This window comes from Notamacropus eugenii, chromosome 3, assembly GCF_028372415.1.
Source record: "Notamacropus eugenii isolate mMacEug1 chromosome 3, mMacEug1.pri_v2, whole genome shotgun sequence".
Taxonomy (NCBI): domain Eukaryota; kingdom Metazoa; phylum Chordata; class Mammalia; order Diprotodontia; family Macropodidae; genus Notamacropus; species Notamacropus eugenii.
In genome coordinates this window covers 379,397,011-379,685,368 of record NC_092874.1, presented here as the reverse complement: position 1 = coordinate 379,685,368, position 288,358 = coordinate 379,397,011, and the positions used below count along the sequence as shown (strand labels likewise).

The 288,358-nt window shown below is 42.5% G+C and overlaps 1 protein-coding gene and 1 long non-coding RNA gene across 4 annotated transcripts; one reads left to right on the top strand and one right to left on the bottom strand.

Moving 5' to 3' along the window:
- Positions 1 to 59,429: 59,429 nt before the first annotated feature.
- Positions 59,430 to 190,629, bottom strand: LOC140497074 (ATP-sensitive inward rectifier potassium channel 12). Of its 3 annotated transcripts, XM_072597620.1 has the most exons (3): positions 189,888 to 190,629; positions 136,945 to 137,050; positions 59,430 to 68,844 (listed from the first exon to the last, which is right to left on the bottom strand). In XM_072597620.1, exon 3 carries the CDS (start codon positions 68,687 to 68,689, stop codon positions 67,397 to 67,399), a length of 1,293 nt encoding a protein of 430 aa, XP_072453721.1. In that variant the 5' UTR covers positions 68,690 to 68,844; positions 136,945 to 137,050; positions 189,888 to 190,629; the 3' UTR covers positions 59,430 to 67,396. The 3 variants fall into 3 exon arrangements, with proteins under 3 accessions (XP_072453721.1, XP_072453720.1, XP_072453722.1); XM_072597619.1 differs by lacking the exon at positions 136,945 to 137,050; XM_072597621.1 differs by lacking the exons at positions 136,945 to 137,050; positions 189,888 to 190,629 and adding an exon at positions 77,760 to 82,448.
- Positions 190,630 to 226,070: 35,441 nt separating this feature from the next.
- LOC140497073 (uncharacterized) lies at positions 226,071 to 248,787 on the top strand. The gene is made up of 3 exons (XR_011964519.1): positions 226,071 to 226,247; positions 237,509 to 237,621; positions 244,045 to 248,787. It is a non-coding gene; the product is annotated as an uncharacterized lncRNA (long non-coding RNA).
- Positions 248,788 to 288,358: the final 39,571 nt, after the last annotated feature.

The following is a 288,358-nucleotide window of genomic DNA, read 5'->3' as shown; positions in this document are numbered from 1 at the left end:
CTGACACTAACCTACATTTCTAGCCTTATTTCACATTGTTCCCATGTACTGGGCTACATACTATTCCTTGATCTGGTCTTGCCTTTTCCCACTTCTGTGAATTTACACAAGCTATAACTCATTCCTGAAAACCCATTTGCCCTATTTCTTTCCCTAATGTAGTAGAAATAATGTTTAATTTGGAGGCAGAGAACATGGGTTCATATCCTGACTTTACTCCATAATGCTTGTATGACCTTGGAAAGTCTCTTGACCTCTCTGGGCTTCAGTTTTCTTGTCTGTAAAATGAGAACAAAGGGACCTCATGAGCTCCTTCTCTCTCTACATTTATGATCCAGTGATCTTTCTACAGGGTCCTAAAATTTAGTCTTGAATGGGACTTGAGAGCTCATTTTGCTTAGGAAGCCATCCCTGACCTATCCTCCTGATGGAAGCGATCTTAAATCTCTCCTCAAATTTCTAGCACTTTGATCGAATCTTTCCTTGATCACACTCTACGCTGTATCACGTTTAATCTGCCTAACTGATGTTTTCCTTGAGGGTTGGGACAACCTTGTCTTCAATTAGAGGCCAAAATAGCCTGGTTTGGGAGGCTTTGGCATCAGAGAAGCTTAGTGTAAAGTCTGATATGGCAACTTACTGGCTGTGTGATTTTGGGCAAATTATGTGACTTCTAGCCTCAATTTCCTTAACTATAAGAAGTGGGTAACAATGCTGAATATACTTTGGGGAATTGTATCTAGAATTCCAGCCATGTTGGGTGGGGAGGACAGCCATGAACAGATACTATATATACCACTGGCCAGAGAAGCGAGCAGGGAAGGGTCAAATGAGGACCAGAAACTGTCTGGTCCTACTATGTATGGGGTGTCCACCTGCAAAACCTTGACTCATTTACCAGGATGAGTCCCACTGCTCTGCATGAATCTGTCTTCCTGAGCAGAGTCTGGGTGTATTTGTTCTTGAGGAGAGGTATGGAGGGTGTGTTGGGGCTCAGTCTTCTTGGCTAGGCTACTCTCTGGTAGGTTATGAGGGGCTGTGAGGCTTTCCTGACAGTATCATATTATTTTCACAGCAAAGACATGGACATGGGAGGTGGGACAACGATTTTCGAGGGAAAGCAAGCAGGAAAGGACAGCTGGACAGGACCGTATGTGGAACAAAAGAATGCATAGAAAGACTGGACAAGTAGGCAGGACCAAGTTGTTAAGGGCTCTAAAAATGAATTGGTATATGGGCACTGTTCAGTTGTTTTTCAGTCATGTCCAACTCTTTGTGACCCCATTTGGGGTTTTCTTAAATAAAAAAATCTCCAGCTCATTTTACAAATGAGGAAACTGAGGCAAAGAAGGTTAAATGACCTGTCCAGGGTCACAAATCTAGTTAGTGTCTCAGGTTGGATTTGAACTCATGCATGAATCTTCCTGACCCCAAGCCCGGCACTCTGTGCATTATGGTGCCACTAGCTACCCATATCCATTTTACCAATAGGAAATATCAGGCTGGTAGAATTTGAGGGTCCTATAGCTAGCACACCTGAAAGGGATGACTAAAACTCAGGTTTCCCTTCTAATTCAGGACTTACTTTATTCTTCCATAGCTCTAGTCTAGGGCTAGCAAAGAGAGATGCATGCTAACTTGTCCTCTCTACCCTCCTTCTGAAGCATATATAGTGGGAAGAAAGCTAAACTTGGGGATAGAAGGCCTGGGATCACATCCTGACTTTGTAACCCTTTCTCTTGACCAAGAGACTTCCTCTCTAAGAGCCTCAGTTTCCTTCTCTGTAAAATAAGAGGTAACCAAAGATCAAAGGTATCTAACCTTCATGCTTCAACACTCATAACTGAAGCTGAATCACATTAAAATGAATTGGGAAATGTATGATAAAATAAATAAAAACACTATCAAACATAGATAATGTAAATCTATGGTTTTCTAAGTCAGTATGCCACAGCAGAAATCCTTATGTAGGTTTAGTGGCCTCATTTCTATTTGAGTTAGACACCACTGATTTACAGATCTCTTAGCAGTCATGAAGACTGCTAAGTTGTGCCATGGTGCCCAGAGTAGTGGGCCTGCAGTCAGGAAGACTCATCTTCCTGAGTTCAAATCCAGCCTCCAACACTTACTAGCTATGTCACCCTGGGCAAGTCACTTCACCCTGCTTGCCTCAGTTTCCTCATCTATAAAATGAGAGGGAGAAGCAAATGGTGAACCCCTCCAGTATCTTTGCCAAGAAAACCCCAAATGGAGTCAGGAAGAGTCAGACACGACTGAAAGGACTTGAAAGAAGCAATTAGAAAAGTCACTCCCATTTCTAGCATTCAGTGAATGGTGACACATGAGAATTCTGAGCAGGGAAAATAAATTCTCTCTCTTTTTTTTTACTTGGACTGATGCCCCACAGAAGCTGCCTGAATCAGAGGTATTAGTGAGTTATTGTAATATCAGCACACCTGAGTGAGCTCAGGCAGGAACATTTAAATAGATTTTTCCTACCTTCCCTCCACCTTTTTCTGGAGAATGAAGAAATCGTGGCTGAACTTCCTTTTGAGATTAAACAGCTAAAGGGAACCACATATGACCTAAATGAAAATGGAAGGTCTAAGCTTCTTTGGCAGGGTGACTTTTTTGAGTGGATGCCAATATTTCTTGGACTGCCTTTTTGGTAGGCTGGCTCTCTGGGAGGCAGAGTGCAACAGAGATCATGCTGGCTCTGGAAAGGGACAGCTTCATTCCAGTCCTGATACAGTCACAGATTTATTGTATAACCTTGGGCAAGTCACCTAACGCACAGGTGCCTACACCTACAGGTGTGTCACTTTCTCCTGAGTACAATATAAGGACAACTATATCCACAGTTTCTACAAAGAGCAGCAGGGTAGCTCTGTGGATAGTGTTAGGCCTGGCATCTGGAAGACCTGAGTTTAAATTTGACTTCAGATATTCATTATTTGCATGACTCAGGGCAACTCATTTGATCTCTGCGTCTCTCAGTTTTCTCAAGTTTTAGGGCTGTGGGCATGTCACTCCTCTGGGTCTCAGTTTTACTTAAGCTGAGTAAGGACCTTGAGAGTAGCTAAAGGCCAAGGGCATGTCTTCTTTTAATGATCTGAGAACCTGCAGAAAGTCCCAGCTGGAGGGTACCTCAGAGACCAGATATAGTCCATTTGCCTTATTTTACAGAGGAGGAAACAGACCCAGGGAGAGGAGATGAAGGACTTTATGAGGAATGGGAGTCCCTGAAAAAAAGCCTGACTCTTTTTTTTAAACCAGGGAATATGTAAGGATGGGAATCTGAAATGCTAAATTTAGGAATTAACTCCTTGGGAATTGGGATTGGCAACCAGAGAGAGGAAGGTTTGCTTCTCTCTGTTTTTCTATAATTCACCCGCACTGAGTTTTCCCTTCTTCAGACCCTGTTGTCTTGTCCTTGATTCTATGCTGCCTGGTTGAGTTCTCTTGCTTTCCAAAGTTTCCTCTTGTCTTTCTGATGAGAGGCAGTGCTGCTCGGTGGTGGAAGAAGCTGGACTAGTATTTGAGAAATCTGGGTCATAACCCAGGCTATCCTCCACCCAGATCACTTGTAACTGTAGAGAAGTCATTTCAACACTCTGGGACTCAGTTTCTGTATCTGCAAATGAGGGTGTTAGTCAAATTAATCAGTGGTTCCCTTTTAGTGTTGGGGTTCATGTTGATGGTTTATGCTAAAGAAAGTTATGAATAGTATATCAAATCCCCCCAGGGGTTCACAGCATATATTTAGTTTTTTGTGGAACCAAAAACATTAACTGGACAAGAAGATCCCCAGGAAGAGAGGGGAGGACAGTTTGAAACTTATGGCAGTGATTGTTGAAAACTGAAAACAAATAAATTGATAAATTTGGAAAAAAAAAGAATTGGAGAGGATAAAAAAAACCCAGGCCCCTGAAATGCCTCTGAATAAAAGAAAGTGATGGGGGAATGACTCCTCTCTTACAATCCTTTCCATGTGACAGCGACAAAGCTGGGGCACTTGGGTTTCAATGATCTCTGCACAGATAAAGGGAACTAGGGAACTTAGTAACACAAATGTTAAGCGTCATCTCTAACAATTCATTTCTGTTCAATAAATTCAATTTAAAAAAAATTCCCAGAGTCCTTTTCAGCCAGGGGCGTGCTGGAACCAACTCAAACCTGCTCTTGATAGCTGATGGCTAAATTTTCACTGTGAGAATTTACAGAAATCAGGAAATGCTACAAATTAAGGCTTGCTTTATGATTATTTTTTGATTGCCTAGGTGTAGGAAAGTGTTGGACAAAATGTTAATAAGGCAAATTAAAATGAAAGGTGCATCCTATGGACATCTCCCCTTTCCCCAGAGTTGTTTGTTAAATGCTACCCTTGTTTTCAGTTCTAGAGCATTTAGAGATTATAAATCCCTCAAAAGGAGGGGAGACATCATTTCTTTACTTATTTATCACCTAGCACAGGACTGAACACATAGATAAATGGATGGTGTACTGTACTAAGCTCTAGGGAGACAAATGTAGTAAATAAGATGGTACCTGCCCAGAAGGGATTTTATTGTAATGGAAGAGGACATCATATAGAAGAGAACTGGAAACTTTCAGGGTGTGGGGGGACTTTATGGGAATATAGAGTGGAGATGGCTAGGAAATGAAGGTACAGTCAAGGGGATCTGAACTAGCACCATAGTTGTGAATGAATAAGGTAAAACTAGTGAATTAATTGGCAGCAGCTGGGTGGTGCAGTGGATAGAGTTTTAGGCTTGAAGACAGGAAGACTTAGCTTCCTGAGTTCAAATCCGGCTTTAGACTCTTACTAGCTGTGTGATCCTGGGCAAATCACTTCACCCTGTTGGCCTCAGTCTCCTCATCTGTAAAATGAGCTGGAGAAGGAAAGAGCAGACAACTCCAGTATCTTTGCCAAGAAAACCCCAAATTGGGTCATGGAAAGTCAGCCACAACTGAAAAATGACACACAACCATGAATCTATGAGAGAATTGGCATTTACTGTGTGTCAAGTACTATACAAGCCTTGTCCTCAAGGAGCTGATATTCTTCTAACCCAATTCAGCCTGTGACCAGGACTGTTCCTCCACATCAGGCTCAGGGGCCTTCTCAGGTGCTTGTGCCTCCTACCCCCCCCCCCCCCTGCTCAGTTGGTGAGTTCCTCCCCAGAACCTCCATTTGGGGAAGAACTCACTTTTCCACATTCCCTCTTCCACTGCCACCTTTTCAGCTAACTCTCTTTTATGTATTGTCTCCCTCATTCAAAGGTAAGCCCCTTAAGGGAAGGACTTTCTTTTTGCTTCTGCTTGTATTTCCAGGGTTTGCCTGGCACATAGTAGGTGCTTAATAAATGCCTAATCTAATCTAATTGTAGTGAGGAAAGACAAGACATAGAGGGGAACAGATGCCAGTGAAGGATATTTTGGCCTGGAAAGTTACAAGGATAGTGAATGGAACCACAGGGGAATAGCCTGACACACCATTTTTCCAGCAGAATGACAGAATTTATTTGGTTATGGTTCCTGAACTGGAAAGGCATGGGTGGAACAGGGAGGGTAGACTATATAGCAGCATGGTGGCCTGGGAATGAATTGGAGGGTGACTGGAGATGAGCCTAGATGTGGTGAGAAATTGAGGCAGCCATCAAATGGACTTATGTGAGAAATACTGTGAGTGTGGAAATGACAAGACCTGGCAACTGATCATGTATGTGGGGTGAATGAGAAGAGTGGAGGACAACCAAGGATGCCCTCAACAGTGATAGGGGAGATAGATGACGCTCAGTGAAGTCTCATTGCCCACAAACCCACATGTTAACAGGTACATTCATTCATTCTCTTTCTTCCATCTTCCAAATGCTTTCTTGTCTCTCTCTTCTTTCTCTTTATAGCTATTTCTCCCTGCCTCCCCCCTCATTTCCACACACACAGTATTTGTCACATAAGTCCATTTGATGGCTGCCTCAATTTTCTCATCTATTTTACTCTTCTCTCTTCTTCCTCACCCTTTCCTTCTTCTCTTCCCTAGACATACACACTCCCCTGCTCTCCTAACACTACTCATGTGAAATAGGGCTTGCATCAGCACAACAACAACAACCACTGAGGGGCGGGAAGAGAAGGGGAATTGGGCTTTATTTATCTGGAAGAGATAGAAGGATAAAACCATTTGATAAAAGACTGAATCTCTCTCTTCTCTCTCTCTTTTTCTCTCATACCCCTTGAAAAAGGGAGAAGATGAAAGAGAGGAAGAGAGAGAAGACAGAAAAGAGAGGAGAGAGAGAAAGAAAGAAGGGGAGAGAAGACTGGGAGACAGAGAGAAAGACAGAGAAAAAGAGACAGAGAGAGAAACAGTGAGAGAGAGACAGAAAGACAGAGACAGAAAAAGAGAGACAGAGATAGAGAGACAGAGACTGAGAGAGAAAAGAGACAGAGATACAGAGAGAAACAGTGAGAGAAAGAGAGAGAAAAAAGAGAGACAGAGAGAGAAACACAGAGAGAAAAAAGAGAGACAGAGAGACACACACAGAGAAAAACAGTGAAAGAGAGAGATAGAGAGATAGAGACAGAGAGACAGAGACAGAGAGAGAAAGAGAGAGACAGAGAGAGAACGTAATCAGATGGGAGCTCGAGTTCGGAGTGGCTGCTATGGGAGATGTTATATTTGTTATCTGACTGCACGTGAGTTGCAAAAATATGTGAGAGATGAAAGGGAATCAGTGAAGAAGGACAGACTCTCCTCTGCCTTCAAACCCTTCAGCTTCTGGTGTGGCAATGGCTACAGGCTCTGCAGTCTCTATATTTCCCTGAGGGACCCTTCCTTGGTGGTCCCATGGATCCTGGGAACAGAGAGCAGGAGAAGAGGAGTTGGTCCTGAGCCTTGAGCTAGAAGCCCCTTAGGAGGAGTTAAGGATTGAGCGGAGGGCTGACAGGCTAGGAAGTCAGAGAGGACAGTCTGTATTCAGAGAAGGGCCAGTCTGGTTGTTGGAAGGTTTGAGCAAAGGGAAGAACAGCCAAGGACCCTCATGGATATTCAGGATCGGGCCCTCTTTGTCCATTTTTGGAAAAGGTGCCAATATTCCTTTCTTAGATGAATCCCCTAATTGACTCTGTTAAATGCCAACAGTTCAGATGATGTAATGGAAAGAGCCCTGGATTGAGAAACAAGAGGCCAAGGTTTTAGTCCCAGTTGGCCCACTGTGTGACCAGAAAGGGAAAGTTCCCTTTCTGGTCCTTTAAAATGGGAATATTAACACCTGCCTTACCCATCTCACAGGGAGGCTGTTAAGATTCAGGAATATGCATATGAAAACACTTTGAAAAGTATAGAGATGAACAAGTATAAGGTCTCCTTAAGAGGAGATAGTAGTAGTATGGGCTACTAGTAAGAGGCTAATACTAGGAGTTGGGAGACCTGGGTTCTAATCTAGGTTCTACCATTAACTAGCTGTGAGATCTTGGGCAAGTGACTAGGCTAGATGAATCTCTGAAGTTCCTGCTCTACCATTCTGCTTTAAATAGAGGTAAGAGTGTGTTTATTTGTTTCAGTTGTTTCCAACTCTTTGTGACCCCGTTTGGGGTTTTCTTGGTAAAGATAAGGGAGTGGTATGCCATTTTCTTCTCTGGCTCATTTGACAGATGAGGAAACTGAGGCAATCAGGGTTAAGTGATTTGCTCAGGGTCATACAATTGAGGCTGAATTTGAACTCACTTCCTGACTACAGGCCTGGTGCTCTATCCACTGCACCACCTAGCTGCCCTAGAGGTAAGAATACTACATCTCAAGTCAGAGGGCCTGGGTTTAAATCCTGGTTCAATTACATATTACCTAGGTAAATCATTTTATCTCACAGTTTCTTCATTTCTTGTAATAGGGGCAGCTAGGTGGTGCAGTGGATAGAGCACCAGGGCAGGAGTCAGGAGGACCTGAGTTCAAATGTCACCTCAGACTCTTGACACTCACTAGCTATGTGACCTTGGGCAAGTCACTTAACCTCAATTGCCTCATCCTGGGTCATCTCCAGTCATCCTGATGAATTTCTGGTCACTGGATTCAGATGGCTCTGGAGGAGAAGTGAGGCTGGTGACCTGCACAGCCCTCCCTCACTCAAAACAAAGTCAAGTGCAAGTCATGTCATTATTTCTCTGACGGCGTGCTCTTCTTCGGCAATGAAAGACAAACACACACATACTGGAAACTGTTTCTTCCTCATAACCTAACTCTTCTTCCTTTCCCACATTCCTTCTACTCCGCTGAAAAATCTCTCCTCCTTCTCTTCTCCACCTTGCCTCACCCCCAAAACGTATTTGGTTTCTCTGTAGACAAGCTATATAATGTTAATGTGGAATTTATAAATGCTAATGTTTGTACTGAGACATTCAAGAAGTAGGAAATGCAGATGGCTCTGTGATATTCTTGGAGCCAGGGCAAAAGGTAGGGATGAAGAATGAAAAGAAAGATGGCTTAAAGAAAATGGATCTGACAGCAGGATGAACTGCTCCAGGGCATGGAAGTGGTCATTGAAGAAGGCTTGGAAGCTGAGGAGCAGGAGAGGAGGGAAAACAACTCGATACCTCTGGCTGGGAAATGTGTCCAGGAAAAAGAGAAGCTATTTCAGGAAGCAGAGAAACTTCTGCCAGGCACGCTGTGGGAGAGCACAGAGCCATTACATGGGGATCCAGGTGGTTACAGAGACGGAAATTTCAAGCTGAAACTAAGGGATAGACTTGGTGGCCGGTAAGGGAGGACTGAGTGGCTTCAGGTTTCAGAGAAAAAGGTGTGAGCTTTGAGAAAGTCAAATCATGGTTAGCTTGATTGACATCAAAGGATCATAGATCAAGAGTAAGTAGAAAGAGGTCTTTGAGGTCATATAATCTAAACCCTTCATTTTACAGATGAGGAAAACTGAGGCCCAGAGAGGTTAAGGAAATCAAACTACCATAATTATGGAGACTTCAGTAGTTAGATGTTGGTCAAAGAAAGGATTCAAAAGACCTGGGTTGGAATCTTTTTTTTTTTTTAACAATATTTTGCTTTCCCCCAATTATATGTAAAATAATTTTTAATGTTTATTTTTAAAAATTATGTGTTCCAATTTTTTTCCTCCTTCTCTTCCCCCCTCCCTGAGACAGTAAGCAGTTTATTATAGATTATATATGTGCAATCATACAAAACATATTTCCATATTAATCATGTGACCAGGTTTGAATCTGGACACATTTAACCAGTGAGTCACTTTAACTGAGTTTTTCCTTTGTAAAATGTGAATTACAATACTCTATAATATAATCTACCTCATGAGGGTTGTTGAAGGAAATACTTTATATAAACCTACATAAAGGGAGGTTTCTCTTTTGTCCATTCAACCTCATTCATATCATTCATTTTTTCAACAAAATTTTCTTTAGGATAGTATTCTACTATATAGTCTGTGAGGCAGGCTAAAATTAATCAAGACCTTCCCTTAAAGGGTTATAGTACAGAAGGGAGTATAAGCATACAATCCTAATCCAAGGAAAAGTGCTTTGGTTTTCTTTAAATGCCATTCAGAAGAGGGCTAATTCTTTCCTCCAGTTGACTGAAGGTGGAGTTGTAAGAAAGGACATTTGTGATGGAGGATCATAAGAAGTCACAGAGCAGAGGTCAAAAGGGTACGGTCATTGAGGCAGAATCCTTCCTGTTCCCTTAGGTGGTAGTCCTTAGTATTAGCCATTTCTTTTATATAGAGAAAGGGAAAGTAAAGCCCAGAGAGAAGTAATTTTCTACAAGCAGCCAATGACTAACTTGGGACTAGAATCCATGACCTTATAACACAGTCTTATAGTGGTTTTTTCTACTTTACTGTGAGAGGTCATGGGAGAGGCAGAAGGGCAAATGGAGGAGCCTCTCCACCCATTTTACCCGGGCTGCCCATGGTCTGAGGCCTGAGACTCTGTGCAGCTTTTCTTCCTCCTTCCCCACCCCCACCTCCTCCCTAATCCCTGTAGCTCCCAGGAGATCAAGGAGTGGTGTCGGCTTCTTAGTGCTTGGCTTGGAGCCAGGGGAGCCCAGCTGGAGGCAAGTCAACAGATTTCAGGAGGCCTGAAGCAAAGCCCATGGGGGAGGCAGCAGAACCATCCTCCATGCCCTGCAGGAGAGCCATACAAACACAGAGGAGAAGGATCATCTGGAAAAGGCTGTGCTGATGATCACTTACAAATCTGCCAAGGGGGACAGCCCTTCTGGGGGGCTTGGATGTTCTTAGGGTGCCCTCCTTAAGGTCTCAGAATTCTAAGGTTGGAAGGGATCTAAAACACCCCAGGATCATAGATCAGAAGTTGGGAGGAACCTCACAGGCCATGTAGTCTAATATCCTAATTTTACAGATAAGGCCCAGGTGAAACTGAGGCCCATGGAGGTTAAATGACAGGAGGCCCAAGGTCACATAGCTAGAAAGCATTAGAAGCAGAGGAAGAAATAGAGTGACAAAGAAACTAAAGGGAAATGACTTGCCCAAGATCATACAGGTGGAACTAAGATCTTTTGATTAAACTAATTAAGACCAGAGGAAGTCAAACTTTATAATACTTTCTAATCTCCAGTTATGGATGAAATAGGATAATTAAAATAATTATAATAACACAGTTATTAATAATATATTGTAATATAATAATTATAATAAGAACACTAGTGGTAAGTAACATTTATATAGCATTTACAACATTCCAGGCACCACAGTGCCAGGGCTTTATGGTCATAATCTCATTTGACCCTCATGACAACCCTGGGAGGTAGAACATTCTACATTCTCATTTTACAGATGAGGAAACTGAGGTTAGGTGACTTACCCAGGTCACACAGCTAGTGAGTTATCCTGACACAAGGACACAAGGAATACCTGGATGGATAAACCGGGCCATGAAAGGTAACGTCAGGGCTGGAAGTCAGGGCTTCCCAGGAATTTTCTGGGATTCAGGAGCTGATTCAATGTATGTACCATACCAGCCCCAGGTTTTGTTTCACATTAGACTGGAGAAAAAGAGAAACTTCCAGATTGGCTGCTGTGAGGTGTAGGGCTCACAGCTCTGAATTATATTCTTCCGCCCAGCAGGGGCTACAAGGTATACACAGATAAACAATACAGAGTATCCACAAAGCAACATGAAGTCATTTAAAAGGGGGAGATAGAATGAACTTGCGGGGAGGAAACAAATCAGGAAAGACCTAGTAGAGGAGTTGGTACCTGAGCTGGGCTTGGGGAGAGTCCAGGGAAGCTGCAGGATGGAGCTGAGGAGGGGATGTTTTCTAGAGCGGAGGAACCACCAGCAGTAAAGGCTGGAAGGTGGCTCATGGCATGTCCGTGGATGCAGAACAGCTGGAAAGTCAATTTCACTGGAAGGATAAAGGATCATGATACAAGATCAAACAGGAAAAGGGGCTGCAAATGCCAGCCTGGAGATTTTCTATTTTTATCTTAGAGGTAATAGAGAGCTTTGGAAGGTTTTTGAGTAGCGGAGGAATATGGTCAGACGTGTGTTCTGGGAATATTAATTTGTAACTGTGTGGAAAACAGATGGAGAAGTAGAGATATTGAAAGCAGGGAGGCCCGTTAGGAGGCTACTGCAATAGCGGAGGCAAGAGAGGATGAAGAAGTGACCTAGTGATAATAATATTAATTCATGATCATTTTTATTATTAGTTAATGAAGTGACCTAATAATAATCTAGCACTTTAAGCCTTGTGGAGCTCTCTCTCTCTCTGTATATGTATATGTGTGTGTGTGTGTGTGTGTGTGTATGTGTGTATATATATATATATTTCACAACAACCCTGGGAGGTAAGTGCTATTATTTTCCCCATTCTACAGATGAGGAAACTGAGGCAAACAGAGGTTAAATGACTTACCCATATAGTTATGGAGCTCTTTATATCTATTTTCTTATTTGAGGTGCTGCCATTACCCTATTTTGCTGATGGGGCATTGATTAGCCAAGTGAATTTCCCAGAGTCACCCAGCTCCAGTCACCCAGCTCTTCTGGACTGGAAGTTCTCATCAGAGTTCTAATGTTCTCTTCACTATCCCACAGGGCAGAGGCTGTGTGAGAGGAAAGGAGGCAAAAAGGAGGGCTGTCATGGAGGTAGAGTCAGTAGTGTGGTATAGTCAATAAAGGACTATATTCTAAGCCAGAGGACCTGAGTTTGAATCCTGGCTGTGTCTCTGACTACCTTACTACCTTGAGCAAGTCATCGATCTTCCCTGGGCTTTAGTTTCCTCATTTATACAAAGAGGGGGTTGAATGAGATAACTCCTGAGCTCCCTTCTAACTAAAAAATTTACAGTGAGATTTGGCAATGATTGGATGGCAGAGGTGGGGGAGGGGGGTGCGGGGAGGGAAAGGGAAGAATCAAGGATGATGTCAACGTTATGAATCTGGATGATCAGGAGAATAATGATGGCTTCGAAAGAAAGGGAGATTTAGGAGAAAGATAGACTGGGAAAAAATGATAATAGCTGACTTTTCTATAATGCTTTCTGGTTTGCAAAGTGCTTTACATATGTATGTACATATATATATATATAGTTTCATTTGATCCTCAACAATCCTGTGAGGTAGGTTCTATTATTACCCCCACTTTATAGATGAGGCTGTCAAAGAGGTCAAGTGACTTGTCCAGGGTCTCTCAGCTGCTAAACAAGTTTGTGGAAAGCTTTGAATTCAGATATTTCTGACTCTGAGTCCTGCCATTTGATGGCCTCTGAGGTTCTGCCAGCTCGAAATCTATGATCCTTTGATCTGGGGCAAGTCATTGCTAGTCTCCAGGACTCCATTTTCATATCTAGAAAACAGGGGCAGCAGTATTTGATACAAGTAATCTCCAAGCATTCCTTTCAGGTTTGGCATTCTGGGATTTCATGCCTTCACAACAAATGGTTATAGGCCTTCATTCTTCTGTTACTCTGCCTGCTTTACAAAGTGTTTTCCTAGCAACAGCCTTGAGAGGGAGGCAGGGTAAATATTCCCATTTTCTAGGTGAGTAAACAGGCTTAGAAAGGCTAAATGCTTGTGGTGGGACTTGAATTCGGGTTTTCTGATTTTCAGTACAGAACACTTTCCATTGCACCACACTGCCAAAGATCAAGAACAAGTGAATCCCCGAATTGGATGAGACCTCAGAGATCATCTTGTCTAAACCCTGACTTGAAGTATAAATCCCTTCTAAACATCCCCAGTAAGAGGTTATGTCATCTTCTTGCATACTTCAGGTGAGAGGAAACTTATGAAGAGATCTATATTCAAATAGCTGTAATTAGTATAATATATACTGTTTATATATTTATCATAAATATAATATAAAATATTTCAATAAATATATTAACATATGAATAAAATAAAATAAATATTAATATATTATAGATAACATATTATTATATTGGTTGTTGTCCTTCATTTTCAAAGAGGACCACAATGACATCACCATGATAAAGTGAAGTCTCAGTGTGTCCGACTGTGGCTGATCAGACCAGTACAAGCTTGGAGTGCTCTGCCACAGGTTGGGCACAGGTAGTCCGGGTGAGTATTTGTGGTGTATACCCCCAATCTGCGCATCCTACGTTTACTTTGTGACATAATGTTATATACATTATATATTATCATACATGTCAGATATATAATACATTATGATATCATATATAACATAATACAAATGTTACTATAATTACATAGTATTATTTATTATATGTTATTTTCTTCTTATGCTGAGGCAAAAACCTCTCTCCCTGTTACTGTCATTCGTGGCTCCTGTGTAGACTTCTAGTCCGCCTTCATTAATTGCCTGCTGAATGCCTTTGCTTGGATGTCTCACACACATCTCAAAACCAAGTTCAAAACAGATTCACCATCTCTCTTCCTAAACCTGTCCCCTTCTTCAAACTTCCCTATTGCGGTTAAGGGCATTGCTCTTTTCCTAATCACTCAGGTTCATAAATTCAGTTGTCTTTGACTCTTCCCTCATCCTTCACTCTCTCATATTCCACTTGTTGATTGTACTACCATGGTATCTCTCACATCTGTTCCTTTTTTCACACTTACTTGGCTACCACTATAGATGAAGTAAGACTGCCCCATCTGCTCTCACCTGGACTATTGTGTTGTCATTCAGTCGTTTTTCAGTCGTGTCTGACTTTCCATGACCCCATTTCGGGGTTTTCTTGGCAGAGATACTGGAGTGGTTTGCTCCTTCCTTCTCTAGCTCATTTTACAAATGAGGAAACTGAGGCCAACAGGGTGAAGTGACTTGTCCAGGATCACACAGATAACAAGTATCTGAGGCTGGATTTGAACTCAGGAAGATGAGTCTTTTCCAGGGTCAGCACTCTGTTCACTAGGGTGCCACCTTGCTCTCCTATTGCCGACTAATGGGCCTTATTGCCTCCAGTTTCTCCCCTTTCCAATCTATCCTCTACACAGTTGCCAAGATAATCTTCCTAAGGCCCAGATCTGATAATGTCACTTCCCTGGCTCCATTCTTAACTCTAGGGTAAAAGATAGACTCCTCAGTTGGGCATTCGATGCTCTTTACAATCTGATTTCCACCTTCTTTTCCAGCCATATTATGTATTACCCATCTCTCTCCCCCAACACCTTGACTTTGTATTTTGACTGCAGTACAAGGTGTTCCTCCAACTAGTCATTCCATCTCCTACTTTTGTCAACCTGGACAAAAGTTTTGAGAGAGATGTTAATGTAGAGGTCTTATGGTAATGGCTTCCCAATATGGATACCTTAGCAGAAGTTCTCCAACTTATTTGGACTACTGCCCCCCCTTTAAAAAATTACTAAGCACCACCCCTGGAAATCTTTCTTTAATCCTTTAATTACTTTTTTTTTGAAATTTGCATCATTAAAAATTTTTTTTAATGAAGCACCTTAAATTTGATAATTTATTGTAAATTTGTGGGAGATTTTTTCCTGAATTGAAATTTTGATGACAGGATATTGTGTTATATAACTGTATAGTATCATACTGCAAACAAATATGCACATATTCCTGTTGATGAATGTTGGACTTCCTGATGATGCCCAAGATACTTGCCTGCTAACACTTGCTTGTTAAGACCTGTCAGCAGAGTTGACCATTGATTGGGTATAGTTTGCATTTTGTGTTTATTTGGAAAATGATGTAATCACTGCAACTTTAATTCTGTTAACACAACAGTTGAAACATGTATGAACGGCTTTTTTCAAAATTTTCTTCTCTTCTCTTCCTTCCTTATGCTTCCACACTCCCATCTTTTCATAATGCTAAGTTTTTCAGTACCTCCCAATTGCACCTGAAGCTACTACCACTCCACCCCCACCACCAATTGTTCCAGCACCCCTCGGGAGGGGCAGTATAACCCACTTAGGGAACCTTTGCCTTAGAGCAAAGCCCTCCAATTTTGGTCTGCCTCTGTGCGTTTGAAGGCCATCTCCCATGCCTACAATGCATTCCCTCTTTATCTCTGCTTCTCAGAATTCTTATTTTCCTTCAAGGTTCAGCTCAGCTCCTTCTGTCATGAGGCCTTTTTGGATGACCACTGAAGGATGTCCCTGCATCCTAGTAGGCCCATTCTCTTTCCCTCTTCAAATTAACTTGTTTCTAGTTATCTAAGCACATGTTGTATCCTCTCCGTAGAATGTAAAATCGTTGAGGAAAGGTCCTATTTCATTTCAGCACCTAGCACACTACCTTGTGCACAGTAGATGCTCAATAAATGTTCATTGAATTGAATGGCTCTTAGTACCATTGTCTAGGAACAAGCAGAAGAAATCACACATAGCCTTCTCACATACAGCATGTTGGTTAGTTAAGATAGTGCTTATATCCCTGCCGAAGACCTTTTCTTTTTCATGTCAGTCAGTAAACACTTATTAAGCACCTACTAAGGAATGTGACTAAGATCTGAGGATACAAAAAGAGACAAACGACAGGACCTGCCCTCAAGGAGTTTATAGCCTAACAGAGGAGAGAACATGCAAACAACTACACATAAACAAGTTATAGACAAGAAAAATAAGAAATAATAAACAAAGGGAAAAACTTCCTGTAGAAGATGGGATTTTAGCTGAGACTTGAAGGAAGCCAGGAGGCAGAGATGAGGAAGGAGGGAATTCTAGGCATGGGGGACTGCTAAAGAAAATGCTTAGAGTAGAGAGATGAAGTGCCTTGTTCACATCATTATTTTTTTTTCTTTTTAAAAAAATTTATTAAAAATTTTTATTTCCAAAGGGCTGTAAAAATGTGCACACCCTTTGATCCAGCAATACCACTTCTAGGTCTTTATTCCAAAGAGATCATACAAATGGGGAAAGGACCCACACACAAAAATATTTATAGTTGCCAAGAATTGGAAATTGAGGGGATGTCCATCAGTTGGGGAATGGCTGAACAAGTTGTGGTATATGAATATAATGGAATACTGTTGTGCTATAAGAAATGAGGATCAGGCAGATTTCAGAAAAACCTGTAAAGACTTGAATGAACTGATACTGAGTGAAGTGAGCAGAACCAGAACATTGTACATAGTAACAGCCACAATGTGCGATGACTAACTTTGATAGACTTATTTCTTCTTAGCAATGCAAAGATCTGAGACAACTCCAAAGGATTCATGATGGAAAGTGCTGCCCACATCCAGAAAAAGAACTGTGGAGTCTGGATGTAGATGGAAGCATATTATTTGTTCTCTTTCTCTTTCTCTATCTTTTCTCCTTTTTTGTTTGTTTCTTCTTTCTCATGGTTTCTTCCATTGGTTCTAATTCTTCTTTACAACATGACTGTGAAAATAGGTTCAATATGAATGTGTATGAAGAGCCTATAGCAAATTACACACTGTCTTGGGGTGGGAGGAGGGGAGAGATGGGGAGAAAATTTGGAACTCAAAATCTTATGGAAGTGAATGGTGAAAACTAACCCTAAATAATAAATTTTAAAAATTTTAATTGACCTTTTGTTTTTACATCACCTACATTTCCTAATATATCCTTGCCCTTCTGTTTTCCAGAGAGCCATCCCTTATAGCAAAGAATGAAAGAGAGGGGGAAAATTCAGGAAAACTAACTAATATATCACTCAAGTCCAGCATCCATCATGTCCCATCTCTGCAAAGAAGGGAGGGAGATGTTTTCTCATATCTTTTTTCTGGACTAAGCACTGTCATTATACTAACAAAAAATTGAGTTTTGCTTGTTTTGTTGTTATCCTTTCAATTCATATTGTTGACAATATTATGTATAGTGTATTGTTTTTCCTGATTCTGATGAATTCTCTCTGTGTGGGTTCATGTGTCTTTTCATACTTCTCTGCATTTATCACATTTATTGTTTCTTATAGCCTAGTGGTATTTCATTACATTCATGCTCCACAACTTGTTTAGCCATTCCCCAATTAGTGGGCATCAACTTTAACGGGAATCTGCATTCTCATCACTATCAAGCCTTCCTGATATAAGAAGATTTCCAGCCTTCTTGCCATGTTATTCATCCTCTCCTGGACACATGAGAGTTTGAGCAATATCCCTTCTAAAATGCGCTTTCCAGGATAAGATACAATAGTACAGATCCCTCAAACAATTCATAAATATGAAGCGCCTACTGTGTGCTAGGCGCTGGGCTAGATACTGGGGGTACAGAAATAAAAATTAAACAGTCCTTGTCCCCAAGAAGCTTACATTTTATTGGAGGAGATAGTAGTTACATGTATGTAGGCATATATAGAATATATAAAATATATGGAATAAATGGATATTTATATGTAAATAAAATAAATACCGTGTAGTGAAGGGGGAAGGGCACTTGGAGTTGGGGCTGGTCACCAGGGAGTCCTCCATCACCTTGTAGCATCTAACTGTGTCTAGCCAAACCTCTCTCAGGCTACTCATAGATGTCGGATTGTCTTCTTTCCCCCAGATGGTGTGCGTATATAAGAGAGACAGACAGACATACACACACACAGACAGACAGAGAGAGAGAGAGAGAGAGAGAGAGAGAGAGAGAGAGAGAGAGAGACCCTAATACACAGACAGAGGCAAAGCAGAGAAACAGGGAGGGGCAAGACAAAGATTCCCTTTCATTCATTCCAGTGAAGGCAATGTGTAGCTACTCACTTTTTCCTTCTCAGAGATCCCTGCTCAGTAGTTTGGAGGAGATGGCTGCAAGGCTCAGGGGTGAGAAGCCAAGGCCTCAGCCCACGCCAGAGATGCATCCGGGCCCTCTCCTGGGAGCCTTGCTGCCTGGACTGGACGCTCAATGATAAGAAAATGATATTTATTAATAGGCCTTGATATCCATTTGGCTGGAAATTCTGTTGCCATGGCAATCCCTCAAATTGGGGATGGTGCAGCAGAAGCAGTAGCTCTTTGGCAATAGCAGCTGCTAAGGGGCTGTGTCTATGTGGTGAAGAGGCTTTGTGGATGGAGGGGGGTATTTACGCATGTGTATGTATGTTGGAGTGTATATGCATGTAAATTTGTGGTATGCGTGTATAGCTTCATCTGGTCTGCCTATACTAGATATTTACACGTTTTCTACTCCCCCGAGACCTGGGGGTATAAAGTGTTTTCCTCTTTCTTTGCATCCCCAGTTCTTAGCACAATGCCTGGCACATAGTAAGCCCTTAAACAATACATGTTGCTTTGATAAATGTAACATGTATTTGTGTTTATGGGTATATGTACATACTTATTGTTCTGTGACTTTGGGCAAGGAATTTCCTTTCTTTAGGCTTCGGTTTCCTCCCTTTGTAAAATGAGGCAATATGCTAGATGTTTTCTAAGAGTTCTTCCATCCTGTAAATTTGTATGCACTGACATGTGTTATGTGTATATGCATTTGTATGTACAGATGTACCTTTGCGTGCTTATCCGTTCTCTTGTGAGAGTTTGGGCAGATTTCAGGAGTCCTTTCCCTTCTCTCAAGGCTTGGAAGGCACTTTTTCTCTGTCTATATTAAACCAGTACATGTTCCTTCCCTCCCATGGAGACATGAACTGTGTATCTCCCTGCCTCTCTAGTCATTTTTATGAAGGTGAGGGGCCTGCCTAAGACTGAGGAGTCACATCTTTGGAGTGACTGCTCCAATCCTGAAATCACATAGCTAGAGGTAATTAGGTGGTACAATGGATGGAATGCTGGACTTGGAGTTGGGAAGACCTGAGTTCAAATTCTGCCTCAGGCACTTACTTGATGTGTGCTTCTAGACAAGTCACATAATTCTTCTGTGCCTCAGTTTCCTCATTTATAAAAAGAGGGGGTTGGATACAAAAGCTAGTAATGTCACTTCCATGTTTAAATTTATCCTTTTGTGATCAGATCTCCAAGAGATATCACTGTCAGGGAAATAATCAAGGCCCAAGAGGAGGGAACAGTCATCCTGTGGAGTACATAGCAGAACCCAGGTTGCTAAGAGTTGGTGCTGGTGTTTTGGTACTTCTCAACTAAATAACCAATGACTTATAAGGTTAATATTTTATGTCTTGGTAGGAGCTTGTATTTTTCGAAAAATTTTCTTAATCCATATTCTAGTAAGGCAGGCAGGGTAAGTTTTATGGACTCCACTTTACAGATAAAGAAACTGAGACCCAGAGAAGTTAAGGAGCTCAATGTCATACAGTGAGTAGTTCTTACACTGAAGTTGACAATCTTCATTTCTCCACTTAAACACATGCACATAGAGAGAGTTGGTTGTTGTTGAGTCATTTCAGTTGTGTCCGACTCTTTGTGACCCCATTTGGGGTTTTCTTGGCAGAGATTCTGGAGTGGTTTGCCATTTTCTTCTCCAATTCATTTTACAGATGAGGAAACTGAGGCAAACAGGGCTGAGTGACTTGCCCAGGATCACACAGCTAGTAAGTGTCTGAGGACAGATTTGAACTCATGAAGAGGAGATTTTCTGATTCTAAGTCCAGTGTTCTATCCACTGCACCACCTAGCGAACCTGGTACTATCAGCTATTGAACTGTTTTCAAGGTTAAATTAGGGATTTTCTCCTCTGCCATTTTAATTATTTAGTTTTTGAGGTCAGCACTATAGGCCAAGGTCAACCTGATTCTTACCCTTTGGGTCTCGATTTCCTCCTCAGTAAAATGATAGGGAAAACACTAGATACTCTGTAAAGGCCCCTCCAGTTGTAACATTCTAAGATTTAATGATTGTAAGTTCCAGGAATTCAGTTTCCCTCAGAAAAGACTGACACATTGAGGCTGCCTCTAATATAAAGTTCAATTTGCTTCAGTTTCATTCAACAAGCAATTATTTATTTCCTGCGATGTGCTGGGCAAGAGGCAACATGATATAGTGTCTGGAGAGATGATCTCAGAGAAAGGAAGACTTTAGGTTCAAGTTTTACCTTTGACCCTACTGGCTATGTAACCCTAGAAAAGTCACTTAACCTCTCAGTTGCCTAGGTATTTTATAATGCCTTGAGAAAGTCAGAGCTATAATGCTCTGGCAATGGCAATGACTTGGAGGGCTTTATCAGCCTCTCTCCCACTCTCAGGAAGCCTGAGAGCAAAAGAGAAAAATGAGGAGAGCCAGAACTTTTAGGCCAGTGCTCCAAGCTGGCCAGTCATACTGTAGTTGCAGAGCTGATTGTCTCAGAGGGAATTGGGGAGAAAGAAGGGAGAGCTAACAAGACCCAACGAGATGCCCAGGGAGAAGCCTTCAAGATTCTGCTCTGCAAGTTCTTCCAGGGTGCCTTCCAAAGGTTTTAGGTGTGCACACCTGGGAATATGTATTGGGCACAAAGAATATGAAGGATTTGGAAGATAATTGCTCCCCTCTGCACCTGCTGCCCTGCCTGGTTTCAACTGTATGGAAAAAGATGCCCCTGATCTCATCACCTAGCTGCTAATTCAAGCCTTGATTGACACAAACTCCCTCAGTCTCCTCTCTGCTCTGATTGGAGGGCTGGAGGGTAGAGCGCCAAGCTCTTCCCAGTACCTTGATGGAGGACAGAAACTGACTCTCAGCTCACTCCACCTTGCATCTGCTGCTGTGCTTGGCCTCAACTCCACAGAACAAGACGCCCCTGCACCAGGTACTCTTTGGTTTCCCTTTGTTTTCTTGCCTCCTTTTGTGTGTGTTGTCTCTCCTTTTAGATTATAAGCTCTTTGAGGGCAGGGACTGTCTTTTTAATTGGAATCCCAACCCTTAGAGAAGGGTCTGATACATAGCAGGTGCTTAATAAATGTTTATTGGATTGGTTAATAATGACTGCCACAAGGCCAGTGGTGTTACCCTATTCTCAGGTATCAGATATACTGGCATTAGAGATCACAGCCTTCCAGAGGTTTCAGGGCCCTGGGAATCAATGATCTGAATTCCTATAGTAGTCATGCGGACACTTCATAATATGGTCCCCTGTTCTCCCCATTCTCAGAATCCTCCTTTTGGAGCTTCCTGTGTCAGCAAGATTCTATAGGGAGATGTTAGGACTGTTAAGAGACAGCAGCCTCATTCTTTCCTACTTATGCAACTGCATTTGTCTCTATTGGCCTGTAAATCCAGTGGGGTTCCCCATTCTGGCTCTGCTTGCATCTGCATTATTGGTATGTTTGGTTGGATAATGCCAATTAATAACCTGTGTACATTTAAATGATGTGGACCCTACAATATAGCTAGTACTTGGCAAACTCATCTTATTCAGAGGCAAATTTTGTATGACCTAAGTCTTGTCTTTTTAAAAAATTTTAATTGATGTTTTTTGTTTTTTGATCTCACCATAATATCCCATGGATTCCTTCCCTTCTCTCTTCCCAAGAGCAATCCTGTATGACAATTTATTTATTTATTTTTTTAGAGACCAGGAAAAAAAGTCAGCAAATAGAGTGATACACTGAGAAAGTCTGAAAAACACACATAATACGTAATACCTGTGGACCTCTGACTTCCATGAAGGGGCAGGTTGGGGGTATCTGTGCATTTGAGCCCCATGTGATCTTTATAATTTTGTTATAATTTATTTTTGATATCTTGGTGTGTAGCTGTTCTTTCCATTTTACACTGTTGTAGTTTCTGTCTATGTTACTTTCTTGGCTCTGTTTACTTCACTCTGCATCAGTTCATATCGATTTTTCCATGCTTCTCTGTATTCTTCACATGCATCATTTCTTACAGCATAGTAATATTGCATTCCATTTATTACATAATATTCCATTACATTCATGTACCACAATTTGTTTAGCCATTCCCCAATCAATGAGCATTTACTTTGTTTCTAATTCTTAACTGTTACAAAAAATTCTGCTATAAATATTTTAGAGTATCTGGGGACTTTTTTTTTCTTATTGATGGCTTTTCAAGTCTGGTCTTCTAAAGCTAATGACTTGCTCCCTAAATCTCATTACCTTTATGGTGATTTTTAAAAATTCCTTTTGAATATTGGGAATATATGTCAACTTTATCAAACTTTTACAACATAAAATGGAATAAAATGTTGCTTTGCTGTTGTGAATACTTTTTTGTTCAACTGTAGCAGTTTGGTAGCTCTTGTGAAGTGGCCAAAAGTCACATGTTACCATCATAGGGCCATAGATCCAGAATGGGAAAAGACCTCAGACACCATCTAATCCAATCCTCTCATTTTACAAATGGAGAAACTGAGGCTCATGAAAATTAAGTGACCCTAGATCACACACTGGCCTGTAGCCTTTACTGTGCTTTGTGTCAGGGTTCTTAATGAGATTAAACAAATCACCTGTCTTCATTTAAAAAAATTGTAACTGATCAGTACAATGACCAACCACAATTCCAGAGGATACATGATGCAACATGCACCTCCTGAAAGACAGTTAATGTACTAAGGGTAGATAATGAGACACATTTTTTATTTATGGACAATATGAGGATTTGTTTTGTTTGACTATATATATCTATACATATATATGTCATAAAGGCTTGTATTTCTTTTATTCTCAATGAGGGGAGATGGGTGGAAGAGAAAATGGATTTTTACTAATTGAAAAAAACTTTAAAAAGACCATAAGAAATAAAAAATGTATTGGGGTCCTAGAGATGGGTAGACCTTTTCTAATTCTCTCTCAAGATTCTATGCAATATCTGGCAGCTCATTTCATTCCTAAGGCCTCCATTATCCAATATTTAAAATGGAGTGAATATGCTTCATCTTCTCCCAACTTCTTTAGCACTGTTTTGAATGAAAAAGAGCCATTATGAAAAGTGTTTTGGTCAAAGTTGATCTTATAATTAAGTCAGAATAAATGGTCAGGTATGTGGTATGGTTGACTGGGTTCCACAAAGGAGACTATACCAAAATTCATCCCCACAATTAGCCTGCTGGGGACCTGACATTTTTATTATTAAGGATTCTTTTTGAGATGGGGTTTGGGATAGGTTGATGTTGATGACCAATGATTTTATCATTATAGGGAATTTTTGGCATGGAAATTTCCTCTATGATCTAGACCTGAAACTTATTGATGTTAGTCATCCTTTGTTTTAGAAAAGGACATTTAGAGAATGATATCATGGAGTGGTCTTGATTTGGGTGTGAATTGGATTTAAATGAGGTGGAGTTGCACAAAGTCATCAGCCTCAGTCTGTCTTCCAGAGTCATTGAAATCCAGTGGCAAAACAAAAGTTAAGATGACTGGCGATTGATAGTTTATAGTCTTAGAGAGTATCTTGGGTCATTAAGAAGATAGAGCATATCCTGGGTCATTGAGAAAGTAGATGACCAGCTTACATGGTGAGCACACAAGAAGCAAGACTTTTCCTCGTTTTCTAAGACTAGTCCTCTAGCGACCACATCATACAGTCTTTCTAAGGATTCATAAATTCGAGCTATTTTTATTACCTACACTAGTGGAAAAAAACCTGGAGCTTAAGTCAGATGATCTGAGGTCATATTCTAACCTTAGTGCTCATTACCTTTGAGACCCTGGGCAAATCACTTCAGCACCCTGAGTCTTAGGTTCTTCATGTTCAATGAGGCAGTTGCAATAGATAACTTCTGACATCCCTCACAGCTCCAAATCTATTATAGTCCAGGCTTCTTTGAACATGTCCAGTTTGCGTAACATGGATCCCACTGTGTACCCCACTTATGTGGTGGGGACACAGGGGACTCCATTGGGCATGCTCAGAGGAGCCTGGGATACAGTATGATCCTGTATATGTCCTCAAGGTGTATACAGTGTGCAGGGGGACACACAACATTTACACAAATAATATGTACCAAATAATATGGGGGATGGGAGGGAGGGAAGGTCCTAACAAGTAGAAGAGGCTCAGAAAAGTCTTTGTGCAGTAGGTAACACTTTAGCTGAGCCTCGAAGTCTAAAGGGTGGGAGGAGGGAGCGTAGTCCAGGCATGGGAAACAGTGCAAGAGCATAGCAATGGAAGGAAAGAAGGATTTATTAAGCACCTATTATGCGTCCTACAGTGCTAAACACTTTACAAATTTTATAGCATTGGATCCTTCTAACAACCCTGGGAGGTGGGTGCTATTATTTTCCCCATTTTATTTTTTAAAAATTAACTAATTAATTTTTAGTTTTTAACATTTACTTTCATAAGTTTTTAATTTTCTCCACCTCCTTCTTCTCCCCTCTCCCCAAAATGGCATGCAATCCAATATAGACTCTACATATACATTCTCATTAAACGTATTTTCACATTAGTCATGATGTAAAGAATAATGAGAACAAATGGGAGGAACCATGAGAAAAAAACCAAAAGAGAGCAAATAGTATGCTTCAATCCCCATTCTTACTCCATATTTCTTTCTCTGGATGTGGATGGCATTTTCCATTGTGAGTCTTTTGGAGTTGTTTTAGGTACTTACATTGCTGAGAAGAGCTAAGACTATCAAAGTCAGTCATTGCACAATGTGGGTGTTACTATATACAATTTTATCCTGGTTCTGCTCACTTCATTCAGCATCAGACCATATAAATCTATCTAGGTTTTTCTGAAGTCCTTCTCATTATTTCTTATAGCACAATAGTATTCCATTACATTCATAATATTATGCACATTTTAAAGACTAGGAAACAGAGGCAGACAGAGGTTAGGTGACTAGCCCATTTTAAAGAACAGGAAACAGAGGCAGACAGAAGTTAAGTGACTAGCCCAGGGTCACACAGATTATAAGTGTCTAAGGCTAGATTTGAACTTCTTGACTCCAGGTCCAAGACTCTTCTCACTGCCCATCTAGCTGCCATGTGATAGATAAACATGATGGAATACCATATACAGGGAGCAGCATGTAAGTTAGTTTGGTGGGAAGGGTGAAATTCATGAAGGGGAATAATGTTGCAATAACTAATTCTGCAGGGTGAGCTAGAGCCAGATTGTGAAGGGATTTAAATGCCAGAGAAGTCAGCATTTTGTCAGAGGCAATGGTGACCTATTGTAACTTCCTGAGCAGAAGAATGACATGGTCAGACCTAGGCTTTATGAATGTCATTTGTGTGCAAGATAGATGCAAGATAGAAAGAGGTTTTGTGGCTAGAAGACCAATTGGGAGGTTTTTGTAAAAGACCAGGCAAGAGGTGATGAGGGTCTGAATGGGAACAGTCATGTTTCCCAACTCCTTGAGTTTCTGACTTTGTGTCCACAATGCTGAACATGGTGAGTACAGCAGGAATGGTCAGTATTTGTTGTAATTGACCCTTTGTTCCCAGGCCCAGGTTGCTGAAATATTTTTAAGCAACTTTTCCATATCACAGGATAGCAGGACTTAGCAATGGAAACTACCTTAGAATTACATATAGCCTATGTCCTGGCAATACCTCTACTAGGCCTATACTGCAAAGAAACCAAAGAAGAGGAAAAGGACCCATAGCTACAAAAATATTTATAGCAACTTTTTGTTGTTGTAGTGGCAAAGAACTGGAAGCAAAGTGGGGTACCCATCAATGGATGAATGACTAAAGGGATGAGTTCAGAGAAACTTGGGAAAACTTGTATGAACTGATACAGAGTGAAGTCAGCAGGACTAGAGGAACAATTTTTACAATAACAACATTGTAAGGATAATTAACTCTAAAAGACTTAAGAACTCTGATCAACAAAAGGACCAACCATGTTCCAGGGGTCTGTTGCTGATGTATGCTACCCTCCTCTCAGCAGGAAGATGATTGACTCAAGATGTAGAATAAGACATAGAATTTTGGACGTGGAAAATGAAGGAATTGGTTTTGCTTGACGATACGTATTCTTTTAAATTGAAGGTGGGTGTGAGAGAAAATAAATATTAAGTGAAAAACAAAAATTAGAAAGTTAAAAAAACGACTGCAGATTATCTAATTCATCTCTTTCATGTTATAGATGAGAAAACTGAAGACCAAAGACTAGAGGCCATTTACTTCAACCTCCTTCTTTATGGGTTAGGCCTAGAGAAACTAAATTAGGTCACACAGGTAGTAAGCTTGGGATTCAAACCATTGTCCTCAGACTTCAAGGGCATTGCTCTGTGACGTTCATTCTGCTGCCAGGATTTCAATGAAATGTTACAGCTGAAAGAGATCTCAAAGAAATGTTACAGCTGAAAGAGATCTCAAAACTCATCAGGTCTTACTGCAGATTGAAAAGCCGAGGCCCCAACAGAGGAAGGTTGGGTTTGGGGATTGGGCTATTTACAGAGGTCATGCAGTCAGCTGTCAGTAGAGCTTGGCCTAGAACTCAGGTCTGCTAAGGCCCTGACTGGGGCCCTCCACCTTGCTCCTGGCCTGGAGCTCTTCTCTGGCTTTGGAATAAACTGCTCTGGGATTCAGCAGCGATGGGAGCCCTGCTTGCCTGTGAATCACAGCATATGGTTAATTACGGGCATGCCACATTGAATAAAAATCCATCCCGACCCTCAGTGGTTGGCCTGCGCACCTCAGAAGGGCTGGGAAGTTGGAGGGAAGGGGACCAGGGCTGTTTCCTACCTCGATCTCAAACTAAGGCAAGGCTCCGGGGTGGGGGACACTTGTTTCCTAGTGGGAGGTGAGGGGAGGTCCTGGTGGGAGAAAGAACCTGGCTTCCAGGGAGCCAGAGGGCCCAGCCGCCTCTGGCGGGGAAATAACGATCGTCTTTTTCTTCCCCAGACATACAACCGTTCTGGCAGTTTAGCAAAGTTCATTAAAATGCTGGCATCCAGCCGGGCACCGCTTTTAACCTTGGTGCTCTCTTAATTACCAGCTCCGTCTTTGCCTCCGGGTGCAGGGAGCTGCAGCTGTTAGCTCCAAAGGCTGCTGGAGATCAGAGGGGGTTGAACCCTGATTGGATAAAGGCCCTGCCTAAGGCTCCCTATGCTGGAGAAAACCCCCCTCCCCCACTTTCCCCTCTCAAGAAAAAGAACTCTTTATAAAGAGAGGGGATGGGCAGCTAGGTGGCACAGTGAACAGAGTGATGGGGCCAGGAAGACCTTAGTTCAAATCCAGCTTCAGACACTAGCTATATGACTCTGAGCAAATCATTTAACCTTATTTTGCCTCAGTTTCCTCATCTGTAAAATGAGCTGGAGAAGAAAATGACAAATCACACCAGTATCTCTGCCAAGAAAACCTCAAGTGGGGTCACGAAGAGTCAGACACAACTGAACAATGATTAAACAACAGCATGAGAAAGGTTGTTGGATGCAGACTAATAACTCCTTTATTATGCAGTTTTGGGGGAAGTCAGTTCAAGAGCCCGAGCTTTAGAATCAGAGGGTCTGGGTTCAAATCGCACCATTTCTTCCAGTGTGGCCTTTAGCAAATCACTTAACCTCCCTCGTCCTTGGTTTCCTCATCTGTAAAATGGGTGGTCTCTTCCCTCTCTAGATCTATGGTCCTAAATATCTGACCCTCAGTTTCTTTACCTGTAAAAAGGAATAAAAAGACTTTTACTACCTATCTCACAGGTTTTTGTGAGGAAAATACTTAGTAAGCCTTAAAATGATAGAGAAATACTAGTTTATTATAAGACCTTGTGTTGGGATCACAGGAGGATACCAAAATGAATTTACAAACTCTCTTGTCCTCTTGGAGCAAATCCAGTGAAGGGAAGGTGGGAAGATAGGCATGGTTCCATGTATAATAACTCCAACAAGGTCAGAATGCGTTAAGGGCCCTGAGAAAGATGCAATATGGTATGAGAATAAAATGAAAGAGACCACTTCCTCCACTTCCTCCATTTCCTTAGTGTTGAAGATCAAGGAAGGCGTCATGGAGGAGGTGCCATTTGAGCTGTACCTTTAAGGATGAGATGACATTTGATGGGGTCATGATCTAAGCCCATTTCTTCCATATTTAATACTTACTACTTGTGAGAACTTGGGCAAATTCTATAACTTCCCTGGACCTCAGTTACCTCATCTATAAGATGAGTGGGGTGTATAGAGTGTTCAGGGGGCACTAGCACCTCTGGTGTGAAGGCTTGCCAAGTCCTTTTTAGGGTTTCTCATTCACCTTTGCTGTCCATCTGTCGCCCAACTTTCACCTGTGGTTCCAAGAAGCTGTAGCATACACCATGGTCATACCTAGTAAAACCAACTCAACAGATGGGCTAAACCAGGTTGAAGGTAGCCAATGGGCCTCAAAATCCTCAGTGAGTTGGGGGGTATCTACTCCAAGCATGTGAAGACTTCTCCTAGTGGAATAAATAGATGAGAACAATTTTTTCCATGAAGTTGACTGAAGCAGGTACTATGGAACTCTTAGAGCTTGATCAGACATCAGAGACACCAAGGGCATCAACTGCATCCTGGGCCATCACCAGTAATTCTGACTTTTGTCCTGCCACTGGACTTTGGTGGCTCAGGAAGAGAGAGAGAGGCTGTCAGCTTTGTGCAACTCTGCCTCACTTAAATCCAGTTCATCCATGAGTCAAGTTATCACCCTGTAATGTCCTCTTCAAAACAAAGGACAAACAAAACCAAGATGAGTGACTTGGAGTAAATGTCCTCTAGGTCCCTTTCAGTTCTAGCTCCATCATACTATGACCCTAGGTTGGGCAGGAGGAGGATCATCCTGAACCACCTGTTTGGCAATCCTTCTGATTCATTCCCTTTTCTATGTCCTGCCATACCATTTTGACTTCAGACCCCCATTGGCTTTCATGCCCATCCACCTTACCCCATACATCCCTGTCCTCCAGGCAGGTTAAGCTTTTCTCCATCTCCTTCATTCCTGTTTTCTCCTCTTTCCTCTGTGTTTGGGACAAACTGCTCAACATTTTTCAAGACCCTTTCTTTTTCTCATCCAAAAACAGTCTCTTGTGTTTCTAGCCTTCTCTCCCTCATGGCAAGCAGAGAAGAGATAAAGGTAAGTTGGGCTTCATTGGGCCCCTTGGTGACTGTTGGTGTCTCCAACCATACTGCTTCTGCCCAATTCCTTGACCTTTAAAACCAAAGGCAGGATGTGAATTCACAGCTAGTTAAGAAGCATCTCTGACTTTGGTACTAACATCTGCAAACTTCCAAGTCACTTCCAAACTTGCTTCCAATTCTTTTTTTCTTAAATTATAGGTGTTTTAACTAATTTTTTTTCCTTTTCATTAATATCTTGTTTTTCTATCACCTTTACTTCTGAATATATCCCTATTTCCCCTGCCCTTTCCCAGTGAATCATCCTCTATAACAAATAATAAAAATAAAGGGGGAAAAGCCTACTTCTGATTCCTAAAGGGATCAAATCTTCTTTCCAGATCATATATTTTCGTGGATCTTGGAATATTTTCCAATGTGATTTTGGGTGCATGTGTGTGTGCATATGTGCGTATGTGTGAGATATAGAAATCAGAATGAAATAAAAGGAACCTCTCACTCTCCCTATTTCCATCTCCTAATACCCTCTGGCCAAAGAGACCAGAATAGAATTGGTCATTCTGGGAGAGTTTCAAAGAGGAGATAAATTTTTAGTTAAGTTTTGAGGAGAGAATTAGTTGCCTCTAAACTCTGCATGATCCTGTCTAAAAGAACTGAAAATCTTAGCCTCCACCCTCAGGGATGTAATTCTGATGACCATTTTACAGGTGGAGCAACTGAGACCCAGTGAAGTTAAATGACTTGACCAAAGTCACACAGTCAGTAAGTGATGGGAATAGGGAGGACTGGAATTCAGATCTCTTTCCTCTGAACACAGTATTCTTTCCACTACAATATGTTGCCAATTTCTTTATTTGTCTTTAACACATTTAAGCAGAATATGATCTAGTTATGATATACAGGAATTTCTGTGCACAAAGCTCCTAGGAAGCTCATTCATCAATAGTTGAGCAGAAAGAGAAGCATGAAACTGCTCCATTCCAGTACCAGAGTAAAGATGAGCGGGGCCTGACACCCATCCCCCCAGTAGAAAGGGAAGGCCATTTGTCTCCTTAGTGAAGAAAAGACTTCTTTTACGTAGTACTCTCCACAGTTTTCCTTGGAATTCGACAACTACAGAACGTGAGAGTTGGAAGGGATCTTAAAGCTCAGAAGGTCAGAACTGGGCAAGGGTGGGTGGGTGGATATGAGGACAAAGCATAAAATATCAGAACTAGGAAGGATCTTAGGACACAGAACACAGAATGTCAGAGTTGAGAGGGATCTTAGGCTATAGAAAATAAAATGTCAGGGCTAGAAGGGATTTTAAGACATGGAAAATAGAATGTTAGAGCTGAGAAGTATATTAAAACAGAATGTCGGGGCTGGGAGGGGTCTTAGAACATAGAATGTCAGATGTGGAAGGGATTGGAGGACATGGATTACAGAATGTCAGAGCTGAGAAGGATCTTAGAAGATAGAAGAATGTCAGGTTTAGGAGGAATTTTAGGGCATAGGATGCAGCATGATACAGTAGGATAAGCAATGGTTTTGGAATCAGAGACAAGCTGGATTCAAATCTTGGCTCTTCTGTTTACTAGCTTGAAAGTGACCTCACTTCACTTCTTGACTCTAGGCCCAGCACTTCATTCACTTTGTCAGTTAGCTGCCCCTGCTGCCTTAGAATATAGAAAAGAAATAGAGTTAGAAGGGATCTTAGAACATAGAATTCAGAGCTGGGAGGGACCTTAGAACACAGCATGAACAGTGGTCTCCAAAGCAGGGGTAGGGGTGAAGGGGCCATGGCACGATCCCAAGGGATATGTGACCAACCAGTCAGAAAGCAGAAAGGTAGGTCTCATCCCACTCTCCCCTCCATAACTAATGATGAGTTTTCCTACAACACAACTACACTCTGCACCCCCTGCCCATCACCTATCATACCTCAATTCTTTCCCTTTCCACCACAGATCTCCTGTGCCTGTACCCCACTACACACCCCCAGCATCCCCAGCTCTTCTCTCCCAGATCCCTCAAAGGGTAGGATTTGAACATCAGAGCACTGAGCCTCACCTTTCCTTTTTGGTTGGATTAAGTGGGTCCCACTGGATAAACAAGAATGGATGAGCTGTGATCTGCATAGAATATCTCATTACAAGATCTTTCTCCCAGAACTCACCCTTATTCCAAAGTTTCCTGTTTCTGACAAGTGTTCCATTATCCTCCTAGTTCCCCAGGTTTGCAATCTTGGTGTCATCCTTGATTCCTCACTCTCACCCCACCTATTTAATCAGTTGTCAAATCTTACCCCACCTGTAGTAGAACATTCCAAGCTAATACTGGCCCGATCAGCCATAGGTGGACATATTGTACCTTGACCCTGATATAGTGATGTCATTTTGGTCCTCTTCAAGCATGAAGGACAACAACCATCCAATCAGCTGCCAAATCTTGTTAGTCAACACTCCACATTTCTCAAATCCATACACCTTTTCCCGTTCCCATCTCTACTATCCTCATTCAGACCTTCCTCACCTCTACTGTCATTTCCCCTAATTAGTGTCTCTGCCTCAGCTCTCTGCCCTACTCCAACCTGTCCTTTCAAAAGGGAAGGTCTGACCCTGTGGCTTTCCTGCTCAGTAAATGCCAATGGCTCTCCTATTACTCTAGAATAAAATATTTTTTCATCTTTATCACTTCCTTTTTAATTTCTAATTTTATAAATGTTATAGCGCACAAATATTAGTATAGCAGTTTATGTATATAATTTACAGTAAATATACATATCTTGGGAGTGTGTTTTCAAAAATATTTTACTAATGATTCCTTTAAAAGGCAAGAGAGCACTAGGAGCAAAGTAGAAGAGACCTTAGTCCATAAGACATAGAATGTTTAAGTAGAGAGGATTATATATTAGAGCTGGAGAGGGCCTCAGAGGCCATCTAACCTAGCTCTCCTCTTCTAATCATTCATTCATTGATTGAATAAATAATGATTAAACACCTACTATGTGCACATCACACAGGTACTGAAAGAGATACAAAGATCAGTAACAGAGTTCCTGCCCTCAAGAAAATGACCTTTGTTTATAGGTGAACTAAGTCCCAGGTAGGTGACTCATCTAAGATCATGGAGCTGGTTAGTAACAGAGTCAGAACCAGAAACCAGATCCCCTGACTCCTAGTGTGGTGGTCTTTTCTCTATATCATATCTTTTCTACACCAGGGGCTTAATTAGTATTGTCCTATTATAGCCTGAGGCTTCTCTAAGGTCTTCTGATCTCTACAGCAAAGACTTCTATTTCTATCCCTTTATATAAAATTCACCTGAATTTCTTGCTCTGTAAAATGAGGGGTTTGGAGTAGATGAAGTTAGTTCCTTCTAACCCTAGGTCTATAATTCTGTAATCTTATATTGTCTTTGTACTTGTGAGTCATACATGGAATCATGAAATGTAGGGCTAGATTAGACCTTACAGATCAATTAGATAGTTCATCCTCTCTCCATACTCTCTCCCAGAGTAAGGGATTGGTCAAGGTCTACTTCTCCAAACTAGAAACTTTTTTGAAGGAGAGGTGAACCTCAGAAGATTTTTTCTTTCCCCCAAAACTTTTTCTTCTTCCAAACTTTCAAGTCTTCTTACTTCTTTCTTCACAGCATCATCTGTCTGTCTGTCTGTCTGTCTATCTATCTATCTATCTATCTATCTATCTATCTATCTATCTATCTACCTATCTCTTTCCATTTACTTACCCAGGCTCCACTTAAATACTGGTCCTCACCCTCTCACCTGAACTATTGCAGTAGCCTTCTAACTGAACTCTGTACCTCAAGTCTCTCATCATTCTTTTTTTTAAAACAATATTTTATCTATGTTTTCAGTTTCTTACATTATCATATCCCATGTACCCCTCTATCATCCCCTCCCTGGTAGTTATCCCATATGACAAGTAATATTTTTGTGGAGAGAAAAAAAAGTCAGCATTACTGGTCAATACATTGAAAAAGTCCCCAAACGTGTGCAATGTGTAATATCTGTCTCATCTCCATGAAGGGGTAGGTTGGAGGATATCTTCTCATATCTCTTCATTCAAGTCCTGTTTGATCTTTATAATTTTACTACATTTACTTTTGATTTCAGATGTGTTACTTTTCTTTCCGTTTACATTGTTGTAGCTTATGTGTGTATTGTTTTCTCGGTTCTGCTTACTTTACTCTGCATCAGTTCATGTAAATCTTTCCATGCTTCTCTGTATTCATCACATAAATCATTCTTTACAGCACAGCAATATTCCATTACATTCATTTACAATTTGTTAAGCAATTCATGAAGGGTATCTACTTTGTTTCTAATTTTTAGCTATTACCAAAAGGGCTACTACAAATGTTTTAAAGTATATGGGGACCCTTTTATCATTCTAATACATTTCACTCAGCTGCCAAAATGAGTTTTCCCAAAACACAATTCTAATAATGTAACTTCCCTCCACCAATAAACTCCCCTGCCTTCTATTGTGTCCAGGATCGAATATAAAATCTTTGATATGACACTAAAAGCCCTGGCTCTTCTCTGTCTTTCTAGCCTTTCTATATTTTACTCCCTTGTACATTCTATAATCCAGCAATACTGGTCTTATTTCATTTCCTTGAGCACAATACTCCATCTTCTGATGCTGTATTTGTATTGACTGTCTCTCCCATACCTAAAACATTTTCTCTCCTCACTTCCACCTCCTGCTTCTCTGGTCTTCTTCAAGTTTTTGTTTAGTGATGGGGTTTTCTTGGCAGAGATTTTAGAGAGGTTTGCCATTTCCTTCTCCAGCTTATTTTACAGATGAGGAAACTGAGGCAAAAAAGGATTAAGTGGCTTGTCTAGAGTCACACAGCTAGTAAGTATCTGAGGCTGGATTTAAGATCAGGAAGATGAATCTTCCTGATTCCAGGCCCAACACTCTATCCACTGCACCACCTAGCTGCGTTCTTTAAGACTCAGCCCAAATTCTGTCTTCTTCAAGTGACCTTCTTAGCTATTACACTGCTAGTGTCTTTCCCTCTGAAATTAGCTTCCATTTACTCTCTCTATATCAAATATATAATAATTTCATGCTCTCTCCACCCCAAGAATGGGAGCTTCATGAGGGCAGGAGCCATGTTTTTGCCTTTCTTTGTATCACTAGTACTTAGCACAATGCCTGCCACACAGAAGGTGTTTAATAAATACTAGTTATATCCAGGAATCTGGCTGTCTTAGGCCATCCCAGGTAATGCCTAGTGGCTCTCATATGCAGTTGTCTTTTTTTGCTCCCTTCCTCCTCTCATTCCCACTGCTATCACTTTTTCTTTCTGCTTGTCCTGCTCACTTTCTCCTGGATGGTGATGGGATTGTTTAGTAAGAAGGGGGAGAGGATTAGGAGTAAGAGGCCAAAGTGAAATGGTGAAAGCATTTTGGTAAATTCTGTACCAAGAATGGGCAATAATCTCTGTTCCTTCACCCTCTCCACTACCAACCCAACCCCATAGTTATGCATTAGGCAGCATGCTATAGTAGAAAGAATGCTGGATTTAAAATTAGAAATTTTCTGTTAGAATCTTGGCTCTGACAGTGAATAGATGTATAACCTTGGGAAAGTCATTTGACTGCCCTGAGTCTCAGTTTCTTCATCAGGAACATCAGAATAATTGCACTTGCACCATCTACTTTCATCAGGTTGTTGGGGGGAAATACTTTGTGAAACTCCAAGTGCTGTAGAAATAGGATTTATTCATTTTAAGTCAGTTAAGGAACATTTATTAAGTACCTACGATGTGCCAGATACTGTGTTAAGCACTGAGGATACAAAGAAGGGCCAAAGACAGTCCCTGCTCTTAAGGAGCTCACAATCTAATGAGGAAGACAGCAAGCAAATAAATATGTGTAAACAATCTATATACAGGATAAATAGGAAATCATCAGCAGAGGGAAGGAAATAGAATTAAAAGGCACTGGGAAAGGCTTTCTGCAGAAGGTGGGATTTTAGTTGGGACCTGGAGGAAGCCAGTAAAGTCAGGAAGTGGAGATGAGGAGGGAAAGCATTCCAGGCATGGAGGATAATTAATCAATCGATCAATCAATTAATATGCTCATTGACCAGGAGTATTAAGAGCATAGGTTTAGCACTGGAAAGGACTTTTCAAATCTTTTCTTGCGCCTTTTGTTTTGAGGTTGTTCCGCCATTTCAGTCATGTCTGACTCTTCATGACTCCTTTTGAGTTTTTCTTGGCAGAGATACTGGAGTGGTTTGTGCCATTTCCTTCTCCAGCTCATTTTACAGAAGAGAAAACTGAAGCAAATAGGACAAAGTGACTTGACAGGGTCACACATCTAGTAAGTGTCTGAGGCCAGATTTGAACTCAGAAAGATAAGTCTTCTTGGCTCCATGCTTGGTACTCTATCTTGCATACCATCTAGCTCCTAGGGCTCAATATACATAGGTTATTATGATGCTGGTAGGATTTATTAAAAAGAAGTTTTAGGGAGAGGGAGTATGGTGTAGCTAGAAGAGCCAGGAGTCAGAAGATTTGGACATGAGTCCCAATATGCTAAGGTGACCTTGGGCTATAAGGTCCAGGGTAAAAAGAATTGAGTTGGGAGTTAGAGACCCTGGATTCAAATCTTACTTCTGAAGTCACTTCTATGTGACCTTGGGCAAATAACTTCACTGCGTCCTCATTTTCTTATCTATAAAATGAGGTCTGTGATCTCTGAGATCTATGATGTCTGAGGTCCTTTCTACTTCTGAATTTATGAATCTATGAAACTTTCCCTTTTTCTGGGTCCCAGTGTCTTCTTCTATAAAATAAGGGAGTTTGACAAGAGTGTCAAAGAATGTGTGTTGATCTCTCTGGCCTCACTCATTATCTCTGTAACTTTCAAGACTCAAGTATCCCTTCAATGCCATTCTTTTTGTCTTATCTTCCCCATTAAAATATAAGCTTTTGAGGACAAGGACCAATTTTGCTTTTATATTTGTATCTCTAGTGCTTAGTACAGTGCTTGACACATGCTAAGGCTTAATATATACTTTTTCTTTCTCTCTTCCTCCTTCTCTCCCTTCCTCTTTGCCTTTCCCCTCCCTCCCTCCCTCCTTCCCTTCCTTCCTTCTTTCCTTCCTTCCTTCCTTCCTTCCTTCCTTCCTTCCTTCCTTCCTTCCTTCCTTCCTTCCTTCCTTCCTTCCTTCCTTCCTTCTTTCCACAGTCTGAGCCTGTGAGGTATGCTTTTGTGTCTCTTTAGCTACACAATTGCTCATGTGTTTGAAGCCTTCAGGACCATGGACAGGGAGAGCAGCTAGTGAGACTTGGGGATCCCCTCTTGTTGAATTCTGACCCATCAGTACTTCCTACCACTGAAAAGGTAATTCTTGATGAAGGTTTAAGTCAGATTTTGGGGGGAATATCCACCCTGAGGCAGCTTGCTGGCACAGTTGAGAGAGTACCAAACTTGGAGTAAAGAAGACCTGAGTTCAAACCTTTCCTCAGCTATTAACTAGCTCTGTGATCTGGAACAAATTACTTCTCTGAGGATGTTTTCTTCCTCCTAAAATGAGGGTCTTGGATTAGATGGACTCTAAGGTAACTTTTAGCTTTAATATTTGATGATTCTGTAGAATCATCTAGTAAATCCTTTCATTTTACAGATGAGGAAACAGGCCCAGAGAGGGTAAATGATCATGGGGCAGCAAGGTGACACAGTAGATAGAGGGCAGAATTTGGTGTCTGAAAGACCTGAATCCCCACTTACTAGCTGTGTGACCTTGGCCAAATCACTTAAGTGAACCTCAGTTTTCTTAAATGTAAAATGAGGATAATAAATAGTGGCTCCCTCACAGGGTGGTTTTAAGGATCAAATAAGGGCTCCATAAATGCTAGCAGCTGTCATTGTTGATATTGGTGTTGTTATATTTTTTGGTGGTAGGACTTGAAACAAGATCTTCTGATTGCCAGTCCACTTCTCTTTGCATTACATCATGCTGCCTTTCTTTCAGGAGCCCTGAAAGGGCTCCAATAACCAATAATATCCCCACCCTCCACTCAGGCGTTGTGTTGTTTGGGGTCCCACCATTAGAGATCCAAAGAAATGCAAATGTCCCTGGGAAGGAAGAGAAACCACTCACTTGACAATTTTGCAAAAGGTCAGTCAGTCTAGAGAGAGTCCCCCAAAGTCTATTCTCTATACCAGGTGATGGAAGTACTGAAACCAGAAAGATACTTTCTTCCTTAGGAAGTCAGTCATCATAATCAATATTGATCTTTTCAATGCAGGAATGAAATCTCTCCCAGATTTGATGCAAGACAGATACCAAGAGCAGGCTCATATTGGAATTAATTTTATTTATTAAATTTCTTCATACCATTAAAATAAAACTCTCCCAAAGCAAGAATCACCTTCATATTTAAATTTAACTCATAAAAGTGGGCAAAAGAGGAAGACTTCTACGGAGATCAAAAGTTGTTCAATCATTCCTTTAAGAAAAATAAGTGGGGGCTTTCTCACCAAGAATCACAAGCTGCCTGTACTGACAAGGCCCTTTGTAAGCAGGTGTGAGGCAAGGGAGGGAGGAAGCCCTGGGAAAAAGAGGGGCAGTGAGACTGGGAATCAGTGCCTGAGATAGAAAAGATGAGGGAGCACTATGAGTCTAAATACCAGTTTTGTTTTCCTGGAGCCTCTGGTGGTAAGTAGATACTTCTGAGGATAGGGTATCTGAGTCTCATCTGTTCTCCAAGATGGAGTTTCCAAGCTTTTTTGCTTCTCTGGAAAAAGTATTTTAAATAAAACCAGGAAGAAAACAATATGACAATCACTAAAGGTAGACAGATGGATAGGGAAACTGAAATCTCATCTTCTTTAATTTTCATCACCTTTTCCTCCCCTTCTCCAAAACAATGTCTGATGTTTCTAGCCAGATATTTCTAGGGGCAGCAGAATAAGATGTTGGATCGTACAGGTTTCCTGATGAGGGAGTTTGAGTATGGAATGGGAAATCAGATGGATTAGAGCTTAGAAGGTCTGATCCCAGCAATAGATGCCAACCCCTAAGATGTTAGGAACTGGCAGAAGACAGGACTGGTCCATGAACAGGCCTATGAAACATCCGTTGGTTTTGAGGATACCTTCCACTTCCTCAGAGGTGTCTGGATTCACACGTTTTAAAAGGGACCATTTGGGGAATTTGGCCAGCCTTAGATAGGATTACGCTACCAATAGTATCTTAGAGAGGATATGCATCATTCATTTTGCAGAACCAATACCCCACCAATTGAGAGCTGAGCCTCTGTCTTACTTATAACAGTAATCACAACTCATCCATACATAGCATAACACCCTAAGGTTTACAAAGCATTTTCTTCACACATTTGCGAGATAAGGAGTCCAAGTATTATCCTCATTAGGAAGACAGAGAAACTGTCAGAGAAGTTAAATTGCTGATCCATGATGGTGTCTTATCTCTTCTTGGTTTTGTTTTTTGTGTTATTTTTTCAGTCCAATCTTTCCTGTTCCATTTTTTACTTAGAGTATCAGATGCATAGAGTTAAATGACCTCTAAATCTACCCTCTAAATGACTTCTCAATTCTTAAGCTCATCTGATTTTGGATACTTAAAAGGAGGCAGAAATGGGATCCAGAACCATTGAGGAGAAAAGATACAGTAGCCCACTTCTTAGTTGATGAATTCCAGGGCAACTTCTCTTGAGGGCAACATTCAAATTTTTTTAACCTCTACAAGTGGAAGGGAATGGTTCATAGACTTGGGACTGGATATCTAATGGAATGTCCTTCTTTCACAAAAGAGAAAACTTGACCTAGAGATTTGCTCAAGGTTGCACAGGAAGTAAGGAGCCAAACTAAGGCAGCTAGATAGTTGGTGCAGTAGATAGAGTACTGGACCTGGAATCCAGAAGACTCATCTTCATGAGTTCAAATCCAGACACTTACTAGCTGTGGGCAAGCTCCGGGCAAGTCACTTAACCCTGTCTGCCTCAATTTCCTCATGAGTAAAATGAGCTGGAGAAGGAAATGGCAAATCCTTCCAGTGTCTTTGCCAAGAAAACCCCAAATGGGGTCATGGAGAATCAGTAATGACTGAACAACAAGATTCAAACAGATTCCTTGACTTCAAATCCACAGTTCTTTCTGCTGTAGGCATGTCCTACTTTGGGTTTCCAGCTCCACACATCTTCAAGAATTTTTTGGGAAATGGGAAGGGGCTAAGACAGGGGTGGGGAACCTGTGGTCTTGAGGTCACATGTGGCCATCTAGGCCCTCAAGTGTGGCCCTTTGACTGAATCCAAACTTCACAGAACAAATCCTCTTAATAAAAGCATTTGTTCTATAAAACTTAGACTCAGTCAAAAGGCCACACCCGAGGACCTAGTAGGCCCCATGTGGCCTCAAGGCTGCAGGTTCCTCACCCCTGGGCTGAAAGAATAACAAATGAGAACCAATGATCTGCTCCCCAACCAGATGTAGCACTGAGCAACTAACAAAGTGTTGCCACAGACATTCTCTTGCCCCATTCCTCTGCCCATCCTCCAACCACCCTCCGCTCCCAGCTCTCATCGAAAAGCATGTGGTTGGTGTTTTTCCCTTTCTTTTTCAATTCTCCCAGTGCCAAAGCACTCTTTTAGAGTACCTGGAGAGACCAAGAGCCCTGCCAGTCTGTTCCAGCTGGTCCAGCTAGCTCCCTTTCCAATATGACAAAAGATGTGAAGAAAGGCATTTCCCTGCATGAGAAAGTTCCCAATTAAGGCTCTGTCATACAAATCTATCTTTGGTGTCACAGTTCTCTGCGTGCACCCTGACATTCATCACATGCATAAATCCACTGGGAAAGATCAGCCACAAATGGCTACCAGGCATGCACAGGCACTCAGAGCATCCTAATATTTTTTAAAAATGGAAGATATCTTGGAAATCACTGAGCCCAGACAAGTCATTCTACAGGATGGGGAGCAGATACCTAGAGTGAGAAAGTGAATTGAGGACCACAGTCTAGGTCTCCTAGTGTTCTTTCCTTTCACTTTGTTGGGCTCTTACTGAATCATCCTGACTCTTTAGATAAGCGTCCTAGGAATGAACCATAAGAATGGAACCGGTTAGCAGTGGGTGACAAAGTGTCCGGCCCACCCAGATCCAGCACTGGAGCCTCTAAACAGCTAAACTAGGAGTCAGATCTCTAGCTGCAGAGAAAACAGATCCTCCCAGGAAAGGTCTTCCAGGAGACTGCTTGGCTTCCTACCTCTAGAATGGTGCCATTGGAGAAACACTGGATTTTAGGCCAGAACATCTGGATTCAGATCCCAGCTCTGACCTTTGTCAACTTTGTGACTGTGGGGTGGAAGGAGGAGGGAGCAAGAATTTATTTATTTATACCTACTATGTGGTTTTCCTCATGGTTTCTCCCATTCATTTTAATTCTTCTACGCAACATGACTAATGTGAAAATGTATTTAATAAGAATGTATGTGTAGAACTTATATAAGATTGCATGCCATCATGTGAAGGGTGGGCGGAGGGAGGGGGAGAAAATTGAAAACTTATGGAAGTGATTGTTGAAAACTGAAAACAAGTTAAAAAATGCATACCTACTATGTGTCATTCACTGTGTTAAGCACTTAGCCAATATTATCTCATTTGGTCCTTACAACAACCCTGGGAGGTGGGTGCGACTTTTATCTTCCCTCTACGAGTGAACCGAGACAGAAAGTTACTTGGTTAAGTTACTTGCCCAGGGTCACAGAGCTAGTAAGTGTCTGAGGCCAATTTGAACTTGAGGATCCCTGATTCCAGGCCCAGTGGTCTATCTACTATTGCTCTACCCTGCTAGCCTAGCAAGTCTCTTCCCATCTCTTGGCCTCATTTTCCTCAAATGTGAAATGGGGATTCTTGCATGATCTACTCATAGTATTGTCATAAAGAAAGTGAATGATTTAAATGTGAATTATTGTTATTCCTCTGGAGTCTTGGAGACTTTCCCTCTAACTAAGCAAGCCCATGGGAGGACTTTTTGGGGTCCAAAATTGTCAGACGCTCAACGCCCTTCTGGTTTGGGGTCCTTACGCAATTCTGCTCAGCCCAAGTGACCAAAGGTGAGTGAATGATGAGAGAACACAAACGGAGCAGCCTTCTACCTTAATCCCCAGCAAGAAATAAAGAACTAATGGCAGCAGCAGAGAAACTGATGATGGGTTACTATGGTAACCGCATGTAAGACAAGCCATGAATGTCCCAGTGGTATCACCCCCTATGGTAGGTACAAAGATCTTCTCATAACAGGTTATTTGGGCCTTCCTAGAAGGCATTGCTAATACACAAATAGGCAGAACTGAGACCAGACAAGGGAGCTCAGAAGTTACCAGAATTTCCTTTCTCTGCAGTCATAGAATGATAGCGTTTAAAATGGAAAGGAACTTAGGGGTCATCTTAGTCTAACCACCATACGTCTGACAAATGAAGGAATTGAGGCCCAGGAAAGAGAAGTGACTAGCCTGGAGTCACAGAATAAGTAAGTCAATCAGCCAGTCAACAAACCTTTTTAAAGTGCCTCCTATGTGCCATGCACTGTGCTAAGCACTGGGAATAGAACTTGTATTTGTATTGACTTGTTTCAGAGATCTTTCCACTGTACCACCCTGCCTTGAGAATCTTATGCACAGTTTATCCAGCCTTCATGGGCTGCATAAATTCTATTTCCCCCCTTTTCAGCCCCATCTCCCTCATATCTTCCTCAAATTCAGAGAATAAACATAGACATAAGATCATGGTTCTGTGACTATCTTCTCCTCCTCCATTTGGTGGTGGGAAGGAATGAGAGAGAAGTCGGAGTCAGTTCCCTTTCTGGGAGTACCTGTCCTGGGGCAGGAGCTGGCCTGGCTCCTAGGGCTGGGTTCATTAATTCTTCAGGCACTCAATGGGGGATGGATTAGTTCTGGGAGTCTGAGCAGAGCAGGAGCAGGTAGGATTCTGCCCCTGTTGCTCTTCCTCTCTGCGTGGCACCAATAAAGAACAAAATAAGCCTTTCTGGTTTGGATTGTGCATTGCCCTGACTTCCCGCTGAACCCTAGGCCCTACTGGTCTGCTGCTATCTTTCCATTTGCACCTAGTCTTGCGATTTCCCCAACTTCAATTCCCCTACAAAACTGTGAACCACCATGAGGGGCCTGCTGACATGGGCTTCTGCCCAAACCAAGCCTCTGTGGGGCCTGGGCAGCCTAATTCTAGTTCCAGAGTGTCCTCCTGGGGACCAGAGTCCGAGAATGAAAAATGACCCACAAGTCTACCTGATCAGGCTTTCACTGGGCATGTTTCTTCCCCTGTGTAGTAGAGGTGAGAATGCCTGAAGAAGTATCTTACTGTATTATGTAGTTTATGTTTTCGTATGATCATAAGTCCCTGGAGGCTCAGGACTAGGCTCTTTTTCACCTTGTATCCCCCATACCTAACAGTGCCCTGAACTTTTTAAAAAAACTAGATCTCTGATTTCATTGACATAGGAAATTCCCAGGGTGGGAAACTCTCTCAATGCATATGGACTCATTTCTTATCTGGTTGAACTACCTTGGGATGTCCCTGATTATTCTACCATGTCTCAGAAAGCTCATCATTGGGAAAACCTTATCACCCTGCAAGACCCCATCAGCCTTGGTACTCCCACCATGTCCAGTTGGAGGGTGGAGACAGGAGCTCCTGCTTCCAGGAGGGCGCTCAGAACATCTCATTTCTCACCTGGTTAAACTACTTTGGGACTTCTCAGACTTTTCTACCTTCTGTCTCTTCACCCCCACCTTGAATTGGGTGCCCTCTTCCCCTTTCCTTTTTATGTATTGTCTTCCTCATTAGATTATAAACTCCTTCAGGGCAGACACTGTCTTTTTTCCATATTTGTATTTATTAAGTCCCAGTAGGCACTTAACAAATGTTTACTGATTGACTGATAATGGACACAATTTGTAGTCTTAGAGAGTTGTCCAGGCAACTGAGGGTTTAAATGACTTGCCCAATCTTATGAAATGAGAAACTATTAAAAGGGAACTTGAACCCAGGTCTTCCTGACTCTGAACCCAGTTCTCTCTCTCTGTCTCTGTCTCTCTTTCTCTCTCTCTCACCTATACTACCAGAGATGTCAAACTCTCTTTCAGCAGTGCATGTGGACTACAACTCTCTCCCCTGGCCAGAACCAGATGAAAATGTAATTAGTAAAAAGTTTAACAAGATAAATGCAACATATCATAGCTAATGTCAGTTAATGGTTTTCTAAATCACTATGTGGCAGACAGGGATCCATTTCTCTTAGAGTCTGACACTATGCTGCTTGTCTCAGACTAGCAGGTTACCTAGTAGCTAACCACATATGTGTGCTGAATTGAATTAAATATGTGTGGGCGTATTCACCCTGGCATTATGTAGTCATCAGTGTCCGGCCTAGCATGGTGGTTATTAGGGCTAGGATGGCCAACAGTCAAGCCATATGGTTGGTATTCCCTGGAGTCTTCTTGCCTAGCTAAATTAAGAAAGACATATGGAGCACCAATGTGCCTAGGCTGTCTGAATATTCCTTCCTAGATTAACCAACCCTGAGATCCGCAGTGAACTTCTCCTAAAAGCCTGAGTTTGGGCCAACTGAGTTGTGTTATATGTGCTAAGTAAACCTTTACTCCTGGCTATAGGGTACTGTCACAATAAAGGGCTTTGGAGGATTTGGGGAAAGAGTTTATCCTAGAGCTATTTTATGACGTGGACATCCTTTCCAATGAAGCAGATCACATTTGTAAAATAAAGATCTCTAAGATCCCTTCTGTCTTTATATTATGACCATAGATTTCACGATCTGCTCATCCTATAAAAATCTCATTCATAACATGATATTCATTCACCCCAAGGGTCCACCCAGTGTCTTAGGGTCTTCCTCATATCCTGTTGACACTATGGGAATTTTAAGATCCATGAAATCAAGATGACTTATGCGTGTTATACCTTGTTGGATAAAGCTTCATTCCAAACAATGGCAAGAAAGAAATGTTAGATTTCTTCTTCCCCGTCTGGGTTTAGATCTCTAAGACAGAAAGGTGTTTGTATATTATCTCTCCCATTAGAATATAAATTCCTTGAGTGTAGGAATTGTGTTTTTGCCTTTATGTATCCTGGCACAACACCTAGCACATTATAAGCACTCAATAACTACTTGTTGACTGCAGTTTAGTGGCAAAGAGAAAGAGGAGAGGAAATCAGAGGGTTGGAGAGTTACCTGGTATCTCAAAGAAGCACAGCCCCATGCTTTCCCTGAAAATGCCCTGGGGAGGCCTCCAGGCCTTGGTGCAAGTAACTACCCTTCTCTAGGGCAGAAAACTTATAGTCTTGTCACTGTGCCAACAGTAGCAGAAGGGAGCCATGACAAGTAGACTGCTTGATCTAGGGAGCTGTCATGGCCAATTAGACCAACTCCACTTCTACTAAAGCTTCCCCCTGGCATCCAAGACCCAACATGACACCAGCCCCAAGAAGGAGGAACATTTTCTTTCTTTTAAGAGTCCAAAGGAAGGAATTTTCTGAAGCCTTCCCAAATTCCCCTCCAAACAACTAGAAAACCACCTCAGAATTAATCTAGGAGCAAGGAAGCAGCTTACCAAGCCAGCAGGAAAGGTCTGTCTCACTGGGGTGGGAGGGGAGCAAGGTACAAGAGCAGCAGCAGCAGCTAGCCTTTCAGAAGGGAGCCTGCAGCATGGGGCAATCCACTGGTGAAGCCCCACCACCCTCCTGCAGCCCAGAAGCCCCATGCACAAGTGAGTAGTCTGTGCAGCAGAGCAAGGTGCCACCCATAGTGACCCCCTCTCCCACCCCTACAGCACAGGTTACAAGTGACGCCTTGACCCTGTTGAGGTCTTGGGACCTATTATTGGCCAATCAGTGATTGATTTGGGTTTAAAGCATGGTCCTTAAGGAAAAAAAAAAAACAACTAGCCCATAAACCCCAAGATATCTTGCGAGGTTTCAGTGATCAAAATTTACATTCCTTTGGGCAGAGAGCCCACAGGTAGGTATTATACCCTATGTGAACAGAGGTAAGGGAAAAGAAGGAAGGAAGGAAGGAAGGAAGGAAGGAAGGAAGGAAGGAAGGAAGGAAGGAAGGAAGGAAGGAAGGAAGGAAGGAAGGAAGGAAGGAAGGAAGGAAACTGTGTGGCCCAACTGGCCACTTCTAGTGGGATTCCCAGTGGACAGCTCCTACTATCACTCACAGAGGTTGTTGGTTGTCCTTTGTTGGACCATGACATCAGGGAGGTCAAGTGAATTGGATTTAAGTGTTCAGGATTGTACAAAGTCACCAGCCTCACTTTCTCCTCTGGAACCATCTGGGTCTAGTGGCAAGACATAGGTCAGGATGACTGGCAATGATCCTGGATGCAGTAGGAGACTTTTGCCTTTTTAAACTAAGGTCTTTAACAGGTCTCAGTGTGACTGAGGCAATGCCTATTCAGTGATTAAGGCTAGGTAAAAAATGAGGCAGAAAATGGCCTCTTTACCTAGTTAAAAAACCAAATCAATCTGGGAGGGAATTTTCTGGCCAGGCTTTCTGGTCAAAACAGAAACAACTGCTATTTACATTCAAAGCAATCAGGGCCCAAAGAGAGACCAAGTGGGGATTGGCTTGATCACTTAAATTCAATTCACTTGCCTGTCATGGCATCACTTCCTTGATGTTACAGTCCTCTTCTAGAACGAAAGACAAACAACAAGCTCTACGAGTAGTAGGAGCTGCCTCACTGGGGACCTAACTGGAACTGGTCAGTGGACCAGTCAACATGGCTTCTTTCTCTCTCTCTCTCTCTCTTTCTCCCCCCACCTCTTTCTTCCTTTCTTTCTTTTCCCTTCCCTCTGTCTACATAGGGTATCATACCCTTACCTATGGGTGCTTTGCCCAAAGAAATGTGAATTTTGATTGCTGAAACCTTGCAAGATATCCTGAGGTTTATAAATTAGATTTTTTTCCCTTAAGGACCATGTCTTAAACCCAAATCACTCTTCTCTCATCGACAGGTCGATAATAGCCCCAGGCCAAACCCACTTGGTCCCTGTTTGAGCCCTGATTGTCTCAGAGTGAATGTAAATAGCAATTGTTTCTGTTTTGATCAGAAACCCTGAGGGTCTTCTCCCAGATTGATTTTGGTTTTTTGACTTGGTAAAGAGGTCATTTTCTGCCTCACTTCTTATCTAGGCTTAAGCACTGAATGGACATTGCTTCAGTCAAACTGAGACCTCTTAAAGACTTTAGCTTAAAAAGGCCAAGATATCCCACTCCTTCCAGGGCCATCTGTAGTCATCCTGATCTATATCTTATCACTGGACTCAAATGACTCCAGAGGAGAAAGTGAGATTGGTGACTTTGCACAGGCTTCCCTTACTTAAATCCAAATTCACTCACCTGTCATGGCATCACCTGTCTGATGTCATGGCTCTTTGAGAAACAACAAGGATTGCCAATGAGGTCCCATCCTGGGGCTGGTCAACTGTAAGACCCTGTCTTTGGGGTCCATGAGCAGAGAGATCCTGTTTCCATAACAACCCTGTAGCAAAGCCCCACCCTAGAGGCAGGCCAGCAGCTAACACCTCCCCCCCCCCCCATACACAGGGGAGACCAACAGAAACCATATGATACAGAAAAAGCCTTTCATAGAATACAACATCCTTTCCTATTAAAAATATTACAGAGCATAGGAATAACAGGAACTTACTTAAAATGACAAGTAATATTTATCTAAAACCATCAGCAAGCATTATCTATAATAGGAATAAGCTAGAAGGCTTCCCAGTACAACCAGGGATGAACCAAGGATGCCCATTATTGTCTCTATTATTTAATATTGTGTTAGAAATGTTAGCTATAGCAATAAGGGAAGAAAAAGAAGTGAAAGGAATTAGAAGAGGTAATGAAGAAACAACTGTCACTCTTTGCAGATGATTTCATGTTATACTTAGAAAATTCTAGAGAATCAATCTAAAAAGCTACTTGAAATTGTTAACAGCTTTATCAGAGTTTCAGGATACAAAATAAAGAATTTCTACATATTGCCCTCAAAGTCCAGAAGCCAGAGATAGAAAGAGAAATTCCATTTAAAATAACTGTAGACAATATAAAATACTTGGGAGTCTACCTGCCAAGACAAGCCCAGGAACAAAATGAACACAGCTGTAAAACAATTTCACACAAATGAAGTCAGATCTAAATAACTGGAAAAATATTAACTGCCTGTGGGTAGGCCAAGCCAATATAATAACAATGGCAATTCTACTTAATCTATTCCGTAGCCTATCAATCAAACTATCAAAACTTATTTTATAGAGGTAGAAAAAATAACAAAATTCATCGGAAGAACAAAAACTCAAGGATATCAAGGGAATCAATGGAAAAAAAATGTGAAAGAAAGGTGTTCTAGCCCAATCAGGTCTCAAACTATTATAAAACAGTAATTATCAAAACAATCTTGTACTGGCTAAGAAATAGAATGGTGGCTCAATTGAATAGGTAAGGTATAAATTACATTATAGTAAATGACCACAGTAATGTAGTATATGATAAACCCAAAGATTCAAACTATTGGAACAAAAAACTCATTATTTGACAAAAACTGCTGGGAAAACTGAAAAACAGTATGGCAGAAACTAGTTGTAGACCAACATCTCACACCATATACTAAGATAAAGTCAAAATGGGTAGATGATTTACACATAAAAGGTGATACCACAAGCAAATTAAGAAAGCATGGAATAGTTTATCTGTCAGATTTATAGAAAGGGAAGAATTTAGGACCAAAGAAGATATAGACAGCATTACAAAATATAAAATAGATAATTTTTATTGCATAAAATTAAAAAGTTTTTGCATAAACAAAACCAATGCAACAAAAATGGTAAGAAAAGTAGCAAACTGGGAAAAAAATTTTGCAACAAGTATCTCTGATAAAGGCTTCATTTCTCAAATATGTACAGAACTGAGTCAAATTTCTAAAAATGCAAGTCATTCCCCAATTGATAAATGGTCAAAGGATATGAATAGTTTTCAAAGAAATCAAAGCTATCTATAGTCATATGAAAAAATGCTCTAAATCACTATTGATTAGAGAAATGCAAGTTAAAACAACTCTGAGGTACCACCTCATACCTAGCAGATTGACTAATATGACAAAAAAGGAAAATGTTGGATGCTGGAGGGGATATGGGAAAACTGGTACACTAAAGCACTGGTGGTGGAGTTGTGAACTGATCCAACCATTCTGGAGAGCAATTTGGAAATATAGCCAAAGAGCTATAACATTATGCATACCCTTTGATCCAGCAATACTAGTGCTAGGTCTATATCTCAAAAACATCCAAAAAAAGTGAAAAGGAGCTATTTGTACAATAATTTTTATAGCACCTCTTTTTTTGTGTTGGCTAAGAATTGAAAATCAAAGGGATATGTATCAATTGAGGAATGGCTAAAAAAGCTGTGGTATATGATTGTAACACAATATTATTGTGCTATAAAAATGACAAGCAGGATGATTTCAGAAAAACCTGGAAAGATGTTACATGAACTGATGCATAGTGAAAAGAACAGAAGCAGAACATTGTACACAGTAACAGCAATATCGTTTGATGAAGAATTGTGAAAGGCTTAGCTATTCTCAGCAATACAAGGATCTAAGACAATCCCAAAGGACTAATGATGAAGCATACTATCCACCTCCAGAGAAAGAACTGATATTATTTACAGACTGAAGAATGCTATTTTTTATTCCTTTTCTTTAATTTCCTTCTTTTTTTCAAATCTTCTTGTACAAAATGACTAATATGGAAATGTTTTACATGACTGCACATGTATAACCTGTGTCTGATTGCTTACCATCTCAGGGAAAGGGGAGGGAAAGGAGGGAAGGAGAAATAGAATTTGGAACTCAAAACTTTAAATAAAATATTTAAAAATTGAAAAAAACATTTAAAAGAAGGGGAAAAAAAAGAGTCCAGAAAGCCTATGTATACAGCTGATTATGAAGAGAAACTATTCCTGTCTGAGTCACAACAGCTTTTATCAAAATCAATGAAGCAAATTGGGATGTCATGTGACTTTACCGAGCCCATATCTAGTTATTTGTTTTGGATTTTACATTAGATTTGTTTGTGATACATGACTTGCTTTCATTTTGTGATTTTAAATATTGTTTATCAATACTTGAATTCTGGCAGAAAGAGGAATATTTCTCTAGTAATAGCTCCTGCTCTGTGATTCAGGTTTTTGCAGTTTCCTGGGGGTATTGAAAGGTTAAGTACTTGTCCAGCATGACTCCGATGGTACATATCGGGTCTTCTGGCTCTCTGTTTACTGTTACTATTTCTGTTTAAAAGGAGGAAGAAGTTCTTGAGATACTAACACATCCTATTTACCTTCGTGACCTGGGAAATTCCCTCCCTCTCTCTAAACCTCAGTTTCCTCATTTGTAAAGTGAGATTGGGGTGAGTGACCTCTAAGTTTCCCTCCATTTCTACATCTGGTGATCAATGAAACTAGAATTTAATAAACAGTCCAATTAAATCTTTAATCCTAAAACTTCCCTTCACTGTAATATTCTTTGTCTCTGAGTAGGTTCCCTGTGAGTATACCCTTAGTCACTTACTCTTTGGTTCCAGTACTAATTGGCTTATTATTTACTGACTGAGTCCGTAATATCAGTAAGAATATTGTTACTACTGAAAAGAGGCTCAGCATTTCACTGTGGTCATGTGGTTGGTCAGTGTTTAGGGTGTATGGCTGGTTCTGGTTTCTGAATAGCTACATTTGGTCTCTGGTTGCTCACACTGGGCCGGGACTATATCCAATTTCCTGTTCCAGTGGCTCTCCAGTGACCCCACCCCAGCCATTTCATTGCCTTTGCCAACCAGCCCTGAAAAGCAGGGGGAAGAACAGGTGCAGGTGTGACTGCTGAAGGGCAAGGCATGGATTTGGCCAGGCTAGCTTCCTTCGGACAAGGAAGAAAGCTTAAGTGTCCATGCTGAACTATTCTTGCTGCTTTAGATTACTGCCATGCATACTGAGCATGGTGCTACCACTTAGCGTACCACCATGGAAACTTGAGTTCAAAGGCTAAGTCCCAGTGTTCCATCTTTGAGACTGATAGTTCTGCGTAAGACCAAGCTAAGTATGAAAGGAAGATAAAGCTGTCCATAAGCTGTAGACTCAGAATTCTAGGAGGCTGGAACTGGAAAGGACTTTAGGGATTATACATTTAGAGTTAGAATGGAGTTTGCAGGTCACCTAGCCCAGAAGTGTCAAAGACATGGCAACCCTCCTGAATCAAATTAAAATGTAATTGAGAAATATTTAACAAAATAAACAAAAATACAATAAAACACAGATGTTTTTGTCGTTCAGTTGTGTCTGACTCTTTGTGACTCTGTTTGGGGTTTTCTTGGCAAAGATATTGGAGTGGTTTGCCATTTCCTTCTCCAGTTCATTTTGCAGACAAGGAAACTGAGGCAAACAGGGTCACATCTGAGGCCAGATTTGAACTCAAGTCCTCCTGACTCAAGGGCTTTCACGCTATCCATTGAGCCACCAAGCTGGCCAAAAATATAGAAACCATTACATTTTAGAACTAAGTCAATATGCAGTCCCCAAGGATCCTTATGTGTGGATCAGTGCCCCTTCCCCCTTTCTATCTGTATTTGCAAACCTATTATTTTACAGTGGGGAAACTAAGGTCTAAATTGATTTAATGACTTGTAGGTTAGTCAGGTAACATGCAACAGAACTGAGGTTTGAATCCAAGCCCTTGAACTTCAAATTTGTTCCTTGAATATAATTTTCTCATTTGACAGATGAGGAAACTGATGCCCAGAAAGGATGGATGAATTGCTTGCTGTCTCACAGCTAATTAATGATAGGGTTGGGGCCAGGATAAATTCTTCATAAGCCCATTTTAAACAACCTCTTCAAGAACAGGTGGAAACATTTTCTTCCTGTTCATTCATCCAAGCCCAGGAAGCTTTTGTAAGCAGTAATAGAGAGAAGTCATCCCTGGAATGGGCCACGCCAGCTTGCATTGAAATCATCTTTTCCATTCTATTTTTCTCTTTCCACAGTGAGCAAGCATCTGAATTTTTGAAGAAAACCTATTAAGATGGGAAAGGTCTGATCTCCCTCGACTGGAAATTTGGAAGAGAAGAACTTGCAATTTTCTGTTAAGAAACTGGTTCCCGGTATTTGAATGAGACCTATGCTGGCTCCCCATGGGAGCGTTATCTCCCAAGGGGATAACCAAAGCCCAGCTGAAGCTTTAGCTGATCCCTACCAATCTGTTTTCTCTCCTGGCTTAATATTCTGCAAAAATCTGCACATGGCACCATGTCACCCATAGGGAATGATTACCAACCAGAACAAGATATTGGGAGCAGAAGGGGCTTCCAGAAAAGTCTTTGAGTTTAGGAGCAGAACATCATCATCCCCATCATCATTCGAGTAGGAGATGATGTCGGAGACAATGTTACCAGGTGTACCATCAATACAAGGAGCATGCTTGGATGGTTCTGTCTAAGTGAACATCTTTATTTTGGTTATAACATGGCTAACACCTTGATTCTGAATGCTATGATGGAGACATTGCTGGCACAGCTCCCAGACAGCTCCAAAGCATGCAGCTAATCTGACCCCCTTCCTTCTTCCACTGGAACTCAGACTCCTGCCCCTAGGACTCTGGGCTGTAATAGGTGAATTCAGGCCACTCTGATATTTCTCTGGCAGCTCCAAAACATGAATAAACCCATTGCCACCCACAGCCCCTCTTTTCAACTCAAGCTCCTATGTAGAATACTAATAACTCATCCATTGTCTTCCTTTATATGCTTGCTTATACCCCCAGTCTTAACCCAGTGCTTGGCAGAAAGTAGGCTTTTGATAAAGGCTTTTTCCTGCCTTCATAGTATACATTCTTTTACCCATATTTGCTCACACTATGGACATTTCAATCCCAGTACATAAGAATTTAGAGTCGACCGATTTGGACTTTGCTGTTCTCCAAACACATCTTGTATTTCTCTTGCTTTGGCACTTTTATCCACATCTAGGTAGCTCTTTCTACCTTCTTTCTGCTCATCTAAATCCTGCTTATTCACAAAGGCCCAGGGCTAATTCCACTTTTTCCAAAAAGCTTTCCTTGATCCCCGCAGACCATAGTGAGTGCTTTCTTATCTGAACCCCAAGTGGACTTATTTATTGCCTGCACTATTTATTTCACAGTTAATCTTAAGAGTACTAGACTTAAAGTCATGAGTTCAAATCTGTGCCTTGACACTTGTTTTATGACCATGAAAGGGTAAGTTATTTAGCCTTTTTCTAGCTTCAGTTTCTTCATCTGTAAAATGGGGATGATAATACTGGTAGTAGCTACCTTAAAGGAGGTTATTTGCAAGGCTTTATGCTAGCTAATCTGTGTCAGTGGTAAAGAAGACATAGTTCCCACCTTCACAAAACTGACAATCTAATAGGAGATCTAAGTTGTTTAGTCATTTTCAGTCATCTCCAACTCTTTGTGATCCTTTTTTGACATTTTCTTGGCAAACATAATAGGATGGTTTGCCATTTCCTTCTTCAGCTCATTTAACAGATAAGGAAACTGAAGCAAGCATGGTTAAGTGACTTGGCCAGAGTCACACAGCTAGAAAGTATCTGAGGTCAGATTTAAATTCAGGTCTTCCTGACTCTAAGTCCAACATTCTTATCTACTGAGCCACCCAGCTGACCCAGGAAACCTAAAACATGTCCATAGATAAATATGATGTGAATTCAAATATGATAAATGCACAGAGCAGGCGCAAACAAAGATGAGTCTTCTTGATTCCAAGTCCGGTGCTCTACCTACTGCATCACCTAACTGCCCAAAGTGCTACTGATGAGGGCTGGAAAGGGAGGAGATGGATGAAATTTGGAAATCCTCTGAAGACCAGAGTACCAGGGGCAGATCGCCTGTAATGAATTCGCAGACTCAAGCATTCTTGAGGTCAACATAAAGATTTCTTATGCTTTTCAGTGGGCAAGAATTCTTAGGGAACCTGCAATTTGAATGGGTACAGGTAAAGGATATTCTATAGTAAAACATGTGCCAAATATGCTAACTAGGTGACTCAGGACAGGATTAGTGAGTGGTTAAGGAGTGGTTAGTTCTTCAAGGAACATACACTTGTAGTATCTACTACACAGGTATTTTACCCGGAGTTCATCAGGAAATAGCCCAAGGAAGGGCTACATGGAGGTGTGATTTTAGGCCTGAAGCATCACTAAGTCAACCAACAGTCAGGGCTGACACAGGAATACCAAGTTGCTTTCCTCAATGTCTTGTTAGGCAAGATAAATGTAAGAGAATATATGGATGTCTAAGTCTAGGACACATATGATTGGGCAGTGAGTAGTGAATGTCATTATGACTCAGTACACAGCCAGTTCAGTCAGTACACAACTGGTTCAGACTAATAAATTCTATAGGTGCAGCTGGCTACTGTATCAGGAAGGGAGATAACAGTTTTGCTAGAGCAGGCTGTGTCCTTGGGCTGGGGAGAAACTGCCTGGGTTAGTGTTTTGAGGCTAGGGAGAAATGTGATTTTTAGAGAGAAATGTGATTTTAGAATTGGGGTCCAAGCACAGGCACCCAAACACCCCATCACTGCTAGGCTAGTTCCATAACTATGAGGCTATTTACAAGGCTTTATGCTAGCTAATCTATGTCAGTGGTGAATAAGATACAATTCCCACCCTCACAAAACTGACAATCTAATAGGAGACCTAAGTTGTTCAATCATTTTCAGTTGCGTCCAAATCCTTGTCATCCCTTTTTGGCATTTTCTTGGCAAACATACTAGGATGGTTTGCCGTTTTCTTCTCCAGCTCATTTTACAGGCAAGGAAAGTGAAGCAAATGTGGTTAAGTGACTTTCCCAGGGTCACATAGCTAGAAAGTGTCTGAGGCCAGATTTGAATGTCTTCCTGACTCCAGAGGCCCAGCTCTCTATCCACTGAGGCACTGAGTTGTCCCAGGAGACCTAAAGCATATCCATAAATAAATACAATATAAATTCAAATATGATAAGTGCACAGAGCAGGCACAAACATAGTTCTGTGTAAGGTCTGATCTAGGAAAAGTTACTTCTGCCTGAGGGAACATGAAAAAAATCAACTTTGGAGATGGGCTTCAACATTCAGTGAAGAAGTGTGTGCACCTGAGGCCTAAGGAATGGTGTAAGTACATGCAGGGAGGTAGGAAAAAGCTTGAGCTTGCTCTCCCTGCCTAGAAAGTCACCTCTGAGAGGAAGCATGGTACAGCCTAAAGAAATCCTGGACCTAGGCAGGAGTGCTCTGGATTTGAACCTGAGTTCTGACACATTAGCTGGGTATCCTTAGGCAAGGGACAACATTCATAAGCCTTAGGTCCCTTGTTTGCAAAATGGGGTTAAGAGAGCTACTCCCTGGTCTGTAGACATTAAAACAGAATACGGACAGGGACTGCCTTTTCTTCTCCTCTTCGTCCGTCTAGACCTGTCATTTCATCAGAGAGAACTCCCTCTACTAATGCAGATTGGCAGCTATTCTGCAATTAATAATAGCCTTAGAGAGTTATCTACAGGCACTGAGAGGCTGTGACTCACCCAGCATCATAGACACTTTGTGCCAGAGTCAGGCCTCGAACTCAGGGTTTCCAGACTCTTGAGATGCTTCGCTATCTACTTCACCAAGTTGCCTCTCCGTTTTATTCCTCTTTGGCTCTCCCACCACATCGAACAGGCTGGCTTGAGTGTTGTAGGCACTCTGTGAGCGTCAGCTGATTTGATTTAATTTGGGGAGCTGTTTTCAGCTGCCAAGAAGATGAAAAAGTATTGCATGTGTTGGGGATCAGAATTAGCCTTGGAACCAAAACGAATTTCCACCCAAATGCTCTCGTTTGGGGGCAGGTGATGTAGCAAAGCAGATAACCAAGAGTCCCAGTGCCCTAGGGTCTAAGAGCTTCTGCTTCTTCTGACACAAAGTCAACAGAATCTCAGAGAGAACACCAAAAGAAGTCAGTGGAGTGTGTGTGTGTGTGTGTGTGTGTGTGTGTGTGTGTGTGTGTGTGTGTGTGTGTGAGAGAGAGAGAGAGAGAGAGAGAGAGAATTATATATTGGGATACACTAATAGCTTTTTGGATATATCTATTTGTGTCTGTGTGTATATGTGTGTGTATATATAGAGAATTATCTGTATACACACAATGGTAGATAAATGTAGATATCTATATATTTGTATATGTGTGTATATATATATAGAATTATACAGATACATTGGTATATAGTTAGATATATGCTGATATATTGATATATTGTTAGATATTGATATATAAATAGGCACAAATAGATAGCTATATGTTATATATAGATAGCTATATATTTGTGTATACATATGTATGTGTGTGTATGTAAGTATATTTGTATGTATATGTGTGCACCCATGCAGAATTTGATAAATCTTGAAGGAGCTGGATTAGATTAAGAGTTACTAACCTTGAGGCTTCATGGATAGATTTCAGTGGTTTTGTGAATTTTGAAAAATGTTTTGATAAGTATATTTCAATGTAATCAGTTTCCTTCGTAATTCTAGTTATTTTGTTGTATGCATTTAAAAATGTTATTCTAAGAATAGCTGAATAAGTTTTACTAGACTGTGAAAAGGTTCCATGGCTAAAAAAAATAGAAAAGATCGAGAACCCCTGGGCTAGATGATCTCCAAGATCCTTCTTTCTAGCTGTGACATTGTGTGTTCTATGTTCTAAGGTCACTTCCACCTGTGGCATTCTATATTCCAAGGTCCCTTTCAGCTCTGATGTTCTATGTTAAGGTTTCTTCCAGCTGCAACATTTTATGCTCTGTATTCTCAAGTCTCTTATAACTGGAAATTCTACATTCTATCATCCAAGTTCCTTTCTAGCTCTGATGTGCTAAGTTCTGTGATTCCTTCTACCCCAATATTTTATGTTGTGTTCTTCTAGCTCGAATATTCTGTGTTCTATGACAGTGGTGAAAACTTCAAATAGAGACAGTGGCTGCAAACCATACATAAGGATCCTTGCAGGCTGTGTGTTGATAGTTTCAAAATGTAATATTATCTGTGTTTTATGGTATTTTATTTATTTTCTTAAATATCTTCCAATTACTTTTTAGCCTGGTTCAGGCTGCACTTGAGAATGTTACATGTTTGACATTTCTGTTCTAAAGGACCTTACAGCACTGACATTCTGTATTAGGTGTTCTGACTCATCCATCTCTGATGTTCCATGTTCCAGCTTTACGAATGTATCTGTTCTGTGCTTTCATTTTTCCAAAATATTATTGGCAATCGAGGAATATCTCCTTTCTCCTCAATTATCTCATTGTCCCAGGCTCCCAGTTTGGGTTGGCTAGCTAGTCATGGTTTAACTTGGTTTACAGTTTTCATACCTACAAAAGTACTTAAAACTGGGGAGATAGTTGCCTCTTGAGGCTAAAAACAAGCCACCAAAGTTTCGTTGTGACAGTGGCATTCTAAGAAACCTTGTAATATTAGCATCAATATAAAGCCCTGTAGTTCTTCCATAGTTTTTAGTATCTCTGGCTGAACTTTTGCTCTGCTCTCTCCTTCTCTGTCCAGTTCACTTCCTCTTCCCTTTGGAAAGAAACTAGCTTTTCTATATACGCTTGGATATTACCTTGTTGTTCCACTTTCCCATCTGATCTCACTGCTTTCTCAGGCTTCTCTTGTTTTGTGTGTTTTGGAAAGTGAGGGAGATTTCCCTAGTCTTAGGATTAGTCTTAGTCTAGGATTCTAAAACTAGAGTCAGAAGAGACCATCCAGTCCAGCCCTCCCATTTTATAGTTGAGAAAATTAAGATCCACAAGATTAAATGCCCAAAGTCATATGGATAGTTAAGCATTTGAGATAGGATTTGAACCCAGGCCCTCTTATTCTGGGGCCTTTGATTTTCTTCCTCTGTGCTATGCTGACTCTCCTAAGAGATGTGAACAGAATACCTTCCTCTCATATGCCTCTTTCCTCTTTGAAGGAGCATTTTTTCCTTTAGCTTGAGCTAATCCTCCAAGACATACCAAGAAAAAAAAAGTCTTCAAGATACTCCCATCCAGGCTAAAGACCCTAAGCCCCATGGGGCCTCCTCCCCTCACCACCCTGCCAACCCTAAGCAATTAAGGTCAGACAGGAAGAACTCAGCCATTTAACTTTGATATGGTATGCATGAACCCCTCAAGGGTAGGGGCCATGCTTCTGGGTCTCATTTTCTTCATCTGCAAGATGGGGATAAGCATGCTTGCATCACGTACCCCCACAGCTGTGAAGGAAACACTTTGTAAACCTGAACCTGTTATGGAAATGTAAGCAGTTACTTCTTTGTTTGTTTATTACTGGTAATCCAAGGTCCTAGGGATAACTCAGATCGAGCTAATGTGACTTTGGCATGACTTATTAGGAAGAGACAACATGGTGTAGGGCAAAGAGCACTGCCCCCCTCTTTGAGGGGCAGGGACTGTCTTTTGTTTTGTATATCCCCAGCACTCAGTGCAATGCTTGGCACATAGAAAATCTTAATGTACACTTTTTCATTTATTCTCTGGGACTTGATTTCTTTCTCTGCAAAATGGGGGTGCTAGATTAGAAGATTCAGAGGTCCCTTCCAGCTCCAAACCTATGACATATATATCTTTGTATCTCCCAGGCCCTCGTACTTGGTGCATTGTAAGTGCTTAATACTTGGTGGTTGAATGCGTGACCTTTTCCACTTCAATAATTTTTTGAGTCACTACTAAGTGCAAAGTCCTTACTTAGGCATGTCTGAATGCTGAGGGTGTGAGTGAGGAGGGGTCATTGGGGAGACAAACAAGATAGAACCAATATATATCTGAGTTTTTCAACTTCTGCCAAGAAGGCCAACGGGTATTCAAATTGAGACTATTTCTATGAGCAGCAACTTGGCCTTTGATCCTTGAAGCTCCAACTTTCTGGCATAGGCAGGCTCTCCCACCCCTTTGAACTTCCTCTTGTCTCACTGGTCGAGGCAGGAAGTTGGAATATTCCTTGGCCCCATTGCCACTTCTAGATTCTTCTCCTACCTCCATCACTCAGTAGCCTTTACTCCTCTAAGGTTCAGGTTATTCATGAACTACTACCCAGTCATCTGTTGCCTACAGTTACTGTTGTCTCCAGTCTTCTAGGTCACTACCCTTCCCCCCTTAATGAGTACATGACTTACAATTTTTCTCTCCTTTCTAACTCCTATCCTCATACTAGGGGACTTCAACATATGTGTGTCTGTCTGCACACTTATATATGTATGTATAAATATATTATATATATATATGAATATGTCCAGCTATGTCACCCTCCCTCCCACCCCCACTCAATAAATTCCACTGGCTCCTTATTGCCTCCAGGATCAAATATAAAATCCTCTCTTCGATATTCAAAGCCTTTCTCAAATTAGTGCCCCCCCTTTCTATCTCACTCCCTGACATGTACTCTTTGATCCAGTAATATTGGCCTCCTGATTGTTCCCTAGACAAGACACCCCATCTCTTGGCTCTAGGCATTTTCTCTGTCTCCCATGCCTGGAATGATCATCCTCCTCCACTCCTACTACTCACTTCCCAGGCTTCCTTCAAGTCCCATCTAAAATCCCATCTTTTACAGGAAGCCTATTCCGACCTCTCTTCATTCTAGTGCCTTCCCTTGTTAGTCACTTCCCATTTACCCTGTGTGTAGCATGCTTTGTATATATTTGCTTTCCTGTTGTCTCCCCCATTAGATTGTGAGCTCCTTCTGCCTTTTTCTGTATCCCTAATGCATAGCACAGAGCCTGGCACACAGCAGAGGTTTAATGAATAGTTCTTTACTGTTTGATTAAAGAGAGAGGACCCCATGCAAAGGAAATCTTTTCTCCTGGGTAGAAATTTGCTTCCGGGAAATTTCAGCAGGGGGATTATTTGTTAAATTAATAATCTGAAGTGTTGGGCAGCAGAGGCAGTATAGGTTTAAAGCAGTTGGAGCCAGATTGGGCAGGTGGGGAGAAATGATTAAAACATACAGGCCAACACAGATCTTCAAGAGCTCAAAATGCATTTAATGTCATCTAGTCTTATTTTCTAGGTTTTAGATAATTGCTATGTATTTAAAATAACATGAAAATTCTCCAATTTTATCATTTAAAATAGATTTTATATCATATATCATCACACATATCTGAAATATATGTGCAATAAAACACACTCTAGGTGGAAAATGCCCCCTTGCTAATTTCTCTGACTACCCCCCTCCCCTGGGAACAGCTTCCCTCTGAGCCCAGGATGCATATGCCCCAACATCACCTCCTCAGGGGACCTTGGATGCACAGGCTAATAATGTGTGAGAGACAGAGGACAGGTGAAACTCCAGGCAAATGCAGTAGGGTCCACAGAGGGGAGGGGGAAAGACCACTCCATCCTGTTAATCAGCAGACACATGAACACATACATTCATTCATACATGAGCACACCCTCATAGTTCATGAGCAAATCTTCTTTATTTGAGGTGGGACCCTGGATTCACCCTCTCCTTTAGCAAAGCAAACCCAGAATGCTCTATCCTCTACCTGTCATGGAGCTCCACGTTTCAAGGGCTGAGATGCTAAGGAACCAGGCAAGAAGATTGCATTCTTCTTCTGCCTTGCATCACCTCTTGATGAACACATGCATACACATGTACGTACACATAGGATGGTGTGTGTGTGTGTGTGTGTGTATTACACATTTATATGTATTTTGCTGCTCTGATTACCTCTCTTTTTAAATACAATAAAGAGGGGAAAGTATTTTGGTTTGCAGCACGAGCAAAATGGGAACAAAAAAAGGTAGAAGAGTTTAAAAATAAACGCATTTGTTCTGCCTGATTAAAGGTACAAAAAAGGCATCTCTGAATTAATCTTCCACCAAAAAAAGGTTTATAGGTCAAGCAGGCACCAGAACACATGGGAATAGGCAAAGGTTAAAAGTTAGTGATTGTCCCCGCCCTATCATCTATGTGCGCTAGAGTAATTGAAGAAGGAAAGAGGCCAGAGGCCACCATCACAGTTTTTCTCCCAAGTCCCTGTGTGCTCTTGCTTCAAATTGGGTTCTCTTTGCACAGACTGTTAGGAGAGACAGATGGATGCTCAGGGGCCAGCTGGGTGGACAGGGAAACTTCTTGCCATCCAGAGAGTAGAGCATGGCACTAGAAGGAAGGTGGTGCCTTCATTAATGGCTACTATTTGTTTCCATAACCTAGGATGTCCACAAGGACCAGGGTCTGGCCCCTAACTAGATATCTGGTTGTTTATTATAAAGATGCAGACAGCATCTAGCCAGTTAATTAGATGATTTCCATAGGCAGCTGAGGGGTTCACTGGAGCAAAGTCCTGGGATGGGTGGGCTGCCTCGATAAGAGACAGGAAAGTGGCAGTTCCATTGGAAGTGCTGATGTTAATTGGTGGGATGTAGTCTGTTATGAGCAGGTGGGATTGTAATCCACGCTCAATAGAAGTAATTAGAGAATTAAGTTGGGAAGAAGATGTAAATTGATGGTCTTTTCTAGTTCATTACCAACTAGTGCCCAAAATAGATGCAGCCACGTCCTGGGAGGGGATTTTGAATGGCATGGTGACCACACCACCATCCCCTCTATAAACACATACAGTGGTGGAGAGGAAACACTTGCCTGAACTTTATCTTAGTCTTGTCTTTTTTCCTTATGGGAGGAAGCCAGGAGATAAGGGCATCATGGAAAAAGTTACCATTATTGAAATCTTTTGAAGAACAGGAAAGGTAATTACCCATTCTTGGGAGGACTATAAACTCTTTGAGGACAAAATGGATTGTGTCTTGTGTCTCTTTTTCCCCCACCCCCAATCTATGATAGGGCACACAGAAGGTACTTAATAAAAGTGTGTTGCATTACTGAATTAGGATTGTAGAGCCTAGGTCATATGGGCTAGAAGGGACTTTAGAGACAGTCTGGTACAACCTCTCATTTTACAGAAGAGGAAACTGAGACTCTAAAAGGGGAAGTGATTTATTAGTTAGTGGCCAGAACTCAGGTTTCCTGGTTCTCAAGGTCATTGTAAGACTCAGAGGGCAAGTGAATTCCCATAATGCTAAATTGCTGGGTTGATTAGGTTTACCAGGGATAAGGGCATCACAGGGGCTGAGTTTGAACATTGTTCTTCCCCTCCCTCCAGAGAAAAAGGATAAGCTTGCTGCTGGCAAATGCCCAAACATTTCTAGGTAGCTCAGTTCTGCACTAGGTCTTTCAAATGATGGTGTTGTCTGTCTAAGTCTGACTTGCATGGAATAGTTAGGGATAAGGTGTAGGAATGAACTGGGAAATAAGAGATAGCATGCTACTTCCAGCTTTGCCACTAACTGATTGTGTGACCTTGAACAAGTCAATTACCTTCTCTGAGCCTCAGTTTCTTTCTCTGTAAAATGAGGGGCTTGACTAGATGACTCTTTCCAGTTTTCAAAGTCTATGAATCCCAGAACTCCTTCTATCCTCCTCCCCAGAAACTCTGATCCTCTCTCAAAAAGGATGTGACTAGTTCTCAGGCAGTTGTCATAGAGATGGGGACGCCATGTCTGAATTCATCAGAGCCTCGGTATCCAAGGAAGTATAGAACAGAGGTGGGCCAGCCTGTTTTTTCAAAAGCAATGATGCCTTTTGTTCAAGGCCAGGCTTTGGCCCTACATCTAGGCTTTGACTCTCAAAGGTTACGCCTTTCCTTGGCTTGATCAATGACTTGTCAACTCTAACCTAATGAGAAATAAGCCAGAACATTCCCTCCTGCCAACCCTTTAATTTGGATGATTATCCTATCTGTTTTCTCTCTCCCCTACTCAGAACCTATCTCACAAAAGGAGATTGTAGAGAGACTAGTTACTTACAGTGCTCATGGTTAGCCCCCTCCTGCCCCCAATATTCATCATCAGATTTATGCATCGTATGACATCCTGTTCTATTTCTAGAACTACATATTATATAGGACCATTGCTTCCCAGTTTGTTATGCTCCATTTTGGGAAAGAGGAGTGGATGGAAATCAAGATTGGAAGACAGGTATCAGGCTAGCCTACCTTTCCCAAAGACAAATTTGAATCCACACCAGAAGTTAAAAATACATACATACATACACATATGTATATGTATATAATATATATATATAATTCTATTTCTCTCAGTTCAGACTATACAATCAAGACTTTTAAAAGCAATAATTTACTTACACGTATCTCTCTCTCTTTTTATCTCTTTAAACAAATATTTACCATGAGATAGGATTGGTGATGATGAGGTAAGGAGGCTTATGGCTGAAGAAACAGACCAGAATTGATCCATCCGAATGAAACTTCTTCAAAGCCGTTGAACTGAATTTGGATGGAATGGTCTTTAATCCAAGGAGAGCTATCAGAGGGTGCCCCCCCTTTGAAAGCCTTTAGAGGTTGCTCCAGTCTTTGACATATCCTCATGGGAGGCAAATTTTTCTCTATCCTCCTCCCTTTCCTTCCCCTCTGACTTTTTTTTTTTTAAACAACTAATGGCCTCCCTGTACCAAGTTCTTGGTTAGGGATTAAGGTGAGGAATCAGGCTGGGAAATTTAATTTGGGATTAAAAACACTCACATACATACCACCCCAATCGCACCATACATGATGACTATGAAGTCATGAGAGGCACTGTGGTACAGTGGGTAGAGCACTGGATTTGCATTCAGAGGACCTGGGTTCAAATCCTGGCTCTGGCATACTACTCATGTGACCTTGGGCAAGTCACTTCAACTCTTTGGGCCTCAGTTTCCTCAACTGTTAAATGAGAGGGTTGGCCTAGATGAGCTCAAAGATTTCTTCCAGATCTAAGTGTATGATTCTATGACTAGGTTCTTCTTGGCTTATAAATTGGCTCGATGGCAAGTTCCAAAGAGGAGCACCGACAATGGCTGGAGAAATGGCAGTGGGTGGCCTCCCAGGGGACTGACTGCTTTGAAAGGGATAACCCAAGGACTTAGTCAGGCTTAGTCTTCCCCCATAAGTGCCTAGCACAGTGTTCCACACTGTTTGTTGTTGTTCAGTTGTGTCTGACTCTCTGTGACCCAACTTGGGGTTTTCTTGGCAGAGATACTGGAGTGGTTTGCCGTTTCCTTCTCCAGCTCATTTTACAGATGAGGAAACTGAGGCAAACAGGGTGAAGTGACTTGCCCAGGGTCACACAGCTAGGAAGTGCCTGAAGCCAGATTTGAACTCAGGAAGATGAGTCTTCCTGACTCCGGGCCTGGCACTTCTATCCACTGTGCCACCTAGCTGCCCCAACACCAACTAGGCTTTAATAAGTATCTATTCAGTTGGACTGAATCAAATTTGGATGGATAAGTTCTGGTGTATTTATTACTTTAACAAAAAAAATCAGTCTTATTACTCTTTAGTCACATCTTGTAGATTAAGAAATCATCAAGCCTCTAAGAACACTTACAGCAGCATTTTTGCACCTTGGAAAGAACCTAAAAGCAGTTAAAAATAAATAAGAGAACCCTGTCCCTCTACACCCCCTCTCCTCCCCCCTCCCAAGAAGGCCCCTCCCACCCCTTACTATTGCTTAAGCTATCCCAGACTGTCGAAAGGATGTGGGAAGTCATCTCCAGCCTTTGTGGCTGGGTCTTGAGACAGCTGGAGTGGGTGAGACCAGGCAGGCATCTATTTCCTGCCTTGGAAATACCAACGATGGGTCCAGTGTCATCTGGTTATCAGTCATAGGGAAACTTAAGGGGAAGAAGATCGGCGGCAAAGAAGCAGGTGGAGGCAGAGAGAAGGCCATGGAGGGTCCCTATATGATTGGCAAGGGAACAAAAATACTCCCCTCCCCCTCCCCCTTCCCTCAGATCCTTTGTTCCCTCACCTCCTGTTTAAAAAAAAATCAAAGAAAGGGGGGGAAAAAGTCAGCTGCCCTGAATTAACTGTGGATTGGGAGTCAGATTCCAGGGCCTAGTCCTGGTCCTGGTCCTGACCCTAACGTGCTGTGTGACCATTTGTAAGCATATTGACCTCTCTGGTCTTATTTAGCCTCTTTTGTTGAATGGACCATATAACCTCTCAGACTCCTTCAGGCGCTTTTTTGTTTTTCCAAGTCAGGGGGAAAGAAGTTGAAAATGAAGCCAAACTCCAGAACAAACATTCTGAGGTGTAAGGGTTTGGAAAGTCTACTCACTGACTCCCAGTCACCTAAGAAAACCCTTTCCCACTCCTGAAATCTGGATGGTGAGGCTGAGCTCTGCTGGGTCTGGATTCTGAAGCCTCCTGGGCTAGAGTTGGGACAGATGGCACTGAAACATTGTAACTCTATCTCAGGATTCCTGTGGCCAACCAGCTGGCTCATTCTGGGAGTCAGTCAGAGAATAATAAATGGCCTCATATGCAGGCTACTGACATAGATGCTGGGAATAACCCCCTGCCCAAATTACCTCTGTGCCCAGTGCCTCAAATTCTACTAGAAATACATTCCTTTGGGCTAAGAATTGCCCTCTTCTTATGTGCTTTTTTAAAATGACATACAAACATTCTCAGGGGAGGTTACATATTAAGTCTGAATGAAGCAATCAGGCTTGGACGTTAGTAGGCACTGGAAAGGTGGGCTGCTCCAGGGCAGGGAACAGAGAGAATCAGCAGGAGGCTTTAAAGGTAAACACTGAACATTTTAGCGGAATCGGTTTGAGAGCTGGATGGGACCTCAGAGGCCAGCTAGTCCAACTTTCTCATTTTACATATGAGGAAACTGAGGCTCCTAGAGGTGAAATGACTTACCCAAGGTCACACAGACAATAAATGGCAGAATCCGGATTTGAATTCAGGTGCTCTGACTCCCAATCCATCTCTCTTTCTATTGAGCCAGATTATTTGCTACTTCTGGCCAGCCCTGGATGATACCACCTGACCTAAGTTGGTTAGGGATGGCCAGGATGTTCAACTCCTCCCTTCCTAAAATTCTTTTTCTTTCCATTTAGTAACGGATGATATTAGGAATGCTTCTGCCAGGACATCCAGGGGCAGGGCAGAGAATAGCCTACATGCTTCCTTTTTTTTTTCTAAAACAGCCACCATTCTGGGGTTGAAAGAGGATGAAATGGCAGGCCTCCAATATCACACTAGACACCTGGACTGGCTCCCTCCACAAACCTCCCCCAAAGTTCGGGGTAGGGAGTTATTCCTCTCTCTCTCTCTTGCTTAGTTGCTGATTTCTTAGTGCCACAGTCACAGCCAGGAAGGTGGGACACATAGAGTGGCAGAGGGGAAAGAATGAGACTTTTTTTTTTTTAGGAGGTATATCATGGAACATTTTAAAAGGGTGAATCATGGTTAGGTAAAAAGAAACTTTAGCTGGACAATTTTTCATCTCTTTGTGCACACAACCCACTTCAAAGTGCCTGGGGAGTGAAGATGCTTTGAGTCAGAGTGTGGTTTTTTCATTTTGTCAGTTTCCTTCCTGACTTTCCTTCTGCGTTTGGGAAACTTGACAGACACATTTCCACACATGGCATGGTTATCCAAGGTGGCAATTCATGAATCCTCAAACTGCCAATTGTTGAAGAAAGATCATAGGATTTTAGAGTTAGATCAAACCAGGGAAGATAATCCAATCTAGCTCCCTCATTCTACTGACTGAGGAAACCATGGCTCAGGAGATTAAGTGATTTACCTGATAAGTGTCAGAGGTCTACAGACTCCTTATCCAGGCTTCTTCCCATTATATCACACTGCCTCAGGAGACCAAGATAGAATAAGCAATAACCTACTTTTTGCTCAACTCGAAATGCAACATGATTTCTTGGGGTTCAGACAGTTGGGTGGTTGAGTCAGGAAAAAATGAAAACAAATATAAAAATAAAACCTAACATTACAAATCCCTACCATTTCCAAAGGCTCAGGGAAACAATGAGCAGTTGCCTCCAAACCATACGAAGGGGGATGGGTTTAACCGGGGTATGATTCATACTGAAATGTATCTCTAAGGTGCAGAGATCTTAGTCCAGTCCCTTCCCTTGACCCAACCCTCCCCCCTGAAACCATACTTGTTAGTTTTTATTGTTGTTATTAATATGGTTTTGCTTTTCTATTACAAATGGAATCTAAATTTCTTTATGAGCAACATGAGCTACGGTAGAGATAATTGTGCTTGCCATGGCTGATACCACAGGTGGAAACTGGTGTCCACTTCCCCGGGATGGATGGAACCTTCTCAAGGAAAAAGAGACAGTTCTTGCCCCAGGAAGTCTTCCAGTGTATCCCTGACCCCCTTCAGCCAGATGCGGGGGTCTCCTTTTGGCTGTTGCATTCCACTGTGGGGAGGGAAGTTCTGTTCTATTGTTCTGCTCTGTTTTTTTTTTTAATTAAAAAATGTCCTTTTTTGGAATTATATTTTAATTTAATATATATGTATTTCTTTTTGTAAACAGTCTCACCAGCGCTAAGTTGAAAAATTAAAAACCTGATGTCTCCCCACTAAGTTAAAAACCAGCGTGCAGCATTGTACCTACCCAGCTGCCCTCCCCAGGCAAGCTCAACTGTGTCTCCTGGCCAGGCATAAGGTTAATTCTCAGTGTGTTCTAGCCTGATTAGGTTCCAGGCTACACAACACTGAGATTCTTTGTGACCTTTGACTTCAAGGAGCTATCTGCTGTCTTACCAGACATCCAAGGGAAATGCCCTGGGTGCTGAATGAGGTCCCTGTCCGGCCCCTGGGGGCGGTGTTACCTTTCCCCTTCTGAGCCCACTGACTGAATCTTGGGGAAAGACCCTCCAGCTAGCTAGGACTGAGAGTCTAAACCCTCAGAGGTCTGCTTGTGACTTCCTATCCCTCTCTCTGCCAACCCTTCCAAGGTTATTGCGATGAAACATGTGAAACTACTAAGACACTACTAAAATCTTCAACCATCCCTATGGCACTTAACAATGTTCTGCATAAACCTGGGTGGACTGTTAGGGGAAAAGAGAAGACGAAGAGACTGGACCAGCAGGCGTCAGATTTCTGACTCCCTTCTGTAAGATCTCTGATCGAGGGCTATTGTGGCCTGAAGTCTATCGAACTCATGTCTGTTTTCAGGGCTCAGGTCATCCAGACCTCGACTATCATCCTCCTCCTCCTCATCTTCATCCCGACTCATGAAAGCCAGTTCATTCTCATAGCAAAAGGAATTGGTGCTTGGGAGCAAAAATTTATTTTCTACCAAGTCCTTGGCACTGCAACGGGGGGTGGATGGGACCTCGTAGGTTTTGTGAAAATGGGAATAGTCGATCTTATATTGGTTTTTCTCCTCAAACAGGACGGGCTCAAACCGGTGACCCCAGAGAATCTCATTAGCCAGGTAGGAACTCCTGGCCTGTGTCGTCATCGCTGTGGCCTCTACCATCCCTTCCAAGATCACCACGATCTCAAAATCATCAGTTTCCAAGTCCTGTCGGCTGATGCCAAACAGCGGGCTCTCCTCGTCGATCTCATGGAGAATGGTAATGGGGGATACCAAAAAGATGCGGTCTAGGCCTTTGTCAAAACCTACGTCAATGTCAATTTGATCCAGGGGGATATATTCCCCTTCCTCAGTGACCCTCGGCTTGATCAGCTGGGCCCTGACGTGAGCCTCCACAATGTGACTCTTCCTCAGGTTCCCTACCCGCCACATAAGGCAAAGCTTTCCATCTCTCATGGCCACCACTGCATTATGGCTGAAGAGCAAAGTCTGGGCCCGTTTCTTGGGCCTGGCCATCTTGGCCATGATGGCCCCAATCATGAAAGAGTCTATGATACAGCCAACAATGGACTGTACCACCACCATGAACACAGCAATAGGGCACTCCTCAGTCACACAACGGAGGCCATAGCCGATGGTCGTCTGAGTCTCAATGGAGAACAAGAATGCGGCCATGAAGCCATGCACCTGCTGAACACATGGCTTGTAGTTCGTCTCGTCCGACGATCTCTCCAAGTCCCCATGCACAATAGCAATGACCCAGAAAATCACTCCAAAGAGCAACCAGGAAACCAGGAAGGCAAGAGAGAAAATCAACAGCATGTATCTCCATCGGATATCAACACAGGTTGTGAACATGTCAGCCAGGTACCTTTGAGACTTGTCATCCATATTGGCAAACTCAATGTTGCACTGACCATTCTTTTTGACAAAGCGGTTGCGACACTTCCGGCGTGTGTGGATTTTACCATTGCCAAAGCCATTGGCTCCTGGCATCGTGGCTAGATGCAAGCCGTCTTCTTCCGAGGACACTATACTATAAGGGTTGACCCTCCCTGCAGTCATCCCTGAGGAACTGGCGTTGTGGGCTGGGGGGGTCCCCTGGGTCTTTGGACTCCCCCCTGTCCCTGATGACTCCCTGGGGCCTGCTCCACTCTGGGAGAAGTCCAAAGTTTTACAGATGTGGCCAGCGCTCAGGTCCAATGAGTTGGGGAGAGTGCCTACAACAAAGAGAGAAAGACTGTTGTTAAGCATCATAGAACATAAGCCAGAGTTTAGGAGAGACTGAATCAGTTTGTGGTGATGATAGTGGTGGAGGTGGGCAGGGTGAGAAGCCGGTGCTAACTTTTCATGATGCTAAGGTTCACATACTCACAGACTCAGAAAATTCTCCCCTATCGAATATAAGCTCCTTGAGGGCAAGGAATATATATATATATATATAAATGTTTATATACATACACAAATATATATACATATGTGTATATATGTATGTATACATGTTTTCATTTTGTCTTTGACTCAGTCTCTTAGTAGATACTTCATAGATATTTTTTGTAACATCTGAGCTAGAAAAGACCTTAGGGATCTCTTTATTTGACAGATAGAAAAACTGAGACCCAGAGAAGTACAGAAACTTACCCTTCATCATCTGGACAGGTGGTAGCTAGCAGTTCAAGGACTAGGACCCTGTCAGTTTCTGACTGTTAGATCAGACTGTTTCTGGACCAGATAACCTTGATGCATCATAAGCCTATGTCTTCTAGCCTAGAGGAAATGCTCTATGTGCCTCATGGATATTATCTCCTTTAATCCCACAGAAGAGGCAAATATTCCCAGCCCCATTTTATACATCAGGGAACCAATTATCACTCATTCAGTCAGACTTACTCAGGAAATAATGGAAATGATAACAATTCATGTATTCTAAATATTATAAAGTATTTTATTCATAACAACCTTAAGGCAGGAAAGGGACATGAGTTATTGTTCCCATTTTAGAGCTGAGGGAACTGAGGTTTAGAGTAGTGAAATGATGTCCCCAAGCTTACAAAGTGAATTATTGGGGCCTGGACTACAGCTCTGGTCTTCTAATGCCACAATCAATGCTTTCTCCACTAAACCATTCTATGACTAACCAGAGGCAAAGCCAGGACTATAGAACCTCCCCACCCTTCTTCCGTCATGTCAACCACATCTTCCTCTATTACTATACACATGCATTTTGTATTTTTATACATGCTAAAATCACACAGATACTGTCCTCAGAGGCAACACACATTACATGCACTTTGAACATGTAAAGATATACATATACAGAAAGATTTGATAGGGATTGAATGCCAAATTCTTTTCACAAGAGAATGACACTAGATATGGTTATAGAATCCTTGAATGTCAGAGCTGGAGTGACTCTGAGGCATAGTGTGTGAGTTGTTAGGACTCTAGGAACATAGAATACAGAATTTTATAGTCAGAGAGGACCTTTTTCTTTTTTTTTAAACAGATGTGATTTCATTAGTATTGGTAATTTCCAGAGAGAAAACTCCTAACAAGGCAGATGGGTAGTTGTGTGGCTTCCTGGGGTTCTGAGAAGTGAAGTGACCTGCCCAGGGTCATACAGGCAAACAGTGACAGAGACCAGCTCTCTCTAGTTAGTATTCGGTCCTTACAAAGGGACACAAAACAGAAGAGGTTGAAGGGCCTTTAGGAGACAGAACATTGTAGGTCAGATGTGGAAGTTAACTTTAGCAATCATCCAGCTGGGATTCTCCACCTGCTTTGTATCATGGGCCCCTTTGGTAGTCTGGTGAAGCTTGTGGATGGATTCTCAGAATAAGGCTTTAAATAGTGGAAGGAAATAAATAATCCAAGGAAATACTAAATTTCAATTAGACATTAGTAAAAATAAAGATATATCCTTTTTTTTTCCCTCCACATTCATGCATCCCTTGAAATCTTCCCATCTACTCCTTGTCTGTGGACCCTGGATTAAGAAGCCCTGATTTCAACTTCCCGATTTAATGGAGGAGGAAACTCAGGCATGGAGATGGGTTGTGGCTCACCCAAAGTCACAAAACAGGTTAAGCAGCAGAGGTGAGATCAGAAACCAGGTCTCCCAACTCCCAATTGCCTGCCCTTTCCTCTGTACCGTTCAGATATATATGTGCGTGTGTGTGTATGTGTGTATGTGTATATATGTGTATATGTATGTGTGTGTTTATACATGTATACATGTGTGTGTATGTGTGTATATGTATATATGTGTATATGTATGTGTGTGTTTATACATGTACACATGTGTGTATGTGTGTGTATATGTGTATATGTATGTGTGTGTTTATACATGTACACATGTGTGTATGTGTGTATGTATGTGTGTTTATACATGTATACATGTGTGTATGTGTATATATGTGTATATGTATGTGTGTGTTTATACATGTATACATGTGTGTATGTGTATATATGTGTATATGTATGTGTGTGTTTATACATGTATACATGTGTGTGTATGTGTATATATGTATATATGTGTATATGTATGTGTGTGTTTATACATGTACACATGTGTGTATGTGTGTATGTGTATAAGTGTGTGTGTTTATACATGTATACATGTGTGTGTATGTGTGTATATGTATATATGTGTATATGTATGTGTGTGTTTATACATGTATACATGTGTGTATGTGTGTATGTGTATATATGTGTATATGTATGTGTGTGTTTATACATGTATACATGTGTGTGTATGTGTGTATGTGTATATATGTGTATATGTATGTGTTTATACATGTATACATGTGTGTGTATATGTATACATGTGTATATGTATGTGTGTTTATACATGTATACATGTGTGTATGTATACATGTGTATATGTATGTGTGTTTATACATGTATACATGTGTATGCATATGTGTGTATAGATATATATGTATATTAATTTTTAGTTTTCAATATTCACTTCCACAAGGTTTTGAGTTCCAAATTTTTTCCCCATCTCTCCTCTCCCCCCACCCCAAGACAGTGTACATTTTGATTACCCCTCCTCTGTACCATTCTTAACAAGCATGGCTATTGCTTTAGGGAAGGCATGCTCTCTGCCTCCCAAGTTTCTTTTCTGCCCCCTTGACTCTGATGTCCCCCTCTTGTTGCTGGGACATGTCAAACGTGTGCTCTACGGGGCTTGGCTGGGGATGTCTGAGCACGAGGGTGAGCCGAGTACATCCTGCCCCAGTTGCATGACCAATTGATAAGTCTCCATCACATGGGCCTCACCAAGCTCTGGCAGGCCCCTTCCCAGCCACATGCCCATTGACATCACTGGGCCCCACGGCCCCAAGGTCAAGGGCGAGGACAGGGAGCGACTTTGTAGCTCTGCTCCAGTTAGTGAAACTACTGGCCACCTGCTGCTGCCCAGTGAGCCAAAGAGGCACAAAGGGTGGAGACAAGGGCAGGTTAGGGTGGGGAAATCTGGGACAACTCATTGACTCCTCCTTAGAGTAGGTGAGAGCTACACCCCCAGTATGGTCAGTGGCTACAACACCTTTAATTACAGATTTGGTCCTGGCTATTGCTTTCTCCCACTTCTACCCCCAGGCCCCAAGGATGTTTAATTAGGTTGGCTGGGCTGTAGCATAGCTATTGATTCCATGGGCTCAGCTCCCTGCCCTAGGCAGTCACCCAAGCAAAGGACAGAAGCTGTCTCTCACCCCCTGCCCCTCCCCACTGGGTACCTAGTTAAATCTATGGAGCTGTTTACAGATGGAGACCTAAATGGGGCTCACATCCGAGGACCAAGAATCAGGACCCACCCTTTTTCATGCTGTTTCTCAGGTCAACACATAATCTGATCTAGCTGTATTGTTATTATTAATTAGTTTATTGATATCTGTTGTTTTGACTTCATTCTAGATTTACATCCCCCCAAGAGTCCTCCTTTGTAACATTTCAATAAAATCAACTGACACAGTGACCACATATGACAGTGTATACAGCATTATGTACCCGTAGTCCTCCACCTCTCTGTTGAAAGGACCTAAGCACTTCTTTATCTCTTTTCTGGGGTAAAGATATAACCTTTATTATTATTTTTTAAATAATGAGGGCATATCTGGGCAAATTTCCCTGGGCTTCAGTTTTTTGTCCCATAAAATGACAGTGATGGACTAGATCAGGTATTATTAAACAGAAGTCTGTTTACACACACACACACATATACTTGCATATATAAATATATGCAAATTCATAATATATATATATATATATATACATATGTATGTATAGATGAAATTTATTTCTTTTGCAATCCTACATATTTTATACTATGCATTTAAAATCATTATTCTGCGAAGGGGCTCATAGGCTTCGCCAGCCTGCTAAAAGGGGGCTACAACACAAAAGAATCCTCATCCCAGATAGCCTTATAAAATCCTTCCCATAACTAGCATTCTATGTTCCTTTGTAGTTCTGACATTCTGTGTACTAAGGTCCTTGTCACAGCTGACATTCCACAATCCTATGGTTCCTAATGTTTTATATTGTGATGGCTACCACCTGAGATATTTCACTCCTGCTCTTTGCCCAGGACCCTGAGGACCAATGAGGGGAAGCTTGATTTCCACCAGGCTGAAGTGAGGAAGTTGTTAGCATCTGAAGATGAGGGAGGGGTTTCTATCAGCCTGTTCAATCTGTTGCGTCCTTTGCTAACCAGTCAGATCTGGGGACTTCCTCTTGGAAGGTGGTCCAGGAGAAATCCCAATCACTGCTATGGCAAGAAGGTGCATCCAGGTTGGAATATGTATAGAATCAAGTACCATGTTCCAGGCATTGGAGCAGCATAGAACCCTAGGACCTATGGCTAGAAGAGATCTTAAGATATGATTGGGTCACAGATGTAGAGTTGGAAAGGGCCTTAGAGGACATCTAGTACAACCCTTCATTTGGCATTTGAAACAGCACCAAAGAGGTTGGGCCACTTGCCCAAGGCCATAGAAAAATAGTGTTGAACCCAGGTCTTCTCACTTCAAATCCAGTAATCTTTTCACTGTACACAGTTCTCCACAATCCTGAATATAACAGCACCAAAGTGACCAGACGGTCTGAGTTTCTATGGGCAGACTGTCCCTTATCACCTCCCCCAGGATCACTGAAGGAGGCCAAGCCTCACTGAGCGGGAACCCAACTGGACTTCCCCCGCTCCCAGTGGGCTGCACGTGGGCCCACAATTCTTTGCTCCTTCTTTCCCCTTGCTCCTCAGGGTTTTTAGTGACAGTCTATGGAAGCTGAGCTCACATTTCCCTCCTATGCTAGGTCATCCCAAGTCCCTAATCACTTGATTCTTTCCCCATCCATTGGCTGACAAAGTCCTACCTCCTGTTCTCCTTCTCCCTGTCATCTTGTCCAGCCTTCTGCCTTCAGATAATATATAATTATATATTATATATGTCACATATATAATATAATATTATAATAACTATTATTATCCCTACTTTATAGGCGGGGCCCAGAGAGTTAATAAATAATAAGTAGCAAGCGATAAGCAAGTCACTGGTGATGGGGTGCAGGGTTCCAGGTTTGGGTGGGCTAGAACCCTGCTCTTTTGCATTCTAGTGAAATGTCCCTTCCACATCCCCTTGGGGACCAAAAAGATTTTGCTCTTTACCAATGTGTTTGCAGGTAGCATATCAAACTCACCTTTGTTCGTTCAGCTATAATCCACTAAGCACTGACCTTGTGTAGGGCAGTGAGAGTTACAAAGGAGGGGGGGCAGAGATTGAATTGTCCTTGTCCTTGCAGGGCTGGGAAGAGCCTTATTGTGCATCCAGGCCAGCTTCTTCATTTTATAGGTGAGAATCCTGAGGCCCAGAGAAATTAAGGGAGTTGCCCAAGGTCACACAGGTGGCAAACGTCAGAGGAAGGATTTGAGCATGAGCCCTTTAATTCCAAACACTTCCAGATTGGTGCAGTGCATAGAGTGCTGGGTCTGAAGTCAGGAAGACTCACCTTTCTGAGTTCAAATCTGACCGCAGATAACTTTCGAGCTGCGTGACCCTGGGCAAGTCACTTCACCCTGTTTGCCTCAGTTTCCTTATCTGTAAAATTATCTGGAGAAGGAGGTAATAAGCCATTCCAGTGTCTTTGCCAAGAGAACCCCAAATGGGGTCACGAAGAGGCTGATACAATTGATAAAAAAATGACCAAACAACATACCAGACTGCCTCCTCCTTATAGCCACCTCTCCCGAGGACAGGAGATAAGGTGCACAGACACATATGTGGAATACAATGCAGAACCTGATGAGGGTTATCAGAGAAACACAAACACTGTGCAAACAGACCCAGAGGAGGGAGAGGTAACTAAAGGCTGGAGGGATTGCATCAGGCTTCATGGAGGAGGCAGTATCTGAGATGGATCTTAAAGGCTGGGGAGGACTTGAGTAGGGGAAAGGGGGCAGAAGAGGGCATGCCAGGTGTAAGGACAAATACAAGCAAAGGGCAGGAGGCAGGAAAGTTCCAGGTGTATTCAGTGAACTGCAAATTGTTCAGTTGCAGGGTAGATATCAGGGAGCTGTGAGAGATAAGGCTAGAAAGGTAGGTGGGGGGCCAGAGAGCAGTAGGAGGTAACATAGTACAATGGAAAGAGCCCTGGATTTGGGGACTAGGAAACCTGGGTTCAAATCTCTGATCTGCCACTTAGTTCCTTGTCCTTTGGACAAGTCATTTCATCTCTGCCTTAGTTTCTTCATTTGTAAAATGAGAAGGTTGGACTAAATGACCTTGAAAGTCCTTTCCAACTCAAAATCTATCATAAGAGATAAGTCATTTAGCCAGGCAAAGGAGTTTGGGCTTAACCGAGTCAACAATCAGGAACCACTGGAAATTTTTGAGAAAGGGAGTGATCATTGGAGTTGGCCTTTAGGAAGAGTCTTCTGGCTACATTTGGAGGAATGGAATGGGATGGAAAACAACTCTTGAAAGGGACAAGAAATGATTTAGTTGCTCTTCTAGAGGAACTAGGACATACTTTTTCTCTTTCCTAAATTTCTTAGCATAGGGTTGAACACAGAAGATGCTCCCTGACTTGGAGGTTAATTACAGGATTATAAAAAGTTCATTGGATTTGGAATAGGAAGACCTGAGTTTCAATCTCACCTTGAACACTTATTAGCTGTGACACCTTGGGGCTAAGTGCTTATACATTCTGGGACTCATTTCTCTTTATCTGATGATAAAGCACTGGATCTGGAGTCTAGATCTGAGTTCCAAACTGATCTCAGATACTTATGAGTTGTGTGACCCAAGGCAAGTCATTTAACCACCAGTTAACTGCCTCAGTTTCCTCATCTGTAAAATGGGGATCATAGTAGTACCTACCTCCCCTGAGTTGCTGTGAGAATCAAATGAGATATCTGTAAAGCTCTTACTTAGTAAATTGACTGGAATACAGTAAGTGCTTAATAAATGCTTGTTTCCTTCATTATCTGTAAAATGATGTACGTGGACTAGATGACCTGTGTAACAGGGAGTCTTAAGGCCATGATTATATGAGCCTTCCCCATATGTAAAATGGTAATAAGGTTATTTTCCCTACCTGCCTGACAGGGTTTTTGTAAGGAAAGCACTTTGTAAACCTTAAAGCTCTGCCCAAGTGGGAACTGAGAAACATTGTATTGTAGAGCACTAGATTTAGTGTCAAGGATTGGTACTTGGGTTCACTCAGTGCTCCCAGGCCACCTTCTCAGACCCTGAGCTACAGGAAAGTCACTTATCTGCATTGGGGGAAGGAAATTTCCACCTTCAGAATCCTCTCTACAGAAGAAGAGAGGCAGCGAGGTGGTACAGTGGATAGAGCACCAAGCCTGAAGTCAGGAAGACTCATCTTTTTGAATTTAAATCTGACCTCAGATACTTACTAGTTGGATGACCCTAGACAAGACATTTAACCCTGTTGGCCTCAGTTTCCTCATCTGTAAAATGAGATGGAGAAGGAAATGGCAAACCACTCCAGTATCTTTGCCAAGAAAATCCAAAATGGGGGCATAACTGAAATAACCAAAAAACAGAAGGCGGCCCAGGCCCAGAAAAATGTGTTATTAGTATTATTTGGTTACTTCCTCCAATGGGATTCATAGATGGTAGATTTGGAGCCTGGAAGGGACATCTGAGGTCATCTAGTCCAAGTCTCTCATTGGATAGTTGAGGAAACTGAAGTCTAGCATAGTTAAGTGACTTGTCCAGGGTCTCACAGAAAGGAAGGAACAGAGCTAGTATTTGAACTCAGGTCAGCTGACTATAATATTCTGATGACTATGTCCTAGTACCAGTTATTTCATTCCCAACATTTGGCCAGGATCCTGGGGACCGCGCTGCCTTCTCGGTATTTACATATACCTAATCACCAAATTACAGCCTGGAAAGGAAATCACATGGTAATTTGGGTCATACTCTATCTTCAAGCAGAACCTAGAAAGAACGCTGGAATCTTCGATGTCGGAACTGGAAATTCTCTCTGAGCGGTGTTTAAAGCCCTTCCCAGACTGGCCTCTGACCTTCCCAGATTTAGTATGCATCACTCTCCTTCTCACCCTCTGCTCAATGTGTCCTTCTTGGAGGTCTCCATCTCCCACGTCAGTAACTTGGCAGAGACTGCCCCTCATACCTGGACTACTCTCCCCTCTCCCCTCTGCCTTTTGGAATTCCCGACCTCACCTTCCACATGAAGATTCTTCTGATCCACACCCCACATGCCCCCAGCTACTATTGCCCCCCTCCCAAATTACTTTGTGTCCTTTTAAAAAAATGTATTCTGTGTAGATTGTGTGTGTGTGTGTGTGTGTGTGTGTGTGTGTGTGTGTCTCCTCCCTTCTGGATAAATGTTAGCTCCCTGAGGGTAGCGACTGTTACCAAGCACAGTGTCTAACGTAGTAACCATTTAATAGATACTTGTTGATTAATTGGTTCATTGAGCTCAGGCAGATGGGGCTCCTTCTTCCTTAAAGCTTTCCTGCCAAAGTGAATTAATAGTCCATCTCCGCAACCCATGGGCAGGAAGGACCAACCACTGCGGTCTGATAGCGCTCCCTTACATACCAGCTCTACTTACTGCATGCTCAAAGTTATGGTCTCACCATTGGAGGCAGGGACACGGTCACTTAATGCTGGAGGACGTCTGGCCCTGGGCCAGGATGCTGACCATCTCCTCTCTGTTTTCCTGACAGGTTGACTGGAAACAGAGCCTGTACCTATGTCTGGGGCCCCACTGAGGGAGCCACTGACTGGGAGGGTCAGGCGCCGTCTCTGCCTAAAGGAACACCAATGGGTTGCAGGTTTTGAGGGTTCAGTGGCCCTGAAGGAAGTCCACTTTGTCATCGTGAGGGCTGAGGCCAAAGCAGGGACACTGCTCCTTTGTACCAGTCAGTCAGTCTGGACCAATGGCTATTAAGCACTGATGGATGCCTGGGGTTGGGGATGCTCCAAGAGGCTCAGACAGTCCTGCCTGTGCAGGACAGAATTACAAACAATCAAAAACAGACAATGGAAACTGGAAAGAAATCTTCCTCCCCTCCCTCCCTCTCTCTCTAACCTCCTTCCTCAACCTAGAGGTCAAGCCACAGAGTGAGGAGAAAGATGTCCCAGAGGGCATATTCACAAACATATTCACCAATAGGGAGAGGCCCTGCCCTTATCCAAGGGGAAAGGGTGTCCCTTTCAGCCAATCAGCATATGTAACGATGGCTCACTAAATACAATTGTTTTTCTAGGACTAACTCTGCTACCATGTTCACCAAGATGGTCTTCGTATGAGGACTGGTTGAAGAAACCAGGAATCTTTAGCAGGAAGAAGAGAAGATTCCGGGGAGATGTAGTATCTTATCTTCAAGTATCTGAAGGGTTTTTATTTGTAAAATGAAGGAGTTGGGCAAAATGGCCTCTGCAGTTACTTCCACTTCTAGCCTTATGCTTCTGTGTGGAGGAAGGGATAGACTGTCTGGCTTGGCCTCTGTGAGCAGAACTGGGGGAAATGACCCCTGCGAGCGATAATGGACCAGCTACATAGAATGAGACTTGGCCAATCTGGGAATTTGTGGGTTTGACTATGTACATTTGTTATAAGGGTTTTGCCTTCTTCCTTCCTTCCCTCCCTCCCTCTCTCACTCTCTCTCTTTCTTTCTTATTTTTTCTTCCTTCCTTTCTTTTTTTAAAATTTTTAAGTGGAGATTGGGATAGGAGAGAGAGAAAACTAATGCCTATCAATTGAAAGGAAAAAAAAAAGAAAAAAAATGAACCCAAATAATATATTTAGACCTGGAAGGGCCATTAGAGGCCATCAGGTCCAACTCTCTCATTGACATATAGAAAACAGAGGCCCAGTGAAGTCAAGTGATTTGCCTAGGGTCACACTGTAAACATCTGAAGCAGGATTTGAACCCAGAAGCATCTTGATTCGAGGTCCAGGACTGTGTCCCCTATACCTCCTAGCTTCTTAGAATCACAAAATCTCTGAGCTGGAAGGTACCTGAGAGACCATCTAAGGCAAACAGACATTCCGTGAAAAATCCCCTATATAATATAGCAGAGGGCATCTAGGTGGTACAGTGGCTAGAGCACTAGACTCAGAATATGTGTATATACAGACTAAAAATAGTTCTGGCTTTATCTGAAGACCTCCAATGAGGAAAAATAATATGCTATCTGTCAAGGCAGTCCATTCCACTTTTGGACAGCATCCCAAGAACAGCCGCTGCTGTTACTATTTGTTTTAAACCACAAACAGAAAATAGCTAAACTCTGTTTATGTGTGTGTGAGTGTGTGCATGTGCTAATGAGTGGTTATAGGGATATAATACAGCAAGGACAGACACAGCAAATGAAACGTGGGTCAGTTGGCAAACCACCAATCATAAAGAAAATACTGACACGTCAAATATACATACGCCCATGCAGAGGGTAAGAGCAGAGTTTCACAACAGTGCTATCTTCAAAAGTGATTGATCGATAATAACCACCACTGCAGATAAAAATACCATACTTGACTGGCGGTCAAAGTAGTGTAGTATATTAAGATGAGATGAAAACAAGAAATAGAATCATGGAACATGAGAGACAGAAGGGATCTTAGGAAGCACTCTATCACCCCCTCATTTTACAAGTTAAGGAAACTGAGGTAGAGAGAGGGGAAATGACACAGTTTCAGAGCTAGGACTAGAAAAAAATATTAATTATCATCATCATGATTATCAAAGATGATGGTTGGTTGAAAGGTATACCTGCTATAGATCCCTAGAAAGCATATATGTATGTGTGTATATGAACACATATATGCACACACACGTGTATACATACCCAGCACATTTATGTAATGCATGTGTATATATGGTACATATATACATATACATCTGAAGGCATATGGACATACATAATATACATATACAGAGGTATCCCCAAAGTTTTAGTGCAATTTTAAGCCATTAAAATTCTTTGACAGGGATAGTTAGGTGGGCCCAAGTGGATGTACAAACACATACATGAATATACATGAATATACACATACATGAATATACTGTATATACACGTACATATGTATATATATATCTGTTTGCATATACAAAAGGGCAGCGAGGTGATACAATGCATAGAGCACTAGGTTTAGAACAAGACTCATCTTCTTGAGATCCAACCTGGCCTCAGACCCTGCATGACCCTGGGCAAGTCACTTAGCTCTGTTTGCCTCAGTTGTCTCGTTAATAAAAGAAGTTGGAGAAGGAAATGGCAAATCGCTCCAGTATCTTTGCCAAGAAAACCCCAAATGGGGTCACAAAGAATGGCACACACATATACATTGCATGTGTGTGGATATATATTATATATACATATAAAGCAGCTTTTCAGGGAGACATACTTGGACATACATACATATATGTATGTTTATACATGCATGTGTATGTATACATTTATACGTACATATGTATATAAACACATGTAGGCACACATATACTTACATAAAGCCACTATGTATACACTTCTATATGTGCACGTATGCATATCATGAGCCTCGAGTGGTGTAGTGGATAGAATGCTGGACTCAAAGCAGGAAGGCATTGTTGGAATCCTGCAGGCGTCTGACACCTACTAATTGTGTGACCGTGGGCAAATGTCCTAGCTTCTCTAAGTACCAGGCAACTCTCAAGCATAGTCTAGTGCAGACCATTTGCTGTAGGAGTTCCCACATAGGTAAAGCGGAAAGTCCCTGATACCTAATACGGAATACATAATAGAAATGACATAATATGCGAGTCAGGATGGACCTGTGATTTAATCAGTTTAGGGAGCTCCGCATGAGGGACCCCCTGTATCAATACAGAGTGCTACCAGTTCTGCAGCTTATAGTGTTAGGGAGTTTACATATGTGTGTAATTATTGATTATATGTGTTAATCTCTCTATTTATCTGTCCATCCATCTGTCTCTTCATCCATTCATCCGTCTGTCTGTTGTCTGCCTGCCTGTCTAGCGCTCTCTCTCTCTCTCTCTCTCTCTCTCTCTCTCTCTCTATCTATCTATCTATGTGCTTTATCCACTGGGCCACCTAGCTGCCCCTGTCAAAGAATTTTAATGGCTTAAAGCTGCACTAAAACTTTAGGAACACCTCCTATGTATGTATATTATGCATGTACACATGCACACACATGTATATATGTATATATACTGTGTATATATACACATATACTGTATTATACACATAACACATCAATTAAATACACTAATAATTATTACAAATAACATCAATGATAGCTTAGCTTACATTTATACAAGCTTAAAAAGTACCTTATGTACATCTAGTTTGATCTTCATGACAATCCTGTGAGGTATAAAATTATTATTCTCTCCATTTTACAGATAAGAAAACTGAGGCTCACCAAGTTTTGTAACTTGTCCAAGGCCATCTAATTAGTAAGTGACAAAGCTGAGACTTGATCCTAGATCTTCTGACTCCAAAATCAGACCCCTACCCACTACTCTAAGCTACCTCTTGAGACATTATGTATAGATCTATATGAAGTATAGATCCTATAATAAGCCTTTGACATAAACCATTGCTTATTATGTCACACATATATCACCCATTCGATACTGTAGAGTCCATTTGTACATAATGTATACACGTAACACACAAAGCATAGCCCCCAATTCTCTAATGTATTATAGATAAACAACATAGCATGTTGAAAGAAACTAATTCCAAAAGCAACACCAAGGGACACAGGGATGACTTTAACCTAAAACCTTAGGAAAGTCAACAGCCCCAGCAGGGACACTTTGTACTTAACTTTCACCCCTTTATCCTCGAGGGCCTGGATTTCCATTTGGGGCTCACGATCCCACAGCTGAGGACTACCTCTCAGACCAGATGGCTGCCTCCAGAAAGGCGTGAGCCCAAGTTCTTTCTTCTCGGAGACTGGGATGGCTTTCGTTTGGACAAGACAGAGGGAGCCGGTGGTATTTGAACTGAGGCGTGTCTTGCCCCCCTGTGGGCAAGGATTAAAACAAGGTGTCCCAACCTGGCTCCCCATATGACTCCAAGGGTGGGGTGGGTGTTGTCACATGTGAGAAGGTGACTCGACTCAGGAAAGAGTCTCCCAGATAGGAAAGTCATTAAATAGAAGTTCTATGGTATAGCATGGCCAGGGAGTTGTAGCTATTTCCTGAGAAACACCTGGGCTGGAACCAGGATCAAGTTTGGGTTCCACATTGTAGAGTAATGATAGATACTTATTTTGATCTCAGAGGAGATTAGATGCCCAAATTACAGCAGTATCTAGTCCCCTTCCATGGGGTGAAGGACCACACTCATACATGTCAGCCGAACTTCCCCAGAATAAGAATGAGACTGCTTTGGATACGGATAGTAACGGACTATATTAAAATATATATGTCATTGTATTATATATAACATATATCAATTAATCAACAATAAGCATTTATTCAGTGTATATGATGTGCTGGGGCAGCTAGGTGGCATGGTGGATAGAGCACCAGGCCTGAGTCAGGAGCACCTGAGTTCAAATTTGGCCTCAGACACATCCTAGCTGTGTGACCCTGGTAAGTCACTTCACCCTGTTTGCCTCAGTTTCCTCATCTGTAAAATGAACTGGAGAAGGAAATGGCAAACCACTCCAGTATCTTTGCCAAGAAAACCGCAAATGGGGTCAAGAAGAGTCAGACATGACTGAACTGACTGAACAACAAATACTGGGTGCCTGACATTGTGCTGGGTACTGGGGATGTAAAGACAAAAGAGAGATGGTTCCTACCCTCAAGGAACTTAAAATCTAACTGGGGAAAGTGGAGACAAGAGGTGCATATATAGTATAGGAAAATGCAAACTAGAAACAAGGTAATTGAGGCTGGGAAGAGGAAGGCACTAGCTAGCTGTGGGGCATCAGGAAAGGCTTCATGTAGAAAGCAGCTTTTGAGTGGAGCCTTGAAAGAAAATAGATTCCAAGAGGAAATGAGGAAGGGGTGAGTTCCAGGTCTGAGGGACAGACAATGCAAAGCACGGAGACTCAGTGTGGGATATGAAGACTAGTAAGGGCTGGTTAGTTGGACCGTAGCATAGGCAAAGGAGAATAACATTGGAAAGGTAGGTTGGAGCCAGGTTGTAAAGACCTTTAAATGTCAAACAGAGGAATTTATGTTTCAGTTATTGAAGCAATATGGAACTGATGGAATTTATTGTGTAGGGAGTGTCATGGTCAGACCTATACTTTAGGACAATCCCTTTAACAGTTACTTGGAGGATAGACTGGGGCAGGGTCATAACTTAAAGTCTGCTTTAGGTACATCCTCTCATTTGGTCCTCACAACAATCCTGTGAGATGTGGCCTTCAGATATCATTGCCCCTATTTTACAGATGAGTACTAAGGCTCAGAGAGGTCCGTGGAATCACAGACTTTGAGTTTGAAGGGATCTTAGAGTCATTTAGACATCACAAGGAAGCTCAGAGGTCCTTAGGAGTTAAGTGGCTTGCCCAAGGTTACCCAGGTAATCAGTAGCAGAGCTAGAATTCTCTAATTCTTTATCAAGCTCATTTTGTGCCACACCCCACTGCCTCCTTAAGTGACTTGGCTGTGCTTACATATGTAGCTAGCTGGGGAAAGAGGTAGGCTTGAACCTGCTTCCTCCTGCTTCCAAGAACAACACGATACAGCATTGCCTTCCCAAATGACAATATACCATTAAGGGAAGTCATAAAGAACTGATAAATTCAAACCCAGGCATCCTGTCAGAAATAACAGGAAGAGCCAACCAGAATGTGGCCCTGAAGGGTCCCTTACATTACAATAATTTGTTGTTGTTCAGTTGTGTCCAGCTCTTTGTGGCCCATTTGGGGTTTTCTTGGCAAAGATACTAGAGTGGTTTACCATTTCCTTCTCCAGCTCATTTTACAGATGAGGAAACTGAGGCAAACAACGTGAAGGTAACTTGCCCAAGATCACACAGCTAAGTGTCTAAGGCCAGTTTTGAACTCAGGTCTTCCAGGTACAAGATAACCTTTGAGAAATACTTTTTAAGTTTGCTTCCCTGGCAGTGCTAACACCAGGCACAGGGTTTGCCATCAATTCATGAATATTTATTGAATGCCTGCTCTAATCACACTCTACTGTTATATGTTTCTTTCATGTTTACAGAGAAGTCCCCTTCCTATAACCCTGTGAGGTTGGATGTATAAATATTATTATGCCCATTTTACATATGAAGAAACAGGTTAAGTGACTTTCTCAAAATGACACATGCACTGAGTGACAGCAGCTGGATTTGTGACCAGGTCTTATGACTCAAGCTGTAGTGTTCTCTGTACCACAATGTCTTTCTGCTCCATACGGGGAGACCTGTGTGCTAGGTGCTAGGTGTGGGAGCACCTCTGTGCTAGGTCTTGTGGGATAACAACACAAAGAAACAAAAGACAACATCTCTGTCAACTAGGGGCTCATATCTAGTGGAGGCAAGCCGTATTTTATACAAGGCAAGACATCTACCAGAATGAGAACTGGATGAGGTCTTATATTTTATCCTTTAGAGGTAGAAGTGAATGCCCCAGAAGTAAGGATTTGCCTGATGTTTTTAGACAGAGTGGCAGAGGTGGGCCTTTGACTCAGGTCTCTGCATTCCAAATCTAGTACACTTTCCCCCCATACCTGGCCGCCCATGAGAAAAAGATGTCACATGAGAGTGCGAGGCTTAATTACCAAATAAGGGGGACAGGCCATAAATGCTGTGAGCTCAGAGGAGGGAGGGAGTCCCACAAGTCTGCAGTGATCTGAGGGAGTTTTGTGGAAAATATGGATCCTGAAAGATGGGTAGGATTCAGAGAGGGAGAAGGGCGAAGAAGGAGAGCATTCCTCCGAATTGTTTGAGCAATGGGTAGGAGACAGGGAGAACACAACGTACCTTTGGCTAACAGTGAGCGGACCAGTTTGGCCACTCTGGGAGGATTCCAATAGGTTAAAAAGAGAGAGATAAGACTTAAAAGGTAAGGTGGGGCAAGAGAGCCTTAAAGAGTCTGGATATCCTGAAAGTTTTTTAAATTTCACCTCTCTGGGCTTCAGCTCTCACATAAAATGATAGGGGGCTGAGGGGTTGCGGTGGGGATTGGACTAGAAGCCATCTAACAGAGAGAGTACCAAACTTGGAGTGATGAAAGAGGTAGGCCTTAAATAGGGTCCCAAAGGATGGGCAGGATTCAGAGGGGAGGAGGAAGAAGGCATTCCTTGGGGAGGGATTGCTTGAACAAAAGTGGGGATGGCACAAAATGTCTTAGGGTGACAATCGGTGGAGCAGGCTGGCTACTCTAGGAAGGTATAAATCCTGCCTCAGACACTTATGTATCTGTGCTGAGTTTTATGAGGATAAAAGGACTAAAGCAAATATCACTAATATTTTTATATTTTAGTGCATCAGTGGCACAATGGTGCATTTATTTCCTTCCTATTGAGCTTTTAGGAGATTTATTTTTTTAAAAAAATTATTTGTGTTTTTCAACATTCACTTCTATAAGATTTTGAGTTCTAAATTTTCTCCCCCTCCCTCCGTTCCCTCTTCCCCAAGATGATATGCAGTCTGACATGGGCTATACAAGTATAATCATATTAAACATAATTCCACATTAGTCATGTCGTAAAGAAGATTTAGAAACAAAGGTTAAAACCATGAGAAAGAGCAAAAGAGAGAGAGACAGACAGAGAGAGACAGAGACAGAGAGAGAGAGGGAGAGAGGGAGAGAGAGAGAGACAGAGACAGACAGACAGAGAGACAGAGAGACAAAGAGAGAGAACAGCATGAATCTTTTGGAATTGTCTTAGAGACAATTGCTGAGAAGAGTTAAGTTTACCAAAGTTGGGTCATCGCACAATGTTGCTATCAGGCTGTGTACAATGTTCTAGGAGATCTATTTTTAAGGCAAAAGATTTGCTGCATGACCAACTGTTCCTATTATTCCACTCTTCCTGTTCTGTTTGTATAATCTAATTTCATTTATGAATGGGGGGGAGAGAAATGGATTTATACATACACCTCTCCATATGTGTCCCAGTATATCGTTCTACAGTTGAATCTTAATAAATATTTCAGTAAGTAAAAAAACCAAACAACCAAACTTGCTGGTGTTATGTGGGCAAATCACTCAACCTGTGTCTGTGTGTGTGTGTGTGTGTGTGTGTGTGTGTGTGTGTGTGTGTCTCATCATCTATAAAAAGACTGGTTTGGATTCAGTGGCCTCTAGGGTCCCCTACAAGTCTACATCTCTGACCTTACGACAGTCCTATATGTAAAACATGATGTAAATGCTAGAGGTTGCTATCATCAGCTTCCTTCTCTAAATCTCATGAGACTACTCCTTAAGCTCGTCAGTCTCCTCACAACCCTTCGGACACATGGAAACAGTTGCTAGGTCCTCCTCCCTCAGCATCCTCTTCTTCAGATGGATGGTGATTTATTTCACTTTGCTTCCTCGGTCCTATTTCCAGCTGCTTGGGCTGAGTGCACAAGTGTCTGTTTGCAGGGTTGCCTTGGGTAGTTGAGATAGCACTGGGGACGGTGAAGGCCTTGTTATCAGTCTGATGGGGGAGGATGTCCCAGGAGCCAGAAGTAACCTCAGTTAATTCCAGTGGTTTCCCTCTTATCAGCATCTCTTGTCCTCCAATGTGAATGAAAGGCAGTGATTTGCAGACTGTCAATCATTATTTCCTCCCCTAAAGACCTAGGAAACACATCTTTAACTCTCCCACCCTGGCCCCACACCCAGCAGCAGCAGGAATACTGTTTTTAACTACCTCTCTTAGCATCCTAAAACTTCAGAGCTATTGTAGAAAGTGTGTGGGATGGCTCAGGTCCCTACTTCAATTAATTACTCAGAGGCCTCTCAAAGTGATGACAGAAAGTTTATTTATTCAATTCTCGAGAAGTGGGACAATCCTATACCAGTTCACCTGGAGTAGGAAAGCCAAAGACAAAGAAAAGGCAGTGATTTATATAGACCCTAACGCAAGTCCCTCCTCCCCCCACTGACCATTATCCTCATTAGCTGAGAATATGATCTTACATTCTAGACACGAAATCTAACCAATCCCTTTTGAAATGAAGACATCGAGGAATTATGTAAGTTTTGTCCAATCATTGAGACCCTAACACATTACACAGTTTTATATCCTTATATGGAACTATTCTATTCTAAAAATATTGTAACCTTGAGCCTCTAGGTCTTACCTCACCCCTGGGAGAAGAATTACAATCTGAGAAGTCTTCACTAAACCTATTCCACTCAAAAGGACCTCAGAAGATGAGCCTTAGAATATTAGGGGTGTTAGGGGCTCTAGGGTTTAGAACACAGAATGACAGAGCTGGTATAGAACACTGATTGTTAGTGCCAGAAGGGAGCTTAGCCTATTGAACTTAGAATGTCAGAAATAGAAGAGACCTTAGAACATAGGATGTTAGAGCTAAAAGTAACCTAGAATATAGAACCTAGAATGTCAGAACTGGAAGATAAACTTAAAAATGAGATGTTAGAGCTAAAAGCGACTTTATAATAAAAAACCTAGAATGCCACAAATGGAAGGGAACTTAGGCTATGGGATGCTAGTTAGTGATATATGGGACCTTAGAATATACAACCTAGAATTCTGGAGCAGGAAGAGGACTTAGAATATAGAACAGAGTACACCATCACTAGAAGAGAACTTAGCATAGTGACCATTAGAGCTAAGGCCACCGATGGGGCTGAGTCTGCTACTTGCTTCCTGTGTGAGCTTGGTCAGGTCCCTTAATCTCTCTCACCCTGAGTTTCTTTATCCGTAAAATGGAGGTGTTGGACAGGATGACACTGAATATCCATTCCAGCTTCAAATCTATGATCCTGTGTTAAAGGAATGACTAGAGACTCCAGAATGCTAATGTATATTCCTAGATCACTTTAAAGTTTACACAACGCTTTTCTCACAACACCCCCTGAGGCATGCCTTTTTACATATGAGGAAACAGAGATTCTGAGCGGTTAAGTGACCTGGACCCAGTCACACAACTAGCAAGAATCTGGGGCAGAATCTGAACCCAGTTATCTTAGGATTTTTACTTATGCTTTATAAACTCAAATGTAGAAAGTCAGATAGGAAGAGATCTTTGGACACGCAACAGAAAATGTATGCAGACCATGTATGTAGAAAATCAGATGTGTAGAGACCTTTGGATATATAACATAGACTACATACATAATGTTGGGAAACACCTTGAACTCATCTTATTCCACCCCTCACCCTTCATTACCACCATTTTTTCAGATGGGGAAATAGAGGCCAGAGAAGGCCAGTCAATGTCACGCAGTGAAACGGTGCAAAGCTGGCACTGTTGGTTTCCTAGACCATGTTTTCTGGGGCATTTCAGCTACCTCCTAAGAAATAATCAGATTCTAGGTAGGACTATCCTGCTCAGGCATTGACAGTGACGTGAATGGATAGAGTGAAGACTGGGTGATAGATGGCTGAAATATCAAGGTTTCTCACCACTGAAGTGCTGGCTTATGTGGCTTTTCCCATCCGTGCCCATGATGGATGTGGATCAAGCAAACCATAAAGATGGCTGGCTAACTTTACTTGGTTAAAAAACAAAAACCCAAGTAGCTATGGGCTGGCACACTTGGGGTGATGGGAGTGGGGAAAAGAGATTTATTTGCAAGGTTTGTTTATATGAATCATAACCCTGGCCTTCCTCAGAAGTATATCTAGTTCCACCATACCCCTTTCCTTCAGATGCAGCATTGGCAAGAAATGAGGAACCACTGTCCTTTGGAAGGCTGCTTGGCAGGTGATGACCAAGGTCCACAGATCAGGAATTGCAAAGTGAAGATCTCTGGGAAGGCTGCTCTTGGAAACAGGTTCGTATGCTGTAGAAATGACCATACACCCTTTATACAGGGGAATCATAGAGACAGATGAGGCTACTTGAGTTCAATTTTCTCATTTTATGCATCAGAAAACTGAGACCCAGCAAGATGAAATGATTTGCTCAGACTCACACAGTGTTTGCCCATCCTGGATGATAAATCCAGTGCTTCTCTCAGAGAAGAGAGCCATAGGATGTTGTATTGAGTCTTGTGGTGGTATCTTTCTGAGGGGGTTGGGGCTGGACATTATTAATCCTAGATTATAGAAGGAGGATATAGACAGGTTAGCTGATTGGTTGAGGATCATGTAGCAACAACAAATGAGCCTAGAACTCCATCTGCTTGAAGGTAGTTTTCAAAAACTTATTAGGTCACATGCCGTCCTCTCTCTACCAGCCATGACAAATTATCTCCTCCCTTTATTCCTCTGTGTCGTGATTCAGAGAAAAACCCACTTGCCTAGGAGTCAGGGGATTTGTGTCTGTCAATCAATTCATAAGCACATATTTAACTCCTACTATGTGCCAGGCACATAGGTGGCGGGAATATAAAGACCAAAATGTAACAATTATTCTTTTTTAGTTGTCTCTGCCTCTTTGTGATCCCATTTGTGGTTTTTTTGGCAAAGATACTGGACGAAGTTGCCATTTCTTTCTACAGCTCATTTTACAGAGGAGGAAACTGAGGCAAACAGGGTGAAATGACTTGCCCAGGGTCCCACAACCTAGTCTAAGGCTGGATTTGAAATCAGGAAAATGAGTCTTCCTGACTCCAGGCTCAGTGTGCTAGCCACTGCACCATCAAGCTCCTGAAATATTCCCTGCCCTCAAAAATGTACACTCTATCCAGAAAGTATGGACTAAATTTGGATACAAGAGTAGGAGGAGGTAAGAGGACTATCATTGTGGGCTCAATGATCGTCAAGGAAGACTTCATAGAGATGAGGACTGAGTTGAGCCTTTAGATTGTAGTCTATAATAAGAGCTAATATTTCTGTATCAATAGGTACACAGTTAAGTGTGGCCTGTTTGTGATTATATCCCCTGACCTTCACCTTGAAAAGCTAAGAAGCTTAAGAAGCTACCCTAGCCAGTAGAGCAGCTACCTGAGTCTTTCAAGGTTCTGAGTCCTTGTTCTTGTGGACAGACCCAAAGATGGGGCCACTAACTCACTCTGTGACCTTGATTAGGTCCTTTCCTTCCTCTGGCTTTGGTTTCCTCTTCTTTAAGATGAGGGGGTTGGTGTGGATAATAGCAAAGATCTCTGATATCAGAGATGTCCAACACACAGGGTAGGCCATATTATAATCCACAAAATTTTTAGACTAAAATGTAATTAGGACTTTTTTTACAGACCAGTTCAAACTTTCTTTTAATGTTACTAAACAAATCACAATGAAAAAATTTAAAAGGACATCTTTAACAAAATAAATTAAAGTCGAACAGAACATAGATAATGTTAATATGTTTTCTAAGTCAAAATGTATCTGTCAGGATCCTTGGATATCATTTAGTGGTCCCCATTTCTAGCTGAGTTTGACATCATTGCTTTATTATCTCACTAAAGTTCCATGACGCCATGCTCTCTCCAAGTTTATAAACTGCCAGCCTCTTCTTGCAGGAATCCTGCACCTACTGACCAGTTTCTACCATAGGCACATTTGGCCACCAAAGTGAACAGAAAAGGGAAACTTTTTCATAAAGCCTGCCTTGATTACTTTGAAGGCCTGGGGAAGCAGGACTGCTAATCAGGCTAGCTACTCTTGGAAACACTTGCTACCTATCACAGGAAAACACTGTGCAAACTTGATTGCTTTTATCCTTATTAAAATACAGCAAGTGACTCACACAAAACTCTCAATTATCCATGTGAATGCAGGAGACCATGGCACAGATAATTCTCAACCCAAAAGAGCTGCAAAAACCAAAATGAAACAAAACACAACCTAGAAATTATTATGGTATTTGGAACAGGTTGGAAACACCAATTTCATTCAAAAAAGTCATTAATAGACATAAAAATGCCAAAGAAACTTTTAAGTAGTTGTGGTAATATTCAATTTTGATCATGCCAAGAGTTCAAAATAAGAGTTCCTATGAAGAAGAATATTTTAAGATGATCTGGTCACATCATGTGCATAGTTAAGTGGAATTCTGGGGTTTATTTTAATAACGTTTCTTTTACAAAGCGGGAAATGAAATGTAAAAAAGTTAGGCGCTTTTTTGACGAAAAAATTCTGAAGACAGATCACGGTTCAGTGTACCTTATTGGCTACTTCTTGAAGCAGTCAGCTCTTCTTTCATCTTTCTTTTCAGAAGCTGACCTTCACATCCCTGCTGGAGCAGCCCCCAACTGGCTCCTCCATCTCTATGTATCCTCCAGTACATCCTGGAGTGGTCTTACTAATGCTCTATTCTGGAGGGGCTCCTCCTTTGCTCAAGCACCTTTACTGACTCCCCATGACCAATGCAGAGGAGGAATGATATCATGGCAAGAGTACTGGGTTTAAAATCAGGAGAATGGGTTCCAGTTCTGTCTGATGCTTATTAACTACATGAACCCTAATCTGTCTGAGCTTCAACTTGCTCATTTGTAAAAAGGGGGAAATAAACCTTAAATGACCTTCCATATAGAGCTGTTACATCTTTCGAAACCCTCAAAATACTATAGGAGTATCAACTTTTTACTATTGCAGAGTGAAGTCTACATTCCTTTGTTTGATTAAATTAAAAGAAAATAAAAATAAAGTTAAAATTAAATTAATTTCCAAGGTCCTTCCTGACCTGGTCCCAATCTACCATTCCAGATTGATTTCAGCTTCTCTCCTATCCTGGCCTATTTATTCTCTAAAGAACATACTTGGTACTTTCTCACTTCACCTTCACTCCTACTTATTTTTACATACCTAAGCCTCACCCATCCTTCAAGGCTCCACCCAATCCTCCTCTCCTTCATAAAGCTTTTCTTGATTATCACAGCAATGGCTCCCTCTTCTTAGCTCCTCCAGGAGTTGTATCCATCCATACTTGGCCCTCACTGCCCTAAGTTGTATTTACTGGTGTATCCAGCCTTATCTTTCCCCTTTTCTGGAGTTCAAAGCATTTTATAACTGCTTTTTTCTACCTTACATTCTCCTACTTTCTCTTCAATCCAGTGACAATGGGTGTCTACTATTCCTCAAACAAGACATTTCATGTCCTGACTCTGGGTAATTCCACTGGTTGTATTTCATGCCTGAAATGCTTTCTTCTCATCTTGCTTCCTGGCTTCCTTCAAATCCCAGCTACAATCTCATCTTCTATAGGGAGCCTTTTCTGTTTTTCCTTAACTTTAGGGCATTGCCTATTTTCCAATTTATCCTGTATGTAGCTTGTATGAACAAGGTTGCTTTCATGTTGTTTCCCCCATTACACCATCAGTTCTTTGAGAGCCTAGACTTTCCTTTCTTAGTCTCTCTGGCATTTAGCACAACACCTGGCACATAGTAGGTGCTTAATAAATTCATATTAACTGACCTCTAGGCTGTAAGCCACTTAAAGGTAGGGTAGAGGCTTTTCCTTCTCTGGCTCTCTCTTCAGGGAACCTAACATAGGAAGCTGGACACATGGGAGGCACTCAAAAAAGGAGCTTATTAATTATTCATTGATTGATGATCTAGCTAAGAAGTAGGAACAAGCATCAAACTTGTTATCCACGATAGTCAAAATCAATAACCTTAAAAATGGATAAACTTAACTTAGAATGTAACAAAAAATTAAACTGAATTTTTAAAACGTATGAGTTTAAGGCTTTTGGCAGTTATCCCTAAGAACTCATGTTGAGAAGCTGTATATTAGAGGTTTGGCCCTAACTTAGGATGGGAGGTAGATTTCAATACCATATTTGAAAGATCTCATGATATCCTTTTAGACCAGATGTAGAGATGTGAGTTAAGAAACAGTAATGGTAGGTAGATTTGGAACTAGTTGAATGACCAAACTCAAAGAGTGATGAGAAGTGAATTGAGGTCAGCCTGGATGGAAGTCTCTAGTGGAGTGTACCAAGAATCTGTCCTTGCCTTAGTATTGTTCATCATACTTACCAGTGGCTTGAATAGATGCACAGATAGCATGTTGATGATGTTGGCAGACTGGAGGCATAGTAGCACAACTGAAAGAGTTGGAATTGAAGGACCTAGGTTTGAATGCTGTCATTGGTGTTTTTTCTCAGGTGACAAAAACTTCCTGAGTCTCAGTTTACTCATATGTCAAAGAAAGGGCTTTGACTGAGGACCTTTCTAGCTCTAGATTTACTGTCACTAACATGTATGACAGCCAGAGTAGATCAAATTTAACATGATGGAATTTAATAGGAATAAATGTAAAGTCCTATGCTTGAGTGAAAAAATCAATGGCACAAATGTAACGTGAGGTAGGTGTATGTAAAAAAAAATGATGGCAAGATCAAGATTAGTCAACAGTGCGGAGAGCCCCAATAAAGTCCTACCTAAGAAGTAAGTCCCCATATACTCCAAAATATTTGCAGCAACACTCTTTGTGTTGGAATTGGAAAACTAAGAACTGGAAACAAAGTAAATGGCCATCAGTTGGGGAATGGCTAAACAGACTGTGGTACGCAAATTAATGAAATATTATTGTGCTTTAAGAAATGAGGTATGAGACGAACACAGAGAAGCAGGGAAAGATTCATATGAACTGATGCAAAGTAAAGTAAGTAGAGCAAAAGAAAACAATCTACACAGTAAATATAACAATATAAATAGAGAGAACAACTATATACCCACCCCCAGACAATGTAAAAACATTGTAAAAATCAATCAGGACTCAAATGCAGAGATAACACAACCCCAGTCCACTCCTTTGTGGAGGTGGAAGGTCCGCAGGTATCATATATTGCTTATGTTTTTGGACTTTTTCAAAGTATTGATATTTTTTTCTCTCTAAAAATACTATTTGTCGTGCACTCTGGCACTTTGGGAGGAGGAGTGATATTTGGAATCACTATGGTGATGTAAGACAGAAAATATCAACGAAAATATATCCAAAAATGTAATTGGGAAAAGTTTAACAAAATAAAAATACTTTTCTGCTGCTCAGTCATTTTCATGTTCAGACCCTTTATGACTCCATCTGGGGTTTTCTTGACTTTGCCATTTCCTTCTCCAACTCATTTTACATATGAGGAAACTGAGGCAAAGAAGGTTAAGTAGTTTGCCCAGGGTCACGCAGGTAGTAAATATCTGAAGCTAGATTTGAACTTGGGTCTTCCTGACTCTGGGACTGGGCTCTATTCACTGTCCTATGGAGCTGCCCAAATAAAAATACAATAAAACATAAAAATAAAGCTCAGTATAAATAGCAACCAGAAGGAAGGAGGTGAGAACTCTGCTCTATTCTGCTCTGCTCTGATCTCCACACTTCAGGAGGGATATTGAGCTGAGGATGAGTGGATGAGAAGTCATGTCACGTGGGCACTGCTTGAAGGGACTAGGGATGTTTAGCCTTGAGAAGGAATGATTTAGGGTATCACAATGGCTGTGTTGGAAGGCAGGTAGGTGGTACAGTGGATAGGGCACTGGAACTGCAGACAGGAAGACCTGAATTCAAATACTGCCTCAGATACTTACTAGCTGCGTCTTCTATAAAAAAGAGTTGGAGAAGGAAATGGCAAGCCATTCCAGTATTTTTGCCAAGAAAAAACCCAGAAGAGTTACCAAGAGTCAGGCACAACCAAAAAAGACTAAAACAATAATGCATGTGTGCAAGCATTTGGAGGGCTACTGCATGGAAGAGGCAGTGATACTTTTTTTTAACTGTAGAGGGAAAAAGTAAGAACAATAGTAGATCATAGATTTAGAACGGGAAGAGACATTTGAGGTCATCGAGTCCAATGCCCTCATTTTACGGATGAGAAAACTGAGGCTTAGAAAAGCTGAGGGATTTGCTCAAAGTCACATAGCTAACATGAGGACCAGCATCTGAACCCAGAGCCTTGGGTTCCAAATCCAGTGATCTTACATTGTATTTTACCGTCTTACAGATTTCAGCTCAATACAAGGAAAAACTTCCTAACAATTTGAACTGTTCAAATATTGAATTTATCTAGGAGTATAGTGAGTTCCCTGTCACTACAGGTATGTCTCCATCAGAGTCAGGATCCTGGGCTACAGAAGCTAGCTTGGGGCTGGCTAACCCAGCGTAGCCCTCCTCATGTTTCCAAGTCTTAGAGAATCCTCTTCCATCCTCTTCTCTAGTTCTTCTTCCACAAAGAGGCTTAAAGGCACAGGATAATGGTTAAAGAAGGCATCAGGAAGGTTGAAGGGGGGCAGGGAATGGCAGTGATTAGTTAATTTTCTTTCCTCCAGAGTCAGGGGGAAATGGCTGGCAGGGTAAAACCTTGCCACTGTCAGATTCTCCACCAAGTGGATAATCAGCCCCCTGTGGAAAATCGAGAGCTCATGACATGCATTACAAGAAACAGCCAGAGCCAAGTCAGCTGAAAAAACACAGCATGTTCTGAAGCAATTGAGGTGTTTAAAAAGTAGTTCAAGCCACAGCAATGTTGCCCCTTTGGCCCTCCAATCAGGAGGGTTCTAGGGCAAGTTTTGGCCAAATTATAACAATTATAATGATAGCTAATATTTGTAAAGCATTTTAAGGTTTGCAAAGTCTTTTACATACATTATCTCCTTTGATCCTCACAAAGACACTGTATATGCTATTATTATCACCAGTTTACAGATGAGGAAATTGAGACTGAGAAAGGTTAAGTGATTTGCCCAGTCATACTCGTAAATGTCTAAGGCAGGATTCAAACTCAGGCTTTCCTGATTCCAAGCTCAGCACTCCATACACATAGTTAATCACACCTGGATGGGGGTCCAATGTTTGTGAGCAAAACCATTTATAGCTTTAACTCATTCACCTCTTCATAATAACCCTGTGAAGGAGATCAGGCAGGGATTAATGTTGACAGACGGGGGAAAATGGAACTCAAAGATGTTTGTCCAAAGGTGGCCATAGGCAATTGATGTTTATAACACCCTACTGGGTTTTTCTACTTGTCATATTAACATTCTTCCAAGAGCAGCCTAAGCAGATTCTTTCCCATGGTGCCAGGCATCAGGGAAGAACTCCCTGGGGATGGCAAGTCAAGTCGCCTCTAGCACCATGATCTTGATGAGAGAGTCAAGGCCCAGTTGTGCTATGGAAAAGATCCTGACTTTCTAAGTGACGTTGGGCAAGTCACTTAACTTCTCTGAGAGGTATTATCATCTCGTAAGTCTAAGGACACAAAATGATTTCACTATGCTCAGTTTCCTCTTCTGTAAAATGAAGACATTAATCCTTGCCTGCCCAACTTCTTTCAAAAGGCTGTTATGATGGGACACATGAGTTAATGGATATGATAGTAATCCCAGGATGGTTGTAAGAGCCAAGAGATAATGGATATGAAAGTGCATTGGAAAGTTAAAGGTGCCCTACAGATATAAAAGACTAAGGTATTACTATTGATACTGCTGTTTGGACTTACGTTGTACTTATTTCCAGGACCAATTAAATGTCTGTAACCTTGACTCAAGGGCCTGGTACTGAGGGCATAGCATGATGATGGTCATGGGGAGGAATTGGCGTCTGTTTGTAGATGAAACTCTCCCAGAATACCAGTTCTGAGGTTTTGCATCTTTCCCCTTCTTCTAATGTTTGATATAAAACATACCATTTCCAACATGATCATGGTCTCATTAAAATGAGCCCCCACTGGTGTCAGGCCATAGAAAGCTAACTGCAAGTATAATGAAAAGAGCCCTGGCATGGGAGTGGTGAGAGGGTATCAGGAAACTTGGGTTCTAGTTCTACTTTTGCCATTACCTTGAGTCAGTCCCTTCCCCTCTCTGCTTATCACAGTGCCTGGCACATAGTACACGTTTCATAAATGCTTGCTGATTGATTGACTTTTAGTTTTCTCCTCTCTAAATTAAAGGAAGGGGAAACTACATGGTACAGTGGATAGAGTGCCCAGCCTGGAGTGAGGAAGATTGCTCTTCCTGAATTCAGATACTTACTGGCTGTGTGACCCTGGGCAAGTCACTTCACCCTGTATGCCTGAGTTTCCTCATCTGTAACATGAGCTGGAGAAGGAAATGGCAAACCACTCCAGTTTCTTGGCCAAGAAAACCCTCATGAACAGTCAGATACAATTCAAAATCAGCAACACAGTTAAGGAAGTTGGATTAAATGATCTTTGAGGTCTCTTATGATATATGATGATTCATTCCAAAGTCAACTTTACATTCATTCACGGGCTTCCCTGCTATTCTTTGAACAGGACCCTCTATTTCCCAATGCCCTGCCTTTGCATTGGCTATTCCCCATGCCTGCAATGTTTTCTCTCCTTCCATCTGCCTTCAGGCTTGCTTTAAGACTAAGCTCAAGTCTCACCTTCTGCAGGAGCCCTTTCTATTTTGCAAACATCCCTCTCCATTGATTTCCCTCTGAGGTTACCACCCCTTTACTCTGTACATATCTGTACACAGTTGCCTGCATGCTCATTAGAAAGAGTTCTTTGAGGTTTCAAGGACCATTTTTGCTTTTCTTTGTACTCCTAGTGCTTAGCACAGTGTCTGGCACACAGTAAGTGCTTAATGAATGCTTGTTGGCTGACTGAGGCCACTTGGGAGGAGAATACACATCACATAAAAAGTTAGATGTTAAACCAAGAATGTCCAATGGGACATACGGATAGAAAAATAAAGGCTCAGCATGAGATGGAATATCTGGAGGCTTGCTGGAGAAAGTGGGCCTTGAGCAAGACAGGATGTGTGGATAGAAGGAGGGAGATTTTAGGGGAATTAATCCCCTGGAGTCCATTTAGCTTGGAGAAAAGCTGCAACTTCTCAGGAAGAATGAATGCACTTTGGTGCATTTCGTTCAGGATCAGCAACTCTCACACCCACCAGGACGATCCCATCTCAGCCAGGAGCCTTGCTATTACCAAATGCTCCCATCTCTATGAGCTTTTAAAGTTTCATAAAATGTTTCACCTACAACAACTCAGGAGGTAAGAGACCTAATTTCAAATCCTGCCTCTGATACAGATTGGCTTTGTGGCCCTAGGCCAATTTACTTAACCTCCCAGTGCAATGACCTAAGACTATAGTAGAAAAGAAGATGTCAACCTGCATCAGTGGAAGGGATTTCCTCAGCTTGGGAGTTCCCTATATTAAGGAAATCAAAGGTACAATCTCTCTCCCTGTTTTACAGATAAGGAAACTGAGAGTCAGAGGGATGTGATTTGTCCAAGGCTGATCTAGGTCTCTATAACATAGATGTAGAAGAGACCTGAGACACCATCCAGTCTAACACCACAGTTTTACAGATGAGGAAACTAAGGCCCAGGGAGGGCCTCAGGGAAATTAAGTCACTCGCCCAAGGTCACATAGGTAGCATCAGAGGAAGGATTTGAACCCAGGTCCAGGGACCCCTGACCAGTGTCTTTCCTGCTGATGCCCATTTTCTACTGTGATTTAATTTTCCTCTGCCTGTAATGCTTCAGTCAGATTGATATCAGCAACTCAGAGCAGGGATGTCACCTGCTGCTTCTCTGAGAGAGTTCTCTGCCCATAGTCTGTATGTCACCAATATTTAATAATGCTTGTTCCTCCGAGCAAGGGTCAGGTCTTGCTGCTCCTTCCTTGGGAGGAAGGATGGGTGGAGGGAGGGAGGTAATGGGAAGGGCTGGATCAGGTCCTTGAAGGTTCTGGCCTCCTATCACCAATTCCTTGGCCACATGCTTATATGGGTGAGACATTCTCCTCCAGCCTTACAAAGGGGGCAGTAGAGAATATTAGCCCGGTGGTCCGAGGAATCACTTGTATTTTCAATACTTGAAATTGGAAGATTGTGTTTGTTCTTTGTTGCTGAAGAAGACCATGCCATCAGAGAAATGGTGACATGACTTGCACTTGACTTTGTTTTGAGTGAGGGAGGGCTGTGCAGGTCACCAGCCTCACTTCTCCTCCAGAGCCATCTGAATCCAGTGACCCGATATTCATCAGGATGACTGGAGATGATCCAGGAGGCACTGGGAGACCTTGGGCCCTTTAAGCCAAGGTCTATGCAGATACTCACTTAGGGTGAGGTGATGCCCATTCATTGAATAGGCCTGTTTAGGATATAGCCAGGGCGTGGCCCCTTTAATGAGGTCAAGAAAAAGAAAGACTTCAGGCTGGGAGGGCAACAGCAACAGTTACTATTGACAATCACTCTAAAGCCAGGAGGGTCCAGAAACTAGAGGTGAGGAAGGGGGAAGGAACAGAGGTTGTAGCAGTGGCTTGACTTGGGAGTTTGGGAGGCAAGCTCCAGGGGAGTCCTACCCTGAGGTGCCTGTGACAGGCTGCCAAGGGAGGGAGATGGCACTGTACAATCCAAGACTGGAAGTCAAGAAATAGGAGTCTGAACCTTAATGATAACTGTTCACTCCTTGATCTGTGACCATGCACAGGCCTCAGTTTCTTCCTCTGTAAAATGAGGAAATTCACATGCATGAGTTCTTTACCTGGAGTCCGAAAACCTGTTTTTAAAATATTTTCAGAACTATATTTTAATATAATTGATTATAATCCTCTATATTTTATTGTATTTAAAACTGAGAAGGAGTCCATCGGTTTCACTACTAAAGTGATCCATGAAATAAGAAGATATTCCGGTCTAGAAGATCCTACTCTGACATTCTACGGTCTGTCTTCCAAGGTCTCTTCTAGCCAGGGGATTCAGGCAGTAGGAGAAGCTGGAGCCAGCTCTAACAAGCTTGTGGATTGTTAAATTTTCAGCGTGAGCATCACTTACACTTTGGAAACTGGCAGTCATTACAAATCCGGGATTGATTTATCGTTTTGTTGATTGTCTAGACTTGAGCAAATGTTAATAATGAAGATTAAACTTAAAAGTGTGTGTACATACATTTTTTTTTTCCTGGAGAGCCTGGTCGTTAAATATTTACCAGCTCACCTGTGTGTTGTTCTATAAACATTGCTTGAGCTCAGCAGGAGTGCAGTAAGAAACTCAGAGAGTGAAATCATCACCAGACTAGAAGCCTAGTGATTGCGGGCTACCACTAATAATAACTTTAGTATATGTTATTTAATTACATTTTATATATAATTAATCATATTTTATTATTAACTATAAAAAATATTATTATAGTAATAGTAGTAGTAGTATAGTAGTAAACTAGTATTTACAAGCACTTTAAAGTCTGCAAAATGCTTTCCATCCATGATCTAATTTGAGTCTTATAACACCCCTGAGAATTCTATGATTCTACCATGACTTACCTGCCCTGATGGAAAGGCAGGCCAGTTTGGAGAAGGGAGGGGCTTTGGGTGCAGAATGCTACATTTACATTCAGGCTCGGCTGATATGTTGGTTAGTTTGGCTGAATTGCTTCCTCCCCTTTATAAGCTATTTATTAAAAAAAAAACAAAAGAATGGGAAGAAGCCTACAGTTATAAATGAAAGACATAAAAATATAAGGCAGAAATTAAAACAAATTTAAAAGAAAAGGCAAGCAGAAGGTTGGACCATATGTTCCAAGGACCCTTCCAGTTTTAAGATCTGTATTTTGATCAATCAGAACTCTAATGATGTCAGAAAATCCAAGTGGTAGGAGAGGCAGTGTGGTATGGTGGTTAGAGAATTGGCCTTGGAGTCAGAAGATATATATTCAAGTCCAGTCTCTAACATATGCTGGCTGTGTGATCCTTGGCAAACTGACTGTGATCCCCTAGGTAAACTCTCTTAGACTGTAACTTACAGAGAGCAACGGCCAATCTGCATTTATAGAGGGAATTTCTCTATCACATAGTTTTCCTACATCAATAAAATCGCTGGTCTATTCCCATAGGGTGCTAGGTGGTGCCATGATGCATAGAGTGCTGGGCCCCAGAATCTGCAAGACTCTTCTTCCTGAGTTCAAACCCAGCCTCAGACACTGTGTGACCCCGGGCAAGTCACTTTAACCCTGTTTGCCTCAGTTTCTTTATCTGTAAAATGAACTGGAGAAGGAAATGGTGAACTACTCCAGTATCTCTGCCTAGAAAATTCCAAGTGAGGTTGGGAAGGGCTGGACATGACTGAGGCACTGAACCACTTCCTATTCCTTGAAGAGGTACGTGTTCCAGGGGTCAGATGGCATCCTTGAATGGTAAAACCTATCCTTAGGCCGACCTTATGTTTTTTCTTCTTATTCTTTCCCTCCATCCAATCCTTTTCAAACAGTCCCCACCCCAGGGGCAAGGGGTTGGCCTTTCTCTGCATCTTACTCCCTTTCTCTGGCAATAGTCAGAGTTGTTTGTGTCTCCCTTTATCGGTCCTTCCCATCAAAGGGAGTTTTCCAATAGGTTCTGAACTAATTAAGTAGAATTAGTCACCTACCTAATCTCTAGAAGTTGGGCTCCAGATGTTCTGGGGATGTCCCTCAGGGCACTCACTGCTCTTGGTTTCAGCTGTGTTAAGAGGAGCAGGGAGAAGTGGGAACAAACATTTCCTCACCAGGGAAGGGATTTCTCTGTGCCTTTAGCTCTCTCCTCTCTAGGCATCTGAGAGACTGGAGAACTCTGGCTGATTCACCAGAGCCAGTCCTATGTGTGTCCTCAGGCTGTGGCCAGACATGTTCAGTCATGAGGGGCCCTGTTATGTGTTTCTCTATGGCAGGTTGGGTGAGGGCCAGTGGTTTTTATCTCTGGGAGTGAAGCAGCTGCAGGGCCAGCTCTTGGCAAAGTTGAGGATTTGACAAAGTTGGTTTTGTCTTCTTTTCCCCAAAGGGCCTTCCTCCCTTTCTCCTTTTCCTCCTTCCTTCTTTCTTTCCTTCTTCTCTTTCTGCCTTTCCCCTTCCCCAAAGGGCCTTGCCCTCTGGCACTGTCCCTGTTGGATAAAACCAGATAATAGCTCTAGAATTGGAAGGGACCTCAGAGGCCATCTAGTCTAACATCTAAACTGAGGCCAAGGGAATCCTCCCTAAGATGGTGGCTGGAAAGGCAGCAAGGCAGAGTATGAAAAATATTAACCTGGGCATCAGGACATACAGGTTCAAGTCCTGACTCTGCCAATACCTTGAAGTATAACTTTGGGCAAGTTGCCTGACCTCTGTGGGACTCAGTTTTTACCTCTGGAAAATGGAGGTAGGCCAACACCATCCTCCCAGCCTCAGAGAGGCAACGTGCAGTATGAGACAGCACTGGACTTGAAATCAGAGAACCTGGGCTCAAATCCCAGATTTGCCACTCACTTTCTCGGGCAAGTCATTGAAACATCACTGGGTCATAGTCTCCTCAAAGCTAGGGTGGCACAGTGGATTCTGGGCCTGGAGTCAGAAAGACCTGAGTTTAAATGAAGTCTAGGGTTACACACCTCATGAGCGTCTGAGATAGGGTTTGAAACCAGATCTTCCCAGGTCTTCTGGGGTTCAAATTTGGCTTCAGACACTCACTAGCTGTGTAAACCTAGGCAAGTCACTTGACTGCTACCTGCCTCAGTTTCCTCAACTGTAAAATAGGGATAACAGTACCTACCTCCTGGGGCTATTGCAGAGATAAAATGAGATAATATTTGTAATGTGCTTAGGAAAGTGCCTGGCCCATTCTAGGTACTTAATAAGCACTTTTTTTTTCATCCTTCTTTCCTTCCTTCCCTTCCTTCTTCCCTCCTTTCTTATCTGGGAAATGAATTATCTATACTAGATGCCAGCCAAGCCTTGTCCCAGCTTTAAAGCTATGATCTGAAGTCCTGGTTCTGACACTTATTAACTGCTGTGTGACCCAGGACAAATCACTTAACTTCTCTGGCACTCAGTTTCTTCATCTGGAAAATGAGGAATCTGAATGAGATGACCTCCAAAGCCCCTTCCTGTTCTAAAGCTATGGTCCAGAGCACTGGCTCTGACACCTATTAGCTGCTATGTGACCACAGGAAAGGTATTTAATTTCTCTGATTCTCAATGTGCTCATTTATCTTAAAAAATAATAATATTTGCAGCACTTACCTCATAGGGCAATTTGTACACTTCAAAGCAATACAGAAATGTGTGTTATTATTCTATGATATTTTATGATCCTTCTACTGAAGTGCCTCCATGTGGCGTTAAGGTGACCTTGGTTTCTCAAAGACAAGCTCTAGCAGGTCTTACGAAGCTGGAAAAACTTTGACTACAGCCCTGGTAATCGATTGCATGTTTGTCCTCTCAGGAAGCCTAGTGAAGTTCAGAGAGGCCCATCTCCAGAAACCTGGCCCTCTGGATGGAAGTTTTTAGTCACAACGACCCGGGAAGACTAGCTACTAGCACAGGGCTGGGCTATCTCATGCAAATCCAGTCTGAGGCTATCTCAGATGTAAAATGAGGGGTTTGACCAAACGACCTTTAAGATTCCTTCCAGCTTTAGATCTGTGATTCTATGTGAGCTATGATCAGCATTTGGGGACAATCTGAAAACAGGTATACTTGCACCAGGAGTGAGATCAGCAGGGGAGTCTGTCTCTTCGCCATTCCTCCCAACCAGGATCATAGAGGTCGACATCTAGAGCTGGGAGGGACCTTAGAAGCCTTTGACTCCAACCTTCTCATTTGACTAATGAGAAAACTGGTGGACAGAAATGTTAAATGATTTGCCTGGGATCACACAGCTAATATATATCTGAGGGAAAATTTGAACTCGGATCTCCCTGTCTCCAAGTTCAGCAGCCTCTCCAAGTGGTGCAATAGAGATACAGTGCTGGACTGGGAGGCAAGAAAACCTCTGTTCAAATCTGGCCTCAGATGTTCACTTGCTATGTAATCTGGGGCCTCACTTTCTTCAACTGCAACATGGGGATCACAGTAACATCTTCCTTCCAGGATTGTTGGGAGGATCACTGAGATCATACCTGTAAAGCACTTAAGCGCTTAGAAGCAGCTAGGTAGGTGGCCCAGTAGGTAGAGTGCTGGACTGGGAGTCAGGAAGACCCAAGTTCAAATCTGGCCTCAGACACTTACTAGCTGCGTGACCCTGAGCAAATCACTCAACCCTCTTTGTCTCAGTTTCCTCATTTGCAAAATGAGGTGGAGAAGGAAATGGCAAACCACTCTAGTATCTTTGCCAAGAAAACCTCAAATGGGCGTCTTTGGATGTGATTGGAACAATTCAATAACAATAAATGCTTAACTTTCCTTACTAACTACAATACCTGGAGGATGGCAGATGTGAGCCCTGAGAGGACCTGTGAAAAGGGGCCCCTGAGAGTGGTGGCCCAGGCCAAGCATTAGTGGGATGTGATGGAGGACCTTGAGATAAGATGCCAGCATGGCAGTCTCTCATGCCCTCTCCAACATCACCCACCTCCAGCCCCATGCAGCAGGGCAGGGTACCACATGAATGAAATCATTGGTTCTCAGGGAACTGGAAGATGAACTAGCAGAAGGACTGTGCCCCAACAACAAACAGCCTTTATGGTGGAAAAAATACTGGGTGAGGGCCTGGGAATACCTGACTCCTGCCTCTTTTATACTCCCTAGCTGTGTGACCATGGAAAAGGAACTTAATGACCCTGAGGCTCAGTTTTCTCATCTATGAAATGGGGAAAATTTCCATTCATGTGGCACAGTGTCAAATGCACTTGTTTAATTACAAGAGGAAAACAAAGACGAAGAGGAAACCCAGGCTAAAGTCTAAAAATTCAGCTGAGAAGCTCATCTGAAACAGGAACGAGTGATGAATGAATGAATGAATGAATGAATGAATGAATGAAAAATCATTTAATATGCCAAGAACTGTGTTAAACCTGGAGAAACTAACAGAAAAAGTGAGACAGTCTCTGCTGTTATTCAGAAAAGGTGCTACAAACTCGAGCAGGTGATAATGGTTTGTTAATCTCCTCTCAACACCACTGACACCACCAATTCCCCTTCCTAGGAGAGGCCAATCAATGCAGGGTTAGGGAGAGGGTGAAGGCCTTGTGTCTTTTCTGTGAAGTTACGATAACAGTCTTTAGATTTCTAAAGGGCTACCACAAATGGAAGAGGGAGCAGACTTATTTTGCCTGACCCCAGAAAGTAAAGCAAGAAACCACGAATTGAAATGACAAAGAAGCAGTCAAGGAAGACTTCTTAACAGTCAGAACTGTCCAGCAATGGAAAAGCCTACCTCGTTAAGTAGTGAGTTCCCTGTCACAGGAAGTGTTCAAGAAAAAAAATTAGATGACTGCCTATCAGAAATGCTATCGGTTGGGATTTGTACACTGGGTGGGAAATTAGACTGAGTCCTAAGTTTGCATCTAACTCTGAGTCTCTGATTCTCTGGTTGTACAACCAGGAGAGGAAATCTTGAACTATTAGAATCAGTACAGCCCAGGGCAGTTTAAGGAGACACAGCTGGTTCCTTGGGAGAAAGACTTACTCTATCCCTCAAGGAAAAAGATAGGAAGGAACCACGGTCGCAATCTGCATCAAGCTCCATTTAGGGCAAACCACGTATGTTAGACTCTCTGACAAACTCTGGGGAGACAGAGAAATTAGACATTGTCCCTGTCAGAAACGTAATAGATATGAAGCACTTCTAGAGATTATCTAATCCACCCTCCTCATTTTACAAAGAAAGAAGTGAGACCCAGTAAGGGAGATGACTTCCCCAAGTAATATGTGTCAGATTTAGGAACTGAACTCAGGTCCTCTGATTCTTTCCACTACATCGTAAACAACGGAGTTTGCATTTTAGTAAGGAGAGGCATGGACGCAGATAACCATCATTATAAGTATATAAGTGCACAAGAGAGACAAGAAAAACAACCCACATTTACATGACGTTTTTAACCATACAAAACCTTTTCTGGCAACAACCTTGAGGGCGCAGGGAGTTAAGGTGCTATCCTCATTTTGTAGAGGAGAAAACTGAGTGTCACACCAGTAAAATGACTTACTCAAAGTCACACCTATGGTAAGTATCAGAAGGGATCATTTCAATACAGGTTTTCCTGTCTCCAAGCTCAGGGTTCTTTCACACTGTCTCTCTGAGTGTTTTGTGAGAGAGATAGCATGGTACTGTGGCTAGAACACTGGTTTTGGAGTTAAAACCCAGCGTTATCATTTACTATCAGTGTGACCTCAGGTAAGTCATTCACTCTCTGGTGTCTTGTTGAAGGCAATAGTCAGGGGTAGGAGTAAATAGCCTTACAAGACCCTTCCAATTCTAGATCTAGGATCCTAGGAAGGAAAGGTCATCTGTGGCTGATGCAAAGGCTCAAGGAAAAGACTGCATTTGAGTCCAACCTTGAGCAATGAGGCTAAGATTTCAAGTGGTCCAAGAAAGGGGGAGGCAGGCAAGCAGAATGGCATCCTAGGCATAAAGGAGCAAAGTGAGCAAAAGTCTGGGGGCTGGAAATACAGAACATGTTTGTGAAATATAGGCTGGAACCCAGGGAATTGTACCAAGCAGTAGGGAGGTGTAATCTGTACTCTCCATTTGAAAGCCCCAGTGGTAAGGTAAGGTAGATTGGAAGGGAGGGGGATAGGGAAGGCAAGAGTCATCAGGACAAGTTAGGAAGTTATTTCAATAGATCAAACAGTAGCAAGGCTGGAAGTGACCTTACCCATCTTCTAATTCTATATCTCCATTTTGCAGATGAGGGAACAGAGGCTGAGAGATTAAATAATGATGGCTGACACTCCTGTGGTTCTTCACAGAATTTACCAAGTATGTTGTCTTTCCTAACCCAGATGACAAATAGAAAGAGACCAGCAAATCTAGGATTGGACCCAATCCTGATCCAGTCCTGACTCCCCAGTCTAGAATTCTTTCTATGATATAGGGTTTCAGAATAGGAAATGCCCACTTTTTACCTTTTCCGAGCTTTTCCACATTCTATATTTCAGGAGAGGGTATGGCATAATAACTTGAGAACTGTTCTCAGAACCAGGAAAATCTGGGTTCAAATCCTACTTTGACACATATTAGCTATATGATCCTGGGTAAGTCACATGACCTCTCAGCACCCAGGAAACTCTCCAAAACAATAAGATTCCCAAAAAGGTGCTAACTTGCATTTGATCAGGGAGCACCCTTTAATTCATGAAATCATACGTCCTATCCCTATCTCTCTACCTATCCCATATAAAAGGAACACCTGTCCAGGTCTGGAGATGGGGGAGTAGATCTGCTGACCTTAGGAAGGCAGGGGTCAACCGGCTATGCAAGGATTCTTTAAAGCGACAAGAAAGAGGCTGACCCTGTATCTTCAAAGGTGAATCAAGGCCAAGCAGAATGACAGAGCGGGGGGTGTGGGAGCTCTGGACAGGTTTTAAACTTTTCCTGCTGCTCTCCTCACTCCTCTTGTCTGAATGAGGGGGTCGTGATGCCGGCCAAGGAATGTTTCCGGATGTATTTTTATCTTAAGAACATCCCTTCCCCAGAAGAGGAGGCAGCAGGGGCAGGCTGTCCCTGGCCGTGTTCCACATAGAGGAGTCAAGATCTCAGAACAAGCCCCTGAATCAGCACTGGTCACACACGCCTTCCTCGCTTTCCCAGTCCCACCCCTGAGATCAGTTTCTTTGCCAGGCTTGGTGACATTAACAGGGAGCTTCTGTTCTTCCTCGGGGAGGCTGGGAAGTCCACAGACAGCCAGAGGGTGACCCAGTTCCCAAGGGGCTCATTTAAAAGCAACCCCATCTTGATAGAGTGGACTAGACATCAGAAGTCTTGGGCTCTAATTCCAGCTTGACTGTAATTCACCATTAGCAGATATAATGGAAATAGAAGTGGGTTGGGAGTCAGAAGTCCTGGGTTTGAATCCCAAATCTGTCACTAAGCTGTGTGACCTTGGGAAAATCTCTTAACCTCACTAATTCCCACTGTAAAATGAGGGAATTGTACAAGATACTGCAAAGGTCTCTTTAAGCTCTAAAGACCTCACTGAGACTCGGTTTCCTCATTTGGCAAATGGGAATGATCGATCAACAAACATTACTGGACACCTAATGTCAGATACTGAACTTAGCCCTGGAGATAAAAGATTAAAAGTGAAACAGTCCCTACTCTCAAGGAACTTACATTGTAATAGGGAGAGAAAATCTGTCTACAAGCATACAGAGTTTCACATATACATATATATGTAATTATGGAAAATAACATTTACATATAATGTGTGTGTGTGTGTGTAGAATGTGTCTGCATGAGTAGCTAGGTGACACAGTGGATAGAGTGCCAGGTCTGGAGTCAGGAAGATCTGAGGTCAAATCTAGCCTCAGACACTAGCTGTATGACCCTGGACAAGTCACTTACCCCTATCTACCTCAGTGTCCTCATCTGTAAAATGAACTGGAGAAGGAAATAGCACACTACTCCAGTGTCTTTGCCAAGAAAACCCCAGATGGGGTCACAAAGAGTTGGACATGATTCAAAATGACTAAATAACAACATATATCCCAAAATCTGTGTATCGTTTATAAATATGCAATTTTACAAAAATTGTACAATCTGCAATGCAAATTACAATCAAGTTGTATGCAAATATACAAATAGACAATTTGCATCCAGTGTATGCAGACTATGTGGAGGGTTGCTCTATCTCTCTGAAGAGGGGCTTGGTGGGCTCCGGAAAGATCATGGGTACAGTGTTATTGTTCATGCCTTGGTGCAATGGAGAGAATGCTGAGCTGAGCCACAGGACACGAGTTCAAATCCCAGGTCTTCCACTCCCCACCTATGTGACCTGGGTAAATTATTTAACCTGCCTGGGCCTCAGTTTCCTAATCTGTAAAATGAGGGGCTTAGACTAGATGACCTGAGTCCCTGTCTAGCTCTCGAGCTAAGATCCCATGATCATCGTAATAATTCATATTTTCATATATACTGTTCTGTACATGGGCAGTACAGGGACCATCATCCTCATATTACAGACAAAGAAACTGAGCCTCAGAGTAGTTAAGCAGCTTGCACAGCCACATAACTAGAAGTGTCACAATTCAAGTCTGAACCCAGCTCTCATAATTCCATTTTTTCCACTTTGCCAGGCTGTTTCTCCAAGTGGAATTTCTCTGTGTGAGTTTTCGAGCAGATGGTCCCTGATCTGGCCTCCCTGCTCCTCAAATCTGTGCCCCACCTGCTCCCTGTTGCCTGAGATCCTTTTAGCAGGGGAGAGAGTCTTGCACTGAGGGATGAAGCTTCGACTACAGGACCTTGCTAAGAGGGAGTACCATGACCCACAAGCTGGTCCAAGGGGGTCTGCGATGGAGAGCCAGTGGCAAAAGGAAGTCAGCAAGTGGGCGCAGATTAGGTCCTGGAAGGAAATGCACAAAAGGAGTGGCAAAGTATGCAGAAAGTGGGCATGAAGGCAAACTTTTCTTCTTTCATGATTCTGCTGCCTGTGGGTACTAAGAGTTTTACTGTGTGACGTGTGATTATGTCTCAACTCTTAACACTTAATAGCCATGTCTTCAATGGCAAGTCCCTTCCTGAGTGAGAGACTATTTTTGACCCAGCAAAATACCAGGTTAGACTAGAGATGACTTCTAGGTACTGAGGACCTGGGTTCGAATTTTGATTCTGCCACTTATTTCTTGTATAATTTTGAGCAAGTCACTTTGTCATTATGGGACTCAGTTTCCACATCTGTAAAAGGGGGGCTTGTTAAAATGCTTTTGTTACTATTACTATTATTAGCTCTTATATAGAATATATATTACATAACGTAATCGTATCATCATCATTATTATTATTAGCTATTAGAGGCAGCTTACTCAGTGATAATAATATTAGGCCCCAATATTAATGCCCCAAAGAGATCAAAGAAAGGGGTTAAGGATCCATACGTACAGAAATATTTATAGCAGCTCTTTTGTGGTGGCAAAGAATTGGAAATTTAGAGGGTGCCCATCAACTGGGGAATGGCTGAACAAGTTATGCCTTATAAACGTGATACAAAAGTATATGGTTTATAAATGTGATGAGATATATGATGAAATACTCCATGTTGTGCTGTGAAAAATGAGCAAGGGAAAGGTTTCAGAGAAGTCGAGGAAGACTCATATGAACTGATGTGAACAGAAAATTTATACAATAAAGAATTCATAGTAAAGACAAAATAATTTGTAAGAACACTGAGCGACACAGTCACTGGCCACAGTTTCAGAGCAGTCATTATCAAACATGCTGTCCACCTCCTAACAGAGATGATAAACTCAGAGTACAGATAGACACACACACATGCATGTGTGTAATTATTACATATAATATGATATTAGGTATATATCTTATATTTTATAAATATAATAATTATTATATATGTTGGGGCAGCCAGGTGGCACAGTAGATATGGAGTGTTGGGCCTGGAGTCAGGAAGACTCATCTTCCTGAGTTCAAATCCAGCCTTAGACACTCACTAGCTGTGTCACCCTAGGCAAGTCACTTAACCTGTTTGGTCTGAGTTTCCTCATCTGTAAAATGAGCTGGAAAAGAAAATGAAACCACTCCAGTATCTCTGCCAAGAAAACTTCAAATGGGGTCACAAAGAGTCCGACACAACTGAAAAGTGACTGAACCAACTAAATTATCATATATTATGTATATAATATTATTATTATATGTTACTATTTATGTATATGGCTAATGTGGGACACTGTTTTGTTTGACTGCATATATTTGTGGCAGAGGTTTTGTTCTTTCTTTTTTATTGGGGGGTAGAGTAGAGAAGAGGTTGTAGGAGGGAAAGAAGGTGGATCTTTGTTGACTGAAAAAAATAAAAGTCTAATCAAAACAGTTAGGAGCAGCTAGGTCATGTAGTGACTAGAGAGCTAGACTTGGAGTCAGGAGGACCTGGGTGAGCCCAAATCTTGCCCCAAACACTTACTAGCTAAGTCACACAACCCTTCTTTCACCCTCGAGTTCCTCCTCTGTAAGATAGAGATTATAATAGCACCTACCCCACAGGGTTGTTGCGAGGAATAAATGAGAGAATATTTTAAAAAGGGCTTTGCGAACCTTAAAGTACTATATTGTTTATTGGTGTCCAATTATTTCTGACTCTTCATGAACCCACTTGGGGTTTTCTTGGCAAAAAAAAAAAAGATTGGAATGGTCTACCATTTCCTTCTCATTCTATAGATGAGGAAACTGAGGCAAATGGGGTGAAGTGACTTGCCAGGGTCACACAGCTAGTCTCTGAGGCTGGATTTGAACTCAGCCTTGCCTGACTCCAGGCCCGGTACTCTAACCACTGCACCATCTAGCTAGCCAAAGTATCACACAGATGCTAACCTACTATTTCCTTAGTGTTAATTCTTAAGCATAAGCTGAGCAAACATTGGCCAAGGGTTTATTAGGTCCCCCTGCCAACAGATCCCTAAAACCAGGGGTGTGTATAAGGTGCCTTTGGCATAGGGTCCACAGCTCCATAGGGCTTTGTAGTACCCTCCATAACAGCCCTGCCCTGCCCCTCATCGTCCAAGCTCCATCAAACTGGGTCAGTCCATCCAACATTTCAATGTGACCTTTAAAATTACATATGTGGTGCAATCCAAGAAAACAATTTCTCTGACTTTGCCTTGTCACCTACAGGCCAGCTACAGAGTCCTTTGGGCCTCTGACCATCGCTTTCCCTGAGCCTTAGTGAACCAAGCAGGCGTGACTGAAGTCAGAGACTTCTTTGATTAGAGTCCTCTGGGCTAAGCACTGTTGAATCCCAGGCGCACATTAAAAACTAATGGCTTCCACTGTCACCCTTTGTCCAGAGTCACTCACCACCCTCTCCATCCTCCTCCTCTGGCCCCCATGTATTTCTCCCACAGTCAAACAGAAATCTAATTCTAGAAGAAGAAAGAATGTTGAAGGAGTCAGAGATGCTTGGCCTGGGGAAAGGGAAGACTTAGAGGGAGCCACAATAGCTGCTTCCAGACATCTGAAGGGAATAAGGAATAGAGAAGAGGGAAGAGATTCAGATTAAATCATTCCCATTTCACAGATGAGGAACACAACACACAGCAATCAAGTGACTAACTCAAGGTCACCTAGCAAGTTAGGGGCAGAGATGGGACTAGAATTTGGGGGCTAGAATAGGGACTAGAATTCCCTATTCCACGTTGTCTGGCTTGGAATGTAAGGTCCCACAAGGAAGGTCTGCTTCTGTTAGCTCCTTTCTATTCCTAAGTAGTTGATGGAACAGTGGATAGAGCATTAAGTCTGGAGTCAGAAAGTCTTGAGTTCAAATGTGGCCCCAGACACTTACTTGCTGTGTGACACTGGATAAGTTGCTTGAGCTTGTTTGTCTCATCTGTAAAATAAGCTGGAGAAGAAAATATAGTTGGGACCCAGGCTGGAACAGCCTTTAAATACTGCAGAGGAGAGTTTGTAGGGAGTCACTGGAGCTTCCTGAGTAAGGCAATGACAGGGTCAGATCTTTGTTCTAGAGAAATCAACTTGGCATCTAGATGGAGGAGGATGGATCTGTGAAGGGAAAGACCTGAAGCATCATGTGACCCTCGTCACTGGCTTCTCTTTGCCTTGTCTCTTTGCCTGTCTCAAATACAGTTGTGCATGTGAAACCACACTGAAAAGTGTAAATTGCACTATATTCCTATCGTGGGATTTAAAAATAATTATTATAATCTTATAGCAATACTGGAGTGGGGTAGGTGGAAGAATGGAAAAAAATGGTATCAGAAAGGAAATTGGCGTCGGTATATACAGCCTGGCTATAATCCTGAGACTCTCCCCGCCCCTGCTCCCACGTTGTAGAAGCTCAGACTGAGAAGAGGATTTCTCCCAGCTCTCCTCACCTGGGAAAAGCACCCAGAGCCTAGGCAGTACACAGGCCTCAGGGCAAGTGAACAGCCTGCTTTCCTGGCCTCTGGTCCATAATTCTTGGTGTTCAAAACCCAACTCAACATCTTCTCCCTCCTCATCTCCCACAAAGCTGTTCCCCTTCCCTTCAGTGATCATCAGTGACCCAGCCTAGAAAACCTGTAATAATCCTTGACCCCTCCCTATCTTCAGCACTTTTATTCAATCTATCATCAAATCTAACCCTTCCTTAGTAATGTCTCTCAGTCACTTTCTTTCTACCCCTCAGACACCACCTTAATTGGGACCTTTGTCACCGTTCACCATTTTCATTGAAGCCACTTCATAAATGTTTGCTGAATTAAACCAATGATTGTAGCAGCCTTCCAACTGGTCTGCCCACCTCCAGTCTCTACGTCTCTATCCTGCACATAGGAACCCTTCCCAGTTCAATACCAATGTTCATATTCTTCCATACAATCTTCAGTGATTGTCTATTACCTACATACTCCTCTGCTGGGAATCTAAGGTCTTCCTGAATTTGCCCTAGACTTGACTTTCTATCCATACCTTGCCCTCCCCTCCATGCATGCTCTCATAGGATGTAAAATGTCTGACCAACCTGAGACTTTACACAAGCCTGGGCCCTTGATCCTATCTGTCTCTACCACAGGCCTAGCATGGAGCTAGTCACACAGTAGACACACAACAACTATTTGTTTATTGTAGCTGAATTGAATGTCATGTTCTGGCCTCCCAGCCAAGTGCCTGACCATCCAACCCCTTTCATCTTGTCAACCAAACCCTTTACCAAGCCCTTAGAACTGGTCCTTGCTGTTACTATAGATAAGAGCGCAGAGCAATTGAGCTGAGGGAGCAGGAAGGCAACAGGTGCTATCAGTGACCCCAAGAAGGAGCTCAGTCTCTAGATGCCATGAGGCTGCCTGGAGACAGCAGAGGAAAGCGGGGACTGCCCAGGCCTGTGGGCTGCTGTTCTAAAACTGGTCCTCTTAGGATTAAATTGGAAAGAAGGAAAGCCAGGAGAGGCTTTTTTTGTGGAAAGGAGTGTGCCTCTAGGGGTGTGGGATCTAGGAGGCTTTCCCTGCATGCCTGTGTTTAGGCCACCCTACCTCAGATCACCTAGCGTTAAGCTCATGGTGCCCAAGGTCTTGGCGCAGTGTGTTCCAGAGGTCTGGGTGATGAGGATTTCGTTGCTTATGAAGTCCTTGTCTAGATAATATTATTAGATAATTATTTGCAGAACACTTAGTGCAGTGGCCTGGCACATGGTGGATACTTCAAAATGCTTATTTCCTTATTCCCTACCTTGTTCCTTCTTTCCCTCCTTTCCTTCCCTCCTTCTTCCCTTCTTCTTTTCCTTTTTTCCTTCTGTCCTCCCTCCTCCCTCCCTCACATTCCTTCTTTCTCTCCCTCCTCCCTTCCTTTCTTTCTTCTTTGCTTCCTTATTTCCTTCCTTCTTTCTTTCCTCCCTCCTTCCTTTCTTTCTTCCTTCTTCCCTCACTCCTCCATCACCCCTTCTTTCTCTTCTTCTTTCCTTTCTTCCTTCTCTTCCCCTTCCTTCCCTCCTTCCTTCCTTCTTCTTTCCCTTTTTTCTTCCTTCCCCTTCCTTCCTTCCCCCTTCCTTCCTTCCTCCATCTTTTCCTTCTTGCTTTCTTTCCTTCCTCCTTCCTTCCTTCCCCACTTCCTCTCTCCCTCCCTCCTTTTCCTTCTTTCTTCTTTTCCACTTTCCCTTCTTCCTCCCTTAAGGCCCTGACACCCAGTGAAATCTTATTGGGGAAGTGAGGGAAGATAAATGCTCTTCTTTAAGTCAAAGTTTCTGGGAAGCCTTTCTCCTTCTCTCTCTATATAATAAGGAAACTGTTCAATTAGGGACAGTAATCAAAAAACATCCTTCCCCAGATGTAACTGCCCAGAAATCTCCTTTCCTCTTATTTACTTCTATTGATCTTCTGGCTACTCAAAGATCCAGGCACCAATATCAACTCTCAGGGTCCCAGAAGAGACTAGGATGAAAGGGCTGAGCAGTTGCTAGGCATCTTTATCTGGAGCTGTTTGGCCTTAGAGCCTGAGATGTGAGCTTTAAATAAAGTTAAATCAGATGCTGCCCCATACTTAGGGAGGAAATGGATGGAACTTGTGACCCTAAGCCTTGGCTCAGGCTCAGACTGTCAATAACTTCTGAAAAGGTTTAGCTAAATTCTTGGATCACCGATCTAGGATAGATTCCTTGGGGAAGAAGAGTGCTTTGGGCTTGTCTTATCCTATAAAGTGATGGTAGGAGGACACATAGGGGCGGCTTGGTGGTGCAGTGGATAGAGTTCTGGAGTTAAGAAGATTCATCTTCCTGAGTTCAAATCTGCCTTCAGACACTTACTAGCTGTGTGACCCTTGGTAGGTCACTTAATCCTTTTTGTCTCACTTTCCTCATCTGTAAAATGAAGCTGAAGAACAAAATGACAAACCACTCCAGTATCTCTGCCCTCAAAAAATACCCAAATGGGATCACAAAGAGTTGAATACAACTGAAAATTGACTCAACGATACATGGCCATGATCTCCTCAGAAATGTCCATTTTCAGAGCCAGAATCCTAATTAGGGGGAACCATGAAGCTAACTCAAGAATACAATGCCCTGTTCTTAAGCATTCCCCTATCCCAGTCAATCCAGATCCTATACCTTCATAAGACTTCCTTGTCAAAAAGAACAATATTGATTTTGCATCACAGAGGCAATAACACAAAGATACGCCTCTATCACTTAATATCTTTGTAACCTTGGTCAAGTCACTTTAACTCCATGGGCCTCAGTTTTTTCATCTGTAAAATGAGGGAGCCAGACTAGATGACCTCCAAGGTCCTTTCCAATTCTCTGTGATCCTATGAACTAACATTGACTGTAATATAATTGCCTTAGGGTTTGCAAAGTACTTCACAAACATTACCTCATTTGGCTTTCACAACCCTGTAAGTTCCTTTTTGGCAAAGAAAGAAACTTGAGTCTGAAGGAAGTTAAATAGCTTCCCTAGGATCATGTAGCCAGGTAAACATCTAAGGTGAGATTGGAATCCAAGTCTGCCTGACTCCAGTTTACTACAGCAGGCCCCCTTCCCTCTGCCATGAAACAATCCAAGGTATTGTCTCAAAGTATGGCCCGTGGACCCCTGGGTGTCCTAAGACCCTTTCCAAGGGTCCACAAGGTCAAAACTATCTTCAATAATTCTAAGATGTTATCTGCCTATTAAAATGTTCCCACCTCCAACTACAAAAAAGTAAGAGATAGGACTTTCTTTCTATATTTAAGCCATATAACAACAGGTTGAATTCAAAATCAGATATTGGGATCCATCTATCTTCTATTGTCAGACATTAAAGGGATTTGAAAAACTAAATTAAACAATGTCATTCTCACTAATTTTTTTTAAAACGCAGGGTTTCCCCCCCATTAAATGTTATTTATATTAGCATATATTGTTCTTCTTTTGAAATTAATTCATAGATATTTAAAGAATTTATCAGCTTTGATGTCCAGTATGGTAAATATTGATATATGTCCACATAAACAAAAGCTCTTTGGGGTCTCCAATAATTTTTAAGCACATAAGGGGGTCCTGAATCCAAAAAGCTTGAAAATTGCTACACCAATCAATTCACATTTCCAAGCCAGCAGGCTTCTCAGCTAATTTGTATATATCTTGTATCCACATAGTTGATTAAATGACGTCCCCTTCCAGTAGAATATAAACCTCTGGGTTGAATGTGCACCCAACACACTAATGCATTGTTAGTGGAGTTGCAAATTAATACAGCCATTCTGGAAAGCAATTTGGGATTATGAAAATAAAGGGTATGGACAAAATGTCCACACCCTTTAACCTGGAGATTACACTTTCAGTCAGTTACTACAAGATCACTGACAAAAAGATTTTTACAGCAGCCCTCTTTGTGGTGGCAAAAGAAAGTAGACACTCATTGATTGGGAAATGACTAAACAAACTGTGGTACATGAATGAGATGGAATATTACCGTGACAGAAGAAATGGCAAATATGATGAATACAGAGAAGCATGGAATGATTTACATAAACTGAGTCATAGTGAAGCGAGCGAGCCAAGAAAACAATATACACAAAGGTTATAACAACGTACGTGGAAATAACCAGAAGATAATAAAAAATGAATGCTGCAGGATTACAAAGAACAAGCTCCACTCCAATGAAAAGAAATGAGAAGAAACCTCCCTCTACTCCTTGGCAGAGGCTGGGCAGGGGAGGGCGTGTATGCCCACAGATGTGGAACACTGTAATTATCAGATTTTTTAAAATGTATTGATCAGTTTTTATTTTTTTCCTCTTCCTCTTTTTCTTTAAAAAATTCTTTATTATAAGGAATAGCTCTCTAGAAGAAGAGAAGGGAGGGATACAGAGGAAAATTTAGACAACATAAAAACTAAAGCTATCAATAGAAATACATATCTAAAATAATCTAAGTTCCTGGAGGGCAGGGACTGTGTTTTTGGCCTTCTTTGTATCTCCAGTGCTTAGCACAGAGCTTGGTCCATAACAAGTGCTTCATAAACACTTGTGGACTTGCTTTGATTTGAGGGCTATCCCTACAGAATACTGGATTTGTGTATCCAGGAGAGCAGAGCTAGGGGACATCATCGCAGGAAGGCCTGAGGAGGGTGAAGAAGGAGATGCTTAGAAACGGACCCTACCCTGGTCATCTCATAGCACCAATGGAACAGCCCAGCCCCACAAATGAAAGAAATCACCTTCCCCCCTTTTCGGGGACTGGACTTGAGATCTCATTGGTATAGGAAATGTCCAATGAGAAAACGCCATCTGCCCACGCAAATCTGTTCCGTTACTGCGCAGATCCCCCAGCTGCTAGTATTCCCTCCAGTTACTTTGTATATACTTTTTTTGCAAGGCAAATGGGGTTAAGTGACTTACCTAGGGTCACACAGCTAGTGTCAAGTGTCTCAGGCTGGATTTGAACTCAGGTCTTCCGGATTCCAGGGCTGCTGTTCCAGCCACAGCACCACCAACCTGCCCCTATGCTTTCAATGTACTAATTGCACAAATCATCTCCCTAGAGAGAATGTAAACTCTGAAGGCAGGTTCATTTTTTGTCTGTGCATACCCAATGCCCAACACAGTGCCTGGAATATACTTAATGATGCGTGCTGACTGAGGAGTCCAGAGCAGACGTATCAAACTCTCAGCCTAGCAAGTCACAAAACTCCAGATTAAAACATAATTGGGAAATGTCTAACAAAATAAATATAAATACAATATAATATAGATGATGTTAATTTGTGGTTTTCTAAGTCAACATGCTGCCTGTGGAGATCTGTTTGTAACTGAATTTGACACTGCTGGAAAGTACTGAGAAGTTAAGGGACTTGGATAGGATCATCTACCGTGTATTCTAGAGGCAGAATTTGAACCCAGGTTTCTTTGACTCTGAGGCTGACTCTATTAGAGTTGTTCTGGAGTCAGCTCATACTAGCTGGAGACAGTCTATTGTTAAATTTTCAGTGTGAGCGTTTACACATCAAAAATCAGCAAAAGTACAAATTGGGGGCTTGATTTATTGTTTTTTAATTATCTAGACTTAAGAAAGTGATGGATAAGTCAATAATGCAGATCAAACTTAAAAGCGTGTACTGCATTTCTGGAGAGTTGGTTGTTAAATTACCAGCACGGCTCTGACTCTATCTATTATATCTGCCACAGCTGCCTTAACCATCTTAAGGAACCATATTTCAGGACTCAACCAGGTAAGCCCTGGAGTTAGGAAAATGCTTTGTAATTGGCATTAAGTAGATTACCAGTTCTCCACTCAAAAACAACAGAACACATTGTACCCTTGAATCGTACTGTATAGAATTCCATCTTTCTGTGATGATCCAGAAGGTGCTTTAGATATGATGGGCCTTCAGGGTTACCATTCACTAAATTTTTAAAAAAGAATTTAGCATTGTGCTTTGCAGCAGACAGGTGCTAGTGAAATAAAAAATTTAGAGAAGAAATAAACACTTTCTGTTATCATGGAGTTAAGGGAAAGGGACTTGGCTTGTAATTTCTTTGGTACAGAGAAAGCCTAGATGGGGAAATTCCCTCTACCAATGCAGGCTGAACACTTTCTCTGAAATTTATAGTCTAAGAGTATTGCTCAAGGTCACACAGCCAGTATGGAACCTGGTTGGATCTGAACCTGCATCTTCGTGGCTTCAAGGTCAGCTTGCTATCCACTACACCACACCGCCTCACTAGTTGGGGGAATCAGATACAAGCTGAGGCTGACGATGCACAAAATTATGACAGGTACCTTAAAGGGGGCAAAATAATGTTTTTATCCATTGGGGAGTGATCAAGGAAGCCTGGACAAGGCAGGATGTTAGAGGATTAGGTAGGGACTCAGTAGGTAAAGACAAGGCTAAGGGAGGACACTAGAGACGTAGGAACAACATGAGCAAAGCACAGAGATGGGATGGTGTCAGGCACATCCAGGGAGCAGCTGGAGAGATGGGAAGAGAAACAGGAGAGGGTGCTGTCTAAAGGAGAGGACAGAGAGAAGGCACAATGGGAGGAGTGCCTAATAGAGTGAGAGCCACAGAGAGATCTGGGAGGACGAGAGCTGGAAGGTCAACCAAAAGCCAACCTCTCAGTTTTCTTTGACCACTGAGCCTTCCTCCCATGGGAAACACCTTCTCACCCCTTCTCACTCCGCCCCTTTCCATCCCCAGTTATAGCAAAGGACCTCACCTTTTTTTCCATGACGGGACTCAGCCTAAAGGTGAAGGACAGGCCTTGGGAACCTCTGAACACCAACCCTTTCCCAGTCTCCAACCCAAGCTACACCCTGCACTCCCTCCACCTCCATCACTGCCTGGGTGACACTGAATGACATAGTCAGGGAAAATATATAGTCAATTTTTTTTTCCATTTCGTACATATAACTTTATATGGGTGTAGAGAATTCTCATGGGGATGAACATGGAAACACAGAAGCAACTCCAGGGATAATCCCAAGGGAGGGAGGTGATGAGGGTGAAGGAGCTGCCAGAGAGTGAAGGAAGGGAAGGCTGAGAATGGGGGGGCATGGGTAGGGCCCACAGATTACCTGTGTTTTACCCAGTTGGAACAGCGTATAGGGTCAGGAGGAAGCTGGAATGGGTTCTCCCAAATGCTCCCAAAGAGCTTCCTGCTATCCATAAAGCCCTGGGTCTTTAAGGTTTCTGGTTCCCCCAAACTCCAGACCCGCCTGACTTTACAGAGGGCAGCAGGCCTGTTTCCTCCAGCGAGCTCTCCCAGACATATCAGAGAATCTCTTTCCTTCATTGTCTCCATCTGGGAAAGAACTAAAGAGACCTAGTTCCATCCTGTCATTTTACAGAAAAGGAAACAGGTACTGGCAGAAGGAAGGTGGAATTGCCTTCAGAATGTCTCCTGAGAACAGGGGGAAGGGAAATGCTCCAGCTTCCTGGGGAGTGAGGGAAGGGGGGAACGACTCAGAGGTGGGAGACTTAGAGCCCTAAGAGCATTCCAGAATCTTGCTTTATCTCTGAATGATTTCAGTGAGGCCCTTTGGCCATATTCATAACTTCACTCCCCAGGACCAGGATTCAGGGTCTGTCTTAAAGGGAAAGCCACCATTGTCCCAGTGGCCCAGTCACACCCAGGGTGGTGGGTAGAACAAGGACAGAAAGCAGCAGGCAGGGGTCTCGAGCCCTCCTGAGCTCTGGCTTCTCATTAAAAGTTGCTCCTTCTCCCATCAGCATTACGCCCTTCTCCCTCTTGCAGTCAGCAGGGGGGTTGGCCATCATTTCCCTGGGATGGACTGTTCTCAGCTGAGAAAGTCCCCACAATAGGATAAATGTCAGCATTTCAATGAGACCCCCACAGGGAGCGCCCAGGTCTGTATGCCTGAAAACAGAGTGGCTGCTGCCTGGAGAGAATGCTGCCCCAAGCCACCGGGGCCTTACCACCTCAGGGGCTGGGTGGTCGGCTGAGGATAGGGGTCATGCAGGTACAACTCACTGGGCAAGTCCATGGATTTGTCTTCCTTCCTCCTGATTCCCCGGGCTTTGCCCAAGGATTGCCCACCTATGCTCCCTCTTTCTATAAGCTGGCCTGGTCTGTGGCTCCCCTGGCCTCCTTGAAGACTCAGGTCAAATCCCACACCTTCTTTCCCCTGCTCCATTTCTGAACTTTCTGTGCCATCTCTCTAGGATCACCTCCAAGTTATACTGTATTTGTGTGTATAAATGTGTGTGTGTATACCAGTACTGTATATACAATATATACACACTATGTACATCGTGTAGATGTAGAAATACACATACACATGCACATATGTATACATTTATATCGAAGATTCCTTTGACAGTCTGGTGAACCAACAGACCTCTTCTCAAGATAATGTTTTTAAAATATTAAAATAAAATACAAGGATTTAAAAAGAAACCAATATTTCAGTATTGAAATAGTATTTTTTTTTAAGTACATAGACACAGGGCAAAACCCCCTGGACTAAATGATTTTTAGAATCTTTTCCATCTCCAACTTTTTATGAATCTGTGATTTATTGAGAGAGGTGATATATAAACATATGTTTATATATTTAGATATCTCTGTCTCTATCTATCTAACGATCTATCGATCTATCGATCTATCTATCTATCTGTCTCTTAGAGGGCAGCAAGGTGGTATAGTTTATAGAATACCAGACTTCATCTTCTTGAGTCCAAATCTGCCCTCAGACATTTACTAGCTGTGAGACCCTGGGTAAGTCACTTAACCCTATTTGCCTCAGTTTCCTCATCTGTAAAATGAGCTGGAGAAGGAAATGGCAAAATACTCCACCATCTTTACTGAGAAAAGCCTTGCGGGGTGGAGCCAAGATGGCGGAGTAGAAACACACACATACGCTAGCTCCGAACCCACAGCCCATAAGATATCTGTAAAAAAGAACTGCCAATAAATTCTGGAGCAGGAGAAGCCACAGAACAGCAGAGCGGATGAGATTTCTGTTCCAGAGAGCCTGAAAACCTCTCGCAAAAGGTTCTTCGCGCTGCAGACATGGAGCAGAGCCCAGCCCTGCATTGGGGGCGTGGCGTGGAAAGGAGCGGATCCGAGCAGGCTTCAGGGACAGAATCTCCAGTGGCTGCGTGGGTCCCTCCACCCACAGGGGACAAGGGTCAGTGAGAGGGTCTCTTTGGCGGGTCGAGAGGGGAGTGGGGTGCCCCCATAACTCAGGCCCCCTCGGGAGGCAGCAGTGGAGGTGGGAGCAGACCGGGGCTCCCCAAGCAGGCAGGAGCCTGGATCCATTGTTGAAGGTCTCAGCATAAACCCCCTGAGGGAACTGAGCCCGTGAGGCGGCCCTGCCCCCACCTGAGCAGCTGAACTTGATCTCACACTGACTAGCAGCCCTGCCCCCACCCAAAGCCCTGAGGCTGGGAAGCAGCATTTGAATCTCAGACCCCAAGTGCTGACTGGGCAGATCTGGAGGCCAAGTGGGTGTGAAGAGGATATTCAGAAGTCAAGTCACTGGCTGGGAAAATGCCCAGAAAAGGGAAAAAAACCAAGACTATAGAAGGTTACTTTCTTGGTGAACAGGTATTTCCTCCCTCCCTTTCTAATGAGGAAGAACAATGCTCACCATCAGGGAAAGACACAGAAGTCAAGGCTTCTGTATCCCAGCCCACTCAATGGGCTCAGACCATGGAAGAGCTCAAAAAGAGCTCAAAAAATTTTGAAAATCAAGTTAGAGAGGTGGAGGAAAAACTGGGAAGAGCAATGAGAGATATGCAAGCAAAGCATGAACAGCAGGTCAGCACCCTGCTAAAGGAGACCCAAAAAAATCCTGAAGAAAACAACACCCTGAAAAATAGGCTAACAATTGGCAAAAGAGGTTCAAAAAGCCAATGAGGAGAAGAATGCTTTCAAAAGCAGAATTAGCCAAATGGAAAAGGAGATTCAAAAGCTCACTGAAGAAAACAGTTCTTTCAAAATGAGAAAAGCCTCAAACACAGAGTCACAAAAAGTCAGACACAACTAAAACAACTGGACGATGAATGAGTCACCCAGGTTTCCAGCTTCAGTATCATCCTTGACCCCTCTGACGCCACATATCCAATCCATTGCCAAACCATGTTATTTCTATCTTCACATCTCTCATAATATCACCTTGTCTTTAGCCACACAACCACAACCCTGTTTCAGATCCTGACCACCTCTTGTATGGATCACTGCAATAGCCTGCAATACTTGATTTTAAAAAATAAAGTAAAAATAAGAACATTATTCTGAGAAGGGGTTTACTGACCTCACCAGACTGCCAAAGGGATCCACAGCACAAAAAAGTCAATCAATAACCAATCAATAATAAACATTTATTAAGCACCTACTATGTGCCAGATACTGTATTAAGCCCTGGGTCAAGAGACAGTCCTTTCCCTCAAGGAACTCACGATCTAATGGAGAAGCTAAAAAAAGAAGTTTAAGAACCACTGATGGATTCCAAAATCCCTGATTTACAAGTGGAGAAACTAAGGCTCAGAATGGAGAACAGACTATTCATTACACAAGTAATTAGCACAGAGTCCCATGCATAATAAATAGGCGTCTGCTGAATGGAATTCAGCATTTGTGGAAGTGGAAGAGCTGGGATTCAGGATGTCAGGTTCATGGAATTTAGAGTTTTAAAGGACTTTTGAGATAACCTAGTGGACTAGTCTAGAGACTCATCACCCTAGGAGAACATAGTCTCAGAAAGAACTGTGTCTAACTAAGCTCAAACCTGGTCCCCTCGTTAGGTTCAGGGCTCTTTTTACTCCAGCAAAGGATCCTGGGAGCACAGGATTTAAAGCTGACAAGGGTCTTATGGATAACTAGAACTCAGATCCTGACTCCATAGAATCTGCCCTCTACTGACACCAGTGAGGAACTAAATACCATTTTTCTTCATAACTGGAGGATTCAGGATCATCTTCCCCTTACTTGGCCTCAGGCCTGGGGCTTTTCTTCCCACAGCATTTGTTTTGGCCAGGAGTGAAGGGTGGAGGGAGAATGGGAGGGGAAGATCTGTTGCCCCATCCCTACAAGGCCCTGAACATTCTGCAACTGCACACACCATGTCCCTTCCAATCCCTTCCCCCATTCCTGGAACAACACCCATGTCCATTTTGAGAGCATCACCAGGTTCAAGGGCAGCATCCAACCCAGGCTGCTGACCTATTGTGATGGAATCTAAGCTGGACTATTTTGGACATAGGAACATGGGACGCTCAGGGAGGCTTCAGCATGGGGCCACCCGGAGGGGACAGGAATGACTGAAGGCAGTATGGGTCAGAGATAGGTCAACTTAGTCAAACGAACTTCCCCTTGGGGGTGCAGGAAAGAGGACAGGGGGCCGGATGTAGGCTTTGGCAGAGCACGAGTCTGACCCGAAGATCATCAGATGTCACAGCATCACTGGGCCCAGCTGAAGTCCCGTCTTCTTCATCAAGTCATGCCTGATCGTTTCAGTTTCTCTGACGTCTTCCTTTTCCAAACATCTATTGCTCTTAAAGCTGGCCCTGAATGTGCTAATATCCACTGTGCCACTAGATTCATGAATGAATGAAAAGGCACTCGTTAAGTACTTATGATAAACCAAGCACAATATTAAGCCTGTGCACACAAAAAGAAAAAGCAGCATACAATGGAAGGAGAGTTGGACTGGAGGTGAGGAGACCTGTCTGTCACTAATTAGCTGCAAGACCTTAGGCCAGTCCCTTTCTCTTTCTAGGGACTCAGTTTCTCTCCTGGTAAAAAGAGGGAGCTCAGATTGGATAATCTCTAGGATCCCTCCCAGTTCCAACATTCGGGGATTACATATGTGTTAGTTTCATGTCCCAGGCCAGACTGTAATTACCCTGAAAGCAGGGATCTGTGTACCCTGCTGTAGCTGAACACAATTTTTGTAATCACTTGATTACCTGACTGAGATATGATGCATCTTCTTGGACCCAAATGTCCCCTGGCAGAGGTTGCGGTGCTTGCCCCTGGCACAGAAACTCCTATTTTGAGTCACTTAACCTTTCAATGCTCTCAGCAGCTTCCTAAAACTTTGAGTTATAGATGAATGGAAGGGGTTTTCACACTGGAAGTTCCCCCAAAAGTTGAAATTACAGCCCTTTCATACAAGAGCAGCCAGGTATGGTGGAATATGTCTGAAATTCCTGATGCTGGGGAAGCAGAAGCTGGTAGATCTCTTGAGCTTGGGAGCTCTGAGATACAGTAGGCTAAGCCAATCAGGTATTCAAATTAAGGTACTAATATAATTAACCCCAGGAAGGACTGACAGGTTGCCAAAGGAGGGACAAGTTGGTCCCATTTAGAAAACAGCAGATCAAAACTGCTGTGCTAATCCTATCCTTAAACTCCCAGACTAGGCAAGACAGGGAGCACCCAGTCTTTAGATGGACAGATGGATGGATGGATGGATGGATGGATGGATGGATGGATGGATGGATGGATGGATGGACTAAAATTGTTGTGTGTTCATCCTTTGTTGCCAAAGAAGACCATGCCATCAGAGAAATGATGACATGACTTGCACTTGACTTTGTTCTGAGTGAGGGAGGGCTGTGCAGGTCACTAGCTCACTTCTCCTCCAGAGCGATCTGAATCCAGTGACCAGATATTCATCAGGGTGACTGGAGATGACCCAGGATGCACTGGCAGACCTTGGCCCCTTTAGGCCAAGGTCTATGCAGGTGCTCACTTGGGGTGAGGTAATGCCCATTCATTGAATAGGCCTGTTTAGGAAATAGCCAGAGCTTGGGCCCTTTAATGAGGCAAAGAAAAGAAAGATATTAGACTGGGAGGGAAATAGCAACAGTTACTCTTAAACCAGTAGGGTTCCCAAGAGAGCCTTTAGGCCTGGGCCCAGTGGTGTCTGAGCTTCAGAGTGCAGTAGGTTTAAGGTTCTGGGAAGGGAAAGGAAGCGAAGGGAAGAGAAAGGAAGGGAAGGAATCTAGCCAGTAAAATCCAAGATGGACTAAAGACAGATGCATGACTGGATGGACAGATGGGTGAATGGACAGATAGAAGAATGGATGGACAGATAGATATGTAGATAGATATCTAAGAACAAGCAAATACATACAAACAAGCTACATACAGGATAAATAGGGAATACTTAATAGAGGGAAGGCACTAGAATTAAGAAGGGTTGACTAAAAAACTTTCCTGTACAAGACGGGATTTTAGACTGGGACTTGAAGGCAGCCAGGGAAGTCAGGAAGCAGAGATGACGAGAGAGCATTCCAGACACAGGGGCATCCAGAGAATGCCCAGATTGTCCAATCCTCTTATTTTAGAGAAGAGGAAACTGAGGCCTAAGTCCATTATAGGTACAGAAGAAAACATGAGAAACGGCACAGAGATGGCAGAGAAGAGGAGGGAACTCCGAATAACCCAATTTGGTTGGCCTATGGAGTTCAAGTGGGACTGTGGTTGGACAGAGAGAAATACAGGGGCATGCCCGAGCCAGGGCCAGCTGTCTTGTGACTGATCATTAAATTTGCAGAGTGAGCATTTACATGTCAGAAATCAGCCATTACTGCCTACCAGGGTTTGATTATTTTGTTGATAGTGCAGACCTAAGAAAGTGTTAATAATTCAGATTAAACATAAAAGTGTGTGTGCACACCTATCAACACCGCCTCCCCCTCCCCCCCTCACTAGGACTCTATAAACATTGCTTGAGTTTATTGGGAGTGTAGCAGAAGGCTCCGGGAATGAAGTCATCACTAGACTGGAGACTAATAACAATAATAACTGGCATTTGTATCATGCTTTACGGTTTGCAAAGTGCTTTACATCATTCATTACAGCGCTGGAGTCTTACTACACTTCTGGATGGACTGCAGTCAGGAGTAGGTATTAAAGGTCAAAGCAGAAGCAGGACATCAGAGAAGGGTATGGACATTTTGTTCAAGTAGCAGAGTGAAAAATGAGTGCTGTGGGAGGAGAGGGACTCGAGTGTGATAGCCTAAGTGGACAGAGCCTTGGGGACACTCACAGTTAAGAGAGCAGTGACGTGGCTCTTGAACAAGGAAAGAAGACTGAGGAGAGGGGTCTGAGAGGTAGGAGGAGAACCAGGAGAGAGCAGGGTCATTAAGATCTAGAGAGGAGAGAGTTATTTCAAAGCAGAAGGTGATCGACAGTATTGAATGCTGCAGAGGTCAAGAACGGTAAGGATTAAGAAAAGACCATTTGGTTTGGCAGTTCAGAAAGAACAATTTCATATAAATGATGAGATTGAAGAAGACTGAGAAGATAATGAGAAGTGAAAGCACAGAGTGTAGACCCCTTTCTCAAAGAGTTAGACTGAAAAGGGGAGGAGAAATAGAAGATGAGAACAATGAAGGATGGTCATATCAAGTGAGGGTTTTTAAAGGTTAGGGAAGACATGGGCATGTTTGTGGCAGCAGGGAAGGAGGCAGCTGAAAGGGAGAGACTGAAGAAGAAAGATAAAGTGGCCAGTCTTCTGGAGAAGACAGGAGGGTTTGAGATGAAGGGTTCATGCAGAGGAATTGGCCTTGGAGAGAAAAAAAAAAACACCTCTTATTTAATACAGGAGTGAGGGCAAGAGGAGGGGAATATGTCTGAGAAATGTGAGTTGGAGAAGAATGACAAACAGGTATTGTTGTTCAGTTGTTTTGGTCCTGTTCAACTCTTTGTGACCTTATTTGGGGTTTTCTTGGCAAAGATACTAGAGTGGTTTGCCACTCCTTCTCCAGCTCATTTTACAGATGAGGAAACTGAGGCCAACAGGTTGAAGTGACTTACCCAGGGTCACACAGCTAGGAAGTATCTGAGTGTGGAGTTCAGCTCAGGTCTTCCTGACTCCAGGCTTGGTGTTCTATCCACCCAGCTGCCCTAACAAGAGGGAGATCCCACCAAATGGTCTCATTTTTTTTCAGTGAAGTCTGAAGTGAAGTCGTCCGCTGAGAAGGTCAGAAGAGGAGACTAGGGAAAAGATGAAAACTTTGGAATAGCCATTGTGGAGAGCAGGATAGTGAATTAATCGGGGAAGGATAGAATGATTGCCTTGCTATGGTGAGGGCCCAGTTGAGATAACAAATTTGTACTGGTTCCAATCAGCACATTTTCATGATTTCTTTTACCTCTGTTCAGCAGCTTCTGAATAGAAGCAAAGAGAGCAGATACTGGGAATATTCTGGGTATGGGGTTTGGCAAATATGTGATTAGCTATAGGACAAGGGGTTAGGGGTAGCAGGTAGTATAAAATTAAAGTATTTTTCCAAGGAATCAGGATAAGGAAGGGAGGAGAGTGTAGTTGCTAGGTAAACTCTTTCAGCTCCTCCAACCTAGTATCTTTTTTTCTTATTCTCTGCTATTGGGCTTTTAAGGAGGTAGTTATTTTCTTCTTATTCCTAACCTCTTTTTTACTCAGTCTCTCTTTCCTTTTAAATTGGCCCCTTCATTTTCTCTTCCTCCTCCAGACTGACTCACTCTCCGCCACTAAGGCTGGCATTGCCTCTTGGGGATAACTGATAGGACTGTACTTTGACAAGCTTTAAAAGGCAAATATTATATGAAAAGGGTGTTTGTTGGTAGCGATGTTAATATGGTCTGACCAGAAAGCCATCCAGTGTGGACCAGAACTCTTGGAGGAGGAGAAAGATTTTCATTGGACGGGAAACCTTCCATTTTCCTGGAGGTCTTGCAATGTAGGATTTTCTTGATGAACACTTCCACATCAAATGTCTCCCCCTCAGCCTTTCTATTTGGAGATTTCATTCACCAAAGGTGCAGAGAAAGTTACTGAATCTCTCCTTGCCTTTCCAACAACCCTACTGTCTGAGGGTGGTGTCAGGCCAGTTTCTCTGCCTCACCTTCTTGTCATTTTCTCTTTGCCAGGAGATATGTCTGAGTACATTAATCGGTAATTACCAGATACTGTTCTAGGTGCTAGGGTACAAAGATAAAAATGAATCAGTCTATGACCTCAAGGAGCTTATATTCCAAAAGGAAACCATACAGTTGTGAGCAAAGTAGATACAAATGAACCCTTTGGGGAGGAAGGTAGGGATGGTGTGACCACTTAGGTCTCTTCCAGTTCTAACTTTTGGGGCTTCTGGAGAGCTCATATGTCCTCCTCATTACTAGGTCTCTTCTGCTGTGAGATTACCCTTCATCTACTGGGTATATGCATCTTGTAAAAGCCTAGTTATATACATATTGCCATTAGACTGTTAGCTCCCTAAGGCGAGGACCAGTTTTTTGCTTTTCTTTATACTAAGGGCCAGGCACATAATAGTAACTTAATTGACGCTTGTTGACTGAGTCACTGAAAGCTGATTCTGGCCCCTGAGGACTGAAGGAGGGCTCAGTTGAAGGGACAGAGGCTGGAGCTAAGAGGGCTGAGAGCAGGGGGTTGTGGGGGAATGTTTTGACAGCTGCCTCTGAGTCAAATACAAAACTTTCCTCTCCTTCCAAGGCCTTTTTTCTTTCTTTTTTTAAATTTTTACGGATTATTTTTGTTTGGTTATTTTTTGTCTTTGGAATGTTCAAGCCCCAATTCACCCAACAAAGTGAAAGACAAGGAAAAAATGTCTTGAAGACAGGTGGCGTCGGGGGTTGTCATGGTGACCGAATCTTTTCCTCTGATGTTGCTAAAGTTGGGTAATTGAGTGATGCATTTCTGTACACGTGTGTGACAGCAGATATGTACACAGACACAGACATATGAATACTGATGTACATACAGCTCCCTTAAGATAAGATGGAGGCCCAGGAAATCCTCCGAAGCCATCAAGTCCAGCCCCCTCATTTCAGAGGTGAAGCAATTTTGGCCAAGAGACAAAATAGATTTGCCCAAGGTCATCCAACTAGTTAACATCAGTGCCAAGATTTGAATCCACCTTAGAATAGTGGTTGAAGTGTTAGACTTAGAGTCAAGAAGGGCTGTGTTCAAATTCTAAGCAAATGTCGTAACTTATCTGAGTCTTTTTCCTCACCTGCAGGATGAGAAAGTTGGACTAAACTAGACTAATTGGTCTAGGTCCAGTACTCTAGGGTTTCTTTCAGCTCCAAAGCTATATTCCTACATACACCATGGATGTTACTGCAGGATAACATTGCATGATCCACCATGACCACATCTCAAAAAACATCCCAGCTAGGACCCATGCTAGCTCCATTGCCCTCATTGGCCTCAATTGACCTCCACTACATTGAGAACCTAGCTATTAGGCCTCTCTAGACAGGACCACCAGTACTCAGCCCAGGACCAGAGCCTTATCCCAGCTTCCACCCCACCACATCCCACTGTCTCAACATGTTTATTCAGGTGACATAAGGTGACATTGAATGCTAAAATGGGAAGAGACAGCTGGGAAATGAAGATTGGTGGGAGCTGAAGAAGCCTGTGAATTGGACAAGGGGCAGCCTTGCCTAGGGCTGATTGTATGTTTATGAGCCTCGGGTCTTTTTTGTCAGTAGTCACCTGAGTCATCTTATCCACTGCCTGCCTGCCTGAGTCACTGCCAGGTGTCTGGTTCCTAGGGGTAGGGGTGGGGGTGGGAGTGGGTATGAGACACTCTCACAGAAGCTCAGAGTTGGAAATGACCTCCGAACTCACCCCCCAGCAATGGCTGCAGGAATCCTACCGTGATAGTGCTTCAATGGATGTGGTCTGTCTTCTCAGACATTCAGTCCTTCAGTGAGGGAGTGACTCCCCCAAGGCAGATCATTCCATCCTTAGTACTACCAAGTTTCTCCTTGTATCAGTGAAATATGTCCCTGCAAATTCTGCCTTCTGGGGGGCCAGGTACTACAAGACCGATTCCACTTCCACATGACTACCCTTGTAGTACTTGGGAATGAGATCTTATAATACATGGGAACCACAGATTTAGAGACAGAAGGGACCTCTGAGGTCATCTAAGTCCAACTCCTTAATTTTGCAGGTGAGAGAACTGGGGCCCAGAGAGGCTTAAGTAGCTGATTTGCCCAAGGTCACACCACTAATAAGCAAGAGCTAGGATTGGAACCTAAGTCCTCTAATTCCAAAGTAACCTTTTCCCACCATTCCATGCTGCTTCTAGACTTGAAGACAGCTCTCACGTCTTCTCCCTATATTCCCAGTTCTTTCAACAGAGCCCTAGATAGTATGGTTTAGTATAGGGAAGACTCCTCCCTATACTGGTCACCTTGGTGCCTTGATGGGTGCACTTCAGTTTGTCAATGTCCTTCCTAAAAGGTGGTACTCAGAAAGGAACAAAACACTGTAAGGGAGTCCGATGAGGACAGAATGTGATGGGACTGTCACCTTCCTTCTTCTCAGTGCTACACTTCTATTAATATAGCAGAAAATCTCCTTAACTTTTAATTTATTTATTTCTTTTTGGCGCTGTGTCACACTGTTGACTCACACTGAGCTTGCAACTCACTGTACCTTAGGTCTGGCTCTGGGATTTGGTGGCATAGTTGCCAGACATCCTTTCTTAGCAACCTTCTGAGGCAAAGGAGGGACAGATAATCAGAGGCAAGTAGTGGCCACTGGACTTCAGGACTGGGCAAGGAAGCTCCAACTGGAGACCAAGACAGGTACTCCTAGGTTGTAACTGAGGACGGAGGGAAGGGAGACAATTGGGGGCATTTGTGAATATCAGTGTTTGGCAACTGAGATGGAATAATCATGGAATCAGAGAGCTGAATCTTTGGGTAGCTAGCTGGCACAGTGGATAGAGAGAGCTGCTGAGTTTTTTACCCTTCTAAAGACTACATGGGGCAGTGGATAGAGTGTTGGGCCTGAAGTCAGGGAGGTACATCTTCCTGAGTTCAAATCTGACTTCAGACACTTACCAGCTCTATAACCTTGGGCAAGTCACTTAATCTTGTTTGCCTCAGTTTCCTCATCTGTAAAATGAGCTGGAGAAGAAAATGGCAAAACACTCCAGTATGAAAAAAAAAGAGGAGAGAGGGAAATCCAGGTAGAGGAATAGCCCTTACAAACCAAGTAAGGACAGGGAATCTTTTTCTCCTTCCAAATTTCTCTCAGACTTCTAGTCTGTTCTTTAGTCTAAGTTTGAGACATACATAGAAAACCTTACAGTTAGTATATAGTAAGCAAGGAGGTCCATGTCATGGAATCACAGACCCTCAGAATTTGAAGGTATTTAATCTTAGAGAATTAGAGCACATTTAACACAACTAGCCCATTTTACAGAGCAGAAAAGAGAGGCCTAGAGAGGCACCCAACAAGTCAGTAGCAGCTCTGAATTCAGAAGCCAAGCTCCTGACTCCCATGTCAGCGCTCTTCCCCTTCCCCTTCACCATTTCATTCACTACCCGGTTCAGCATCCCATTCTGACAGCCAGGTAGAATAAAGCCAGTCTTCCAGCTCCCAGGTTCTCCATTCTAGGCATGCACACACGTACACAAAACACACACACACACACACACACATACACACACACACACACACACACACACACCCCAATTCACGGAATCGTAGACTCACCAACTCAGAGAACGAGGGTCCCAGAAGTGACCTAAGAAACCATTCAATCCAATCTTTTTCTGTTGTGGAAACAAAACCTGAGGGTCCGTGGAGTAGCTTGCCTAAGGTCACACAGCTGATTAGCAGCAGTCATAGGGCTAGAACCCAGAAACTCCTAGTTCCCCATTCATTGTGCTATCCAGAATGCTGTTCCTCACCCATGTCCAACTCTTCATGACTCTATTTGGGGTTTTCTTGGCAAAGATAGTGGAGCGGTTTGTCATTCCTTCTTCAGCTCATTTTACAGATGTGGAAACTGAGGCAACAGGGTGTAAGTAAGTGTCTGAGGCCAGATTTGAACTCAAGAAGAGTCCTCTTCTGACTCTAGGCTTGGCAGTCCGTGCACTATGGTGCCACCTAACAGCCTACTGTACAGGGTACCAACGTACTCATCCTCTGTCCTTCCTGACTCCTCAAGAGTGCTTTCCACTGTATGCCTGCACTAGCAAATCTGACATTAACATGGGGGACAGGGGGGGACTGCCTAACATTTTGATCGAATCCAGGCCACAAACTGCTTCCCCCACTCAAGACATACCACTTAACAATGTAAACACACCTTCGATAAATCACTTTTATCCTTCCAGATTTACCCAGAAAATACCTCTGTCCACACGTTCTGGGGTTCTGTTATGTTTGCTGGAATGTCAGCGTCAGCCTGTCCCTGGGTCTATCATCAGGCATCAGCTGTACTCTATGCAAAGCCAGAAAGCAAGTTGGGAGGGATAATGGGGGAGGGAGGAAAGATCAGCATTGGCGCTTTGAGCAGGTGGCCTGAAGAAATCCAGGACTAATTGGAGGAGCTGAGATGCACCTGGGCAGTCAGGGGGGGCGTGGTACCCTCTCTGTGCATTCAATTGAATTTTCAACATAATTAGCCAACTAATTGCACACTCCACACTCCACTGATACATTAGTCCCGTGAAGCTCATCATGATTTATTCAATAGGTCTCTCCAAAAACAGCTTTCATCTTCACTAGATATCACAAATCTAATTACCCCTGGCTACCTTGGTGAGTTTTTTATTGGGGGAGGGGGGCGGAGATTGAGGGAGACCTAGCTCTATGTTTCTATTTTCCCTAAAACATTTCCCTCTATTCATATTTTATTAGATAATATTTCTGCTTCAATTTTTTTTATTAATAAATACAACTCAACCTTGGACAGCATTGAGGGATGCTAAAATGCCAATGAGTTTTATCGAAGAGGGTAAAATGGTCTCTTTCAATTTTAAGAGGTTGGATGAGACATTTCAGATTTTACTGAACATTAATAGCATACTTAGAGACACTAAAATACAAGGCACTTGTGAGAAAGTAGGGCTCTCCCCCATTAAGCCTTAGTGCCATTTAGCAAGAATGAGAAGGGCAATGTAAACGTTCCCTCTATAGAATCAGAATTCTATACTCTGCACCAACATTCACTCAGCAGTAATGAGATTTACAATATAGAGTACACAGTGTCGGAGATGAAAGGGACCTCAGAACATAGGGGACCTTAGAAAATAGAAAACAAAATATTTAAATTCAACAAGTAGCATTGTCTAAGCACCTACTATGTGCCAAAGCAATGTGCCAGACTCTACGGATTTTGTTGTTGGGTTGTTTCAGGTGTGCTCAATATTTTGAGGCCATATTTGGGGTTATTTTGGCAAAGATACTGGAGTGTTTGGCTATTTCCTTCTCCAGTTCATTTTACAGATGAGGAAACTGAGGCAAACAGGGGCAATTGATTTGCCCAAGGTCACACAAGCCAGTGTCTGAAGCGGAATTTGAACTCAGAAAGATGAGTCTTTCTGACTTCAGGCCTGATTCCACCCCTCTATCCATTGGTCCTCCTACATGTCCCTAAGGATACAATTTTTTAAAAAATGAGATACCCTGCCCTCAAGGAGTTTGACTGGAAGGAAGAACTTTAGAATATGGTATGTAGAATGTAGGAGGCAGAATGGACCTTAGAATAGAGAGCATAGAACAGTGACAAAGTTGGAAGGGACCTTACAATATAAAACACAGAAAGTTTGAGCAGGGAGTTTCATAATAATACTAGCTACCACTTACATATTATATTGCCTACTATGTGCCAGACACTGTGCTGTGTTTTATAAATATTATGTTATTTGATCCTCACAACAACCCTGGGAGGTAGGTGCTATCATCATCACCCCCATTTTAGAGTTGAGGAAACAGGCAAATGACTTAACCAAGGTCACACGATAAGTAGCTGAGGTCAGGTTTGAACTCAGGCCTTCTTGACTCCAAACCCAGTGCTTCCACCTTGCTTCTGTAGAAGGTCAGACTATAGAAGATTGACCATCAGATCTGGACAGGACCTTAGAACACAGAATATCAGATCTGGAAGGACAATAGAACATAGAATGTCGGGCACTTGGAGGAGGGCACTTGGCCTACAGCTGTAATGGACCTTGGGCAAAGAACGTTGGAGCTGAAAGGTGTCTTGGAACATTGAATCACAGAATTTTGGAGCTTCTAAGAAGGGTTCTCCAAGGCTATTTAGTCCAAACATTGCCTAAGGAAGAATCCCTTTTACATTAAACCTGATAAGTCATCATCTAGCTTTTGCCCAAAGACCTCCAATTTCTCCCTATTTCTGGACACTATGACTCTCTTAATTTTTATTTTTTCAAATTTATTTAGTATTTTATTTTCCTCAGTTGCATGTAAAAACAATTTTTAACATTCATTTTAAAAATTTTGTATTCCAAATTCTCTCCCTTCCTCCCTCCCCACCCTCTTTCTCTGAGAAGACAAGCAATTCAACATAGGTTATACATGTGTCATGGCTCTCTTACTAATACCTAGGATTGCATTAGCTTTTTTTTTTTATCACATTGCTGATTCATATTCAGCTTGTCATTCAGTCAACAAATACTTACTAAGTGCTTGCTATGTGCTGGACACTGTGTTGAATGTTTAGGGTCCCCTAACAGTATCACCTCTTTTTCAAAAGGGCTGTCTAGGCACATCTGCCCCTACCCACAGCCCCCATCCTAGAATTATAGAAAGTTGATGTTTTGAAGCCAATATATGGCTTACCATTTATCCCCATTAAATTTCATCTGGCAAAGATCTAGCCAGACCTTGGGGAATCTGACTGCCATCTGACATGTACCTGATTCCTCCCTACTATGTGTCACCTACAAACATGATAAGGATGTAATGTGGGCCTTTATCCAAGTTATTGATAAAAAATACCCATCAAATAGCAGAGGTTCAAGTACAGATTCCTGTGGGTCCCCTAGAGACCTCTTTCCAAACTGACATCACATCATTAAGGACAACGTTTGGGATCCAGTCATCTAACGAGTTCTGAACTCATCTAACTGTACTGGTGTTTGGCCCATATCTCTCCAATCTTTCCACAAGAATACCTACAAGAGATTTTGTCATATGCTTTCCTAAAAGCTAAGTCAACCATATCTGCACCATTCCCCTGATTTACCAGTCAAGGGACCATGTCAAAAAAGGAAATGAATTTAGTGTGCCATGACCTGTTCTTGATGAAGCCATCCTGGTCCATCCCTTTCCGGGTATTCGTTCACTAACCATCCATTGAATAATGCATTCTAGAATTTTGCCAGGAATGGGAGTCAGCCTCACTGACCTCTACCTTGCTGATGTCATTCTCTTTTCTTTTTGTGAAAATTGCGACAATTTCCCTTCTCCACAGTCTTTCAAAGATCACTGACAGTGTCTCAGCAATTACACCTGCCGGTTCTTTCAGCATCCTAGCATGGAGCTCATTTGGGCCTGGGGACTGGAACTCATCAAGGGCAGCTAAGGTGCTCCCTTTCTACATCCTTACTTATCTCTGCTTTTAATTCCCTAGTATTTGGGCTTACTTTTTTCCCCCTCCCCTTTCTAGTTTGAAGATTGCTTTATTAACAGAGAAAACAGAAGCAAAACTAAAAATTGAGTAGGAGTCTGTGTGTAGATTTCAAAGTCTGTAAACTTGAATAGGAAAATAATTGCATCTTAATTTTAATATAATCTATCTTTTTGTACTCCATTTGGATTTTATTTTATGCATTCAAAAACATTATTCTAAGAAGGGGTCTGTAGGTTTCACCTGACTGCCAAAGGGTCTATCACACACACAAAAATTAGGAACCCCTGGCCTCAAAGAAACAGAATTTTTTTTCCCTCAAAGCTTGTTTAATCACCTCCTACTCACTAGCATGTATAGACCCAATACCAGGGGTGGGGAACCTGCATCCTTGAACCCACATATGGCCATCTAGGTCCTCAAGTGTGACCCTTTGATTGAATTCAAACTTCACAGAACAAATCCTTTTATTAAGGGGCCAACATCCTCCCTGGGAGACAGGAGATCAACACACTGGCCCATTTTGAAACCCCATCTTGGTCAGAGAAATTCAACTAGGTAAAGCACTGGGGCATTTGCTCTGGGGATTTAGCATTTCAAAAAAGCCAATGGAGAGGAAATGCCCTACCTTCCAAAGATGGAAGCCTCCTCAATTTCCCAAAGTCTGCCCTTCTGGTCCTCTGACTTCAGAGCCTCTTCTGTTTCTGATGTGGGCTCCCCAAAGAACTGAAGCTCTAACAGAAAAACGTTGGCATCAGTGAGATTCAGTGGGGAGGCAGGGCTTCACACCACAGGAAACTGACTGTATCAGCCTAGTCTAGGTAGGATGCTGGCCCTAACCAGAAGAAACCCACTCTTCCGCAAACCAGCAGTGTTTCTCGAGCCACCAAAATAAACCACCTGACTACTTGCTGGCTTGGGTACCAATGTTAAGTGCTCTAAGGGGCAAAACTCCAGGAAAAGAACCCCAAGCCAGCCACCTAGCACCATTCAGATAAACCCTGCTAGAGCAGACCTAACCACAGTATCCTCTACCTCCAATTCTAATGCATACTGTGTTTATAGGCTCATATGACCCTAGTTCTACAGATGAAAGGCAACAAGAATTTAAAGGTCATAAGAAGGCCCAGAAATTTTAAGTAACTTGCCCAAAGTCACACAGAAAATGAGTGGCAGAGGAAAGATTTAAATTCCACTGCCTTGATTCCAAACTCAGCACTGTGTTAACAGAGACAAAAACTTGGCCCCCAATTCCAACACTGCCAATGATGAACCAAAGGGACAAGGCTTCTGCCTCAAGCTTCTAGGCCTCTCTGCATTCAAAAGGATTACTTTAAGAAGGGATTTGCAGGTTTCACCTCTCAAAGGGTCCATTACACACACAAAAATTAGAAACCCCTGGTTCAAAAAAAAAGAAATTTTCTTTCCATTGAAACTTATTCAATTGCCTCCTACTCACTAGCATGTATAGGCCCAATACCAGGGGTGGGGAATCTGTGGCTTGAGGTCACATATGACCTTCTAGGTCCTTGAGTGCTCTAGCACTTCCATCCTCCACCATTTAGTCTACTTCTCAAATTCTTCAGCACCAGGATGCTCTCTCACCACGAAGCAGCCTCTGCTGGCCATTGCATGCCAACCGGCATGCCAACGGCTTTCCTCCCTGAAACTCTTAAATGACCCACTGAAAGGGGCCACGCCATCATTTAGTAGCTTCTTCCATTGACAGAAGCAGCCCTGGAAGCAGTCTTCTAGTTCTCCATGGAAACCGACTGTGTGAATGGTCTCCATGCCCCTCACCCTGCAGCCCTGAACACTCCAGTCTCTAGACACTTGGAGTCTTGATCCTCTATCACAGATAAGGCATGAGAAATCTAATGAGAATAAGGCTACAATATAGTAAAAAGAACACTGGACTTTGAGTCAGAAAATCAAGATTTGATGTGGTTCTACCACAAATTTACCTGTGCCAGTTTAGGTTCCATTTCCTTCTTTGTGGGCAGCTAGGTGGTACAGTAGATAGAGCATTGGACCTGGAATCAGGAAGACCTGAGTTCAAATCCAGCCACAGACACTTACTAGCTGTGTGACCCTGAGAAAGTCATTTAACCTTTCTCAGCCTCAGTTTCCCCATCTGTAAAATGAGCTAGAGAAGGAAATGGCAAACCACTCCAGTATCATTGCCAAGAAAACTCCAAATGGGTTCACTAAGAGTCACACACAACTGAAAAATGTCTGAAAAATAATCAGCTTTCTTCTGTGCAAAATGAAAGAGTCAGACTTAGGCTCAAAGGTCCCTCCCAGCTCTCACATGAGTCTAGGTAGAAGGTCCAAGGTTCAGTTACTGGGCTGATGGAGAGATTGGCCTTCTTTCTCTTTACACTTCTTTATGATTGGATTTTCATATGACCTCCTACAAGAGATCTCTGTAGACAAAAGGATACAATGGAAAGAACATTGCCTTGGAAGTCGGAGGACCTAGGTTCAATCAGTAAGTGAGTCAGTAAGGATTTACTAAGCACCTACTGTGTTCCAGGCATTGTACTAAGCACTAGGGATATACAGAAAGGCAAAAACAGCTCCTGATCTCAAAGAGCTAGAAATCTGGGGAGACAACATACATACAATGATGTATAAACAAGGTATAGATAGGGACATTCGGCAGAGGGAAGGTGTTATCATTAAGGGCTATCAGAAAAGGCTTCTTTTAGGAGGCAGAGTTTTTCTGAGACTTGAAGTTAAGCTGAGGATGCTAAGAGAGAGAGATGACAGGGGAGAAAAGTCCAGGCATGAAGGAGTGCCATTGAAAATGTCCAGAGTTGGAAGATGGAGTGTCTTGTGCAAGAAACAGCCAGGAGGCTGGTGTCTCTGTATGGAAGAATAGGTGGGAGGCAGTAAGGTGTAAGGGGACCGGGAAGGTAAGAGGAGATTGGGTTATGAAGGGTATTGAATGCCAAACAGAGGATTTTATATTTGATCCCATAAGTGGCAGGGAGCCACCAAACATTATTGAATGGATGTGAGGGTAGGAAGAAGACAAGATCAGACCCAAGCTTTAGGAAGAACAATTTTGACAGATGAGAAGATGTTGGACCAGAGTAAAGATACACTAGGGTCAGGGAGATCAGCAAGCTGGCTATTACAATAGCCCAAGAGTAAGGTGATGAAGGGCCATACCAGGCTCATGGCAACAGGAAATGAGACATTTATGAGGAATGTTGTAAAGGGAGAACCTAGAAAATTTGGCAATTGATTGGATATGGTAGGGAGGGGTGAGAGAGAGTGAAGCATTGAGGATGACATCTAAGTCAGGAGCCTGGGTGACCAGGAGGATGGTGGTGCCCTCAATAGTAATAGGGAAGTTAGAAAAAAGGGGAGGGATTTGGAGAAAAGATAATGAGTTTAGTTTGGGATATGCTGAGTTTAATTTAAGATGACTATGGTATATCCAGTTTGGGATGTCTAATAGACAACTGGAAATTTGAGACTGGAGGTCAGCAGATCCATTAGGACTAGATAAGTAGCTATGAGAATCATCAGGACAGAGATGATAATAGAATCTATGGGAGACAATGAGATCACCAAGTGAAACGGTATAGAGGAAGAAGATAAGAAGGCCCAGGACAGGTCCTTGTGGGACACCCACCGTCATGGGTATGGCCTGGATGAAGATCCAGCAAAGATGATGGGGAAGAGGTAATCAGACAAGTAGGAGGAGAACCAGGAGAATGTAATGCCACAGAAACTTAGAGAGAAGAGAGTACTAAGGAAAAGAAGGTGATTGGCAGGGTCAAAGGTTTCAAAGAGATCAGGAAGCATGAGGGTTCAGAAAAGGTCATTAGATTTGGCAATTGAGATTACTGGCAACTTTGGGGAGAGTAGTTTTTGCTGCTGCTGAGGTCTGACGCTAGATTACGGAGAGTAAAGAAGAAAGTGACAGGAAAAGTGATAGAGGCATCAATTATTGATAACCTCCTGAAAGAATTTAGCCACAAAAGGAAGGGAAGGTATGGAGTGATAGCTAGTAGGGATGGATGGGTCAAGCAAGGGTTTTTGAGGGTGAGGGAGATAGGGTCATGTTTGCAGGAAGAAATCCTAGTTTCCTCAGGCAAATCATTTAACCTCTCTATGTCTCAGTTTCCTCACCTGTAAAATGAGGGGATTGGACTATATAGCTTCTAAAATCTCTTCCCACTCCAGATATCTGTGATCCTATGATTCCTCCCAGTTGCTACTGCCCTTTTCATCCAACCTTCTGTTACCACCATACAACTGGAAATTATTTCATGTGATGATAAGTACAAAAATAATAGAGGTACTAGGGATAGGTGAGTTAAGTGTAAAGTAGTTCAAGCAAGATGTTATAACAAACTTTAAATACTGAGACATCATGTGGCCAAGGGATGGCTTCATGGAGGCAGTTGATTCTGAAATGGCTCGTGAAGAAAGAGTAACACCATGGAGAAGAAACAGGGTTAAGGACCACATGAGGTCAATATTCTACATGATAGCTAGACATTAGGGGATCATAGAAGAAAAGAGTTTCAAGAGATGGAAGGAGAGGGAGAGAGAGGCTCCATCCTATGTACAGGAAAAAGCCTAAGCAAAAGCATGGAGACAATGAAGGAAAGAAGAGAATGGAAGATGAAAAGTATAGCTCTGTCTAGCTAAAACAGAGTGTGTTAAGGAGAGTTTTATAAGACTGGACCAAATTGGGGGGAGTGGGAATAGAGGGTCTTCAATACTAGGATTAGACATCTACACTTTATTCAATAAACAATAGGGAGCCACTGCAATTTTCTTAGTAGAGAAGTGACGAGAGCAAAGCGTTGTGGAAGAATTGGAAAAACGGTTAGGAGACTATTCTAGTAATATAGACAAGAAGAAATTAAGGTGGTAGCCAGAGAGATATTGGCAAATAGAAACAAGACTTGACAACTGATTGAATAAGAGATAGAGGCAGGGGCATTAGGGGAGGATGGAATACTCCAGTCTTAGTCTGATCCCCATCCCCAACCCCAGATTGATACCATAATTCTAGCTATAGATTCAACCCAGCTCTGCTCCAGACAGAGCTCTATCCTAGCCACAGATGAAAGGCCCTAACTAGCCACAGATTACCCTCAAGTCAACCACATATTGACTTTCTAATTCTGGTCACAGATCGATGTCGCCCCCCCCCCCCCCATTCCAACCATAGTTTGGGCTCTAATTTAGCTATTTTCCCAGTCTCCCTGAATGTCTTTCATTGGTCTGGAGGGAAAAGCAACCAGAGAGTATGGGTGACTCAGTGTAGAATGCCCTGTTACAGAAACAGCTCAAGGCATACTCTCTATAATGCTTTCAGAGATGCCATCTTTGTTAGGAAGGTGGACGGTGTCTGCTGACATCAATGCCTTTCTCTCATGCCCAATCATGGGAACAGATACATTTTAATCACTTTTTCATCCTTCTGTCTTTGTCCTTGGGCTTTTGGAGGGGAAGTCCCTGGCCATCTTGCTCATAAGCAAGACAATAACCCAATCCCCACTTTTATACGAGCAGCTTCTAGGTGCTAGGCACTGCTGAAATGTTCAGCCACAATGCAAATCATCTTTTTTATCATTACCCTTTTTTGCTGTCAGAGAAAAATCTCCCATTAAAAAAAAAAGAGAATGAACACCCACACACGCATGCACACACACTCAGCCTGTGCCTTGAACCCAGTTCCCTTGATCAGGCCTCTTTGAAGGAAGAAATACATAAAGAGAGGAGAGCCTGCCCACAGGAACTGTCCAACACAATGGGCTGCAACTGACAGGCACACAAAATCCCATGAAACCCTTTAAACCAGGGGTTCTTACCCTGCTGTCTGTGAGCTTGGATGTTAAAGTATTTTGATAACTGCATCTCAGGATAGTTGGTTTCCTTTGTAAACCCATTATTTTATGTATTTAAAGAAATATTATGCAAAGAAGGGGCTCATAGGCTTTACCAGTCAGCCCAAGAGGTACAAGGCACAAAAAAGTTAAGAAACTCTGCTTTCAGCTCTAAAAGAAGGGCAGCAGTAAGACATTACCCAGTAATCCTTTAGCCTAGCTCAGGGCTGGGGAACCTGTGGCCTGGAAGTCATATGTGGCCCTCTAGATCTTCAAGAGTGGCCTCAAGTCTTTGAGGACCTAGAAGGCCACATGTGACCTCCAGGCCACAGATTCCCCGGCCTAGTTCTTTTCTCATTTCCCCCTCTCTACCTCCCCTGTCCAGGTGAACAATTCACCAGCCCTCAATAGCCAACATCCTACATAGGGAAGAAGTGGCCAAAAAAAAAAAAAAAAAAACAAAGACGAGTTCGGGTCTCTTGATTCCAGGTCCAGTGATACTCATGCTAACTATCACAAAGCTGTTGGGGAAAAAACATTTTCTAAATTGTGGAGCCCTGTGGAAATGTGTTGCAATTATTAATGGTGTGTTGGAGGTGGGGTAGTGAAGAGGATGAGCTGAAACCAGTTGTAAACCAGTCTTCCACAATCTCAGGGGAAAGGACTGCCAGAAAGCCTGCCTCCCACCACGGGGAGACAAGAGCAGGCAGGGGGTGGGAGTTGTGTCTCCATGCTATTTGACAAGGAGAGTGAGAAGGGGGGGAAACAAAGCTCTTTGTCCTTCCAGCCACCATCTACACCCCAACACCTGGAGTCCCTGTTTTCTCCCTGCCACTCTGAGTTGGAAAGAGGCTGGGAAGCTGTCACTCAAAGGGTCCCTTAGGTCAGAACAGGGGATGGTGGTGGATGGCACTGCCTGGGAATAGTGGGCTGGCCTAGCTGAGTGCATCCCCACCAGCTGGCCCACTCCATGCCTAGTAAATTCTAAATGATAAGACTTGTCAGGCAAGTGAGGAGGTGGGCAGAATGAAGGCAGGTACCAGGGGGGCTTGCTGACTCTACCCTGGATATGGAGAGAAATGCAGGGAAAATGCCTGATAATTCCTCAAGTCCCCAGGGGATAGAATGTCTGGGGCAATGGGGCAACTCCTCTGTTTTGGTCTGATCATCCCCAGGCACTGTATTAAGTTGTGGGGGCTATATCTCAGGCCTGACTATAGCAGCCTGTGGGTGTACAAGAGAGACTCAAAATTATATTATACAATGATCTTTTGAAGGAATAGAAGGTGTTAAACACGGAGAAGCGCAGATTTGGGGTTAAGGGAAGGATTATAGGGCTAGGACTTGATAGGACTTTAAAAATGATTTAGTCCAACCTTTTACCTGCTAGATGAAGAAACTGAGACCCAAAGAAGTCATGGGACTAATCCAAAATCACATGGCTCATAAGTAGCAGGGCTGAGATTAACCCAGGTCCTCTGACTCTGAAGTATTTGAAAAGGGTTTAAACTTATTCTGCTTGAACCCACTGAAGTAGGAGTAACGGACAGGCCCTCACAGTTGGTCAATTATTTTTCAGTTGTGCCTCACATTTTGTAACCACATTTGGGGATTTCCTGGCAAGGATACTGGGGTGGTGTGCCATTCCCTTTTCCAGCTCATTTTACAGATGAGGAAACTGAGGCCAACAGGGCGAAGTGACTTACCCAAGGTCACACAGTTGGTAAGTGTCTGAGGCCAGATCTGAACTCATGAAATGGAGAGTTCCCGACTCCAGGCCTGGCAGTCTATCCACCGCACCCCCTAGCTGCCCTTCCTTATAATTAGTTACACAAAAGTAGAATGGGCAGGTTTGGAAGCAGAAGTGAGTGGCTTTCCGCATCAGTAGAGCTCTTCAAGTATAAACTGGATGACCAATGGGGGAATGTAAGTTCCCTGAGGGCAGGGATTGTTTGAGTCTTTGTCCCGGTAGTCCCCAGCACTGTGCCTGAAGATAGTTGTTAAAATGAAGGAGATTCATGTTTAAAGAATTAGATTAGCTGATCTGTTTGTCAAATGAGGTGTTGGAGGAGATGACCTCTAAAGTCCCTTCCAGCACTAAATATCAGACCTCAGGGGCACAGTGGATAGAATGCCTGATCTCAAGTCAGGAGGCCCTGAGTTCAAATTTAGCATCAAACACTTACTAGCTGTGTGACCTTGGGCAAGTCTCTTTACCCTGTTGGCCTCAGTTTCCTCATCTGTAAAATGAACTGGAGAAGAAAATGAAAATCCACTCTAGTATCTTTGCAAAGAAAACCCCAAATGGGGTCACAAAGAGTTAGACATGACTTCAAATGGCTGAACAACAAATTATCCTATGACCTCTAAGACTGTTTCTAACTCTGAGATTTAAAGATTCTGGAATAGAAATTCAAATTTATGCCGCCTTTAAAAAGCATATCTAGGGGAACAATTTGGAATCCCAGAATCTAAGAAGGAAGGGACATTAGTCCAACCCTGAACTGAGCAAGAATGCTCCTCCAACACCTCAACACCCGACTGTCCAACCTCCAATTCAATATCTCCAAACATTAAGTGGAGCATTAAATCTTTTCTCAGTCTAGACTCTGCAAGTCTAGGCTAAGAAATCCAGTAGATTTCCAAAGGGCATTCGGAATAGATCTTGAGTCAATCAGTCATCATCATAGCAAATAATTATATGGCTCTTTATAATTTGCAAGTATATATACTGTATATACATATATAATCTAAATGTACACATATATAATCTTGATCCTTATGACATATTTGTGAAGTCGGTGCTCTTCTCATCCATTTTATAGATGAGGAATCTGAGGTTTGGACTTGCCCAAGTATCTGAGGTTGGATTTGAAGTTGACTTCATCTCACATTACTCCTTTTCATATACTTTACACCAATAGTGTCAAACAAATAGAAAAACTACTTACAGGCTGCATTTTAACTTAGAAAACTACAAATAAACAGTATCTATGCTGCACTGTATTTTTCTTTATTTTGTTAAACATTTCCCAGTTATATTTTGGTCTGATTTGGGTTATATTTGGTAGTTTTGCTGGCCCCTTGAGGCCCATGGGCCCTGAATTTGACACCTCTGTTGTACACTGTAGCTAAAATCAGCTGCTTGGAATTGTTTCCCTTTTTGGATTGTCCAGGACAAAGTTCCCTAGTCCTTTTGCCAGTATGTATTCCCAGGGATGAGAAAGCTAGAGGCTCCCAAGAGGTGATCTAGCCAAGAGTGTTTCATCCTTAGACTAATATGTGCCACTGAACCAGATTAAAATGTAATAATTATAATAGTTAAATAAATAAAAGTACAAAAAATAGTACAAAAAAGTACAACAGAACATAGATAATGTGAAAATGTGGTTCTCTAAACCAATATGTAGCCCAAAGGCATGGCTTTCGTGGTTCCCATTTCTATTTGAGTTTGACACCATGGTTCTAAAGAATCTGTCCAATCCACAGGATGCTCACTAGAGCCCTCAGTTCTGCCAGTCGGGTCCAATCAGGGTTAAAAGTATTTAAAGGAGCTAGCCTCCAATTGGCCCAATCCTAAACTAAAGTGGATTTAGCACCTCCTCCCTTGGAGCCCTGCCAGCCGGCACAGTAGGTCAAACACTAGACTTGGGAGTTGGGAAATCTGACAGTGTCAGCTCCACCATGTCACCTTGCTGCCTCTAGGGAGTTCCTCCATAGTAGGAGAAATAGAATGGGTGGTGAATGAATGAATTTGGACTTTCTTATGGGGGCAACATGGGACCACTGTCTTCAGCAAAGGAATGAGATGACTAGTTGTGGTACAGGGGGAAAAGATGAGTTTCTAATAGGAGAACTTGGGTTCAGTTTTCATCTCCACTAAGGTATGACCTTGGCCACTCCGTTTCTCTAGGATTTAATCTCCTCCCTTGCAAAATGAGGATGTTGGACCCTATGAGCCCTAAGGGCCCTTCTGATTTTCAGTCTTGTGGCCAGATCTCTGCAAAAGGAAGACAACTATGGAAGCAGGATGAAGGATGAATTGGAGCAAGCCAATCTATTAGAAGTCTATCGTCATAGACTAAGCAGGTGGAGATAAAGACCTAGACTAGAATGATAAGACCTTTATTGACCTTGCACAGATCATTCAATCGCTCTGAGCCTCAGTTTCTTCATCTGTCAAATGAGGAGAATAATGATACCTATCTCAGAGGGCTGTTGTGAGAATCAAATGAGATAATGTGTAAAATGCTTGTATGTATGTTAGTTGGTTGTTGTCCTTCATGCTGGAAGGGGACCAAAATGACATTATTATGTCGGGGTCAGTGTAGACTGTATCAAACTATGGCTCATCAGACCAATAAGAGCGCAAAAGGCTTTTGTACAGGTTGGGTACAAATAGTCCATATAAACATTTGGAATGGAGATGTTTCTAACTTTGTGCATCTCATGTTTCTTTTGAGCTATTGCAATTCTGCTTTGCTCATAGAGTGCAGTACCTTCTTTGATGCGGGCCATGCTGGACAACCCTGTGCCAGTGTCTCCCGTGTCTCACAATGCAAATTTGTACATATGTACAGCATACGCATAAGGTACTTTGCCTTGGGCCCCCATTCCAGGGGCTCAGGCTGCTCAAGAAATCAAATAACATATATAGAGCAGGGCCCTAGAGCTCCTTGAGGTACCAATTTATTATTCATTATTCATGATGACCTTATTCTGCCAAGCTGCCCCTCCCCATCTATCCTCTATCTACATCTTCTCAGCCTACTATGTGGTGCACTGACTAGAGCCCTGGGCCTGGAGTCCAAAAGACCTGAGTTCAAATGCACCCTCAGATACATCCTAGCTGGGCACGTCACTTAACTCTGTCTACCTCTTTTTCCTCAACTGTAAAATGGGAATAATAATGGCACTGACCTCTCAGGGTTGTTGTGTGGATCAAATAAAATAATATTTGTAAAGTGGTTGGCAGATAGTAGGTGCTAAATAAATTCTTGTTTCCCATCTCCTTTTTTCCTTTCCATTTCTTGAAACTTCTGACTTCTTCGTGGCTTTTTTTCTTATGGGATGGGGGTGAAAGCACTGGGCAATCGATTGCAGGATGGGAAGAATCAGGACTCCTGGGATCCATGATCTTATGAATCCCTGCCTCAAAAACATGACCATTGACCTTCACCTCTACCCCCAGAATCAAAGAACCTTGGACTAAGAGTGAGCAGGTCTTGATTTCCATTCCAACTCTACCACTAAAGCCCACTGTGACTACAAGTAAATCATTGAGCTCCTCTGGGCCTTGGTTTCATGATTTATTTTTAAAGATTGAAGAGGAAAATGGAGCAAAGGAGGGAGTAGAACTGAATTAGTTCTGAGGTCCCCTCCAACTCTGACTTTGTATGATCTTCTGCTAAGGCCATTCAGGAATGTCAAAGACTGCAGGGTGAGCTCCCACAGGGGTCTAGAGCAGAATGTGTACAGTGAGGCGTGCAGAGTGCAGAGAATTACACCACAAGACAATGAATGGAAAGTGCTCTGATTGTTGGCCAGTACTCCACAGAGGTGAGGCCTGTTACGATGATGGATGGCGCCATTGTCTTCCCATGTGAATGATCATGGGACCATTGAACCACACAGGGTTCAGAGCTGGAAAGAACCTTAGAGGTCATGCTAACTGCTAAAAGTTATTCTTCACGAGATTTTTCAGGGGCCTTTTTTTGGGAGAAAGAATTCACATTCTTCCATCTGTCTTGGAGTTTGAGGTGGGGCTGTCCTTTTGATGAAGAAGCTAACAATCTATGGGTTAGTAGTCCGTCAACATCTTCTTTCAGACCTCATCATTCATAAGGGTCGTGAAGTAGGAAGAGAAGGGAAGACTGGGGCAAGGATCTGTCCTTTAAGTTTTGGGGGGAGGGAGAAACCATACCCAAGCTCCTCTGGAGTCTGCCCCATAGGGAGTCTGCCTATGGATTCCTGGGAAGAAGATCATCTCACCCAGAGGGAGGCATGACAGGCATGACAGAAGGAAAAGCACTGATTCTAGATTCAGAAGATCAGTTCTGTTTCTAATTATGTGTGTGACCTTGAATCATACCATTTAACCTCAGAAGGCCTCAGTTTCTCTAAGAATAACATGAGAGCATAGTAGATGATGTCCCTGGTCCCTACCAACTCTAAATCCTATGATTAAATTCATCCCTGGCAATGTGGGACCCAGAATCACTCAGACCGTCCTTAGTCCTTAAAGCCTTTTTTTCTTCAACTTTCTCCAGTCTTACTTCAAGCCAGCTGAAGCTATAGATCTAAGTGTCCATCTCTGAGGGTTGTCACACTACCCCAGCCCCAGGAATGTACTGGAAAACATTTAACAATTGGCTCTCCCCCCCAAAAAAAACCCAACAACCCCTAAAAGACTCTTAAGTTTAATCTATATTTGCTCCATCACTTTCTTAAGTCTAGACAATCAACAAAACAATAAATCTTTTGTTGACTTTGGAGGTGTAAATGTTCAGAATGAAAATTTAACATTTGGGGTCTTTGAACTGGTTTGAACTGACTCTAGCACAAGCCTGTGTGTGCTAGATTCCCACCCCTAAATTCACCTCTCCTAAGGACTGGTAGGGCAGTGGATAGAATCCTGGAGTTGGAATCAGGAAGACCTGAGTTCAAATCCTACCTGACGGTTACTAGCTGTATGACCATAGGTAAATCTCAGTCTCAATTTCCTCAGCTGTAAAATGGGGATAGTAATAGCACCTACCTCCACAGTATGCTGTGAGGATCCAAAGAAATGATGATGACGGTAACAATCAGCGTTTATATAGTGCTTTGTGGCTGAGTTATGCCTGACTATTCATGACCCCATTGGGGGCTTTCTTGGCAAGGATCCTGGAGTGGTTTGCCATTTCCATTCTTACAGATGAGGAAACTGAGGCAAACAGGGGTTAGTGACTTGCCCAGGGTCACACTGCTCATAAGCATCTGAGGCCAAATTTGAACTCATGTCTTCCATAGTCCACGCCTGGCACCACCTAGCTGCCTTCCCAGTGTAATACAAAGTGGTGATCATTAAAACAATCTGGCACCGGATAAAATATAAGAGTGGTTGGTCAATAGAATAGATTAGGTTACAAAAGCAAATGACCACAGTGGCCTAGTATTTGATAAACCTAAATATCTCCATTATTGGGGCAAGAACTCACTATGTGACAAAAACTGCTGGGGAAATGATAAAGTAGTCTGGCAGAAACTAGGCATAGAGCAACATCTCACATCATATACTAAGTTAAGCTCAAAGTAGGTACGTGATATGGATATAAAGGGTGATATCATAAGCAAATTAGGGAAATAATGGGAAAATTACTTGTCAGATCTATGGATAAGCAGAGTTTGTGTCCCAACAAGAGGTAGAGAAGATCATGGGAGGTTAAGTTTATAATTTTGACTACATTGAATTAAGAATTTTTGCACAAACAAAATCAATGCAGCCAAAATTAGAAGGAAAGCAGGAAACTGAGGAAGGGGGGGAATTATAGCAAGTCTTTCTGATAAAGGTCTCATTTCTCAACTATATGTAAAGTTGAACCAAATTTATCAAAATAAGAGCCATTCCCCAACTGATAAATGGTCAATGGATATGAATAGGCAGTTTTCAGAAGAAGAAATCAAAGCTATCAAGAGAAATATTGAAAATGCTCTCAATCACTATTGTTGCAATTGTAGCTTGTCCTTTGTTCTTGAAGAGGACCATGACATCAGGGTAGTGATGCCATGACATGGAAGTGAATTTGGATTTTAGTGAGGAAGGGTTGTGCAGAATCACCAGCCTCACTTTCTCCTCCAGAGCCATCTGGGTCCACTGACCAGACATAGATCAGGAGGACTAGAGATGGCCCAGGATGCAGAGGGGAACCTTGGTATTTTTTAGCTAAGATCTTTAACACGTCTCAGTTTGACTGAGTCAATGCTCATGCAGTGATTAAGGCTGGGGAAGAAGTGCAGCACAGAATAGCCTCTTTACCTAGTCAAAAAGAAAAAATCCAACTGGGAAGCGAAGACACTCAGGGTTTCTGGTTAAATTGAAAAAAAAATGCTATTTACATTCACTCTGGACTAACCAGGGTCCAAAAAGTAACTAAGTAATAATTAGAGAAATGCCAATTAAAACAACTGAGTCATCATCTTATGCCCATCATAACATGACAGAAAGAAAAACTATAGATGTTGGAAGGATATGGAAAAATAGGGACACTAATATATCATTGGTGGAGCTGGAGAATAATTTACTGTGCATACCCTTTGATTCAGCAATACTGCCACTTAGTTCAGCAACTAATTTGTCATATGACCTTGAACAAAGTGCAACTGTTAGAACTGTGTGTCTGAAGTCAGGAAGACTTGGGTTGAAATTTGGCTTTAGATGTTTACTAGTTCTGTGATCCTAGGCAAGTCACTCAATCCCTGCCTGCTTCAGTTTCCTCAGCTGTAAAATGGGGATAATAATAGCAAAGGTTATGATGAAGATAACATTATAGATAAGATAATATTTATAAAGCACTTAACATAGTGCCTGGAACACAGTAGTTGCTTAATAAATGTTTATTTCCTTTCCCTTCACTACCTGTGTGGCCTTGGGCAAGTCACTTAACATTTCTAAGACCTCAATTTTCTCCTCTGTTAAATGAGAAGAACTATACTAGATGATTTTCTTGTGTGTATGTGTTTTTAGAAGGGGCAAGGCAAGACATCTGGGGTTATGTGACTTGCCCAAGGTTACACAGCTAGTAAGTGTCAAGTGTCTGAGGCTGAATTTGAACTAGATGCTCCTGACTCCAGGCTGGTGCTTTCTTCACCGTGCCACCTAGCTGCCCCACTAGAGGATTTTCTAAGGTCCCTTCCAACTCTATAATCCTATGATATCTGCCTTATATTACCTCACAGCGTCATTCAAATAAGACAACATCTGTATTTAAATGCAGAGAATTGAAGTATTTCACAGACATGAGGTGGGGAAACATGATAACTCAAGAATGAAACTATTCCAATTATACAAACTTTTATTGCATACTAATAACACCATTTATGTGCTATTAACATCATACCCTGCCAATATTATTATTATCATAAAGTCCTAGACTGGATTCAGGAATATCCCATTTATGTCTCTTCCTAATCCCTCTCTGTCAAGTCTCTAGACCTCTAGACATTCCCAGTGATTCTGTAGTGGTTGTTCTGCAAATCCCTTTCCATTAGAAAATGTGTTGTGAACCTTAAAGTTTCACGGAGTTAATATACTGCTCATACGTACTAACCCCCCAGGGTTACGGTACTACTCAATATTCTTTACAATAATTTCCTGTTTAAGGCACCGTTAAAGAATTTTTAGCACATGTCCCTTAGACCCTCATCGGAAACCTCCTCAGGAATTCTCGAAGCATAACATGGGAACCCTGCTCTAAAGCAGTTGATTTTAACCTCTTTCATGGCCTGGACCTGTATGGCAGTCTGGCAAAGCCTCTGGACCCCATCTCAGAATGCTTTTAAATGCATAAAAGACATAGGCTTATAAAGAAAACTGATTATATTGAAATATAGTTATCAACTTATTCAAAAAACCCCAAACAAACTCTAGTTCGCAGACTGTCAGGTTAGGAATCTGGCACACCATGCTTAGGGCAAGATCTTTCTCTTTACCTCCCTGACAGAGGAGCAGGCCTGCGAGCCAAGACCAAAGGGAGGAGAGTGGGGTTTTGGACCACAGAAGCCTGTGCGAAAACAAAGCAGAAGAAGGTGAGAGGGCAAGGATAAATGGGGTTTGGAACTATCATTATGGCCAAGCCCAGAGCATGCGAAGCTACTTTGGGCTCCTGTCCCCAGACTCTCTGTTCCCATTCTCAGCTCCCTCTACTTCTGGTTTCTGAAATTCCTCCTTCAGTCCCTCCCCTCTTCCCTCATCCCTTGAGCATAGCAGAGAAAGAAAGGCCAGAGAAATCTGAGCTGGGCCATAGCGCTAGGACCCAAAGACTCTTGACCTCTTCTTTACCGAGTATCATGGCCGCCATGGTTGGGGGTGGTAGCAGTCACTGGGGACCAGCTCCCTGATGGTCAGGTTCTACTTGGTGAAGGGACCTCTCTGGGTGAAGCTCTGGGGAGTCCTCCAAGATTCTGCTTGGCAGATTTCAGAGCTCACAGTTTGATCGGTTTCAACTATTTTCTTTGGTTGCCTCTCTCTCAGCACCATGGGATTTGTATATAATGTTATGGGCTAGGTGCCAGCCCTCCCGGTCCTCCCTTAACTTTCTGGTCCTGCCTGTGACAAGTGGTTTTTCAAGTAGCAGAATCAGCTTAAATTTGGCAATAAGGATGAGCAGACTAAAGTCCCAGATAGTGATGCCCAGGGTGCCATTAGAACGTCAGCTTCCTTCCATTGGTATCCCTAGTACCTAACATAGTACCTGGTATACAGTAGGCATTTGATAAATGCTTGCTGATTGGTTGTCAGAGAAAGAAAAGCCTATCCAGTATCTATACACAGCTGGAGCAGGCAGTCACCTCCATGATGTGATTTGAGAGGGACTAAAGAATAATCTCCCTCTTGCTGAAATGATCTGATTAGTGATTCAGTATTCTGGATGAAGCCTTGCCATTTCCTGGTTCTTCTGGTAGGGTTGATAACTTGAGTCCCTAATACCTGTCTCGGATGAGATCTTGATCCATTCATCTGCCGAAGTGATCATCCTAAAATACTGGTCTGATTCCCTTACTCAGTAAACTTTGGTACCTCCCTAATACTTCCAGGTTCAAATATAAAATCCTCTGCTTGGCTTTGAAAGCCCTTTATAAAATAGTTTCCTCCTATCCTTTCAGTCTATTAACACTTTACTCTCCTAGACACTAGCCTCCATGCTCTTCCCTCAGACACAACACTAGTCTCCCAACTCCACATATTTGCATTGTTCATTCCCCTGTGCCTGGAATGCACTTCTTATAATGAGTCTTCATCATTAAAACTTGAGCTCCTCAAGGCTGGGGATTGTTTCTGCATCCCTTTGTATCAACATTCGTGCCTGGATCACAGTAAATGCTTAATAAATTCTTATGGACTTGACTGAGCCCTAGCTTTGTCGCTAATCGGCACAAAGAAGTTCCTTTATACTGAATACAGTAGGCCCTCAGTAAACATGGAGTAAAAATAGCAGTAAAGCCTATAGGGCTGTGCTAGAGCCACTTCTAATTGACTAGAGCCAATGGTTAAATTTTCAGGGTGAGCTTTTCCATCTCAAAAATTGGGAATGCTACAAATCAGTGCTTGACTTCTTGCTTTGTTGATTGTCTAGACTTAAGAAAGGATTAGTAATATAGATTAAATTTAGAGGCATATTTGCATACTTTTTTATTTCGGAGAACCTGGAGGTTAAACAGTTACACTAGCACTACTCTATGAACGCTGCTTGACTCTAGCAGGAGTGCAGTAGAAGGCTCAGAGAATGAAAATCAGACTGATGGCCTGGTGACTGAAGGCTAAAAATGATAATACTAAGGGTAATAACAATAATTTCCAACTGGCACTTATACACAGCTTTAAAGTTTGCAAAGTGTTCTTCATCGATGATCTTGTTCAAGTTTCCCAACACCTTGAGAAAAGCTATCCTATTCATTACTCAAAGGGAGAGTCACAACCACAGATTTTTGCCCCTGGAACAAATCTCACCCCTGGCAAGCAGCGTAAGTGCACCCTCAATTTGGACTGCAGAGCAGTAAAGAAAGAGCTTATCCTAGCCTCGCATCTCTTAGCTTCCTATTTTAAGTAATTATGCTTGCTAACTAGGTGTGGAGCTCCTTTGTTCCTTTGCTGCTGAAGGACTTCATGTGCTATCCTTAAATTTGTTACCTTGGGGTGAATCCCCAACGACCCACCCTAGTTACAGCTCTTGTTTCCAGCAGTTTTTATGATTATTACCCATGTAAAAGAGAAAGTGCCAGTGTTGTCTGAACATGGGAAATGTTATGGTTGCTGTCTAACGTGCTTAGCAAGAGCATGTAAAAAAAAATAGCTTTGGTTATTGTCACACAGGATTGCTTTGTTTATAGTTTAAGCATCCAAAATGCAGATTTCTTAGAAGAAGGAAAGTATAGGGCATTATTTGTTGTTGTTCAGTCATACCTGATTCTTTGTCACCCCATCTGGGGTTTTCTTAGCAAAGATACTGGGATGGTTTGTCATTTCCAGCTCATTTTACAGGTGAGGAAACTAAGGCAAACAGAGGCTAAGTGGATCACACAGCTAGTAAGTGTTTGAGGTCAGATTTGAACTCAGGTCTTCCTGACTCCAGGCCCAATGCTCTATTCATTGAGCTACCTAGCTGCCTTCTAAGGTCCCTTAAATCTCTAACTCTATGATCCTATAAACTGGATGATTCAGGGGCAATTCAATTCCACTTTCTGGACCTCAGTTTCCTCCTCAGTAAAATGAGAGAGGGTTGGCTAGGTGATCTTGAAGCAATCTCCCAGCTCTGACACTCTAGGAATCTCAATTCCTTGGCAGGGGGGGAAGGGAAGAATTCTGAAAGAAAGAAAAAAACATGAGAGAGGGATAAAGGAGAAAAGCTGAAGATAATTTTCATTAATTTAATTTGGACAATTCAAAGAATCCTAAAATGTCTGAGCTGGAAGAAACATCAAACATTCTCCATTGTAGCCCCCTCATTTTACAGATAAAGCTGAGACTTAGAAAGGGGAAGTAAATCATTTACACAAGGTCATACTGCCAGGTAATGATAAAGCCAGTGCTAGAACTCAGGTTTCTGCGATTCCTCTCTACTTTACTTTACACCCTGCTACCTCTGGGCTTATTAAATTGGGGAATAAATTTAACCCTTTGATTGCTAGGTGGTGACTGGTCTTTGGAGGAATTGAGAGAAGAGAGGGAAAGTGTCTGCAGAAAACTTCTGATACTCTCCCCCGCCACCACCCCTGACACAACCTACCTTTCTGAGAACCAGTCCCCTCATAAATCCCACTGGTTCCTCCCTGCTCTGTCTTTACTTTCTCTAAAACAGATCACTTCTACCCACATCACAAGCTATCCCAAGCCAATGGAAATGTCAATTCCATCTGAAAGTGGGATAAGAGTATTGAAGGTAGGGAGTTGTCTGATTTGCTGAAGAAAAAACCGGAGCAATGAGCCTATTTGATGGTACTTTGGGGACATTCTCCCTTGGATGGCTTTGAAGTTTGGAGAGAAGGCAACAGAAGAATCCCCACATGGGCAGGCAGTGGTTTGTTCTATTTCAGCTCTAGTTCTAATGGTTCAGTATGACCCCAAAGGCCTTAGACAAGGACTATTAACGCCTTTCATAAAGTAGGCAGAGTGCCAACAGAACACAAATCATCTACACACTTGACTCTCAGTTATCTAGGAGTGGGTGATGCTGGATATATGTTATTCATGACCAGTCAAGTCTACTTGGTTGGACACAGAGAGAAGGTAGAGGCAAAATGGGCTATAAGGGTCAAAACAAGTGGTGATCTCTGGACTGTAACCCAAAGACAAAAAGAAATGCATTTTTCATTACTTATTCTAGGTACATACCCTGGGCATCTAGGTGGTGCAGTGGATAGAGCACAAGGCCTGGAGTCAGGAAGACTCATCTTCCTGAGTTCAAATCCAGCCCTAGACATTTACAAACTGTGTGGCCCTGGGGAAAGTCACTTTACTCTGTTTGCCTCAGTTTCCTCATCTGTAAAATTAGCTGAAGAAGGAAATGGCAAACCACTCCAGTATCTTTGCCAAGAAAACCTCAAATGGGGTCAAGAATTGGCAGACACAGGTGAAATGACTAAACAGCGACAACAAGGATTCCCTATCTACTGTTGGTAACACCTCTCCACTTACCATGTAGCTGCCCTAATTCAAAGCTTATCCTTTCTTGCCTGGACTAGAGTCCTTGACTTCTGATTGGTCTCCTTGCATTTAGCCTTCTGTATACCTCCCAAATAGACATTCCTACAGCATGGGTCTTATCACTTTCTCAAGGAGAGAAGATCATGAAACTTCAGTGGCTCTCTATTACAGCCCTTTACAATATGGTTTCAACCAGATTAAGACTGTGATGAAAGGAGAAATGACCTGTCCAAGGCCACACTAAATAGAAATGGCAGAGCCAGGATTTTATCATCTGCAAAATGGAGATAATAACATCCCTTGGACTACTTACCTTGCAAGACTATTGGGAGGAAAATGCTTTATAAGTCTTAAAGTGGCATAGAAATGTAAATTTTTATAACTGATGAGGAAGTGGAATCTCTCAAGTGGTAAAGTGATTGGTGTAAGGTTATACCGAGTTAGGAGTAGAAACCGGGGCTCTCAGAGCAGTTATTCCTACAGAATCAAATGAACTGAGTTTTTTCTAACACAAGTCTCTCTGACCTCAATCTGCCTGGTGGATAGATTGCACTGGTTGTCAGGAGGGCAACAGGCCTAGAGCAGGCTTCCCCTGCCCCAGTTTTAGGATTACAGATTTAGAATTGGAACTAACCAGAAAGACCTGAGTTCAAATTCAACCTTAGACACTTGCTGCCAAGGTATCTGCCTCAGTTTCCTTAATTATAAAATGGGGATTATAACAGTGCCTACCCCCCCAATCATGAGATAATATTTTTAAAATGCTTAGCAAAGTGCTTGGGACATAGTTGGTACTTAATAAATACTTGCTCCCTTCCCCCTTTCTTTCCCAATTCCTTTCCTCAGGAAAGGTCTGTTCAATGTAAGGAAACAAGCAATTTATTAAGGTGCCAGTTATATGCCAGGAATGTGATGGGTGCTGAGGAAACAAGGACCAACGCAAAACCATTCCTGTCTTCAAGAAGTTTATAGTTTATCAGGGCAGATAAATAAATACAAAATATGCACAAAGCAAATGTGAGTGCTATCTAAGTGAGAGAGCACTGACAGTGGTGGTATCAGGAAAGTCCCTGTGTCAGGGATGGCTGGAGCTGAGCCTCTCAGAGAAGAGGGAGATTCTAAGAGACAGAAGCCAGTAGCAGGATCATTACAGGTACATGAAACAGACTGTACCAAGGTGATCGAGGCTGACCCCCTCATTCTACAAATAAGGAAATGGAAGTTCCAGAGAAGTTAAGTACTTTGTCCAAGGCCATACAGAAACAAATAGAAGAGGCAGGATTTGAACCCAGGCCCTCTGATTCACACGCAGCACTCTTTCCACCAAGTCATACCAAATCTTGGGGCTCACAGCCACCCAAGCCTGGGAAGCCCTGCTCGTGTTGAACTGATCCTGGAGCCTTGTTACAAAGAGGCACCCCCTCCCCACCTACCTCAGCCCTATCAATGTCACTGAGGCCCAGGCGCCAGGATCACCCAGATTAGACACATTCCTATATGTGGCCAGGCCACCTTTTATAGTTAGAGTTCTAAGCACTTTCCTCCAAGCATCCCTCTGAGGGTTATAGGTATCAAACCCATTTTACAAATGAAGAAAACCAAGGCTCTGAGAGGCTGACTTATCTAGGATCACACAACCAACAAGTGTCAGTAGAGGGACTGAAATTCAGGCTTCCTGACTATTTCCAGAGCTGTTTCCCCTAAACCCTTAGATACCTTTGAAAAGAAAAGGAAAGGAGAAAATGGACCCATGTCTCACACACACATACACACACACACGCAGACACGCACGCGCACACATGCATGCACACATACCCCTTCCCTCTTATATATACACCCTCATATACATATATGTATACTTTCTTCCCCTCTAGAGGGTCCAGACCCATGATTTCCTTAATGGGACAAACTGAATAATCATCAATAACATAGTCTTAGTGAGTACCCCTTGCCTTGTCCCATCTTCTACAGGAAGCTTTTCCCAATCCCCCTTAACACTTTTTCTCTGTTGGCTACATTCAATGTATCTGACATAGAGATTGTACATAATTGTTTGCATAGTCCCTCCCCTACTCAACGATGAACTCTATGACAGAAGGGACTATGGCAGCTTTCTGTCTTTCTTTGTATCCCCAGCACTTAACGCAATGTCTGGGACCTAACACATGCTCAATAAACGTTTATTGACTGACTGTAAGGTTAAGTAACATTCCCATGACCAAACAGCTAGTATATGTCAGGAGGAAGACTGGAACCTAGGTTCCTGACTCAGAGGCTAGCTCTTTACTATACCATGCTACCATATATTCACAGAAATACATTCTCACACCCATTTACCTACATCTGTCCATCCGTACACAGGGGCCAACTGCACTCTCATCTTTGCATGTACCTATCATGAACATACATCCACACACAGTACAGACATTTAGATATTCACATTCAAAAACTCTTGCATATGCACACAAACTCTCCACTTCATTCCCCTATCTATCTATTACATCCAGGGTTGCCAATTTTCTCTAGGCCTTGTATCCCTTGACTTTTCAGTAAACTTCCTATTAAATTTGAAAACTGTAGCTTTCACCATGTATATGCCTGTAAGAAATAAAGAGATGAATTTTTTTTTCACCATCATTGATTGGAAATCACTGCAGACCTTCTGAGATATTTCAATAGGATGATATAGTCATTTACCGAATATTTCCTGTGCTTCCTTGGCAGCTTTCTCATATCCCCCCCCCAAGGGTTCAGGCACTCCAGTTTGGGAATTTCTGCCATCATACCCCCTTATACCAAACAAAACCATTACAGGCAAACTCATCCATCTACACCCTTAGGCGAAATGCATACATTTAAAAGTGTACCTTCCCTCCCTCAAAAAAAAAAAAGATGCAGTCACCTGCGTGCAGGCACAACACAGAGCCCTCCAGAAAAGAAGCCTGAGGCCTGGCCCAGTTTCAGGTGCTTCTCCCCACTCCATGCAGGCACCAGGCCTGCATGCTTCCTCGTGGGGGTTTGACAAAGTGCTCATCCCTCAGTTGACAGACTGATTACAGGGCCTGGGGGGAAAATCGGCTGCTCTATGAGCATGTTGCTTCCCCAGCATCTCAAACAGCCTGTAACACAGCAGCCTGGAGCAGCTGCAGCATGTGGAGGCTGCGACAGGGCTGGAAAATGAAGAGAAAGCTGAGGCAAAGCCGGAAGGGAGAAAGGAGAGGAGAGGAGAGGAGAGGAGAGGAGAGGAGAGGAGAGGAGAGGAGAGGAGAGGAGAGGAGAGGAGAGGAGAGGAGAGGAGAGCAGAGGAGAGGAGAGGAGAGGAGAGCAGAGGAGAGGAGAGGAGTGGGGGGAACTGTCTGGAGTAGGGATCTGCACCCCCAGGAGAGGAGAGGGGATGGGGATGGAGGACAGGAGGAGACAGAGCAGTGAAAATAGAACTTCCCTATCCCCTGGACAGTTTCATCTTAAGCATGGGATTTCCTGGGATGCCAGACTGTAGCTTTCTCCCACTGTGGTGATAATAACTTCACTCTCTAAGGCAAGGGGTTTTTAACTTGGGGTCTGTTAACAGAAAATATGTTGGTAAGTGCTTCAATAGAATTGGTTTCTTTTGTAATCCTATATATTTTGCTTTATGCATTTAAAAAACATTCATCTTAGAAGGGGGCCAGAGGTTTCATCAGACTGCTATGGAGTTCATGATATAAAACAGGTTAAGAATTTCCCCTCTACAGTTTGCCTATAGATGGGTCTCAGGCTGTTCCCTCAGGATGGGGGTCACCTCCTAGAATCCTTTGGTTGAGTGTCCATGCAGATGTGCCTACACATAGATGTGTGTCCACAAAGATGTGTGGCCCTGCCCATACGTGTTATCTGAAGTGAGTGGTTTTATTGTCATTCAGTGGTTTCAGTAGTGTCCAACTCTTTGTGACCCCATGTGGGGTTTTCTTGGCAATATACTAGAGGGGTTTGCCGTTTCCTTCTCCAGTTCAGTTTATAAATGAGGAACTAAAGCAAACAGGGTTAAGTGTCACTCAGCTAGTAAGTATCTGAGGCCAGATTTGAACTCAGAAAGGTGAGTCTTCTTGATTCCAGGCTCAGCACTCTATCTAACGTACCACCTTGCTGTCTGGGCATGGTTGAACTTTCCTTTTTTAATGTCCTTTGAAGGGATATTCACAAAAACCAGAGTCTGAGGCATTTTGTACTTACCCAGGGAAGTCACTTAAAAAATCACATAAGGTCACATATAATTAGGAATTATGGAAAATTCAGTAGATGCAGGGAAAGTAAGAGGGGTAAGAAGAAAACAGTCTGTCACAAGGTTCTTGGGCAATCCCTGAGATGGGATGTACTGGTAAAGGGGAAAGGTAGCAGACAAAAAACAAACAGTCTCCTTACAAGGCTTAGTTACTAGATTAGTTATCCCATAATTTTTAGCATTCTGTGCAAAATAGTTTCTATCCAAGCTGGAGGCTTCAAAAGGAACTGGTTAGTGAGTGGAACGGTGAACAACAAACAAGACCTTATCCCGGCTGGGTGGAGGTAGTCACAGGGTTGATGCAGAGCTTGGGAATTATATAGGACAAATTTTGTCCTTGAAAGAAAAAGGAACAGAGAATGACCACAGGAAGCAGCTACATTGTGGCACAGATAACAGTATTCTCTTAACTACTGAGACTCTAGAGGGTTGGAGTTGAGCACTATATGAGTGGCATGTTAAGATGTCTGTGCCATGAAATGAGTGCCAATTGCCAGGAGCAGCAGAAAGTTTTGAAATGACAGATAGTATTTCAGGGCTCAAGGAATCTAACACCAATAAGTGATACTCAAAATTGGAGTTAGTTTAAGGTAAGACTGTTCACTTGAAGTTTGGTGAGAAAGGTGCTTAATATGTACTTAGGTGTTTTCATTCTTGTATGCTCAGAGGAAATCATGTATCTTTTAAAATATTGAAATACAGCAAGTACTTAAATAAATATAGAACATTGAACCTAGAGTTAGAAGATCTAGACTGGTCTTGATTGACTCCTGACAACCAGCTCTGTGACTTTTTCACTTGGTCTCTTTGAACTGCTGTTTCCTCATTTGTAAAAATGGGGACAATATTACCTACTTCACAGGTCTCTTATGAGGACCAAAGGAGAGACAGGATATAAAAACTCCTTGTAACCATAAAGTGCTCTATAAATGTTAGTTCCTATTATTATATTAATAGTTCTTTCTTTTTTTTCCTAGAAAAAAGCATAATTGGCTGAATCTCTTGCTAAATTATCTGAGCTAAAATGAGTCATACTAGTCAATAGCTCGGTCACGTGGCTCTACTACCGTAACTCAGAGCACCACTATTGACCTGGTAGCAGTTACCTGGGTTTCAGGAACAGATCTTAGGGGAGAAAATAACCATCCTCTCTAGGGCCTGGATGGCAAAGTCAAACAATGAAGACAAAAAAGATAAAAATAGAAAATGCTGCTTCAATGACATTATGGGCATGCATGGACACGAAGAAAAAGGCAGCTTACTACATGATGGACTTTGAGAGACATTACAAAGCTTCCCCCAGTTTAGCCCCAAACATCTCCTCACTCTTTACCCCAATGTCATTAAAGTTTCTCCTTTTCTCCTTTGGATTATGGGTATTAAAGGAGAAGCACATGTTACCAGATAGGAGACTATCCACTAACATCTATGATCAAATCATCATGAATTAGTTTATCAGACTAATTGTTATTTAGTGAGATCTAAGAGACGTAGCTACAAAATAAGGCAAATTTGATGAAATAGATAGGAAAGCATTGACTGAAGAATGGTTAAACAAGTCAGGGGTACATGAATGAAATGCAATACATTACCTTGTTGTCAGAAGAAATGATAATAGTGGAATCAGAGAAGCATAGGAAGACTTACATGAATGATGCAAAGTGAAGTAATCTGATGAGGAAAATAATACGCACAACGACCACAATAATGGAAAGAACAAATTAAATTAAACTGAACATACTACCATTATGATGAACAAGCTTGTCTCTTGAAATGACATAGGAAAATGCACCTCTGTCACTTTTTAGCAGAAGTGGGGAACTATGGGGATGGAACAGTGCATATACAACACTGTCAGACTAGGTTGATATATTCATGTTGATGAACTTCTTTTGTTTTCTCTTTCTTTTAAATTCTTAATTCCAAGGGATGGGGTGGGGAGGAGTTAGAGAAAGAAGGCTATGTCTGGAAAAGAAGATGAAGTTAAAAATAAAAAGTACCAATAAAATTGAAAAAAGATATCTGGGAAAGAGTCAAAGATTATGGGGACCAGAAAAGCCAGAGAGGGTGGCTATTAGAGTGGAAAGTTCTGGCCAGCTTAGGTGGGTTCACACTGCCAAGAGGCAGGAAGGGAACCTAGCCTATCTGAGGGTTACCAACTTGTTTTCATATTCTGTGAATCAAGAAGCTACCCTACTTGGTCTGGTAGTTAGGAGGCCTAGATTTCAGTCCTGGCTTTTCTGCTAAAACATACTATAACTCTAGGAAAGTCACTTAGCCCCTTCAGGACAATGCAGAAATAAAGAACTGGACATGGAACTTTGGGCCGTAAATCAAATCTCACCTCAGACAAGTGTCTGAGGTCACACATTAGCTGTGTGACCTGGGCAAGTCCTTAGCTTCTCTGTGCCTCAGTTTCCTCACCTGTACAAGGAAGACTTGGACTCAATAGTCTCTACTGTATTCTCTGGCTCAGAATCTATGGGTCTTTGATCCTATAAGTAAGAGTCTTCCTCTACAAAAAGATGGGGATGGCCTTTGATTCTTTTCCAGCTCCAGAATTCTGTGATTCTGTGAAATCCAAACATAAACAAAAGACATCTCCCTGGGAAAGTTTTGTCCCCATATATGGCCTAATGCTACCTAATGCCTGCATCAGAGGGAGAGATACCACAAGACAGTCCTTCTCTGATGCTTCAGGAACCTAAACTCATCCACAAAGAATCATCTGCAGAATTCCAGGGTAGGGGTATAGGTGTGGAGTGGGAGGAATATTTTGCTTTTAGGAATCTGGCTATCTTCAATGATTCCTACCTATTGTTTAAAAAAAGAAAAGAAAAGAAAAAGGCAACCTTCACTTCATCCCTTGAGTCTGACCAACAGAATCCACACATTTTGCTACAACCACAGGAGATGGTCTGGTTGCCAGACATTCAGGCAGAGAGGAGAAAAAAAGTAGCTACTTCTCTTGAAAACCCCAGAAGTGGGCCAGAGAGCATGGACAGCATTCTAATCAATAAGCATGTCATCTGCAAAGCAACTCCAATCAGCATGAAGAAGAAGCAGAGAAGGAAACGAGAGGTAGGCTACAGACCATGAGGCAGGTTCTGAAATATAACCCCTCTCCAGCTTTAGGGCTTGGAGCAATAAGGCCTTGGTACACTCCCACATCTTGACTCTTCCCAAAGGTGCTTTCATCCAACACCTCTTCTGTGGTGGATTCTACACACAATTTGACAAACATTTATTAAGCACCTACTAGGTATAAATGTTGAGACACTGAAGACCTAAAGGTAGATGAATTATGAGCTCTGCTCTCAAAGAGCTTATCTGATGGGGGATGGGTGAGAAGGCTATGTATTATTTATGCCTATAAATAACCATGACATAAAGGAGAATGTGATAAGTGAAAAAAAAGCCATCTAGGCAGGGTACTATGATATATCTAAGAGGAGAATGATCACTTTCATTGGGCTGGAACTGGAAGTCCCAAATGACTTTATGTAGAAGGCAATCTGAGTTAGACCTTGAAAGAAGAGAACAACTTCCACAGACAGAGATGAGAGAAGACACATGAGACACGGTGCTACCAAAGGCATGGAGATGGAGGAGGGAAAGAAAGGGGCAAGAAAAGTAGCCCCTTTGGGCTGGAACACAGAATATAAGAAGGGAAGTATGAACAATTAGGACATCTGTGCTTCTATTTAGTACTCTTGTCTTGAATCAAATAGTTTATTTAAGTGAAGGTTTCTGGCCCTAATTAGGATGCTAACACACGCAAACAGGTTAGCTCTGTCATGATTTATAAAATGCAAATCTCCTTTCCCGTACTGTTGTGACATCCCAGACACTTCCTTGCACCACTCTCAAACTGGGTGGATATTCCTGGTTGGGCTCCATATTACGAACTTAATGTAACCAAGTCAGAACCTTCCTTCAGGTGCAGAGTCTTCCCTCCTGAAGTCATCAGAGTAACCAGGGTCATAGGGCCAGAAAGGAGCTCAGTGGCCATCTACTTTATTTTACAGATGAAGAAACCATGGGTCATGGAAGTTAATTGGTCTGCCTGAATTAGTCAACAGGTCTAGAATGGTGACAGTCTGAGATATTATAGGACACAAGGAACTCATAAATTGGAGGCCCAGGGCTGGGTCTTATGCTTTCACTGAACGTTTAAAATCATTATTAATTTTAGGGCCTCGAAGTTTTGCCCTCCCTTCTCTTTCTCTCTCTCTCCCTATCTCTCTTTACTTCTGGCTCTCCTCTCCCTTCCTCCCTCTCTCTCACTCTTTCTCTCTCTCTCTCTCCTTTTCTTCCTCCCTATAGGTGTTCATTGATTTGCACAGCCTAACAATACAAAGAATTTCTAAGATAAGTTTATTTTTTAAAACCTGAACCAGTAAGTGGTACCAAAGAGTCTCTATCAAGGAAGCCCTAATTTGCTAGGGGAATTATTAGCCTCAGGAATAGAAAGACAGATAGGAGAATAATAATATACGAAAATTTCTGTGGCATTTCCCTCCTAATAATCCTGAAAGCATTATTATCCTCACCTTACAAATGTAGAAACTGAGGCTCAGAAAGGGGAGGTGTCATGCAGACTGTAAAGGTCGGAGCAGAGGCTTGGGCTCATCAAATTTAGAGCTGGGATGTCTTCTCACTCTTGCCACCAAGCTACCTCTCAGAAGTACAATGTACCCATTCATTTTCATATTCTTTCCTCAGACTAGATATTGGTAGATCAGGTGCCTGTCACAAAAGTGGAGGCAACCGATGTCATAACGTGGAGCTAGAGTGTGATTCCAGTTTTCAATTCATCCTACAGATCTTGGAGTATTGAACCATAGTAGACCAGAGTTAGAAGAGGCCTTAAAGGTCCCCCTCCTATTTGTACCAGTATTCTCTCCGTAACATCTCCCACAATGATTACCTCGTCTCTACCTGAAGATCTTTCATGACTGAGAAATGAATGTGAACCAAATCGACCCACCCATTCCACTTTAGAACCGCTTTAATTATTGGAACATTTTTTCCTTACGTTGAGTAAGATCAGCTTTTTTTTACAACTTCTGCTCATCTCTCAATAAATCAATAAGTATTTATTAAATGCCTACTATGTGCCAGACACTGTGATTAGTACTGGGGATTACAAAGAAAATAAAACAGTCCCTGTTCTCTAGAAGCTCACAGTATAATAAGGAGACAATATATAAATAACATACAAATAAGCTATATACCCTTATTGCTCCCATTACTCCATAACCTTCAATGGCTCCCTATTGCCCCATGGAAGAAACACAAGTTCCTCTATTTGGCATTTAAAGTCCTTTACAACATGGCTCCAACCTACCTTTCCAAAATTGTTACACATTACTGTCCTTCAGGTATTCGGTCAGTCACTTTCAGTTGTGTCTGACTATTCATGACCCCATTTGGAGTTTTCTTGACAAAAACACTAAAAGTTTGCTACTTCCTTCTCCAGATCATTTTACAAATGAGGAAACTGAGGCAAACAAGGTCAAGTGACTTGCCCAGGGTCCCACAGCTAGGAAGCGTCTGAGACAGGAAGATGAGTCTTCCTGACTCCAGACCCAATGCTCTATGCACCGCACCACCTAGATGCCCTATGTGTTGGATAGCTTAGCCAAATCAGCTGTGCTGCTCCTCACATAGGTTCACTCAGCTAGTAAGAGTCTGGGGCTGGATTTGAAGTCAGGTCCTCTGGACTCCAGGGCTGGTGCTAGCAATTCATCTCAAGGAGCTTACATTTTAATGCAGGAAGAGACGGGTGACCACAAGGACCTATCTACATACACGGGATAAAGAGAAAGAAGGCCAGTTTGGCCAGACCATAGAGGGTGGACAGGAGCGTAGTGTCCAAATGATATTACCAGAAGGATATATTGGGGCAAAATTGTACAGGGCTTTAAAAGCTAAACAGAGGAATATATATATGATCCTTGGGGTAATAGGAAACCGCTGAAGTTGACTGAGAGGGATAGCCTCATGGTCAGCTCTGCATTTCAGGAAACTCACTTTGCCAATAACGCGTGGGATGGACTAGAGTTGGGGGGAGACTTGAAACAGGGAGACCAGCCAGGAGGCTTTCAATAACTCGGATGAGACCCAAAGAGATAAATTGTGTGAGGAAAGAGAAGGGGGATGGATTCAAGAGATGCTGTCAAGGTACAGATGGCAAGATTCAGCAACTGACTGGATAGATGGGATGGGGGAGAGTAAGCTATCAAGGAGAGTGCTGAAGATGATGAACCTGGGGAACTGAAAGGACACTTTCCATATGACCAGACTTCTCCTTACCAATCTCTCTCACACTCCCGTCTTCCCCCAAACCCTTTCCAGTTCTGGAACCATAATCAAATAACTCTCTCTTTGCTCCTGGACAGGGTGTGGGAATCTATTCCCCAGTGGCCCCATTCACCATCTCAGTAACTTTCCAAACCATGATAATACACCCTGGCCACTTTTTCCTTTTATGATTCTCTCCTCTATTATAATAAACTATTATTAATTAACTATTGATTATTACTAATTATAACTATTAATTAATTATTATAATTAAAATGTCCTTGAACAGAGAGGCTGACTTGGCTTTGGCATTTTTATCCCCAGGGCTTAGCATATGCTAATATATTACAGGGGTTTTGTTTTCCTCTTTTTCAATGGTTGACAGGAAGACAGAAGGTAGATAAAAGATTTTTGTTAAAATATACATACACACATACACATACACATTTTGTTGTTTAGTCCTTCCAGTCATGTCTGACTCTTCATGACCCTATCTGGGGTTTTATTGGCAAGGATACTGGAGTGGTTTGCCATTTCCTTCTCCACCTCATTTGACAGATGAGGAAATTGAGGCCAACGAGGTAGAGTGACTTGGCCAGGATCGCACAACTAGGAAGTGTCTGAGGCCAGATTTGAACTCCGTAAGATGAGCCTTCCTGACTCCAGGCCTGGCACTCTATCCACTATGTCACTTAACTGCCCCAAATACATATACATGTATGTCCACATATGTATATGTATATATGCATCTGTGTGTATATATGTATGTGGGTATACACACATATGTACACACACATATATATATAAATACCAATACTTGGCACATTAATAAGTACTTAATAAATGCCCCATCATCCACTGATTTATTCAGTCATCATTCATTCACTGAATCCTTCCAATCTATTACTTGTGTTTATTTTCTCCAACACCTGTCCCTGTCCCTAGCCTCAAGGACTGGACCCGCGAGGTAAAGCTCCCAACCAGAGCCTATACATAGTCTTGGGTACTTTAAAGGGTAAAAATACCTGTTCCTGGGGTTCAGCCTCCCCTTCTGCCCAGCCATTCCCATAGCTGCAAGCCGTGGCAGTACCTGCCAAGTCCTTGCAGGCAGGTACCTTTGCCAGATTCCCCACCAGAGGAGCATTCCTTAGGCCAGAGAGGGAGGTCTCTGGCTTGGTCTTGTTGGCAGGCTGGTGTGACCAGCAGCTTGAGACCCAGCAGGAGCAGGAGGACAGGATGGACCAGGCCTCCAGCTCCAGAGGAGACAATGGGCACCCAGAGACAGTTGCAGGGGGAGAAGAGAGACCCCATCACAGCTCTGACCCAACCTGATTTTGTTCAAATCAGCAAACAGAAAGGGGTCTTTAAGCCACTACCCTATTCCAGACTTATTCCCTTCCACCAATCTCTGGATCCTGATTCTGCCTCCTTGCTAAGGTTACTCTCCATTTACCTTGTATGTATCTTGTATAAACATAGCTGTTTGTGTCTTGTCTCTCCTACTAGAATATGAGGTTCTTGAGGGAAGAGAACATTTTTTTTTTGGTGCTTCTTTGTATGCCCAGGGCTTAGCATGGTGCCTGACACATATTAAGTGCTTAATAAATACTCGTTGACTGACTGACCGTCTGCTTTGCAGGGATGATAACTACAGCTCTGTGTAAGAAGCATTAGGGAAAACACAGGCTGCTGTCATGTAGGCTGTTGGGCTGTGGCCGCACAGGCCCCTCTGCTTAAAGTTTATTCCTGATCATCCTCAACCAGTCCTTTATTTACCTTTTCCTCATTCCCGGGAAGCCCCTGTTCCTCTGTCATGTCACTCCTAATTTCAAGAAAGGCTCTGATCTCAGTCACAGAGCCTGTGGAAAAAACCAAGTCCGTGTATTGAATACAGCACTGAATCAGGAGACCTGAGTTCCCATGCTCACCCTGAGGCTGATTAGATTAGCTAGGTGTCATGGATTTTTTGAGCCTCAGTTTCTTAATCTGTAAAAAAAAAAAAACTAGAATAATAAGACCTCTCACAAGATCATGAGGAGTAAAGTGCTTGTTAAACCTGAAGATGCTACTTAAACATGAGATTTTATTACTGTCAGTCATTGTACTGACTCTCTCAGTGGGCTTATGGGCTAAACTGTGTCCCTAATGGGACTGGAGAGTTCTGTTTCCCATTGAAGGGATTCTGAGGAGAAGGTGGGAGGTATTTTAGATGGGACAGGAAGCCTTCCTTGATACTAAAAGCACAGGGATGTGCAATATATGTCCTGGCCTCTATATATGTTTGAGAAAGGATATAGGGACTAGAGAGCTGATTTCAGATCCAGGAAGACTTGGGCTCCAATCCTACCTGGGATATCTAATGACTGTGGGATACGAGGTACGTTAGTTGACTTTTAGGGCTTTAAACAACTCTCTGAGACTATAGGTTGTTTTAAAAAAGTGTCATACTGCATATTGGTAGATGGAGTTCTCTCTAGCAATATGTAGCAATGGTGGTCCTTAGAAATGAGAACTTACCTTATAAGGCAGTAATACAAGGATTATCATTTCCATTTTAAATATAAGAAAATTGGGATTCCCAGAGTTAAGAGCAATCTATTTTGAGTCAGAGAACCTGGGTTCAAATACTGGCTCTGTCACTTACTATCTCATATTAACTTGGGCAAGTGACCTAGGGCCTCATTTTACTCATCTGTAAACTGGGGAGATTGGACTAATCAGGGGTACTTAAACCTCAAGGAGAAAAAAATTGTATTTTAAATTTCTTTAGCCTTTAACTGAAATGAAACATTTCCTTCAATTATCTAAAAACATTATTCTGATAGGTTTCACCAAACTACAAAAGGGGTCCATGATGCAAAAAAGGTGAAGATCCTTTGGATTCAATGGTCTCTAAAGTTCCTTCGAACTCTAAATCTATTATCCTATAACTTGCCCAGGATCATTCTAGCCAGTGCCAGATATACCCAGGGCTGTGCTTGAAGCTAGCTCATACTGGCTCTCAGGAACCAATTGTTAACTTTTCAACATGAGCATCTATATCTCAGAAAAAAGTGCTACAAATCAAGGCTTGATTTACTGTTAAGTGGATTATCTAGACTTTAAAAAGGGATGTAGAAAAATGTTAATAATGTAGGTTAAATTTAAAAGTGCATCCTGTGCACATTGCTGGGGAGAAGAGAGAGTGCTGGCTGTTAAACATTTACCAGCACCCCAACTGCATACATTCCAGCCCTTGGCACGATGATCTCGTCCAACCCGGTCCTGTTAGAGCAGCACATTGAGGGCCAAAAGAGAGGAGGGTCACACAGGGAATTAGTGGCAGATGCAGGATGCAAGCAAACACCTACCGGGCTCGTGCTTTGCAACTATACCACATTGCTGTCTTCTCACAGGGGCATATAAAGGGGTATTCTAGCTTAGTTAGAGGCAGATCTACCAAAAAAAATCTGGCTACAGACAATGGGGCAATCCCCAGTCCCTCTAGATCACCAGAAACAGGAAAGAGTCAAGGCAAGGAGAATGGGGGAAGACCCAGGAAAAAATGAATTTCCTTCTTAAAAAGAACCTCCTCGAATTTAGAGAATGACCTGTAAGAAGGTAGGCAATGTAATTATTTTCCCTATTTGACAGATGAGGAAATAGAAGACCCCAACATGACCATGGCTTATCCATGCTCATAGACAGTTAATGCAAGATCCCAAATCTTAATATCTGCCTTTATCCCCACTGATATCATTCTTAGGATTCCCACCTGCCTGAGCTGTTCCAGCAACCTCTCCCTCCTGCAGCTCTAGCAGCATCTTCTGCATAGAGCCTTTCCTAATTTCCTCATTCCCTAAACTGTCTTTTATTTAACCACTCAGCATACATGTGTATATTTGTGCTGGATATATTTATTGGAATGTAAGCTCCCTGTAAACAGAGATCATTTCATTCATGTGCCTGGCACATCATAGGCATTTAATAAAACTTGTTGCTTGATTCCCATCAATCTTCAGCCTCTCCACTCCCCTCCTACCACTCCATCTTTCAAACTACTACAAGAATAATCTTTCTTAAGTCTAGATCCAGACATCTCACTCCTCCAGGCAAAAAAATCTTCGGTGATAAGCTTATTTATGATACCATGTTAATGACTGATAGGGGTAACAGGAATTTTCCCATGCTTCCTAGCCTCAAGGAGTGCCAAAGGTATAGTTTTAGGCAGTGTAGCAAGAGGGGAAGGGAAAAACTGCTATTGCCCATCCCTGGAATGTATTTACGCCTTACTTCACCCACCCAGAATCCCTCTCTTCCTTGAAGACCCAGTTCAAGCAACCACCTTCTGCATTTAGCCTTTCTATAATCTTTTATCACAGTGGCAGGTCTGGGATTCTAAGCCAAGTGCTCTGATTCCTGGTCCACTATTCCTTCTACTACATCGTGCTGAAGGTTAATGGGAAGGCCTCTGTTCTTTCCCTCCTATTTCCTTCTTCCCTGGGTTCTACAGTGCTTAAAATTGCATGATTAGAACTTCCCTCCTTTGGGTTAAGGCACTGAATGACCCTGTTACCCCCATCATTAACACTATCTTAAATTAGTTTGCCAAACTCTTTCAAGCAGGACAGCAAACTAAGAGAAGTGTTTGCCAGGTGGGGAGAGGGCAAGTCCAGCGCACTACCTGGGGGAGACGGATTGGCGTAGGCCACTGAATACAGGCTTCTGGGATTTCACAGTTCTGACTTAGATTGCCTTAGGTAGTCAGATAAGGAATCTAAAGTCTAGAGGAGCAGGGGAGCTTGAGAGCTATTTTGTGTTTGTCTTTGTTTCCTCATGTATTGGCCACAAAGCCATATATACAGTAGATACTTAATCACTATATTCCGGGAGCTAGGTATACAAGTACAAAAAATGAAACAATCCCTACTTTTAAAGAACTTACATTCTATCTTTGGAGTTTATAGTCTGTTTGAGGACAGACTATCTGTAACAAGTCACAGCACAAGAAATAAACCATGCGGTCCAGACAAATGTTAGGAGAGTGCAGAGCAGAGAAACATCAGCTCAGCAGTTCATGAACTGGGAAGACTTCATGAAGGAGGTGCACCCTGAGTTGGTCTTGAAGGATGGGTGAGATCTGGAGAGGCAGAAGTAGATACAGGAAGGTGTTCTAGGTAAAAGCAAAAAATATCGACAAAGGCATAAAGGTATGAAGACGAGAAAGCTGGAGGTGAGAAGTGAGGGGAAGGGGAGATCCTCAGGAGCAGAGGAAGGATGGAAGAGAGGGCTGGGTAGAGTGGAGTCTGAGCATGAAACACTTTGAATGTCAGTCTTGCCAAGCTACAGCTTGGAGTTTGACTCAACATGCTGTTTAGGAGCTACTGGAGGTTCTTGAGCTAGGTAGTGACATGATGAAAATCATGTTTTAGGAAAGCAGTTCCTATGGAAGACCCCAAATCTTGAGCTGACTAACAAGGCAAATCTGACTCATAGTTCCATGTCTTTTCATTGCATCCCTGGTTTCCTTCCCACATGTGCTCAGTCAGGGAGGCATAGACTTTATTATACCTATTTGCCAGACAGAGAAACCAAGGCCAATAAGTGAAATAATTTTCCCAAGTGAGCTGACAACAAAGTAAAGAAATTAAATCCGGACCTTGTGCAGGTCCCGTATGTGACATCAGGCAGGCCCAAGCTTGAGTACCAAACTTCTTTGACCTGACCTGTACATCAGACTTGTAAGGAGAATGTGGGATTTTAGTATGCAACCCATCACTGACTCACTGTGTGACGCTGTACAAGTCACTTCCGCCCTTCTAAAGTGAGGGAGTTGGACTAAAGCCTCCTTAAGGCCTGGTTCCTGGAGCTCACATTCCATGACTTCTGTGACTCCCCATACACGAGGCCCTGTTGAAGTCTGGCCGGCCACTCTGGCTGTGAACCAAGGGACCTCAAATCAAGAGGTCCAGAAGGCAGTCTCCTCCCACCACCCACAAGACCAGCTGTTTGCTTTAATTTATCATTTTTCAAAATGCGCTTAGAGAATTGTACTCCTTATACAAAGGAGAGCAGAAAGGCCCAGTTCTTTCTCAGCCAAAAAAAGGACAGGCAGGTGGTAGGGTGTGTCTGCTACCTTCTCCCTATACCACTCATCCAACACAGCTCTGCCTGGCCCTCCTGCACCAGCAAAGACCCTGAGGCCCTCCTTCCCCCTACCTCAAATTTCTGCAGTCCCCACACATCCTCTCTTCCTATCATATACACACAGGCATCTTCTCCTACTCTTCCAGTCTCTCGATAAAACATAATAATCTCTTACATTTTAGACCATGGTGATTTTTAAAACAGCCCTATGAGATGGATGAGCAGAACAGATGTTATGAAGACCATTTTACAGATAAGGAAATAGAGGATCAGAAAGGGACCAGAATCAAGTTTCATGGGATCAAGGAATTTAAGGCTAGAAGGGACCTAAGAGATCATAGAATTAGAGCTGAAAGGGGTCTTTAAAGACTATCTAGTCCAACTGGTAGCTGGATAGAGCCCCAGGCCTGGAGTCAGGAGGATCTGAGTTCAAATCCAGCCTCAGACACTTACTAGCTGTGTGACCCTGGGCAAATCACTCAATCCCTGCTTGACTCAGTTTCTCATCTGTAAAATGCTGACATGATGGAGAGAGAAATGGCAAACTACTCCTGCATCTTTGCCAAGAAAGCCCCATGGGATCACATAGAGTCAGTCAAGACTGAACAACTGAAACTGGTTATTCAGCGAAGGAGGAAACAGAGGCCCAGAGAACTTGTGATTTGCCCAAGGTCACACAAATAAGAAACAGAAGAGCGGAGATTTGAACTCACATCCTCTGATACCAAAACTAGTGCTCTATTATAATTTGCTGGCTCTGCTGTATGTGTGCACGTGTATGATAAAGAGCCTGTCCTTTTAAAAAAAAAAATTTATTCCATGAGAAGGAAACCTCTCAATTAAGTACAAGAGTTCCCTCTACAGTTTTCTGGACAGGTAGTTGGTTACCCAGCCTCTGCTTGCATACTGCCAGTGATGGAGAGCTCACTACCTCATTAAGTTAGTTGCTTCTACTATTGGAAAGCTCTGATTATTCAAAAGTTTTTCTTTAGGGCAAGGCAAAATCTTCTTTCCATTAAGTTCCATCCATTAGATTTAGCTCTTCTGGCCAGTCCAGAACACATACTTCACCAAGAATGAGGAGGAGACTACAGCACATGACATAGTGGCTAGACTCCAAGTCAGCAAGACTTGGGTTTGAATCCTACCTTAGGCACCTAGCAGCTGTGTGACTCTGAGCAAGTCACTTACCTTCTCTCTGTTTCAGTTTCCTCCTCTGTAAAATGCACAATGACACCTACCTCCCAGGGTTGTTCATACAGGTCAAATGAGACAATATATGTAAAAAATTTTACTTCCCTTAAAGCTCTAAATGTTAGCTATTATTATCATGTAGTCCAAAGTTTCTGCTTCCTAGGCACTTAATCATTTAATAAACATTTTAAGTTCCTACTGTGTGTTAGGCACTGTGCTAAATGATGGAGGATATAAAGAAAGAAGAAAAAAGTCCTTGCCCTGAACAAACTCACCTTCTAATGAGGAAGCAACATGTAAATAACTAGTGGTGGATAAAATAAAGAGAGAGTAGCAGAGAGGCGAAATAAAAACCACTAGTAGCTTAGGGATGAGAGTGGAGGGGGGACCAAAAGGCCTTCTGCAGAAAATGGGATTTGAGCTGGGTCTTGGAGGAAACCAGGGAAAGTAAAGCATGCCAGGTGTGAGGGACAGCCAATGCAAAAGCAAAGAGACTGGAGATAAGGTGTCCTATTTGAGGAATTGCACACAGGCTGGATCAGAGAGTTCACCAAGAAGAGTAAGATACAAGAAAGCAAAGAAGATAGGGGGAGCACTTGTGATGGGAGGCTTCAGAAGAGATGAGGTTTGGAAGAAACAAGGGCTGTACAGAGTGGGATATAATCAACTAGCTCAAGAAGGCTGAACTAAGGCTCTCATTCTCCTGTTAAATGTAAGTTTCATGCAGGCAGGAACCTCATCTCATCAAGACTTTGCATCTCCCTCAGCACCAGACATGGTACCCTATATATAGGCAGTTTTCCTGTAAGAGTTTTTCCTTTTAGTTAATGATCTGTAAGGGCAGCTAGTCAAGGAGACCTGAGTTCAAATCCAGCTTTAGACAGTACTTGTGTGACCCTAGACAAGTCATTTAACCCTCTCTGCCTCAGTTTCCTCATCTGTAAAATGAGCTGGAGAAGGAAATGGCAAACTAGACGAGTATCTTTGCCAAGAAAACCCCAAATGGAGTTACAGAGAGTCTGAAACAACAAATAAGCTAAGAGTGTTTTTTTATGTGCAAATGCATGGAGATGGGAGATGGATTATCTTCTGTTGAGAAACAAAAGTAGGACAGTTCAGTTGGAATGTAGACTGAAGAAGAGAAATGTTTTATAACCCTGTTAATATCTACTAAAACCCAAGTCTGACCTTGTCACCCCCCTCACCCACACTCAACAAACTCCAGTGGCTTCCTATTACCTCCAAGATTAACCATAAAATCCTCTGTTTGACTTTTAAAACCTGATTCCCCCTATCTGTCCAGTTTTCTTATACCTTCCATCCCCTCTCAGAGCCACTGGTTTACTTACTGTTCTTCAAACATAACACTCCTTCTCCCCATGCCTGGGACTCTCTCCCACTTCATCTTCAAGGAGATGGAGAGAGACACAGGGAGAGGAAAGACACAGACAGAGGAGACACAGAGATACAAAGAGACATTGAGAGAGGAGAGACACAGACAGAAAGAGCAGAGAGGAGAGAGACAGAGACAGAGAGAGACACAAAGAGAGGAGAGACAGAGTCACAAAGAGAGTGTGATGGACCCTTCAAATTTCAACTAAAATCCCTCTTTCTTCAAGAAACCTTTCTGGATCTCCCCTAATGCTAGTATCTTCCCTCTGAATCATCTTTAATTTTCTCTCTCTCTCTCTCTCTCTCTCTCTCTCTCTCTCTCTCTCTCTATATATATATATATATATATATATATATATATATATATATGTATATGTATATATATATATACGATACATATAATATGAAATACATATATACAAGATAAATACACAAGATATATATACAAAATATATACATATATATATCTTGTACATAGTTTGCATGTTATCTTCCCCATTAAGACTGTGAGTTCCTTGAAGCATTTCTTTGTATCCTTAGTACTTAGGACAGTGCCTAGCACACAGTCCATACTTAATAAATGCCAGACTTGACTTCTTATTGATCATACTATGAAAGACTTTAAATGACAAAGGGAGAGGATTGAATTTTATCCTTTTTTTGAGGCAAACAAGGTTAAATGACTTACCCAGGGTTACACAACTAGTAAGTGTCTGAGGATGAATTTGAACTCAGATCCTCCTGACTCCAGGGTTGGTGCTCTGTTTACTGCTTCACCTAGCTCCCCAGATTGCATTTTATCTTAGAGGTAATAGCTTTCCTTCCACTAAACTTTTAGGAGCTAGGACCTGTAACTAAATGCTACAGTGAACTTCCAGTAAGGAAACTCTTCCTAACCTTGTCTACAACTTAAAGTCTTAGATTTGTTGTTCAGTTGTCTTTCAGTTGTGTCTGACTCTCCACGACCCCACTTAGGGTCTTCTTGACAAAGAAGTGGTTTGCCATTTCTTTCCATAGCTCATTTTACAAATGAGGAAACTCAGGTGACTTGCCCAGGATCACACAGCTAATAAGTGTCTGAGACTGGATTTGAACGCAGGAAGATGAGTCTTCCGGACTCCAGGCCCAGTACTCTATCAATTTCACCATCTAACTGCCCCTTCATCACCATCCTCATCATTATAATACTAAGATGCTTTATTTTCTCATATAGAAAATGTCAACATAACCCACATAAATACAAACTCTTTTGGGGAGGATCTCCAATAATTTTTAAACATAAATGAGTCCTGACATCAAAAAATTTGAGAAACACTGTCTGAAAGAGTTGCCCCAGCATTGAGAAGTTGCTGTCTTACCTATGGTCACCTAGCCTGTACGAGCTAGAGATGGGCCTTGAACCCAGGTCTGTCCCAACTCCAAGGCTAATTCTCTACCATACTACCTCTCACTAGATTATGCAGTCTAAAGTTTAGTGGATCAAAAGTTTGACTGAAACTCTGCAGGCAATGGGGTTTCATCTAACAGCCAAACTGTGTAGGAGCTCATGAAAGTGGAAATGCAGCCATCGGAGGTAAGAGTCATGGTGGTGAAGTAGGAGGAAACAAGCTATGGGCTCCTAGACAAATAGTGAAGATGTCATAGACCTTTACTGCCTGCTTCTCCCACTGACCCATAGCAAGAGCAGGGAAGGGTTAAGGTCAGTGCTACAAATGGCTGGAGTAAAAAGGGTGGTACCCACTGACTGGATTGCTGTCTCCTGACCCCAGCCAGCAGGAGGAAATGAATATCCCACCGTAAACTGCAATGCTAAAACTGGATTATCACCTCACTGACTAGGAGGGGGGGGTGCTGGGAAAATCCAATCTTCTGTCATGAGCTCCTAGGACCAATCTCCTAAGAGAGAGGGATCTAGGCCACTGTTATCAATACTCTCAGACTCCAAGCAAGGTTATTTGTAAAGAGACAGTGTAGACTTGTGAAGCTGCTTTTCTTTTGCTCATAGTGTTGTGGAAAGAACTCTGAACTTGTAGGCCAGAGGACCCGAGTTAGAATCCTGAATCTTGGCTTTGCTATCGTGTGACCTTGACCAAGTCATTTAACTTTTTTTTTGCTCTTGGGTTGCTGTGCTATGAATGAGAGAGGCTAGACTAGATGATCGCTGAGAAACCTTCCAGCCCTAAATTGACGGTCCTGTGATTCTCACTCCATCTTTACGCATGAGTTCTCTGAAATGCTAGTATGGCAACTCCTTCTGTGTCCCAGTCCTTGGCTGGCATCTCTGTGGATGACCTCACTGTGCTACCAAGACAGAGGTTGAACTACTTCTTTTGTTTAAGGGTTTATTGACAACTGGAGAAAACAAAGGCAAATGAAACAGAAGCCAGGACTGCTGAATTACAGAGCCTGGGAGTCTCATAATGATGATAGCTCACATTTTTGGAGTGTTTTCCTCACAATGACCCTGTGAGGTCAGTAGGATGAGTATTAGTATTTGCACTTTACAGATGGAGAAACCTTCTAAGCTAAAATGCTCCCACTGAACTCACATCTAAGCCTGGCCCACCTAGCTGACCAGCTACTACATTTGCTTGGGAAGACAGCTTTCAATGTGTCTTCCATCCTGCTTCCTTATTCTTTTGTGATCCAGAGCTAGTAGCCTTTCTGGCCCTATCCACCAGCTTCCAGAGCTGGTACTTTCAGATTTCCATTGGTTCTTCACATTCAATAATTGACTAGCACAAACCCCAAATAACAAGGCATTGTGCTAAGTGCAGGAAATACAACAATGAAAAATAACAGTCCCTATCCGCAAGGAACTTACATTCTACCAGAGGGGGATGACAGCATGTGGCCAAATGAGCATCATAGAGGGTGTAGTGTAAGAGGGACAAAAGAGAGATCCAGCAAAGATGTTCAAGGAAAATTTCAAGAGGGAGGAAATATTTTCATCTAGGGGAATCAGAGAAGGCTTCGTAGAGGAGGTGGCACCAGAAAGGCTCCTAGGAGGAAGACAGGAATTTCAACAAGCTGAGATGAGAAGTGTTTCTATTCTGGGCATGGCAGATGGCCTTTGCTAATGGATGGAGGAGGCAGGAGAGGGCAGGATGAGACTGGGGAAAAGCTAGAAGTCAATTGGATAGGAATTTAGAGCACATGGAGAGTAGTGTAAAGATAGCCTGGAGGACCCTACATGCCAATATTTTGTTCTACAGACAAAGATGAACCACTGAATGTTTTTGAGCATGCAAGTGACCTGTGGATTAGGAAAACTGTTTTGGCAACTGGAGAAAGGTTAAAGACTGTGGACAGGCAGAAAAGTCATACAATCCTACTTGCTGCTGTAGATACACAGTGTTCCATCCCCCAGCTGTGCCTTTAGCTGGAAGATACTTCTTTCCTCCCTTCCACCTTTTGGAATCTCCGATATCCTTCAAAATTCAGCTCCAGAATCATTTTCTGCACAAAACTTTCTTTGATTCAGAACCCCCCCCCCCTCGCACCCCCAGTTTATTAGTGCCCTCTCTCCCTATGCTTGCATGTTGTTACCTGAGATGGTTAGGAGGATATAGCACTGGGCCTGGAGGCAGGAAGACCTGATTTCACATCCTGACTCAGACACTCGCTCCCAAGTCACTAAACCTCTGCCTCAGTTTCCTTAACAGTAAAATGAGAATAATAACAGCACCTAGCTCCCAAGATTGTTATGAGGATCAAAAGAGATGTTTGTAAAGCATTTAGTGCACTGCCTGGAACATAATGAGTGCTTAATAAATGTTTCCCTTTTTTCTCTTCCTATTACAAGGTTAACTCCTTGAGGACAGATACTATTTTGCATTGCCAGCGTTTAACCAAGGACTGGCCTAGAACAGATAATAAATGTTTGTTAATTGATTGACAGGGTGTGATTACAGCAGCCCAGGCAAAGAAGTGATAAGAAACTAAGCTAAGAAGGTAGTTTCATGAATGAGAAGAAGGGACTGGATGCTCAAGCCATCAAAAGAACTTGGCAACTGATTGGATCTGGGGAGGTGAGGGGAAAGGATATGACTCACATTTTGATCTGGCATGATCAGGAAGATGATGGTGCTACGGAGGGCCACTCTTAGTGTAGAACATAGTGAGTTCTATTTTGGACAAGTTGTATTTGAGGTACCAACATGACAATTAGGTGGAGATATCCAACAGGCAGTTAGTTGGAAATATGGGATTGAAGGTCAGGGAAATGAAAGAGGTGGAAATATAGATTTTTAGAACCATCTAAACAGAGAAAACGATTAACCATGGGCAAAGGTGAGTTTACCAAGGAAGAGAGTATGGGCAGACAAGAAAAAAGCTTTATGGAGAAAGTCTTAGAGGACACTCACACTTAGAAAGAAAGAGGAGGAAGAGGAAAATAGACAGAAACAAAGAACTAGAAAATCAGAAGATACCTCAGTGGCTACCATGCCCAAGACCATACCCAAAAGGCATTCCCATTACAACATATACAACAGGTGGTCATTAGCTTCAGTGAGAAGATCCCCCTCATGAGAACCCACTACTTTTTCATGCAGCCCATTCAACTTCTGAACTGACCTCTTTGAAACTTCCATCCCCTCTAGGGTCAAACAGAACAAAATCTAAACCTTTTTCCATATGACAGTTCTTAAAATGTTGACAGATAATATAATGCTCCCCTGAATCATCTCCAAGTTAAATATCTCCAGTTTCTCCAACTAGTCATCATACAAGACGGACTCAAGACTTCACCATCCTGGATACATTCCTCTGGACAATCTCTCACTAATCAGTGTCTCTCTTAAGCTATTGTACCCAGAAATGAACATGATACTCCAGATGACATCTGGCAAGGAGAAAGTACGGAGGGATTAGTGCTTCCTCATTTCTTGAAGCTATACCTCTTAATACAGCTCAAGATTAAATTAGTTTTTTTGGCTGCCTCATCTACTAAGTCCACTAAAACTCCTTACATCTTTTTTTCCAGACAAAATGACAAGGCATGACTTAGATTCCATCTTGTACTTGTAAAGCTGATTTTTTTTGTACTCAAGCGTAATACTTTACATTTATCCCTTGTGAATTTTGTCTTATTAAATTCATCCCAATGCCCTATTCCAGCATTTAACGCACAATCCATGAACTTGATTTTAAAAAATTACATATAATATATATATATCAAAAGAATTTGTTTCATTTGTAATCCTATGCATTTTATTTTATTCATAAAAAGCATTCTTCTGAGAAGGGGTCCATAGACTTGACTTCACCAAACTATCAAAGGAGTCTATGAATTAAAAACAATTAAGAACCCCCTGGCTTGGCTTGACAAGCTCTTCCTGAACCTTTGAGGAGACTAGGGAAGAGAGGTCAGCTAGGAGAACTCCTGGAAGAAATATCATAAAAGTTAAGGGATGAGACAGTGTCTAGAAGGGGATGATTAATGCTGTCAAATATCAAAGAAAGGCTCCATTTGTCATTCAGCAGAAAAAGGGTTAATTTCTTGATACAACATATCTATTTTGTTGAGTTGTATCCAACTCTTCCTGACTACATTTGGTTTGTTGTTGTTTTTTTTTTTTTGACAGAGAGATTTAATGGGGTAAGTGACTTGCCCAGGGTCACACAGTGTCTGAGGCCAGATTTGAACTCAGGAAGAGTCATCCTGACTCCTAGCCTAGCACTCTATCCACTGCCATGCCACAAAGAGCATTCTTGAAGTAAAATGGTATACAGCAAAAGGCTGGAATTGGAATCAGGACCTGAGTTCAAATCCTGTAACTATCACTTTATGCCTGTGTGATCTTGGGATCTTAAGAAAATCATTATGTATCTCTGGGTTTGTTTCCTCATTTGTAAAATGAGGTAAAAGGACCTTAAAAGTCCCAGCCAGCTCTAAATCTGTGGGATTTCACACTACTCAGCAGTTTTGAAATTGTCTTCCTTTTCTACTTATTCTTCTCTGGATAATCCTTAAAGGCCCAGTCCTGGCCTTCTGGTCTGCCTCTTCCATATTTATCCACTCTCTCTCAACATCTCCCTGTTTCAGTGCAATACTTTCAGTTGCACATAGTACAGTATAGAACAAATCCTTTTATTAAGGGGATTTGTTCTGTGAAGTTTGGATTCAGTCAAAGGACAGCACTTGAGGACCTAGAGTGCCACATGTGGCTTCAAGGCCAAAGGCTCCCCACCCTTGCAAGCCTATCTGGAGTTCTGGGTTCACCTCAAATTCAACAGGTCCCAAACATGATTGAATCTCTCTTCATCCATAAGCTACAGTTCCAGCTTCCTTATTTCTGTTGTCGACAACACTCTAGGTTCAAAACGGTATGGTCATGTATTCTATGCTCCCAATTCTATAGCCCTGCTACCGCCAAATCCTTTGAATTATCTCTCATCTCCCTCTGTTCATTCCCACTCTCAATTAAGTGGATGCCGTTGAAAGAGTGAAGTCTATAGATGAAGGACCTGGATCTAAGTCCTGGCTCTGATATTAGTAAACCACTCTTTATTAAGCATCTAGTAACTGCTAGGCATCGTAGTAGACAATGGTGACACAAAGCAGAAAAAATAAAACAAAAGAATCTCTGCCCCCAAGAAACTTACATTCTGTGGAGGAAACAACATGTATACACACATATGTATGTTCATATAAATGTAGGTACCAGAGATGTACAAAGTTGAGTTGGACATAACTGAATGAGTAAACAACAAATTTCAGGGGAGGAGGTATGAGAAGGTCTCATGTAGAAGATGGCCCTTTGTCTGAGTCTAGAAGAAAGTAAGGATTCTGAGGTAGAATTGAGGAGAGAGAGCATCCAGACACGGGGGATACAGCTATTCAAAGAATGCTGTGCCAATATTTTGTGATCGTAAGACCTTGGACAAGTCACTCACCACTCAGTTTCCACATCTGTAAAATGAGTATAATGATATTTATAAGACCTCAGAGGGCTGTTGGCTGGAAAGAACTTTTTAAACTATAAAATGTTTTATAAAAGTGAATTATTACTATCCCCTCACATTTGTGTAACTAACCATCGTCTATTGGTCTCTTGGCCTCCATTTAATCTCTTTCCTCCACCAATCCATCTTGCACACCTTTGGTAGATTATCTGTCTACTTAAAATACCATTCCCCACTGATATCTGGCCAAACTAGAATTCAGCCTGGCACTTGAGGCTCTCTAGGATCTGGCCCCAGTTTCCCTTCTCCAATCTGACCTGCTAATGTATATATGCTTCCACTCTTGCCAGGCCAGGCTCTTTGTCCTTTTCCCTACCTGCCTCCAATCCGGTGCCCACCTGAAATGACCCTCACTCTCCTATCTGAATCCTGCCCATCTTTTAGGACAGTTCAAACCCCACCCCAGAGGATCATAGGAATTAGAAATGAAGGGAACCTCGGAGAACAATGAGCTCAAATTTCTCATTTTATAGAAGCCCAAAGGTCACACACAACTGGGATTCAAACATGGCTTTGCACAGTGACTGGTCCATAGTAGGTGCTTAATAAACAGGTGTTGACTTGACTTGAATTCAGGTCCCCTAACTCTAAATCCAGTGCTCTTTTCAATGAATTACCCTGTTGTTCTCTGTGAAACCTTTCCTGAATTCTGCAGCCCCCAACATTCCTTCCTTTCTCTGAATTTTCTGGCACTGATCATTAATACTAGAACTGATCATTTAATTGAAAACTGTCTTTTTCTCTCTTGTTGTTTGATTTGTGTGAGTGTGGTTCCACAGCCAGACCGGAAGCCATTTGGGGGCAATATCGTATTTCTCTGGTGCTTCTCATCGTGCCTAGCAAGCACCACACTGGACACACTGAAGGTGCCCAGTGAATACACTATCTTCAGGGACTTAGCCCATGGCCAAATACACACTAACAACACCCTTGGCACAGCCCCCAAGGGCTCACACAGCTAAAAGTTCCTCCCACTGCCCACAAATATCCTCTTCTCAAACATCCCTCTGGTGTTCAAGACCAGATGGCAATTCTCCAGCCCAGTCAGGCTCCCTCAGCCTTGCCCTCTCCTCAGAGTCACTGAGGCTATGTCACAGGGGGGGAGGGGGAGGGAGGGAGAGACAGACAGAGAGAGAGAGAGAGGGAGAGAGGGAGAGAAGGAGAGACAGAGAGACAGAGACTCAGAGAGAGACAGAGAGAGAGAGAGGGAAAGGGAGAGAGAGAGAGAGAGAGAGAAAGAGAGAGAGAGAGAGAGAGAGAGAGAAGGTGGGTAGGTGTGTGCCAGGCACTCTAACTCTGATCATTCATAATGACTCCCCTGGCCCAGACCCAGGCCAGGGCCAGGCACCAGATGTAGCTGGCAAAGGAAGCCCAACCCTGGGTTGTTTCTCCATTCTTCCCCATCAGAACCCGCTCCTGGCCTCTGGCATGATACACCTTCTTCCTTCAGGCTTCCCCTATGCTCCTGGCCAGATGCATATTGGCCCATAGTTCCCCTTTCCCCTTCAACTCCACCCCCACCCCCACACACACCATCACCACCATCACGAGGTGGGCAGGACTGAGGGCTGTGAATGCTGGGAAGGGGTGGATCCTGGAACATTACTGAAGGAGTCTAGGACCTCAGATTTAGTGTCATTGTGACATCACAGAATTTCAGAGAAGGAAGTTTCCTTCTCCCAGAGCCTAAGCAGGGTGCCAGGGGATGGGGAAAAGTCTAGATAAAAGGAAAAAAAAACAATAAAAGAAAGGAAAGAGGAGATATCTTCATAGGGAAATACACAATGAAATTTACATCTTTGGACATGGCCACTGTGGGCATGTGTTTTGTTTGACAGATTATTTGCCACAAGGGAGGGTTCATTTGTTGGGGAGGTGAGGTTTGGAAAGGATAGAGGACTAGCGATAATGATTTTTAAAACAGTAGAAATAAAAAGAGAAGAGGACCATTGACACACACACAAGAAACTATGAGAAGAAAATTCAGAGGGAGGCACATAATCATATCAGTTGTAAAAATAACATGTTGTATTTAGTCTATAAAAAAAGAGATCTGCTGTTTCATGTACAGTCTTCTTTTTGAGTTCTCTTGCATATGGAAGTATTTGTATTTGTTAGTGTTGATCAAGTTCAGAATAATGAAAAACAAAAACTTTTTTAAAATAGAGGAGAAGAAAGGGAAGTGAGAGCAAAGGTGGAGAAGGAGGAAAGAGGGAAAAGACCAAGATGGATATGGAAGAGAGAGAATGTTTCCATCTGCAACAAAGATGGCAGAGTTGGCTAAGAGGGCTGAATGACCAATAGCCAGTGTGTCCCCATATCACTGGCTGCTTCTCATTCCTCTCCCCTCCCCTCCTCCCACTGCACCTTGAATCTCTGGCACCCCTGAAAAGTCCTGTCTTGTTCCTTTTTGGCAAGAGGAAACAGAAGTGTCCCCAGGGCATGACTTACTCAAGGCCGGAACATTGCCCTAAGGGTAAGGGGGGGTGGTGTTATCCACAATTTCCAGGGGCCCAGCCCTAGGTGTGGGTGTGGGTGTGATGCCCAGGAGTGAATACTTAAAACAGCCAGAGGACCCACATTCAAGGTCATTACCCTGCCACCATCCTCCAAAGTAGTGGCCCAATGTTTACAGCTGTGCCAGTATCCCCTGGCACCAGCTCTGGCAAGGCAACTCCCAACCTTTGACTGAACGCCTATAAAGACATCAATGCATTTTCAACAGTTCAAATTGCTCTGTAAATGCAACGTGTTAGTATAATTACTCCTGTATCGTTTCAAAAGTGTCACCTTGTTCTGCCTCCAAAAGATACCGCTAGGCATGTGTGCAGCTCAAAAATGAGAAGTCCCTGAGATTCTCCACAGACAGATCCTCAGGGAGAGAAGTTGGGCTTTTTGTCTCTCAACCTTTTTTCCCTATAGTTGCTAACTATACTCACCCTCTCCCTTGACCTTCTGCCCTCCTCCCCAAAGACAGAGTAGAACTATAGATGCTGCAAGGACACTGGATCCAACTTTTGGTATTCAAGTCTTTTTGCTTTTCTGAGCCTTTCTATTAAATGAGGCATAGAAGTGGTGTGATACTGTTGGGAAGAACTTGGGTCACAAGATCAGGGCCCAAAACAACTCTGACACCTGGTACCTGAGTAACCATGAGCCAGTCACTTCATTTCCCTGGGCCTCAGTTACTTCATCTATAAAATGAGGGACTGAATCACCTCTGAGATCCCTTCCAACTCTAAGAGCTATGATACTATGTTCCCTAAAGTTTTCTTCCAGTTCTAAATGCTATATCATATGATGTCCCACAGGATGGAGTTGTTTGGTGAGTAGGGAGCAGGATAAGACTTTTGGATCTGAAAACGTAGTTCCCACTCAAGAGAGATGAAACTGGCTTCTGCCCCAAGCACTTATGAGAATGAAGACAGATTCATTCAGAGAGGGTTAAGGGGCCTAGGACCCTCAGGGTAGAGAACAAAGCTTCTTTAGAAACTGGGCCAGTCCCTTGGAGGGTTCCCTAATTTCTCACTGGGCTTCAGTCACTTGCCTTTTCATTGCTTCAGGTTCACAAAAGGAGAGTAGGGGATACCTGACCCCTGGAAAGCCCAAGATCAGGCAAGCTGGGAAGACTGATATATCCAGTCTCATTCTATCTGGTAATCACATAGAGTGTACATCTGAGAACAGCTTTGAGAGTTCAAAAAATACTTCCTAATGTACAAGTGGGTTTGGGAGATCTTAAGGTGCCCCAAAATCTTTGTAGAGGTCTTAAGAGTTTTACTTCTGATGTAGAACCAAACAGGCAAAATTATTTCATTTATATTGAATTCTTAAATCGTTATTCAGTCCCTACTACGTGTACAGCAAAGCAGGGCTCCCTGTTCCCACTATTCCTGAGCTGAGAATGCCCTTCACCTTCAACCCAAGTAGGTCACAGAGGTGGCCAAGGACTCCTGACCCCAACAGTTTGTATTCACTGTCACAGGCAACAGCTGCAGAGGAAGCCAGTAAGAGACCAATATGGAAGTCTGACATCCATCCTCACTTCTCCTCCCTTTGGCCCAAGTTCCATGTTGGTCTCAGGAGATTCCCACAGCACCAACACTGTATGGATATATTTCTGCTCCGGGCCTCTGATGCAGGATGCCAGAAAAGGGAGACTGGGAACAGATAAGGAAGAACTCATGTCTTACCTAAACTTTGTAACTCTCTAGGCTTTTAGTACTGAGTAGGTGCTTATAATAAGTGTTGAATAGAAAACAACTCTTGGACGGCTACCCTACAGTCTGGAAGCCTTCTGTGTTCTCCCATTCCCAGGTCTGAGCCCTGACCAGTACCTTCTAGAACACTCCAGGTAGACATCTTTCTCCTCTCCTCGAGTGCCGCCCCCCCCCCCCCCCCCCCCGCCCCAGGTAGACACCTTCCCCCTTCTCTCTTCGAGTTCCCGCCCTCCCCCCAATCAGGCCTTTTCCCTTAGACTTAACCCAAACCAGCAGAAGGATTGCCAGGGAAGACAACCCACATACACACACATACCCACAAGCTTGGCCGCCCCCCTTTCCTACTAACTCCAACGAGAGAGCGAGGCCCGGAATAAACTAAGAGAAGTATGTGAACAGGGTGGGGATTGGGGTCGTCTCCCCTAGCAGAAGAAGGAAACTGAGGGAATGCCTTCACTCACAAATATTCTAGAGGGAGGGGAGAAAGGTCGAGGAGCTTTCCTCAGAAGAAAACAGAAGGCATTGAAGTTTCTAAGTGTGAAACCTCAACCCTCCCACCCCACCTCCACCAGTAGCTCAGAAAAGTAAGCAACAGCCTAGCCTCCAGTTCCCCAACCTGTCCAGAGAGGCCACAGCCCTACTCCAGACTCCAGTCTGAGTCAAAGCACCGAGATACAGCCACCGGCGGCGCCTTATTGGAGTGGACACGTCGGGTCAGGAAGCAATGTAACGTGATCAGTTGCCCATCATGTTCACTTAGGTAAATGAAGGAAGGGCTGGAGAGAGTGGCCCGGACTAGGGTGCCTTCACTTCTCGCCTGTCCTAGCAAGAGGGGGTGGGGTGGGGTGGAAGACGGGAGGGGAAGAGGAGGGTCTGAAACTGATGGTTCATGTTCTGGGGAATGACTCCTTTTCGAAGAGGCGGAGGCTGGAGCCCGGCAAGGCGCCGCTCTGTTTGCCTCTGTAGGAGGCAGGATGCACAAATCGTTCGCGTGCTCGCCCCTTGCAGGAGGCTGAGGCCAATTTCCACTTGGTGTGGGTGAATTCTCTTTCAGGAGATTAAGAGGCAGGCAGTAGCAGCTAACCCAAGATTCACCTTAGAGAAGGGATGGGGGAGGGATGGGAGGCGAGAGAGCAGAAGACATTTTTTCACCTCCTTTTCTCTCTCCCCCATCCCCATCCCTCTCTACTGAAAACATTTTTGGTTTGATATGTATATATTTGTATGTGCTCTTAATCATAGAGAAGCCTCCAAAAAATAAGATAAAAATGTTACACTCGGAGCAGTTTTCTCTCCCTCAACCCCATCTGGATTCCTGCTCATTGGGAAGGTTGCAGGGTGGTTTGGGGGGATGTGGGACTAGGGATAGTTCTTTGCAGAGGGAGCTAAGGCTAGGTAGTCTGATGAGAATCACCCCTTAGTCCGAGGTCCCCCATAGCAGCTGCCCACGTTTAGGCAGGAGGGACTATGGAATAGTGGGAAAATTGCTATTAACCGAGTATCAGGAGCCCTGGAATCTGCTCTCAATCATCTGTAGCACCCTCAGCTAGTTACTGAACCTCTCCGGCCTTGGTCCTCTCCATAACGTTCGGGATTTAGATTGGATGTTCTCAGGTCTGTCACAGCTCTGACATTCCCTGTTCTCCTTCCTTTCATTCCCAATAGTCTATGATTTTACCTTTGTTGCTGTGAGGACTAATGCTATCCAGGGAATAATGGCCTTCCCTGCCCCCAAAAAAGATTTCGTTTTGGTCCTATCCTATATAACAAACTGGCAAATTGGCCCCAAAACAGTAGACCTTCGCATCAGGAAAATCTGATTTCAAGTCCTCTTCTGAAACGTACTGGTCATATGACTTTGGACAAGTCACTTAACCTCTCACTACTCCAGGCAACTTTATTAAGATGAGTTGCAGAGCAAAGGCTACTTTGCATTGGTAGAATTTTCACTGGGGGAATTACCTATTACCAATAAAAGCACAGGCCATTTTCTCTCCTCTCTCCAAAAAAAAAACCAAAACAAAAACAAAAAAAATTGGGAAAGCAGTTTCCCCTCTCTAGGCCTCAGTTTTCTGCTCCCTAAAGATGGGATTTCTCTAGGTTGTCTCTATTTTCCCTGCTAGCTTTAACATTCTTATGAGTACAGACATGGCATTAGACTAAGGAGTCTGTGAATTTAGCTAAGACTCAGACAGTGGATGGTGTTTCGGCTGAAACAAAGTGGATGAAATATTCTCTTTCCAAGTGTTGTATGCTCCATAATTAAGGCTGACTTCTTAAAAAAAAAATACAATTCACCAGAGGAGTTGTCAGGGTGTTAATTGGAGGCAGAGGGAAAAAAATTAAGATTTTTTTTTTTACTACATCAGAACTTATTATGAGATGATACTATTCAAGTGATACAGCTGAATTTGTGTGTTCAACAGACGAGAAGCTAGGCGTTCTCAAGTCACTCAGGTTGTCATGAAAGAATGGGCCATCTCTGAAAGGTAGAGAGGAGAGGGGGCAGAATAGAGGCAGATCTAGGGTGAAATGTGTGGTTCCGGTTTTCAGGGGGAGGGGGACAGGTTGTATTGAACGCCGCAAAATCACACACACACACACACACACACACACACACACACACACACACACACACACACACACACACACACTTTAGCCACATCTTCCCAAACCTCCTACAGAGAAGGAAGGGCAGGAATGGGTGTGGGGGAGAGACACCTATTTGCAAAATTACAAAGTTTCCCACCAGAGCCCAGGACGAAGGTTACAATCTCAAACTTGCCGGGGAGAGAGAGGCAAAGAGACGCTGAACATCAGTGACAAACATAGAAATCGAGGCAAAATAGAAAAGCACCAGTCAGCATTTCTCTAGATCACTCACAAAAAAAAAAAAAAAATACCCACACCACCACCACCACCCATGTTCCCTGCACAACCTCGTCCCTATTCTAGGCTGGGGAGGATTATTTTTAGGGATCTTAAGGGAGCCAACACCCCCAACGTCAGAGCCCTGGGATCAGGCAGGAGCTGCCGGGCTGAGCTGGGGGGTCGAGGACGTCTAGGGAAGGGGGGGTAGCTTAGTTGTCGCACGAATTCCTTATTCCCCCCACCGCCCCCCAACCAAAGCTTTTAAAGAACACACTTCAAGAGCTAAATCACGCTTGGCAGTCCCTGGAAGGAGGCCGATGAGTGAGGCAGCCGGCCTCGTCCCGGGCTCAGTAGGGCTGGGCAGATGTCTCCGTGTCTGTCCATGTTTCGGTGACCCCTCCTTCCCGCCCGGCCCCCCGCAGCCCCCACTGCGGGCGATCTGGGAGGGGGGTCAGGCCCGCCACTGCTCCTTACCTCGCCGCGGCCGGAGCCCCCGTGGAGCCCGGTCTCCTGACGCCGGCGCTCCCTCCAGTTAGCTGCTCGGGGAATCCAGCCAGTCGCTCCTCTTCCCCGGAACACGCCCGCGGCTGCCGCTGCCGCTGTCTCCGCTGCCGCTGGGGCCGGGACTGGGGCTGCATCTCCGGCTCAGGTGCGAATCCAATCCCTCCATGCTGAAGAGCAGAGCCAGCCCCCCACCCACCCCCACCCCAGCCCAGGGGCGTCCTCCTGCCTCCTCTTCTCTCCCCCACCCCAGCAGAAAATATATATATATATGTATATACAGTATAGGTGATCAGTCTAGGGGGAGAGGGCGATTGAAATAAATAAATGCTTGAATTCTGTGGGTTAAAAAAGTCACCCTCCGAACCCTAGCGAATCCAGAGGCGAGGAGAGCTGGCCCGGAGCCTCCGGTCTCCCTCAAGAGCCTTCACCCTCCAGGGGGCTTCTTCTGATGCACGGAGCGCCCATCCTGGACGGAGTTTCAGAGTACGGCTTTCTTGGGTGGACCCGGCTCTCTCAGCCTGGGTTGGACGCCTGGATCCTTCCCTGACTCGTGCTATTGGCAGCGACCTGGCCCCTCTGCGCTCCTCTCGCTCGCTCTCTCGGTGTCTCAGTGCGAGGTCCCCCCCACCCCCCTACCTCCCCGCCTATTGGTTTTCTTGCTATCTGATCCTGAGTGAGTGCGGCTACAGCTCAGCTCAGCTTTAATGTTCTCCCATCCAGCTCCAACCTCTCTCTCTCTCTCTCTCTCTCTCTCTCTCTCTCTCTCTCTCTCTCTCTCTCTCTCTCTCTCTCTCTCTCTCTCTCTCTCTCTCTCTCTCTCTCTCTCTCTCTCTCTCTCTCTCTCTCTCCCTCCCTCCCTCCCTCTCTCCTCCCCCCCCCCCTCGTCCCTACGTTATTTATTTATTTTTGAAAGCAATGGAACACCAGCACCCAGGGAGGCAGACTCGGGCTCCCACCAGTCTTCACTCCCTCTTACCGTTTCAGTTCATGAACAGCAACTACTCTAACTCTTCCCTGAAAACACACCAGGCATGGGCTACAGGAGCCCTCCCTCCTCCCACCCTCGGCTCTATAGCTGGACTGCTCTATTTTTTAGGGTTCTCCCACTCCATCCTTCCCTTCACTGCCTTCCCTTGAGGCCCCCTCCAACACACATATACATGTTTGTCCTCTTTCTCTTTGGAGATGGCTCTCCCTCTCTTTCCTACCCTTTTTTCTCCTCTCCTCTCATTTTGCATTTGTCTGCTTGGCTATCCCTTTCTCTTTTCCTCCAAGTCCAACTGCTTCTACACTCCCTACCTGCTATACACACCTATCCACACTTTCCCTCAAACCTCCTCTCCCTCCTCCTCCTCAACTCACTTTCCCCTTTCTTTCTTGTTGTCCCACATACACCAGGCCCTTTGACCAGGTCCTTTCTCTCCATCCCCTCCCCAGAGTCCCTCTCTGGGAGTCCATGCGGTATCACCAGAGGCTGCCTTGTCCCCACATGCCCCTACTTCTGCCAGGCAGCTCAGGGCCCATTGTCTGTCTTCTTCAGATCTTTCCCCCTGCCTCCTGGGGGCTGGCGCTCCAGAGTGAAGGAGTTCAGCTCTTTTATCCACCTTTTCCTCAGCCCCAACTGGCCTCCCTGTCTTTTTAAAAAAATACACATACATTCTCATGGACTGCTGACTGTTCCTCTAACCACTTCCCTGCTCAAGGAAAATACAGTAGTCATTTCTAGGCTGTGTTCTTTTTCACATCTAGCCATGGTTATCATACACAGACAGCACACACATAGGTATATACATATATTTCCTCCTCTGAGATTGCCCATTGTCAAGTTCACTCTTTTACTTTGATGTTAAATATAATTATGTGGCCGAGAAACATGGAAATTGACTACAAGACTGTAACCGATTAGGACGGAGATCTGGCTGAAGCCCAGAGCCTGGAAGAGAGGCATCTGGGAGGTAGGGGGAGGAAAGGAAAAAAAAAAAAAGCCAAGAAACCGACACTATGAAACTGGTTTCACTGCAAACCCTTTTCTATTTCTTCCTCCTTCTATCCCTTCTCACCCACCAGCCCCTTGCTAGGCCAAACTGTGGCTCCTGGAGGCTCTTAAATGCTCTTAAAGCCAGGATGTTGTCCAGATGAGTTGGCATCGATTGGCTCCGCAGACTTTCCCCTTCTATAAGGGGTATTGACATGCTTTGCACTGATGTTGGGGGCAAAGGGGGTGGAAGAAGCCAAGATGCAGAGCCAGTGGCCCACAGAAGGGTTAAAGCCTCAGAGGTTCCCTCCCTCCTTCTCGTCTGGCCTAACTCTAATGCCCCCATGTGATGTGTATACACACACAGAAATCAAATATATACAGTGTGTGCATATAGTATGTTGACATATTTGTATTTATGTATATATGATGAGCCTATGGATCCATGTACATCTATATGCTCACATATATACAGGCACATGTATGTTGCATGCACTTGTACACATTAGTTCATGCATGTACATGTGTGTACACATGTATTTCTAAGGTTACCATTTGGGAAGAAAAAACCTCTTAGGGGAGGTGGGTCTGGTGCTGGGAGTGGGGGTGGGGAACAAAATCTATTTCTTTCCCTTTGGCCTAACCCTAATAAGTATTTTTCAATTGATTGAGATCAACACTATGGTCCTCTCTCAGGGGACATGTCTCTGGGGAGGAGGGTGGGGCACAAGGATCTTTTCCGTCTTCTCCCTCACCATGATTGGCAAGGGAAATGACTCATAATGTGAACCTCAGGGATCCAGCCTTGTGCCTGAGCCAAAGGGGTCAGAGGTTTCATTGCTAAATGAACTGCAACAAGGTGGGCTCCAGGTAGGCCCAGAGGTTAGTAATTTTCTTTCTGCCCTGAGTAGGGAGCTAGAGCAGGAAGCCAGGAACACACTGATTTTGCGGCACCTTACCCAGAGCTGAAACACAGAACTGGATTAGACAGGTCCCACAGCTGCATGTGGAACATAGCAGCTGCTCCATGTTGACTGCTTAAAAGCCTCTGAGAGGAGAAAAAAGTATTGGGCCTCTCCTGAAGTACACAGGATTCAAATTAGACATCAGTAAGAACTTCCAGACCATTTCAGGCCCTGAAATGGGTAACTGAAGGAAGGAATGGCAGGTAAGTGGGTAGCAAGAGGCATAGAATCCAACAACCAGGAAAGAAATCCTCATTAGTCTACAATGATGGTTTCTTGGTTAGTGGTTCTTGAACCGCCAAGGGGTTTGTGCTTTAACAGCACCTTAAACAGTAAGTAATTGTAGAGAATGTGGGGCTTTCTCCAGTCATCCTGATCTATGCCATGCCACAGGATCCAGATGATTCCAGAGGAGATAGTGAGGCTGGTGACTTTGCACAGCTCTGCCTCACTTAAATCCAATTCACTTGCAAGTCCTGGTATCACTTCCCTGGTGTTATGGTCCTCTTAGAAAACAAAGGACAAGCACCAACTACAATTGCAGAGAATATTTTTAGTAGAATGTTAAATTATGCTGGGAGTTCACATTACTTTTTGTGTTGTTGTTGAAAGGGCTTCATATGTGTTTCCAACGTTTCAATTTGGGAGAGAAAAAATCTGTTAGGGGATGTGGGTCTGGGTGCTACAAACAAAAAATATTGAGTCTGAGGGGCAGCATGGTCTAGTCGTTGTTGGAGTCAGGAAGGCCAGGGTCCAAATCCTATCTTGAATACTTACCTGAGTTAGCACAAGCATGATCACTTTATCTTTTCTGTGCCTCAGTTTTTTTTTCCATCTTTAAAATGGGGATAAAACTTGTGTCTCCCTCACAAAGTTGTTGTAGAGCTCAAATGAGATAACTTGTTAATTGCTCTATGACCCTTATAGTAATATATAAATATGAATTGTCGATTATTATGGAATATAGTAGGTGAGGGGGTGGGTCTTGCCCCAAGGATGGTGGTGTCTCCCAAAGTATATGCCAGTTTTAGGATTTCAGTCAGTCAACAAGCACCTGTTAAGCCTTTACTATGTGCTAGGCAAGGTGCAAAGGTCTGAGAATACTGAGAATGGCAAAAATAGCCCAATAATGATGTATATACAAGATATATACATCTCAGAAGGACAGCATTAGCATTGGGGAAGACTGGACCTCAATGAAACTAGAAGGGAAGGAAATGAACATTCAAGCACAGAAGACAATGAAGGCAAAGGCATGGAACAGAGGCGAGGGCGCTTGAGAAATTACAAGTAACCTGTGAAACTGGAATTCTGAGCCCATAGAAGGGAAGAATATATAAAGGCACCATTAAAAAAGGTTTTAATGCCCAATGGGGAACTTTAAATTTAAGCTGGGATTTAATAGGGATGCATTGGAGCTCCTTGGCGGTGGGCAGCATGGTCAGAGCTACACTTTGGAAAAATCACTTTGGTGCCTGATGGAGGATGACTTGAGGCAAAGAGAGAAGTTAAATGGCTATTGCCATAGCCCAGAGGAGAGGTGATAAAGGCCTGAACTTGGGTGGTAGCTGGGTGAGTAGAAAGAAGGGGACCTAGATGAGATATATCGTTAAGACAGAGAGGACAAGATTTGGCAATGGGTTGGATATGTGGGTTGTTTATGGGCAAAGAATCAAGAGTGGTGCCGAGGCTATGAACCTGGGTAGCTGGAATGACCATGGTGCCCTTGACGGTGATAGGAACGTTAAAGGGCAGGGTTTTTTTAGGTAGAAAATAATGAGTTCTCTTTTGAATATGAGTTTGAGATGCCTATAGGGCATCCAGTTTGAGGTGTCCAAGAGGGAGTTAGAGATGTGACTAGATAGAGATCAGGGGTGGGGAACCTGCAGCCTCAAGGCCATGTGTGGCCCTCTAGGTCCTCAAGTGTGGCTCTTTGACTGAATCCATACTTCACAGAACAAATCCCCTTAATAAAAGGATTTGTTCTGTAAAACTTAGACTCAGTCCAAAGGCCTCACCCAAGGATCTAGAAGGCCACATGTGACCTCAAGGTTGTAGGTTCCCCACCCCTGGCACTAAATAAATAGATCTGAGAGTCATCTGAATAAATGACAATTGAACCCATTGGAACTGAGGAGAGAACCTTCCACAGTCTACTCCAGCATCTGCACCCATAGAATAAAGATCAGCTAGTCAAATCCCTTTATTTTACAGATGAAGATGTTAAGGAGAGGGGAAGTGATTTGTCCGAGGACTTCCATTCCAATAATCTTTCTGTGACCCAATGAGGGGTCTTTCTCCCTCATTCTTCCTCCTTCTGCTTTCTTTTTTTTTACTTTCTGGCTCTGAAATTAAAGAACCTTCAAATACCTCAAAGTACTTCAGATCTCACTTCTAGCACTTACTACAGCATGAACGCAGTGAGTCATCCAGGATAATCATTTACAGTTCCTTGGGCCTTAGTATAAAATGGCAGAGTTAAACTAGATGGCCCATGGAAGGTCTCATCCAGCTCTCCAATATATGATTCTATGATCCTGTTTCTTAGCCTACGGGGCCCCTTCTGCTTGGCATCACTGCAGCCCTACAACCCCTACTACTCCACTGTCTCCTCTGCCACAATGAGTAAAGGTATTGACTGAGATAATCCTTCCTCACACCAGAGACTTAAGATATCATCTTATCCAACCTCATTATTTTACAGAAGTGGAAACTGAGGCCCAGAGGAAGAATATGAGTTGCTCAAAGTCACAAAGCAAGTTGTCAGTAAGGTCAAGAACCTGAGTCTCTTGGTTTCCCATATAGTGTTCTTTTCGATACATACACACACTGCCTTTCCCAGGGCTTCTAACGCCTTCTCTTCCCCCTCCTATCCCCTACACCAAAGAATTACAAGTTTTCCTGACCTGGCTTATAATAGTACAAAGCAGTCTTCCTACCAGAGCAGGAAGAGCCTGGAGGACTGCTGGGCTGTTTCTCACTACTCTGGCTCTCTGCAGTTTCAGTAATAACCCTAAAGTCCCACCCCAGTCTGAAGAACCAGCTCAAGAAAGGACAGAATATTGGCTTGGCCAGTTTGGGGGTTTTTGTTTTGTTTTGTTTTATTCCTCTACCATTTCCAAATTCTGGAGCTACTGTACGGAAAAATATCCCAGGGGAAGAAAGTTGAATGGGGGGATGGGTGAAGAACCAAGCTCAACTCTTTGTCTTTCTTCCCACTGGGCCAAGACTGGACTGCTCTCCTTTTCCTCTCTTCTCTTCTCCACCAATTCAAATCCTTTCCTTCCTTCAGATTCTAACTTGAAGCTCCACCTATTCCTGGAAGCCTTCCTAGCCTTCAAGGGTTCTCTTGCTTCTTAGAACTCCCAGAACACGGTCTATAGCCATTCCTATTGACAATTCATCATCTGAGACCTTCTGTTGTCAGCTAACCATCTCTGTTCCTTGAGCAAACATTGATCAGACTCTACTTTGAATTTTGTGGTCCAGCCAGAACAGCCTTCTTGGACTTTGTTCCTCACGCACAGAACTCTGGCTCTCATCTCATCTTAGATTCTCATGTTTCCTTCAAAACTCTGTGTAAGCACCACTTTCTCCATGAAGCCTTTTCTAATTCCCCTACAAATTATCTCATATTTTTAAAAAGATATTTTTGGTAGCATGGGCTAATGGACAGTCTCAGAGTCAGGAAGACCTGGGTTCAAGTTTGACCTCTAACACATAATGGCTTTGAAAACCTGGGCAAGTCACTTAATATCTTAGTGCTCTGGGCAACTCTCTAGGACTATAAATTGCAGAGAAGATGCTACCCTGCATTGGTAGTGGGAATTTCTTTATCTGAGAATTTCCTATGCCAATGAAACAAAACGTGCAATCCCCAGTCCCTCTATTTTGCGCTCATGTGCACTTGCACAGAAACACACACACATACATGCAATATATGTCATAAACAACATATGATAAATGTAACAAACTATATACTGTATATGATACATATGTAATATAGGTGTAAAATATATATGCAACAAGTGATGTAATACATAATATATGGAATAAACTATACACTATATATGATATGAATGTAATAAGCTATATATATGTATATATACTGCATATGTAACAGCTGGCATTTATGTACTAGTGATAGCGGTTTACAGTCTTCAGAGCACTTTATGTGTATTTACTCATTTGATCCTCACAATAACCCTGCAAGGTATATGCCGTTATTATCCCCATTTTACAGATGAGAAGACTGAGGCAGAGAGAGGTTAAATAACTTGCCCAGAGACACGCAGCTATTGAGTCTGAAATAGGATTCAAGCTCAGGTCTTCCTAACTCCAAGGCTTGCACTCTATCCACTGTGAGCTGTTCTCTACAGAGACAATGTATATATAGATACAGAACTGTAGGTAGATAGATAGATAGATAGATAGACAGGCAGACAGGCAGACAGACAGACAGACAGATAGATGATAGATAGATAGATAGATAGATAGATAGATAGATAGATAGGCAGGCAGACAGACAGATAGATGATAGATAGATAGATAGATAGATAGATAGATAGATAGGCAGACAGGCAGACAGGCAGACAGACAGACAGACAGATAGATGATAGATAAATAGATAGATAGGCAGGCAGGCAGACAGACAGACAGACAAACAGATAGATAGATGGATAGATAGACAGACAGGCAGATAGATAGACAGACAGACAGACAGACAGATAGATAGATAGATAGACAGACAGACAGACAAACAGATAGATAGATAGATAGATAGATAGATAGATAGATAGATAGATAGATAGATAGATAGATAGATAGATAGATAGACGTGTAGATGTATATACACACATGTTGTCTTCTCCAATAGAAGTTTCTTGAGGCAGCAAGAGCTTTTAAAAAAAATTCTGATCTTTGCATCTCCATCACTTAGCACAGTGCTGGCACATAGTAGGCAATTAATAAATGTTTGTTGGTTGATTGATTGATCGATGTGTGAGGCACTGGGCTGAGGATTCAGCCAAATGACAGACGTTCGATAAACACTTGTAAGAATCGTAGCAGTCAGTGCCAGAAGGCACCTTGGAGATGAGTTAGCTCGACACTTTCTTCTAACGGAGGGAACTGAGCCCTGGGGACATATGAGTGCATATAACTAGTTGTTTGGGGAGCTGGGGCTAGAATGGAGGTCTCCTCACCGACAGACTAGCATATCCTCCCTCTCTTAGTCAGAAACATCTAGAAATTGTACAAGAGATAAAGAGGGAGAACACTAGCCCAAACTCTGTTGAGTGGAAGTGTCCAGCATGAGCAGAGAGGCTGACCCTAGCCTTTGTGTTAAGCATAGGGTTTGAAGTAGTAAAAAGGGTCTAAAGAACCACAGAAAATGTCTAGTTGTTGCTTCCTTTCCAAAAGGAGATAGTTTGTGGGCAAATGAAATTGAGAAGAAGCTTTGAGATTTTGGTGGAGAAAGGCTCTCCTTGAATTCCAAGCCCTGATTAGATCATGGAGGGTGGAAGGATGCTTCTAGACTTATACTTTCAAGGTGGGCTAGAATCCTCACTTTATAGCTAACTAGCTGTGTGACTCTGGGCACAATGTTTTACCTTGACCCCAGTTTCCTCATAATGATACTATATGACATTTCTATCTCAGCCATCTTCACACTATACTGCCTACATCCACCCTAGCCATCATCCTTATCTCCCTCCATCAGAACCTTGGATTCTGCTCCTGAGATGTCACGCTTCCTCTACCTGTTGGCCCCCCTGATAAGAATATGAGCTCTTTGTGGACAGGGACAATCTTACTTGTGTTTGTATCCCTAATGCTTAACACCCAGTGCCTGGTATATAGAAAGGACTTAAGAGATACCCTATCTTGGAATACTGCTGTGCTGTAAGAAATGATGAGCAAGTTGATTTTAGAAAAACATGGAAAGACTTATGTGAAATAATGAAGAGTGAAACCAAGAGAACATTGGCTACAGCAACAGCAATATCCTGAACAACCACGAATGACTAAGTTATTCCAAGTATTATAAATATTCAAATCAACTACAAAGGACTTATGAAGGAAGATGCTATCCACCTCCAGAAAAAGAACTGATAAATAGAAGTGTGCATAGTGTGGTTTTACATATACATATGTATGTGTGTATATTTATGTGTGTATGTTTGTATATACATATATGTATGTCTCACACAACACTTATATACACATATGTGTATATGGGTATGTATGTATATGTGTGTGTGTGTGTATGTGTGTCAAATGGTGACTTTCTCTAGTGTGGGGTGGGGAAGGAGAGGGAAAGATAGTTCGGAACTTAAAATGTAATAAAAAAAAGTTAATTTTTTAAAAAATTCCCTATCATCTCTATCAATTTAAAGTTTTCAGAGTACTTTGTATAGTTAAGCACAATAATAAAGTATAATAAATGGAGAACTTTGCTGTAATAAAATGTTTTATTAGCACCTCAAAACAATCTTATGTATGTATTATTATCCTCATTTCGCAGATGAGGAAAGTAAGGCTTAGGGAAATCAACTGGTTTGTCTATGGTCCCATAGCTAATAAATATCCAAGGTGAGATTTGAACTCAAACCTTTCCCAGCTTCAAATGCAGTGCTCTTTTCCCGATAAAATGCTGTAAAATTGGCATAAGAATACACACTTTTCTACCTCACAAGGTTGTTGTTACAAGCAAATGCTGTAAGAGATGTGGAAGGGCTTTGAAATGTCTGTAGCATGCTGTTAAGGATGCCACGAGGGAGAAAGGTGGTTTGGTGTAATAAATGAACTGACATTCTGGTGCTGGGTTCTGGTTCTCGCCTAGCCATTGAGTCACAGTGTGACTTTGGACAAGTGACTTTCTATTCACTCTGTGGACTTGAGTCTCCTTCTCTGGAACACAAGGGTGTTAAATTTAGTGAGTTCTGGGGTCCCTTCCCCTCCTGAAGTTCTGTTTTATGTCCTTTCTAACTCTAAAGGGTTAGTAATTTTTTTTGCCAAGATCACATACACTGGGGCCTCTTGCCTGCTTTCCTCTCTCAAAATCTTCATTATTCCTTCCATCAAGGGTCTTAGAAAACACGAGCTTCATTTGTTTAATTGTTTTCAGTCATATTCATCTTTCCAGGACCCTATTTGGGGTTGTGTTGGCAGAGATACTGGAGTGGTTTGCCATTTCCTTCTCTAGCTCAATTTACAGATGAGGAAACTAAGTGAAGTAACTTGCCCAGGGTCACATAGCTAGCAAATGTCTGAATCTGGATTTGAACTCAGGTTTTCCTTACTCCAGGTCCATCGTTCTACCTACTCTGCCCACCTAGCTGCTTGAACTTCTTTTAATTAAATCAGGAAAGAAGGCCAGAGGGTGATATAGACCTCAGAATGAAGCCAAACTGAATTCTGGAAGCATGCAGCATCAGCAGCTTTAGTATTTATGTTTATAATATGACTATATCTGTACTTTTGTTTCTAGAATGAACTGATGATTGATGAAAAACCAGACCTCCCTTCTTTGATGTCTCATCCAAAATGCCACCTGCTTTCTCTTCCCCTCCACACTCCACCTGTAATGCCTTTCTTTCTCCAAATCCTACCCGTCCTTCAAAGTCTAGATCAAACCCCACCTCCTCCAGGGAGCCTTCCTTGATTATCCATGCAACCCTTCTCTCCTTAGACATCTTACAGCCCTTACAGTCTTTAGCACTTCATTACTTTACTGCCTTGCACTGTTTGCCAACTGTATACTCTGACTCCTCAACTAGACTGTGAACTCTCTTTGAGAGCAAGGGCCACTTCTGAAATTCTTACTTGCGCCCCCAATAGCACCTAACACAGGCCTGAGTAGGTGATGCTAGGTGTTCAGGAAGTACACAACACTCAATTCATTTATCCGAGGATGGGTTCCTTCTGAGGGACTGTCACACAGAGAGCCCTGGGTTTAGAGTCAAAAGGACAGGGTTTGGGCCCTGGCATTCCCAGTAACCTTACTGTAGGACCTTGGCTAGGGTACTAACACCTGTCTCCTGTAAAATGAAGGTATTGGAATAAATCAGTAAATCTGGTCTAGGATGCCTCCTGCATATCCTTGCAGAGGACCCATTTTTATAATAATAATAATAATAATGATTTATAATAATAATAATGATAATAATTTAATAGTTTCATAACTATAAGCTAAATGTTTATAATTAAATTAAAAGTGTCATAACCAGAAGATAAACAATTTTTCATAATACAGATGTTTTTATTTCTAGTAATCCACATGAACAAAAGCTCTTTGAGGGATCCTCAATGATTTTTAAGAATATAAAGTTATAATATAATTTATAATATAAAGAATATGAAGAACCAGTGAATTAGATTGTCCCTAAGTCCCTTCCAACTTTGACATTCTGTTCTGTCTATGGTAGCCATTTAGGTGTGGGAGGTTGGGGAATGAGATCCCTAGGCCTTTCCCCTGCTAAATAACTAAGAACTGAAACCTTATAAACACCTTTCAAAAAATCCTGTGGTCAGCAAAATTTCATTTTACAGATGAGGAAACTGAGGCAAACAGGGTGAAGTGACTTCCATCATGTAACACACTCCTCCAGTCACCTCTGACTTCTCCCAAAGCTCACCCACAGCCCTGAAACTCAGAGAATGAGTGTTCTAGTCTCTGTGTGATGTGGTTTGCCCTTCATTGTTGAAAAGGACCATGACATTGGGAAGATGAGGTCATGACTTGGAAGTGAATTGGATTTAAGTGAGGGAGGGCTGTGCAAAGTCACCAACCTCACTCTCTCCTCCAGAGCCATCTGGGTCCAGTGGCCAGATATAGATCACGATGACTGGAGACAGCCCAACCTCTGTGGAAAACAATCATACTTCCTCAGAACTCTCCACCCTTCCCACTCCCACAAAGGTCTTTCAGCTTTCAAATTCATTCATTCATTTATTCATTCATGAAAGCTCATGTCACCAAAGTCCTTAGTGTTGTCCAATGGTTTAATATCTGCAATGGATATGATTTTATCAATGAGTATGACATTAAGGAAGAGGCATTAACATGTTCTTTGCCTCTGTACTCTAAGGTGTGTGCGACCTTTCCATCTGACTTGAAACTAAACCATTTCATTTGGTGCTGTTTCTCCCAACAGAATGAGAACCGCATTAGAGCAGTGAACATCTTTCTTTCCCCTCCACAAGCCTTAGCACAGTGCTTTGCACATTTTTTTTGGAGGGGGAATGTGAAGCAATAGGTTGTTAAGTGTTAAGTGACTTGCCCAAGGTCACACAGCTAGTAAGTGTCAAGTGTCTGAGGCCAGATTTGAACTCGGGTGCTCCTCACTCCAGGGCTGGTGCTCTATTCGCTGAGTCACCCAGCTGCCCCAACGCTTTGCACATTTTAACCTTTTCTGTTTTGAAACATTTTTTCATTCATTCATTCAGTAAACATTTAGTAACTCTGGGAGGCAAAACACACTGTGCTAGCCCCAGGGAGATGGGGGGGGGGAGATGGACTAGGATAAAAAAAGCAAGATCCCCACTCTCAAGAAGTTTATAATCTATCTCAGTAGATCCAGCCACCTAAAAAGGTTGTCAGGGTTTACTAGTAGTACTAGTTCTGGAGTTAGCAAATCAGGGTTCAGTTTCTATTTCTGACATTTAGAACCGTAGGGAACTCATTTAACCTCCTCAGGTCTTGGGGTCTCACTTGTATAACAATAGACTTGGATTGGATGGTCTCTGAAGCTCCGTCCTGTTGCAGTTCTATAATTCCGGGCAGTATTAATAGGCCATATTCATATAGTATGGTAAGGCTTAAGAAACTTTCCTTAAAATAACCTTGTGATGTAGGAAATGTGAATATTATTTTTCCCATTTTAGCGATTCATCCAAGACCCCACAGTGCAGTAAGTCAACATGAAATTTAAAGCAAGAAGCATTCATTAATACTTATATGAAAAATATTATTGAGGCAAAATGGGATAAAAGCACAAAAGAGATAAAAATGTAAAAGGTCCCTGCCCTTAAATAATTTTATTATGAGCAAGACAACATGTCTCTTTTATAACTTACACAAAATAAATAGAAAGTCATTTGTTGGGGTGGGAGGAGGAGAGAGAAACAACTGGGAGAATCAGAAAAGTATTCTTTTGCAGGAAGTAGCACTTGAAGGAAGTTAGGGATTTCAGGAGACTTAAGTGAGGAGAGAGAGTATTCCAGGCATGGGAGGAGGTGGGGGTACAGCCTGTGCAAAGGCTCGGAGGTGGGAAAAGTATAACATCTAGAACCCAGGACTCCAACTCCAAGTCCATCACCCTTTTCACTACAGGGGGTGACATCCTGTAATCTCACACTGTGTTAGTGGCTAACTCTAGAATCTACAAAGATGTTTCTTTATAGAGGAGTATTCAGAATAAATGAGGGGAGAGGTGGGAAGGAGGAGAGGGAATGGATGACAGCACAGAACCCCAGCTTCACTATACTGCAGTTACAGGTCAAGAAAGGCAAGGAACCTTTTAGTCCCCCAGAGGGACCCCTCCACACCCTCCCCTCCATGCATTGCCCCACTAGGTATTCTCTCACCCTACAGCTGGCTGCCTCTCATTGATCTGAGGAAAAGAGAATTTCAGAAGCGGAAAGAAAAGCTCAAAAAGGACACCAAGTCCCTTCCTAGGAAATGCTGATTGATTAGTCTGGAGTTTTAACTTTTTCTTTTCTTTTTTCAATTTACCTGATTCACAAACTCACCATGATCCCATTCTCCTCCTCCACAAACCCATCATCTCCCTGAAAACTGGAGACTTCCCCAGATGCTGCCCCCTCTTTCCACACCCACCTCCTTCTTCCCTCCTCATTCCCCCTTTCCTCTTCCTATTGTTTCCCTTCTCTCCCAGATCTCCACTCTGTCTGAGGGTGGTAATGAGGGGGAGAGCAGAAATAGACTCCGGGGTGAGGACTGGGGGAAGGGGTAGGCTGGCCTCATCTCCAGCCCCGTTGCCTGCCTGGGGACGCCCTGAGGAGCCTGGACTGGAACCAGTTCTACCTCCTGGGTCTGCCCTCTGCCATTCCACATCCAAGGTGTCTTGCCCTCTCCCTCTGACCCAGCTACCTGCTTCATCTCCCAGAACTTCAGGCTGGGGCTAGAAGGAAGATGCCCACTGAGGCTGCCCAGGGAAATGGGAATAATGACTATTGGGAGAAGGGGAAAGGGGAGGGACCAATTGCTTCTCATCCATCAAAGTTAAAAATAGATGATATCTCCTCTTTGGTGGCTCATGGCACTGGCTGTGATAATTCCATCAGTTTCACAGCAGTTCCCTTCCCCTTCCCCCTGCCCCTCATACCACCATGTGCATGTCTCCAGCACGCTTGCACACTTGTGGGCATGCACGTACATACACATACACACACACACCATCACCACCACCCCTCCTTTCTGTCCCCAGTCCACAACACCTCCTCATTCCAACCCCCTAGGAAGGGTGGACAGTGGCTCTAATGGCATTTCATCATTCTGCCTTCTAACCTCCATCCAGAGGCTAGATTTGGGGGACTGCCAACTGCTCCCTGACATCTGCCTCTGCCTTCCTCTTCCTCCTCCTGCCGGGAGGCCTCTCGCTGGCCTGTGGCTCCCTCCTACCCCCCAGCACAGCTGTCCTACAGTGACAGGGTCCGGCCACCAGGTGGCAGGCCTCCCAGACCCCAGCCTGGGACCCCCTTGAGCCAAGCCATTGGGACTTTGAGGAAGAGAATCTTGGCTGTGGACCCTCCATCTAATGCAGGCAGCCCTACTCCTCTCCATTGCACAGTAGTACCTGACCAGTAGCCCTACGTTCCTCTTCCTTCCCTCCCTTCTCATTCCTCCAACCCCCTTCATCTCAGCTCAGCTGCTGATTCACTCACTTTGTGACTGACTGCCACAGAAACCCAGACTTCTAGAGTCAGAAGGCACCTTAGAGAACATCTGGTCCATCCCCCACTCAGTTTGACTGAGATGGAAACTGAGTCCAAGGGAAGCGAAGTAATTTGCCCAAAGTCACACAAGTGGGTGGCAGAGACTAGATTAAAACCTGGCTCTCCAGGTCTCCAATCCTGTATCTTTTCCACTGGGCCCCCTCTTGACCTTTACATACAATATCTCATCTGACCCCCACATCAGCTTTATGGAGGTAAGCAGAGCAGATATTAGCCTCTTTTATAGCTAAGGAAACAGGGTGTTGGCTGGTGGGAACCAGAGAGCATATGCTCTCAGACCCAGCTGCCCAATCAGCGGCTTGAGATGTTCCATCAGATGCTCTGTGCACACAGAGCAGATGCCTGTAGCCTTGGATGGAAACTTTGGGGAAAGAATGGCAGCCCTGGAAATCAAATCAATTTTGAACTAAGCTCTCATGGGAGAAGGGAGCTCTCTTCCCTGCCCATGGCTGGAGGAAACCAGCCAAATAGAGAAACCACAGATGGCAAAGACCAGTTAGGTCACCCAACATCTCTTTCCCAGGGCCCCCAAACAGGATGGTGTGTTGTGATGACCCATCCCTGGCACTGGGCTGTTATATCATCCCTCCCATGGGTCCATCAGGGAGGAGTTGGGTAATGGGCCTTTAGGGCAGGGACAGTGCCTATTTATAGGTTCCAAGGAAGGTTTAAGTCAGGCCATTGCTTACTAGGTTGGACCACCCCTTAGGCCACTTGGATAATCCCCCAGTGGCCTTGATTTTCCCACAAATGGTCAATATCACCTCTAACTTCCCACACCCTCAACACAAGACAAATCATACTAGTTTGAATACAGGTAAAAAAAATTTTAAAAAACCACCAAGACCACTTTACAGTGAGTGAGGCAATGGAAAAGGTCCTTGAATATGGAGCCCATAGACCCAGGTTCAGTTCCAATCATTTGTTACCTGTGTGACATCGACAAATCCTTTAACCTCTCCAGATCACAGTTTCTTTATGAAATAAGAGAACTGACTCTCTGAGTTTCACTTCAGCTCAAAAACTATGAGCCTGTAACCTTAAACCACAAAAACAATTGACAAAAGGCAATGGTGGAGATTGTACCAGGAATAAGCAAGAACCAGCTTGAACCAGCTCTCAAGAGTCAGTTATTTAAAAGAGAGAGACAGAGAGAGACACAGAGACAGACGGAAAATGATTAGATTTTTCCGTGTGAGCATTTATATCTTCAGAACTATGAAACTACAAATCAGGGCTTGGTTAGATTTAAGAAAGTGGTATAGAAAAATATTAATTATGAAGATTAAACTGAAAAGTGTGTTATAAGGACTTTTTTTTGAGAGCCCATTGTTAAACATGTACCAGCATACCACTAAATTTGACTTACTTTACCTGGTGACGAGTTCTTTTACCGTTTGATCATGTGTGTGTGTGTGTGTGTGTGTGTATACATGTATACATGTATATGTATATATGAGACTTGGGTCATTTTTAGCACCAATAGTTTCAACTATTCTTTGGTTTCCTTTCAAAGTACCCAGTACAGAGACCCAGGGTCTCAACATATGTTGGAATGAATGAATTGTTTTTTCTGGCATCTCTTTCTTCCCTAGTTTTCTGTCTACCCTTCCACCAGGCCACTGTAACAGTGTAAAGGACCTGTGAAAGTATAGAGACTGAACATCAGTGTACTGTGGAAACATGATGGACTTGGGGTCATGACAGACTGGATTCCCTTCCTGCCTCTGAAATTTACTAACTATGTGATCATGAGGAAGTCACTTAACTCCTTGGAGGCTTAGTTTCTTCATCTGAAATTGAGCTTTCTGTTCTATATCCCATGATTAAATCCCCCTAACAGAATAGTCCTACTGGAAAAAAAAACAGGTGCAATTAGTATTGAATCTATTTTAAAACTATTAATGTGCCTGAAGATTAGTAACTAATATGGAATCAATTTCCAGACAATGACAGAAAAATGAAAACTGGAGCAGAATAAAAATATTGACAAATGAATAGCCTTGCTGGGAACATTAAGAATCATGCTAAACAACCGAAGCCTGTTTTTTAAAAAACTAATTCTCTCTCTCCTCCCCTCTCTCTCTTTCCTCTCTTCCTCTTATTTTCTTTCTCTCCTCTCCCTCTTTCTTCCTCCTCTTTTTCTTTCTCTTCTCTCTCCCTCTTCCCTCTTTTCCCTCCTCCTCTCTTCTTCCCTCCCTCTCTTTTTTCTTCTCTTTCTTTCTCTTTCTCTTTCTTCCTGTCTCTCTCTCTGTCTCTCTGTCTGTCTCTGTCTCTCTCTGTCTCTCTGTCTCTCTCTCTCTCTCTCTCTATCTCTCTCTCTCAATAAACTGTAACCCCCTCTGCACAACAGATCCCTGCCAGTCTCTGCCCATTGTTGGAGGAATCTAGCACAAAGCCATTCCTGTGTACACGCAGTTCCTTCTATGTAACAAGTGACCATTGACCAGATGAAATACCAAGCAGTTCACAGTCCAGAAGGGCAATAACTTCCAGGCTAGCTGGCTGATCTGGAAAGGATGAGTTCACTGGTTCCTACCGGCCATAGATGACACGCTGCAAGATGAGCAGCCTTCAATCCACAGATTTTAAAACTGCCTCATGACAGACCCTCCTTGGGGTTTTCCCACTTCCTTTTGCCTTCTGATTTCCACTAGGTGAGGGAAAGGCATGCTGTTATAGAAGGAGCACAGACGACCTGCGTTTTAGTTGCAACCCCACTAGTAATCTGCTGTGTGAATTTGGCCAAACTACTCTTCTTCCCTGAGCCTCAGTTGCTTTCGTTTGTAAAATGAGAGGGATGGACTAAATCAAGAATTCTTATCCTGGGGCCCACAGGTTTCAAGGAATCAATGAACTTGGATAAAGAAAACAACATGTTTTTATTTTTAATAACCTTTAATTCAAATTCAGCATTTCTTTCTATTAGGAATATATATATATATTTAACTTTGAGAAGGGTTCACTGAGATTTCACCAGACTGCCAAAGGGGTCTGTGACACAAAAAACATTGAGAATCCTTAGACTAGATGATATCTAGTCATAATGGATGCCCCTCCAGGGTCTATCCACCATGATCAGTGCTCATCCTAATGTATTGATATAGATACTCTGGACTTGGAATCATGATGGTTTGGATTAAAATCTTACTTACTAGTTGTATGATCCATCACTTACTCTCAACCTCAGTTTCCTTATCTATAGAATGAGAGTCTCAGACCCAATGACTTCTAAGGTCCTTTCAACTCTAAGTCTACAATCCTAAGAATCTAACCTGGACATAGTGTTCGAGGGGTAAAGGTCAGGAAGGGAGTAGAATGAAAACCTCTCTGGAGTTATCAGCACTCCTAGAGATGGTTTTAAACTGAAGAAAAGAGGGTCTGTGGTAAGCAGTAAGACAGTACTGTAGTTTTTGACCAAAAGAAATGCTTCTGCTCCCTCTGTCAATTTTACCTCAGTCCCCCAACTAAACCCATCTCCTTTGCCTCTTAACTACCTTCTTAGGGCAATTTGCTTCTGGATCTCTGTCTCTCTCTATCTCTGTATCTCTATCTCTGTCTTTATTTTTGTCTCTATCTTTGTTTCTGTCTTTCTTTATCTCTACCTCTGTCTCTATCTTTCTGTCTCTATCTCTCTGTCTCTCTATCTCTGTCTTTCTCTTTGTCTCTATCTCCATTTTTCTCTTTGTCTCTATCTCTGTCTCTGTCTCTGCCTCTGTGTATCTCCCTCTGTCTCATTGTCTTTTTCTCTTTTCCTGTCTCTCATCCTGCAGGAAGCTTCCTCTCAGCCCTCTCTCTGTCCCATAATCAGGGATCTCACTGAACAGCTGATAGCTTAATTCGGATCAACATCTACATGGATCATAGATGTAGAGCTAGAAAGAACCTTAAAAACCACTCTAACCCCCTCATTTTACACATAGGGAAACTGAAGCACAAGGAGGCTAAATGAGTTACAGTCGTCACACAAATAATGTCAGAGGCAAGATTGGAACTCAGGTCCCCTGACTGCAGAAAGCCATACCACGCTGCCCATGCTAAGTACTCTGTGTGGGTGTGTGTTAGGAGAGGAGGAAAGGATTCAAACATAAAGAAGATCTCTGATCTTAGAGAGTTTACATATAGCTGATATTTCACTAGCATTCCTGTGTTCTACAACAATCTTATGTTTTGGGCCGGGGACCTGGGGCCCAGGACCTATTGTAAAGAGTTGGGTTTGATTCAACGAAAATTTTCCTGACAATTTGAGCTGACCAAAAGAAGAATGGACTGCCAAGGGAACGTAATGAGTTACCTCTTACCAGAGGTATTTAATCAAAGGCTGGATGGCCTCTGGTGGGGGATGTTGGAGAGGGGATTCTTGAACAAGATGGCTGCTAAAGGTCCTTCTGACTCTGAGATACTGTGATTTTATGCTTTAGTAAACTGTACAATGTTTCTTCCTCCCAAGCTTTATAGGTAGGTGCTACCTATAACAGTAAGAACAACGGGGTGTCCCAAAAGTCTTAGTTTCTACATTATTATCACCATTTTACAGATGAAGAAACTAAGGCTGCAAAAGAGTGAATGACTTACCTAGGGTCATACAACTGTAATTAGTGAGTGCCTGTCCTGCCCACTATTTCAGGAAAGCTTTAGCCCCTCACTTCACTCCACTATTTATTCTCAAGTCATCTTTTCCACAGCCTCTCTTTGCCTCCCTGCTCATTCCCTTTCCTCCGAGCCTCACCCCCCCCCCCCCCCCCCCCCCCCCCCCCCGCAACATTCTGGATCTGTGATCTAATCAATTTTGTTATTGTTTTTGATTGCAGTAAGCCACTCTCCTCTCTGATGGCACCACTCACTATCCCTGTATCTCTCTGGACCAAGTGTCCTTCCCTGGTCAATGCTTCTCTATGTGCCTAAGCACAGTACTTGACATTAGTAAGCACTTAATCAATGCACATTCATTCATTCATTCATTCATCCAGTGTTAGAACTCTGCCAGCTAGGATTTTCAGAGCTGGTAGGACCTTCAGAGATTATCTAGTCCATTGCTATTAATCTACTTACCAGGAAACTGAGGACCAGGAAGGCTAAGTGATTTGTCCAAGGTCACTTAGGTCAAAGGTAGAACTTGAATCCTCATCCATTTCTTTCCAGGATACTATGCTGATAAGACTTGAGTGTTTCCCAAAGAATTTATATTATAATGGGAGTTATAACATTTAACAGTCTTAATCCTCCCAAAATAAGCTGTCATGATGGAATTTTAGGCATCAGCAAATTGGTTAGGCATCAGCAAATTGGTGGGGGAGGTGTAAGGGAAGGAATCTGTCTCCATGGTCCTGAAGTCACCCTAGCCACAGATGACTCATGCATGGTGATAAGGTCTGTGTCAGTGTCCACCTCTCCGCCTCCCCTCCCCTGTCCCAGTTGGGGAATGGAGTTCCAGAAGAGAAGGGACTTGGAGAATTAGGGTTTATTCAGAGTCACTTAGCTATTCAATGAGGGGATAAAACAATGTTGCAAGAAAGTCCTCCTTTGTTCTGCATGTAAGTGAAAGCTAATTTAAAGCAGAAAGGTCGAGTTGAGCACACACTTCCAGGGCTGTGTAAATGACAAGCCCCTCTGGAAAGCTCTTCTCATTAATTAGGAGAATTGACCTGTGGTTTTCCATTTCTTCAATTTTGAGACTCCCTGAGTTAGGAAGGCCCAATTGGGGAACATCCTATACATAAAAATGACTTATTTTTCATACTCTCATCCAAGTCCCTCCTTGCTCTGTGCCTCAGTTTCTTCTCCTATAAATGCAGGTTGTTGGATTAGGATGCCTCTAAGGTTCTCTCCAGCTTTATGATGTGTTATCCTTTAGCCACTCATAACAGAGTTAGTTCATAGAATCATAGACTCATAGGAAGTTAGAACTGGAGGGACCTTAGAAATGTCCAGCTAATTTTTCATTTTACACGGGAAGATACCAAGGCACAAAGAAGGGAAACTTCCCATTTAAGGTCACACTAGGTGGCACAGTGAATAGAGCGCTGAGCCTGGAGTCAGGAAGACCTGAGTTCAAATCCAGTCTCAGACACTTTTTAATGTGTAACCATAGGCAAGTTATTTAACCTGTGTTTGCCTCCATTTTCTCAGCAGTAAAATGGGGAAAATAATGACACCTACTTCCCAGAATTGTTGTGAGGATTAAATTGGGGTAATTTTTGGAAAGTGCCTAGCACAATGCCTGGCATATAGTAGGTACTACATAAATACTAACTATTATTTTTGTGGTTGTTAGCAAAGCCAGGACCTGATTTCAAAATTTATAATCCAATGTTCTTTCCATTATGCACTCTACCTCAACCCAATTGCCAAGGAACTCCGTACTCTTTAGCCCCTAAAGACTCTAGGCATGCGTTTAACTCCATTTCATTCAATTTATCAAGTATTTATTATGAACTTACTGTGTGATGTTTTGCATGACTTCACATATATAATAGGTATCACATTGCATTTCTCCTCAGTATGTGGGGGAAGGGCTGGAGGGAAGGAGAAAACTTGGAACTTGAAATATTAAAAAAAATAAACATAATTTAAGAACTTGTTGTGTGCATGGTACTGTACTAGTGGCTGGAGATACAAAGAAGAAAAGAAAATGAGAACATTCTACATTTTATATTAATATTAAAGCAGATCACATCTTCTAGGATGTGACCCTGACCTGCGTTTTCTGGGATCTGAGTCCAGCTGTCATTGAACTTGACCCAGCCATCTTACCTCTGTCTGCTTCAGTCTCAGTATCTCCAGTTGGACATATGGTGATACTCTCCTCTTTTCCTTCCTAAAATGAGATGGAAATTTTGTAAGTTACATGTTTAATACATAAAGTTTTTTGCCTGTTGCCTAGCACATAGTAGTTGTTAATAAATGCTTGTTGACCTGAATTAACTTCTTATTAAAATTTGTAGCAGACACCAAGCTTCTAAAAGACAAGCAGAATCCTAGAATATTAGAGATAGAGACCTTTGATGGAATCTTCTCCAATACTCCCTCTGATGAATAAGAAAACTGAGAGAAGTGACAGCCTGGAAGCAGCAGAATGGAGACTCGGTCACCAGTGTCCCAATGCCTTCATAAGCCAATAGTCTATCCATACAACACGCAGAATTTCTTGATACCTTTTGTGCTCCCATAAGAATAGAACTCTGACCTGATATCTTTGTAACACAAAAGCATAGATTTAGAATTAGAAGAGGTCTTAAGAGTCAACTACTCCAATGCCCTTTTGTTATAGGAGGGGAAACTGGGCTCCAGAGAAGTTAGACTTGGCCAAGGTCACGTGGGCTATGGTGGAGCTGCCAGTCAGCTAGTTTTCTCATTGAATATGCAGTTAGATGGCGCACTGTTTAAATTGCTGGACTTGCAGTCAGAAAGACCTGAACACAGACCTCCTCCTCATACATTTACTAGCTGTGTGATCCTGGGCAAATTACTTAATAGTTCTTATCCTCGGTTTCCTCATCTATAAAATGGGAGCAATCATTGTATGAGGAACAAAGGATATGCTACATATACATATTTGTAACTCTTAAAGCTTGATATAAACATGACCTAGCCTTTTCCCATAACACCATAATCCTTCCTCAGAGCATCTGAAATTTCTCTGCCTGGTGGAACTAACACCATCAAAGAGGTCATAGTTTGATTCTCAAAATAACCACCCCTTTCCCCAGGAGGGGCATATATACTTAAGGGCTTATGTCTCAGATGGGTTCACAAGTGCTCAAGTACAGATAGCACCATGGACAGCGCAGTCATCCTAGGTGTAGGGCTTATGGAAAGACAGGAAAGATTGTGCTTGTCCTTCGTTCTCAAAGAGGACCATGACATCAGAATGATGCCATGATTTGCAGTTGACTTTGATTTGAGTGAGGGAGGGCTGGGCAAGGTCACCAACCTCACTTTCTTCTCCTGAGCCATCTGGATCCAGTGGCCTGATATTTAGCAGGAAGACTGGAGATGGCCCAGGATGCAATTCGGGACCCTGGCCATTTTAGGTTAAGATCTTATCAGATTCTCACTTTGAGTGAGATACATCCATTCAATGAATAGACTTCTTTAGGTAGCTACTCAACTACTTAATAAAAATAAGTTTAATAAAATAAAAGTTTCTTTAATAAAAGAAAAAAATAATCAAAAAATCAAACTGGGAGGGGAAGACCCTCAGGGTTCCTGGGTAAAAAATAAACACTTAAGGTCACTCTTGAGTAAGGGAAGACACAAAGTCTGGCCTGTTGGATGGAGGGCCAGCCTTGGAGTCAGTCCTTTTGATCCAGGAGTCAGATTGAGCTCACATCCAACCTCTGACACATACTATCTATAGGACTAGTCTACTATTGTCACACTACTATTGTCTATTGGGCAAGTGGATCAACCTCTCAATGGTCTAGACTACTTTCTAACACAGTAAGTTGTGGCTGAAGTGTCAATCAGTATCTGTGAAAAGAGTTTCCACACTGGGAGTTTCTCACATTTGATTACAGCATAAGTCAGGATCAAAAATTCTAAGAGATGATGTGGTATAGTCAATTGATGAACAAGCCTTTATTAAATGCCAGGCACTGTGCTAGGGGATAGGAATGCAGAAGACCCTAGGGAACGTACATTCTGAGGGGGAAGATAACATATATAGAAGAGCAGTGACTAGAAAGGGGACTTTCGGTCTGGGAAGTTACAGAAATTTTGAGTAAAGGGCAATTGATTGGGGTTCCATAGAATTTGATGATTGATGGTAATGGCTCCATTGATTCAATTACTGCTCCCAGAGCAAGAGCAAGAGGGTTGGGGGAAGGGTATGGATGTGATGAAGGGCAGACCATGTTGCCACATAGCATGTTCCTAATAAATATTTGTTTGATTGATGCCCACTCTGGGCATGCCCTGGTTTCCTGATGGAAGGCTGATGAGATGTGAAGAATGGTTTGGGCCCGGCTAGATATAGTGAATTAGGTGAGTTTTCATTCATGCATCCACCCATTGGACAGGATTGTTCAGTTTTTGGGCAGGGTTCCAAAACTGAACAGATTAATTTGGGGAGGGAGTGATATGGACTATAGATAGAATGCAGGGCTTGGTTTTAGGAAGATTTGGGTTGGGATCCTGCCTCTGATACTGCTAACCTGACCCTAGATAAGTCACAACTGCCCGGTGCCTTAGGCAATGACCTAATACTTACTACCAAGTCATAAATTAGTTGCTACCTGCTGTTGGTGAAAGGAGTTTCCATGTAGGGAGTTCCTTGGTCAGTGAAATCACAGATCTTTCCTGCATTTCTGTATAAAAAAAAGCAGGTGGATATACACACGCAGTTGGAAATGCAAAGTTACACAGCTGGGGGTGGGGGTGGGGCTAGGACTGAATATGGGAATCATCTGCACATGGGCCATAATTGAAGCCATTAGAGTGGATTAAATCACAAAGGGAGTGTAGAGAGAAAAGGAAAGCAGACCCAGGATAAAGCCTTGAGGCACACCCACATTTGGGGGGGAGAGAATCTTTATGGACCATGACAGTGGTGTTATGGAAGTGAAGAGAAGTGATCTGAAAGAGTACAGGGTTAAATGCTACTGAAAGGTCAAGGCCATCTTCTTGCCATCAACCCTGCTGTGTGCCCTCCTGGGAGACAACTATCCCACCTCTGGAATTCCTACCCTAGAGCTGCCCTGATCAGTGAGTCACATAAACCATTCTATCTAGCCAGCCGCCAAGCTGCACATTCTATCCTAACCATATGTGCATATCCTCCAGCTCTGGAACAATAAACAAATCAATACTGCTAATGAAGGAAGGAAATAAGCATTTATTAAACACCTGGTATGGGCCAGACACTGTGTTAGACAATTTTACAAATGTTATCTCATTTGATACCCGCAACAACACCAAGAGGGAGATACTAGCTATTATTATCCCCATTTTACAAAGAAAAGTAAACTGAGGTGGACAGAAGTCAGGTGATTTGCCAAGGTCACACAGTTAAATCTGAGGCTACATTTGAACTCAGGTCTTCCTGACTCCAAGTCCAGCACTGTATCCACTGTGTGCTCCCTATCTTGTCTCTGTGGGAAAAGGCACATCAAACAGTCAATAGCTTCTTTCATCATCCTTGGATTTACCAATCCAAACTTCAACTCTCTTCCCAATGTCTGTTCTTCTTAGAAAATAAGCCCCTTGAACGTAGGGACTCTCACTTCTGCTTTTGCATACCTGGTGATTACCACAAATCAGAGTAAATGCTTAATAGATACTGCTTAATTTATTCACTGGGGGTAAAATAGGGGTCAGTGGTTTTGGCAGTTAAGAGCTCATTAGCGACATTATAGAGAACATTTTCTGTTGAGTAGGGGAGGTAGAAGTAAGTTTACAAGAGATCAGAAGACCTGGGCTTATATCCAAGCTTTGCCACTTACTAAGTGCTCAACATCAGTTAAGTACTTTAACATTCAAAGGTCTCAGTTTCCTTATTTCTAAAGTGAAGGGGTTGGACTGGATGATCCTTTAGGTTCCCTCCATCCCTAACATTCAGTGATTCTGTGTGGCTTGGGGAATGAGTAGGTGGTAAGGCAGTTCAGGGAGGGAGTGACTGAAGAATTTTAGCGGGGTGGAGATGGAGAGATATAAGGCAGGGATGCTTTATGTTGCTTCTTTATATCCCACAGTGCCTAGAATTTAGCAGGCTCTTAAAAATGTTTGTTGGAGTATCAGATTAGACAGTATTTTGAAGGGTTATGGAGTTATAGGAACATTATTGTAGAACAGGGAAGACCTGGGTATGGTTGTAGCCAGCAGAGATGAAAAGGCTGAAGATGTAAAAGAGAGAGACAGAGAGACAGAGAAAGCTAGAGACAGAGAGAGAGAGAGACAGACAGACAGAGAGAGACAGACAGACAGAGAGAGACAGAGAGAGAGGCAATGAGTAATGAGGTAAGGTCTCAGAAGAGATGGGAAGCAATGAGACCTGGGGCACAGGTGCAGGGGTTAACTTTGACAGAGAGGACACTCTCTGGTCTAGGAGAGTGGAGAGAATGGTGGCCTTGAGGAATGGAGGAAAGGATATGAAAGGGCTTAGTCTAGATGGCCTCAAACTTCTAAGAAAAGTAAGAAGCCAAGTCATCACCAACTGAGAGAAAAGGGTGTTAGAAGGGGGAGGGTGGGGCCATGGGAGCTTGATGGGAGAGAGCCTGCAGGGAACGTGCTAAGGAGTCAACTTGAGATGAATTGGAGAAGAGGTTGGCAAAGTATAGCCTGCTGCCTACTTTGGCCCAAAGGATAATATTCCTAGCTCCTCACAATCAATTAATTAATTAATATTCCCAGTTCTTCATAATTTAATTAATTAATTTTTTTAAGATGATGGTAGGCTAGATTTGTCTCTGGAGCTATGGTTGGTAACCTCTGAATTAGAGGATTGTTGATTGTGAATGAGGATGGATGCAAAGGACCTGGTAGGTTTCTGGTAGGGTTGGGAAGGTGCTTCAGATAGTGACTGCCTTAGAGGAACTTAAATATAATACAAATTAGCATAAAGTGCTCTGAGATCAGATGAGGGACAAATAATTTCCAACTGGGAAAAGGATGGAGAGAGTCAATGCAGGAAGCACAGGTTTGTACTTGGGGGAGGTGGATCCTAAGCGATCTCATCCATGAGAAGGGCAAAGAAGTTAAGAATATCATTTCATTTATTGACTGAAGATACACACACCCTCCTTTCAGGAGTCCTGCAAGTCCTCCCAGAGAGTTTGTCTGTCCAACATGGTGACTATGTTGATGCCTGGCCTTAGCCACAGGCCACAGAAAGCATGTGCCCAAAATTCCTTTATTTGTCCTGAGACCAGAAATTCTGAAAGGGGAAGGAGCAGGGGAGGTCAGTAGACCTCCATCTATACACACTCAGTGTCAAGGGTCATTGAGCCATAGAGATAGAGCTGAAATAGACCAATTAGTTCAACCTCTCCAACTTACAGGTGAGGAAACCGAGGTTGATAAAAGTGACTTGAACAGTCTCACAACTGATAAGTTCCTGGGGCAGGAGTCAAACACAGGCTTACGCTGAAAAGCTCCTTTGAGGTAGGAAGGAAAGTGATTGGCAGTTCCACCCAGGGGTCTCTGACTAAGAGCAAAGCACTGGGTAGCTGAAAAGATGTGAGCGTGGAGGTTGCCAGTGGAGGAGCCAGGCCTTTCCACAGATGAAAATACTGAGGCCAAGAATGGAAGGCCCCTTTGAAGCCTCAGCCTTCTTAGCGGTAAGAGAAGCATCAATAAATCAGATGCTATCACTTGCCTGCTTGCAGACACAGGGGTGAGGAACCAAGGAAGAAAAGGTTACGGTTTCTCCCTCAGGAATTTGAAACCCTAAAGAAGCTTGAGAAGGCAATTAATGAAGGGAAGGACAGAGAAGAGACAGCTTAATATAATGGAAAAAAACCATTGGACCTGGAGAGACCCTGATGATGTCAGCTGGATGACTATGGATCAAGCATTGAACCTCAGTTTCCTCTCCTGCAAAATAGAAATGGATTACAAACTCTAGGATCTCTTCTTTCTGGCACTTAAGGAGTTTTGCAATTTGAACCTTATCCTTCCAAGATGATTACATATTATTCCCCATTCATGACCTAAACTGGTCTACTTGTTGGTCAATAACCCATCTCCCACCTCTATACCTTTGGACATCCTGTCCTGGAAGTCTAGGATAATTTCCCTCTTCACTTCCCTATTTTCATTCAAACCATAACTCTGGAGAGGCCTTTTACAGAAGGTTTTTCTTGGTCTGCCCAGGGCTGAATGCTCTCCCCTCCCCAAACTACCTTGTACTGTATGTATTTGCATTGATCTGTGCACACACTATTCCCTCCCCACTGTGCTAGAATGTAAGTTCTGTGCTGGGTAAAATGACTTAGGAGACAAAGGTTTGAGTTTCTGAGCGTATTGATTTATTAAGAGATACATGCTGATTGCCTAACAAATCAGGACTAGTAGCCTTTCCCAGCTTTGACGCAGGAGGATATAAATTTTTATACATTAAAAGCAATGAATCAAATTAGGATCATTAGTTCCAAGAAAATCATTAACCAGGATGCAAAATTAGGCAATCTGATTTCTAATTGGAGGAAAGATTAGGGATTTGCCAAGTTAGGAGGGAGAGAGCAAACAGATACAATTCCCTGAAATTAGGAAAGGAGGTGTTTCACAAATGTCTATATAATTAAAGGAACATGGAAACAATAACTAACCAGAACAGGATCAGTTTTCAGGTAAGACATATGGGCTGCTTGAGGTGTATAATTGTAAGAAAACTCCTTATATCAATCTTTGGATCTGATAGTAGCATAACCTAGGTCTTTAGTTAAGGGTATCTTAAGCAGCAGGTGGTCTAGCTTCCCAACCACAGAAGACTAGATTCAAATAGTACAATAAAATTATCTCCCAAGCCCCACATTTGAATAGTATTCTCACAAGACAGAAAATTGGACTAGACTCAGTTGAATAGAAAAGGAACTGAGCTAGCTCCAGAATTAAGTCACAAGATAGAGTCAGGATGGTTCACTCAATTCCCACAAGGGACCACTTCCTACCTTTTTGGTTGTTCAGTCCTTTCACTTTTTATGACCCCATTTAGGGTTTTCTTGGCTGAGATACTTGGACTGGTTTGCCATTTCCTTCTCCAGCTCATTTTACAGATGAGGAAACTGAGGCAAACAGGGTTAAGTGACTTGCCCAGGATCACACAGTTAGTAAGGGTCTGAGATCAGATTTGAACTCAGGAAGATGAGTCTTCCTGACTCCAGGCCTGGTTGCTCCACCTGGCTGCCCCATTGCTGTCCTCATCTCAATTCTCTCTACTCCTGGAGCGCAGGAATGGTTTTGTCTTGTTTGGTTATTTTATATGCCTGGTGCTAAGCAGAAGGCCAGACACCCAGTAGGAGCATAATGAATGCTGGTTGATTTGAATTGATAATAGCGTTAGTACTTCTTACAAGGTCATAGAGAAGCTAAGATGAGGTAATGTATGTAAAGCACTTTGAAAGCCTTAAATTGATGTATAACTCTAAGCTACCATTCCTAGAGGGGAGAGGGGGAAGGTAACAGAGAAGAGGCAGAAATCATCTATGAGAGGAAGAGAAGATAGGACAGGAGGAAGAGAAGAGGGAAAAGATATGGGAAAAGGAGAGGAAAACGAGAAGAGAGAGGGAGGAAGAAAAGGGACGAAAGAAAGATAGGAGAACAAGGGAACAGGTCCGGGTCCCCTAGGCATGAATTTCGGTGGAGTCTAAGTAATAAAGAATCCTGCCTGTTGGAGAAAAATGCACTTTGATGAGTGATTCCAGGGCTTGGGGTTGCCAGTCAGCTTCCACCCATGGAAGCCACCAACCTTTTCATGATTTGGCAGGCAAAATTTGGAGGAGTATCCCAGTTTGAAGGAGAAAAGGAATCCTGTGTCCAAGCAGCTCCCCCTCCCTAATGGCACTTTCCACCCTACACCTTTCCCCCTGCCTTAAATGAATTGCCCCTGATACTGCCCAGCCAAAGATGTGCAAACAGTCCTGGGAAGGGAATTCTGCCTATGCCATGTGACATGCACAAGAAGAGTGGTCCCCGGATTCTTGCTGTTTATTTTAATGCTTAATCGCACCCTGGCTTTCCTCTTCACATTTCCAGATCATTTAGTGTGAGTTGCTTGAAGGGACTTCTGACTATAAAAAACCTCTAAATGAAAGTCATTCCTGCTACTTTGGGACCCCAAACCCCCAAGATGAGGAATCCCTGCAGTGGAACCCCAGGGGGTTATAAGGCTAGAGGGGGGAGTGTATCTAGTCACAATTACCCCATCTGGGTCCACAAGTGTTTATTCCAGGCTCAATTAACCACTTGACCCCAAATTATGACAGAACAAACAGGCAGTAGCCCACAATTGGCTGTAATTCTGCAGCTGAAAGAAAGGCATGATGTGGGCTGATGTCCTGGTTCTCCAAGGAACATAGAATCCTAGACTTGGAACTGGCAGGATTCTTAGAAGTCATCTAGTACCAGCTTCTTATTCACTGGTAATAAAACTGAGGCCAAGGTTAGGTAACTTGCCCCTGATCACACTGGGAGTGGGTGGCAGAGGAAGAATTCAAACCTAGAACCTCCAAATCCAAATTCAATATGATTTCCACATCCAGACAGCAGGATAGGAATAAGGATGTGCTGGTAAATGTTTGAAAAGAAATCTATTGAGTACGACACACTTAAATTTGACCTACATTATTAACATTTTCTTTATCAGCTTCTTGGTCTAGATAAGGGACAGCAGGGTGGTGCGGTGGATAGACCATGAGGCCTGGAGTCAGGATGATCTGAGTTCAAATTCAGCCTCAGACACTTACTGGCTATGTGACCCTGGGCAAGTCACTTAACTCCTTTTTGCCTCAGTTTCTCATCTGTAAAATGGGGACACAGTGGAGAAGGAACTAGCAAACCACTTTAGTATCGTGGTCAGACACAACTGAACAACAGCAAGGTCCATACATTAAATTAAGCCTCATTTGTAGCATTTACTAATATCTGAGGTATAGATGCCCAAACTGAAAATTTAACAATTGGTTCTTGGAAGCCCGTTTAACCTCACTCCAGCACATTCCTGGATGGAAACAACAAAAGGAATTCAGGAGTCCTACTAGGTTTATGTAGGAGGTTCACAGATTTAGAAGGAACCTTTGAGGTCATCCAGTCCAGGACCAGACCAGGGGAAGGTGCCTCAGGGTTCTCCAGCAACCTCTGAACCAGTCCAGAGCCTAATCACTCACATCTGTATAGTGCATTCAGGTTTAAAAAGAATTTTCCCCCTTTGAGGTAGATACCATGTCCCCATTTCCTCAGGGAAACTGAGGTCCAGAAAAGTGATGTCACTAGCCATGACTAGCCTATATTATTGGAGCTCCGAATTTGAACCTGGTTTTTCAGACACCAAGTTCATCACTACTTTCTTGTCCAAGTTCCCGTTCCTCCTTTGAAGTCTTCTCTGACTGTTACATGGACAGCTTAGTGCTGCAGCGGGTCTGGGAGTCAGGAAGACATGAGTTTAAATTCAGCCTCTGACACTAGCTATATGACCTTGGGTAAGTCACTAAAAAAAACCCAAAACCCTCTGTTTGCCTCAGTTTCCTCCTATGTAAAATGAGGAGAATAATAGTACCTATCTCCCAAGGCTGTTATGAAGATCAAGTAAGATAATATTTTTAAGGTGCTTAGCATAATGCCTGGCACATAGTAAGTACTATCTAAATGTTAGCTGTTATTTTTTATAGAGCACACCGATGGATTTCTTCTTTCTGACCTCCTAGAGTCCCTATTGTTTGGACTGGGCCCCTTAGGATCTGAGTAATATTCCTCCTTGCCTTCTCCTTGTACCAACAATATTAGTCATAAGAGAATTATAGATTTATATCTCGAAGGAGTTTTCACTGAATCCGACCCCTCTTTCCCAAACAGGCCCCCTCCTGCCTTTCTAGAGTTCTTCTACTTTATTCCCTTCCACACTTTTCCTCAAACAAGCCACCCCATCTTTAGTCTCCACACCTTTGCACTGGCTATCCCTCTTGCCTGACATGCCATCCCTCCTCATCTCTGCCTCCCAATTTCCCTGGACTCCTTGAAGACCCAGTTCAAATCACACCCTCTGCAAGAGGCCTTTCTATCCCTCTCTTCCACCCCACCACCGCCCCCCTGCTGATGCCTTCCCCCTGAGATTACCTCCCATGTACACTGTCCATATTTTGTTCATACATAGTTGTTTGCATGGTGTCTCTTTAATTAGAATGTGAGTGCCTTGAGGGCAGGGACCATATTTTCTTTATATTATCATTGAGTAGCACAGTGCCTGGTGCATAGCAATTCATGCATGCTTGTTGCATTAATCTGATTGAACTCATCCATGGTCACTCAGGCTGGTATCCAAGGCTGGATTGGAACTCACATCATCTTGATTCCAAGCCCAGTACCCTACCTACTATATTTCACTGCCTCAATCCAACCAGTCTTCACTCTCCAATTCAATTATAAGCTTTTCAGATCAAGCACGCATATTTTCTTTTCTGTCTCCCCATATACATAAAAAAAATGAAATACGACTACCTCCTTGGCTCTGTTTCCAATTCTGTCCTTTGTTGGGGGCCTTGGGCAAATCACTTCCATTCTCTCCCTCACTTTCCTTCTCTATACAGTTGGGGGGAGGATGGTCTCAAATTGGAAAAGATGATGAAAACTGAAACAATATTAGAACGGCTGAAGGAAAACAAATGTATTAATACACTGCTGGTGGAGCTGTAAATTGGTCCAATCATTCTGGAAAACCATCTGGAATTACTATTCAATCAACAGGTATTAATTAAGATTGTGTGCCAAGAAGTGCAGATAATATAAACAAAAATGAAATGGCTGTTTCCTTCGAGAAGCTTACTTTCTAGCATGGGAGAAAACATACACAAATATTAATACAGATGAATGTGGGAATGTCTTACATGTTTGTATATGTACAACCTATATGAGATTGCTTACTGCCTCAGGGAGCAGGGAGGAGAGGGAGGAATAAAATTTGGAACTCAAAACTTAAAAAAGAAACCAACAAATGTTAAAAATGTTCAATGTGATTATTAAATGTTAAAATGTTAAAAAATTTTTAATGTGATTGGGGGAAAATAACTATTTATATATTTAAAATAACATTACAGATATTAATATATATAATGTAAGGTTATTTTGGGAGGAGGCACCAGACTCATCTCTGAGAGATAAAGGGAAGGAGAGAGTATATTGTAGGAATGGGGGATGGCTTATACAAAGAGATAGAAATGAAATGTTACTTGTGAGGAAGAGCAAGGAACCAACTTGGCTGGAATAGTGCAGGGAAGGGAGTTGTGTATAACAAGCTTAGAAAGCTATGTTGGAGCCAGATTGTAAGGGCTTTAAATACCAAACAGAGGAGTTTGGTTTTGATCCTAGAAGTAATAGGGAGCCACTGAAGTTTTTAGCAAGGAATTGACACAGTCAGAACTGTGCTTTGGGAAAATCACTTCAGCACCTGTAAGGAAGATGTTTTAGGAAGGGGAGGGACTTGAGGCAGAGAGACCAATCAGGAGGTTATTGTAATAGTCAAGGTGTAGGGATATGAGGGCCTGAACTAGTGGTTGCATGGGTGGAGAGAAGTGGGTGGGTTCCAGAAATATAGTGGAAGGGAAGTATTTATTAAATGCCTACTATGTGCTAGGCTCTGTGTATTGATACATATGTACATATGTTTATATATGTGTGTGTGTATACATACACACATATAATATACATTAATATATAAAATGTATAAAGCACTTAGGGTATTTTATAATTATTGTCTTATTTGGTCCTTAGAATAACCTTAGGAGGCAAGGTGATATAATAATATCTCTAATATTAGCATATAGATATTATATGTAATATGTCTATGTAACATATAATAATATCTATATATAATTATATATCTACACAATATATAACATCTCTATATACTTATATCTCTATATAATATATATCTAGACATAATTCTATATGATATATAATATCTAGATATAATTCTACAATATATAAAATACTGTCTATAATATACCTATATAATATTATGGATATTATATATCCATATAATATATAATACTATGTATAATTACATATCTATATAATAATATCCCCATTTTACAGTTGAGGAAACTGAGGTAATCGGAGGTTCAGTGACTTGCTCAGCTCTGCCTCACTTAAATACAATTCATGAGCCAGTCAAAACATTAACCTTGTGAGTTCGTTGGTCCTCTTCTAGAATGAAAGACCAATAACAACTTACCCAGGGTCTTTTGCAAGTCTAGTCTAGCTCAGTTAGCAAGTGGCAGGTGAAATTTGAACTCAGGTCTTCCTGACACTAGACCCAGTGTTCTACCCATTGCGCCACCTAGCTGCCAATAGGATAGCAAGACTTGGCAACTCATTGAATATGGGAAGCAGGGGCAGGATGAGGAACTGTTGGTTAACTCCAGGTGAAGCTGAGTGAATGGAATTGGTGCCTTCAACAGGGAAGTTTGAAAAAGTCGGTAAACTGTAAGCCCAACAAACCCGTTACTGGATTTGTGCCCAAGTGAGATTAGTCATAGAAAAGCCCCACATATACCAAAATATTCATAGTACATTTTTTGTGGCAGCAAAAAAAAAAAAAAAAGTGGTTGCCCATCACCAGGGAATAGCTGAAGAAATTAGAGAGCATGAATGTGATAGAATAGTCTTGTGCCATAAAAAAAAAACTATGAAATGAGTTCAGAGAAACAAGAAGACTTGTATGAATTGATGCAAAGTAAAGTGAGCCAAACCAGGAAAACAATATAAGCAATGACTCCTATGACGTAAATTAAACAACGCTAAAAGGCAGCTGAATTCAGACTGATTTGCAATGTGCAATCTTGGTCTTAGGGGACAGGTGATGGAATGAGCTCCTCTCTTCTCAGAGAAGTGAAAGACTACGTCTGGAAGCCTACATAGTTGTCAGAGTATTCATTTGTTCGTTCATTTGTTTGTTTGTTTTGGGCAATCGATTTCAAGTAACCATTTTTCTTCGTTTCAAAGGAAGGTTCAGTGGAGGGGGCATATATCAGGGATGACTATAGTGTAAGAAACACAAAGCATCAATAAAGCTTTTTATTTTAAATGAAGGGGTTAATGTATGGTTCTCTGATAAGGCTGGAGATGTGTTGTTTGTAGTTAGTATACTGGGAGACAGGAGAGTCTACAAAATGAGGATAATATTGCTTGAAATACCTACATCCCAGGGTGCTAGTGAAGGTGCTTGGTCTTTCTTAATACAGAGCTTCTCAAAAATCTTAGTGAAGTTTGAAGCTATTGAAGCTATTAAGGGACACTGTGGTATAGTGCAAAGACTTTTGGGTTTGAAGTCAGAGGACCTGGGTTCAGATTCTTGCTGTCACTTCTTTTTTTTTTTCCTTCTTTCCTTCCTTCCTTCCTTCCTCCCTTCCTTCCTTCCTTCCTTCCTTCCTTCCTTCCCTCCTTCCTTCCTTCCTTCTTTCTCTCCCTCTCCCTTCTTTCTTTCCCTCTCCTTTCTTTCCCTCTTTCTTTTTCTTTCTTCCTTTCTTTCTTGGCAATCAGGGTTATGTGACTTATCCAGAGTCACACAGCTACTTCGTGTCTGAAGTAAGTCCTCCTTACTCCAGTGCTGTATTCACTGCACTCACCTAGCTGCCCTAGCTCTACCACTTCTTAGCTACGGGACGTTGGGCACGCAGAAACTGGGCCTCAGTTTCTTCTACAGAATGAAGAGGTTGGAGTAGATCAGGAATTCGTAACCTGAGATTAAGCAATCAATAAGCATTTATAAAGTGCCTACTATGTGCCAGGCATTGTGTTAAATGCCAGGGATACAAAGACAGAAACAAGTGAATTATCCCTACTCTGAAGGAGTATATATTCTCTCTAAGACTGTAATAATCCCTGTAGGAGGTGACAAGAGGGGAGTCTAGGTCCAAGGCAGTGGGAAAGGAGAGAAAGGGCCAGTATCCTCTGTGTTTATCAGTGTTTCCTAGGTCTAGGCCAGCTAAGGGTGAGGAGAACAGGGCAGAGCCCCTGGTTAGGGCCAAAGAGCCTCAAACTAATATAGTCCCTCCCATGGAGCCCATTGTCCTTGTAATTCTCCCTCCCCTCTGAGCCTGAGCCCAGGGGCTTAGGTTGAAAATGGAGTCAGCCAGGGGTAGGGAGATGGGGAATTTCTGCTTTTGTGGCCACATAATCCCTCAGGGCAGAAGACCTAGGAGAAGCAGGTCAGCAAATAGTTGAGAGGCCATGTTATTGGGGGAGCTCTCCTCTCCTGTCCTTTGGCACATCCCACACTCCCTTCTCTAGCCCTTATTGGGGGTGGGGAAGATATACTGGATTGGAGGGAAAGGAGAGAACACCCAAATAACGGTCTCCTTATTACCCCATTAAACCTGATCTTCCTCTCCCCCTCCTGCCAGATACCCTCAGTTGATCCCAGGCACGCTGTTCTTCCCCCACTCCCATGCCCCACGTGCTTTACAAGAGGCAGCTGTTGACATCAATAAGCAAGGGCCAGCACCAAACGCTGGCACTAGAGATGGGCTCAGGACCAGCCCTGGAGAAGGGGGGAGGGGGGGGCGGGGAGCAGCGGAGGAGAGTATGTGTGTATGAGTTGGGGGAAGGGAAGGTTTACTAACTATGTGACACTGGGCAAGTCACTTAATCCCAATTGCCTTCAAAAGCAAAGAAAAGGCAGCTAGGTGGCACAGTAGATAGAGAGTATCCGCCCTGAAGTCAGGAGGTCCTGAGTTCGAATTTGACTTCAGATGCTTCCGGGTAAGTCATCTTAATTGTCTCTCCCTCCCCCCAGATAAGCAATTGGAGGAGGAAAATAATTTTTTTTTTCCTGTTGGACTGCTGTCATCTATTGACATTACTACTTGTCTTGACCTCTCCTTTTCAGATACATAAGAAGCTTCTAAAACATGTGCCTACTGCTAAGCACAGATAGTGTTGGACTTAAGAGTCAGAAGAGTCAGACTTGCATTCCAGATTCTCCATCTACTAGAGGGGTGATCTCGAGCAAATAATTTCAGCTTTATGAGCCTCAGTTTCCTCATCTGTAAAATTAGGAAATGGTGCTTGGTGATCTCGAAAATCTCTTCCAGAGACATTTTAGGATTCTGCTATTTTGCCTTCCAGATCAGTCCCTGAGCTAGCATTCTGAAGACAGCAACCAGAGTCCTGAAAGCCCCCCAGAGACCCCAGGACCAGCCCCCTCTTGTCTAGTACCTCTGCCTCTTTTCACTACTTCCCACTTCCTATATTAGGGACTTTCATCTCTCTAGTTCCAGTAGACCTGCGCCCTCGTCATTGCTTCACCCACAGGCTATTCTTCCACCCCCACTAATCTGGTGGGGAAACTAAAGAAAAGAGAGGTTGGGCAACTTTCCCAAGGCCACACAGTAAGAAGCCAGGACTAGAGCTCCAACCCTCCGTCCCCCCAGCCCTCTCTGCTAGCCACTCACTGTTCAGGTTCAAGGGGTCTTCACCTTGGCTACAGAAGCCCCCTGGGAAGGAGGAAACGGGCAAACACTAGCCACGGGGGTGGCAAGTCTCTTAATGCAGGAAGGGGGCAGGGATCCAGAATAACTCGCCTTTTCAGCCACAGGAATTTAACAGGGGAGCCCCCGGAATAGACTAGCTCATTTTCCCCTGCTGTGACCGGGGCTTCCTGCTGGGAAGTTGTGACTCTGTTTGTATACATCCTCTTCCCCCAGAGCCTTCTCCTTTTGTATTCCAGAAAGGAAATGTGTTAAGCCCGGGGCACTGGGGTAAAGGGAGAGAGGCAGGGGAAAGGAGTCTGCGTGGGCATGGAAGATGAGGCTGGGGGGAGGGCGCAACTGAGAAAGATGAGAGAATAACCAAGACCGCAGGGAGGTAGCTGGCTCAGGTACTGCCCCCATCAGCTCCTTGCAATGGAACAACCGAGCGAACATTAAGGCTGGGATAGAGAACTTAGTGCTGAGAGCAGTAGAGTTAAGGGGGGCCCTAGAATACAGAGCACTGAATGTCAGAGCTAGAAGGGACCTTAGAATAGATAATACAGAATGTCAGGACCTTAGAACGAAGAATACAAAGGACCTTGGAGATCATATACCCAACCTCTTCATTTTACATAGGAAAAAACTGAAGCTCACATACTCTGACATATATAAGGTCACATGGTTAATAAATAGCTTGAACTGAGGTCTCCAGACTTCTGGCGTGTCAGAGGTTTTTTTTCTTTAATTCAATTTTATTTTATTTTTAGTTCTAAAGTCTCTTCCTCCCTCCTCCCTCTTACTCGCCCATTGAGAAAGGAAAAAAACCAAAGCGCATTACAAATACATATAACCATGCAAAATAAAGCCATGTTCCCCCAAAAGAAGAAAGAAAAAGCCATTATAAATAAAAAGTCATGCAAAACAAATTTTTGCATCAGACATTCCCCTCCCCCCAAAAAAAGAAAAAGGAAGAAAATATGTTTCAATCTGCACTTAGTACCTCAGTTCTCTATCTGGATAAGTCCTTGAGAACTGTGATCAGTCATTGTGTTGATCAGAGATACTAAGTTTTTCAAAGTCGATTGTCTTTATGATGTTACCGTTACTGTAAAAATTGTTCTTTTGGTTCCGCGCATTTTACTTTGCATCAGTTCATAAAAGTCTTTTGGAAACTATCCCCGTCATTATTTCTTACAGCCCAACAGGATTCCATCACATTTGTAAACTTGTTGAGGCATTCCCCAATTGATGGGTACCCACTCAGTTTCCAATTCTTTGCCACCACAAAAAGAGTTGCTATAAATTATTTTGTTTATATGGATCATTTTCCTCTTTCTTTGATCTCATTGAGGTGTAGAACTAGTTGCAGTATAAATGGAGCAGCTAGGTGGTCCAGTGGATAAAGTGCCAGAGCTGGAGTCAGGAAGATCTGAGTTCAAATGTGACCTCAGACACTCATTATCTGTGTGACCCTGAGCAGTCACACAACCTTGTTTGCCTCAGTTTCCTCATCTGTAAAATGAGTTAGAGAAGGTAATGGCAAACTACTCCAGTATCTCTACCAGGAAAACCCCAAATGAGGTGATGAAGAGTCAGACTACTGAAAAAGACTGAACAAAGCAGCAGTATAAGTGAAGTGCTTTTTCCAATACACACACACACACACACACACACACACACACACACACACACACACACACACATATAGTCATCCCAGTCATTGGAATTAGAGTTTGTTTGTTTGTTTGTTTTTTCACCATGTCCTTATGATATACTTTTTGCCTTTATCTAGACTCATCTATTGGGCTGTAGAAGGTGAAATATTCTGCACTTCTCACTCTCCTTCACCTTATATAACTAATCACTCTCTCTGTCTTGTCAATTCTACCTCCACAATACCTCTCCCATCCATTTCATTCCCTCTTTTTACATGGCCACCACCTCAAGTCAGATTTTCTGTACCTCTCCTGGACTATCACAATAGCAATAATTGGTCTTCCTGTCTCAAGTCTTCCCTCCTTTCTCCAATACATTCTCCACACAGTGGTCAGTCATATTCTTAAAACATACTCTCCTGCTCAATAGGCTTCAGAGGTTCACTATTACCCTTAGGATAAAGTACAAACTTCTTTGTCAGGCTGCCCTTTATAACCTGTATCTGACCTGTATTTCCAGGCTCATTATACATCATCTCCTTCACATACTCCACAATACAGCAGCATTTTTCAAGAGCTAAGTGTTGTCATTGGGCAAAGGCAGAAGCAGCTAGATGACACAATGGGTAGAGAGCACTGGGCTTGGAATCAGGAAGATTCCTCATGAGTTCATATCTCCCTAAATTGTGATCCTGGGAAAGTCACTTAACTGTCTTTGCCTCGGTTTCCTCATCTGTAAAATGAACAGGAGAAGGAAATGACAAATCTAGTATCTTTGTAAGGAAAACCCCAAATGGGGTCAAGAAGAGTCAGATATGACTGAACAACAATTACAACGGAAGCAGGTAGTTGTAGAGGAATTTCAGTTTCACCAAGATCAGTCTTTTTCTACTGGGACACGCCATGTATTTATTCTCCAGCCCAGGCACAGAGGTCTAGATGCCTTGGTATAAGGACAAAACAGTAGCACAGGTGCCAGTTATATTTGCCCTTCCTTGGGCTTCTTTGATTTGGGAAGCGGGTGAGCAACACCTCTTGCCTTCTGCCGTTATCGTAGGATCTACTGCATGCTTTACTATCCAAGCTAGCAAAAAGAGCCTTCCTGCAGTGGAAAGAGTCCTAGATTTGGAGCCATGGGATGTGGACGTACATGAAGCCCAGTTTGGCCATTCATGAGCTGCATGACTTTGAATGAGTTGCTTAACTTTTCTAGGCTAGATGACCTTAGAAGTTCCTTCTGCCTCTAAATCTATGATAGAAATGGTGCACTAAGGCACTGTGGGATCCTACATGTCAAAAGAGAGTCAGCTGTGCTTTCTCTTTCACCCATCATCTAAACTTGCCTATTTCTGTTGAGGGAACCACCATTCTTCCAGTTACCTAGGTTTACAACTTCATCTGCCATTCCTCCCTTTACCTCACTGCCCTCTCCATATACAAATAGTTAGCAAGTCTTTTCAGCTTCTTACCTTCACGACATTTCTCCCATCTATTCCCTTCTCTCTATTAACCACAATAGTTTAGGCACTCATCACCTCTTTCCTGGACTACTACAATCACAGTCATTGGTCTTCTTACTCACTTCTGCAATCCATCCTCAACACAGCTGCCAACAGGATATTCCTAAAGCAGAATTCTGACCATGTCCTTCCCCTGATCAATAACCTCCAGTGGCTCCCTATTACCCCTAGGATAAACTATAAACTCTTCCATTCAGCATTTAAAATGTTTCCCTTCACACAATTTCTAGTGTAGACAGATGAGCCTCCTTGCTGTTGCTCACAGACCGGACACTTTTCTCCATGCTAGGTATTCCCACGATTTTCTTTCTTTCTACAAGTGATCCCCAGTGTCTCTGGAATAGATCCCTTCTCCTTTCTGCCTCTTAGAATCCCCAGTTTCCTTCAAAGCTTCACTCAAAAGTTCCCTCTTAAAGAAGGTCTTTTCTGATTCTTCTAGCTGTTAGAGGCCCAAAGCAGATGGGGCAATTTATGCAAAGCCTGTGTAAACCTTAAAGTCGTATAGACATGTTTGCTATTTTTATTAGGGCTTCCCTCAATTTTTAAATAAAATTATTTATTTTGTAGTATATACATATGTGTGTATGTGCATATATATACGTATACAATATATATACACACATAGGTACATATACACACATATTTATATACACATACATACATGTGTATCAGACCCAATACATGTTTAATAAATGTTTGTTAACATAAGTGATTGACAACAGGTTGTTTCCTCTGATAGAATGGAAGGAGGGTAGGTTTGTTCTATTTTTGACATATCCTCAGCACCTGGTATAGTGCCTGGCAGAAAGCAGGTTCTTAATAAATGCTTCTGGATTGATTGGGGGCAGCTAGGTGGATAGTGGTGGATGGATCACTGGGCCTGGGATCAGGAGTAGACCTGAGTTCAAATCCAGCCTTGGATTCTTACTAGCTGTGTGACCCTGGGCAAGTTACTTAACCTTCTTTGCCTCAGTTTCTTCACCTATAGAATGAGCTGGAGAAGGAAATAGCAAACCACTCCAGTATCTTTGCCAAGAAAACCCCAAATGGGGCCAAGAAGAGTCGAATGTGACTGAAAGGTGACTGAACCACCTCGACTGATGTAATGTTGGGTAATTTCCTGTAAAATAAGAAGATTGGATGTCTTTTCTCTCTGGATCTTCGAATCTAGAAGGAGGAGAAATGTCAAGAAGAACTATGACCCTTGGTCCCTCTGTCTCTGGGCCTCAGTTTTTCATGTTCAAATTAAGGAAATCTGAATAAACAATAATAATGACAAACACTAGCATTTATACAGTAATTTAAGGTTTGCAAAGAACTTGATGCCTGTTATCTCATTTGAATCTCGTGACAGTCCTGGGAGGAAGGTCCTATTATTATCCCCATTTTACAAGGAAGGAAATTGAGGCTGAGAAAGGTTAAGGAAGTTTTCGTTTTAAAATCTGTAACTCAGTTGGGTTCTGGAATCTGGAGGGATGCCCAGAGTGCCTTCGTCAATTGCTGATGCTACCTCTTCTCCAAAGACCCTGAGTGTGGGGTCCCAGGGATGCTCTGAACTCCAAAGGGAATAGGAGAACCAGGAAGATGGGATGCAGTGGCAGGAGCTGGAAGGGGTAGGGAGGAAGACATCCCCCACCTCTGCTCCCATGGCAGTTATTGCCTCTGTACAATGGGACAAGGGAGTGGGATCTTTACAGCTTCTGGAGCCACAAAGAGTGGCCCTAAATTCTCAAGGAGTCTTCTGGGAAGTCAGCATCAAGGTGACATTCAGAATTTAATGAAAGAATAGTGAGATCTACTGTGGTTGATATGTTAGCTCCATTCCAGCATCATTACCCTGCATAGAATCCCAGTATGGTCAAAAGGAAGCCAGCCTCCAATGGTAGAGCCTGGAACATTTGGCAATTGAGAGCTTACCGATCAGTCACACTAACCAAGAAGAGGGAAATCAACCACCCCCAGCCTCTACACTTGCTGTAAGTGAGCACCCCATGTTAGAGCTAGACCACTTACTGTACCTCTTAGCACATCCTAGCCACTCATTCACTCACTCATAGAACATTTACTATCTTCAAGGGACTAATATCGTCTCAAGTGGCATTTTTCTTTTTAGTTTGTGTCTAGTGTCTATCAGAGAACTTTGTGTACTCTGGGGTAGACCAGTGGAATCCTACCTGAGGGGCTTACTGGCTATATGACCCTAAGCAAGTCACTTAACCTCTCACAGTCTCAGTTTCCCCATTTGTAAAATAAGGGGGCATGGCTCCATAACTTCAAATATCTCTGCTAGCTCTAAATCTATGATCCTAAAATCAAATCCAATTACCTATCATATGCCAGGTGAAGACAAGGAACCCTCAAAGAAATAGCAGTATATGTGTGTGTGCTTGTGTGAGTGTGTTTGTGTGTGCTCCTGTGTATGTGTGTGTGTTCATGCATACCTGTTGTGTGTGACTTTGAGTGTCAAATGTGTGATTTCTTCGGTATAGGGAATTCCCAACAAGGCAACTTCCTCAATTAACAAGTCAGTTCCTGATCTGCAATTCTTAAGGAGTTGCCCTAGAAACAGAGTTTAAGTGACTTACCCAGAGTCACTAAGCCAGAAAGTATCTTGAACCCAGATCTTTCCAAGCCTGAGGCCAGCCCTTTATGACAGATTGTCTCTTGTAATAAATCCAAAGCAACTGGTGTGGAACTGGTGTAGGGGAGGGACGCACTAACAATTGGTGAGCATCACAGAAGGCTTGAATCATACTGCCTTTCCTTTCCCCTCTTTATGCCTCAGTTTCCTCTTTTGTAAAATGAGCCTAAGAGAACATATATTGCCTGACTTGAGACTAATATCTTTTAGGATTTGCACAGCATTATCTCCATTTACAGATTTTAAAATTAATCTTCAAGGTTCTTATGAGGAAAGTCCTCTGCGAATGTAAAGCACAACAGAATCGCATCCTTAGAGTTAGAAGAGATCGTTGAGTATGACCCTTTCATTTGACAGATACAGAAAGTGAAGCTATCAAGTTAAGTGAGCTACCCAAAGTCACACAAGTAGTAAGTGGCTGATTTTGTTGTCACCCAGTTGTTTCAGCCCTGACGCCATTTGAGATTTTCTTGGCAAAGATCCTAGAGTGGTTTGCCATTTCCTTCTCCAGCTCATTTTACAAATGAGGAAACTGAGGCAAACAGGGTTAAATGACTTGCCCAAGGTCACATAGCTACTAAGTGTCTGAGGTCAGATTTAAGTTCTGGACTGACGAGTCCATTGATTTTTAAATGGAGCAATTGGACCATGCCTTAAACCCAAATCACTCTGGCTCTCGCTGACTGGCCAATAATACCCCGCCTCCATTCCAAGTCTCACTTGCTCATTGTTTGGGTTCTGGTGGCTCAGAGTCCCTGTAAATAGCAATTGTTTCTATTCTGGCTAGATACTCAGAGGGTCTTCCCCTCCCTGATTGATGTTTTTTGTGAAGGCAAACAAGGCCATCTTTTGCCTCAACTCTTACTTAGCCTTTAACTACTGAATGGTCATTGCTTCAGACAAACTGAGAGCTAGGAAAGACCTTATCTTTAAAAGACCAAGGCCTCTCACTGTACTGGGGCTATTGCCATTGGACTCAACTGGCTCTGGAGGAAAGAATGAGACTGATGACTTGACACAGCCCTGGCTCACTTAAATCCAATTCACTTGCAAATCAAGACATCACTGCCCTGAAGTCACTGGTCCTCTTAGAGAGCTAAGAATGAACCAACAACAATCTAGTTGGCCAGATGACTGAACTGGGATTCAAACCCAGATCTTTTGACTCCAAATCCATTGCTTTTGCCACTGAACTACAACATGAATTATTAGGAGAGAAAGCATTGACATGGGATAGCAGAATGAAGGATAACCTTAGGAGAACAGCCTTACAGTCTTTATTTCTTTACTCATAAAACAGGGAATTAAGGACCCTTCTAAGTATAATATTCTATGTGCAGCCTTGGGTAAATCACTTCTGACCTCAGTTTCCTTTCTGGTAAGAAAATGGAGTTGAATTGTAAAGTCCCAACTAACTCTAAATCCTGGGATCCCCTTATTACCTGCAGAGCAGGTACTGAATAGGTGTTTATTGAATGAATAGAGAGGAGTGAGTGGGTCTGTCTTCTATCCCTAACTAGACTATAAGCTCATTCATTTGCTGTGTCTTTTAATTCCCTACATCCCCTGCAGTGACTGGCACAGGGCTGGGTTCCCTGTAGTGTCTCAATAACCAATTGTTGAGTGAATGACTGAAAAAATGTCCTAGTCTAACCCCATAGTACTATTAGGCACCCTCAACAGTCTAATAATAAGCCCTTGTATTTATAGAGAATTATTCTTTTTTCAAAGTGTTTTCATATCCATTAATTCATTGCATACTCACAAATCTCTCTGATGAAGGTAAGACAGGGAGAAATGCTGAAGCACTGGCTTGTTTAAGGTCACACAGGAAGTTCCTGGCACAGCTGTGAGCAGAACCCAGACCTCCTTGACTTTCAGTTCTAGACAAGTCTAGGGCAGAATCAGTCACCAACCTATGTCAAGATCAGATCCCAAGAATCTATCACAGCAGAATAACAAAGCAAGATTTGATTATCTTCTCTTGGCCTCAGTTTCTTCATCTGTAAAATGGACAAGGAGGTGAACTGAATGGTCTTCCAGGTCAAAATCTGTAGTCCTATGATTCAAGATAGGCCAGCTGAGTGGTACAATAGGTAGAGTGCTGGACCTGCAGTCAGGAAGACTCCTCTCTATGAGTCCAAATGTGGCCTCAGGTATTTCTAGCTGTGTGACCCTGGGCAAGTCACTTAACCCTCTTTGCCTCAGTTTCCTAATCTGTAAAATGAGTTAGAGAAGGAAATGGCAAACTTTTCCAGTATTTTTGTCAAGAAAATCCTAGATGGGGTCACAGAGTCAGACACAGCTGAAATGACTGAACAAGAATGAATGAGTCCATATCCAGACACTGATTGGGAATAAGCTTGTCCTGCCCAGTTCCCACAGTTGAGAGGTAGGGTTCAGGAGGTGACCAACAGGCCAGAACATATGCTAACATGTGGCTCTGAGACCAGGTCAGGTAATTCACTGACATGTTCTAGACAGCCACACAAAGACTAACAATGCAATGTAGTGGAAAGAATGGAGTACAGAGACCCAGTTTCAAATCCTGCCTTTAATGCTTATTAATTGTGTCACCTTGGACAAATTACTTTAACTCTCTGAGCCTCAGGGTTGTTTTGGTAGGGTTTTGTAGTCTGTAAATGAAGATTCTTGTAAATCCTAACATACTATGTAAATGTCAGATGAATCAAAAGGCATTTATTTATTACTTACTATGTGCCAAACATAATCGTTGGATCATAGATTTGGTGCCAGAAAGGGCTTTTGAATTCATGAAGTCCATCTTCCTCATTTAACAAATGAGGAAACTGAGACTGACAGAGGTTAAGTGACTTGTCCAGGGTCACATACTAAGTATCTGAGGTTTTCTAAAGTATCTAGGGTTTCCTAAATTCAAGTCTACTATGAAATCTGCTAATAATACCTAGCATTCAAAACTCTCCAATCTGATCTCCCCCCAGAGTTCTTTCTCATTTCCCTCAATTTGAACTGGGTCAGGCTCTTCACTGACCACCACTTACATGCTCTAGGGAAGGGAGGGAGTGACTCTAGTGATCATTGAGTCTAATTGCATACCCAGTACAAGCCTGTATGAAAGCCTCTGCGAAGACCTTCTCTCTTTCCCTCCTCCTATGTGATGCTTCCTCATCCTTTAAGAGAGGAAATGTGGAGTGCTAGATAGACAGACTTGGTCTTTGAGTCAGAAACACCAGAGCTCCAGTTCTGCCCCAGAATACACACACAGCTAAGTACTTAAATGTTCTCTCTTGCTTCACATATGAAGATACAACATGAAGGAGTGAGGAAAGCCCTGATCTTGGAGTCAGAAGGACTAGATTTGATTCCTAGTTCTATGACTTACGTTTACGATGGGCATGTCACGACCTCCTTGGACATCAGTTTCCTCTTCTCTAAAGGGAGGGAGTTGGACTAGATGACCACTAAGGTTCCTCCCTGCTCCCTTCTTGATCTATAAAAAATGTGCATAGCCAGCAATATCACTTCTAGGGCTGTATCCCAAAGAGATCATACAAATGGGAAAAGGACCCATGTGTACAAAAATATTTATAGCAGCTCTTTTTGTGATGGCAAAGAACTAGAAACTGAGAGGATGTCCATCAATTGGGGAATGACTGAACAAGTTGTGGTACATAAATGTAATGGAATACTATTATGCTGTAAGAAAAGAGAAGCAGGTGGACTTCAGAAAAACCTGGAAAGACTGTTGCTCAACGAGGGGAGCAGAACCAGAAGAACATTGTACACAGTTACAACCCCATTGTGTGATGACGAAGTTTGATAGAGTTGGCTCTTCTCAGAAATGCAAGGTTCTAAGACAATTCTGAAAGGCTCATGATGGAAAATGCTATCCATATCCAGAGAAAGAATTAGAGTCTGAATGCAGATTGAGGCATCCTATTTGTTTTCTCTCTTTTCTGTTTTGTTTTGTTTCTTCTTTCTCATAATTCATTCCATTGTTATAATTCTTCTTTACAACATCACTAATGTGAAAATATATTTGATGTATATGTGGAGCCTATACCAGATTGCATGCCAACTTGGGGAGGGTGGAGGGAAGAGAGGGGGAGAAAATTTAAAACTCAAAAGTTTGTGGAACTGAACGTTGTGAACTAAAAATAAGTAAATGTTTCTTTAAAAACAATAAATGATCCTCTTCTTGAGTCAATAAATGCCAGTTAATGGGTAAAATGGAAAAGATGAAAATGGCACTGTTGCCTAGCTTAGTGCCTGGCACATAGTAGGTGCTTAATAAAGGCTTGCTGATTGATTGATGCAGGTAGAGAGGTTTATCAAGGAATCTGGAGTTAAGGAAAAGAGTTCAGAGGAAAGGTCAAACCTGGAGACAGCACTTTAGGGGGCCCAAATCTAGAGTTGGAAACTGAGGCTGGAGGAACTGAGGAGTTCTCTGAGGGACGAGTCAAAGGGACAAAAGCAAAAAGCCTGGGACTTGGCTCTTATTGTATGAAGAAGACAATGAGAAATACCAGGAATAGCCAAGATGATATTCCCAGTTGAGCTGGCTGGTCGTGAATGACTGTCCCAAAAGGAATAGTTGACTCTCAGTTGTCACCATCCGGAGCCAGTGAACACCTACCCTGGCTCTCCTCCCAGAGGTTGTCTGGCTTGGCCACTAACAGTGGCCCCTTTTCCAAGTTTGGTGACATTGAAATGGTTGCTTCCACTTTGACCTTGTTCCCTTGTGCACCTCCAGGTGATGATAGAGAAGTGGGAGAAGAATAAATAGCTCTCCGAATTGATGGTTGAACAAACCTGCCAAAATGCTGAGCAGTCCACAGTCACTCAACAGGAACTACAGTGCCCCAGGTTAGGTGATGGAGATGGGGGAGGGTGGGGGAACAGATCCTGTCACACGTCACTTAGACTTCCTTTTACTAGGTGCAGCATTGTGCCCACATGCCAGGTGCCAATCCCCAGGGAGCTCCCACAGATGCTCTGCAAAAATTTGTTCTGGGCTCCTGTCAGATTGGGACTGTGGTTATGACAGCTGGGAGGATGGTGGGGGTGGCTGGTACAGGGGAGCTGGGCCTCCTGTGGGGAAAGGAGGGATCCAAGCCACTCAGGAGAGACCAGATTCCACAGGACCATCAAAAGGCATCTTATCGTGGGAACTGGGGAAGGATTATCTCTTGGGGTAGAATGTTTGAGGGACAACTGGATCCCTTCCATTATTCCCTCAAATAGAGGACCTAGCAGGAGTTGAGTCATTTGGCTATCAGAAATTGGATATGATGAATCATCCAAAAGAAGAGAGCCTGGAAATTTCCATTCCATTCTATCCCATCTCCATTCCATTCCACTCATCTCAACTCCATTCTACCTCCACCCCATCTCCTTCTCTTCTAGTCTACTCCATTACCAAGTCTGTTGACTTCATCCTACTCGATCTCATCTCATTCAGTTGTATTCCACTTTATTCTTTTATTTAATTTTTAAAATTTAGAACTAAATGCACACCAAATCAAATGAGCATTTTCATATATATTGTAAAACAGAAAGGGTCATGTCCATGAAAGGATGAATCTCTGGTACGTGGAGTTTGTTTTCCATTTTAAGTAAATAGTATACTTGACAAGTAACTTTCAAAGCTGTCCCACTTGTCTGTGCTTCCTTCTCTCCTGCAGTCATTTGTGGATGATTCCATTTCACCCTCTTCTGTTCCGCTCCCTTTACTCAACTCCATCTCTTGTCATTCTATTCCACTTGACAGGGTTGCTGTGAGGATAAAATGAGATAATATTTCAAAAGTGTTTTGCAAATCTTAAAGGGCTATATATTGTGCTATAGTTGTTTTTTACTGTTGTTTAGTCATTTTCACTCATGCCTGACTCCTTGTGACCCCTTTTGGGCTTTTCTTGGTGAAGATACTAGAGCGGCTTAGCATTTCCTCCTTCAGCTCACTTTATAGATGAGGAAACTGAGGCAAAGAGGGTTAAGAGCCTTGACCAGGGTCACATGGCTAGTAAGTGTCTGAGGTGAAACTTGAACTGAGGTCTTCCTGATTCCAGGTCCTACACTTTATTGATTGCACCACCCAGCTGCCCTATATAACTGCTAGCTATTATTATTATTATCATACAATTATGAAACTTTAGAGGTAGAAAGGACATTAGAGATGTACTATGATTTTACAGACAAGGAAACTCAGGACTGTAGAAGACAAATGATATGTCCAAGATCATTCCTCGATGGTTGAGTCAGAACATGAATCCTACACTCTTGAATGGAAGACAGCTTGCTATGGAGGCAAGGGTGCTAAATTTGGAGCCAGGGAATCTGGGTTCTCATCCTGACTCTGTCACAGATATGTGTAGTGCCAATGCAATATTCACAGTGCCTACGGTGGCTATGAACATCCAAACACAATTCTGAATCACAAAATACAACAGACTCTCCACATGGAAGATAGAACTAAAATATTTATTCAGACACCAGAAAGCTGAATCCATCATAGAAACAAATAACACCATCCCCAAACCTTCCCCCTGCTAGGCTTCCCACAAACCAGCTCCCTTAAACAAATCACAAACAATTTCTTTCACTCAGGCAGCAGCCTGTTTGTCTGCATTCTTCCTAGCTTTGACAGCTCTCTGACCAATTTCCTCTCAGCTCTGCTCTAGCTCCACCCTTCCAGTTCCACCCTTCCAGTTCCACCCCTTCAGCAAACTCCTCCCTCCACAGACTCATGTGACTCAGGCTTCCATGTGACCCAGGTAGGTCACAAGGGCCTATTAATGAATGGGAAAGATCTTCCCATTTAAATTACCATTACAATGTGTCCTTGGGTAAGTCACTTCACTTCTCTGGGCTTTCTGTTTGAGAGAGACAGACTGAAAGTGAGAGGGAGTAGAAGAGATAGAGATAGAGAGAAAGAAGGAAAGGGAAAGAATAAGGAAAAGGAGAGGGAAAGGGAGATGGGTTTGGACTTGATGACTTTGCAGGTCTTTTCCAGCTTGTACTTCAATTCTGTGATTGTAGCCCACGACTCTTTCTATTTATGCCACTGTGTAAAGGAGGACAGATTTTGATAGAATGTAAGTTCCTTGAAGGCAGAGACTTACATCTTTGGTTTTGTCCCAAGTGCCTATTACACTGACTAGAACATGGCAAGTGCTTAATAAATACAGATTGATTGAGCAATTGGTTAACTGAGAGGGTGTGGAGACTTTGGAGACACTGGATACCTATGGGGAAAGGAAGGAAGAAGAGAAGGAAGGAGGGGAAGAGATGGAAGTAAGAAAACAAGGAAGGAAGGAAGGAAGGAAGGAGGGAGGAAAGAAAGGAAGCAGAGAAGAAGGAAAAGAAGGAAGGGAGGTAGGAAAGAAGAAAGGAGAGAAGGAAGGAGGGAAGGAGAGAAGCAGGAAAATAAAGAAGGAAGGAAAGGAGGGAGGGAGAAGGAAGAAAGGAAAGAAGAAAGGAGGGAAGGAAAGGATGAGAAAAAAAGAAAGAAAAGAAGGAAAGAAAAAAGGAAGGAAAGAAAAAAATGCCCTTGTGCTAAGCACTTTACAAGGTTTCATTTGACCCTCACAAACAATTCTAGGATGTAGGTAGCATTATTATCCCATTTACAGTTGAGGAAACTGAGGCAGATAGCAGTTAAATAACTTGCCAGGGTCACATAGCTAGGAAACACCTGAGGCTAGATTTTAATTCAGGTCATCCTGACTCTTGGCCTAGTACTCTATCAGCTGGGTCATCTAACTGTCTCTAGATAGAGAAAGGGAAAATCCATTTGGTTGATTGGTTGGTTGGTTGGTGGGTTGTTGTTCCTTCTGGAAGAGGACCAAAATGACATCACTATGCTAGAGTCAAGTTTCAATGTGTACAGCTGTGGCTGATCAAACTAATATGAGTTTGGAATGCTCTACCACAAATAGTCCCTGTGAACATTTGGGGTGGATTCTCTAAATTTGTCCATCCTGTGTTCCTTTGAGCTGTTTCAATTCAATTGCTCATAAGGCACAGCACCTTTCTGATGTGGGCATGCCATGCTGCATGGTCCTGTGCCAGTGTCTCCCATGTCACACAATCAATTACAAAGTTTTTAAGAGAGACCTTGAGAATGTCCTTGTATCCCTTCTTCTGAGTACCATGTGAGTGCTTGCCCTGTGTGAGTTCTCCATAAAAGTCTTTTTGGCAAGCATTAAGTTTTGCATTCAAAGAACATAGCCAGCTCTCAGAGTTGCACTCTCTGAAGTAGAGTTTGAATACTTGACAGTTTAGTTCAAGCAAAGACCTCAGTGTCTGGTACCTTTTCCTGCCAGGTGATCTTCAGAATCTTCCTAAGACAATTCAAATGGAAGCGAATTCAAAAGGAAGTTTCCTGACATAGCACTGGTATACTGTCCAGGTTTCACAGCATACCAACAAGGAGGTCAGCACGACAGCTCTGCAGACCTTCAGTTTGGTAGTCAGTCTAATATTTCTTCTCTCCGATACTTTTCTTCAGAGCCTCCCAAACACTGAATGAGAGAGGGGACACAGTGGGAAGGTCATGAAATGAGAAGCTAGACATGCCCAAAGCAACTCCAGTCCTCGTCTATAGCTTGAGAGGATTGCACCCAGGACCCCATGACAACTCACAGGACTATAGACAGCAGAGCTAAGATTTTAATCTAGGCCCTTTTACTCCAAATCTAGCCTGTTTCCACTACACACTTATCAGTGCCAGAAAAATTCCTCTCTGTAGCATAGAAAGGCAGGCAAGACAGGTAAGCCAAGTAGGGCACAACTCTAGGGGGTGCCACAGAGGGTGCTTTGTCAAATGACTTTTTAAAATTGCATGCATTTTTATCTCCAGGAAATTCCATGGCACTGAGGTGTCTACTTTGTGATGTCACTTGTGTCTCAGTAAATGCCCCAAGCTCCAGGGGGCAGCAGGGACAGCGGCATACGGGGGCAGGCAGGATTTTCAAACTTGGGAGGGAGGGGTAAGGGGGAATCATAACTGTCCAACTTCACCTTGGGCACACAAAGGTTTTATACAGGTTCTAACTGGACTCGGTGGCTCTCTGAGGCCTGTGATTCTCTGATTCTGTTTCTCTGGCCTGGCCACGTGTAAGCCACTGGGACTTTGGTTGGCTGTGCCAGTCTCAACTACAGCATTGAGAGGGCAAAAGCACAGAACAGAGGGGGTTGTGTTTTTCTACTCTTTCTCTTTTTCTTTTGCTTGTTTGAAGCCCAGGAGAGAACACAGGCCTTCCTTTGTGCTAGGGATATAAGGGAGGAGAGGTTATTAAACTGGAGGAGAAACAGGTGGAGAATGATAAATTAGGATGGTGGTGGGGGGTGAGGCATGCAACACTGGGCTGGGAGGCAGATCTGGATTCCAATCCCAGTTTTTCTGAGGACTTACTTTGTGACCTTGTTCATGTCCTTTCTCCAGACCTCAGTGAAATGGATTCAAAGGCTGACTCTTTTCCTTGCTTAACCTGTGTGCCCTTGGACAAATCACTTAGCCACACTCCGGACCTCACTTCCTTCTTCTGTAAAATGGGAATGTTGGACCAGACAGCCTCAAAGGTCCCTGATAGCTCTAAAGCCCAGCTTCTGTGATTTCTGATGTCTCTGTCTTTCTAAGAGTCTATGTTCTGAAGCCCCTTTCAGCTCTGACATTTTGTGACCTTGTGATCCTGGGATTCTGGAGGCCCTTTGTTAATCAGAGGAAGAAGAATTCTCAAGATAGGGGAATTTGAGCAAAGGGAAGAGAATGGAGGTGAGGAAAGATCTTTAAGTCTAACCACATGAGAACATTTTCCCTGATAATGTGTTTGAATAAGGAGAATAAATCTATTTGCATTCTAAAGGATGGGTGGCCCATGGCGAGGGTCCTGAAAGTGATGTCTGAGGTTCCTCAAAACTTACGAAAGGTGGGGTGGTAGGGTGGAAATAGTACTGGACATGGGAGTTTTTATTGTTCAGTCATATCTGACTTTTCATGAGGTTTTCTTAGCAAAGTTACTGGAGTGATTTACCATTACCTTCTCCAGTTCATTTAACAAATAAGGAAACCGAGGCAAGTAGGGTGAAGTGACTTGCCCCGGGTCACATAACTACTAAGTGTCTGAATCTGAATTTGAACTCAGATCTTCCTGACTTCTGGTCCAGCACTTTATCTGCTGTCATCCAGCTGGACTTGGGAGTTAGCTGAGGACTAAATTCAGATCCTGACTGTAACATTAGCTGTGGGACCATGAACAAACAATTTAATTTCTCTGAGCCTCATTTACTAAGGGAGAATGAAAAGAATAACTATATGAGACTATGTATATTATGTATGTAAAGCTCTTTGAAATATCTAAAGTGTGATATCCATGTCAACTATTATTAATATGAGAGGCAGCCTGGAGAGTAGATGGAGATAGCTTGCTTCCTGCATCTTACATAACACTAGCTGTGTGACCTTGGGTAGCTCATTTCACTCCCAGTGCTCAGGATAACTCTCTAAGACTATATGTATCAGAGAGAGGGTGCCAGCCTACACTGGTGGAGAGCATGTCCTCATTTAGGAGTTCAGCTTCATTGATTTACACTAAAGCCTTTGAGTGTGTGGATCACAATGAAATGTGGCCATATTGAGATCTAGGGGTGCTGGGACCCTGAAATAGCAACACAAATGAATTTGACCAGGCCTTCTTTCAGCTAAAGAAAAACAAAGATTTTTTAAATCCATCATATTCGCCAGACTCAAGAAAAGTTTTTTTTAAATCCACCATATTGGCCAGACTCAAGGAATGCTTGTGTTGGCAAGTGGGCCAGATTGAATCCGAGCACCTTCATGGAGGCCAAGATAGATTTTATATACAGAAAGAATGTGGGAGGGATCTAGAGTTGAGTGCTTGGAGGAGGGGGTTATGGAGGATCTTGATGGGAGTGGCCAATAGGCTGGGGTGACTAGAGGCCTGACACCAGGAACCAAGAGAAGGGGAAGAAGAGTAGGAAGTAGCTGAAGGCTATCTGGAGATAACTAACAAGCTAGGCTAGGTTAAAGGTAGCAGAATTGGACATAGTGATAATTAAAGTTTTCTAGCCTCAGACAAATGCTAGATCAAGTGGGAAGATTCAAGGAAAATTCAAGGGATTTCCCAGAGACTGTACCCCAACATTAAGTCGTCAAAGAGATGGAAGTACCAGGTCATCCTACTTGCCTTCTGAGGAACCTGTATGAGGACCAAGAAGCAACAGTTAGAACCAAACATGGAATAACTGATTGGTTTACTTTGGTCACAGAATGAGACCCTGATGTTGGACAAGATTGAAGGCAAAAGAAAAAGCAGATGGCAGAGGAGGAGATGGATAGAGAGTATCATGAGAACAATGAACATGAACTTGGGCAGATGTCAAGAGACAATGGAAAGGATTCCAAAAGACTCATGATGGAAAGCACTATCCGCATCCAGAGAAAGAGCCATTGGAGTCTGAATGCAGATCAAAGCAGACTATTTTCACCTTTTTGTTGTTGAGGTTGCTTTTTTCTTGTGCTTTGTCTCTTTTGGTCTGATTCTTCTTTCACAAAACGACTAAAGTGGAAATATGTTTAATATGATTATACATGTATAATCTATATCAGATTGGGAGGGTGAGGGGAGAGAGGGAGAAAAAAGCTTGGAACTCCAAATTTTATAAAAGTGAATGTTGAAAGCTTTCTTTACATATAATTAGAAAAAAATAAAATGCAATTTTAAAAAAAAAGAGAGAGAGAGAGACAGTAGAGGATGGAGGATAGAATGGCATGGCAGACTATGGTCCATGACATCACAAAGAGTCTAAAATGACTGAACAACTGAAGAATAACCTACTGATGAAATCACAGGTCCCCATTATTAACAGTTATCGCAGATAGCTAGCATTTATAAAGCTCTCTAAGGTTTACCAAGTACTTTACAAATATGATTTCATTTGCTCCTCACTATAACCCTGGGAGGTAGGTGCTATTTTAGTCATATTTGTTGTAGAGGAAACTGAGGCAGACAGAGGTGAAGTGATTTGCTTAATGCCGCATTGGTAACAAATATCATCTGTTCATTCCTATTCTAGGGTGCCAACCTGCACTGGTGGAGGGCATGTCCTCATTTAGGAGTACAGCCTCATTGACTTACTTTAAAGCCTTTGAGTGTGTGGATCACAACAAAATGTGGCCATGTTGAGATTTAGGGGTGCTGGGACCCTGAAATAGCAACATGTGGATCCTGCCCTAATGAATTTGACCAGACCTTCTTTCAGCTAAAGAAAAACAAAGTTTTTTAAAAAATCCACCATATTGGCCAGACTCAAGGAATCTGAGAATTTATTGATAAGTGATATTTATCAATCGTTTACCCTGTGCAAGGCACCATGCTTTGATTTATGAAAGATGGTCTTTAAGGACCCAGAGCCTGAGGGTTGGAGGGGAAGAGAATAAACACCTTGTATTAATATGTTATTTATTATAATAATATAATAAATATTGATGTTTTCCTCTATTTTACAGTTGAGGTAACTGAGATAGCAGAGGTTAAGTGACTTGCCCAGGGTCACACAGCTAGTGTGTCTGAAACTGGATTGGAACTCAGGACTTGCTAACTCCAGGCTCAGTGCTTTATTCATTGGGCCACCTAAGTCTATATGGGGACATCTTACACCCTTCCCCTCCTCCTTACAATTCATAGCATCATCTTAAGTAGCCATCATTTGGACTAGCCCCATACTTCAAGGCAAGGTTGATAATCCATATTTTACAGAAGACATTACTAAAGCTCATTGTTCTCAGAGTCTTAGGAAGCTTGGCAGGACAAAAAAAAAGGTCCTGTGTCTTGTCCTCAGATATCTGTTTGCTGATAGATTTGGTTGGACCCATCCTTGTACATGTGAGGAATTACCTCTTTCTGATCAGGTCAATATCCTAGGCAGTTTAATCAGTGCTGGCCTAGGTCTTGCCCCACTGATACCTTTCTTTTCCCTCCTCCCAGACTTCTCTCTTCCTACAGCAATACCCTCCCAACCAAAAGACAGTGTTTCTCCAAATGCCCAAAGCATCAATAAAATTTCCACTGTCTACATGACTGTGCAAATGACCTTCTCCATTCCTCAATTTCCTCATATGTAAAATGAAGCAGTATGGCCCTTCCATTCTTAACATTTTATGAATCAGTGCCAGCCATTAGGACTGAGCTGGGAGGCCATTTCAGCTCATCTAGTGCTCTCTCTTGGTGGCTAAAACATGGTATTCCTAGGGTTAATCCTATAGTTCCTCTTGCTCTATCTGAAGAGGGCCCTAGTTTCCTCCAAGTCCCCCTGGGGTGATTATGAAATCGGAGACCTATTCATCCCTCCCAAAGCCATTAGCTACAAAACCCAGGCAGTGCCTTCTAGCTGGAGGGCTTAGGCCCCTGGGGGACCGCTGGGATAGCTGCTCTTTCAAGCCTGGAGAGTCACTTCATTTGGACTTTTTATCTCTCACCAGTTCTCCCTCTCGGTTAACTTAATGCACAAGGCCCCAGGCGAGCCCCATTCCCACTGCCCAAATAATTGGCTCTGACTTTGGCCAGAGTGGAGAGAGGAGGCCTTCCTTCCTTCCGTAACAAGACTGGGACTGGGGCTGGGGTGCTACAGACAGCCTCTAGACTAGAGGAGGAAATAGGACAGAACTGGAATGAGGAGATAGAAGGAAATCTGGGGATAGAGGGATGCCTGAAAGAAGCTTTCTGGGACCCTTGCATCTCTGGGCTCTGGAGTCCAAAGGACGCACAGGAGAATTCTGGGAAAGGAGCTAAATTAATCCAGTACTTTCCAAATAAAACACAAACATATGTATACGTGTGTGATTTACATTTTACATAGTGAGGCAGTGGAAAGAGCACACTGGCTTTTAAGTCAGGGAATCTGGGTTCAAATCTCACTTTGGTTTCTGATGAGGGAATTAGGGCTAAGTGACTTGCCCATGGTCACACAGGCAATAAGCGCCAAGTGTCTGAAGTTGGATTTGAACTCAGGTCTACCTGATTCCAGGGCTAGTGCTCTCTCCACTGCTCCACCTAACTGCCCCCAAATCCCCCTTCTGACCCTAAGGATTGCTTAGGGTACATGAGTAAGCAAGTGAAGATACACAACCAAGTTATGTGGAGCTCATGTTTTTTTGTGTAGAGACCCTGACCCTTTTAAGCTAAGGTCTCTCCCAGGTCTCAGTTTGTCTGAGGCCAGTGATTAAAGGCTAGGTAAGAATTGAGACTCAAAGCGAGTGTAAACAGCAATTATTTCGGTTCTGGCCAGAAACTCTGAGGGTCTTCCCCTCCCAGATTGATTTTTTTTCTCTGCCTCAATTCTAACCTAGCCTTTAATCACTGAATGGGTGTTGCCTCAGACAAGCTGAGACCTGGGAAAGACCTTAGATTAAAAAGGCCAAGGTCTCCCACTGCATCTTGGGCCATCTCCAGTCATCTTGCTCTCCATCTTGCCACTGAACTCAGATGACCCTGGAGGAAAGAGTGAGGCTGGTGATCTTGTGCAAGCTCTGTCTCACTTAAATGCAGTTCATTTGCAAGTCAAGGTATCACCCTCTTGATGACCTTGGTCCTTTCCAAGAACTAAGGACAAACAACAAGGTTTAGGAGGCAAGATTCCTTTATTCCATGGGATCTCTAGAAGTTGTCTCGTCTTGGGCAAGTCACCTACCCTGGACCTCAGTTTCCTAATCTGTAAAATGAAAGGGACTGGATTAGATGCTCTTCCCTTCCCCCTCACTTCCCCAATCCCCCATCCCCCACCCCCATCCCTCTCTACTCTATATCAATGATCTCATAATGATAACCTCTTAGAGAGGAAGTTCCAAGTCCTGAAAAGAACATTGGACTTAATGGTCACAAGAACTGGGGGTCTGGTTCCAGATTAGCCACTTCCAAGCTGTGTGATCACTCTGAGCCTCAATTTCCTTACTAACTGTGTGACACTGGGCAAGTCGCTTAACCCTCTTTGCCTCAGTTTACCCATCTGTAAAATGAGTCAGAGAAAGAAATGACAAACCACTCCAGTATCTTTGCCAAGAAAACCCCAAATAGAATACATCATGGAGATAGTGTTTCATGAACTGTAATGTATCATAGGCAGGTGAAATGCTACTAGATAATGATAATAGTACTTCTATACTGCAAAGCATTTTACAAACATCTCATTTGAAGGGAGAGCAAGGTGGTACAGTGGATAGGGTGCCTGGCCTGGAATTAGGAAGAAATGAGTTCAAATGTTAGCCGTATGACCCTGGGCAAGTCACATAACCCTGTTTGCCTCAGTTTCCTTATCTGTAAAATGAGCTAAAGAAGGAAATGGTGAACCATTCCAATGTCTCTGCCAAGAAAACCCCAGATGGGGGTCACAAAGAGTCAGACATGACTGAAATGACTATAAGACAACAATCTCATTTGACCCTCAAAAGAATCCTACAAGGTAGGTGCTATTGTTATCCCCATTTTACAGTTGAGGAAACTGAGGCAGGCAGAAGTTAAGTGACTTGCCCAGAGTCACACAGCTAGCAAGTGTCTTAGGATGGATTTGAACTCAAGTCTTGACTCTTGGCACAACACTGTATCATCAACCAACTCCTAGCTTTAAATGGAGTTTGTATTTGAGTCTAGAGGCAATAAAAAGTCCCTGAAAAGTTTTTGGTTTTGTTTTTTAATGGGGGTAACATGGTCAGACTTGTGTTTGCCAACTCTCTGGAAGCTGGATTGTGGAGCAAGTGGCTGGAAGTAAGGGGACTAATTAGAAGGTTACTGCAATGGTGCAGGTGAGAGATGATGGGGGCCTGAGCTAGGGTGGTGGCAATGTGAATGGAGAAAAAGGGGCAGATGTGAGAGGTAAGTTGACCGGGCTGGCCAACTAACAAGGTTGGCCAACTGATTAGATGGAGGATGAGGATTAGATGGAGTTAAGGATGACCTGGAGTTTAACTGAAGGATGGTGGTGCTATCAATAGAAGGGGTTGGACTACACAAACTTGAAATCCCCTGAAACCTATGAAACCTTCTGCTGCAGGGAGTTCTTCCCAGCAGAGGCAGAATTGGAGCTTCCTCTTTATCTAGGTAATGAAATGGTTAGAGCATGGAACCTGGAGTCAGGAAGACTCATCTTCCTGAGTTCAAATCTGGCCTCAGACACTCACTAGTTACTTGACCCTGGGCAAGTGGCTTAACCCTTTTTCCTCGGTTTCCCCATCTGTATAAAGAGCCAGAGAAGGACATGACAAACCACTCTGGAATATTTGCCAAGAAAAGCCCAAATGGGATCATGAAGAGTGGGACATGACTGAAAAATGACTGAACACATAGGATTCAGAGGGAAGGCAAATGAAGGAGGAACATACTTTTAAGAGGGAAAGCAAAGAGTGGTGAAAGAGACAGAATTGGGTTTCAGTGTGATCTGTGGGAAGGAGCTGATAGTATTAATAATAACTCCTATCTATAAAATATACTTAAAGGTTTGTACTTTCTATGGAAAGAAGATTACTTACTGTTCCTCACACATGGTACTCCATTTCCCATCTCCATGTCTTTGTACTAATTGACCACCATGTCTGAAATGCACCATCCTCATGCCCAGACTCTTGGAATCCCTGTTTCCTTTGAAGACCTAGCTCAGGGCCCACCTTCTACAGTAGGCTCTTCTTTGCTAGTGCCCGACTTCCCAAAAGAATCTTGTATTTTTTTCTTTTTGAAAAAATATAAATCTTTATTGATGTCTCTTAATGTTGTTGTTCAGTCACATTCAACTCTTCACAACCCCATTTGGGGTTTTCTTGGCAGAGGTACTGAAGTGGTTTGCCATTTCCTTCTCCAGCTCATTTAGCAGTTGAGGTAACCGAGGCAAAGAGCATGAAGTGACTTGCCCAGGGTCATGCGGCCAGTAAATGTCTGAGGCTGGATTTGAACTCAGGAAATTGAGTCCTCTTGACTCCAAACCTGGCACTATCTAGAATTTCTCCCAGTATCCTTCCCCATTATCTCCTTCCCAGAGAGCCATTCCATATAACAAATATTTTTTCAAGAAAAAAATGAAGACAAAATCAGAAAAATTGATGAATATGAAGTATAAATCTGAAAATCTCGGCAACGTTCCATACCCATGGACCTCCCACCTCTGCAAAGGAGTAAACTGGGGTATCTTCTCATACCTCTTTTTGGGGGCTTATTCTCTGGGCAAGTCATTTCCCCCAAAAGGCAGCATGTTATTGGGACTAGAACTCAGGACCTGGAGTACAGGAAGACCTAACCTCATCATCCCTGGGGAAGTCACTAAACCTCTGAGTCTCAGTTTCCTTGGCTGAAAAATGGGGATAATAACAGTACCTCTCTTGGGGTTTATTGTCATGGGATAATTAATCTAGAGCTGGAAGGGGTCTTAGGGGACATCTAGTCTAATCCAGTCCCTCTCCTGGGGCTGTGGTAAATATCAAATATCAAATTTATGTTATGGTGAATATCAAATCTATGTAAAGCCTTCTGCAAACCTTAAAGTTCTGTAAGAATATCAGCTGTTTTTCATTTTTGAAAATTGAATTCATATAAGAGGCTTCCTATCTGGGGAAAGAGCTCCTTAGATCCAAGGTCCCCATGCCTTACCTTTGGTTCCTCTTCTTGCTGTTCCAACTGCTTAGTTGGCTTTTGTCTCAATGTCCTACTTTGACCCTTGGCCTCTTACCCCTCCAGACCTTGATTGCTGACTCAACGCTTAAACCGGCAGTTTTCACTGATCATTTGGCTTGGGACCATTTCTTTCACTGGATTCTACCCCACTCTCCCATTTTTGTCTTGTTTCTTCCTCTTTGCGACTGTGTGTTTTCCTGACTATAGACCTGGTATCGCAACCCACTTCTTCCTGTGATAATGGGCCTCAACCTTTGTGGTCCAAGTACAGTGAGGAGTTCTCATCAAGTCTCAAGCTGAAGAGTTAGCTCTTTAACAGATCAAGACGATGCATATGGAGAAAGAAACATGAGATAAATCCCAAAGAGAGCTGACTCTGCTGCCGGCCAGGCTTGGCCTCAACAAAGTCAGGCTGACTTCTTGGTCCCTGGTGTTTATTAAAGAAGCTTTTAGTATTGACTTGGGTTTAAATTTAGAGTATCCTCTTTTCCCAGAGGTCTCATTTCATCCTCTCTATCCATGTGGGACCAAGATTATAATCTCTATTTTATAGATGAAGAAATAGAGACCCAGGGAGGTCTACTGACTTTTACAAAATCATATGGTCAGCTGTATCAGGACAGAAATCTTGTTGTTCAGCCATTTTTCAGTCATGTCTGACTCTCTGTGACCCCATTTGGGGTTTTCTTGGCAGAGATACTGGAGTGGTTTGCCATTTCCTTCTCCAACTCATTTTACAGATGAGGAAACTGAGTCAAAGAAGGTTAAGTGACTTGCCCAGGGTCACACAGCTAGTGAGTGTCTTCAGCTGAATTTGAACTTAAGAAGAGGGGGTCTTCCTGACTCCAGATCTGTTATTCTATGCCCTGTGCTTCCTAGCTGCCCAAGACATAAATCTAAATCTTCCTCTTTCCAGGAAGAGCCAAGACAAGGCATCTGAGGGGCCCAAAGTAAAATTTGAAACTGTGTATTATTGTCTACTGTAACTATTATTATTATTGCTTCTGGAAAGGATGCATTAGTGGGCTGCCCTATGAATCAATTCATCATCTCTATGATTCCCCAGATACCCAAACTTTTTTCCCAGGCCACTATTCCCCTATTTTTTCTGTCTCCTTTCCTTAGAATGTAAGTTCTTTGAAGGTAGGGACTCTCACTTAGGTATTTTTTGTATTCCTAATGTTTAGCTATCCACCTCTGTGTCTCAGTGGATAGAATGTTGGGTGTGCATCTAGGAAGATTCATCTTCCTGAGTTCAAATGTGACCTCAGATACTTACTAGCTATGTGATCACGGGCAAGTCATTCAACCCTATTTGCCTCAGTTTCCTCATCAGTAAAATGAGCTAGAGAAGGAAATGGCAAATCATTCCAAGATGTTTGCCAAGAAAACCCTAAATGGGGTCATGATCCAAAAACCACCGAACAACAACGTTTAGTGCTTCAGTGTAGGGGCCTACAACAAGCATTTAAATGCGAATTGATCTGTGATTTTCTTTGGTATAAGAAACTCCTGGTGAGGAAACCCTCTCTACCCTGTACAGTTTGGGAATTAATCTGCAATTTATAATCTTAGAGCCAGGGTTAGTTTTCTCAATGTCATAGACGGCTTTGGCAATCTGATGAAGACTGTTCTTAGAATAACGTTATTAGATGCATGAAATAAAACACACAGAATTACGAAGTAACAATTACAGATTTCCCCTCCACATCAGCAGGGTTAGGGGTGCGGCTCTCCTGCAATCTGGAAAACCACGTAGGAATTTTTTGGCCCTCCATACCAGAGAAAAAATTCTGAATTATTATGGCATTAAAAGATAAAATATGTTGATATTATACTATACTATACATGTATTTTATGCATTTCTGAGTTTCAAAACTTTTTCTGTCATCTTCTGGCCTTCATCTATTATCTGCCGCTTCTGAAAAACTTCCCCAAAATTCCATTTAATTTCTTATGCCAACCTGCAACATATAAAAACCATGATGGGGAAAGTCTCAATGTGGAAGGGATAACTACATACTGAAATATAGTTATCAAAATTAAAAAAAAAACTGTACAAGTTTATGGACTCAAGATTAAGAACCCTTGTCTTGCAATGATCCAAGATCATTCCAAAGGACTCCTGATGGAAAATACTGTCTGCCTTCAGAGAAAGAACTGATGAACTCCGAATACAGATTGAAGCATTTTTTTTGCTTTCTTTATTTTTCTTGTTTTTCTGCCTGTTTTCTTTGGCAACGTGGTTAATATGGAAATCTGTTTTGCCTGACTTCACATATATAATCGATATCAAGTTGTTTGCCTTCTCAAGAAGGGGCAGGAGGGAGGGAAAGAAATTTTTAAAAATGAATGTTAAAAAATTTTTTACATGTAACTGGGAAATACCTAAAGATACACACACACACACACACACACACACACACACACATATTTTTTAAAAAACCCATGTCTTAGAGAGTTGTTCAGGGCATTAAAAGGTAGTGGGACTTGTCCAGGGACACACAAACACTATGTGTCATAGAGGAGACTTAAGCCAGGCCTTCTTCACTCCATTACTCTGTGCTGCAATTTGACTTTTCACAAAAGAAATATGTGCCTGTCAAAGAAAGTAGAAACATTCTGGCAGTAACATTACATGTATTTATTAAAAGTCCTGTGCAGAGGTGGCTGGTCATGGTGGCACACGCCTGTAATCCTTGCTACTAAGGAAGGACGGATCAATTGAGCTTTGAAATTCTGAGCTGCAGCAGGACTAAAGCCAACCATGTGTCTGCATGGAGACTGGCACCAGAATGGTGAGCCACCGGGAGCAGGCTGCCTAGGAGAGGGGACAGGTCCGTGATGGAGAAAAGAGCTGGCCAAAGCTTCTTTGTCAATCAACAGTAGGATGGGACATAGCAGTGACTGCTACATTTCCAGTCTAGGAGAGATAGGCAGATCCAGGAAAGAAAGGGAGGGAGGGAGGAAAAGGAGGGAAGAAGGAAGGAAGGAAGGAAGGGAGGGAGAGAGGGAGGGAGGAAGGAAGGAAGGAAGGAAGGAAGGAAGGAAGGAAGGAAGGAAGGAAGGAAGGAAGGAAGGAAGGAAGGAAGGAAGGAAGGAAGGGAGGGAGGGAGGGCCAAATGAGATTAATGTGTGTTAAAATTCTGTGCAAATATTAAAGTTCTCCATAAATGACAGCTTGCCATTATTCACATTGCCCCCAAGCCCTTGGTCTACCACAATTTGATAGTTAAAATGGAAACTCTCCATACCCCATAATCTGAGTTATGACACTCAAATGAAATAATGGATGAAAAGCGTCTTACAAACTTTAAGTGACAATTGTCGTTCAGTAATGTTTCAGTCATGTCTGACTTTTCATGACCGCGTTTGGGGTTTTCTTGGCAAAGACACTGGAGTGATTTGCCATTTCCTTCTCCAATTCATTTTACAGATGAGGAAACTGAGGCAAACAAGGTTAAATGACTAGCCCAGGATCACACAGCTAGTAATGTCTTCCTAATTCCAGGGCAGGCACTCTATCTCTTGTGCCACTAGCTGCGTTTGCCTGAGGCAAGGTTTAAACTCAAGACCAGCATCCTATGCTTAGCAGTGCCTTGTTGCCTATGATTATAGATAGTAGATGTTTTGAGTAAAATAGCTAGGGAGAGATAGAGGAAGAAATATAGGCAATGTAAAAAAATTAAGTACATCCATAAAAATTTATTTTAACATAAAAACTTAAAAATAGAATTTAAAAGGGATCTTAGTTAGTTCAATTCACACATTTTACAGAGAAGGAAATTTAGGCCCCAAGAAGAGAGAAGCCCTCGATGAAAGCTATGCGGCTAGTAAGAGGAACAGTCTGAAATCAGACTTCTAAACATTATCAGATTATAATCTATAATGACTGGAAGGTACCTCAGAAGCCCAACTACCTCATTTAACAGATGCGAAAAACTGAGACCTAAGGAGACTAAGTGGCTTGTCCAGTATCGTACAGTTTATAGTTATCTGAGGTTGGATTTGAACTCAGCTCTTGTCTCATAACCTGAACAAAGCTATATTCTACAGCTGGGCCACACATCTATAACTGTCCAGTAGTATAAAGTTTGAGGCCTAATCTGCCTTCACAACTGAAAAAAAAATTATTCTTTCTCTCTCCAAATGATGACATCTGACATTGTGTTGAAGGCCAAACAAGGACAAGCTAGAAAGGGAAAAATGCTTGAGTCGCAGGAGTGGGTCCTAAGCCCTTCATTGGTAGCTGAGTTTTGCCACAATCTGAAGACCCAGTTCCCTCCTCACAGGAGTTCCTAGCTTGGGTATGGGGAAGACAATCCACCTGACTGGAGACCAGCACATTTCCCAGCCCCCTTCACAGAGAGAGGGATGTGTCTATATCAGGAATCATTACCAGGAAGCAAAGGCAAAACTGCTATGGGCTAATTCTGTCTCCTACTACTCCAAACTACTCAGCATCTTACTGACCTGCCTGGGAGATGCAGGTAGGGATAGGGACCCTCAGGCACCCTCAGCAGTTAACGAGCCCACAATCTACTGAAGAAGAGCCACATGGGACCCAGGATATTTCAGCCCTGACTCTTTTATCATCCCAACCCTTTCCTCCCCAGGAGATCTAGCTGCAAAGCAGGAGGTGGGGTGCGATGGGAGTGAGGGAGGAAGGTAATGAGCGAAACCCAGATCCCAGGGGACCAGCCATCCAGATGTCAGAATGGGGAGATGTGTATTGTCAGGACTCTTCTTGTCGGATGAGGGTGGGGGGTAAGGTGCCTTGAGTGATGGAGACAGGTAGTAGCAGCTTGAAGGGAAAGAGTGTTCTTCCATCTTCCTTCTCTCCCTCTTTTATTTCCTCCCTCCCTCCTTCCTTCCTTTTCTCTCCCTTCTTCCCTCCCTCCTTCTGTCCCTCTTTCCTTCTTTCTTTGCTTCCTTCCTCCCTCCTCCCTTCCTTCCCTGCTTCCTTCCTTCCTTTCTTCCTTCCTTCCACTTTCCCTTCCTCCTTCCTAGCCTACTTTCTCCTTTTTTCCCTTCCTCCTCCTTTTCTTTCTTTCTGTCTCTCTTTTATTTTCTCTACCTCACTGAAAAAGGGGAAAAAAGAAAAAAAAACCCTTGTAACAAATATGCATATTCAAGAAAACTAATCTCTGCATTGGCCATATCCAAAAAAAATTGTTTCATTTTACACGTTGAGTTCATTCTCTCTCTGTCGGGGGGTGGGTAGCATGTTTCGTCACTGGTACTCAGGAATACTGGTTGTTCGTTGTGTCGATCAGATTTTGCAAGCCTTTCCAAATGTCTTGACAATGTGGCCATTAGTGTACAGACTTTCCTACTGGTTCTGCTTGGTTAGTCGGCTTCAGGTCATGGAAATCTAGAGAAGGAATGTTCTTACTTCTTTTGGTGGCGGGAGCCCCAAGCTAAACTGATGTTTTGGAGGACATCTGGAAATGCTCCTCTGCCCCCAAACATCTCCGCTACAGCGCTGCCCAGCTATCTAAAATCCTCACATCCCTAGCTCTTTGGGGATGAGCTTTCCTTTCTGTACATCCCCTGATATCATTCCTGGGGCTCTGGGCATAGGCCTTGACGATCTAACACCTTGACCTTGAACACCCTGATCGCTGCTTCATTAGCCTCTCTGCACAACTACACTTTGTCTAATGGTGCAGAAAGATCATCGAATTGAAGAAAAATGATCTAACGTGGAGTCTAGACATAGGTCTCCTACCTCTCAGACTTAATCCTCTGTTGATTATTTCTAATTTATCCCATTTATACATAGTTGTTTGCATGTTCTCTCTCCCATCAGACTAAGTTCCTTGAGAGCAGGAATGGATTTTTGCCTTTCTTTGTACCCCCAGCACTTACCACAGGGTTTGACACATAGTAGGCACTTAATAAATGTTTATTATCTGTCCTATGGAGAGGGAGCCCTGGACTAGAAGTTAGACTTGGACTCTGGCCCAGGCTGTGGAGTCTCGGTTATTTACCTCAGTTTTTTCATCTGTAAAATGAATAAATCAGAGGTTCTCTACCTTTTCTAAGTGTCTCTTTGGCAGTTTGGTAAAGCCTATGTACTCCTCAGAATAATTTTTTTAATCCATAAAATATGTAGGATGACAAAGGAAAGCACACACTGAAATACAATAATCAAAGTATTTTTTTAAGCAAGTTAATGGACTATGAGTTAAGAATTCCTGAACCAGATAAACTCTAAAGTCCTTTCCAACTTTAACATGCTATGATTCAATGATTTTATTCTCAATTCAAAAGAGGTGGTACAGTGGAAAGAGTGCTAGGCTTGGAGTCAGGAAGACTCATTTTCACGAGTTCAAATCTGGCTTCAGACACTTACTAGCTGGGTGACTCTGGGCAAGTCACTTCAACCTGTTTACCTCAATTTCCTCATCTGTAAAATGAGCTGAAGAAGGAAATGGCAAACCACTCTAGCATCTCTGCCAAGAAAACCCCAAATGAGGTCACGAAAAAGTCAAACACAATCAAAAAACCAATTAACAAACTTCAAAAGGTATTGTGCTAGGAACTGGAGATCTGATAGCTACAACAGAGGCACTGTCCTCCAAGTGTACATATTTCAATGGGGAAAATAACAGTCACAGATTTAGAGCTGGAATGGATTGACCTCAAAGGTCATCTAGCTCAACCCCTTCACTTTACAGATGAGGAAACTGAGATACGAAGAGGTTAAGGTTCTTACTCAAAGTCCCAAGGTGCCAAATGGCAGAGACAAGATTCAAACTCAGTTGTCTGAGTCCAGATCCATTGTTCTTTTCATCAGCAAAGAGGTGACTGGTTTCTTTGGGTAGCCAAGAACTAGCACAAAGGCACTGGTTACTTGAGGGATGGCAAAAACACATGACTGGAAGGAGCAGCAATGACAAACAGTTTGTTTCACAATTCTTCTTTTGGACCAGCCTCACCACTGCCAATCCTCCACCAAGCCTCAATACTATCAGGAGGCCCTAAACGGTAGTGTCCATATTTGTGGTCTAGAAGGGACCAGAAGACTCATTTTGTCCAACATCCTGCCTCTGTGCCAAATGACACTGAGGCTTCCCCTTAAAACATCCCCTCCCCCAGGACCCTGAGTCAGTAATTCACCTCCTTCTCTGTTGGAACATTCTTTTTTATTTTTGTAACCTCCTGCAATCTAGAGATTGTAATAGGGCATCTAGTGTTTAATTGTTTTGGGGGCATCTTCAGTTCTCCTGATCTATATCTGGCCACTGGGCCCAGGTGGCTCTGGAGGAGAAAGTGAGGCTGTTGACTTTGTACAGCCCTGCCTCACTTAAATCCAATTCACTTACAAGACATGATATCTATAGCCTTCCAGATGCTATGGTCCTCTTTGAGAATGAAGGACAAATTACAATAAAAAATCCATGAGGAGTGGTAGCTGTCCCACTGGGGACCCAGCTGGCCAGTCCCAGTTGGACAACAAAGTTTGCTCTTCCTTCCTTCCTTCCTTCCTTCCTTCCTTCCTTCCTTCCTTCCTTCCGCCCTCCCTCCCTCCTTCCCTCACTTTCTTCCTACTTTCTTTTCTGTCTTTCTTCTGTCCTTCCTTCCTTCTTTCCTTTCTTCCTTTCTACCTTTTTTCCTTCCTTTCTTCCTTCCTTTCTTCCCTCCTTCTCTCCCTCCCTCCTTTCCCTCTGTCCACAAAGGGAATCATATCCTTACATGAGGGGTGCTCTGTCCAAAGGGATATAAATTTGGATCGCTTGAACCTCAGGAGACATTTTGGGGATTACAGGTTAGATTTCTTTTTTAAAGACCATACCTTAAACCAAAGTCACTCTGGTTCTCATTGATTGACCAATAACAGGACCCAGCCTAAGCCTCATTTGGTTATTGTTTGGGCTCTGAAACCTCAGAGTGAGTATAAATAGCATTTTTACTAATGAAAAACCTCCCAGACTGATTTTTTAACTAGGTAAAAGAGGTCATTCTTTGCCTCATTTCTTACCTAGCCTTAATCACTGAATAGGCATTACCTCAAACCAAGACCTGGGAAAGACCTTAGCATAAAAAGGCCAAGCTCTCCCATTGCATTTACTGTATCTATCAGTCATCTCTAGTAATCCTAATCTATATCTTGTCACTTGACTCAGATGGCTCTATAAGTGAAAGTGAAGCTGATGACTTTGTACAGCCCTCCCTCACTTAAATCCAATTCACTTGCAAGTCATGGCATCATCTCCCTGATGTTATAATCCTTTTTGAGAACAAAGGACAAAGAACAACTTGTGAAACAGGCTTTGCACCAAAGGGTGGAAGGGCTTGTGGAAAGATAGCTTACTTGAAGATGCTACTAGTCTATATAATATGGACCAGGTGGCAGTAGAGCCATTCCAACCTATTCTCCTTATGTTCTCATCACTGTAGTGTCCCTCACCTTCTCCCCAGGATGGGCCCTAAACACAGAGAACAAATGGGCAAGATTTCCCTGGGGAAGATACAAATTGTTTCTTCTTTCACCATAATCAAACCTGTGGTCCATCTGTCCTCTGAATTCTCACCATGACACCCCTATGTCCTCCCAGCTGAAGTTGATCCAGTTGTAAGAATTCCTATCTATAATTCTGCTTATAGAAAAAAGTAAAAGATACAACTTCTTCCCTTAAGGTGCTTCAAGTTAAAAATGACCACCTTAAGGCAACAACTGCAGAAAGAAGCAAGTCTTATAGTAGGGGCTGAAGCCAGTGGTACAGCTGCTAACCTATGGCATCTTAGAGTCTGTGGTGAATTATAGTTCGCAGCTGGTTTCCACTACTCTAAAGCATTTTGCTCAGTCATATCCTGAATGCCACCCAGGTCCTGCGTGTGGACCTTCGGGAATGCTGATGTAACATGTATGCTCTGACTCTCTTTCCCAGAGCCAAATAGACTACATTTCCCCTTCATGGTTCTCAAGAACCCTGAGAGATTTGAGAGTCTCTCTATTCTCTGTCGCTGGCTCAAGCCATCACCCACTGTGTTGCCCCCATTTCAGGGTCCAGTGACTATCGTGCACCTCAATTCCATCATAGTATCAATTTAACATTCCCACATAACATTGATTGACTGATGGGAGGTATGGATAATCCTCAAACAACAGATGATCCCAACTTTATTTCCTTTGGTTTCAAGATCATGTTCAGATTGGAAGAAAGGAAAGGAGGCTATGGATTTTCTTGGTGCATCACATATAGTGCATCCTGGTTTCATCATAACATCAGATTCCCACATAACATCAGTTGGCTTTTACAAAGGAATATTTACTTCACAGATATAGCAAGGATAAATATACAGACATTTCTCCCTATACCTCAAGGAATAATCCCCTCCTATACCACCTCTGGCATTTGGGAAGGGTAGGGTTAGACTTGAAATTTAGCTCAGTTCCTACGTAGCATTAGTCCCACCAAGTTCATGTCCAAAGATGATATTGTTGCCGGATGAGTCCATCCATTGGCTTTGTGGTTCTGAATGTCACCCCCAAAGATCACTCCTTGTTCCTTGAGGCACTGACGTTGGTGTGGTTATAATGACTGACCTAGATTTCAGCTCCTCCATTCTTGTAACTCAAGCTCTGAACCAGATCACAGACTCTTTTCCCTACATATAAGAATGGAAAGGAATGAATGAAAATGTCTGTGAGGTCCTGTCACCTCCCTTATAGCATGATCTCTCCACCAGATAACATCACACTGCCATCCGTGTTCATCCTTCATTTTTGAAGAAGACTATGACAACAGAGAAATGATGACATGACTTGCACTTGACTTTGATTTGAGTGAAGGAGGGCTGTGCAAGGTCACCAATCTCACTTTCTCCTCCTGAGCCATCTGGGTCCAGTGAACATATATTCATCAGAATGACTGGAGATGACCCAGGATGCTATAGGAGACCTTGGCCTTTTTAGGCTGGGCCTTTTCAGGTACTCACTAAGAGGGAGGTAATGCATCTTTAGGATGTAGTTGGGGAATGGCCCTTTTAATGAACAAAAGAAAAATAGCTAAATCTACAGAAACTGGTACTAGTGATAATCACTCTAAGTTATCCATTAAGTGTAGCTTGGGCAAGGATCCATTGCTGTCCAGCCCATGGTCTTCAGAGTGCACTGGGTTTAAGATTTGGGGAATGAGAAACAAGGAAGAAAGGAAGGAGAGAAGGAAGGAAAGAAGGAAAGAAGGACATCTAACCAGTAAACCCCAAAGCCCCAAAGGCAGGGGAGAAGGAGACAAAAGGGAGAGGATGAGCTGGGTTACCCAGCTAGCTGGGTCTCCACTCAGGCAGCTCGGTCTACTCATAGTCTGTGTTTGTCCTTCATTTTCAAAGACCATAACATCAGAAAAATGATGACATGACTTGCACTTGACTTTGATTTGAGTGAGGGGGGACTGTGCAAGGTCACCAACTTCACTTTCTCCTCCTGAGTCATCTGGGTCCAGTGACCAGATATTCATCAGGATGACTGGAGATGGCTCAGGATGCAATGGGAGATCTTGGCCTTTTTAGGCTGGCCTTTTCAGGTACTCACTTAGAGGGAGGTAATGCCCATTGAGTGAACAGACCTCTTTAAGAAGTAAAGAACTCAGTCAGAACTCAGCTGAAGACAATGAGTTGAAGAAGGGCAAAGAGAAAGCCTCTGAAGATGGAAGGTCTTTTCAAATGCCTCCAAAGCCAATAAAAGATCCTCCCCTTTACCACATGGGTTAGTTTACTAGAACCTTTGAACTTCCCTTAGACATCCAGCTCCTTAGCATTCTCCATTGAAAAAAATGTCTTCTGCTCCCTGGCATCCTCTATAGAGTCATCTGAAGGCAAGCTGATAGGATCTGCACACTTGTGAGACTGCCCTGTTACATTAACAAGTAACCCTGAATCACAAAGCAGTTACAAAAGAAAATCCACAGCCTTTCCAATCCTCTTTCCTTTCTTCCAATTTGAACATGATCTTGAAACCAAAGGGAAAAAAACTGGATTATCTGTTGTTTGGGAACTATCCATGCTTCCCATGAACAAGTAGGCAGTATGACATGATAGAAAGATCCCTGGATTTAAAGTCAGAAAACCTGATTTGGAATCCTGGCCCTACTACTGATCAGTTATGTGATCAAGTCTTACTTCTCTGAGCTTTATCTATGTGTAGGGATTTTTAGGGGGCCCTTGATAAGTTCAGTTCCTCAAAAAACACAATGAAATTAAGGATGTAAGTGGGGGAGGCAACATATAAAATGAGATATTAAAGTTTTACCCCTTTCAGACTTTGAATAGTTATATTTACAGCTTGTCAAGAGTGTGAAACCTTGAGTGGTTCAAAAGCTGTGACTATTGGCAGATTACAAAGGGCATAATACTGAGAGTGGCCCATTAAACTTTATCTCTTTTCTGACTTCCTTACTTAAAAATGTAAAGGAGCGTTTGGGAAGCAGTCCTCCAATCAACTTAATGAAAGTACAGGGTGGATAGAAACAGCATTGAGAGCAAGCCACAGAGAAGGCTCCTAGTATTAGGACTCACTGAGGCTGGTGCTTTCTTTTTCCGATCTATTTTAGAGCCCTCAAATGATCCCTGGAAATGGCCATCCACACCTTACTGCTTCTTCAGACCTTGAATAAGAGAATAAACAAACTCTGGGAAGAGAATCATCAGCCCTGTTAGTTGCTAATCAGGAATGGAGCTACCACGAAGAACAGGCAAAGGGGGCCCAGCAGAGTGACCTGCCTAACACAGATGCTGATCCCAGAGGGAGCTACATGAAGATTCTATGAAAAGACAAAGATCATTGGATCCCTGCAGCGTAGGAGGTATTATTTTCTTTGGCCACATGTATTCTCTATGTGTGTTTCTCTAGTAGTATACCCAATATAAGTGCCTCCTTTTACCACTGAGTGTAATTGTAGGAGAGTTCATCTTGGGTTTATGGGAAAGGGAAGTGTTTTGTTACTACTGTTCATGTTATGCCATTTCAGGAAATGCCTCTCCTGTGAGCTAATTGTGTCAATTGGCTTACTATTAAAGGTCAGTACGCCAGTGGGGGCTCATGAGCTATAATTTGGGGAGTGCAGTCCCATAGGATACTTTGAACCTTAGGTTAGTCTTAAAATCCATCCTGCTATTTCAAGGAGGTTTGCTAAGGTCCTTTCCAGCTTTAAATCTATGATCCCATAACTAAGATCCACTATGCTTCCTCTCTTCATTGACATAGAAAATTAAGAGCTAGTTATGATTTGTTTCTATTTCTCTCCCTCCTCATCCCATATGCCTGTATGTTCATTCATTCATTCAGCATATACTTTTTTGAGCATCATTTATATGAGTGAGCAGTCTTAGAATAAAAAAAATACTTGTTTTCAAGTCTTGATTCTGGTACTTATTTCCTATGCAGCCCTGTGAACTTCAGTTTCTCTAATCTGTAAAATGCAAATAAGATAATAGTTATACTCTTTACCTCCCAGGTTGTGGTAAAGAAAATACTTTGTAAAATCTAAAAAGACCATAGAAATATGTTATTATTATTATTTGCATGGCATGTCCTTTATCCTAAGTACCTTCAAATCTCTTTCTAAAGGCTCCTAAGTGTCCTCATTGAACAAGAGGTTCTCACCATCCCCTTGCTATATACTAGCATTTCTCAACTTATCAAAATGTACGTTTCACAAGTTTGTTGGACAGTTGGCTGTTTGGAACCTGAAACATTTTCCCATGAAGTTGATATTCCACAGGGTACTTACATTTCTGGGCCAGCCTACCTTTAGCCCCTCATGTAACCAAACAGGATCTTGCTCCAACGAGGCACCATGAAGATCTTACCCCTCTTCCTCTCTTTCCGGAGCTCTCATATCAGTCTGCCAGGAGAGGGTGCATTTCAGAGGGGAAGATGAGAAAGAAAAAGCAATAGCAGAGATACCAGTCACTGAGCAAAGTATTTTTAGCAGGCCTTGGAACGATCCACACGAGAAATAAAAGACTGTCTTAAAGGAAAGAGAGTAAAGTGATGTCTTAATTGGAACCCTCAAGGAGAAAACTGTTACAAGCACTCAATTATTTTATAATGAGCTCCCATGTTAAGGGAAGAAAAATACACAAACAATTTAAAATCTGAAATCGAGGGGAGGAGCTGGAGAGAAGAAAGAGAGAGAGATACTTCCTTGGCTGTAATGTATCTGCAATGCAGGCAGTGCAAATCAACCAGTCACTTCCTGGGGCCAGGACCCACCTGCCTCTTTGCATAGGCCTTAGTATGTGGGGACCTTTGTGATACAAAGTACAAGGGACCCGGAAGTCACCCTTCCTTGTTCTCTCCAGGGTCAAAAATTGCCTCCCCCACCCCCAGGCTTGTCATAGTGTCTGAAATTTTTTTCCTTTGAATCTTCATCGAGCCCTATGAAAAGGCAAATGCCTCCTACAGTGGGGGAGCTCTTTTGGGCTCTGAGAAGAGTTCTGGGGAAAAAAAAAACAGTTCTGGAAAGAGGCATTGATTGTTAGAGTCATAGAGTCATCTGATTCCACTCTCTTGCTTTCCAGATGTGGGGAATGAGGCTCATGAGAGGGAAATGACTTGCCCAAGGTCATACAATTGAGTCAGTTGCTGAACCAGAGTCTGGTTCAGCAATTGATTCAGTCATGTGAGTCTAGGTCTTCCCAAGGGTTGTTCCACTGAGACTGATAAGAAAAGTAGTGGATAAGTGAAGGATCCAGAGTATGAAAGACCTGAGTTCAAATCTAGCCTCAGATATATCCTAGCTGTGTGATCTTAGGCAAGTCACTTAAATTCTATCTGTCCCAGTTTTTTCTACTGTGAAATGGCTATAATAATAACACCTATTTCTCAAGGCTGTTGTGAGGATCAAATGAGATAAGATTTATAAAGTGCTTAGCATAGTGTCTCACATAAAATAGGCCTTTAATAAACCTTATTCCCTTCCCTTTTCACTGTTCTCCAATAATAATGATAATAATATTAATATGTATTTTTCTAGTATTTTAAGATTTGCAAAGCACTTTACCAATATCACCTCACTTGGTCTTCACAAAAACCCTTAGTAGTAGATGCTGGTATTATCCTTATTTTATAGATGATGAAATTGAGATAAAAGAGTTTTAAGTGAGTTGCCCAGCTTCATGTAAGTGGCAAGTAAATATCTGGGGCTGAATTTGAACTCAGATCTTGTCACATCTCCTGTGGTATAATAGAAAAGGCAATGAATTAGAGAAAAAGTCTGGAAGTCTGATGAAACAAATTTGAGAAGTGAACAGATAAGAGGATGGTATCTGAGAACAGGATCTGGATTTCTGGACCATAGCTTAACATGTGAAAAGGATAGTCTTTTGATGGAAAGCTCCTAGTTTGCGAAAACATTCTCCTGGAGTCTTACAAATTGAAGCAAGAGAGCTTTAAATTGAAGAATGAGGAGCGGAAAATTTCTGTCTATACATCTGACAAGTCTGGTTCAGAGTATATTAGATAGAACATAAAAGGAAGAATAGCCAAAAAAAAAAATGAATCAGTAATTTGCAGCAGACGATCCAAGAAGATAGCTCATAATGGCCTGAGACTTCTATTGACAAGTGCAGGGTGAAACTAGAAATCCTAATGCAAGGAAACAAATTTCACTTTACAGTCAGGGGTGTGTTGGCGCTAGCTTGAACTCAAGAGCTGATTGTTAAAATTTGAGTATAAATCTTTACACTTCAAAAAATCCGTAAACGCTGCAAATTGGGGTTTGATTTATCGGTGTGTTAATTGTTTAGGCTTAAACAAGTGATAGATAAAATAGAATGCAGATTAAATTGAAAAGTAGTAGAGAATTTTCCCCCCCAGATTGCTGGTTATTAAATATTTATCTGCATGCCCTGCTTATAGGTATCACTAAGACTTAGTGGGATTGTATTCATGACTAGAATTTACTATTCGAAGGATATATCTTCCTCCAAAGGTACATATCAGGAGGCAGTGGACTTGGAATCAAGGACACCTGGAATTCAATCCTACCTCCCATACTTACTAGCTGTGTAACCATGGGCAAGTGACTTAGTCTTTCTTGGTCTCAGTTTCCTCATCTGCAAAATGAAGAGACTGCAATGGCCTCTAAGGTCTCTTCTAGCTCTAAATCTATAATCTATGAATATATGCAAGGGAGTGAAGTAGCATCATGCATTAAGAATATATACTGGTATATAGGGGTACATTGGAGTCAGCTAGAACCACCTCTCAAGAGCTGATTGTTTAGGGATAGCTAGGTGGTACTATGTTTAGAGCACTGGCTGTGGAGTCAGGGGGACCTGAATTCAAATGTCACTTCAGACACTTACTAGCTATGTGACCCTGGGCAAGTCACCTAGCCTCAATTGCTGAAAAAAGAGCTGATTATTAAATTTTCAACGTAAGCATACACATCTTGGATATAGGTAGACACTACAAATCAGGGCTTGAATTATTGTTTTGCTGATTGTCTAGACTTAAGGAAGTGATGGAAAAATGTTAATAATGAAAACTAAAGTGTGTCATGCATATGTTTCTCCCCCCAGAGAACCCATTGTTAAACATTTACCAGCTCACCCCTACTAGTTCAGAAAATCCAGCAACCTGAGGGCTTGAACATGGTGAAGATCATTCAGATAATAATGAGTGGAGATAGAAACAGAAGCAATATTGTCATTAGAATATGCTCGAGAACACCTGAAAATGAGGAGGAATTAGATGAGGAGTTTGGGAAACGAATCACAAACCTAGAATGGCAGAACAATATCACATTGAGGGGAGTTGTAACTACCAAGGCATCTTCTGTGATTTCTATCTGCCAAAAGCAAGAACAGTTGGAGAGTCTGTGACTTACTTTAATAATTGTCTCATCTTTCAAAAAGAGCATTAACTGGGGCCCAAAGGAGGAATGATTATAGAGTGAATGATGACAAAGAATTCCACGCAGAGTCTGATAAGGACCCTGAATTTCAAAGGGTTTGGGGACTAGATAGGGACAAGCTGTTGATCTAATGATCAATTTTAAATGGTGAAAGTTGGCCCAAGAGGAAAGGGAAACCCTCAAGAGTGAAAATTAGCAGATCAAGGGAACAGTGATACAATGAGGAAGGGAAATGGAAAACTGGTTGAAGAAGAGTCCACAGGGAATTCATCAACCAACTTCCTCTGATTTCAGAAAGATGCACAATGATTAGTAATTGAACAGACAGACAAGAACTGTGCCCAGCAGTTCTGAAGGGTTAAAACTCAGAATGAACTGAGACTCACAATGAATGCCATGGAAAAAAGAAAGGGATGGGCGTTGTTTGTTTTCTGTTCTTGTTATTTATAAAAGCTATATTGAGGGCAAAAGAGGAAAGAAAAAATGATAGGTGCACTGGATCGTGTGGTTGGTGATACTGAATGTCTCTTCCTTTAGAATGTAAGCTCCTTTTTAAAAATTGTCAAAATGTTTTGCTTTTATATCATCTAAAGTATCCCCTATATTCCTCCCTTCCTCCCAGAAAACCATCTAACAAAGATTTTTAATTTTTTTCCAAATTTATTAATTTACTTGTTTTCAGTTTTCAACAATCACTCCCATAAGTTCCGAATTGACTCCCCCTTCCTCCCCAAGATGGCATGCAACCTTATAGAAGATTTTTTTAAGAGAAAGAAAGGTTGCAGGGAATCAGCAAAACCAAGCAATACAGTCTGACAACATATGCCACGTTTCACAGCTGCAGACCCCCTCCCTCACCTCCCTTCAGTTTCTGCAAAGGAACGGAAGGAGTTGTCTTCCTGGGGCCATGCTTGTTCTTTGTAATTTTGTAACATTAATTTTTGGTTGTTGCATTACTGCTGTTCTTTTCATTTACATTATTGTAGGGTGTATGTGGTTTTCTTGCCTTTGTTTATTTCACTTTGTATCAATTCTTGTTAGTCTTTCTACAGTGGAAGCTCCTTTTGAGGAGGGATTGTTTCACTCTCTGTATTGTATCCCCAGTGAGTGTCTGGCACATAGTAAGGGCTTAATAGTTGCTTGTTGACTGATGAATTGATATTCTATATAGACTTGTATATGTCCCTGTTGTATCCTCATTAGAGTGTAACCTCCTTGGGAGTAGGGATTGCTTCATTTTCTGTATTTGTATCCCCAGTGGCGCACAGTAGGCAATTAATATAGGCTGATTGATAAAAGACAGTATCAAGAAACTTGAGCTACTCAAACCGTATTTTGCTTCTGTTTTTTCTTCCAAAAAGAATGACTTTGGGGGATGACAAAAGGGTTAGTAAGCAGTGAAAACTCAAGGTATCTAGGGCGATAATCAGGTGACACCGACCTGCCCTTGATGAGTTCAAGTCATTCAGCCCAGACAAACTGTATTCTACAAGTATTGAAAAAATGGCAGCTGTCACTTCTAATGCTCTGTCGGTGATCAATGACAAATTTTGCATAGTGGTAGAGGTTCTGCAAGCCTGGAGAAATCAAATGTTCTCATTTTCAAAAAGAGAAGAGAATGGAATCTGCAAACTGTAATGGAGCCTACAAACAGTGTCAGACGAACTGCTTTTCTTCTTTTGACAGAGTAACTAGACCATTACATCAGGCATATGCTGTAAAATAGTACATTTGATTTTAGCAAGTAATTTGATAGTTTTTTATGCTGTACTTGTGAAAAATATAGAAAGATGTGAAGTAAATAACAGGTTCATGTTAGGTCAGTTTGCAATTGGTTGAATGACCAAACCCAAAGAGTGGACACTAATGAGTCAATATGGAGGGAAGTCTCTAGTGGAGTACTCCAGGGATCTGCTCTTGGCTATGAGCTTTTCAATATTTATACCAGTGACTTGGATGAAGGAATGGATGACATGCTTGTCATATTTTCAGACTGACATAAGGGGTAGTCAACCCAGTGGATGACAGTGTCAAGATAGTAGATCATAGAGCTAATATGTAGCAGTAAAGACTTTAGTAAAGTCTTTTGACTGCAGGGGCAATGTAATGTTATTGAGGGGGGAGAAGAAAAAACACTGGAATTATAGTTGTTTTGTAGTTCTGCCACCCACACGTTGGGTTATATTGAACAAATAACAGAACTTCTTTGAGCTATAAAAATGAAGATGTTTGGAAATGGCTGGACAATTGTGGTATATGATCGTGATGGAATACTACTGTGCTGTGAGAAATGAGGAGCTGATCGAGTTCAGAAAAACATGGAAGACTTGCACAAAATAGTGAAAAGTGAAATAAGCAGAATCAAGAGAACATTGTAACAGAAATTTTGTCCTAAGAACACCATTGAATGACTAATTCATCTTAGGTATCATAAATACCCAAACCAGCTACAAATGAAGGAAGATGCTATCCACCTCCAGAGAAAGAACTGATAAATAGAATTATTTTTAGTATGGTTTTACATATATATGCATATTATATATGATACATATATAATATGCATATATATATTTGTGTTTAATTGTAATTTAATTACAGTCTTCTCTAGGATGGGGTGGGGAGGGAAGGAAGAAAAAATGCACAGCAGAGAACAAAAGAAAACTTAGAAGGAAGCACAGAAAAGAAGGTAGATTTGAGAACAATGTCTAGTATTTATTATATAGTTTAGAAAAAGTTAACAGTCTGAAATGGAAATTCATGGTTTTATGCTGAATCCTCTCTTTGTGTTGTGTTGGGTTGTGTACATAGAAATTGTTTTGTCCTTTCTGTATTTAAGTTCAAAATGAACAATATTTTTTTAAATGAAGATATTTGACTAGAAGACTGCTAAGATTCTTCGTAGTCAACAAGCTAGCTCTGAGTTCCATGATTTGGGGGCTCCAGGTTCAGGGCAGGCTAGTCACTGCCTCTCCACACAGACATACTCAGCACTCTAAACAAAGTTGGACCCATCCAAGCACAGGCACAGTATAGCGAAAAGCAAACTAACCTTTGAGCCTGAAGCCCTGAGCTCATATCCCAGCTCTGCAGCTTAGTAGCTGTGTAAACCTGGACAAGTTATTCCCTTGGTCTGGGCCTCAGTTTCCTATTCTGTGAAATTCGAGATTTGGTGCTCCAAGGCCACTTCCAGGTCTCACAGTCGATGTATGATGGGGGTTGGGGGTGAGGTTGGTCAGAAAGAAGATCCTGAATGCATCAGGGAAGCCCATTTGCAGTCCTAATTGCTCCTAATGGTTTCTTCAAGGCCACCGGACCCTGGAAATCACTCTCCGGGCTTTAGGGAGAGTTGATAAATGGCTCTCACTGATCTCCTGAAAGCCCCTGAGACCCCCTACCTCCCTCTTTAAGGAGCTCACTCTGCTCATGGAGGTCAACCAGAATGGACTTCTGAGTGTTAGGGGAGGTACTCTGGTCCTCCTCAGGGGAGTTGCTAAGTGGGGAGAGAGCCTCTGATGAATGGAAGTTTAGACCCCCTCAGGAGATACTGTCTGCTTGAGAAGTGGGGCATTTACACAGGGGAGAAGTGCAGACTATCAAAACTGGCAGGGCCTTGTGGAGGTAGTCTAGCCTTCTCATTCAACAGATGGCAACTGGGGCACAGGGTGAAGAGGCTTCACATGACACCATGGAAAGGACTTTGAACTTGGGGGTTCAGGTAAAGAACTCACATGACCTTGGGTAAATCAGTTCATGTCTCTAGGGTCAGTTTCCTTATCTAGAAAAATAAAGCAATTGGATATGGTCTCATGACCCCACAATTTAAGAAGGGCTTGAAAGGGTTGAGATTGGAAAAAACTTAAGAAGCCTTGGACTAGATGACCTCTAAAGTCCCTTTCAGCCCTAGTTCTATGACCCTATAAAAGTCCTAGAGGAACCTCCCTCCCTCCTGTAGACACTAGGTAAAGTCAGAAACCTTCCCTCCTGCCGGAAGCCTGAGGCTACCAGACCTCCTCCAATTCAGCAGACCTTAGCTGTGGCCTCTATCTGGAGCTCAAATCTCTGCCTTCCCCTGAAGGGGAAGCAAGGTCTAGTGCAAAGAGAATTAGATTGTGAAGTAGAAGACCTGAATTTAAATCCTATTTCTGAAGATCTGAATTTGAATCCTGACTGTGGCCACTGACTAGCTATGCGACCTTAGGCAAACCACTTAAAACTCTGAGAGCCTCAGTCACTGTTTATAAAATAGGGATAGTAATTCTTACACTTGGAGGGTTGTTGCAAGGAAAGTCCTTAGTAAACCTTAAAACACCCCACAAAAACGTGAGTGATAATTCAAAAGACAGATCTGTTACCATGTAACATTGGGCAAAACACTTGAAACTCAGACAGTTTTCTCATCTGAAAAATGGAGATAATAATAGGTAGCTTTTATATAGACCCTACTGTGTGCTGGGTACTATACTAAGTACTTTACAAGTATTATCTCATCTGATCTTCCCAACAACCCGGAAAGTAGGTGCAATAATTATCTCATTAGACAGTTGAGGAAACTGAGGCAGACAGAGGTTAAATGAATTGTTCAGGGTCCCATAGCTAGTAAAAGTACTTGAGGTTGGATTTGAACTCAGGTCTTCCTAACTCAAGGCTCAACTCTCTGTCTACTATGACAACTAGATGTCTAATAGTAACAGTAGTTGCTAGGTAGGTAGCTACCTCGAAGGACTCTAGAGGCAGAAAGAACTTTAGTGTTCATTTAATTGAACCTGCTCATTTTACAGATGAGTAAAGTGAGGACTAGTGAATTGAAATGCCTTGTGCAAGGTCACAGAGATAATAGCCAACAGAGATGGGATTTGGACCCAGGATCTCTGAACCCAGATTCCTTGCTCTTTCCAATGCAGTAGGTAGAAAGTTAAGAGATTTGAATGTTAATGCTAGCTAACATTCATTTACTCATAGCGTGACCTCCCTTCTCTGGGGTACCCCTCTAAGCTTCTCTCAGAACTAGGATTTCTCGATTTCCTAGAAAGTTAGCAGTCTGTTAAGATCCCAAGTAAAGGTCATTTATTATCCACATTAGATAACCACATTTGGTTTGGTTGGGACAAATGGTCATAAAGGGATGGGAAAGCTAAGTTCCAGAGCACCCCAAAGACCCCCAAAGTCCTCCTTGTTCTTCTCCTTTCCCAGCCACACCCCTAGCTTATACTCTAGGGATGTGTGGGAGCCAGCTCAGATTCAGGAGAGCAGATCATTAAATTTTCAGTGTGAGCATATAAATGTTAAAAAAAAAGGGGGGGGGCTTGGTTTATTGTTTTGTTGTTTTCTAGACTTAAGAAAGTGTTGAAAATGTTAATAATGGAAATTAACCTTAAAAGTGTGTTCTGTACACTTTTGGGAGGAGAGCTATTTGTTGAACATTGATTAGCACACTTCTGAACAAACCCAGCCTTAAAGGGATGCAGTGGAAAGACCTCTGGATGGAGCTGAATCTGAATGCTTTTAATGTCCCATATGATTTTTAAAAATCATTTTATTTTTTAATTGAGGGAATAGCATTTCTATGGAACAGTGTAATCAAAAAGATGATTGCACATGAAACTGCAGATCTAGAATGTACAACTTGGTCTTTCTTCCAAACATACACCAAAGCTATCAGGTAAATTTTTTTTCTTTTTTTCTTCCCTGCCTCCCACCCTAGAGATGGCTACCATTAGACACAAATAGGTATATATATATATATATATATATATATATATATATATATATATATATATATATATATATATATATATATATATATATATATATATATATATATATATATACACATACATATATATGTGTGTGTATATGTACATGTAAAATTATTCTATAGATACTTCCATTTATCAATTACTTCTGGGTGCAGATAACATCTTTCTTTATGTCCTTTATTTTTAATTTGTGTATTTATGTCCTGTATCCTCTTGAGTTATTTATCCTACGTGGGCCTCAGTTTCCCTTTTTGCAAAATGGGAGAGTTAGGCTACATGATCTCTAAGGTCTCCCAAATCCTCAGGGGACAGACTAGAATAGGAACCTTTCCTGGCTTACTATTAAAACTGCTATTTCCAGTGACTTTCACACAGTACCTCGTCTGAGCTTCACAGTTATTCTCTTATGCAGTTATAATTATCCCCATCTTATAGATGAAACTCTGAGACATTGACTTGCATAAGAATTCTCCAATAGCAGACCTGAGAAGCAAGGTTTGAACTCACATCTTTTTGACTCCAAGCCCCAAGTTCTCTCCACTACACAAAATTCTGATGTGAAAGTTTAAGCACCAGTCCATCAAAATGTGAGGATTTTTTTTGTGGGGTTGGGGGTCTTTGTGGCCCTGCCAGTCTCATCATCTGTGCCCTGTCTTCCTAAAAGGCGTGCCCCTGCCTCCCACTCCCTTTCTCTGGTGTTTGGGAGGGATATGCAGGACCCAGCTTTGTCCCAAACCCAATTCTATCCCCAAAGGCCCCAGTATTCAGAAGTGTCCAATTGGAGAGTCAAGGGAAGAAAAATCAGTAGCAGCATCTCAGCACACCAGAGGCAGCTGAATGTGCAAATGGCACATCATGCATGCCTCCCAACAGCTAACAAAGCTAAAGCTCTATACATAATTTAATACAAAGCCAACTTTAACAGAGTGTCCAGAGCACAACTATCTTCAGTCTCATTCCCCTGGGGAGAAGCCTTCTTGAGATTTGACAGAGAGAGCTAAGCTGGCTCCCCAAGTTCACCTTCTTTTCATAGAGTCTCAGAGGCTAGAGGGGCCCTTACTTAGAACATAGAAGAACATAAGAGCTAAGAGGGAAGAGTCTTAGAACATAGAATGTTAGAGTTGGGAGGGACATTAGAATGAAGGAAACAATAATAATGATAATTCCTAATTTATTAATTAATAATTAATTTAGTAATATCATTGGTTATTAATAATTATTGATTAATAATAATTAATATTATTGATTGTTGGTCATTAAATTATTTTATAATATAAATTATTAATAATTCATATTTTATAGCCCCTAATGACATTTTAGAATAAGGCACTGTCCTTTCAACAACCTGGTGATTTAGTTTAAACATGATTATGCCCATTTTGTGGATGAGGGACTTGATGCTCAGAGGAGGACTTGCCTGAAGTCACATAGTTCATCAGTGGCAGAGCCAGACTTAGAACCCACATCACCTGATGGCCAGTTTGAGATACTTTCCACAACAGCGTGTCTTTCCTTCTCCATTTCACAGATGAGGAAACTGAAGCAAATAGGGTTAGGTGACTTGGCCAGGGTCACACAGCTAGTAAGTGTTTGAGGTCAGATTTGAACTCAGACCTGGCGTCTTATCCATTGCACCCCTTATTTGGCCCAAAAATGCAACATAGAAGAGGAATAATAACTAACGTTATATAGAGCTTTACATTTGCAGAGCACTTTACAAGAACTATCTCATGATCCTGACAACAACCCTGGAAGGTAGGTGCTATGAATATCCCCATGTAACAGATGAAGAAAGTGAGGAAGACAGAGGTTAAATGACTTGCCTAGAGTCACACAGCTAGTAAATCTGTAAGGCTGGATTTGAACTCCGGTCTTCCTGACTACAGGTCCATCCATCTATCCTATGTCTCCGGGCTTTAGAGGAGTGACAAATGTGGTCAAAGAGAATACCTTTGATTGGCTCCCCAAGTCATCAACCATCTCACCTTCTCCTTTTCTCCCATTTTCCCACCTTCCCATTGTCATTCTTCCCCTCCAAGAGATGACGTAGATGGGATGGGGATGAGTGACAGATTTAGAACTGGAAAGGACCTTAGGGATTATCTGCTTTATCTCTCTCATTTTGTAAATTAGAAAGCTGATCCTGAGAGACATTAAGTGATTCATCCAGAGTCACACAGGCAATAAATAACAGGGTGGGATTTGAACCCAGGTCTCATGACTGACTCTAGAGGGTTTTCCACTGACTATACCACAGTGCTGTTAGGTCCAAAGATTATACAGGATTGAGACCCAAAGGATCAATAATAAGTATACTGGCTTAGTTTTCCCTAGTTTGATAGTCTTTCCCATTCCATCCTCTGCTCTCCACCCCCAATCCACCCCCAACCTGGTCCTTAAAAACAGAGAAGATACTTATCAAGCTTCATTTCCCCCCAGTGGGACCACCCACTCTACACAGACAGGCACACCGAGGGCTCAGTGACTGAGCAGAGTCTTTCTTGGGCTCATAGCCTAAATGGAATGGGAGGACCCTGAGGGCCCAGGGACACCTATAGGAGACTGAGAAGCAAAAGAGCTTCTAAAAAAAAAAAAGTTGTACAGAACAGGGAGACAGATGAAGCCAAGGCACAAAACAGGTCACCACTTTCACAATTTTGCCCTGGGCTCCTTGGGGTACTCTTTGTGTTTTCAAGCCTCTCCTTTCTAACCTCTTCCTTAGGACAGATATCCCTCCAGGCCAGTATGTTTGTCCCCCATAGCCCTCCAGTCCACCTCTCTCGGGGTTTTATTCCCTCTTTTCACGTCTGGTCTGTAAGTACCTTACTGGACTTCATTCTTACTCCTTTCAGATCTGCACCATGTTTGTCAACCTGAGTCTGAAGGAGAAGCAAAATATGGATGGTCATTTCCAGGAATCATTTGGAGAGTTTTAACATATATCTAGAAAGAAAGTACCAGCCTTGGAGAGTCCTAATTCTAGAGCAACTTGCTCTCATTGCTGTTAGACTTAAAAAATTGTAAAACAATGCCCAAACTTTTCTCATCTCTCTCTTGATCCTATTCACATTGTCCATGCCTGCATAGAATTCTAAGAGTTAGCCCTGGAGGAGGCTGTCTCCACAGCCAACCATCCAATCCAACCTCCTCATTTTGCAGAAGAAAAAAAGGGGATCTAAAATAGTTTGCCAAGGGGCACACAGCTAGTTAGTATCTATGGCAGGATTAGACAGCCTTTGAAGCTAATAAGTTTTTGCCCCTAGCCCTACTTCATATCCCCTCACCATTATTATCTTGTTCAATTGTTTCAATTGTGTCCACCTCTTCCTGTGACTCTATTAGGGGTTTTCTTGGCAAAGATACTGGAGTGGTTTGTGCCATTTCCTTCTGCAGCTCATTCTACAGATGAGGAAACTGTGGCAAACAGAGTTAAGTGACTTGCCCAGGGTCACACAGCTAGTAAGTCTCTGAGTCTGGATTTGAACTCAGGAAGATGTCTTCCTGTGTCCAGGCCCAGTGTCCTGAGCACTATGGCGCCACCTAGCTGCCCTCTATTTGTGTACATTTGTGAACGGAGACCCATATAGACATACTCATTCATCCATCTGTGTGTTGGTAAATGTTAAACCAGCTTTCGAAGGAGAAAAATGTATGGCCCACATGCTTTTGAATTTAATCAGCATTATTAACATTTTCTCCATCGCTTTCTTAACAAAACAATAAATCAGGCCCTAATTTGTAGCCTTTATCAATTCCCAAAGTGTAAAATGCTCACACTGAAAATTTAACAACCTACTATTTTGAGCCAGGTCAAGCTGGCTCTGGGATGCCCCTGCCTCAGATTTGGAGGGAGGTTCATTTCACTTTATGCCATTCTCAGGAAAATGCTAATTAGCAAATTCATAGTGTGAACCCATTTGCAAGAGATGTCTAAACTATATGAGAACAAACAAACATAAGGAATTTCCAGGTGAGGAAACTACCTCTACCAATTTAGCTTTGGCACCTTTCCTGCAATTTACAGTCTTAGAGAGTTGAATTGGAAGATTGCTATTTGCCCAGGGTCACACAGCTGGTCTGTATCAGAGACAGGTCTTGAACACCAGGATTCCTTGTTTCAAGGATGGCCCTAACTACTAGGACACAACCAGCTATTTTTGTACAATTGTACACACACACACACACACACACACACACACACACACACACACACACACACACACAGAATTCGTCCCTGGGCCCATACCCCAAGTCTTTCCTGCTGGGCAAGTAGGACCTGATAGAGCTTCTGAGCCTTGGAGAACCTAGGATCTCCCCCTACCACAATAAGGTGTTGAAGGAGGACCTTGGAAATCATAGTCTGTAGTCCTGAGTTTTCCCTTATTCACAAAACCCCAGAGTCTCATACTTGGAAGGGACTTGAGGTCACAGGATCATAGAATGTGTGATCATGGGAGCAGAAAGGTGAGCTCAAGGACCATCTGGTTTAACCTGGTTTTATAGATGAGGAAACTGAGGGCTGAGAATATTAAGTGATTTTCCCAAAGTCACACAAGTCATGAGCCTCAGATGGAGGATTTGAGCCCTAGTCCTCTGACTCTAGACTCTAAAAAGGGTTCTTAGCTTGGGATTCATTTTAAAAATCTTTTGGGTACTCTATGTTAATATTATTGGTTTCCTTTCTAATCCTATAGTTTAATAATAACAATAATAGCTAGTGTTTATATAGTGCCTGAAGATTTGCAAAATGCTTTACAATTTTATCTCATTTGATTCTCACTACAACCCTGGGAGGAAGTTGCTTTTACTATGCTCATTGTACAAATGAGGAAACTGAGTCAGAGAAAGGAAAAGTAATTTGTCCATGGTCACACAGCTAGTACGTGTCTGAGATAGGGTTTTTAAATGTTCTTTGGAAAAGCACATCCATAGACTTCACCAGACCAACTGCCAAGGGTGGTCTGCACCAGAAAAATGTCAAGAAGTCCTGTGTCGAGAGCCGCAGCATCACCACAACACACCCTTGACCCCTATTTAGAAGATAGAAAGTCATAGAAGGTGGGAATTGGAATAAACCGTAAGGATCATCTGGGTCCAGCCCTCTCTCTGACCCCTGTATTACCTTACCATGTTATTATTAGGCCCCAATGACCAGTCCGGGCCCTGTTCTCCTCCGGTCATCCATTCCCTTTCTGAACCTCCTGAGCTCTTCTGACAGGAAGCCATTCAACTTGGAAAAGCAAAAGTGACCCGACAGAGAATCCAGGCTTCATCCGGTCCTGGGATGGGAGATAGACTCAGCTTCCTTAACTGGAATGATACTTGGTATTCCCCAATCTCCAGAGCTTGCATGCACTCCACAGTCGTTATCTGAGACCTAGGCATCCTACTCCTGGGAAGGAGTGTAGAGGCCCACTCTCAGTCATCTAAGGGAAGAAAGTAGTGGGGCACTGTGGCCTAGGAGAGAAAGTGCTAGACTTGGAGTCACAGAAGGGAATTTAACCTTGCTGCTGACCCATAGTAGCTTTGTGCTATCGGACACCTCATCAAGCCTTTCTTTCTATTCGTTAGTTTTCTCATCAAATCTCATGGGGTTTGGAAAAGTCAGCTATTATTATTATTAATCAGTTAATTAATTAATTATTAATTAAGCAAGTAAACAGATAATTTAAAAAACTGTTAGCCAAACACATTCACCTTAGAAGATTCGATGGTTACCCAAACATTTAGGGGCTTTGTAAAACTTCCACCAAAATAATGAAGCCAGTATATAAAGAGTTGACTTTGGCAGAAGCTAGAAAACATTCCCCTTTTATGGTCTTGTTCTCTGTGTGCTGGGAATAGAAACCATCTCCTCTCAGAATGATGCAAAATGTCAGATTAGAGTAGAATCAACCCTTATCTCATTAAATTTGCTGGTTCAAACCTTCCCTGGAGCACAGAGGCCAACACTGGGACTTTGGAAGGTCTTAGTTTCTTCCAAAGTTAAGGAAAGCTGTGTTTTTAATCAAAGTAAGCACGTCAGACTTAGTACCACACAAGACCTTAGGACTTCACTAATCCAAGGAGACAACAACAGGTACCTAAAAGCAAGATTTCCAGTTCCTTCTGGCTTCTGGTTCAGGACTCCACTTGAATTCCTTGACTACCTACCTTGCCAGATCTGAAAGTCACTTGTTCCTCATTGCTTAGGTGCCTTAGTAACCCATGACCTGGGAGGGAAGTTGTGGTGTAAATCCTAACCATTAAGACCCTATACTAATCCACTTGAAGAGAGGAGGACAGGGGAAAAAAGAAAAAAAAGACCTTAGCAGAAGTCTGAATCGAGTTGACCTTTTCTTTCTTATTCTTGTTTTTATTTCAAAGAAATCCTACATGGAGGTTCCCCTCAACCTTATAAGCAGACTTTCTTTCTCCTCTTTTGAGACACCCCCCCCCCCGCCCCCCGCCAAGTTCCATTCACATATGCCTTTTACTCTAATTACTCCAAGAAGGTAGAGCTCCGGTATCAGGGAAATAAAACCCAGACTGTCCCCATTTTAAGGAATCAACCCTATGTCCCATCCTTCTCCCTCTCCTGCACTCCTAGAGTGGTACAGTGGAAAGATCATTAAAACTGAGAATAAGGAAAGAGGGCTTTTAGAACTCAAAACCTTATATGTTAAAAACTGAAAAAAGAAAAAAAAACTAGTTTTGGCTGTTCCAGGAACTTGCTGTGTGACCTTGAATAGATCCTTTTCTTTCTTTAGACCTCTGTTTCTTTATCTGTCAAATGGGAAAAATACTCCCTTCCCTACCTATGTCACAGGGACTTGGTAAGGAAGGGAACAAAGGAGGGGAACAAGTATTTATGAAGTGCCTACTATGTGCCAGGCACTATGCTAAGCCTTTTACAAATATTCTTTGATTCTCACGACTCTTGAGAAGTGGGTGTTATTATTATCTTCATTGTACAGTCAAGGAAGCTAAAGCACATGGAGGTTGTGACTTGCCCAGGGTCATACAGCCAGGACGTATCTGAGGCTGGATTCCAACTCAGATCCTGATTCCAGGTCGAGCAATGTGTAGCCTGGCTTCCTGGGGATTCAATGAGATAAAGGGTGTGAGCACACTTGGAAAAGTATAAAGCCTTGTCCTGGCATAAGAGTTATTATGATCATTAAGCGTTCCTCCAGCCCCTTAGGGAGTGAACATATAGCCAGACTGTATAAATTAGCAATGGGGACCGGTAGTGACGGCTGCCTCCAGATGTACAATCTTCAATTGGGCAGGTTAACAAAGGGCACTGCCCCCACGAATCCAGTCCCATGCTCATTTATCCAGCACCAGCTGCCCAGAGTCGTGAAGAGGTAAAGGAGAGAAAAGAGAGGTGAGCCCAAGCAGCTCCTCCCTGGCCCAGGATGAGGGCTTTGCAAGCTTTTTTACCCTCTCTTCTCTTCTCCCTTCCCTCCCCCAGAGCAGCTGAAAGAGAGAAAGGAAGCGCAGAGCCTGGCCCTGCTGCCACCTGCTATCTCTAAGAGCCCTTATGGGAAATAGCAATTACAGTCTTTAACCAGCAGCCACTGCCACAGTGGACAGGCAGCGGCCCCTGTGGACCTCCAGCTCTGCCCTACTAGGCAGGAAGTGGGCCTTTTCCTTTTGAGAGAAAAAAATATCGAAAGAAAAAAAAATTTTTTAATGACCCTAGGTCCAGGGCTGTGTGCATATACAACAGGAGAGATTTTTCAGGCCATTCTTTAGAAGGAGAAAAATAGCATTGCTTTACCCTTTTCCTAGACTCATAAAAGAAGCAAAATATTAAAGCTGAAAAGACCCTTAAAGGTCATCTAGTCCAATGCATTCATTTTACAGTAGTGGAAACTGAGACTGAAGGATAATAATTTGCTCATTAACACAGAATTAATGTAATAAGTATTAGAGTTGTTGCTACAATAGCTGTCTACCCCTATCAGTTAGGAATCTTCTGAGGAGGAAAGAACTTGGGCCACCACTACCCCAAGAGAAGGACTGGAGATAAAGTAAACAAAAGACTATAAAACGCCAGGGAGAAGCTGCTGACAAAGAGGCAATTGTCCTTACTGTGACCTCCTACTGTGAAGTGCTATAAGCTACAGGCACCTTTCTAGACCCTAAGGGGAGACCACCTTCTAAAAAGAAATGAAAAGTCTTACGTTTTATTCATTCAAATGTAAGTCTGGGTCCTTACTGTGCAAATAATGTTGTCCTAAGTTTAAAAGCCTTGTGTTCCAAAGTACTTGTAAGGAAAGCTGGTGTCTCCCCTTGGGAGAGCACCAAACATTCAAGTTCCTAGATTCCACAAGGTTACTTTGGTTGTAACCCAAGTCTCAAAGCCCATTGGTATGAGGGAGATCAATTCTCTGGGTCTGGATGAGAGGCTGATGGGAGTTGTTGAGGGGCAGGGCAGAGTTGGCCTCTAATTTCTTGAGGTTCCTTCAGTTGCTCTTTGGGCTCTAGAGTTATTTTGGGGACTTCTGGCTTCTAGCTTTGAGAGAGCATTTCACAGAGGAGATGGAAGATGCCAACCCCACTTCAGGCTGCTAATATAAAAGACTTTAGGAAGAAGCTGATATGAGAAGAGGTGACAGTCTCCACCATGTCCCTATTCCCTGCTTGCTACCCTAGAGACTTCTGGGAACTTTCCCTTGGGTGAGATCCAGTGCTCGCTCTCTCTCTCTCTCTCTCTCTCTCTCTCTCTCTCTCTCTCTCTCTCTCTCTCTCTCTCTCTCGGTTAGACTGCGTATTCATACTGCCAACAGAATTCCTTCACTCTGTATTGTCTGGTATATATTCTCCTATGTATACTTTATCTGATTTCTGTTTTGTTATTGACTTGGATAAACGAATTTTCTTTGCTCCTTACTTTGTGTGTTCACTATATAACTATATTTGATGGGAAGGGAGTCAAGCCTTGGGTATATAGCTTGGGGTCCTGCATCCCGCTCCCCCCCAATAATGAATAGCAATCAGAAGTTTAACTTAAATCTGAATAAATGCCCTTTTGAGAGCTGAGTGACCAAGTTTCTGGTCCCAAATTCCTGCTTCCCATCCCAGCAGGAATTAAAGTCTCTCTTAAAGAAAGTGGGGGGAGGGGTAGCAGCATGGAGAAAACACTAGAGATGTCTATCCTTCCTCCCTTTGAGCCACACAATGATACCCCCATGCTATATAAGGGATACAGACCTCACTGCATTGATAAATACTAAATCTTCAATCAACAGCTATTTTCCTACTTTTTGGTCTTATGTTTGCTGAAGACAAGGCCAGGAAAAATTCTGAGTTGCAGAACTTAACTTAATTACCTCTAACAGATATTGCCACAGTCACACAGACATTAACATTATGCAGATTAAGCAGGGGCTCCAGCTTTCTGGGTCAGCAGGACAGTCAGAGTATCACTGATATTCTCTGAGGGGGGTCGTGGTCCACAGCCATATATAGCAAAAACAAGGGGTAATAGCCCTTCCTAGAAAAGATCAAGGATGCTGCAATTCAATGACAACCCAATATATGTCAATTGGTGCCAATTATTAAGGAATATGTATTTTGGGGAAAAGAATAAGCTTTTATATAGAATATACTATATGTTGGGCACTGTGTTAAGAGCTTTACAAATATTATCTCATTTGATCCTCACAATGACCTTTCAAGGGAGATGCTGTTATTATCCCCATTTTACAGTTGAGGAAATCAAGGTAAATAGAGGTTATGTTGACGTAGGTTCACACAATGTCTGAGGCCAGATTTGAACTCAAGTCTTCCTGAGTTCAGGTTCAGTGCTCTATCTGCTGTGCCACCTAGCTGCCTGTAAGACATCTCACCTTCCACCCCAAAAAACCCTTCCCCCTCTAATCAGAGTGAAGATTCTCGAATTCATAGATCAGTAGAACTGTTGTTTATCCTTCATTTTCAAAGAGGACCATGACATCAGGAAGATGTCATGACTTGGAATCTTAGAGATCATCTAGACCTGTGGTATCAAGCACAAATTGAAATGGATACTTATTGCTGCACATTAACTTAGAAAACCACACATTAATATTAACTATGTTACACTGTATTTTGTTAAGTGTTTCCCAATTATATTTTAATCTAGTTTGGTCTCCATTCAGGGAGTGAGTTTGAGACACATCTGATATTCTGAGGAAGGAGGAAGAAACAGAAGCTAGTGATATTAATTGACCCACCCAAAGTCACAAGGCTAGCTAAAAACCAGACCTAAGGCTTGCATCACACCAGAGCTGGGTCTCTGATGGACTGGGAGAATTCATTCATGATTCCATTTACCACCAAATCCAATGCTTATTTTGACCTATGGTATCTTGGTTGATGCCTATTATCTAAAAGCCATAGGACCATCAATTTAGAACTGGAAGTTTCTAGAGGTCATTTATTCCACCACCACCTCTCCATTTTCCAGATGAGGAAACTGAGGTTCTAGAAGTTAAATAATTTTTACAGGGTCACATCTGAGGCAAGATTCAAACCCAGATCTTACTGACTTCAGATACAGTGCTTTATTTACTATACCATGTTGTTTCTTGGGTTTATATGTTTCTTCCTGGGCTGGCATCTTGAGTTTTGATGCTGGGGAAATAGTTCTTAAGATTTATGTGTGCAGGCAGAGTCAATACAGTGAAGTAGAAGCAGAGACCTGTTAGAGCTCTTACCCCAAACCCATCAAAAAAACCTGTAAAAAATGACTCTAAACAAATTCTAGAGCAGTAGAGGCCACAAAATGACAGACTGATGCAAATTTCCTACCCAACACAATCTGGAAGGTTGACAGGAAAGGTCTAGGGGACTGAATTGCTGGTGGCTGCTGTGGTTTCCAAATTTCTCTACCCACAAACTCCAAAGACAGCTTTGAAGGTCAGTGGGAAGGGTCTCTCACTTGGCTGGGAGGGGATCATAGCCTGGCCCCAGCCCCAGCCCCAGCTCCAGCTCTGGTCTCAGCCCCAGGGTGGCGACAGTCACTTCTGAAGAGGAGGCTGCTTCTGAACCCTCCACTTAGCAAAGAATTCAAAAGTCAAGTAATTGCTTGGGAAAATGAACAAATGAGGGGAAAGAAACAGACTATAGATTATTATCTTCTCAGTTAAAAGATATTTTCTTACATCACTGGTGATGAGGAAGATTTAAACTAACAACCAGAAGAAAAAAACAAAGCCAAAAGTCCTGCGTCCAAGAAAAATATGAATTGGTCTCAGGCCATGGAAGAGCTCAAGAAGGATTTTGAAAATCAAGTAAGAGAAACAGAAGAAAAATCAGGAAGAGAAATGAGAATGATGCAAGAAAATCATGAAAAACAAGTCAACAGCTTGCTAAAAGAAACCTCCAAAAATGCTGAAGAAAATAACAGCTTTAAATTAGACTAACCCAAGTGGCAAAAGAGGTCTAAAAAGCCAACTAGGAGAAGAATGCCCTAAAAAGCAGAATGGCATCACTACCAAATTCTTTTTATGATACAAATATGGTTTTGATATTTAAACAAGGAAGAGCCAAAACAGAGAAAGAAAATTATGGACCAATTTCTCTAATGAATATAGATGCAAAAATTTTAAATAATATATTAGCAAAAAGAATACAGCCACTTATCCCAAGAATAATACATTATGATCCAGTGGGATTTATTCCAGGAATGCAGGGTTAATTCAATATTAAGGAAACTATTAGCATTATTGATCATATCAACAACAAAACTAACAGAAACCACATGATTATCTCAATAGATGCAGAAAAAGCTTTTGACAAAACACAACACCCATTCCTATTGAAAGCACTGGAGAGCATAGGCATAAATGGAACTGTCCATAAAATAATAAGCAATATCTACCTACAACCATCAGCAAGCATTATATGCAATGGTCATAAGCTAGATACATTTCTAATAAGATCGGGGTGAAACAAGGACTTTCATTATCACCACTCTTATTCAATATGGTACTAGAAATGTTAGCTGTAGCAATAAGTGAAGAAAAAGGAATTGAAGGAATTAGAATAGGCAAAGAAGAAACTAAGTTATCACTCTTTGCAGATGATATGATGAATGCTTAGAGAATCCCAGAGAATCATGTAAAAAGCTACTTGAAATAATAAACAATCTTGGAAAAGTTGCAGGTTACAAAATAAACTCACATAAATCATCTGCATTTCTGTATATAACTAACAAAGCCCAACAGCAATAACTAGAAAGAGAAATCCCATTTAAAGCTATGGTAGACACTATAAAATATCTGGGAGTCTACCTGACTAAACAAACCTGGGAACACAATTACAAAACACTTTTCTCACAAATAAAGTCAGATCTAAGTAAGTGGAAAAACATCAGTTGCTCGTGGGTAGGCTGAGCCAATATAATAAAAATGACAATTCTATCTAAATTAATTTACTTATTCAGTTCCATACCAATCAAACTACCATATAATTATTTTCTAGAGCTAGAAAATATAAGATCAAAATTCACCTGGAAGAACAAAAGGTTCAGAATATCAAGGGAACTAATGAAAAGAAATGCTAGGGAAGGTGGCCTAGCCTTACCAGATCTCAAATTGTATTATAAAGCAGCAATCATCAAAACCACTTGCTACTGGCTAAGAAGCATAGAGGTAGACTAGTGGAACAGGTTAGGTACTCAAGACACAGTAGTCAATGAATATAGCAATCTACTGTTTGATAAACTCAAGGACCCCAGCTTCCAGGATAAGAACTCACTGTCTGACAAAAATTGCTGGGAAAACTGGATAACAGTCTGGCAGAAACTGGGCATAAACCGAAGCCTGACACCACACCAAGAATAAAGTCCAAATGGATACATGAGCTAGGTATAAAGATTGATACTATAAACAAATTAGGGGAGCAAGGAATAGTGTATTTGTCAGATTCACAGAGAATGGAGAAATTTTTGACCAAACAAGAGATACTGAACATTATGAAGTACAAAGTGAATAATTTTGATTACATTAAATTGAAAAGCCTTTGTACAAACAAACTCAATGCAACCAAGATTAGGAGGGAAGCAGAAAACTGGGAAAGAATTTTTGCAACTAGTATCTGTAATAAAGGTTTCATTTCTAAAATACATAGAGAACTGAGTCAAATGTACAAGAATACAAGGCATTCTCCAACTGATAAATGATCAAACAATATGAACAAGCAGTTTTCTGAGGAAGAAATTAAAACTATCTATAATCATAAGAAAAAATGCTCTAAATCACTATTGATTAGAGAAATGCAAATCAAAACAACTCTGAGGTACCACATCACACCTATCAGATTGGCTAACATGACAAAACAAGGAGATGATACATGTTGGAGAAGATGTGAGAGAGTTGAAACACTAATTCACTGTTGGTGGATCCAACCATTCTGGAGAATAATTTGGAACTATGCCCAAAGGGCTACAAAAAGTGTGCATACCCTTTGACCCAGCAATATTGCTTCTAGGACTCTATCCCAAAGAGATCATAAACATGGGAAAGGGTCCCACATATACAAAAATATTTATAGAAACTCTCTTTGGGTGGCCAAAAACTGGAAATTAAGGGGATACCCATCAATTGGGGAATGGTTGAACCAGTTGTGGTATATGAATGCAATGAAATACTATTGTGCTGTAAGAAATGATGAACAGGAAGATTTCAGAGAGTCCTGGAAAGACTTATATGAACTGACGCTGAACGAAAGGAGAAAAACCAGGAAAACTTTGTACACAGCAACAACCACAGTGTAGGAGGAATGTTTGCAGTAGATTTAGTCTTTCATATCAAAGCAAGGACCTAAAAAATTCCCAATGGACTTTTGAGGCAAAATGCCTTCCATATCCAGAGAAAGAACTATGGAAATGGATCACAGAATTGAAGCAAATCATTTACTTTTGTATTATGTTTTGTTTTGTTTTATGGTTTCTCCCATTCATTTTAATTCTTCTACTAAACATGACTAAGGTGAAAATGTATTTAATAGGAACATATGTGTCGAACCTATATAATATGACATGCCATGTCAGGGAGGGAGTGGGAAGGGAGGAGGAAAGGAGGGAAAAAGAGGGGAAAAAATCTAAGATATATGGAAGTGATTGTAGAACCCCCAAAACAAACAAAATAATTAATATAAATAAATAAAAAGTAGAATGGACCAAATGAAAAAAGAGGTCCAAAAACTCATTGAGGAAATAATTCCTTAAAAATTAGAATGGAGGGGAGGATCAGGAGGTGAGGTGGGTGTGAGGAAAATATTCAGAGGTCAAGTCACTGGCTGGGAAAATGCCCAGAAAAGGGAAAAGAAATAAGACTATAGAAGGTTACTTTCTTGGTGAACAGGCATTTCCTCCCTTCCTTTCTGATGAGGAAGAACAATGCTTACCATCAGGCAAAGACACAGAAATCAAGGCTTCTGTGTCCCAGCCCACTCAATGGGCACAGGCCATGGAAGAGCTCAAAAAGAATTTTGAAAATCAAGTTAGAGAGGTGGAGGAAAAGCTGGGAAGAGAAATGAGAGACATGAAGTCAAAGCATGAACAGCAAATCAGCTCCCTGCTAAAGGAGACCCAAAAAAATGTTGAAGAAAATAACACCTTGAAAACTAGCCTAACTCAATTGGCAAAAGAGGTTCAAAAAGCCAATGAGGAGAAGAATGCTTTCAAAAGCAGAATTAGCCAAATGGAAAAGGAGATTCAAAAGCTCACTGAAGAAAATAGTTCTTTCAAAATTAGAATGGAACAGATGGAGGCTAATGACTTTATGAGAAACCAAGAAATCACAAAACAAAACCAAAAGAATGAAAAAATGGAAGATAATGTGAAATATCTCATTGGAAAAACAACTGACCTGGAAAATAGAGCCAGGAGAGACAATTTAAAAATTATGGGCCTACCTGAAAGCCATGATCAGAAAAAGAGCCTAGACATCATCTTTCATGAAATTATCAATGAAAACTGCCCTGAGATTCTAGAACCAGAGGGCAAAATAAATATTCAAGGAATCCACAGAACACCACCTGAAAGAGATCCAAAAAGAGAAACTCCTAGGAACATTGTAGCCAAATTCCAGAACTCCCAGGTGAAAGAGAAAATATTGCAAGCAGCTAGAAAGAAACAATTCAAGTATTGTGGAAATACAATCAGGATAACACAAGATCTAGCAGCTTCTACATTAAGGGATCGAAGGGCATGGAATAGGATATTCCAGAAGTCAAAGGAACTAGGACTAAAACCAAGAATCACCTACCCAGCAAAACTGAGTATAATACTTCAGGGGAAAAATTGGTCTTTCAATGAAATAGAGGATTTTCAAGCATTCTTGATGAAAAGACCAGAGCTGAAAAGAAAATTTGACTTCCAAACACAAGAATGAAGAGAACCATGAAAAGGTGAACAGCAAAGAGAAGTCATAAGGGACTTACTAAAGTTGAACTGTTTACATTCCTACATGGAAAGACAATATTTGTAACTCTTGAAACATTTCAGTATCTGGGTACTGGGTGGGATTACACACACACACATGCACACACACACACACACATAGAGACAGAGTGCACAGAGTGAATTGAAGAGGATGGGATCATATCTTAAAAAAAAAATGAAATCAAGCAGTGAGAGAGAAAGATATTGGGAGGAGAAAGGGAGAATTGAATGGGGCAAATTATCTCTCATAAAAGAGGCAAGCAAAAGACTCATTAGTGGAGGGATAAAGAGGGGAGGTGAGAGAAAAACATGAAGTCTACTCTCATCTCATTCCACTAAAGGAAAGAATAAAATGCCTACTCATTTTGGTATGAAAACCTATCTTACAATACAGGAAAGTGGAGGATAAGGGGAGAAGCAGAGTGGGGGGGGATGATAGAAGGGAGGGCATGGGGAGGAGAGTGCAATTTGAGGTCAACACTCATGGGGAGGGATAGGATCAAAAGAGAATAGAAGTAATGGGGGACAGGATAGGATGGAGGGAAATATAGTTAGTCCTATACAACACAACTAGTATGGAAGTCATTTGCAAAACTACACAGATTTGGCCTATATTGAATTGCTTGCCTTCCAAAGGGAAGGGGTGGAGAGGGAGGGAGCTAAAGAAGTTGGAACTCAAAGTGTTAGGATCAGCTGTAATGTTCTTACCACTAGGAAATAAGAAATACAGGTAAAGGGGTATAGAAAGCTATCTGGCCCTACAGGACAAAAGAGAAGACAGAGACAAGGGCAGAGAGGGATGATAGAAGAGAGAGCAGATTGGTCATAGGGGCAATTAGAATGCTTGGCGTTTGGGGGGGGGGGGGGAGAAAAGGGGAAAAA

Coding starts and splice junctions, on each gene's coding strand:
- LOC140497074 (XM_072597621.1), bottom strand. CDS start 78,000: ATGACAAAGTGGACTTCCTTCAGGGCCACTGAACCCTCAAAACCTGCA. Junction 68,845..77,759: donor CCGTGTCCCTGCCTCCAATG/GTGAGACCATAA, acceptor TCTTTGTTGTAG/GCACTCTCCCCAACTCATTG.